Source organism: Carettochelys insculpta, chromosome 1, assembly GCF_033958435.1.
Source record: "Carettochelys insculpta isolate YL-2023 chromosome 1, ASM3395843v1, whole genome shotgun sequence".
Classification (NCBI taxonomy): domain Eukaryota; kingdom Metazoa; phylum Chordata; order Testudines; family Carettochelyidae; genus Carettochelys; species Carettochelys insculpta.
Window position 1 is genome coordinate 270639077 of NC_134137.1, and position 252775 is coordinate 270891851.

At 46.1% G+C, this 252775-nt stretch overlaps 3 protein-coding genes across 13 annotated transcripts; 1 reads left to right on the plus strand and 2 right to left on the minus strand.

Annotated features, from left to right (window-relative positions):
• The first annotated feature begins 11643 nt into the window (after nt 1-11643).
• On the plus strand, nt 11644-132359 carry TRIM24 (tripartite motif containing 24). 3 transcript variants are annotated; one of them, XM_074983816.1, is made up of 20 exons: nt 11644-12055; nt 49318-49436; nt 65014-65161; nt 83069-83201; nt 84517-84633; nt 88054-88168; nt 88573-88719; nt 94713-94830; nt 95963-96040; nt 100839-101104; nt 104159-104326; nt 108749-108886; nt 110443-110578; nt 112535-112607; nt 119633-119801; nt 120405-120718; nt 125236-125368; nt 127078-127152; nt 130445-130594; nt 131387-132359. In XM_074983816.1, the coding sequence occupies exons 1-20, from the start codon at nt 11689-11691 to the stop codon at nt 131594-131596; spliced, it is 3174 nt and encodes a 1057-aa protein (XP_074839917.1). In that variant the 5' UTR covers nt 11644-11688; the 3' UTR covers nt 131597-132359. The 3 variants fall into 3 exon arrangements, with proteins under 3 accessions (XP_074839917.1, XP_074839916.1, XP_074839918.1); XM_074983815.1 differs by having other exon boundaries at nt 108749-108922; nt 131387-132357; XM_074983817.1 differs by lacking the exon at nt 95963-96040 and having other exon boundaries at nt 108749-108922; nt 131387-132356.
• Nucleotides 132360-135910: 3551 nt separating this feature from the next.
• Nucleotides 135911-177745, minus strand: SVOPL (SVOP like). Of its 3 annotated transcripts, none has more exons than XM_074983819.1 (16): nt 177496-177745; nt 170923-171033; nt 169294-169385; nt 168182-168280; nt 166567-166638; nt 165507-165631; nt 160055-160118; nt 157048-157173; nt 154049-154177; nt 151211-151284; nt 147532-147734; nt 145299-145389; nt 143749-143830; nt 138454-138543; nt 137387-137500; nt 135911-136228 (listed from the first exon to the last, which is right to left on the minus strand). In XM_074983819.1, exons 2-16 carry the CDS (start codon nt 170969-170971, stop codon nt 136217-136219), a joined length of 1422 nt encoding a protein of 473 aa, XP_074839920.1. In that variant the 5' UTR covers nt 170972-171033; nt 177496-177745; the 3' UTR covers nt 135911-136216. The 3 variants fall into 3 exon arrangements, with proteins under 3 accessions (XP_074839920.1, XP_074839919.1, XP_074839921.1); XM_074983818.1 differs by having other exon boundaries at nt 135913-136228; nt 145299-145410; nt 177496-177743; XM_074983820.1 differs by having other exon boundaries at nt 135914-136228; nt 145299-145410; nt 165561-165631; nt 177496-177742.
• A 9640-nt stretch (nt 177746-187385) lies between these two features.
• On the minus strand, nt 187386-230534 carry ATP6V0A4 (ATPase H+ transporting V0 subunit a4). Of its 7 annotated transcripts, XM_075007380.1 has the most exons (21): nt 230395-230534; nt 226030-226162; nt 224052-224130; nt 220882-220976; nt 219132-219257; nt 218633-218727; nt 216837-216963; nt 216149-216231; nt 207791-207884; nt 205676-205888; nt 204811-204961; nt 204376-204515; nt 202469-202626; nt 200585-200678; nt 196187-196305; nt 195454-195670; nt 193369-193476; nt 191578-191712; nt 189829-189946; nt 189182-189353; nt 187386-187899 (listed from the first exon to the last, which is right to left on the minus strand). In XM_075007380.1, exons 2-21 carry the CDS (start codon nt 226144-226146, stop codon nt 187806-187808), a joined length of 2535 nt encoding a protein of 844 aa, XP_074863481.1. In that variant the 5' UTR covers nt 226147-226162; nt 230395-230534; the 3' UTR covers nt 187386-187805. The 7 variants fall into 7 exon arrangements, 5 of the variants coding, with proteins under 5 accessions (XP_074863481.1, XP_074863486.1, XP_074863497.1 ...); XM_075007385.1 differs by lacking the exon at nt 230395-230534 and having other exon boundaries at nt 226030-226178; XM_075007396.1 differs by lacking the exons at nt 226030-226162; nt 230395-230534 and adding an exon at nt 224501-224621.
• Between the last annotated feature and the right edge of the window lie 22241 nt (nt 230535-252775).

Sequence of the window (252775 nt, forward strand, 5' to 3'; positions counted from 1 at the left end):
TGATCACTGGCTGGCACCAGAGCTAGCAGACAGATCTGAAAAGGGAGGAAAAACTCAGCATGTTCTCCCAATATGCCTCTGTCACAAGAAGGAGTTGATTGATCAACAAATTCAGTCCATTATCAGTGGCATAGGTAGGTCTAAAAAGGATTGATGGGAACAAGGAACTCTATGGACTTCAGATATTGTCAGAGCTGCTTTGCTAATATTTTCAGCACACATTTTTTCCAGAGAGAGATTAGAGATAGGGGGATAATTATCAGGATTCCTAAACTAAAAAGATGATTTCTTAAGCAAATATCTAGTGATCACCATTGTATGAGGAACTGGCCCTCACCATCTCTAAAGTCTTGCCTACTTAGGAAAGTTATACTATCAGAAGTGTGGGTGTGTATTTACAGTTGTACTAGTATAACTCCCCTTATGTACACCCATCTTTTGATATAGCTTCCTGTTTTCAATTTACTTTGTTATTTAGAAAGGGGTTAAAGATAAACAAAAAACAAACAAAAATTACCCCTCATTCAAAAACATCATTTTTCATTCAGGATAATTATAAAGAAGTGGCTAAAACAATAGCAGTAGCAGCCAAAACACAGATGCATGGGAAAGCTTAAATAGAAGCAGAACTATGTGGCTAAGAGGTTTCAAATGCATGGGCAAAGAGGATGACTGGAGAAACGGTTTTTATCTGTGTGAGACAGACTGACAGTCTTGGCTAGAAAGCCAGGCCAAAGGCAACAGACACACAGGTAATGTGACCTTGAGAGGAAGCTCTCTAGGCACAGAGTGGGCTGTCTGGAAAGGTAAGTTTGGAGAAACAAACAGAGGAACTGCCTGCTGCCTGATTTTGATTGTGTTCTGGGAAACAGGACTGTGTGTACAATGTTTGTAAGTAAACAACATTGCATGAAATAAAATGCGTGGCTTTATCATCAGCTTCTTCTCATAGTGGAAATAACTAGCAAAACCCCAAATTTGGCTAGACTTGGATCAAAAGGGTAACTTTACTTTATTTCCTTTTCAGTTTCTAATGGATACAAATGCATTCAAGGCTGAGAAGTGGACTTATTTTGATTTAAAAATGAGATTGGGTCAAAGACCAGAAAAGGAAGCATTTTTCTCACATGTCAAATTAAGGCCCAGGCACTCTAAATCCGTATCCGTATTCTATGGCCATGTGATTTTATCTGAATGTTAGGCCAGGGCTACACTAGACATTAAAGTTGACTGTAGATCCACAATTCTAGCTATGGCAATTGTGTAGCTAGAATCTACTTATCTGCAGTTGACTTACCTGGCCGTCCTCACAGAGGAAGAACGATGGGAAAAAATCTTCCATCAACCTTGTTTAATCCTTGCAATTTTGAGGAGTACAGGGGTTGACTGCTGATCCTAGAAAGTTCAATTTCATGTGATCCTGCTAGGCATGTGAAATGGAAGCCCTGACTGTGTAGATCCGCGTAGTGAAGACATACCCTTATCTTCTGTCACAAGAGAAGGTAAGTTTCTAGTATTTTTGGTTATGGAAAATACATCAAATGAGTATAATGGAGCAACAAGAGTTGCCAGCTTTCCTGACTGGATAGACTGGATACCATTTGCAGCAATGGAGCCCAGTTGGGAAAGCTGGCAACCCTACTGAGTGAGGGCATGACATGTGGTTGAAGCCGTGCTGATGACCCAGATAAGAACTCTGTGTCTCTCTGACCGAAGGAAATTGGTCCAATAAAGAGAGATTACCTCCCCAACCTTGTCTCTCTAACTAAGAAATGCAGATATGTCTGCCTAAGTCTGCAGACACATGGAAACAACAGCTCTATCAGGGACAACTCTTTATACAGTTCAGTGTGGTTTTAACTATAAACTACATACCCCAGGCAGTGGGCATCCTGTCAATGCCAGCCCATCAGAGAACAGTGGGAGGCAAAAGAAGAAGAGTGCAGAGGGCCTGGCTGTCCTACCTAAACTGATACACCCTGATTTCTGGGAGAGTACTGAGGGGACTCCCACTGATGAGCTCTAGCATTAGATGCCTCCTGTTGTTTTCCCTGCTCTTTCTGAGAGGAAGGAGGACCCTTTATTCAATGCCTGGGAGAGTACAAATGCTTCATATAGCTACTTCTGCCTTTCTTAGAGGGTACCTACCACCATGCCAACTATTTTGCCCAGAAGGAAGAGGAGGGGCTTGCTGCTATTTCTGCCTGATTGAAGATTAGGAATCCCTGTATGTCCAGAAATGGGAGAATCCTCATTCAGCATCTGACTAAGAGGGTCTTTGCCCCTGGAAGCTTATGCTCCAAAATATCTGTTAGTCTATAAGGTGCCACAGGACTTCTTGTTGTTCTCAAAGCTACAGACTAACACAGCTACCTCTCTGATACTCATTCAGCAGTCATCTTTTGTGAGAGAGGGCAATGCCCTGCCAGTGCCACTGATACGCCAAACTAGTTTTAGGGCAACCTTATGGAGATAAGATATATAGGGACTGTGTAGTGATGTGTACAAGGCTCTGCATTGCCTTTACCTGGCCCTGATATTTCTGTATATCCACTGAGAAAACACACACTTTAAAAATGCATACAATAACAGGGCAGAAGACCTGAAGAACAGCTCTGCATAAGCTTGAAAGCTTACCTCTTTCACTGACAGAAGTTTGTCCAATAGAGGATAGTAGTAGGCATCCTTCAGTCTGCATAGACTATGGATCACGCCCTTTATAGTTTCAATTGAGGACTTCATTTACAGTGTCTACTGTGACTATGAAGACCAACACGAGAGTGACAGTCCTTGCTGCATCTCTTGCAGATGTGGTGGCTGTCTGGCAAGTCCTCAGTGTGCTTTCTGTGTGCTCGCTTCTCCTCTGCTAGCTGTCTGATCCTCATCTCGCCCTTCCGAAGGCCCTTGTGTAACCCCTGCCTCCATCTGCTGCGGTCGTCTGCTAGTTCTTCCCAGTTGTCCAGATTGATGTCCACCTCTCTGAGGTCTGTCTTGCAGACATCTTTGTAGTGCAACTGAGGGCGTCTGGGAGGTCTTTTGCCAGAGGCTAGCTCACCATACAGGATGTCTTTTGGAATCCTTCCATCATTCATCCTGTGGACGTGGCCAAGCCAGCGGAGCCGACACTGCCTGAGGAGGGTGTGCATGGTTGGGATTCCAGCTTGCTCGAGGACGGCGGTGTTGGTCACTCTGTCCTTCCATGATATTCCAAGGATGCGCCTGAGGCAGCGCAAGTGGAAGACGTTCAGCCTCTTTTCCTGGCGGGCATACAGGGTCCAAGTCTCACTGCCATAAAGGAGGGTGCTGAGGATGCAGGCTCTGTAGACTTGCATTTTGGTGTGAGTGTACATCTTGTTGTTATTGAACACTCTCTTGCTGAGTCTGGACAGAGTTGTGGCCGCTTTTCCGATCCTCCTATTTAGCTCAGTGTTGTTGCCACCAGAGATGGCTGTGAGGTAGTTCGTGCCCGGTGCACAAAGCTAATTCACCACACCGAGAGTAGAAGAAGAATCTTTATTTGGCATGCCAAGTAAGGCGCAGGGGGATCTCTCCTCAAAGCCTGCGCACCCAGCGTCTGGGTGATAGCACATATGTACAGCTGTTCAGTGAAAGTCACTCTCCACACAGGTAATACACTCCGCCTTCCCATTATACAATCTCCCCGTACTACGCAGGCGCAGGGGTCTCTGGGGGTCCTCTGGTGGTCGTTTTAGACAGGAGACCCAGGCCCCGAAATTCAAAGGTTACCCTCGGTTACATCTTGTTTGTTTCATAGCAATGAAGCGGAGCCGGATGTAAGTTGTATGTTCCGCATTCTTGTTCTACTCACTTCTCCCTTTTCTCTGGTTACAATTCCCCTCTTTGAGAATACTCAAGATGTTCCATATTGAGTTTTCTCATACTGCTTGCTCAACACCTGATTCATGGGTTGCATCTCTGACCTTCTCGTAGTTATACTGTTCAACAAGTGAATCCCTACTGGAGGACGAAGGAGGTTAACACCTCCTCTAAGGAAAGGGAGACCTACCCGAATGCAACAACAAGCCAGCAGAAAAACTACCACTATGACTACTAACGAGGAAAACATACTCTTAATCCAACTCATCCATCCTCCCAGACCCCAGCTCCACCAACGGTCATCTCCTGAATCTTGCTTAATATGGGTGGCTAGGTCTCAGAGCTTAGACAATTGATTCTTAATTGTTTGGCTCTTATCAGACAAGTTGAAAGAACAAAGTCCCTCAGAATCTTTACAACCATGATTATGGCGTAAGAGGAGATGATCAATGGCCGTTCGGTTCTGTAATACTCTCTCTCGTACTTCAGCTAATTCTTCCGCTAGGTCTTCAATCAAAGTAGAAGTAAGATTTATAGACTTGGCCAGGGCACAAGCTACCTTTGCTAGTTGCACAGAGTTATAGGTAGCTAAGCCTGGGACCCCGACCAATGAGGCGGCAAGCATTGAGGCCTCAGTTTTTGATAGGAGGCTAACATTAGAGTCACAAGAATCGCTGATTGTTTCTAGGCTACGCCTAGCTCTACAGGAGGAGCTGAAGTGAACACCTGGTATTATTCCTATTGTAAGCCTACCTATAGCACAAGGTCCGCCAATACTATTAGCAGGTACATAAGTATAAGCTGTAAGGCCGCATATCATAAACCATCCTTTTGGCAAGAACATTGGAGTCCTGGCATACAACACCTTGTTAGTTATGTCGGTATTAAAAGCACTCAGGTTAATATTAAAATTTCGAAAGGAGGTATCATTCTGTATGGCCTGTAGGGGGGTGGGTATCCCGATAAAACAGGTACTCATTATTGACCCTAAGGTATAGCTGTTTCCCATACAAAAATGTGTACTGTTAGTTGCAGTAGTAGCTAAAAGGGCCCACAAAGTGCTCTCTGTCGGGTGGAGAGAGAGAGGTGCTGCCCATGTTTCAGTACCAATGATCCCGGATATCCAAATGCATAGTAATGAATAATACCACATAGTCACTTACATCAAAACCCTACTTTCGTCTAAACATCAATTTCCAAGTCTTCTCCTTCCTCTGGTGTGACGTGGCTCACAGTCCACTCTGAGTCCTCAGATGCGTTAACCTTCTTTAAACACATGAAATGGACCCAAGGCTTAATCCCTTGTAATTTTGCAGCAGTTTTAGTGGTCAATAAGACAAGATGGGGTCCCTTCCACTTCCCTTGGAGAGGCTCTTCCTTCCATGTGTGGACCAGCACGCTGTCTCCCGGCTGGATGTCGTGAAGCGGCTTGTCCAATGGGATGGGCTGATGATTGCAAACAAACCTGTGGACTGAAGACAAAACAAACGACAACGACAGCAAATATCCTTTGAGATACCCTTCACCTGTTCCCCATTCTATACCCGTACCAGGAATCCCATTCATTGGCCATGGTCTCCCAAACATAATTTCAAATGGGCTGAGCCCCAGTTTCCCTTTAGGTAATATTCACGTTCTTAAAAGAGCGAGGGGTAAGGCCTCGGGCCACTTGAGTTTAGTCTCTTGACACAATTTAGACAAATGTTTCTTCAGGGTCTGATTCCCTCTCCCAACTACCCCGCTGGCTTGTGGTCTATATGGGGTATGATATTTCCATGGGAGTTTAAGTACTTCTGCCACCTTCTTCACGCATCGAGCGGCGAAGTGAGTTCCCCGATCTGATTCAATCCATTCCGGTACTCCGAACCGGGGAACAATTTCCTTTAGGATTTTTGTGATGACTGTTTTGGCCGTGCAATTTCTGCATGGGAATGCTTCAATCCGTCCTGTGAAGCGGTCCACAAGTACCAAAAGATACCAAAATCCCGTGGTAGTTCAGTAAAGTCAATTTGCCACACAAGTCCTGGTCCCGGGGCGGACAGTAGCGGGGATGGTACTACGGGCTTCCCTGCTCGGGGGTTGTTTTTCTGACATATCATACAGTCTCTAACTGCCCGTCTAACCTCGTTCCGTATCCCATTTCCTATGAAATATTTCTCCTTTAGCTGTGTTAGGGCCTCCCGACCCGCACGTGTCCCTTGATGGAAATGCAGGACCACTTCTTGCACTAAGGATTCAGGAAGGAGTACTTGTCCTACTCTACTAACATACCACCCTTCTTTTAAATTCAGGTGTAATTGTTCGGCCAATTGCTTTTCCGAGCTAGAATAAGGTGGCTTCTCTAGTGGGACTGGAATGGAGGGAACCAAGGGCAAAAGGTTAACCCTTTCTGTGCTTGCCACTCGCTTAGCTTCATGACCTGCTCGGGCATTACCCCGTGCTACCTCTCCATCTTCTTTCTGGTGTGCCCTACACTGCACAATAGCTACCTCCTTTGGTTCCTGTATGGCCTGTAGGAAAACCTGGATTTGCTTTCCATATTTTACAGGTTCCCCTTGAGCTGTTAACGTTCCCCTTTCCCTACAGATGCCTGCATGAGCATCAGCTACTCCAAATACATACTTAGAATCTGTCCAGATTGTGACACGCAAGCCCTTTGCCCTTTCCAAGGCTCAAGTGAGGGCTACAAGCTCAGCCCATTGAGCCGAGGTACCTGTCAGTAACGGCTGAGCCTCAATTACTTCATGCTGGCTAACCACCGCATATCCAGCTCGTCTCTGACCATCTATTATTTGAGAACTACCATGCGTGAATCACTCTAAGTCGGCATTGGGAAGTGGCTGATCCTTTAGATCAGGACGGCTCGAATATTGAGCGTCAACAGTCTCTAAACAATTGTACTCAATGTCTTCTGCTCCAGTCTCTGGTAAAAGGGTAGCGGGATTCAAAATAGGACTACTTACCAACTTAATTTCTGTGTTTTCCAATAACTGGGCTTGATATTTAGTGAGCCGTGACTGGGTGAGCCCCTCCTTTGCCTCCAGCAGGGCTTGAACTGAATGGGGGGGTATTAACTTCAACTTCTCCTCCCAGAGTTAAGTTTTCCTGCTTCCTCCAATATGATGGCGGTAGCTGCGACTGCTCGGAGACATGCTGGCCATCCTTTTGTCACAGTATCCAGTTGTTCGGAAAAACATGCTACCCGTCGTTTCCAATTTCCCACCTTTTGAGTTAGTATTCCTAGGGCCACCCCTTTTCTTTCATGTCAGGGGGTACAGGCCAGCCGAAGGGGCTAACTTCCCAGCCCCTGTGTCGTAAGGTGGGGGCTTGGATGGTGGGGCCGAAGGGGTTTCCTGGTCCGGGCTTACAGAGAAGTTAATATTAGTTTTAGGAGTATCTCTCCTACTGCCCATCTTACACTCACCCTATAGATCTGATGTATTTCTAAGATATTCAAAACATTGTCCATACATATGTTCCTCCCATTTACCAGTACGTTGTAAAAACAAAAGCAATTGCAATATGGTGTTATAATTCAGGGATCCCTCCGGTGGCCACCACTCTTATCCCTCTAAGGTATACTGTGGCCACTCTACTGTGCACAGTCTTTTCATTTTAGACTTATTCATGGGATCCCCACCTATGATCTTCCAATGCTTCAGTACACAACCCAAAGGGGTGTTATCTTTAAGGGTACCCTGTCCTTGACCCATTCTCTATCGTGCCCCAGATCACAATATCTGTCCGGCGTCCCAGAAGTTCCTTCCATCCACAAAAGGAACTGGGTCTTACCTGGTTAGAGGATCGGTTCTACACCGTCGCCCCTTAGAAGTCGTTAGAGGACCGGTTCTACACCGTTGCCCCTTAGAGGTCCGGTTCTACACCATCGCCCCTTATGTCCCTTTTTCTTCTTCTACGTTTTAGCGTTGCACCTTTGTGCCGTCTCTCGTCGGAGGGCCACGGACTCCGGATACCGAGTTCCCCGGTAAGCTCACCGGAGCGCGCTGGAAATCAGATACCGTCCTCCGCTGCCTCCTTCAAAGAGCCAGTCCGGGCAAGGCTTTAATTTAGGATCACCCACCCAGGGAACGCCAAAAACTGTTGCCACCAGAGGTGGCTGTGAGGTAGTTCCTGCCCGGTGTGCAAAGCTAATTCACCACACTGAGAGTAGAAGAAGAATCTTTATTTGGCATGCCAAGTAAGGCGCAGGGGGATCTCTCCTCAAAGCCTGCGCACCCAGCGTCTGGGTGATAGCTCATATGTACAGCTGTTCAGTGAAAGACACTCCCCACACAGGTAATACACTCCGCCTTCCCATTATACAATCTCCCCTTACTACGCAGGCGCGGGGGTCTCTGGGGGTCCTCTGGTGGTCGTTTTAGACAGGAGACCCAGGCCCCGAAATTCACAGGTTACCCTCGGTTACATCTTGTTTGTTTCATAGCAATGAAGCAGAGCTGGGGGCCATTTGTTTCATAGCAATGCCGGGGGCCGTTTGTTTCATAGCAATGAAGCGGAGCCGGATGTAAGTTGTATATTCTGCATTCTTGTTCTACTCACTTCTCCCTTTTCTCCGCTTACAGTGTCCAATGACAGGGTGTCAGTGATGGTGGACCCGAGGTAAACGAACTTGTGGACGACCTCTAACGTATAGTTGTCAATGCTGATTGCTGGGGATTCAGCAACATCCTGACCATGTTTGTCTTCTTTAGGCTGATGTTATAAAGGATATTATCTCACCTACCTTGTCTCTCTCTGAGACCAACTAAAACATTTAATAATGGAAAGAAAAAAAATACTTGATGAGAATAGAAACCTTTGTGCTTTCAGGGAAAAAAAAAGCAATCTTTGTGCAATTTTTAGCTTACACACAAAACTGTCTGAACTACATCTCACAGCGACTGTGCCAGCCTGCAGACCTAAATATCATTTTTATATTTCATGTAATACAGTAATTTCCTCTCATATTAATTTGCAAATAAGTAAATTTTCCAATTTTATTGTGTTGTCCAGTGTTTTCCTGTTTCATACATAGGCATGCTTTTGAGGTAAAAAATGTTGAATACATTTTAGTGAAGGCTACTTTTAAAAAACCCACATATTTGAAGACAACATGACAGACCTGCTGTTTGCTACTCCTTCTATACCATGCAAATTAGAAGTAGATTGAAAAACAAACTGGATGGGGTTTTTACTGAAGAAAAAGGAATTGCATTAATTCTCCCACTCCATTTTTTACAGCAATTCCATCTTAAAAGGCTTTTTGTTTCACTCTTTTGCAACGACATATTCAATTGCTAATAATCTCACAATGGCCATGCCAGGTCCCCCTTAAATGTTTTTGTCTCATTCTGGATATCCCCCAAACAATTCCCCCTTAAATGGGAAGGGACGCAGGGGGGCGGGGATGGTAAGTAAAAGCTGGTGTATATTAATATTTATAACTAAAACTGAAGACCCCCCTACCCTTCTGTTGATTGCTCTATGCAGGGCAGGGAGAAGTGGCAGCACAGGAGGCATGCAGAAGAGAGATGGGTTGGCTGGCATCTTTCTTATTAACCTCAGAAGAGTTAAGAAAGAGTAGTGGTGTTACTCCCCTGCAGAAAGTGAGATCTGCCTCAACTTTTGAAATCAAAATTTGCTTCTAGCCTGGAACAACTTGGTGGGATCGTGAGCTTACACTAAATTGTTGGATCGTGAGGATGAGCATGCTGACTGAGCACTGTACTGCGGGGTAAAAAATAGTCTTACATCATTAAAAGCTTTTTACATTAATACTCTTCTTGTGCCCATTCGGCTGATTAATTATGTCCCTATGCGGAGGCAGTGTCTTTTGTGGTTGGGGAGGGAGTGGGGAGGAGAGAGATAATTAGGTTAGCGCTCAATGCATTACAGTGGAGGCTTTTTTCCTTCCACTTTGAGTTAATTGATTTCTAATTAACTTCAAATAGTTGGCACATCTGTAAAGGCTAGTCTGGAAACGCCCCAGATGCTTGTGCCAGCGTATAAAATGTTTGCGGTTTAGCCCTAGGGTAAAAGTCATAAAGAGACATACAGAAAAGCCGTAGGACGTTTTCATTAGCACAAGTTCTACAAAATACAAGGTGGTTTTTTTTTGTTGTTTTTAAATAGAGAGTCACAGCGAAAGAGACAGTCCCTGTGGCTAGGTGCTTGAGTTAATTGGGAGCCACCTAAACTGAGTGTTGATTCCCTTGTATCTGTTTGGGAACGGTCCTCATCCCTGATGATTTGGCAGGTTGCTTGTACATCACAACACTCAAGAAGGGTGACCCCATGTCCTGATATTCAGGACTGTGTCTTACATAGGTACCTAATAACAAGCAGTCCTGTAGCGCCTGAGGGACAAAAAAATTTTATTAGGTCATGAGCTTTTGTGGGCAAGACCCTCTTCTTCAGGCACTGGAGTGAAGAAGCAGTTCTCACCCAGGACAGCTCACGACCTAATAAAGTTGTTAATCTCCAAAGTGCTACGGGACTGCTTGCTCTTAGTGAAGCTGGAGACTAACAGCGCTACCCCCTCGTAGGCACCTATAATACCTTGATTTTTCACGCTGGTGGTCTCCATCTCACTCATGCTGGCCACGGCTTATGAACCTGGAGAACCAGCAAGTATTGTGAGGACAGGCGGAGGAAAGAGCTTGTTTGAAAACAGTGGGAGGAAAGGAGATTAGGGTAACCACCTCTTTGGTAATTGACCAGTATGGCTGGGTTTCCTGTGGATTTGTCAATCGTCAGAAAACAATATTTTTTTAACGTTGGTCTAAAGCTTAGCATTATCACACTAATAACATTGGGGATACCTAACGTTAAAAATTTCTGCCTCCAGCTAAAAACGCTGCAGTGGTCCCACTTGTACAGCTGAAGTAATATCAGATCAAAACGGTTGAAAATGCAACAGTGTTATCTGTCCCATAACAGAGAAGTGCCGCGTGCCTGGGCGAGAGAGGGGGCCAGACGCACGAGCAACGAAGGGTCCTGTGGCACCTTATAGCCTAACAGAAAAGTTTTGAGCATGAGCTTTCGTGAGCACAGACTCACTTCATCAGATGCTGGTCCTGGAAATCTGCAGGGCCAGGTATAAATAAGCCAGAGCAAGGGTGGGGATAACAAGGTTAGCTCACACACGAGCGTGAGCCGTGCAGGGTTAGCAAGTGCATGGAGATGCCTTCTCTCTCTAGATCCCGTGAGAGTTGCAGGGCAGTGTTTGCACGTGGCTGGGGTGGGCTCGGCTTCCGGGCGGGATGGGTGCCAGCTTTGGGAAGCCTACGAGGGGAAGGGAGACAGGAGAAACTCCCTCTTCTCCCAGACCAAGTGTAATGACCCGAGAGGGAACTTCATTCTGGGAGGGGCGAGGTGATGGGCGCGGGCCGGCCAGTGGGTCGCCCGCAAGAAGGCTGAAGGGGGAGGAGCACTGGGAGGCAGGAGACGGGACGGGGGAAGTGCGGGTATCCGGGCGCAACGGGAGGGCCGGAGGGACGGATGGGGGCGGAGCAGTACGGGGTGGGCGGGGTCTCTCGAGTGCGGCGGGCGGGGAGAAAGGGATGAGCCAGTGGGAGGAACCTACGTGCAATAAGGGGGCGTGGCTATGGCGCAGCTCCCCCTTTCTCGTAGGAGGGGGCGGAGCTCGGCTAGCCGTTGGCCGTGGCGCGCGGGTGCTGCTGCCTAGGATAACAAACACCGCGGAGGGGGCTGGGTCCGCGCTTTGCCGGCGCGGCCTGGGTAGTGGGGGCTGGGGGCGCGCGGCCGGCGGTGTCGGGTGGGGGGGCGGCCAGTGGAGGAGTCGCCTTCCCCGCACCCCCCGGGCGGAAGGCGCCGGGCGGAGCAAGGACAATGGAGGCGACGGTGTCGGTGGCGGCGGGGGCCTGGCCGGCGGATCGGGCGGGGGCCGCGGCGGCGCTGAGCGGGGAGAACGAGGCTGAGAGCCGCCAGGGCCCTGCCGAGCGCGGCGGGGAGGCGGCCCCGCTCAACCTGTTGGACACCTGCGGCGTGTGCGGGCAGCACATCCAGAGCCGGCGGCCCAAGCTGCTACCCTGCCTCCACTCCTTCTGCCTGCGCTGCCTGCCGCAGCCCGACCGCTACCTCATGCTGCCGCCCGCCGCCCCGTCCCCCTGCCCCAGCACCCCCAAGGAGCTGCAGCCGCCGGCCTCCCCCTCCTCGCCCGTCCCCTCGCCGACCTCACCCCTGCACTGCACACCGGGTAAGTGTCCCCGCTCCCCGCACGTCCCTGCCGGCTGCTGTGTCGCGATAGCGCTGGAGGGGGAGGAACCCGCGTCGCGACTGAAACCCCAGATCTCTTGCGCTCGCTTTCTTAGGGACCACGGTCGCCCACTGTGGATGGGCAGGTGCTTGTGTAGTGGCCCCCCCCGCCCCTTCTCCAGTCTGCCAGGCGGGGAGGCTCGTGGGTTTCTAGCCGTTCCCAGGCCGGTTGTGGTGTGGCTGTCGGGTAGGGATGGATTGGTCACGGTGAGTTCCTGGGTCATGTTGCGATACGTGGGGGTGGGGGGGGAAGGGCCGGGTCGGGTCGGGTCGGGTCGGGAGTGGTATTGAAAGCGAATCCGACCCTTCAGCTTTGTGTGATCTGCTACAGGCAACTTCCTGGAGCAAAAATGCGCCGAGGGGCGTGTGTGTGGCGGAGGGAGGGGGGCTGGATTTAAACTATTGCTCTTCTGCCGCGGCTATTATAATTGCAACTTCCTGGTGTTTGTGCGGTGCGTCCTGGTCCTTAGAAAGGAGAAAAGGGAAACATCTCTACATCTTCCGCCCTGTCACATTGGTAGGTTGCTCTCTGCATGGTGTTCTCCGCTGCTTGACTCTTTCGATTTCCCCTGGTTCTTTCTTGGAAGGCGCTTCTGCTGTTTCCTGCTGGAGCCGCACACAGTGCTTTGTAACAAGTTGCAGGTCCGAAACAGAAGGCGAGAAAGCGTAACGGTTTATGTAATGTGGATGTGGGTTGGTGGTTTTGCATATTTTTACTGATGACTTCTGCACGTTGAAGAGATTTGACTTGATCTGTGCTGAAAATGATAGGGAGAGAGGCTCTGCCATTTGGTGTTTAGAAAGTTGTTTTTGTACTGTATTCCAGAGTTAAACTATTTTAATAATTTTAACGGAAAGTTTTGCAGCAGCCCTACGTGGGATTTTTGCACTTTTACAGGTGTGAACTAGTTAAAATCATACCTAACATTGAGGCCTTGACCTTTGTGTGCTCCTGTAATACAAATAATGACTGTCAATATTTATAAGTTGGACATTTTCCTTATGAATTTTCTTGGTACAGTTACATTACTTTCAGCAAGACTGTATTAAAACAGATGTACTGACCTGCATGTTGAATAGTAACAGAGAGGTAGCTGTGTTAGTCTGTACTCCAACAAAGCAGAAGAAATGTAGCACTTTAACCCATGAATGCTTATCACTGAATAAATCATTTTGTTAGTCTTTAAAGTGCTACACTTTTGCTGTCTTATTTCATGAATATATGAGTTCAATAGAAGACTGCATTGGAAGGCAGTACAGTAGCTCAACATAAGCCACCCTTTAGCAAATGAAAAGTGTTAAGAACACTGTTAGAACTATGAACTGTGAATATATTATAATCTCCTAGCCAACCTGCAAAAGCAAATGCACACCCTTTTCTAGGGGGTTGTGACTGAGGGGCAGATGTTGGATGTATTAAGTTAATGGTATTTCCCAATAGCTAATTATCGGAGATTAATCCTTGCAGATATTTTCTGTCAGTGACTTGGTTACATATGTATTTAGTTGATCAATTAAACCTATGGGTCAATGAGTTTTCTTTGTTTCTTTCCATAAACAAACATGACAACATTAGGGGGAGGGTTTCTGGGTGTTAGTTGCAATCAAGCTGTGAAGTTACTTCTCTGATGTGGTTTGATGTAACATTTCTATTTATTTACACTTGCTGTAGTGATCATGATTAATCAGTGATTGTCTGACATCTTTTATTAGAACTTGAACCCATAAGAGGATGGCAAGCATTTTGGTTAAGATATGTGTGTTTTAAAATCCTGGAAGTTTTCTTTCTGCTGTGAAACAAACGCTTCAATTTAAAGCAGATGGTTTAGTTACTGTATGCCCTACAGGTATTAAACTTCAGTGTGGGCTGAACCCGGTCAGGTTTAATGTATAAACATTGTTGATATACTGGGTGTTCTAGACTAGGGCCTGGTCTAGGAGTGGAAGGATTTGCTGAGTTCCTCGCAAGAGAGGCAGGCATGTGGCCTGACATATGAAGCGGTATACTCATGAGTTAGAAATGGGACAGGGTTGCAGCCAGCCTTATTGTGGTAAAAGGCTGGTATTATGCCATATAATCATCTCTTGTCTGGTGAATTCTCATGAGTTGTGAGGTCACGAGCAAACAGACCAAATGTGAAAGTTACACATAGGGGAAATAGAAAAGGTCCATACTATGAAGAAGGATGAAATGAAGGGAAAGAGTGAAAATATTAGGACTGTTCAGCGACTACTTTAATAAGAGGGAATATATGGTAGAGGTACCTAAAATAATAAATGAAATTGAAAGAGTAAATTGAACACCTCAGTCTTTGTCCTTTTTTATGATTGGAAGTGATGGCTGCAATTATAGTTAAGAGATTTGGTTAAGGTTGCTTATTTTTCCTCCACTGTAAGGATAATAAAGGTGTCAGCACAGGTTGGGGCAGGAATAGGTACATACTGTGGGACTGTCTATCAGAACTACCAAGGAGCTAGGAAACCTGGCAAGGTGTGACACAGCATCGTGGTACCCCCATATTTGTTTGTCATATATTTATTAATATTTCATACAAAGTGTGCTATGCAAAATGTCATGATTTGCTGAAAACAAAATATGCAGAGTATTAATGTGTTTAAATTACGAGTTTGCTGTGTGGTTGTTAGTAAAAATATACCTGTGCTAGTGGGGCGGGGGGGAGTCAAACCACTCCCAGGAGAGTGCTCAATGACCATTAATTAGCAGAGGGGATTACAGTAAAAAGAGATTTTACAGTTCAGTGACAGTTGCACAAGCATCACTCAATGGCAACTGCTTAACTCTGGCTCAATTGTAGGAGACCATGAGAGTTGGGAGCGGGGATTGCTCACCTTTAATTTTCTTAGGCAACTGTTAAGCTTACCACTTATAATCACTGTGTTTCAGCACCTCATTAGTAATCTTCAAAATGGCCATTTCGAAGTTTTGTGCCACTGTAGACATAGCCTAGATGTTGCAATTCTTAATACACAGGCTTCTCTCTCCAGCTTGGGGCCAGTCTACTCAGTAGGTATATTTTACTTAAAAACAGTGTGCTTTAAAGTGCTTGGGAAATCTCATCCTAGTTTACAAAGGCTTGTGTATGTTGTGTTCACATTGATTAGGGCGTGGACTTGGTAATAAACATATACTGTTCAGGCTTTGGACTACGGCAAGATGGTACAGCTCTGGACTGCAAAGCAGGAAAGCTGGGAGAAATTGGCTGGTGTGATTTGCCAGTGGCTCTGGGAGCATTCATTCAGTCTAGCTGTGTGCTGAACTCCACATGCTGTTGTGGTGGGTAACAGTGCCTGGAGGGTGTTGCTGCTTGTTACTAGAAAAGCATTGTGAAAGAGCCTATGCTGGGGTGTTAAGGGGGCTGTACACTAGGGAGCATGTAGCATGATACAGTAGTGTTTGTGCAGATTACAGCGATGCCTTTCCTAAGGAGCCTATATAGCCTGTTTTGGAGTGGTCTCCCAAGTAATGTTTCCTGTGGCTTGGGCAGCCACCCAGGAGAGTTTCAGGTGCTGCCCAGCTGATTAGCAGAGCACCTACAGCTGGCAGAAAATGTTTCTACTGGTGGTGCACATAACAAAATTTAGTCTGCCCATGAATGGAATAAAATAGAGAATCCTGCTCTAAGACTGTGGTCTTAGATCAGGATTGTTTGGGCCCTGGTTCGTTAGGATGGGTCTGCCAGAGGAGTTGCAGGCCCTCAGAACATTCAAGGTGAACAGATGATTCATCATGCCCACTTAGAGTTGATTCCCTCTTCTACTTGCAGAGCGTACAATGTATCTCCTTTCAAACTTACAAGCATTATAGTTTAGGTCCATTGCCACATCAGAGACTTCTCAACCAAACTTAGCTAGAATCCCATTATGCTGTATGCTTAAACCAAGGATAAAGTTAAAACTTTATGAAACTAGTAATGTATACTTACATTTACACTGGTGGTTCTACCACAAGGGATGGAATTGTTCTAATTTTCTAACTTTATTTGAACCAGAAGCATTTTTGTTACAATTGGTACAAAAGCAACTAATGACAACTACACAGAAAATATATACCTTATCTTGGGGCTTGAGTGGGTCAAAAATTTCTCTTCACATTTTGAGGTACAATCTGGAGCCATCCATTCAACATTTAGTGTTGTCTTATGTACCCAACATGCTACCATGTGCAAACTTCAGATTACACACATTTTTCAGCCCGAGCTACAGCAACCTTTTTCTATTACCACTAATGGTATGTGCTGTCCATGCCGTTCATTTCTTAGCAGTGCAGGGATTTCTTGGCAGGACGTTTTGTGTTTTCATTGTACTAAACTTTCTCTTATCTGTGTAATGTCCTTTCGTTCAGCACGTTGTCTAAACAAAACATCACCTTTGTCCTGTACCACAGCTATAAGTCTTATTAGCAATCAGGGACCAGGAAGACACCAGTTATTTTAGCATAAGTACTACTTAACTTGACTTGTCCAATGACACTTCCAACAATGACTGGGAGTTTTGGCTCTGAAGCAAAAATGTAAACTGCTCTATTTTTCTGACTGCTAATGTGGTTGAATTAAGTTGAATTAAGGTGTGTTGTGCACCAAATATAAGAATGTAGCTAGCAGTGATCCAAGTTTATTAAATTGTCGAGATGCTTTATTTTCATGCTAAGTTTTACTGGGGAAAACTTACTAGTCAAGCTAGTATAACCTCGGTTCCTCATTTGTAGAGTTTGTCAGAAAATAAGATGCATATTCTGTTGACGCTTATGAAGCTTGCAGTGTACTGGGTATGGAAGTGCAAACAGTTATCTTTTGCGTCTCTTTGGTACAGATGTCTGTTTCTTGCAGACCTTATATGCAGTAGAGTAAAAATGTATCTGGTAATACACTGGGATTTTTGGAGATTCCTATCAGGCATAAACAAGCATGGCATAAGTATGGGTATATTTGAAGGCATGTCTTCGTAGCAGACTTAGGGTTGCTGTATAGGCATAACCTATTTCACAGGAAGCAATTCTGGAATAGCTATTCCAAAATAGCTATTGTGAAATAGGGCTTCTATACACAAAAATAATGAGAAGGCCTGTGGCACCTTACAGACTGACACTTTTTGCAGCATAAGCTTTTGTGGGCATCTGACGAAGTGGGTCTTTGCCCACAAAAGCTTATGCTGCAAAAAAAAACACGCTTCATCAGACACCCGCAAAAGCTTATGCTCCAAAAAATCTGCGCCTTCCATGTTGAATAGTAACAGAGAGGTAGCTGTGTTAGTCTGTATTCTAACAAAACAAACTGCTTGTTTGTTTTTTCCAAAAAATCTTTTAGTCTGTAAGGTGCCACAGGACTTCTTGTTTGTTTTTTTTTGTTACCCCTCTGATACTGCCCCACTGCCTTGTGGGTTATCCTGGGAAGGAGCAAGGCTAAGGGAGTAAACCCTGACAGAAAATCCGGAGGGGAGTCCTAAGGTGGTTCTGTGCCAACTTCTGGCATTGACCCGGCAACTCCTGCAGCTGAGCTGGTACCAGACGTAGAGGTTACGCTCTCCTTTGGACTACATCAGTAAAGCTGAGAGGGGAACACTGGTGTCTGGGCAGCCCAGGGTCCCAACAAATTGCCCAGGCTCGCGCCTGGAGAGGTACTCCAGCATCGCTAACAGCGTTGAACCAACACGGGAGGTAACATATACCGGTTATAAGCTCTTGGTCGATTGACGTAGAGAATGAGAGTCAGGGGTTACGTTCAACGGTGGGAGATATCTTTGCATCTCACTGGACAGTCACCGCCCACCTCAAGCTGGGCAGCCCCCAGCCAGAAGGGTACTGTCCTGCCACAGTTCACCTGCCTCACTGGGTGCGTGAGGCTTAAGGTTCCGAAACCTGACAAGAGACTGAAATTTGAGCGCCAGGCAAACCAATAACAAAATCAACAAGAAAAGGAAACCATCAAAGTTTTATGCTTGCTTGCTGGAATGTGCGGACCATGCTGACCAGTTTGACTGAAGATCTTCAGGACATCAGCGATACCCGAAAGACCGCTGTCATTGATGAGGAACTGAAGAGGCTCCAAGTTGACATTGCTGCTCTGCAAGAGATGCGACTCGCAGATTCGGGATCTCTAAAGGAAAAGGACTACACCTTTTTCTGGCACGGTAAAGCCCAAGAAGAACCCAGGGAGCATAGGGTTGGCTTCGCCATCAGAAACACCCTTCTACAAATGGCGGAATTAGTTTTTAAACTAAGAGGTGGGGGAAAGCCGATTGGTGCGGGGGAGCACCTGGATCGGACGGAGACTTCTCTTACACGAGGCTCCATAGATAGGGATTCCCTAGAAGTTAGTCAGATAGGGAACGTGGGAAATAATATATGGGCAAGATCAGATGTGAAACAATCTCATATAAAAAAATCCAACGCGTCTGTGAAAGGCGGACATATAAATAGTGGTAGTTTTTTAACGTGCTTTTACACTAATGCTAGGAGTCTGTCTAATAAGATGGGTGAACTGGAGTACCTCATATCAAAGGAGGAAGTTGACATAATAGGCATCTCAGAAACATGGTGGAATGAGGACAATCAGTGGGACACTATCATACCGGGATATAAATTATATCGGAAAGACAGAACAGGTCGTGCAGGTGGCGGAGTGGTACTATATGTGAAGGATAATATAGAATCAAATGAAGTAAAAATCCTAAAGGAATCAAAATGTTCCATAGAATCATTATGGATAACAATTCATTTCTCTAATATGAATATGGCATTAGGAATATATTACCGACCACCTAACCAGGACAGTGATAGTGATGCTGAAATGTTAAGGGAGATTAGAGAGGCTATCAAAATAAAAAACACAGTAATAATAGGAGATTTCAATTATCCCCATATTGATTGGGTGCATGTCACCTCAGGACGGGATTCAGAGATTAAATTTCTTGATGCCTTAAATGACTGCTTCTTGGAGCAGCTAGTACAGGAACCCACAAGGGGAGAGTCGATTCTCGATCTAGTCTTGACTGGAACACAGGATCTGGTCCAAGAGGTAACTGTTACTGGACCGCTTGGAAATAGTGACCACAATATAATAACTTTTAATATTCCTGTGTTGGGAAGAACACCGCAGCGGTCAAACACTCTGGCATTTAATTTCAAAAAGGGGAATTACACTAAAATGAGGAAGCTAGTTAAACAGAAACTAAAAGGTAGAGTAATTAAACTAAAATCCCTGGAAGCTGCATGGAAACTGTTTAAAGACACCATACTAGAGGCCCAACTTAAATGTATACCCCAAATAAAAAAACACAGTAAGAGACCTAACAAAGAACCACCATGGCTAAACAGCCATGTTAAAAAGGCAGTGAGAGAGAAAAGGGCAGCTTTTAAAAAGTGGAAGTCAAATCCTAGTGAGGAAAATAGAAAGGAACATAAACACTCCCAAATTAAGTGTCATAATGTAGTAAGAAAAGCCAAAAAAGATTTTGAGGAACAGCTAGCCAAAAATTCAAAAAACGATAGTAAAATGTTTTTTACATACATTAGAAGCAGGAAGCCCGCTAAAAAAGCAGTGGGGCCCTTGGACGATAAAGATATAAAAGGAGCGATCAAGGAAGACAGTGCCATTGTGGAGCGATTAAATGATTTCTTTGCTTCAGTCTTCACGGCTGAGGATGTTACAGAGGTTCCTAAATTTGAGCCAGCCTTTTTAGGTGACAAATCTGAGGAACTCACTCAGATTGAAGTGACATTAGAGGAGGTTTTGGAGTTAATTGATAAGCTGAATAGTAACAAGTCTCCAGGACCAGACGGCATTCACCCAAGGGTTCTGAAAGAACTCAAATGTGAAATTGCGGAGTTATTAACAGTGGTTTGTAACCTATCCTTTAAATCCACTTTGGTACCGAATGACTGGAAGACGGCCAATATAACGCCAATATTTTAAAAAGGCTCTAGAGGAGACCCTGGCAATTATAGACCGATAAGTTTAACATCAGTACCAGGCAAATTAGTAGAAACACTAGTAAAGAATAAAATTGCAAGGCACGTAGAAGAGCACGAATTGTTGGGCAAAAGTCAGCATGGTTTCTGCAGAGGGAAGTCGTGTCTAACTAATCTATTAGAATTCTTTGAAGGGGTTAATAAACATGCGGACAAGGGGCACCCAGTGGACATAATATACCTAGATTTCCAGAAAGCCTTTGACACGGTCCCACACCAAAGGCTTTTATGTAAATTAGGTGGTCATGGGATAAGAGGAAAGATCCTTTCATGGATCGGGAATTGGTTAAAAGACAGAAAACAAAGGGTGGGAATAAATGGTAAATTTTCACAATGGAGGAGGGTAACTAGTGGTGTTCCCCAGGGGTCAGTCCTGGGACCGATCCTGTTCAACTTGTTCATCAATGATCTAGAAAATGAGGTAAGCAGTGAGGTGGCCAAGTTTGCAGATGACACCAAGTTGTTCAGGACAGTCAAAACCAAAAGGGATTGTGAAGAACTACAAAAAGATCTCAGCAAACTGAGTGATTGGGCAGCAAAATGGCAAATGAAATTTAATGTGGGTAAGTATAAGGTAATGCATGTTGGAAAAAATAACCCAAATTACACGTACTACATGATGGGGTCAAATTTAGCTATGACAGATCAGGAAAGGGATCTTGGAGTTTATAGTGGATAGTTCTCTGAAGACATCCACGCAGTGTGCAGCGGCAGTTAGTAAGGCAAATAGGATGTTAGGAATTATTAAAAAAGGGATCGATAATAAGACAAAAGATATCATACTTCCCCTATATAAAACTATGGTACGCCCACATCTTGAGTACTGCATGCAGATGTGGTCTCGTCACCTCAAAAAAGATATATTGGCATTAGAAAAGGTTCAGAAAAGGGCAACTAAGATGATTAGGGGCTTGGAACGGGTCCCATATGGGGAGAGGCTAGAGAGACTGGGACTTTTCAGTTTGGAAAAGAGGCGATTGAGGGGCGATATGATAGAGGTATATAAAATCATGAATGGTGTGGAGAAAGTGAATATAGAAAAATTATTTACCTTTTCCCATAATACAAGAACTAGGGGACACCAAATGAAATTGATGGGTAGTAGGTTCAAAACTAATAAAAGGAAATTTTTCTTCACACAGCGCACAGTCAACCTGTGGAACTCCTTGCCCGAGGAGGCTGTGAAGGCCAGGACTCTATTAGGGTTTAAAAAAGAGCTTGATAAATTTTTGCAGGTTAGGTCCATAAATGGCTATTAGCCAGGGATAAAGTATGGTGCCCCTAGCCTTCAGAACAAGGGCAAGAGATGGATGGCAGGAGATAAATCACTTGATCATTGTCTTCTGTTCTCCTTCTCTGGGGCACCTGGCATTGGCCACCGTCGGCAGATGGGATGCTGGGCTGGATGGACCTTTGGTCTGACCCAGTATGGCCATTCTTATGTTCTTATTAATTAGTCATGAGCGGATCAGAAAGACTCCTTCAGGTCATACTTCAAACTTGCGCTGGTCCTGTCCACCTGATCAGCGCTTACGCCCCAACCCTGTATGCCGCACTGGAAGTAAAAGACAAGTCTATGACGTGCTTAGTGCTGCCATAGTGCAAATACCTGCTTGCGAACAACTGTACGTTTTGGGTGACTTCATTGCGAGAGGTGGAGCCGATCATGACTCATGGCCTTCCTGCTTAGGCCACTTTGGTGTGCGGAAAAATGAATGAAAATGGACAGTGTTTTCTTGAACTTTGCACATACCACAATCTGCATCACAAACACATTTTTCCAAACCTAGCCACAGCACAGAGTGTCATGGAGATACCCACGCTCAAAACACTGGCATCAACTAGACGTGGTCATCGCTAGATGTGATAACCTCAAAAACGTCCTTCTGACACACAGCTATCATAGTGCTGACTGCGATACAGATCACTCTCTAATTTGCTCCAAACTCAAGGTGATTCGCAAGAAGCTATACCACTCTAAACCACCTGGAAGGCCCCGTATTGATGCCAGAAAGACAGCAAACTCAGAGAGAGCCGAAAAGTTCAGAGACCCTCGAGGAGAATCTGCGCAGCAGCCCTGGGGGTGCCTATGTGACATCCAGATGGCAGCATCTCAGGGATACAATTTACAACACAGCCTGGTCAGTGTTTGGAAGAAGAGCCAGAAACACAAATGACTGGCTCAAAGCTAACTCTGATGAGACGATTTCAGTCATCGAAAAGAGGCACGCTGCACTCCTGGAGTACAAAAGCTCGCCGAGCCAGAGTACCCTGCAAGCACTCAGAGCAGCCAGAAAAACAGTACAGCAGACGGCCAGGCACTGTGCCAACAACTACTGGCTCGAGCTATGCAGCAGCATCCAGACCAGTGCTGACTCTGGTAATCTCAGGGGAATGTACGAGAGCATCAAGAAGGCATTAGGACCCACCCAGAACAAGATGGCACCTCTGAAATCCAAATCTGGTGAAGTCATCGCTGACAAAGCCAAACAGATGGAGCACTGGGTCGAGCACTACTCCGATCTGTACTCACGCGAGAACGTTGTGGCTGATACAGCCCTCAGTGCTGTCGAGCTCCTACCAGCAATGGACGAACTGGACCAGGAACCAACTGTGGATGAACTGAAGAAAGCCATCGACAGCATTGCAGTAGGAAAGGCCCCGGGCCAGGATGGTATACCACCAGAGGTAATCAAGTGTGCTACAGACGCTCTCCTGGAACCCCTACATGAGCTACTGTGCCTGTGCTGGAGAGAGGGAGAGGTTCCGCAGGATGTGTGTGACGCTAACATCATAACCTTGTATAAGAACAAAGGAGACAGAAGGGACTGCAACAATTACCGTGGAATCTCCCTCCTAAGCATCACTAGTAAACTGTTCGCTTGCGTCATCCTCGGCAGACTCCAGAAGATTGCTGAGAGGGTGTATCCCAAATCACAGTGCGGATTCCGCTCAGAGAGATCTACCGTCGACATGGTCTTCTCTCTGAGGCAGCTGCAGGAGAAGTGCAGGGAGCAGAGGAAGCCGTTCTATATTGCCTTCATCGACCTGACCAAGGCCTTTGACTTGGTCAGCAGGGATGGACTGTTCAAACTGCTCCACAAGATAGGCTCTCTGCCATGGTTAAAGATGATCCAGTCTTTTCACGAAGACTTGAGAGGAACCATCCAATATGATGGCACGTTATTGGATGTTTTCAGCATCAGGAGCGGCATCAAACAAGGATGCGTCTTTGCTCCGACATTGTTCAGGATCTTCTTCACGCTCCTCCTGAAGCACGCCTTTGGATCTTCAACAGAGGGCATCTTTTTGCACATAAGGTCTGATGGGAAACTTTAATCCTGAAAGGCTGAAAGCTAAATCCAAGGTGCGGGAGGTCCTTATCAGAGATATGCTGTTCGCAGATGACGCTGCTGTAGTGTCACACACAGAAGACCAGCTTCAGAAACTGCTGGATCGGTTCTCCAAAGCATGCAAGGACTTCGGGCTTTCCATCAGCCTGAAGAAGACAGATGTACTTGCTGAAGATGTTTCTGACCCTCCATCAATCAACATAGACAACTATTTGTTAGAGGTCGTCCACGAGTTCGTTTACCTCGGGTCCACCATCACTGACACCCTGTCATTGGAGTCTGAGCTAAACAGGAGGATCAGAAAAGCAGCCACAGCTCTGTCCAGACTCAGCGAGAGAGTGTGGAATAACATCAAGTTGTACACCCACACCAAAATGCAATTCTACAGAGCCTGCATCCTCAGCACCCTCCTTTACGGCAGCGAGTCTCGTACCCTGTATGCCTGCCAGGAAAAGAGGCTGAACGTTTTCCACTTGCACTGCCTCGGGGGCATCCTTGGAATATCATGGAAGGACAGAGTGTCCAACACTGCCGTCCTTGAGCAATCTGGAATCCCAACCATGCACACCCTCCTTGGGCAGCGGCAGCTATGCTGGCTTGGCCAAGTCCACAGGATGAATGATGGAAGGATCCCAAAAGACATTCTGTATGGCGAGCTAGCCTCTGGCAAAAGACCTCCCAGACTCCCCCAGTTGCGCTACAAAGATGTTTGCAAGAGGGACCTCAGTGATGTAGACATTGAGCCAGACAGCTGGGAGGAACTGGCAGACGATCGCAGCAGATGGAGGCAGGAACTACACAAGGGCCTTCAGAAGGGTAAGATGAGGATCAGACAGCTAGCAGAGGACAAGCGAGCCCACAAAAAGCACAGTAAAGACCTGCCAGACGCCCATTACAGATGCAGCAAGGACTGTCACTCTTGTGTGGGCCTTCACAGTCAGTCAACGCTGCAAATGATGATCCCAAATGGAACTACGAAGGGCGCAATCCATGTCTACGTAGACTGAAGGATGCTACTACTCTGATACTATACACAAAAATGTAGAAGTTAGCTAATTTGAAATACGTAAGCACTATGGCTGCATCTACACTGAGCTGCGATGCCAGCAGTGTGATGCAAAGGAGGGCTCTTAAATGAAAGTGACTGCTCACTTGCATATTTGTGCAGATCATTTGCATATCCATACGAGATCACCCTGCTGGCAGTGGCTGCTGCCAGCAGAAAACAAGTGTAGAAGTGGGTCTTCCAGCAAAACCCCCCTTTGTTGGCAGCCCCTTATTCCTAATTTTTTCTAGGCATAAGGGGCTTCTGACAAAGTGTGTTTTTGCCGGCAGAAGCATGTCGACACTGCATTTTTGAGACCACTCATTTGCATCAAGCTCCTGGCTCTACGTCTCAGTGTATACGCAGCCAAAGTGTGAAGACTATTTTGAAATAGGGAATAGAGCTTAGAAATAACTATTTCAAAATAAGCAGTACCCCATGTCTTTAAAGCACCTATTTTGAAAGTTATTTTAAAATGGATGCTATTCCTCCTGCAGTGAGGCTTACTGATTTTTCAAATAACACACGCACTAATTCAAATTTATTGCACAATAGTGTGTGCATAGTGTGGAATACAGCAAAGTTATTTTGAAGGAACAGCTGTTTCCTTGAAATAGCTTGGCTGTGTGGCAGTAGCCTTATAATGCAAGGCGTAATGGTGCAAAACTGTTTCCTGAAGAGGGAGATGTGTGGCTATGTCATTACCCAGGGTACTTACCTCAATCCCTGGGAAAATAATGAAGGGAATCCTCAAGGAATCCATTTTGGAGCACTTGGAAGAGGGGAAAGTGATCAAAAGTAGCCAACATGGATTCACCAGGGGCAAGTCCTGCCTGACCAATCTGATTAGCTTCTATGACGAGGTAACAAGCTCTGTGGACATGGGGAAGTCAGTGGATGTGATATACCTTGACTTCAGCAGGGCTTTTGATACAGTCTCACACAACATTCTAGTCCATAAGTTAAGGAAATATGGATTGGATCCTTGGACGATGAGATGGATAGAAAGCTGGCTTGATGGTCAGGCCCAACGGGTAGTGGTCAACGGCTCAATATCTGGATGGTGGTCTGTTTCAAGCGGAATGCCTCAAGGCTCGGTGCTGGGGCCGGTGTTGTTCAACATCTTTATTAACGACCTGCATGAGGGACTGGATTGTACCCTCAGCAAGCTTGCGGATGTCACAGAACTAGGGGGAAAGGTAGATTCGTTGGAGGGTAGAGCGAGAATCCAGAGTGACCTGGATAAATTGGAGGACTGGGCCAAAAGAAATCTGATGAGGTTCAATAAGGAGAAGTGTAGAGTCCTGCATCTGAGGCAGAAGAATCCCAAACATTGTTACAGGCTGGGGACCGACTGGCTCAGCAGCAGTACGATGAAAAGGGACCTAGGGGTTATGGTGGATGAAAGCCTGGATATGAGTCAACAGTGTGCCCTTGTAGCCAAGAACGCTAACGGCATACTAGGGTACATTAGGAGGAGCATTTCAAGCAGATCTAGAGAAGTAGTTATTCCTCTTTATTCAGCACTGGTGAGGCCACATCTGGAATATTGTGTCCAGTTTTGGGCCCCCCAGTATAAAAAAGATGTGGATTTGCTGGAGCAGGTTCAACGAAGGGCAGCACAAATGATTAAGGGTCTGGAGCACAAGACCTATGAAGATAGCCTGAGAGATTTGGGCTTGTTTAGTGTACAGAAGAGAAGACTTAGAGGTGATTTTAATAGCCGCCTTCAGCTTCCTGAAGGGGAGCTCTAAAAAGGAGGGTGAGAAACTGTGTTCTCAGTGGAGTCAGATGGCAGAACAAGGAGCAATGGTCAGAAGTTGAAGAGGGAAAGGTGTAGGTTAGATATTAGGAAAAACTACTTCACCAGGCGGGTGGTGAAGCATTGGAACGTGTTGCCTAGAGAGGTGTGGATTCGCCATCCTTTGAGGTTTAAGTCCCAGCTGGACAAGGTCCTGGCTGTGATGACTTAGTGGGGGTTGATCCTGCTTGAAGCAGGGGGCTGGACTAGATGACCTCCTGAGATCCCTTCCAGCCCTGTGATTGTGTGATACCATCTGGACTGATGGACAGCTGTGTCCCTTCCGTTCTCCAGTCTGAGGTCTTTTTTACACTCCTTCACTGGGAGAACAACCATTTTGGTCTGCTTACACACAGCCTCTAGCTTAGGATTTCCCAACCTATGGGTTGGGACCCAAACATGGGTCACTATCACATTTCAAAAGGGTCTCCCGCTGGGTTGGGCTGCTCCACAGGTGGCTGTTAATCCTTTCATGCTCCTGAAGTGGTTCTCAACTTCTTAATTAACAGCCATTAGGCAGTTAAGCCAATCAAACAAACTGAGAACCATTTCAGCTGCAGGGCAGAGAAGTGCATACCTGAGGAGCAGGGCCCAGGTCAGGTAAGGTGGGGGCCCGGGTCCGATGTTAGGAGGGAGGGCAGAGCTGATCAGTTTCCTGGCTTCCAGCCTCTGCAGGGGATGGGGTCCCCCACAGACCCCAGCAGGGTTCCTGCAGGGTAGCTTCCAGCTGCAGGAGTCAGGGTCCCACCTCCCTGCCCCAGCTGTGGTTCCCACATCTGGCATTGCCTGTGAGGGCTCTGCCCCAGCCAGCTTTTAGCTGCAGGGTTGGGGGTCCCTCCTGTACTGGCGGGGTTCTTGTGGCTGGTGCTGCTGGACAGAACTCCACGCCCCAGCCAACTTCTAGATGCGGGGGTCCCTGTGCCTCCCCTAGCCCCCTTCAGCCCCTGAGTGAGACACACCTAGCCCACTTCAGCCCCACGTGTGGCTATATGGAAGACCTTTCAGTGGTGCAGCTGTAGCCTCAGCTATACCACTGTAAGGTTTGTACTGTAGAGAAAGCCTCAGTGATAATACAGTAGAACCTCTTTACTTTAAATACAGTGTTGCCACACACATTTTACCAGGGCAATAATAAATAGCAAGTGGAGTTTGTGACCTCTTACAACCATACTTTTTACAGAATATGTCTAGCCCTGTAAAAGGGATGAGCCTCATGACTTTATTTTGTGTTGTGCTGTGCTGTCGTCAACTCTTGGCTCTTTGTCACAGGATTGACCTTATCCTATGTTCCTAAAAGGTCCATCGCTGTATTCACTGGTATGCTCCAGCTGCCTTGCACTTCAGTGTTCAAGAGTTGTGAGTGCCTTTAAATTACTTCTGGGCTTAAGATGAAAAGAAACAAATTACTACATGTTTTCAACTACATAGACGTATTAATGGTAGCATTCTCCCAAATTACTTTTGTGTTTGTATGACATTTTAAATAAAAATGTTCTCACCTAAATTAGCTGTCAGTAATTTTTAAAGGTAAACAATACAAGGTGAAATTATCCCACCGGCATTTGAAAGAAATCATCAAATATCTTAAGGTAGGAAAATGTACACATAAGACTCCGAAACAATCTTTATTTTATCTTATATTGATGCTGCGTGAGGTTGGTGTGGGAAATTTTGATTTTTTTAGTCTAATCTTAGAGCTTGGAGATGCCATAATCATCACTGGTTAACACCCAAAGAACATTCAATGAAGCTGAAAGGCAAAGCACATTAATATCTGCTAGGAGTTACTTTGGAGGCCTGTATTGTTCAGGAGGTCAAGCTGGATGATCACTAGAGCTCTTCTGTCCCTATTTTTTCATATTCATGTGTTCTAAATGGTAATATACTTTTACACATCATATTTAGCCTCTGGAACTGATTAATACAATTTTCATTGAGCTCACGGAGTTGTTAGGATTAAAAAAGATGAAGCTGTGCTGTAAGCACTTCAAACCATTCAAGTCTGATTGATAGATCGATCTATCTATCTATATCTATATCTATATCTATATCTATATCTATATCTATATATATATATATATATATATATATATATATATATATATCAATCAATCTATGTTTAACAAAATTGGTGTCTGATACCTTCTATTTTGTTCCCAAAGTTGAGACTGTTGAAGAATGTCTTAGAATGCATGCACGTATATAAACCATAGAACAAACACTTCACTCCAGAGGGGCACAATTAGTAGGCACTTCACCAGCTCTTGAAGGTTTGCTATTAGGGTGTCTAGTCTGGCTGCCAGTTGTCAGGTGACACTGCATAGAATAATATGAGTTATCAGTATTGCTTGATGGATGTGCTCCCAAAATTGAGTACATGACCAGGTGGAATGATCCTTGGACACCTGACCATATTGAATTTGGAAAATAAAAAAAAAAACTTCATGTATTGGTTTTTTTGAATGCATTAAATTTGTTTGCAAACTGAAGCTTAATTAAGGAGTATAGGATACTTTTTTAGAAATTTATTTTTTGCATAAATGTGTTTTGATTGGTGTTTCAAAGCCAGTTATGCAATGTCCTTGAATTAAACTTTGATTAACTTTCTTGGTGAAGGCAGTGCATGACCCATTTATCTGTTTTTGTGTGTTTTTTAAATTGAAGCATCTGATAACCATACGAGTTACAAGTTTTGAATATACTCTTTTCACAACAAAATTTCAAAACCATTTATTTCTTGCTGTGTAAGTTTGAAATATTTTTGTTACATTCAGTTTTCCATTATTGCCAGTTTGGAGACGGAATAGATTTTACAAATAAATGCTCTTTCTAGGTCAGCAGTTCTCGAGCTTCATTATGCTTTGATTCCTTTGTGACGACGCCAGAAATTACTGTTTGGCTTCAGTTGTGAGGGTCTGACCTGAGCCCTTGTCTCCAGGCAGATGGGGTCAGGGCTGGAACCTGAGCACTGCCACCCTGAGCTCTGGAACCTTAAGGCTTTAGCTTCAGCACAGGTTGGTAGGGTTCGGTCTTCCCCCTCTGCCCTAGACACCAGTCAAATGCTCATCCTGGCCACCTCATTTAAACAGACCCACTTTGGGGTCCCAGTCCATAGTTTAACAGCTCTTTTAGGTAATGGATCTGTGTGGAAATACATGGCAAAATTTTGCGTTTAAGGTAGGCAAGGTCTCTGTCTATGAAATACTTTTAATATCCGATAAACTGAGGGAAGGATTTAACCTTTATTGGTAGTTGGTCTGTCTACGCCAGGGGTGAGCAAACATTTTACTTTGGGCCTGATTTTCATCCCTGCAATTAGCAGGACCTCCCCAATCCCTTGATGACCTTCAAAGTGAGCAGCAGTCTCCTGGAAGTGATGCAAAAGTGATTAATTATAAAGTTAGATAATACATTCTTCCTTCTTTCCCCCTTCCCCAGACAATTATGCCTTGGAATAATTTCTTTTGCTCTTTTTGCTGAAACTGAATAGCTAGCTAGCTGCTTAGTTTAGAGCAGTTGTGTTTACCTGTTGTTTATTCTTGTCAAACTGCAGGAGGTAAATGCTGTAAAATTTGTAAGACACACATGTTCCACATTGTGTCAGGGCCGTAGAGACAGAACACAGGATAAGATGGCATTGGAATTTACTTTTTTTGGTTAAAATAAGAGTTGTCAGATTAAGGGCTGCCTCCTTCTCCGCAGTAAGAGCAGTCCTACAGACTAGTATTAGTGCACTTTTTTTGTGTGTGCTGCTTGAATCTAGCTGGTGGTGATGATGATGTATTCCTAGGGACTTTAACTCTGACACCCTCTCTTTTTAAGCGCTTCCTTTCTTGAGCTTCCTGTTTCCCCATAACTTCCAGAGAGCTTGGGTGAGCGGGGATGGGCCAGTCATGCTGCGCCACCGCCCCCCCCCGTCCTCCCTAAGAAATGTTACCCTCCACCCCCACCCCCCATGAGGCACACCTCCTACTTTGCATACCCACGGTCTACACTAGAATTTCAACAGCTTTTCATATCTTTGTGTAACCAGCAAGGCTCGGGTTCCCCAGAAATGAGGCTGCACCCAGAAGGCAAGTGCTATAATTGGTTTATTGAAAGCGTGACGCTCACGACGGGAGCCCCGGAAACACCGTAGTCACCAGTTGGGGAAAACCCGACGTGTCGGAGCTTTGATTTGGGGAGAGGCTCTATAACGGGCCTCCTAGCACTAACTAATAAAGTTTAAGCCTATTTACATAAAATTGCTTAAAATTGCCTATGCACTACTCTTACTATCTTTTGGGACCTACTGCCAGCGTAGCCTTGAAGTTTTGGCGATTGTACTTTGTTTTGCAGCTGTTCACCTTGGCAGGATACTTGTTTTGCAGCTTTTTACCTTTCACAGACTGGTCTGTTTGGAATTCTCCTGAGGGTTCACAGAGGGGTTGGACTGCAGTCTTGACCATTACAATGTTTTCTTGCACCCTACACTTCTTCCTGTGACCCCTTTGTGAATTCTGAGGCCAGTAGGAATCGAGTGTGTGTGTGTCGGGGGGGGGTGGGTGTTGATGCTTTTCTGGCAACACAGCGTGCACCTGTGGAACAGACTTGACAACAGCATATGAGACCGATATACCCAGTGCAGAGGCATAAGAGCCCAAGGAATAAGATTTGCACCAAATGGACTGCCCAGCCCTGCAGCGAGCCGAGCCAAACCAGGACCAAAGCCAGTTACTTTCCTGGCTTTGTTGGATGCCCTGAGCCAGGGCTTCCAAATGATTTAAATTGGTTTCCACTGTGTTACTGACATCGGTGATATTGAAACAACACATACCTTTAAACTCAGAGCACTTGTGTTCGTGTTGCAAAAGGAGATAATACAGAACCGCATGGCTATAGATTACTCCTTTTGTGCACCTCCCCGAGTGCCTGATTGAGGACCACAATGAGAATGGAGGTGAGGTTGATAGTTTTAGTGAGGACACACGCAAGGTGGGTTATAGCATAATAGTCATGGCCCAAGATACTGGAAAAACCTTCAAAAGCAAAGATTAGGGCTGCTACCTCTTTTTTGGAAGCCAAAGTCACCCTTGGATTGCAAGTGGGTGGCAGGGGCAGGGTTGATAGGTCACGCACCAAACGGTGTTGGGCCCTGCGTTGCGACGGATACAGATGGATAAGGGGCACAATTTTGCCAATGGTACAAGGGCTGCCTGAGCTATTTGCAGGTACGTATGTGCGGGCCACACAGCCACATAACAAACCACCCTGTTCGCAGCAAAAGGGGCTTACGGGCATATGAGACAAGCTGGGTTTGAGTACATTATAACTTGGGTTTTATTAAGGTTTACTTGGGGTCCTGATGCATTAATAAAAAGCATGCAATGTGTAGCTTGCGTTACGTTTGCTACGCGGAACGCATAAGTGCGACTGTTTGGGGCTGCTAACACAGTCCCCGTATTATAAAGATTGGCAAAGGTAGCAGTGAAAGCAAAGTTTTGCAAAAGGGTATAGTTTTGCAAGAGAGCAGGAGTATACTGACACCTATAAAGCATGTGTCCATGAGCTGTCCCACGGCCATACTGTGGGGCAGACAAAAGGCAGACGCGTTGATGGCAGTTTGTGCCACTGTTACCCATACTTTGGAGCTGTTACTGATACAGGGGCCCCACTTTGAGGCCATAGCTACAGCAGTTCAGAGGTACCTGCGCCACAGCCAGGCCATGGTTACAGGGTCCGTAGTGTTAGTTTGCAGGGAGAAACACATTGAGGATTCTTTATGGAGGACCACGGCCATGCCTGAGCCTTCTGCTAGGATAGTAACTGCTTGTATAGCCCTCGAGCGCACCACGCTGCCAGGCACTAATTAAAGGCTCACTGGCTGCTGGTGTGGGGGCACATTCTGTGTGTGCCATCATGGGCGTCACAGGGACGAGCTTGACTAGGGGTTGCCCCCCTTTCCAGACAACTGGCTGGTCGGTGTGGTTGTAACACCATAGTTCAGCCAGTGGTGGGCCAGGGACTGACCCGTACATTGGGACCCAACTCAACCTAGGTACTCGGGTGCAAAGAGGATCTTGGGGGTACACTCAAGTATGTCTGCTCCTGCCCAGGGTTCGGCAGTGGTTAGGGGTGCTACAGTCTCCAGACTCCCAGCAAGGAGCACTACGTGGTGTCCTTCCACTTGCACCTGGCCCGGGAGTGAGGCCTGCCTGACACGTAATACAACTCCTTGCTCAGGGGCAAGGCGCAGGCGCTCATACGGAGTAGTGGGTCGAACAGCCCGGTTGTTAAGAAGGAAGACAGCATGGTGCACCACCTCCCCCCACCCTTTCAGGGTGTTTGTGGGCATTAGTTTGCGTATTTGCTCTTTTAGGAGTCTGTTTATTCGCTCAATTAACCCACTCGCAGGGGGGGTATACGGCACATGGAACGTCCGGGTTACCTGTAGGTCGCCGCCCAGTCACGGACACATTGGGCTGTGAAGTGTGTGCCCTGATCACGCTGTATTGCCAGGGGGACGCAATACTGTTCACTGAGCTGGGTGAGTGCTGTAAGCGTAGCAGCAGCGTCCACATGCTTGCAGGGATGTACAAACAGCAGGCCAGTATAGGTGTTCATGGCAGTGAGCGCATAGAGCCACGAGCGCGATGGAGGTAGCGGTCCGATGTAATTGATCTGCCACTCGCTACAGGGCAAGTGCCCGCAGCGTATGCTTTCTGTGGCTAACACTAGCGCTACTGGGGCAAGTTTGGTGCAGATGGTGCATTTCAGTCAGGCTGCCCCATGTGCTACCAGGGGGAGGTTCTCGCCCTTGGTCAGGCCGTATTGGCGGGCTGTGTGGGCGCCTCGGTGCCCGGACTCCACATGTAGGGCCATGGCATGTTCTGTGATTGTGTGTCCTGCCATCTGATCCACTGCTGCGTTGAGTTGTGCCTCCCAAGTCGTCTGTTTGGTATGGGCATTAACCTGCCGCGCTGCCAGGGGCTGCTGCCGAGCAAAAGCTAAGAGTTGTTGCCATAAAGCGGATCGCCCCCACTGGGGCGCCGACATCTTCCATTCCTTGGCTTCCCATGTCGTCACCCAGGTGTGCTGACCCTTGTAGAGTACCCAGCTGTCGGTATATATAAAGGTTTCCGCTTGCCCAGCTTCCACTGCCAGCGTTGCTGCCCGCAACTCTGCCCATTGGTTCGAGTTGCCTGTTCCCCAGGCAAAGGTAACTTCATCCTTATAGGGGGTATACGCTACTGCTTGCCACTGTCTCTGTCCCGTCAGGGTATACGTAGCAGACCCATCAGTTACCCAAATGCTTTCTCTCCTGTCCTTAGGCGCGGTATCTAACGGAGGTGCCTCCGCCACTGGCAAGGGGGCTACTGGCGGGTCGACGGCGGGTAGCTCATCCGTTAGCTGGTGACTATGCTGAAAAGTAATGGTTCCCAGGAGAAGGGCATGTGGAGCAGTACGTGTGGGGGCTCCCAAGCGCACGAGCTGCTGTAAATAGTGTTTCCACTTGAAGTGGGTAGCTGCTTGGGCCGCTCCTGTACGTGCATGCTCAGAGGTATCCGTGACCCACCCCGTTAAGGGGATCGGGGTCTGTACAGTAAGGGGGGCGACGCCCGTGACCCACTCAGTGTCCTGCAAAGCCCACACCACTGCTAGGATCTGCTTTTCCAGGGGCATGTACCCACTTTTGGCTCTGCGGAGGGTTCGTGACCAGAAGCTGATAGGTTCTTTTTGCTGGGTTCCTACCTGCTGCCACAGACCCCAGGACACCACGTCGCCAACAGCTGTTACCTCCAGTTTAAATGGTTGGCCCTGCAGCGGTGCAGTAAGGTGGGCGTGTGCCACCGACGCCTCTTTGCAGCAGTCGAAAGCTCGTTGGTGCTTCTCTGTCCAATTCCACAGGGTGGCTTTTCACACAAGCTCCTGTAAAGGGCGCATAAGAACAGCAAGGTGTGGAATAAAAGCACGCCAGAAACCAAGAAGGCCCAAAAAGGTTTGCAACTGCTGTTTAGATGAGGGTGTGGGGAACGCCTGGATGGTATGCCGCACTTTCGGCGGAATGCATTTTTTCGTACACATCCACAGTACACCCAAGTAGCCCACACTGATGGCTGGCCCCTGCACTTTCTTGGGGTTAATAGCCCACCCCCAATCCTGCAAACCTGTTATGACGGTGTCTAGGGCAGCTTGAACAGTTGGTTCATCTGGTCCCAAGCTCATAACGTCGTCAATGTAGTGGTAGCGGGCTGTCCGGCTGGGGAGGTTCAGACAGTCCAGGTCGGCCTGCACTAACTGATGGCAGATCGTTGGGGAGTGCTTAAAGCCCTGTGGTAACACGGTAAATGTGTACTGCTTTGTTAGCCATGTGAAGGCAAACTGCTGTTGACTCTTGGCATGAATGTCAATAGAGAAAAATGCATTGGCCAGGTTTATGACAGCATGCCACGGCAAGGCTGCCACAGTGATGCGCTCCAGGATGGTAACCATGTCCAGAACTACAGCTGTAAGCTCCGAGGTCACCTTATTGAGTTCCCGATAGTCCACCGTCATGTGCCACAATCCGTCCGGCTTCTTCACTGGCCAGATGGGGCTGTTGAAAGCGCTTAGCGTGGGGCAAATAATATCCGCCTGTAGCAATGCAGCGGTAGCATAACCAATCTCGTGCTCTACACCAGGAATGTGGTATTGCTTGACTGACACCGGGGTCTGGGGGACCGGCAGGCGCACAGGGTCCCATTTGGGATGTCCCCGCAGGAGGGGTTCCACAGTTCTGATCGCCCAAATGTAGCGGGGGTGCCCAAAGGCAAACAGCCCATACTGCGTATCCACACACCGGCCACGCAAGACGTCCATGCCAATGATGTATTCAGCCAAAGGTGCAGCCAGCACTGTCGCTCGAAAGGGAGGGGCTTCCCCAGCGTTAGGGTGACCTCCACTGCATAAGCGGTGCTCTCCGCTCCTCCGAGGCCCTGCACGACCTGCAATCTGGGTAGAATGCAGAATGGTCACCTCAGCTCCAGTATCTAACAGAGCTAACACATGCTGCTCCCCTCCCCGGGGCCACTTTATGGTTAACGGGACAAATGGGCGCTGGTCCCCTGCTACCTGTTACACAGCCATAGCCTGTACCACAGGGGACCTGCCTCCCTGTTACTTCCTCGGGGGAAGGGTCCAGTTGATGGGGGGGGGGGGGGCGCTGGGCTGTGTCCTCCCCCCGGGTCCCGTACCTTTTTGTGGTGCCTGGGTCTTGCCTGCCCTTTTGGAGGCACTCTCATCCTCACTCTGCGGGGTAAGTGGCAGTTGTAACCAACGTTTGTACAAGTTTGGTGTTGGTAGGCCATTGATCTCCTGATGGGGAACCCCTGCCTTCAGCAAGTCCGTCCACATGGTTCTCCGGGTCCCCTTAGCGTGCCCTTTTTCCTGCCCGGGTGCTCCTGCCCGACCACCTTTTCCTTTTGTGGCATGTACCGCTTTAGTGCCTATGACATCTCTAATAGCATCCACGTTCCAACCAAGTCACCTGTATGCCCATCCGCCGCCATGACCACAGCCATAAGGGAGGCCTTTAGGTGGGGGAAGGCAAGGCATAACAGAGTGGCCTTGATGGATTTGTGGACTCCTACATCATCTGGTCCTGTCTCTTCCCTGAGAGCCCAAGCCATGCCTAGCTGCTGCAGCGCACTCGCCCCTTCTGGGATTGTATGCCAGGGCCTCACCAGTGCTTCCAGCTCCCCTGGGGAGGGGTAGACCATGTCCGCTGCCACAGTCAACCAGCGGTACAGGGACGGCACCTCCACAGCGTTTCCCTGTGCATCAGTAAAGCCTTGCGAGTTCTGCAATGCCTGTCGGACCTGTGAATCCTGGGACAACACGCCTATTTGGCGGATTTCCTCAGGCAGCAGCAAAACAGTGTTGCCCGCGTTGTCCCAGACGTGCGCCAGCCAGGCCAAAAGGCCCTCCCCTGGCTCCTGCTTAAAACTCTTCACCATCTCCTGCAACTCGCTTGTCTTAAACATTCTCCAGAGCTCAGGCTGTAATTGGCCTCCTTCTAACCTCATCTCCCGAATGGGGCGCGCCTGTCTTGGGATGGTTTGCACAGCCGCCCCGTTCACCACCACCACCACCACCTCAGACGAGGAAGAGCTCCAGATGTTACCATCCCAGGTCTCAGGGTCCCAAGTGGCTAGCGCAAGGACCGCACGCACTTGGGCCGTCAACACCGGTTCTTTCCCTAGTTTCGCGCGCTGCCGATTCGGCACTCTCGCTGCCAATACCTCACAATGATGGGTTAACTCTTGTGTCCTTTTGGACTGCAAGGTAACCACCTCCTGTGCTGTTGCCCGCGCATCCGCCATATCGTGACATTCCTACTCCTTCCCCGCCAGCGCCTTCTGCAAGCGGAGAAGCTCCTCATCCAGGGCCCAGAGGGCAGTTAGGAAAAGCCATGCTACCTCTCCCACCGCCCTTTTCTCCGTCCCTGGCGGGCGGCTCAGCCGCAGCCGATGCACTGCCCCTTGTACCTGTACCGGCGTGCCACCTCCCGCAACTCCAGCCAGCCTGCCGGGGCTGCCCAACAGGCCACCATCTGCGCTACCAGCCCCCATCGCTCCGTCGAGGGCCATCCTAGTATGCGCTGCAGGGCCAGCTGTGGCTTCCCTGCCTCCCCCGCCTTCGACCAAAAAGGCATTGTACCTGGAGAACCCTGCTCACTGTGCCAAATGTAACCAACCAGACTTGGGTTCCCCAGAAACGAGGCTGCACCCAGAAGTCGAGTGCTATATTTGGTTTATTTGAAAGCATGACGCTCACAACGGGAGCCCCGGAGATGCCGCAGTCACCAGTGGGGGGAAAACCCGACGCGTCGGAGCTTCGCTTGGGGGAGAGGCTCTATAATGGGCCTCCTAACGCTAACTAAAAGCTTAAACTTATTTACTTAAAATTGCCTATGCGCTACTCTTACTATCTTTTGGGGCCTACTGCCAGCATAGCCTTGAAGTTTCGGCGATCGTACTTTGTTTTGCAGCTGTTCACCTTGGCAGGATACTTGTTTTGCAGCTTTTAACCTTGCACAGACTGGTCTGTCTGTTTTGGACTTCTCCTGAGGGCTCACAGAGGGGTTGGACTGCACTCTTGACCGTTACAATGTTTTCTCGCACCCTACACTTTGTAAAGATTTCTTTGGGCACTTCAAAGGCTACAAGTGTCCAGGCCTCTCCAGACTGGCCTTCACAGATGTGTTAAATTTCCGGAGCTGAATTAAGCCTTGTATACCCACCCCCATTCACTGGGCACCAGTGTTCCCTGTAAACTGTGTGCTTGTGCAGCCACTCAGAGTTTTCAAATACCGCTCAGCTGATTAGCAAAGCTCCCACGGCTAGGCTTTGTTTCTACTGGTGTTGCACATTGGCCACATGCCTTGGTGCACTTAAATTCATTCAACACATAATTTAGTGTGAAGGAATCTACGGTATTTTAACTGTGCTCTGCATTTAAACTCTTGGATTAATTTGTTAATGGGCATGTTTAGTTTATCTGTGGTTTCAAAATTGCATAGTAGTAAGAATGTCTAAATTAGCAACCAATGAGCTTCTGCATGATAACCCCAATTCGAGAGTGACTTCTTTGTGAAGGCAGCTTAACTACAAAGCTATATGTTGTGAGCAAAATAGCTGAAGTTGTAATGCCTGTGATCAAAGGCTGTGGGGAGAAGGATGGAAGGATCTTGACCTATAACACACAATCTACTCCATCCATTTTTCATGATTTTGTATTTTCACATTTTCTGAAAGGCAATTGAACTTGAAGTACATGAGTGCCTGTTAATGACCTTCCAGTGCAGAGCTGCTATTCTTATTTGTAAATTATTATGGCTGTCAAGTGAGGTAAAAAATTGTGATTAGTCATACTGTTACCAATAGAACACTGTTGGTTTAAATATTTTTGGATGTTTTCTACATTTTCAAATATACTGATTTCAATTACAACACAATATGCAAAGGATACAGATCTCACTTGATGTTTGTCTTTGATTAAAAATAACTTGCTCTATAAAAACAAATACATAGTATTTTTCAAGTCACCCAGTACAATACTGTAGTGCAAGCTCTTCATCATTAAAATTGAACTTACAAATGTGGAATTGTGTACCAACCCCATCCGTCTGCATTCAAAAATCAGTGTAGAACTGTAGAGCCTACAGATCCACTCAGTCCTACTTCAGCCAGTTGCTCAATCAATTTTGTTTACAATTTGCAGAAGATGCTGCTGCCCATTTTGTTTTTAATGCCACCAGAAAGTGAAAACAGGCATTCACGTGGCAGTGTTAGATGAGGTTGCAAGAGATTTACATGCTTAATTCACTCATGATTCATGTGTCCCTTTGTGCTACAAGTACCATTCCAGAGAACATGTACCATTCTGAAGATGAGTTCTGCTTGATAGCTAGAAGAGCGCTCTTAAAATGAACATGTGTTGGGTCATCATTGGAGACTGCTACAAATATGAAATATGTGGCAGAATGTCATTAAAATTGGAGAGATTTACAATTCTACCTCAGGGAGAGTTTAAGTCCTTCAAATTTAATTCCTTTTTTTAATTAAACAAGCATCTGTGTAATGGTGGCCTGAGTATGAAGGGACACATGAATCTTTTGTACTTCGGGCACTTAACAGTGCTGTGCGAAAGCCTGTTTTTGCTTTTAGGTGGCATTGCAGGGTTCTTGTCACCTGCAAATTGTAACCAAACGTTTGTTTTTATCAATTGACTGAGGAAGAAGTAGAAATTAGTGGACTGTTTCAAATGTAGATTTTTCTTATACTTTGTATGTATCTTATACTTCCAGGATGGAATTTCCAGTGCAGTACTTGTATGAGGTCAATTGAAAAATATATAAATTTTTTAGTGCAAATATTTATAATCGTTAGGGCTCCTTCAACGCTGCGGTGAGGTGTGAGGGAAGTCGAGAGGAGTCTTTCTCCCATGAACCTCAAGCTATTGGGATGGCAGGACAAATAAATTTCTGATGAATCAATTCCAGCTATGCAATTCATATAGCTGAAGTTGCATATCTGAAATCAATTTTTTGTTGTGTAGATCTCATCTGAGTGGAGGACAGCTGTTATGTCCACCCAGTTCATAATGTTTCATGAACCCTAAGCACATCAGTTTGTGACAGGTCAAAATAAATTCAAGAATCAGGGTACAGTAAAGATCTATGCAGCATACTTTATGCTAGTAAATACTATCTAACACCTGTTTTCACAGCATATATACAAGCACACTTGTACTGATCTAAATGGATTTTATTTACTTTGGTTCAAGTCAGCAAGTTTGGCATATACAAACATGGAGACCAAGTGCTATTGGCAACAGAATAGTATCGATTAATGCACAAAGATGAGAGAAGGTGATGAGCTATTGTGAAATTCATTGGAGAAGAGTAGGTGGGAGGTGGTGTAAAAATTCAGAGCCGATTTTTGTTTATGTAATATGCTTTAAAATATAGTATTTTTTTCTACGTTTAGCTAAATATATAAGCTAAGAAACTGTTTTTTCAAAACTTGTGTGCAACGCCTGTGAATCTGAAACTGCATTTTGTGAGCAGCATCGTCTTACTTCAAAAAACAAATATCTGGATAATGTAGCTCAAGCTCAGTTAAAGACTTAGATGGCTCTTGGGCACTCATTCATTGTCCATAGGGAGCATGAAGTCCACAAGGGTTTTGTTTGGGGCAGTCTCTTCAGGCTTCTATAAAAGCAGCATTGCTATTTGCTTAATGGCTGCTCTGTCCTGAAGGGAATTGACATTGACTGCTAATTTGTTCAGTGCTGAAATAATATAACTGGAGGAGCATGAAAAAATTAGGCATCTGCTGTCAGTGGCCAGCACAAGAGTGCAGAGGAGCCTTTTCTCAAAATGATGATAACTTTACATATAGAGAGTTGGTCTAGACTTAAAATGCTACAGTAGCATAGTTGTTGTAAAACAAAAAAGCAGTAAAGTAGCACTTTAAAGACTAACAAAATAATTTGTTAGGTGGTGAGCCTTCTTGGGACAGACCCACTTCTTCAGACCGTAGCCACACCAGAACAGACTCAATACTTAAGGCACAGAGAACCAAAAATAGTAATGTAGGGATTCTCTCATTGGCATAAGTAATCCACCTCCCTGAGAGGCAGTAGCTAGGTCAACTGTAGAATTCTATTGATTTAGCACCATCAGCTTTGATGATCAGAGGTGTTGGATTCTTCAGAGCCCTGAATGACACACAAGATTTGATTTTTTTTTTTTTTTCTAATGTGAATTATGTCTAAAATAGTGTGAGCTGTGATCAGCCTGAGTGTTGGAAGGAGTTGAGGAAAGAAGGTGCTAGCTACCTTTCTGTTGCCCACTTGCCTGGTGGTGAGAAGGATTAGAATCCTCGGGTAAAGAGGGATAGAAAGCAGGGTTGAGTGGAAAGAAGTGTGAACGTAGTAGGAAAGGGAAAAAAAATGTAGGATGAGTACTGTATAGGTTTAAGGATGTTTTAAAAAGCTGTTTCGTAATAAGTTCTCTAAACACAAGTCAGGGAGTGAATTAAAAATTATCAATCAATATTAATTTTACTATGAGATGACTTAGTACTACCTCATTGTTACATGAACATTTGCTATATAACTGCAAAACCTGCCTTAATGCAATGTTAAGGTTTCCATATGCTGTGCTGTGGCACAAATAGGATAGAGTTATGAAACTCATGTACTCCTGGAGCATTCTAGTGGTAATTTTGTGGCTGGAATGTTGCCTGGTAGGTATTTGCTGTTCTTCTACCTAGGCCTTGAATAAATGAGATGTGTATATAGGATGGTATTCCAGCATGTGTTTGTCATATTCAAATCTTGCACCTAAAGTTATTTACAGGATCCCTTTCAACTGATCATTGCTGTGAAAGCAAAATTCGTTTGGTTCTCTCTATTGTCTTGACTTAGATCAATTTGTCACAGATAGGTCTGCCTGAAATATCTTGGTTAAACCTTAGTGAATTAAGTTTCACATCTTTGAATTTTGTTGAAAAATGCAAATGTTTGTGTACTGTTGTGGGATTATATGGAACTCTAGCAGAAGACAGGATTAATGCTGTCTGTGCATGAGATTAAGAACTTCCTGGGACAACATGTGTAAGATGGATTCCCTCATTCAGAGTGCGGGGAAATCAGATGACTTACTTCAGAGCCACCCTTTTGAAGCTACATCCTGGGAAGAGAAACTGGTGGTCTATGAATTACCTGTTTTCTGTAAACTCCGTTCAAAGAACTCCATGCTTTTTTAAAGTAGGACCTAAATTTTTTCTTGTGTGCTGGGTCTTGGGATTCTCTGAGACCTTTCCTGTCTTCTCAAGAGCTGCTTGGCTGCAGATTTTTGTCACTGAGGTATGTTTTGACATACAGCACAACTATATGCTGAGTTGATCAGACTCAAATGCAAGGATACATAACTCTTAAGTTACACAGAAAAACCTCTTCCTATATATAATCCATTATATTGCATCACACGTGTTGAGGATTGCATTGGTTTCTTTGCGGAAACCCATTCATACAACGTGCTTTGTCCACACATTGTCCATGCATTACTTATTCCAGGGGTGAGCAAACTCTTTGTCAGGGCCCACTTTTAGTCCCTACAGTTAGCAGCCATCTCCATCCCTCCTACCTAATGTAATCCAAACAGATGGAAATTTTGGTTATGCTCATATGAAGGGAAAAAAAAAATCTTTCAGCATGTGTAAGAAAATATGTGTAATATAAAAACTTTTAATTGGGGTGTGTGTGTGTTATATGCATGAACATACCCACATAAAAACAGTAACGTATTTAACATTTTTAATGAGATGGATGAGCCTGAGACTCAGCAGCCAGTTGTGCTGCACACCCCTATAGGTAATTTCATGCCTCCCCCACTCCCCAGGAGGGGGCTCATCCTCCATTTTGTGCACTTCTGTCTTTACTTCTGCCTATGTTCTAGGATGGGCTGGCAAGAGCCTTTTTTAACTTTTTTTTTTCCAAATTTGATAAAACACCAATAATTCAAGAGTCGCAGTTCATATGAATACAAGATGGCTCTCAAATAACATCAGACCATACTTTTGTAACCCCTATTTTAAGAACCCCTATGGTACATGTTTACTGCAGGATGTTCACAATTTTTTTTACATATTCTACTTCCTCACACTTTACGTGGAGGTTATACCTATCTCATAGAACTGGAAGGGACCTTGAGAGGTCGTTGAGTCTAGTCCCCTGCACTCACAGCAGAATCTATCACCATTCCTGACAGGTTTTTTTAAATCAGTTTGCCCCAGATCGTTGTCAAGGATTGAATTCACAGCCATGAATTTAGTAGGCAAACACTCAAACCACTGAGCTATCCCTCCTCCCATGTGTACGTTTGTGCTAGTGTCTTCCTATTACTCCTGAACCCACTTTAATTATGCCAATTTTTACCTCGCATTTAATTTCCATTTTCTTTCTTAAAATGTGTTGCCTTTCACAGCAGGAATTTTGCAAGGCTTCTTTCTCCTTTTCAAAATCAAGACTATATTAACAAAACTATCAAAACACACAGTATTATATTTCACCATGCGCTGCACATATTAAAGGGAGAGTTTTCCAGGGTTTCAAGATCACACATAGTTTGCTGTTTAGATACGAGTTGTTCATTGCTGGGCTTTTAAATGTTCACTGTTTGGTGAAAATAATCAGGGTTTTTTTAAAAATTGTTTACACTTTGTAATTGGTGTCGGGATCCACAAAGAAGTCCTTAAAGAGATGCATGTTGCAGACCCCTGTCCAGGTTTCTCTCTTAAATTGTGTTCATTGTAAATGGTTCCCAGGATTTTGCCCCTTATGTTAGCTAATTCAGAAGTTCTGTCTCTTAGCTTAGTTGCCCATTTACCTATCTTAGCACTGAGGTTGTTTCCAGCCTGCTGATCTACTTACCTCCCTAATCCTCTCTCCCAAGAAATGAGGTCTCCCTGATGTTCAATTCCTCTGGTCAAGCCAGGCATGCAGCTCTGACCTGAGGTTGAGTTTGTAACCACAAAAGAGACGGTTTGTGGGATTTGAAAAACTCGCCTGCTAGACCTCATGTTGAGGTTAGTTGAGAGGCTCTCTCATAAGTTCATTAGCATGGGTGTAGGTTCTTTATTAATGTTTTTCCTCTGTAGTGATTTTTTTGAAAACAAAATAAGATTGCATAAGAAGTGCTGTATGGTAATTTTACAACTGTTGGCAATTACTCTGTTAGTGTATGAAGAGAGCCTATTTAAGTAGACTGTGTTTTGCTGCCAATAACAAAGGGAGCTGGTTAATCAAAAGGAAGAGATGCAGATATCTACCAAAGATGGGCAATTACTAGAGAGTCAGGGTCCTGACAATGGATGCCCTAACTCAGTGGTGGGCAGCCTGTGGGCCAAGGGCTGCATGTGATCCATCGGTATTCTCTGTGTGGCCCACAGGACAATTTTACTGCTGCTCACATACAGGGTTGATTCGGCTGGTTTCCATCCATATTGCTTTTTCTCCTACAGGTATTGCTAAATTGACACACATGTAAAGCCAGGGCACATGAAGTGAGATGTGGGCTGATTGCTCACATTGACTGTGGAAACCATGTGCTTCCTCTGCATTCAGAGTTCTGCTACAGTTCAGTCAGCACACCCCACAAATTCTGTGTAGAGACAGTTAACAAAGCCACCCTATCCTTGGAAACTATCTTGTTTATGATATTCTTAAAGCTCAATGAGATGCAGGGCCACTTATGCCTCACTAGCCTAGGTTGCCCATCACTGCCCTACCTGAGCGAGTAAGAAGAAATACAGGTACAGGTTCTTTTAGATATGGTCCAACTGAATTGCAAAGGGCAGGGGAGGGATTGAGAAAATCAAGATTAAAAAGTGCTCACAGGGCCCTTATCACGATACTAGTGATAGCTTTGACTAAACCAGAGGTCAGCAACCAAAATAGCAAGAAGAGGCCCCCCCCCACAGGCATCATGCATGTAAATACGAGATGGTCCCTAATAAATAACATCACATCATACTTTTTGTAAGCCCTATTTCAAGAACAGTGCACACACAATGATTTGTAATGTAGTGTGTTTACTGCAGGATGTTCAGAAGCTTTTTACATATTCCATTGCCTCACACTTCACATTCATTATTGAGCACTTAGACCTTCACCATTTATCAAAAATAATTGGGAGGTTTTTTTACTTTGCAGTTATGGTGTTGGGGGCCACAAAAGTCCTTAAAGAGCTGCATGTGGCTTTGGAGCCACGGGTTGCAGACCCCTGGTCTAAGTCATTAGCCAGTTTCATAATTTTGGAGTCCACCAGAAGATGGCTGTAGCAACAGGAAAGAATATCACCGATCAGAAAAGAAACTGCTTCCATCTGTTGTAGAGGCAGCAAGTTCTCACTGCTCAGAAGGCTACCAGAAAGTTGTGAATCTTTCTTTTTTTCAGCCCTGCTTGGGATTGCCTCTATCTTGCTCTCTAAAATACAATATCTTTCTTCTCATAACTACAACTTGCACTATAACACCAAAGTTGTCAGTTAGTGGTGGGAGACCAAATTCCACAGGATCTAGAGTTAAACTATAGATCTCCAATGCCAAAATAAATAAATAAAATTACTAACCAGTTTTTGGTAAGAGTTTTTATGTTCATGCTCTCCCACTTAAATATATTTGGTATTAATAACCATAAACTTTCCTTTTTTGGCAAGCAAAGACCAAAGGGGAACTATTGCTTTTCTAATTGTTTAGAGATGCTGGGGCACTATATCCTTGCCCACCAATATAAGAACTTGGAATGTAAATACATAAAAAATTTAGATTTGCTAAATATTATTGCAGTGGCATTTTGTATAGCATTCTTAAACTATAAGCCTAGGCCAGTGGTGCCTCATGGGAATTCAAAGATAGTCACACTTGTAGTTGTTATCCTTCCATATTTGCCACAGGCCCCCCGCCCAATAAATGCACCCCTCCCCCAGAGCCAGGCACCCCCCGCCCCGGCCTCCTTTCTAATTAATTAATTATTTTGCTTGATTTGTAGGTTGGCAATTGGAGGCAGGTTTCCTCTAGAGACACTTGTTTGTTGGTTTAACCTATTTAAACTCCATGAGAAACAGCAGGCTGCTTGAACTACATAGACAGTTTTTTCTGGAGGAAACCAAATTAAGGAAGTTGATTTTGCCAGGCAGGGAGGAGGGGCCCTTTTTAAAGGTATTGAGACTTATTGCGAGCAAAATCTTTCAGTGTTGCACAGAATGTTATGAAAAGACTTCAATATTTTGCAAATATATGACCTGTCTGAGGACTACAAGCAGTTTTTCCCCACACCAGGCATGTTACGTTTGTGTGACATTAACGAGCGTTATGTGCACATATTGAGAGGAGAAGTTCTTTGTTACAAGTGCAACTTATTTTTGAGTCAGTCAATTCGGGGTTGCCATTATTTTAAAATTTATAATATCTGGATTTATTTTCCTCAGTTACAACTGTGCTGTCCATCTTCAAATCTTGGTACCTGTACTTACAACTCGTGTGTGTGTGTGTGTGCGCACGCACGCACGCACGCACGCATGTTGTATAATACTTCAAAAATCAGTTATAAAGATCTTACATCAACTTGAATTTTTTCGTGTTCTCAATTTTTGTGAAGTTGGACAGTGCTGTTGTGTTACTTCCTTTTTGCTTAACCATAGATACGGGGGAAAACAGAAGTCCCTAGTTGCTCCCAAGTACTCTGCAGGGGAAATATTATTTAGAACAGGAAAAAGTTAAGCTCTGGCTTGGATTATCTTGGCACTGTTTAACCATTACAAATGTTTTGGGGTTTGCAATATTTCCTCTCTGCAAGCAAAACTATCCAGAATCTACAAATGGTTCACAACTGGTATAATTGCTACAAAATGAAGCTCTCTAGTGAGCACCCTGGGGACCTGACTGGTGCTGAATCAGAGAATTTGCTGAACCTCAGGATGTCAGTATTGTCTATCAGCATCATCAACACTTCCAATGCTTACAGGGCTCTTAGAAGACATTAAGGGGTAAATCAGAGCTAAATAACAGCACAATGTAGAGAGCCAGGACTGGTGGCTGTAAACAAACTTTATGAAACCAGGGAAAACTTGGACACATCCAGACAAAAAATCATGCTGGACTGCAAATGTTGCTGGACCAGAGTGTACCAGAGTAGTGGTTCAACCTGTATTTAGAACATATTATTTTTCAGCAAGTTTATCCAGTTTAGTGCAGTCCCAGTGTACACCTGATTCAGCTGGTCTTACCAATAGTGTCACTGTGCCTCAGTAGCTTTGCAAAATCTTCCATATTGTTTTCAGGAGTTGGTTGGGAAAATGTGAGATGAGTGTTCCAAAAGTAATTGAAATGGAATGGTTTAAAAGAGTGCTAGTGTGGATGCTGAACAAAAGCCTACAGAGCCTTGTCAGTTAAGAGCACAACTCTTTCAAGGGCAGACTAATTCAGCTTGATTAAAATGGACACACACAGCTTGCGTGTGCTTAAATGAGTTACAAATTATTCAGCTTTCTAATGTAGATAAGGCCTCTTACTTAACAGTTTTGAGTCTGACCTCAAAATACAGGAGATGAGAAGTCAATAGGTTTCTAACTAGAAGACATACTGAATTTTCTGTTGGTAATTCAGGCATATGTCTGCAACAGAGTTAACTTTGAATTAAGTTATTGGTTATTTTACTAGTCTTGCCATCTAGAGAAAACACAACTGTTTAATCTAAATTGGATAACACTGTTGTTTTAAAAAAGTGGTAGCGCTCACTCTTGAGAATGTTCTACTGGTGCATGTCCTTAACATCAAACCCTTTCCTTCTTCAAACCAAAGAGTAAACTGGTACATATACTCCTAGCAGCTCAGAAGTTCTGAGCAGGTAATGGTCTAGGTCTCCAATTCTGCCTCTTCAGTATGTCATCTTATAATCTAATTGCTCTTTCTTCTCAAAAGCTAGCTAGGGCCAGAATTAATCCTAGCTGTGTGGGTTTTTATTCCCTTTTCTCTAGATTCCTTGTGAAACGCACTGCCTTTTGTCTCACAAAGGATAGTCTGAGCAGGAACAGATCTCAACCTTCTCTCTTTCTGATACACTGAATAGAATGGGTCTGTCTGAGCAAAGAGACTCAGTAAACAAATGTGCTTAATTAAAAGGGAACTAAAGATGGCTTGTGGTGCAGTTATACCTTTCTAGAACACAGAATTGGCATCTGAAAACTGAAACATCCAGGAAGCTGGAAATACACCAAAACAAAACACCAGTACTATAAAATGAAGTGTACAGTTAATACCTGCCGTATTGTACTCCTATGCAGTCTTAACTTTGTCCCTGTGAAAATTTCGATCGGACCTTGCCCATCCCTAACAATAGCTGTTGGTTTTTGTATGCTTACTACAATTCTAAATCCTCAGTCCTCTCACATTGACACTTGACCCTTTCTGGGCTGTCAAGCCCAAAATACACTGTCTGGAATATAACTGCACATATTTAAAGGTTGAAATTTTTTCCTTTTTAACATGGCAAAAACGCTGCACATTGCAGTATTGGCAACAAGTTTGAACTTGGTACTAACATGCTGAGTTGACTGCACCGCCTTCTGGTCCAGAGGGAAGAGTCACCTAATGATCCCATAGTGTCAGGCGTTGCACAAACAAAAATCAATATGGTCCCTGTGTTGAAAAGATTACATTAACATCAGGCAAAAGAGTGGCCATGAGGGTAACCAAACAAGGAGGGATGAGGACAATGAAAACAGGATAAGTTATCTAGGTATTGTGCAACTTGATGTTTCCAAATCTTGTATTTAAAAAAAACAATCAGCTTGCCCTCACTGCTGCACAATGTAGCCATCATTGACTGACAGACTTGTAGGGGTCATAAGAATGTGTCTTGAAGAGGGGGCTGAGGGAGGAGACCTCAGCTGCATCATGGAATAATTGAGGGATGTCATTACATGCTTAAGGAACAACTCTGAAGTGAGGAGACATTTGTGGGACAATTGTGCAATAAGCAATAAAGGCTGGCATCATGTGAGAACAAATTAAACCAGTATTTTTCTAGAACGTTCTTAGTTGTTCGTTTAGACTCTTATGGGTATACATAATTATACAGTGCCGTTTTTTTGTATGCTTCTGTCCCCTGTATGCAGACACTTTACTTCTATTCTCTATCTCTAAAATATGATAAAAGTTCACTTTAGCACTTTTTAGCTGAGATGTTAACTCACTGTTTATATGTACTGGGAACTAATGAGGTTAATTTTATTTTCCAAAATGAAAATTTGACAGAATCATCCTATCCCAACCAGGGTGATCATTGCCCCCTGGGGTGGAGCACTAGGGAGGGAGAGGGATTTGGTTGTGTCATGCATTAAACTTTCAATCCCTATTCCACAGTGCAGTGGCACTCCGTATTGGCGGTATATTCCACAAGCAGCAGTGGCTTTCACTGTTCTCTCACTACTTAAAATGATAAAGGCTGAGACTGCTCAGCTGCTACTAGTGTAGCAGCATGCCACCTGGCCCATATGCTCGTAGCTTGTTCACTGCATTGGTTCAATCTGAACTTATCACAAAGTGGCATGGGGAAGAAATCCCACCGCAGAGGAGGCAATAAGGCAGATGTCCCTAAAAATCTTACACAACAAACTGCACGGCAGAAGATGTGAAGTTTTGAGTATCACAGAAATTAAATCGGTACAAGATTTCCAACAAAACTGATCATGGAAAAATAAAACATCTAAATCCTTCCAGGAGATGAGGTATTCAGTGACTTTTAGTCAGAAAACGTCTGAGTTGGCATTGGATAAGAATTGGCATCTTGTCACTTTGTACTCTAGAAATACTAGTTAAAAGTTTTCTGAAGTGTATACCCCTCTAAAATAATTTTAAAGTTGTTTGATAAGCTTACAAACCCTAAAGATTTCTTGTCAGTTGAACTTGCTGTTTGTTTTTCTCTCTAGTTGGTGTTATCCGTTGTCCAATTTGCAGTCAGGAATGTGCAGAGAGACACATCATAGATAACTTTTTTGTGAAGGATACCACAGAGGTTCCCAGCAGTACAGTGGAAAAGTCAAACCAGGTGAGTACATTAAAATGGAAACCCTTCAGCATTCTTTGGATACCTAGGTATGTCCTGAGCTGTTGTAGCCTTTATTGTTATTTTGTATTGGGCTCAGGAAGAGAGGAAGGTAGGAAAAATATTAAAATAACTATGTGCAGTATTTTGCTTGCTATCAAAAACAGGGTAGTATGTTGGGGTGGAGGGGGTGGTTGTAACTTACTCGTTTCTTCGAAAAAAATAGTTTAAATTTTGAGGTGAAGTGATCACATGGTGACACCAAACTGAATAAATATCATCTTACTACAGTGAAATTGCTTGAATCCAAGACACCACACTTGCAGTGAAGGACCCTAAAAGGGGGGAAACCAGCACAAGATACCAAAATAACAAAGAATAATGATGTAGGGCTGGAATGGAACTTCTGCTTCAGCTGCCACTTCCTATTAATATTCATGATCATCTAATATGCCTTCTTCGTCTTATACATCTTCACACTACTCCTCTAACTACTTTGCCTTATTCTTTCTGGCTGCTTTTCTTGCTTTGCATTTCACTGTATATTGCTGTTCCACTCTTTCGGAAACATCCCTTCTGATACTCAGTGCTTTCTTCTCTTGGACCAGCTTCACTGTCTCCTGTGTAATCTACTTATTGATCTTCCCTACGTCCAGAACAGTCTGCTCAATTACCTCTATCTCCATGACTGTCTTTGCAACTCTAGTTCTTTCTCTGTACCCACATTCCTAATCTTCCCTTCGAGTGCTGCTCTGTGTGCATTCCCTATTTCTTCCTTGCCTAGCTTTGCCATGTCTCTTCTTTCCTTAAATTCTCTCTATACTTGAGTTTGATCTTGATGCTTGTGATCACTAGACTGTGATCCATGTCTATATCCGCTCCTTGGAAAGTTTGGCACTGCTGTACTGATGTTACCGATCTTCTTATTGAGATCATGTCTGTCACATTTTTGGACTTCCCGTCATTCAGTAGCCAGGTCCACTTCCTACAGTCCTTTTTGCTGGAATCTCGTATTGCAAATCACCATCTCATTCTCCATAGCAAACTCTAGTAGTTTCTCTCTTTGTTTGTTTATTTCTGCATATCCAAACCACCTGACTCTTTCCCAACTTTCATTATCAGTTCCAATCTCCTCCAGTGATCAACACATCTGTCTCTGGTATCTCTTCCAGTGTCTTTGCCAAGTCTTTGTAGAATAGCTCTATCTCTTCTTCCGCACTGCCCAACATGGGTACACAACGCAATGACCAAGATGTTGAATGGTTTTGCTTCAAATCTTGCTCCCATCATTCTTGCATTTACCAGTTTGTAGCCTAACAGTGCTCCTCTAGCTCTTTTTGCTAAGAAGGAATCAGACTTCTGCCTCATGCTTCGTTTCGTTCCCTGACCCAATGATTTTGCAACTGCACATCTCTTGATATCGTCCAACACATCTCTGCCAGTCCAAGCATGTCCTGTTGCTATATCTTCAACTCCTTTCAAAGCAGTCCTAACTTTCCAGTCGCCCACAGTGTTCAGAGTTGTTACAAAACAATCTTGAGAATAGGATGGATGCAGAAGGTTAATAATGAGGAATTTATATAGGAAGATACAGCCAAAAGAGAACGTACTGCAGCAGGTTATACAATGGACGTTACAGCTATTTGGGCATATTTGCAGAATGAATGAGGAATGAAAAATCAAGACCCTGGTATTCAGCATAATGGTCAGTTTGAATAGGAGAGGCAGATCCCATAAAGAATGTGTAGATTGGTGTGGAGCTAGTCTACAGAAACTAAGCCACTCTGCACTGGAGAGGAAAAGATGGCAGGAAATGGTGAGAGAATCATTGGATGCCAATGGGGGCCGAGACCATGGTTGATGATGATGATGATGATGGAATGGACCTTGAGGCAGGAATGGCTGTTTGTACATAAATACCTCTGATAGGTTTGCAAGAGGTTGTGAAATCCCCATTTCAGAATTTGAGTACCCTTAGAGATGAAAAAAATTGATTTTTTAATTTGTTTTTTTGGGGGGTTTTATCCTGTTGAGCTTGTGATGGAGGTGGTGGAGTTTAAGTATGTGGGTTTGGAACACAGTATAGATGCCTACAATCTGCATTTCTAAACTTGTTGGAATACTTAGTTTCATATTTCTCATGTTCTGGTGTGGGCAGTTAGATGTAGCCAATTAAGATTAGCAAAGTTTAGAACGCTGAGTGACTGAGGAGTCCTCCAGATTTACCTGCTTATTGACACTCTTCTTAAACTAGAAACTTTTTACTATATACCCTGTGCCATCTAAATGTATATTTTGCCTGATTTCAGTGCTTTCTGCTTGCTTGAATTTTCAAAAGTAAATTTAAGTTCTAGTAAATGATGCAATGAGTATCTTCAGTTTTTATTTAAGCTCCTGCGAGCATTGAATAAGCATCCTGTGCCATTACAGATATGAGTAAAGATGAAGTAGAGCTAGGTGTAAGCTGCTGCTTAGAGTGCTTTCCCCTGAGTGCTCCATGGTAGGTGGTGGGATTGCCATGGTGAGGGTACCAGAGAATTCAAGGGGAAAGGTTTTTATTCCTAGTACTTTCTCATGCAGAAGAGAACAGGTAGATGGAGACTGATACTAGACGTTCTGGGCCTTGAATCGGTACCTACAAAAGCGACAGTTCAAGATGGTGATGCCCATTTCCATAATACTAGTGCTGCAACAGAACAACTGGTTCACTGCCTTTGACCTTCAGAATGCATACTTTCATGTGACCGTGCATCCAGTGCACGGATGGTTTTGCTGCTTTACGGAACATTTCCAATATTGGGTGCTACCCTTCAGCTTATCCACGGCTCCCAGGGTATATTCCAAAACCATAGCAGTAGTCACCGCCCATTTGTGTCGAGATTGAGTCATCCTATTGCCCTATCTTGACAACTGCCTTATCAAGGGCCAATTGCTGACAGACACTTCCAACATGGTTGCTATCACCAAATGGACATTCCATCCTCTCTGGCTTTCAATCAACCACCAAAAATCCACGCTCAGTCCTATGCAGGACTTGGAGTTCTTAGGAGCCTAGCTCAACGCAGCTTCTGTTGTAGCCTGCCTGCCATTGCAAAGGTTTCAGGTGATTCAAAACTTAATACAAGCCATTACCACCAGTCCCACTGTTCAGATAGCAATATGCTTAAAGCTTAATGGGCCACATGACAGCTACCACGTATGTAGCCCAGCATGCCAGACTTTACTTTGGCACTGTACAGCATTAGATAAGCACCATCTGCGACCACACAAAGAACAGTTTGTACAAGTCATTTTCCCTTCCTCTAAAAGTGTGCCAGTCCCTGCTGGCTGGGGTACCTTTCCAGCAACAACCTATGATACATACCCCTACTGACACTTCCCTTCTTGGTTGGGGCGCTTACATGGGTACCAGGTCGACCCAGAGTTGTTGATCACTAACAGAGGTTCTCTTACACATCAACCTGCTAGAACTCAGGGCAGTCCTCAATACCTGTTGACATTTCCGCAAGCACATTTCCAATACCACAATCAAGATAGGTACTGACAGCATCATGGCAATGTACTATATCAGTTGTCAGGGTGGAGCACTATCTCCATCCCTATGTGTGGAAGCCAGCTGACTGTGGAACTGGTGCATTTGGAAAACGCCACACTTGTGGCATCTTACTTACCTGGAGTGGACATCACCACAGCAGGTTCCCTGAGCAGGCACTTTGCCCTGGACCACGAGTGGAAGCTTCACAATGGGGTTCTCAGTATCCTCGTCCAACAGTGGGGCATTCCCCTGGCAGATCTTTTTGCCACTTTCTGCAACAAGAAATACAGTTCTTATTTCTCAAGGGGCAGGATAGGGATCAAATCGCTGAGCAACACTTTTCTTATCAAATGGAAGGGAGCCCTTTGATATGCTTTCCCTCCCATGGTGCTCATCCCCAAGGATTTGCACAAGAAACAGGGCCACAGTCATGTTAGTAGCACCTGCTTGGGCTTGCCTGCACTGGTTTCCCTTGCTGCAGCATCTGGAGTACTGTGTCCAGTTCTGGGCCCCCAATTATAGGAAGGATGTGGATACACTGAAGAGGGTCTAGCGGAGGGCAACCAAAATAATTAGGGGGCTGGAGCATATGACTTATGAAGAAAGGTTGAGGGAATTGGGACTGTTTAGTCTGCAGAAGAGAAGACTGAGGAGGAACTTGATAACAGCCTTCAACTTACTGAAGGGGGGTTGCAAAGAGGCTGGAGAGAGGCTGTTCACAGTGGTCACGGATGACGGAACAATGGTCTCAAGTTGCAGTTGGAAAGGTCCAGGTTGAACATTAGGAAAAACCTTTTCACTAGGAGGGTGGCGAAGCATTGGAATGGTCTACCCAGGGAAGTAGTGAAGTCTTCATCCCTGGAGGTGTTTAAGTCTCGCCTCGAGAGAGCCCTGGCTGGGCTGATCTGATGGGTTTGGTCCTGCTTGAGCAGGGGGCTGGACTTGATGGCTTTTTTAGGTCTCTTCCAACTCTATTGTTCTATGAGCATGTCACTGTAATCTCCCTATGTGCTCCCAGCACTTCCTGATCTCCTATCCTAGGATTGTGGATCCCTACTTCATCCTTGGAGACACACCCATCACCTCACAGCACGGTTCTTAATTGTCTCAGTGCATCCAAACACCTCTGTTCCCCACAAGTTAGAAGTTCTGATACATAGTTGTCGGCAGAATACTCGAGCCACTTACTTACCCAAATGACACAGGTTCACTTTGTGGTGTTCCTTACGTTGCACAGAACCACAATTGGCTCCTTTGCGCGTTTCTTAATTAAAACATACGTCTAAAGGACTTGGGACTGGCTCTGTCTGGCTCTGACGTTGCTAAGAGTACACCTTGCTGTCCTCACTGTCTTTGTTCAGCCCATCGAAGGAGTCTCAGTATTTGCACATCCCACCACCAAGAGATTCCTTAAGGGCCTTGCCATTTTACACCCCCTCTCATTACTCAGCTCCTCCCCCACGGTCTTTGGACCTAGTTCTTAGTGCTCTAAAGGCACCACTGTTCAAACCATTGGCAATTGTGCCTCTACAAATCATGAATATGAAAGTGGCCTCTCTTCTTGCCATTACCCCAGCGTGCAAAGTCAGTGAACTCTCAGCTCTTATGGTGGTGCCCGCTTACACAATTTTCAATAAGGAAGGGATGATTCTTAGGCACCATCCAGCTTTCATTCTAAAGTATGTTCAGACTTTCATCTAAATGAGCCCATTATCTTGTTCTCTTATTACCCTTACCTGCATGCCTTTTCCAGGGAATGAAGTGATGCTTCCCAAGGCATGTGAAGAGCACTAGCTTTTTATATAGATAGAACTAACTAAATAACTTTGAAAAACTGAAACTTCTTGTGTCTCTCACTGATCAGTCCAATGGTGAGCCATTATCATCCCAGGGAGTAGTGAAATTAATAATTTCATATATAGTGCAGTGCTACTCCTCCAGTGGAATACCACTCCCCGAACCACCAAGAGCACACCCCATGAGGGCTCTGGCAACATCAGCAGCCTTCCATCAAGGGGTTCCCTTCCGTGACATTTGCAGAGCAGCTACCTGGTCTTCTCATGACACATTAATGAAACTTTTATGCAATCCAACACCGATGGACTTGGGGGATGCTTCTTCTGTATCAGAAGTGCTATCAACATGTGACAAATGGTGACCCCTGCCCACCTTCCATTATTTGAGGGTACTGCTGCACAGTCATCTGATGTGGAGCACCCACTGGGACCACTCAAAGAAGAAAGTGAAGTTACTCACCTTGGTGCAGTAACTTGTCATTGTTTGAGATGTGTGTCCTTGTGGGTGCTCCGCAACCTGCCCTCCCCGCTGTTCCAGAGTCTCTTCACATCTTTCAGATTCCGGGGTGGTCTTGAGAAACTAGTGGGAGGTGGACTGCGTGTGTGGCCAAACAGCATGAAAAACATGAGGTGGCAGCTGTGCATACACGGTCTGGCTGACTACAGCTCTAGGAAGTTTGCCATACTGTGGCACTGGGATGAGCCTAGCACCTGATGTGGAGCACCCTCGGGCGGGGGACACACAGCTCGAAGAATGACAGTTACTGCACCAAGCTGAGTAATTTTGCTGTACGCACCTGCTGGATGATACTGAATCATGACTTCCCATGGGGAAACTTTCGCCCGTTTGCCAGACATCTGATTATTTGAAGCAATTCCAGGACCTATTCAGGAGAGACTGTCAATATGATCTCAACTGATTGTCAAACACCTGAGAAACGGCACAAACTTTCAAAGAATTTACAACCCCCTATGATTGCAAGAGTAGCCCTACCCCTAGCTGAAGCTATCTTGGAGGCAGTGGATGATGTCTGGAAAAACCCTCCCACCACCACACCAGCAAACAAGAGGGTGGAGAGAAAAATACTTCATTCCAGCAAAGAGCATGGACTTCTTATTTCAGAACCCACAACCTAACTCCTTAAAAATAGATGCTTCTGATGATAGAGCAAAGTCTTCATTGTACAAAAACACCTTTGCTGACAAGGAGTACAAGCATGGAGAGTTATTCGGTAGGAAGGGATACTTATGTGCTACCCTCCAGCTGCATATAGCCAACTACTCAGTGTTGCTAGCCAATCATGATTTTAGTAATTATTCTAAGCTCTCTTGAATTAATGCCTTACCCGCCTGATGACACAGTTCATCCTGAAATCTGTAGTTTAGGAAAGGCACACTGCAACAAAGCCCTCATTGCAGATGTCATTGGATTTGCCTGATACAGCAGCCAGAGCCATGGCCACAGTGATTACCCTGCGAAGATTGTCATGGCTCCAGGCAGCAGGCATTCCAAAAAAGCTTCAAACACAGGTTGATGATCTAACCTTTGATAAGGTGAAACTATTTTGCTTCAGATACAGATGAAACCTTACATTCTAACAAAGATACGAGAACTACCATGCATACCTCGGGGATATACTGTTCCCCATTCCAGAAAAGATGATACACGGTACAAAGACCAGTCATTTTGAGACATTCCTACAAATCATATCCGTACAATGCCAACAAACCAAGAGCTCAGAAAACGTAAAGCTCAAAAAAACCACTCTGCCCTTCCACTGGCCTTGAAGCATCCAGGTTTGAAGTTTTGGTCAAGGGCTTGTCGACTCTCCCATGCTTGCCACTGCACAGTGGTCAGATGTTTCACTGTCTACATCCCTTTTAACATCCGTGTGTGTTTAACCTTGGACAGATGGGTGCTAGATATCATTGCCCAGGGATACGCTATCCCTGTACTCTACATCCCCTCAACATTCCACCCCCATCCTTCCCTCTTAAGGGACTCCTCCCATGAGAGTTTACTATGGCTCAAAGTGCTACACTTCTTGGAAATCCAGAGCCATTGAAGATGTCTAAAACAGTATCCAGGTGAGGGCTTTTTTACTTAAACTACTTTTTAACACACAAGAAAATGGGTCTGGAGACACATCCTAGACCTATGGTGGTTGAACAAATACATTTGCAAGCAGCAATTCAAGATGACCACTCTGCTATAATTCCTGCACAGGATAAGAGGAACTGGTTTGCAGCCCTTGACCTCCAAGACGCTTATTTCCATGTTACGATTCACCCTGCTCACAGACTATTTTTGTACTTTGCTCTCTGAGGACAGCACTACCAATACAGAGTCTTGCCGTTCAGGCTTTCAGCTGCCCCCAGGGTATTCACCAAGGTCCTGGCCCCAGTAGCCATACACTGCAGACAGGAAGGCATTACTATGCTTACATACCTTGACAAGTGCCTTTGGGGACCAGCTCAAGACATTACCAGAGCCATGGTTCAGTCCATGAAGCATCTACAGTCCCTGGAGTTCCTGATAAACATGGTCAAGTGAACTTTGGCACCCGCTACATACGTCGAATTCATAGCACAGTTTGATTCCAAAACTGCTGAAGCGTATATTCTCAAGGTCCCTTCCAGTCCTAGCATTCTATGGTTCCTATACAGCCTTCTCCCTAATGCTCGGCTACATTTCCACTGCGTGCAGCATTGGCTGGCGTTGGTGCATACCCTCGGCAGATGTCAAATTCACAGATGAGTATCAGTACCTCAAACGGTAGAACTCCTTACGCTGGTGGACCCAAGAACAGAACACTCTGGTAGAGGTCCTCTTTCATCGCAACCAACCAGCCTACCAAATTACAGCGGACACTTGGCTTCTTGGTGGGGAGTGCATTGCTAACAACATCATGTACAGGACTGATGGTCCAGAGACTAGCAGAGTTTGCATACCACCTCTTAAAACTAGGCACTCTTTTTAATGCCTGCAAACATTTTCTGCCGCACATCCAAAACAAGACCGACCAGCTCTTCACAGGCAACACCACAATGATGTTCTGTATCAATTGTCAGGGTAGAGTCCTGTCACAGTCCCTCTGTGCAGAGGCTATAAAGCTGTGGAATTGGTGTATTGGTCACAACACTGTCCTTGCAGTGGCATACATGTAAGGAAAGAGCAACTTGCTCACAGACTGTCTGTCACCACTTCTCCCTGGAGCATGAGTTGGAGTTCCACCACAAAGTGACCCAACACCTCTTTCAGATGTGGGGCCAGCCAGCTGTAGACCTCTTTGCAACACAAGAAAATTCCAAATGTAGCCAATACTGCCTGAGGGCAGGCAAGGGGTACAAATCTCTAGGGGGTGCCTTTCTCCTCTCCTTGAATTCTCGCTTCTGTGCTTTTCCACCTATTCCTCTGATTGCCAGAGTCCTCAGGAAAATCTACACAGGTGGAGTACGAACCATCTTCATTGTTCCAGCATAGCCCAGACAGATCTGGTTTCCTTTACTCTCTCACCTATCTTGTTGTCACTATCCTTCCCTGCTTCCCAGCCATCTGGACCTGCTCTACAGCCGCGCCTACACTTGCACTCCTCTTTTGAAAGAGGCATGCAAATGAGGGAAATTAAAAATGCAAATGAGGTGCAGGTTTACATATCTGGCGCTTCACTTGCATATTATTTCAAAAGAGCTTCTTTCGAAAGAAGAAAACCAGTGTAGACACTGCTCTTTTGAAAGTAAACGCCATCTTTGAAAAAAGCCTTCTTCCCTTTTTTATGGGAAGAAGGATTCTTTTTAAGATGGGGTTTACTTTTGAAAGAGCACTGTCTACACTGGTTTTTCTTTCAAAAGAAGATCTTTAGAAATAAGAATATCCAAATGAGGTGACGTGAACCTGTGCCTCATTTGCATTTTTGATTTCCTCATTTGCATGCCTCTTTCGAAAGAGGAATGCAAGTGTAGATGCAGCCTACCAGAACAATGGTTCCATGATTCATCCCAGACGGCACACTCTCCATCGGACAGCCTGGTTTCTCTGTGGGTCCCAGAGCATGCACATCACTATTCCCAGCAAGTGGGGTAGGTGCTCTTACACAGCAGGTGAGAAACCACTTGGAAAAAATTACTGTCCAAGTGGAAATGATTCTCATCCTGTGCTCAAAGGGGCATACGACCCACAGCAGCCCCACTACACACAATCCTTGACTACATTCTTTATTTGAAAGAGGCACGTTGTCACTGTCCTCACTTCAGATCCACCTTTTAGCAATCTCAGACTTCCACCCACCTGTAGAAGGCTTTTTAGTGTTCACTCACCCAATTGTAAAGAGATTCTGGAAAGGCCTACAAAATGTATACCTCCAGCTTGGGACTTGGAAAAGGTCTGCTACAGAGTCATGGGACCATCTTTTGAGTCCATGGCCACATGCTCTTTGGCTATGCTAACAAGGAAAATGCTGTTGCTAGTAACAATAACATCAGCTTGAAAATTCAGCGAGATAGCAGCCCTGGCCAGTTTCCCCACCTTATACAATCTTCCACAAGAACAAATTTGTACTGTGACCACATCCTGCCTTCTTACTGGAAGTATGCTCTCAATTCCATATTAACAAACACACAGTTCTACCTACCTTCTACCCTAAAGTGCATGCTTCCAATGTGGAGGCCACATGGCACGCTCTGGATATCAAAAGGGCCCTATACTTCTATGTAGGTAGAACATGAGCCTTCAGAAAATCAGAGATGTTTCTTATCTATCACAGAGAGACTGTACCATCTGCCTGTCAGCCCAACTTATATCGAGACACATATCATCCTATATGTGTAGTGTGCTGCTATTCCAACCAAAACAAACCATTACCTGTGTTTCCAAGGGCACATTCCACAAGATCGGTAGCAATACCCACAGACTTTCTGAAGGGAGTGCCCTTACAGGACATTTGTCCAACAGCCATGTGGTCCTCTAACCACGTAACGATGGTTCTCCGAGATGTGTCCACCCGTGGGTGCTCCATGTCCTGCCTGCCTCCGCTCTACTCAGTGCAATTGCTATAGTTAGGGCATCAAAAAGCAAGTGAGGTGAGAGCGGGGCTGCACATGCTATCTAGTGATGCAAACAGCATGCACTGAGATAGCACATGCGCAGCCACACTCAGTACTGCAATGGAAAAGTCTCTGTGCTGTGGTGGTGGGCGAGCCGGACACCTACTGTGGAGCACTCTCAGGGGAACACGCCTCAAAGAACCATTGTTACAACATGAAGTGGGTAACTTTTCTCTCTTTCTTGTAAACATAATTGTTTTGTATTATTAACCCTCTTCTAATGTTGATTCAAAGGAAAAAGACAGAACATTTAGAAGAGGCTTGAAAATAAAGGATGTTTTGAATATCATCAAGAATGTGCACCTTTTGGGGTATCTTCTGCAGAGGAATTCCTGTGAATATTGTACAATTTTAACAGTCCTATTTTTTCTTTTTCAAATGGAAAAGTAATTAAAACAAAACTGATTACCACTTAGTGAGATGAAGTAATGTCTTCAAACAACTCTTATTTTTAATGTAATATAATTTGACAACTTTCCCATTTGACATTGAACAAATAAGGGATAGTATGTGCTTTGCCCCATAGAAGAGGGGTCAAGCTTTAGTTCAGAGGTAAGGCAAATTCTCAGCCCTCAGTCTGGATCTGGATCACCACTTGCCTGATTCTGGCCTCTAAGGCTTGGGGCCAGCATCTGGCCTGTGATGGGGTGGGGAGGTGTAGGGCCCCAGGCCTCGCAGGCCACGGCCAGATCTGTTCTATGGGCTCTGAGTCTGAGGGGGGTGGGGTGGAAATATGTGGGGAGGGGACAGAAAGCTGCTCTGCACAGCACAACTGCTGCTTGCTGCCATCCCCCCACCCTGGGAAATGTGGAGGGGGAGCAGCAGCACTGCCTACAGGCTTTATTCTGCTGCTCTGATTAACCCTGACCCCTCCCTTCCAGACCAAGCTCTTCTGCACTCTTCCTCTCACCCAGACTGCACCCGCCAGCGCAGTTCTACAACCCCACTGCCCAGACCCCCAACCTCTCTCCTGCTGAAATTCCTCCAGCCCACGATTGCCCAGCCTGTTTCTGCGTTCTCCTTCTCACCTGGACCCCACACCCAAAGCCCACTTTCTGGCAGCCCACTGCCACACCGAACCCCTGAACTGATTTTTTTTTCTATGGGTCAGTGGCTTGTGATCCAAAAAAAGGTTCCCTACCCCTGCTTTAGTTCATTTGGCAGTGCCTGCTTGTCATTGAACAGCACCTGAAGAGACTTGTAGGTCTTTCCAGCTCAGACAGCTTGTAACAGCTGAGAAAACTAAAGTGTTGGAAAAATGATGGGCAGAGGTTTTGTAATGGTAAGAAGGACATGTCATTTCTGAAATCCTTTGAACTCATCTAAAGGTTATGGTTTGTAACAAGTTTACTTTCTATAACTATTAAAGCTGACCAGGAAAGGCTTTAAAGTAGACACCTGCCCTTTTTGCTGCTTTGACATATAAAGAATGCCTGAAAAGTATTTAAGGGCTTTTTTCCCCACGTCTGCTTGTTCTGTGCTTTAGACATAAAAGGAATGTCAATTCTCCCCTCTTCTTTTTCCTCCCCTTTAACTACGCTGTTAGAGCAGGATATTTACTTGCCTGTTCTGACACCTTAAACATGTTGAATTTTTTTAACTGTGCTTCTCTTATGTAAATCGCGGTTGAACATATGCAGGAGTCAAGGAGAATGTATAGCCCAATGAAAACTAACTGGGCTTAGAGTGCACATTAGTTTGGAGTAAGCCCCATTTTACTCATTGGCATGTCTTTTTTTTAAGAAAACAAGTATGTGGTGGGGTTCCCCTGGGAAAGCTGAGTTATGCTCACCTAAAATAGGGAATAGATTTGCCATCACCATTGTGGTCTGTGGCCATTGTGTTCCAATATAAGGTGCAAATATATAGAATACAAAATAAGAAAATAACAGTAACACTAGATTTCTCTTACTGCAGCTTTCTGTACTGTATACGTGGCTGATAGATTCTAAACCTGCTTAACTAATTTCCAGATCTGAAGAAGTGGGTCTGTCCCACAAAAGCTCATCACCTAATCATTTTAGTCTTTAAAGTGTATGAAGACTGCTTTTTGTTTTGTGAAGGTGGACTAACATGGCTACCTCTCAGTAACTGGTTAAGTAAGGATTAGCTAAGTTAAATATTTTCCCTAGCAATAGCCAACATAACAAATAGCTTGGTAAGTCACACTTATGCAAATGCAAAAATGCATAGTGTGAGTAAGGAAGAACAATGCATTTGCAAAGTGAATTATTTAACTAACCAGTTGATCCACATTGTTCTTCAGACCTAGCTACACCATTTTCTCCCAATAGGAAGCTTTCCTCATGAGGTTTCATTCTTGGAAGTGGGGCCTGTATCACATTCTTGCACTATTTATACTTAACACATTCTTTTTTTTTTACCTAAGGAATGAACTTCTTCAACATGTTCCCACATATGGGGGGTCTCATGTTCCGAAATCATGACACTTCCTCTGTGGCAAAAGTACAGGGGACTATAGAAATCTGTGTGTGTGATAAAACAAAAAAAGCAGTCCTTTAGCACTTTTAAAGGCTAACGGTGTTTATTAGGTGATGGTGTTTCATGGGAAAGACCCACTTCTTCAGATCTGGAAAATAACTGTGCGTGAGGAATGTTTTCCCTTTCCAGTCCAATCCTTTCAATGCAGCATCTGTCCTTTCCTATATATTGTCTAGGTAAGACCCTGCCTTAAAAATGACTCCTCTCATGTTTGGCCCAGGTCCACATAACTATAGAATAAAAACAATTGAAAGCCCAACACTTTCAAGAGGAAGAGCTGGTAGTTAGGCTGGACAGATGAAGTTGTGTATAATATAATGCAGCAAGTATGGAAGGATGACAACCAAAAGTGTGAAGGTCTTTGAATTCTTATTAAACACTGCTGGATTAGAGCCATTAATTTTTGAGTGTGTAAAGTGTATGTAGCATGTCAAATGAGATTTAATTGTAACTGTTACTTCTAAATTAGAAAGTTAGCATTTTATTCACTGTTTAAAACTGGTGGTTTTTGCTTTTATTTAAAAAAAAATTTTTTTTTTAAATCCACCCTGCTTCTCTGAAGACTGTCACCTTGAGAAACAACATGAGGTAGGAGAGCAAGCCTTGCTCTGGGAATTTGGAATTCCTGAGTTTAAATCCTTGTTCTTTCAGGCTACATCTATACAATTGCCCTATTTTGAAATCAGCTATTCTGGAATAACTGTTCCAAAATAGGGCTGCTACATGCAAAAATGTATTTTGAAATGGCACTTAACTGTTTCGAAAGACAAGCTGCACACGCAGTGCTTATTTTGCGATATCACCTATTTTGAAATAACCGTTTCAAAGTAGGTGCTATTAAGACAGGGAATAATGCTTATTTTGAAATTGCTAAATTTCAAAAGTGCATAGTGTAGAGGACAGCAAAGCTATTTCAAAATCACAGCTGTTTGCCTGAAATAACTTAGCTGTGTAGCTGCAGCCTTACTGATTTGCTCTATGGTCCCTAAGCTAGTCATTTCACCTCTTTACCCTAGTTTTTGCCTTCTGTAAATGAGAGAGTTCCAAGCATACATAAAGGAAGTCTTTACCATCATATTTAGGTCCCTACCAAATTCACAACCATGGAAAAACGTGTCCTGAATCATGAAGTCTGGTCACCCCCATGACATTTGTTCTTGTGTGCTCTAACGAGTACTACAGATTTCAGGCAGCTATTGGATTAGGTATCCTGACCCAAAGGGAGTTGCACGGTGAGTTGTAAAATGATCATAGAAGGGTAGTATTGCTGCCCTTCCTTTTGTGCGGCTGTCAGAGTTGGGCACCTAGAGATGACAGCTGACTACTGAAGGCCCAGGTGTGTGGGCAGCAGTGCAGAACTAAGGATGGCAGTATCATACTATGCCAGTTGTATTGTGGAAGTAAGGATAGCAGTACTGTAATGAGTTTGTGCCCTCACCTCCAACCACTCATCTCCTTTTTAGGTCAGGACTCCCTACAATTAATACATGATAAAATTTCGGATGTAAATAGCTGAAATTACACAAGACTGAAATTTACCAAAGTGCATGATGAGTTTGGTAGACCCTAACATATATAAATGCTTGCTTCCTCTTAGGCCTTGTCCACACCAGCGATTTGTTTTGAGAAAATTTTAGCATGGTTTTTACCAGTTCTGCACTGCTAGTAGGGGGATCTTGGGAATACAGATTTCCAGACAACTTGCTTGGAGCAGGGTTAAACTGTTCAGTTACGTGAGGAAGGATCACAGCCGTTGGTAAATTAGGTTGGGTTTACACAATTGCTGTAGCTAGAATTGAGTATCTGCAGTTGACTATAAGGTCTGTCCTCACTGAGGGAAGTCATCATGAGCGTTTCTCCCATCAACCTCCCTTACTCCTCGTGAGAGCATGAGTACAGGGGATTTGAACATGGACCCCAGAGACTGATTTCATGCATCTTTATCAGACGTGTGAAATCGAACTCCAGGAGATCAACCCTTCAACCCGGTAAGTGTAGACATAGTTTTATCATCATCCTCTCCGCGGCCCCCCCTGCCCCCCCCCCCAAAATAAATCCCATTACAGGTACAGGTAGAGAGGTGTTGTAAACATTAATTAATACTGCTACAATGCAATGAAGATGTTAAGCATTGTCTAGGAGCTAAGTGTTACCTTCAGTCTATTTAATTTTATTTCCAGTTTAAACAGTTTCTACTTTTTTTTTGGGTAGCAATAGTAGAGGAGAAATTCCTGCTAGTCAGTGAACTTATTTATAGGAAGCCAAATCAGTCTAATGGATGCTACTAGATGCACTGAGAAAAGCTTTCAGAGTCAACCTTAATTTAGTTAAATACTTTTCAAGAGCAGGTTGATAAATTCATAGTGCAAGGCAGAAGGAATTTATTTGACTTTTAGTTTTTAAAAAAATATTATTTTAATTAGCTATGTCAGTATTTTCTTGAAAAGTCACTGTAAACATTAAGCTGGGCGGTGGGGTGGTAGTGGTGTTGCAGGGTGCATATCTAACGGACAGAGCTGCAACGTGTCCTGTATACCAGGTAGTATTTCTTCATTTTGACTCATCAGAAATAATGCACAAAATGCATTTACAACTTGTGGTTATCTATCGGTTTTAATAACTTTTTTGTGCCCTTTCTTGTCAGGTCTGCACAAGCTGTGAAGACAATGCAGAAGCTAATGGTTTTTGTGTTGAGTGTGTAGAATGGTTATGCAAGACATGCATCAGAGCTCACCAGAGGGTTAAATTCACAAAGGATCATACAGTCAGACAGAAAGAGGAAGTATCACCAGGTAACATATTTAACTTTCTCACTGTAGGTGCAACGCTGTCATGGGTAATTTTATTTAAGCCATTATACTTCAGGGTGATTTCCACTCTTGTGTACATTTAAGAACCCTTCCACCCTGTTAAACACAAAGGGATAAGTACATCCCTGGTGCAAACCCTTGATTTCAATGGTTTTACATTAGGTATGAGTCTGATCCAGAGAAACTTTAATCAGGAGAAATGAGGAAAATCCATGCTTATAACACAGGTCCAGGAACCTCAGGACCTGACCAGGTCTGAACCAGGGAATCTGTTTAAGTAGGGGAAGTCAGGGCTGACTCTCCTTCAGTGGCAGCAGAGGGGCCACCACTGACTGAGAGGAGGGTGCAGGGAAGGGCACTTGAGGGCAGAGAGTGGTGAATCCAGAGCCCCAGAATTACAGCCCTGTGGGAGCCAACCAAGCCCTGTAGCAGTTAGGCTGTGCTTCAAGCCCCCACTGCTGGCTATGGTGCTGTGCTTTGCAGCTGTTTTGTCTCTTCCCCCTAGTATTCCCCATCTCCACTCCTTTTTCTCCCTCCCTGAGCTTAAGTGCCACAAACAAATTCTTTGTGCTGTGGGAGGTGTTGCTGAGCACAGGGCCTTGGCTTTTCCCTGTGAATGCTCCAGGGGTTCCAGACCACGGATGTTGCCGGACCATAGAGGTTGAACTTTGTATTTGACTCTTCTCTAGCATTTTTTAAATTGACTGCAAAGGGCATAGTATTTTGAACACTTAGCTCCCCCACTGTGCTGCTTTACCAACTAATTAACATTAATTTACTGCAATAAGCTGCCACAGGGAGTGCAGCATTAGGATGTTGCTTCCATTTGGCATTAATCTGCTGAAGAATTGCACCTCTAGTTGCTAATACACATCTGTGCATGTCTGAAGACAGATACGGGACACTGTTTTCCCTTCTTGCAGAATGGCATAGAAGTCCTCTGGCAGCAAGTCCTTAAATTTGAGAGGCCCAAGCGTCAAGTGGCTTGGTTACAGCTATCTGGTGCGTCTCAGGAGGTTCATCGGACTACCCAAGACCTCCCTTGTGATGGACCTAGGCTGTTTGTGGAACAGTCTAGCTCCTGCCTGTATACCTCAAGAACCCCAGGAATACCTTGAAGTCCTTGGGCATGCATGCACTGGCTATTCAGCAAAAGCCCTAGCCCCAGCCAAGGCCTTTCCAACCCATGGGTGCTCAGACTTCTGCCTTTGTAAGCCCCAGTGTTCCCAGTGTAAGTCCTCCCTTCTTTGAGCGATTGCTCATGTGCCTTGAAATTTGGGTGTGTGCTGGCTCATGCCCAGTTGCCAGAAGCTTTTTGCCCTAGCCAATAGCTCTAGGCTCGGTGTGGCGCCCGTATGGCAGCCCATATATGCACTGCCCACCCTGCTCAATTCCTTCTCACCGTGCTGTCAGTTGCTGGAACTTGCTCATCTTTGAGTGTTCACTGGTAGCTTTTGCTTTTAAATTAGTGGATAGTTAGTGAAAACAGTTGTAAATAGTTTAGATAGTTGTCATTCATTTGTGAACAGTTCCACTTACACTTAGTGAGTCGAGGCGGAACTTTAACATCCCTCGTTGCCTCAGTGCCAGCGGATGCCTGGCTTCTCCGGGTTTAAAACCTACTCAAAATATGGCAAGTGAATTCCCAAAAATGATCCGCATAGGGCTTGCCTGAGCTGCCTCAGTGAGGCTCACCTCCGGGAATGCTGTTCTATATGCAAGGCCTTCAAGCCTAGGACTGTGAAAGACAGAGTTCAAGGGCTGAAGGTACTGCTAATGGAAACAGCCTTGCACCCAGACATTTCCCCGGCAGGAGCTCAGAGCGGTGCATCGTTGGCGCAGAGCGCTTCAGCACTGCCAGTGCTGCCAGAAAGCTCCTGGTGACGAGAGCAGGACTCGGTGCCTAGCGTCCCCATGCTCCATAAGAGCCAGTCCCCAGTGCTTTGCGAGAAGAGGGGGCGGTACTGGGGTCAATCCCAGGAGAGGAGGCGGCAATGGCAATCCTCGGGAGAGTCTGCCAGGTCACACTGTGACTGGAGTCATGAAGTGCGGGCGTCAACTCGAGCGCAAGGCAGGAGCCTGTGGTCTCCCTGGCTTCCCTCGAAGCCGGAGGCCTTTAGTGTGGCGCAGGACCTCCTGTAGATAACAATGCCGTTACAGGTGCTGCACTGGGAGTCTTCTTCACCCCAGACACAAGTGCTGGAACAGTCTTTAGGGGCCCCAGCATGATTCCTGATACCGGTGAGACCCACGCAAACCGTTGCCTCCCTCGGCACCTCTCATCCATTATGCTGCATCATGCATGGTACATGGGGGATAGGTGGGATGAAAATAAACGATGAGCTGGAACTGAGGGGGTGGCTGGTGCTCCCGACTGCCCCATCAAAACTGATGTTTTAGACCCTGGTGGGGGTTTTCGGTGGGTTAGGTGGTCCACTCGGCATGGTAGAAAAGTGATATGCTATGGACATGAGCAACACATTTCGAAGGACACCAGTTACAGAACAGGTAATTGTCTTATCGATGGTCTGGGGCCAGACAGAGCCAGTCCAAGCTGCCCTCTGGTCACTCAAGATCAGAATAGCCGTGTCTACACGACACTAACTTCGAAATAGCGCCAGTCACGGCTACACGCGCCGGGTGCTATTTCGAAGTTAACTTCGACATTAGGCGGCGAGACATCGAAGTCGCTAACCCCATGAGGGGATAGGAATAGCGCCCTACTTGGACGTTCAACGTCGAAGTAGGGACCGTGTAGTAGTTGCGCGTCCCGCAACTTCGAAATAGCGGGGTCCGCCATGGCAACCATCAGCTGAGGGGTTGAGAGATGCTCTCTCTCCAGCCCCTGCGGGGCTCTATGGTCACCGTGGGCAGCAGCCCTTAGCCCAGGGCTTCTGGCTGCTGCTGCGGCAGCTGGGGATCCATGCTGCAGGCACAGGGTCTGCAACCAGTTGTCGGCTCTGTGTATGTTGTGTTGTTTAGTGCAAGTGTGTCTGGGAGGGGCCCTTTAAGGGAGCGGCTTGCTGTTGAGTCCGCCCTGTGACCCTGTCTGCAGCTGTTCCTGGCACCCTTATTTCGATGTGTGCTACTTTGGCATGTAGACGTTCCCTCGCAGCGCCTATTTCGATGTGGTGCCGCGCAACGTCGAAGTTGAACATCGACGTTGCCAGCCCTGGAGGACGTGTAGATGTTACTCATCAAACATCGAAATAAGCTATTTCGATGTTGGCTTCACGTGTAGACGTAGCCAATGAGTGCTGCTGGATCCTTCCTTCCCGTTCCTCAGCAGTCTTTGCCCACTCCTTCTGGGCTCGTTGGCCCTTATCCTGAGGACCCAGTGGTCTGACATGATTGCATTGGGCTGCAGCCCCCTTTTTGTTCTCTGCTTTCCCATCCCTTTTCTAGGACTCCTTTCAGTTTCTCCTTCAAGTGTTTATATTCGCTCCCAGCCCTGGGAGGCAGTGGAAGAGATTCCTCTTGAGTATGAGGACCCAGGGTTCTATTCTCATTATTTTCTAGTACCAAAGTGGAACATGCAGCCTATCCTGGACCTCAGGGAACTCAGTTTCATTTCCCACAAGTTCTGTATGGCTTCCATAAGTATCATTATTCCCTCCCTGGATCTGGGGGACCGGTACGCTCCTTTTCCATATTGCCACCCGCCTTCCTGTCAGCACTACTTCCATTTCACTGTGGTCCACCTGCACTGTCCGTTTATGGCCCTTCTCTTTGGGCTCTCCACAGCTCCGAGTGTTCACCAAGCATGTGGTTGTGGTGGCAGCCTTCCTTTCTTGCAATGGCATTCAGGTCTATCGATTAGATCTGGACTGGGGTGTCCCACCTTTTTTTCAGTTGGGGGGGGTGGGGCATGGCAATTTTTTTATATGTTCTCAGATCAAACACAAAATAGCCCCAAAATGCCGTCTATCCCCAGGCTTAAACCTCTCACAGTGCTAAATTGCCCTCCTGGCTTAGGACCACCCCCCACAGCCTTAAGACCCCCTGCAGCCTTAAACTTCTTGCAGCCCCAAACTGTCCCCTGCCCATCCCCAGGCTTAATGCCTCTCTCAGCCCCCACTCCTCCAAAAAAAAAAATTAACTTACCCTGGAGATCCACATGCTAGGGCATCTCCAAACTTTGACCACCAAGGCTCTGTCACAGGCCCTGTGCCCTAGCCAGGATTTTGCCACTGGGGCTGGCAGCAGCTCTTTGCTCCTGCCACTAGGGCTCTGTTGTGGGCCCCTGCCCCAGCAGCTGGGCCCTGTGTCAGGCAGCCTTTTAAAAATGGCACCGCCGCTGGCTCCGCAGGCCAGACAAAAAGGCTCCACAGGCTGCATTCTGGTCTGCGGGCTGCTTGTTGGATACCCCTGACCTGGACGATTGGCCCTGCAGGTCTGCTCATTCCATCAGGTAGAGGCCCAAGTGGCTTTCACCAGAGATACTCTGGACAAGCTGGGACTCTTGTCAACTTGGCAAAGTCATTTTGCTTCTAATTCAGTGCATAGAGGTTAGTGGTCTAGTTCCTGCACCTTGACGGAGTCGAGAGTTTCTTCCTGGACTATATTTCCAGGCTCTCGCCCAGTTTCCAGGCTCCCTGTGTGAGCTTCCTAGTCACCACAGTCAGGACATGCATCTACCTGCTGGGCCACTTGGCAGCATGTACATACGTAGTCCCATTTGCCAGGCTGCACCTTAGCCTTCTCCAGGCCTGAAGTTTCTCACCCTGGCTGGGATGGCATAGACATGGTCCTCATTGTGCCTCAACGTGTTTCCAGTGCCCTCCACTGGTGGCTAAACCCCCAAAATCCTTGTCATCTCCTCCCCACCCCCAACTTACCAGGTCTCTTCAACAGATGCATCCACCTTGCGGTGGGGGGGCTCATTTTGCAGCTCAATCCATGTAGTCTGCAGAAGAGTTGTCTCCACATTAATATGTGTGAGCTTTCGGCCATTTGCCTCGCTTGTCTAGCATTCCTACTTGGGCAAAACTTTGAAATGGCCATGCTAATGGACAAATCGGAAAATACTAATGAGGTGCTGAAATGAATGTTCAGAGCCTCATTAGCATTCCGCCAGCCGTGGCACTTCAAAAGTGCTGCATTTTGATCACGTGCAGCTCATCTATGCAGGGGTCCTGTTCAAAAGGACTCTGAACATCAAAATCCTCTTATTCCTATCAGCTGAAAGAGGGGACTGAAATGTGGGGAGATGTTGTCCATATACCCACATCTACTCGTGGGGACAGAATGCAATGGGGCTCAGGGCACTAAGTTACTAGGTTGCCTTCATTGAAACACGTATGGCTCGAGGCATCTAAAAGACTCCCAGCTACAGCCAGCCCCCTAAAATCGTGACCCTCACTACGCACAAGTTGCCTGGCACCTTGCACAGCATGTCCTTTTATTGGTTTGGGGTCAAGCCACATGATGTAGCTGGGCATGGGAATATTCCAGACTGTGTGGCATCTCTGGGGGTAGGGAAAGGAGGGGATTTGGGGGTCAGGACAGCATGTAAATTGGAGAAAAGTTTCTCATCCTGCCAGACAAGCATGACTCCCCACCCACAGCCGAGCTGACACATGGTATGGGAGGCTGACGCCAGTCAGCTCAGAAAGAAACACAGCTAGCAAAGGTACACGTGGAATCACAGATTCCACAGCTGCACTACTAGTAAAGAAAAAGAAGATTTTTCAGCCTCTCATGATCCTTCAGCCACAGGCTTGCAGGAGCCTAATTGTAATGGTCTTCCTGTTGCCTAATTCCTCTGCACCTGAGAGCAGTGGAAATATCTTGTAAGAGGCCAGAGCAGAGAACTGTGTGGCATTGTGGGGCACATATGGGACATCTGTGGAGGCTAATGAATTTCATTTAAAGACATGGATCATTCTTACTATCCTTCATTTGGAATTTTAAATTTGAACTGACTGCTACAACAGGTTACTATGATTTTAGGATTTCGATATGTTGATTTTAGTGCTTCATAAATTGAGCTAATGGAATTTACAGTGAGGACAGGTACTTTTGAAAAATCAGGCTAACTGACTTAAAATAGATGTAGCCTTGGTCTTCCAAAAGAGGGGCTTTCTCCAGCTGGCCCTCTTCCCGCCCCAGAACAACTGCAAGGATCCTTAATTTGTGCTCTTTCTAGGGCCTCAGCCCCAACTCCATAGCAGATGTGTTCCTGATACTATAGAACTCGACTGCTCTGCTCTGAGTCTTGTCCTTGTTTCTGCTCGTGCACAAGGTGCTCCTCAAAATTTGCAGGGGCCTGGTGGACATTATCTTGATAGCTCTGGCTTGGGCTCGTCAGCCCTGATATTCTATGCTGATGGAGCTCTTGGTGTTTCTGCCCATTTGTCTTCTGGTGCTTTTGAACCTCGTCACACAGGATCAGGATCACACATGCCATGCAGACCTTCATTCCCTTCATCTCATGATGATGTGGCTTTGTGGTTAAAACCTGGTCAAGCAAGCATGCTTGGAGCAATTATGGCAAGTCATCCTCAGAAGCCACAAGCCATCTACCTGGTGCTTGTATTTGGCTATGTGAATATGCTTCTCAGATGGTGTCAGCAGCACAATCTCATACCTTTGTCTACCTCTGTCCTGCAGGTTCTGAACTAGCTTGTTTCTCTGAAGTAGGAGGGTCTTACCTCTACTTCCCTCAGGGTCCACTTAGTGGCCATTTTGGTGTTCCTGCCAAAAGCGGTCTCCAGCTTTCATATTAGCCAGAATATTTTCCTTCCTGTTTTCTCTCAATGTGAGGTGGGTTCTTGCTTTCTACATTCTTCTTCCAAGACCTCACAGCTCTTTGTGACCGATAATGATCATATGAAGGGGCTTCCAGTTCTTCTTTGAGTGATTGCTCACATGCATTCCAAACTGGTGTGTGCTGGTGCATGCCCGATTGCTGGAAAGCTTTTTGCCCTAGCCAGTAGCCATAGGGTCAGAAAGGCACCCCCTGGAGTGGTGCTGTTATGGCAAACAATATATGTACCGCTCGCCCCACTCAGTTCCTTCTCACTGCGCTATTGGTTTCTGGAACTCCCCTTTCTTAATTACTTGTAAATAGTTCATATTGTTAAGTAGTTGGAAGAGTCGACGCGGGAGTTGCATCCCTTTCAGTGCCTTGGTGCTGGGGGATGCCTGGCTCTTCAAGCTTTAAAAACTGTTCTCACTGTAGCAAGCAGATGCCCCAAAGTGATCCACACCTGCCTTGTTTCCTTTGTCTGGGTAAGGGGAACTTTGGAGATCACTGCTCCATTTGTAAAACTTTGAGACACTGCAGCCTGTCTTTCAAAGTCCTTGGTTTAAAAGTCCTTCTCATATAGGTGGCCCTGCAACTGGACGTGTCTCCAGCAAAAGTGAGCAGTGGAGCCTCATCAGTGCAGAGTGCACCAGTCTCACCATCAGGCTCAGTGCCATGCAAGGACTCTTGGCACCATAAACAGATGCAGATGTCTAGTGCCACAGCGTCATATGAGACAGTCCCTGGTGCCTCGAAAGAAAAAGGTGTGATGGGGCAGGTCCCCATCCAGATCAAAGTGCTGGGACGCTCCCAGACCATCTTCTCCAGCAGTCCATGGACTAGAGCATGGGATGTGTGTTGATGCTAGAGCAGGGCAGGAATCCATGCTCCCTTGGACTGCTCTTGACACCATAGGTGTTTAGAGCAGTTCAAGGCTTAGTGCAGTGGTAGGTCCCTCACTGTCTGAGGACAGTCCAGGCCAGCACATGGCTAGTGGGAAGCACCCTATACCCACGAGTGAACAGTTGCCCATGGTGTGCTGATGCCGACTCAGGGGTTATGCAGGTGTCCTCCCTATTGGCATCATCTTTCTTGCCACCAGATCAATTTCAATAGCCCAGGGCACCCACTGCGGGCCCTTGTCAGGTTCCCTATTTGGTGGCACTGGCGCAGGTGCTGGTTCAGCAGGTGCAGGCACCAGGACTTGTGGCACCCCTGTGGCTTTCTCCATCAGAATCAGCATCTGAACCGGACTCCTGTTACTCCAGCTTGCCCTGGAGTGGGAGCATGAGAACATCTCATTGCAGTCGTCACAGGCACTGTAGTTGATGCTTAGATGATGATAGACGGCTGCCAACTGCGCAAGGGGTAATGCAGTGGCCCTTTTGAACCCCTTGGCCATTTCATGAAACGTAGGGGTAGGCTGCAGGACTCCTATCTGGAGTACTGGGAGCCCCACAGGTGCCGACTCTCATCAGCGTTGCTGTGCACCCTCCCTTCCCCTACCAGATCAGGGGCAGGATCTGCTCCGTGGGTCGGAGGCTTCCTTGTCTGTGCTCTTGGTGTGTCTGGTCCCAACAGCATTGGCACCGGTGCCTTCTCAGTCATTGTGGGTCCCTTCAGGGTCAGTGCTGGGGCACCGTCAGACCAGGTGCAGAGCTAGGAGCTGTTACATCTAGACTCCAACCTCGGTGCCGTCTGCCCTGGTGCTGAGTGTTTCAACCTTTTGGCGTCAAGCACCATGCCTCCAGTGCTGCAGGCAGCAATGTGACCGCAGGCAGGGGACTTGAGCCTGCTAAGTCTCCCTCTACAAACTGATGTAGCAGGTATTTTGTCATCCTCTTCCCCAGATGAGGCTATGGTGGGGTCTTTGGCATCACCAGTTCTGGAGGATGGCAGGACCTTCCAGCAACTTTTATGTAGGGTGGCCCAAGGCCTTGGGCTGCCTGCTGAGGAGGTTTGGGGTGATACAGACTGAGTAACAGATATCCTATCCTCCTTGGCTCTACCTGGGTGGCTCTGCCCATTGTTAAAACAATTGTCAATACTGCAAAGACAGTTTGGCAGACCCCAGCCTCGGCCTTGCCTGCAGCCTGGAGGAATGAATGTCGTCATTTCATCCCCTCCCAGGGCAAAGAGCACCTTTTTACTCACTCTCCCCCCGACTCCTTGGTGGTTGACACAGCAAACCACAGGGAAAGACGGGGTTTCTAGAGGACCCACCCACCCAAACAACAGAGATGCCAAATGCTTAGACTTCATGGCAGAAAGTTTTATTCTATGGGGGGTTTACAATTATGGATTGCTAACTAGCAGGTCCGGGTTAGCAGATATGCATACTGTCAAAGTTAGACTCGAGACTCGCAATTTGTCAGACCACTCTATTCATTAGCAAAGCTGCTCTGCTAATACATTCAGAAAAATGTGAGCCCCCACCTAGGGCTCAGGTCTCCCAATTTCTACAGACAAAAGAAGGCAGGTTAATAAATAGCCCCACATAGCCCCTGAGACTAGTCACGTATCTTCATTTCCATATCACCTTCAGCAATCTCCTATTTATGACTCTCTGGTTACCTTAATTAATTACCGTATAACACCTACTGCTCTGGCTTCTGCTTTCCCAGGCACACCTGGTTCCATCCAAACCCACCCTAGTTCCTACACACAGCATCAACATAATTTCCCCTTCTTGAGCTCAGAAGCAACATTGTATCAGTGTGACTTTTACACTGTAACTCTTATCCTTCCACAGTACAAAGCTATTAGTTTGCTGTTGTGTTTTTCAGGACTGGTTCCTTCCAAGGCCAAGTCAGAATTCACAGTGGTAGTGGAGGAAGACAAACTTATATCCTGGGCAGCACTGTAGGTGGCACTGGATGCAGCGTATGCAGCCACCAGGTTCATGGCCTCTAGAGTAGCCATGAGTAGGGGGGCATGGCTACAAGTGTCAGGCCTACCTTATGGGGTCCAACACGCAATACAAGATCCTCCCTTTGAAGGGCCCTCTTTATTTTCGGAAAAGACTGGTGAGGCTTCACAGCCTTAAAGATGCAAGGGCCGCTTTGTTTGTTGGGTCTTCACATTAAGCCCTTGACCGAATGCATGCACTTCACCCCCTCGGTCTTCTACTAGACAGTTCACCCAACAGCAAAGGGTTGCTAGTAGGAGGAGGAACCGTTCTGGCAGGAGGTGTTCTAACCAGCAGTTTCGGGGGCAGGGCCATTACAAGCCTCCACCAGGGCCAAACCGAGCATTTTGATGGTGTGGTTGAGAGCGGCACACCAACACTGGTTACTGTTCCAGCACACCCTTTGTTTTCATTCTTCCTATCCCTTTTTGTACCCTACTTAGTACTGCATCACTTTGAACCTAAGAATGGCCATACTGGGTCAGACCCAAGGTCCATCTAGCCCAGTATCCTATCTGCTGGCAGTAGCCAGTGCCAGGTGCCCCAGAGGAGGTGAACTGAAGACAATGATCAAGCGATTTGTCTCCTGCCATCCATCTCCCGCACCACACCTTACCCCTTGCTAATAGCCATTTATGGACCTAACCTCCAAATATTTATCGAGCTCTATTTTTAAACTCTGTTAGAGTCCTGGCCTTCACAGCGTCCTCTGGTAAGGAGTTCCACAGGTTGACTGCGCTGTGTGAAGAAAAACTTTTTTTATTAGTTTTGAACCTGCTACCCATTAATTTAATTTGGTGTCCTCTAGTTCTTATATTATGGGAACAAGTAAATAACTTTTCTGTATTCACTTTCTCCACACCATTCATGATTTTATATACCTCTATCATACTGCCCCTCAGTCTCCTCTCTTCTAGACTGAAAAGTCCCAGTCTCTCCAGCCTCTCCTCATATGGGACCCATTCCAAACCCTTAATTATTTTAGTTGCCCTTTTCTGAACCTTTTCTAACGCCAATATATCTTTTCTGAGGTGAGGAGACCACATCTGCATGCAGTACTCAAGGTGTGGGTGTACCATAGTTTTATAAAGGGGAAGAAAGATATTCTTTGTCTTGTTTTCTATCCCTTTTTTTAATTATTCCTAACATCCTATTTGCTTTACTGATTGCCGCTGCACACTGCATGGATGTTTTCAGAGAACTATCCACTATAATTCCAAGATCCCTCTCCTGATCTGTTGTAGCTAAATTTGCCCCCATCATATTGTACATATAATTGGGGTTATTTTTCCCAATATGTATTACCTTACACTTACCCACATTAAATTTAATTTGCCATTTTGCTGCCCAATCACTCAGTTTGCTGAGATCTTTTTGAAGTTCTTCACAGTCTGCTTTGGTTTTGACGATCCTGAACAGTTTGGTGTCATCTGCAAACTTTGCCACCTCACTGCTTACCCCTTTCTCTAGATCATTGATGAATAAGTTAAACAAGATTGGTCCCAGGACTGACCCTTGGGGAACGCCACTAGTTACCTCCTTCCATTGTGAAAATTTACCATTTATTCCTACCCTTCGTTTCCTGTCTCTTAACCAGTTCCCAATCCATGAAAGGGTCTTTCTTCCTATCCCATGACCACCTAATTTACATAAGACCCTTTGGTGAGGGACCATGTCAAAGGCTTTCTGGAAATCTAAGTATACTATTTCTACTGGATCCCCCCTGTCCGCATGCTTGTTAACCTCTTCAAAGAACTCTAATAGATTAGTAAGACACAACTTCCCTTTACAGAAACCTTTACAGACTTTTGCTCAACAAATCACGTTCCTCTATGGCCGTGTCTACGCTAGCCCCAAACTTCGAAATGGCCATGTAAATGACCATTTTGAAGTTTACTAATGAAGCGCTGAAATACACATTCAGCGCCTCATTAGCATGCGATTGGCTGTGGCACTTCGAAATTGACGCGGCTCGCTGCCGCGGCTCGTCCCAACAGGGCTCCTTTTCGAAAGGACCCCGCCCACTTCGAAGTCCCCTTATTCCCATCTGCTCACAGGAATAAGGGGACTTTGATGTAGGTGGGGTCCTTTCGAAAAGGAGCCGCACAGCGGCGAGGTGCGTCAATTTCGAAGTGCCGTGGCCACCCATATGCTAATGAGGCGCTGAATATGTATTTCAGTGCTTCATTAGTAAACTTCGAAATGGCCATTTACATGTCCGTTTCGAAGTTTGGGGCTAGTGTAGACATGGCCTGTGTGTCTGACAATTTTATTCTTTACTATTGTTTCTACTAACTTGCCCGGTACTGACGTTAGACTTACCGGTCTATAATTGCTAGACTGGTGGGTCCTTCCCATGTTAGAAAGGGGATATGTCATCCAATTTTCTTTCAACCCCCCTTTGCTCCCCACACTCCCCTTCCCTATCTCTCTTCTGGGACCTCTCTCATGAGAGTCTGCTCAGGCAGGAGATACGATCCCTCCATCAGAGTGGGGCTAGAGGAGGTCCCACTGCAGTTTCACGGTCAGGGGTCTTAACGCCTGGTATTTCCTAATCTTGAAGCCAGAAAGGTGTCTAAGGCCTGTTCTGGATTTACATGACCTGAACAAGTTTATCAAAAAAGATAGTTTCATATGAGATCTCTGGGTCTTATCTTATCCCATTGCTGTAACAGGAGGATTGGTGTGCTGCTCTGAACTTACAAGCCGCTTATTTTCACATAGCAATTTACCCTCCCCACAGAAAGCTTCTTCAATTTGTGGCAGACAGGGGTCATTACCATGATGTTCTTCGTCCTCCCATTCAGTCTGTCCACCTCCTTTGAGGGTTTTTACCAAATGCATGGCTGTGGTGGCAGCCCACCTGCACAGGTGCGGGGTACAGCTAGTTGCATACTTGGATGGTTGGCTGGTCGGGGGCATTTGTAGGACGAAACGCATCAGCATGTGCAGCTGATCCATCAGACACTTGCCTATCTTGGCCTCCTGGTTACGACGCAAAGTTGGCTTTGCATCCCACTCAGACAATGGAGTTCGTGGGGGCCCTCTTGGACCCAACATGCACCAGGGCCTTCCTGCCAGACAGCAGGTTTCAGGCCATGATGCATCTCATCTGCAATATGATCAAGTTCCCCACCACAACCTTCAGGTGCAGTTTATGGCTGTTGGGCCCCATGGCAGTGTGCATGTTTGTAGTCCAGCATGCTAGGTTTAGGATGCGCCCTCTTGAGCTGTGGCTTGCCTTGGCATACTGTCGTATCAGAGGCAACACAGACTTAGTGATAATGGTGCCACTGCAGATTTTGTTAACCCTGAACTGTTGGCTAGATGTTAAGATCGTTTGTGTGGGAGTTCACCCACCCACAAAGGACGCTTTGGGTAGGGAACGCATTTGGGGGAATGCCGAACTCAAGCTCTGTGGCACAGAAAGGACCTTCGGTGCCATATAAATGTTCAGGAGCTGAGGGCCATCAGGCATTTCAAGACAGTTTATCTGGTATTGCGTATCAATGAGTGTGGACTATACAACAGCAATATAGTGTATAAACAAATGGGGGGGGGGTGGGACACATTCCTCTGCCCCTGTCACGAGGCCCTCAGGCTCTGGGAGTTCTGCATTTAACATCAGACCCTTCTGCAGGCCCGTTACCTTCTGGGAGTACACAGCTTGCTAACGGACCATCTCAGCAGGTTCTTCATGGAACATGAGTGGTCATAACACCCATATGTGCTACACTCCATTTTCCAGAAGCGGAGACATCCCCGAGTGGACCTATTTAATTCACACCTCAATGCGTAGTGCAGGCTGCTTTGTTCTTACTGAAGTCTAGGATCCTGGACACATGCATTGGGTAGTCCCTGGACAGACCTGCTGCCATATGCTTTTCTTCTGAGTCTGCTCGTTCACAAGGTCCTTCTCAAAATTTGGTCATATCAGGAATCTGTCATCCTCATGTCCCCAGTGTGGGACCGATGGCACTTGTACTCAGTCCTCCTGGAAATGTCGGTCTGTAAACCAATGACACTCCCATTACAGCAAGACCTGTTGACTCATTGGGAGGGATGATTGCAGCACCACAGCCTTCCATCCTTACACCTCACAGCTTGGAAACGTCATGGTTAAAGGCCGTGGAGCAATATTGCTTAGACCCTGTAAGGGAGGTGTTATATTGCAGGAACCCTTCCACAAGGGTAGCCTATGTAGCCAAGTGGAAAAGGTTTTTCATCTGGGTTTCTCAGAAGGGGTGCTTCCCCATCACAGGCCTCAATACCTATGATTCTGGACTATTTGTGGTATTTAAGTCTGGAAGGGCTGTCTTTATGCTCCATTAAAGTGCATTTGGCAGCCATCTCAGCCTTTTACCCTGGCCCTGGGGTATCCTCGGTTTTTTCAGACCCAGTGATTAAAAGGTTTATGAAAAGCATGGAGAGGCTCAAGCCACAAATGCAGGCACCTTTACTTGTGTCGGATCTTAATCTGGTGTTACCAAAATTTATGGGGCCTGCCTTTGAACCTCTTGCTGTCCTTGTTCCCTGCTGTTTCTAAGTTACAAAACAGCTTTTTCTGGTGGCCATTACTTCAGCCAGGAGGGTATCTGAATTGAAGGCACGGACATTGGACCTACTCTGTACAGTGTTCCACAAGCAAAAGGTTAGCGTGAGATCCCATCCAGCATTCTTAGTGAGGGTGGTCTCCTCCTTTCCATCTCAAACCAAGATATCTCGTTGCTGGGTTTTTTACTCAGAACTTCATGCCTCTCCTAGGGAACAGAGTTTACGCATCTCAGATGCTTTGAAGGGTTTTGGCCTTCTACATGGATAGGATCTAGCCTTGTAGGAAATTGCATCAGCTATTCTTGGCAGTGGCATACAGAATGAAGGGCCCCCTGTCTCCTCCTGGATAGCCACCTGCATTAAGGAATGTCACAAACTGGCAGGGGTCCACCTCCCCCAGTTGGTGCTCTGTCTAGCAGAGCGCATGCATCTTCCATGGTGCCTTTAGCCCATGTTTCTATCCAGGACATCTGCAGGCCGGCCACCTGGCCCTCAATTCATACTCTTACAGCCAATTACACACTTATTTAGCATGTAAGGGAGGACACTGTGGTGGGCAGGGCTGTCTTGCATTCCTCCTCTTCTCCTCGCCCCCCACCCCCCCCGCCCAACATTTTGCTTGTATTCATCCAGTTTGGAATGCACATGAGCAATCGCTTGAAAAAGAAAAGACAGCTACCTGTCCCGTAACTGGTGTTCGAGATGTTGCTCATGTCCATTGCAAAACCCACCCACCTTGCCCACTGTTGGAGTAGCCAGCAAGAAGGATTGAGCATGGGGTGAGGTGGGTCCTGGGGGGGAGGGCAGGTGGTACATATATTAGCACCGCTCCAGGGGCTCCTGCTCTGACCCTGTAACTACTGGCTAGAGCAAAAATCTTGGCGATCAAGCGTGCTCCAGCACACGCCGTTTGGAATGGACATGAGCAAGACATCTCGAACACCAATTACAGACAGGCAACTGTCTTTTTTTGTCACAGCTCATCTCTTCCTGGGTCATGTCCTGTCTACAAACTGGTTATGACCTTGCTAAGGTTACCCTGCCTTCTGTTACGGTGCACTCTACATGAGCTCAGGCTTCTTCAGCTGGCTTCCTGGCTCAGTGCCTCTCCAGAGTATCCATTGAGCTGTGACGTGGTCACCTGTACACACACCACACTATGCTAATGTGCAGCAGTTTAGATGGATTGCATCCTTCTGGGCTTGTTTTGCGCTTTCACCTTTTGATTTTGCTTATTCCTGTGTTGTTTATATTCCTCCTTTGTGCTTTGACCTAGTTTCCAATTTTTATAGTTTCTTTTTTGAGTTTTAGGTCATTCAGGATCTGATTAAGCCAAGCTGGTCTCTTGCCACACTTCCTGTCTTTCCTGCACAGAGGAAGGTTTTGCTCTTGCGCCCTTAACATTGTCCGTTTGAAAAATTGCCAGCTGCCTTCAACTGTATTTCCTCAGTCTTCCTTTCCGTGGGACCTTACCTACTAGGTCCCTGACTTTAGTAAAGTCTGCCTGTCTGAAATCCATTGTCTTTTCTTGTTCTCCCTTCTACCACTCCTTAAAACCACAAACTTCTTTCATTGTCGCTTTCACCCAAGCTGTCTGCCACTTTGAAATTCTCAACCAGTTCCTCCCTATTTGATAAAATGGAATCTGAAACAGCTTCCCTCCCTCTCCCCTCCCACCACCAAAGATTTCTTCACTGCTGAAACAAAAAGTGGTCTCAAATGGATTCTGAGAACTTGTTGGGTGATTTGTGCCTTTCTATGTTACTTTCCCAACAGATGTCTGGATAGTTGAAGTTCCCCATCATCAAGTTCTGTGCATTCAGTGATTTTTTTTTTTTTTTTTTTTGGTTGTTCAAAAAGCCTCATCCACTTCTTCCTGGATAGCTGGTCTGTAGTGGACCCCCTACCATGACATCACGCCTATTTTTCCCCCCCTTTTTAACCTTACCCAGAAACTCTAAAGTCTCTTATGACCATCAACCTCAATCCAAGTATACACATTTTTAATATATAAGGCAACACCTCCTCCCCTTTTCCCTGCCTGTTCTTCCTGTCATGGTTTTCATTTACCTGTGGGCTTTGGTCACTTGCCCCCCGTCAAACCTAGTTTAAAGCCTTGCTTACTAGGTTAGCCAGTGTGTGTCCAAATACATTTATCCTTCCTAGACAGGTGGCCTTAGCAGTCCTTACTCTTTAACAGAATCCTATGCAAGAAGTACAGTAAACCCTCGATTTAACAGACAAATGGGGCAGAGGGGTGTGTCCATTAATGCCAAATGTTCAAGTAAATTGGAGGGTTTATCGTAAACAAGAAACAAAACTTTCTAAAGAGATGGTATCAAGCACCCCCATAAGGCTCCCACAACCCCAGTCCTGCCCCTCTTCCCTCAAAATGCCACTGACTCATCAGAGCTGCTACCGCTGGAGTCCCTGCTGGAGGATCTGAAGCTGGAGATGCCAATGTTGCTACTGTGGCTTGGAGTCCTGCCATGGCTGCAGGAGCCCTGCTGTGGCCACGGCTTGGAGCCCTGCCTTGGCTTGGATTCCTGCTATGGCTGGAGACTCCACTTTATCAGGAATCCTGCCACTGCCGCGGCTGGAGACAATGGCAACGCAGGAGCTGGCATGGCCTGGAGGAGTTGCTACTGCCTCTGGAGCCACCATGTGGGCCTTCCACCCAGGATGGGGTGTGTACACAAATGTTACCTGCCCATGTATGTGCCCCTCCCTGCTGGGAAGAACACATGGTGGCTCTGGCAGCTGTCCAGGATGCAGGAGAGGGTCTACCTGTGGTGGCTCCTACAGCTCAGCTGGAAGGCAGCCTCTCCAGCCACAGCAGCGGAAACTCTAGCAGCTGTGGTAAGTTGCCTTAGAATGCTGTTTTTGCAGGGTGGGAGGGATGGTGGGTTTAGGGTTTTACAGACCCCAGCAGACTCTGCTAAACCAGGGTCTGTTAAATGGAGGGTTTACTGCGTGAGGAATAAGCAGTAAGAGCTTGAAATGCTCGTAGTGTTAGCCATTTAAAAGTCAATTTTCTTCTCCTCTTTGTTCTTACAGCGTCTCTCAACCTGAAGTTAGAGCTTTTATAGAAGAGTAAAATTCATTTTATAAGATTATAGTGTGGAGAAAACTCAGTACTTTTATTGGTCATACTTGCTTCTATCCATCTTTCTTTAAAAAGGTGGTTTAAGGCCGCTATCTTCTAAGTTTCTAATCCTGATCTTCCTGAAATAGGTTGTATCCCTAGAGAACCTTTGATTCATGGACAGAATTCACAGGGTAATTACTCGAGTTCATTCACAAGACAAAACAGATGTGCTTTATTTTCAAAGGCAGCGCTAGATGAATGGAGTTCAGTGCTTTCATGGGTGTTCTCACATGAAAACTTAATACACAAAGCCCAAGTGTTAATTTTTAACCTATTTTGCTTGATATGTGATCACTTTAATCTCTCATTGTTTGTTTGTGCTCCAGCTGTTGGAAGGAGAGAGAACATCTTGCTAACCTCAGACTCAAAGGAATTAAAAAAATTCAACAGTTCCAAGATCGAACAGTGGATTCCTCTTTAAAGACAAAATTGGGAACACTGAAACTAACCAACTTCTTATTCTAACTCAAGCCATGAAAGATATTAATTTCAGCTTGCTAATAGAAATTTGAACTCTCCTTTATTCTACAGAGGCAGTTGGTGTGAACAGTCAGCGGCCTGTTTTCTGTCCTTTCCACAAAAAGGAACAGTTGAAGCTCTATTGTGAGACCTGTGACAAACTTACATGTCGGGATTGTCAGTTACTGGAACACAAAGAACACAGGTACCAAAGTAAACTACATGTTTTATAACTAGTACCATGAGAGATGCTGAAGTAATTCTGAACTGGTTGCAGTACTAGCATAGGCTGTATTGTTGATCTGGGATCCTGTTAAAATGTGAAATTTAACAAAAGTCCTGTGAATAAACTGAAGTTAACTGACTGGCTTACTAAAGGAAGTCTGTGGTATAGTTGCTCCTTCAGCTTCTAACCCTGTGATACCAAGACACACTCTTTATTGGTAGTTTTACGTGCAGTAGAATCTGAGAATGTGAGCCTCAGGAGTGGAGGTTGTTCAGAGTTATGAACAAAACACTTAGGTTTGTTCTGTCCAAAGTTCATAATTAAACCTTGACTTAATGCTAGGGATTTTAACCAGTAAGCCTCACCCTAAATGATGAGGCTTATTGGTTATGATTAATCAGTGGGGGCTGGAACAGTCTGCCCCTATCCACCGTGCGGCGGGGGCACTTCAGCACAGCTGGAGCAGCCCTTGTCCACCGCAGGCCCAGTCTTTGAGTTGCATGGGTGGAGACGTTCAAGCAGGGCCGGAGCAACCCAACCCTGTGGTGGCTCTGGGAGAATTGTGGGTGGAGGTTTTCCGGTTCTAGCTGTGCTGGAGGAACTCCCCTCGCCACCGTCCCCCATTTAATCAGTTAAGTGGTTAAACTTAATATTTAACCAGTTAACAAATTTGTATGCTTAAAGGCAGCTTCAAAACTTTACTGTGCAGGAGAAAAATGCTGCTTCCCCTTTGTTTTAGTAGCTTATTTAAACCAGTACTGTACATTATTTGGTTTTTGGTCTGTGCTGCTTCTGCATTGTATACTTCTAGTTCCAAATGATGTGTGTGGTTGACTGGTCCATTTGTAACTCTGATGTTCGTAACTCTAGAGGTTCTACTGCAGATGGCAGTCTTTGTTATGCAGGTTATCAGAGAACCCTTAAAAGTACTGAGGCTATAATCTGTGTAGTTACATAACTTTTTCTCAGTTTGTCCTTGACAAGGACAGTTGCTTAAGAGGACCTTACGAAAACATTAGAAAGGCAAAATGTTCTTCTCTCTGGAAAGCATTTATCTGAGGAAATCTAAAAAGCCACTTTAATGGCTCTCCTAAAACAAATTAATAACTTTTATTTCTGTGAAGAAAATAATTATACAAGAAAAATACTTCTAAAAATCAGGCATGTTTGCATTTTATTGCCTTAAGCAGTATGTATAACTGCAGTTATGATTCTGTTAGAGTGCAGTTTAGTGTTTCAAACTTCTGCTCATATTTGAATATTAAATAGTTCATAAAGTTATTGGTTATTGCAGATACCAATTCATAGAAGAAGCTTTTCAGAACCAGAAAGTGATCATTGATACACTAATCACCAAGCTAATGGAGAAGACTAAATACATAAAATATACAGGGAAGGAGATCCAAAACAGGTATGTATCATGTTGCTAAATAACATTCATGTACAGTGAATGTAACTGTTACTTAACTCACCAAAGCTTTCAAATTTAAAGATTCTCAAATGGACTTTCTACATAACCTCTCCCATTGTTTTATACTTCCAAGAGGCGATTTCCAAAATGTTTTCAGTAGTGAAGTATGAAATTCTTAATTTCAGTTGGTGGTTGTGACTTGTGTATTCGTTAATTTACACTTGATGTTTGTTGCATAGCTGTCCGTGTTTAGATTCCAAACTTCAAGAATAGGGGTGAGTAAGCTCAGCCAAGCAGGCTGTTGAGACTTTTAGAAGGCAATTATGGTATCTCCTTCCTGCCCTCTCCCACTTACAAAAACCAAGTAGTCATGTAACTGTTTGTTTTTTGTGAAACTACAGACTATCATGGCTACTACTCTGAGACTATTCTCCCGTTAATTTCTCATTATGTCTCTTTTTTTCCCATAAATGAGATGTAATTGCTCAGATTTTTGTAAACAAATGTGTGTGACAGATTTACTTGAAGATTGTTTGTTTATTTTGTGGAATAACAATATAATCAGGGTTCATAGTTGACACTTGCAAGGCAAGGGTATAACCATGGTTGCCACCATACCTATCACAGCGGTTCCTGGCAAGTACCTTCCTTTTAGAGTACCACTGTTTAGAGCAGCAGTTCCCAACCTTTTCAAGATGGGGCCCATTCTGACAATTCAGGAATACTTTGTGACCCAAGGCAAGTCAAAACCTGGGGTAGGGTGGGGGAGGAGAGAAGGTTCTCCCTGGGGAAAAACACCCCCTTCCTCCCAGCTTAAATCTCTCCTCCCAGGCTTAAACCCCTTTTAGCTAGGGTTGCCAGATTTTTGGAAAACGTGGGACAGGCAGACCCACCCATGGGATCCCCAGCCAGGGCTGCCTGTCTTGCATAAGATTTCCAAGAAACAGGGTGCGGGGGAGAGAGACCTTGCAGCTGGGAGCTGGCTGGGTTACAGAGCCCTGGCTGGCAGCTCCAGCCGTGGGATCCCCACTGCCCCATGGCTGAGTTGGCTGAAGCAGGGTGCCCTGGCTGGCTCTCAGCCCCCACTCCTTAAATGCCTCCCCCTTGCCCCCCACCCCTCCACCGGCTCAGACTTAAACCCCTCTCAGCACTGCTTCTGTCACCTGCTGATCCTTCACTGGGCAACCGCCGCCTCTTCCTCTGTGCAGCTCTCCTCCTCCCTTCCTTTACCTGCAGCACAGGCAGTTCCCTGCCCTGCTGCACTGCAATTGGACTCAGTTTAATTGGTTTAATGGCCAGATCCCTCCTGCTGATGGTTAAGCCAATTAAATTGAGTTTCATTTCCATGCAGCAGGGCAGGGACTGGGAGATGGAGGAGCAAGCCGCGGCAGAGCTCCAAATGGCTCTTTTGAGAGCCATAAGCGGCTCCGAGCCACCCAGCTGGTGACCCTTACCAAATCTAATTGCGACCCATGTTGTGGTCCCAACCATATTGGGAATCCCTGATTTAGAGGCAATATCTGGGAAGTGATAGTCCAGTCTCCTGCCTAGTTTTAGCTGTTGGGAGGTGAGAGAACTTTTTTTGTTTCCTCCTGCTTCTCTTTCATCACCTCTTGGATGCTGGATCCAAAGTCTCGTCCCCTTCATTCACTCCACAGAAGAGTGGGTAGAATGAGAAACATTGAGTCAGCAGGTTAGATAGGGCTGCGTGTGCTGAACCAGTAATATGACTCACCACTGCCAAATGTATTGTACAGTAAGGTCTCAGAGTGCATGACCCTACTCTTACACGTCCCACCTCAATTCCTATTGTAAACCGTGTACCTCAATTTCCAGTTCTGCTTAAGTCACACTCCATGCCCTGGCTCAACCCCCTCAGCTCTGCGTGGCCCCAGAGCAGCTCCCCCACCCCCCAGCTCAACTCACCACACGCATGCAGCTCTGGCTCACCCTGCACGTCTATGCGTGGCTGTGGCTTACCACCACTCTCACATGGCTCCAGCTCACCCCGCTGGCCTAGTTTAAACTGCCCCCAGGCTGCTCTGATTTCAGTGGCCACTGCACCCCTTGGCTCACAAGCCACCCACTCGTCCCCCTGCTCTGCGTGGCTCCAGTGCAACACCCCTGCCGGCTCACAAGCTGCCCACCCAGCCCACCACCCACCCCCGCCCTGTGTGGCTCTGGTGCAACCCCCTGCCAGCTCACCACACACACAAGGCTCTGGTTCCAGCTCAACTCCCTGCCCCTCTGCAGCTCAACTCCACCCCTCACCCCCCACCCCAGGCTTAACCCTCCCTAACTGCCACCGCCGGCCCAGGACTTACCTTTCTGCTGCTTCCCCTGCTGCAGAACATGTGTTCTACCTGGGAAAAAGCTGGACCCCCACTTATGCAAAATCGGGGTATATGCAAGGGTATGTGGAACAGAACCCCCGCCCCTGTAATCTGAGACCTTACTGTATTCAGGTATGCAGTTGTGGAAGTATAACATTGTATAAGTATAACGTTGTATAAGGGGACATGCTGGATACATTGTATATGAGAGGGCATGCCAAAACATGTTACAAAGTATCTGAGTGAGCACACGTAGGGACAGTTAGCTTTTGAATGGAGAAGCAATTAAGATGGAGCCACGTCTAAGAAGCAGGCATCAGAATGGAAGGTGTGAAGGGCAATTAGTTAAGTTAACTGGAAGCTGTTAAAGGAGATTGAGGGTGGTAGGTAATTGAAGATACGTGATTGGTCTCAGGGATCTCGAAAGGTGGTGACTAAACTCTTTTTCTTCTTTTGTCTGTAACTTGTTCTCCAAAAAACTGTATAAATTAAGAGACACAAGCCCCACTCGGGGGGGCTCACTTCTAAATGTATTAGCAGAGCGGCTTTGCTAATAAAACAGAGTGGTCTGATAAATTGTGAGTCTGAGTCTAACTTTGACACAGTAAAACCAGTAAACACAAAGGCAGAGTCTGGCATATTGCTGGCTATTTCTATGTGGGGGCGTGCGTAGAAATGAGATCCTCAGCTCCTGTGATATGGAGACTTCAATACTCCTTGTCAGAAAAGCTGAGAGAATATTAAAATCAAGATTTTTTTTTTTTCAACTATTCATTTTTATCAAAAAAACTCGCTTGCTTAAATGAGTGTCCCACTTCTCTAGATCATATAATGAGAATTTAAGATTTGCACCAAGGTCATTTGCATTCCTAAATCTGTGTTTTTGCATAGTTTTAACAAATTTATCCTGATTAGTTTCCAGGCCAATGGCAACATTTCATCCTGCGTACAGTACTAGATGCATTTGAGCAGGAACCCTCTGTATTTCATGCAACATTTGTTGAGTCAGGATGAGTTTTTGTGGCAGTTCCTTGAGGATGTCATGCTAAACAATTTAGTTTTCTAAATACTTCCTCTTTTCTTACAGAATCCTTGAAGCAAATCAGAATCAAAAGCAGGTGGAACAGAATATTAAAGTTGCTATATTTACACTGATGGTAGAAATAAACAAAAAGGGAAAAGCTTTGCTGCATCAGTTAGAGGTAAGTGCCATTCTAATATTCAAAATGTCTATTGTATGATGCAGGAAACCTGAATTTTTGGTGTCACAACCTCAAGTTGTCCAGGTTCATTGCAATAATGTGTACGTTTTGCTCTGACTCTCTCTCTTCTGTCTAAATACTACTACATAATAAATTCCCTAGAGAGCCTTCTTTCTCTCTCAAAATAAAGGAGATGGGAATCTGATTACGCACTGTGGGCTGATCTCTTGAATAAGAGGGTACTAATTTTACACTTTTTGGGGTATATAACTTTTTAAATACCATGTGAAAAATGCAGTGAAACCGTTTGATATTTTTGAGGATCATCACGTCTGTAGATAAGTAAAGCTAATACACTTTTCCAGTAAATTGAAAATTTCACTGGAAGTGCTTTCCCTTTATAGAGTCTGTCAAAAGACCATCGGATGAAACTTCTGCAGCAACAACAGGAAGTGGCAGGTCTTTCTAAACAGCTGGAACATGTCATGAATTTTTCCAAGTGGGCAGTTTCCAGTGGCAGCAGTACAGCATTATTGTACAGCAAACGCCTGGTAAGGCTAGGAAAGATAATTTTCCTTAGTTGTTAAGGAACTATAGTTAAGTCAAACAAGATGAATTTTCTGTGTCTTCAGTAAAGTTAAGGAATTAATCTTATTGATTACTTCCATATCTTGCAGCACAAGAGTGTAACATACATTTTTTTTCCCTATAATAGCACAAGTTGAGGAGAATGTTAAAACTTCAGTCTTTGATCCCACCTGTAAATATTCTTGAAAATTTGAGGAGTTGTAGGTTCTTCACAGGAATAGGGAAGTGTATAAAATGCTACTGTTAATCTAGTAACAGAGAGAGAGCCATGCTAGTCTATATACTATGAAAACAAAAAAGCAGTCCAGTAGCCTTTAAATTAAAACTAATGAAATAATTTGAGGTGATGAGCTTTGTCTCTCCAAAGCTCATCACCTAATTATTTTGTAAGTCTTAAAGTGCTACTGCACTGCTTTTTTGTTTTCATACAGTTAATCTGGTTGAGATGAAGCATGTCTTTTTGTGTATGTAAGCTTCCACTATTATCACAAATTTTTCAGCTCTGAGAAGGTGATCTAAACATTGTGTATATACATAGTTTTTTAATGCAAGATAAACGTGTAGGCTCCCCCAGAATCTGTATAACCTTCCATTGAAAGATTCTAAGACTTTGTCTTTAAAGTTGCAAGTTCTCTAAACTTCTCTACTTAAAAGAATAAATGGACATAATTCACACATCAGGAGTGGTAACATAGAAAAACCTATAGGAGAGAACACTTCAGTCTCCCTGGACACTCAGTAAGAGATTTAAAAGTATCAGTCCTACAACAAAAATCATTCAAAAAATAAACTGTAAAGAGAAATTTCAGAGCTGCAATTCATTTGCAAATTTGACTCCATCAACCAAGGATTGAACAGAGACTGAGAGTGGTTAGCCCATTACAAAAGCAGTTTCTCGACTCTTGATGTTCACGCCTCCACATTAGCAACTCATAATGGGCCACTGAACTGACTTGATTTCTCCTCTCCTTGATGTTCAGAACTCTACATTAACCACCAATAATCAGCCATGTCCACTCTGACTGAATAGACTTTGTCAGCTCTGCCCCTCCTCTTTACTGAGACTCCTTCTTTAAATCCTCCTCTGACTCTTCTCTTCTCTCCCTCCCCCCAACCACTCATGCATCCGATGAAGTGGCTCTTTGCCAACAAAAGCTTATGTTCCAAAATATGTTAGTCTGTAAAGTGCCACAGGACTTCTTGTTGTTTTTGAAGCATGCACTATGTAGCTGTTGGATTAGAGTAATGATACTATAGGTTGAGCTATACTAAAGCCAAACTGTTTAATGATAAAACAGAAAACAAGGCCTACAGATAATCAGGTCCTGCTACAAGTACAAATGTGTGGGGTTTTTTAAATGTGTGTTTACACAATTGCATGCAAATGGAATTGTGTTTATCCACACAGTCTTTTCTGCTGTCACAGTTGTTTGCTCATTCACACTTACCGGGTTTCCTAACCATGACTGTCAGTGCATTCTAGGCAATTAATCCTCATGCCTCAGTAAAACATCAGAGGTAGACTTTCAAGGCAGAAAAGGAGTTGTGCCCAGCTCTTGACAAAGGTAGACATTTGGCGGTTGGATTCCCAACTATTCTTTGACCTCTGAAATCTCCTCCAGAGGCAATACGTTGTACAGGGCAACTGATGAGGCTGTGTATTGTTGGATATCTTACTACAAAAAGCTGATAAGAAGCAGAATCTATCCTACTTAATTACATGAATAATTGCTAGGAAGCAGTGTCCACACTGCAGAAACAGAAATTGTCTGAATAGGTTGTAGAAAGACACCGTGTGCTAACATGAACTTCTGACATGAGAAAAACATTGTTAGTCATGATGAATAATCGCAGTAGCCAACAGTTTGAGTTATCTAATGCAGCGTTTCCCAAAGTGTGGCCCGCAGCTCGCCACCACTACTTGGGGTGTGGATGGAGATATTGTGGTCCACAGAAAGTATTCAAATTATCACATGGAATCCTATCAATTTAGTACATTTCCTATTTTCCCACATGCTGCGCGTGTGCTTTCATGTGGCTGAGCCTGTCATTGGTTTTCATGTCACAACAATCTTGGTTTGTTTCTGCACGGTGCAACATGTACATCTTTTTAGGTTAACTGCTTAAGTTTTCTTCCTTTATGTTCAATGAAATACCTTCTTATTTTCATCTTTAATGTGGATAAATGGCTGAAGAATGTGACTGGAAATACAACTAGCAAATGGTTGAATGATGTACAGCCTAATACAAGTGAGAATAAGAAGATAAAAACTTCTTGGACCTGCACGCATTCCGACAAGTATTTGAAATTTGGTTTTATAAGTGTTGGTAGTGATGATAATCACTTGCCATTATGAATAATCTGTCACGCAGAACTATCCGATGAGTGCATGAAACCTTCAAAACTGTGATGCCATTTGGCATGCAAACATCCAGAATACACAAGTAAGCCCATAGATTGTTTTCATAAATAAGAAAAATGCATTACTTCTACTAAAAAAAGCATGAAAAGTGCACTTTCTATGTGCTCTTCATATAAAAGCTTCTTGTGTTGGCTTCTTATGAAGTTTCAAAACTAATAGCCAAGGCACGTTTCTGCATATCGTTGGTGAAAAGTTAATACTTCCTGCATTGCATATTACATTCCATATTTGTGGATGAAAATAAGAAATCAGTTGGGCTTGCTGTCTTCTCCAACAATACAGTGTAATGTATATTTGAAGATATGTCAGATATTGAGGAAACTCTCGTACATCATATACAGAATAGGCAGTTTTTTGCATTACAAGTTCATCTTATTTTGTTAACCACTTCCAACAAGAACAATGGCTGATGAAATTTTTAAGCTAATCTATGATTTTATTATTCAAAGTGATATTGACTGACTTGAAAAAATGTTGGACTGAGCAGTGATGGGGCTCGAGCAATGTCAGGGTCTCTCACTGGGCTTGTCACATGGATTTAAGCTGTTGGCCCAAACTGCAGGGTGCATTGTAGTGTTCACCGAGAAGCACTAGCTGTGAAAACTGTGCCATCACTTTTGAGTTCCCCCCTTCAAGAATTTGTGAGGTTTATAAATTCACCTCGTCCTTTCAATTCCAGAATTTTCTTTGCTCAAAGCAGTAAATTAGGAAATGAACATGAGCATCTCTTATTACACTGTGAAGTTTGAAGGCTATCAGAAAGAAACCTTTTGAAATGACTCTTTGAAATGAAGGATGAAGTTTTATTGTTCTTGGAGCAACATCCTCCATTGGCAAAAGATACTTACATTTTAAATTTAGAGACAGATTTCATGAATTTGATTGGCTAAAAATGGTGACTGACTTATGTGACATATTTTGTGTTTTAAAAGAGTTAAGTCTGAATTTACAAAGCACTAAAATCAATATTTTCAAAGTTCACGAAAAAGTTGAAGCAACAATTTAAAAACTTAGCTTATGGGCACAGTGTGTTAACAAGAGAAACTTAAAATCTTTTTGTACTTCAACTGAATTACAAGAAAAATATGCTGAAACTAATACCTCAGATGCAATTTCAGCAGCAATCAAAGAACATCTCTTGGGGCTAATATCAAACTTTAATGAATATTTTCCTCCATTTGACGCCAGTAAAATGTGGTTTGAGAACCCGTTTACTGTTGACATTGAAAATTGAAGAAATATTACAATTGAATGCATCAGAAGTGGATTCATTAATTGAACATTCTTGTGACTCTGCCTTAAAAGAGAACTTTGATAAACTCTCCTTGATTGATTTTTTGGTTGAGTTGTAGAAATGAATATTCACATTTATCTGAGAAAGCAGTCAATTTCTTAATGCCTTTCATCACAACATATAAGCATGAAACTAGTTTCTCATCTTTGGTTTTCTTCAAAAATAGGTATATAAATAGATTGAATGTTGAACCAGATTTGAGGATAAAACTTTCTTCTTTTGCTCCTGACTTAAAGTTGCTATGTGATGCAAAACACCATCACCTTTCCCATTAGTTCTCTTTTTAGTTATTTAAAAGCTATAAAGTGCACACGTAATAAATTTCGTATATTCAACTCATCAAATTATAAGTAAACAAACTTTACAACTGTTAAAATTCTACTGGTTAAATTGTAATTAAGGTAATAAGTTAGGCACTTAAGTATTTTATATCAAAATTTATTATTATGTATTATTGTGCATAAATAATAAACAGTGAAAATTTATTCATTTTTCATTTTTTGTATGTGTTTATATTTTTGGGCTGCAAAATAAGGTACTGAAGAGAGTCCCAACTATATAAACTTTGGGAAACCCTGATCTAATGAATATAATAAACGACGTGCAGAGCCATGTATGCCATAGGCATTTTAAAAACTCTAAAGTGAACATGAAGTGAAGCATTCCTGAGGTGTAATAGCCTGGTTACTGCCAGCATCTGCTTTAATCCTGCATTCAATGTGGTAGTGATTACAGCTTTTAAACATTCCTTTTTAAAATTCTATATTTTATCATGCATTTTCGTACTTAGATATTTTGGTCTGTCTTAAAGATTAGGAAATGAAGAGTAAATAAGGAGCTCTATGAAGATACTTATGCAGTGGGTTGTCAATGCCAATACAAGTGGGTAAATTCAAATAGTATGAGATTGAGATATCTTCAGTAAAATTTTTTGGGATGTTTTGAGAGGAATTGCGTTTAGGTCTAATCCAAAAAGAATAGGTGGGTTGAGTTGGCTATCCTTTGCCTCTCTGAAGCTGTCTGTATTATGTTACAATTAGTATATGGTTGAAACTTCCAAATCTAGCATTCTCTTACCTGGCAACATCCATTTTCTGGCAGGACCATGGGACTCTCTGGTCCAGAAAGATCCACAGCTGGGAGGAGAAGGGGCCAGCCAGACCAGCGGTAGGAGCCCAGGGCAGCCACAGCTTGTCTAGCAGCAAGTGGGGGTTGGTAGGGTGTGGGAAATAGCTAGGGAGCCCGGGCCAGGAACAGCACCAGGGAGCAGTGGCCTGGGGTGGCAAGCTGGCAGGCCAGGCTCGTGGCAGCTCACCCTAGGGGCTGCGTGGGAAACCATGGGCTAGGGTGTGCACAAATCCCCTGGCTGGGGAGCAGTGGCTCATCCCCAGGGCTGGGGTTGCGTGCAAAGCTGTGGCCCAAAGAGGATGAGGACGGGTGACTGGGGCCAATACCCAGCAGCTGGGAGTCTGCCAAGGGAGGGGGGCAGGGCAGGGCAGGGGCAGAGCTGACCACCTCTGTTCCAGCAAAATCCCTCATCTGGGACCGCTCAGGTTTCGAGGGTGCCAGACCAGGCAAGTTAAACCTGTACTTGTCTTGCTTATGTCAGCCATTGCTTGTGTTTTCTTGGACTTTTTCCCTCCTCATTTTTCCTTCCTAATAAAAACTTTTTCAGGTCAGACTCTTAAATCTTTAGTCTTACAATTTTTTCTGTCCAACTCTAAATACAAGTGAATTGTTGAAACTAAGGACTTAGAAAAGCTCCTATATTGGCACATTTCAGAGCATTCCTAAACATTAATTAATTTCCTTATTGTGGAGGAGGGAAGCACAGAATTTTATTCTGAAACAACATCCTTTCTAATGAGATTAACAAGATTGGACACAGACGTGACAATATGGGACCTTCAGACAAGGTATGATCACTAAGTACAGAAAGCTTAGTAGCAAATATATTGTGTCATGGTCAGTCATTTAGGGATGACTACATATCTTTGCAGCTGGAAAAAATTTATTTTATACTGTAGTTAATGAGTGCTGAAAATTTGTTTTGAAACGGGGAGGCAAAAGTCACAGCTTTTAGCTGGTTGTGCAAAATTCTATGCTTTTCACATGAATTCAATACATTTTGCTTACGATAAACTTTAAATCCTGTTTTTGTCTTGTGGGAAAGTATCACAATTTAATTAGTGTTCCTTCCTAGAAGAAAAATGTTTTGTATCATGTTTTCCTGTTGTAGATTACATATCGTCTGCGATATCTCCTTCGTGCAAGGTGTGATGCTTCACCAGCAACTAACACCACTATCCAGTTTCATTGTGATCCTAGCTTCTGGGCTCAAAACATTTTCAATCTAGGTATGATGTGCCTCCTGCATGTTTTATCAACTTCATTAGAAACACGTGGTATCACTAAAAATAGTTTTGTCATCTGAATGGTTTCCTAGAGATATCATTCAGTGTATTTAATGTGTCTCCTTTTGCTGGACAGAAATTACTCTAAAATGCATATCTGATCTGACTCCATATTGGATGCTATTCCAGGCAATAAAGCTGGGTAGGCAGTGCCTAACTAGTTTTAGGTGTCTGAGCAGAGGCATAAGAGCTGAGGGTGGGAAGATAGGGAGCAGGAAAGCTACAATGAAATGCCATGGGTACAGACAGTATTTTAAGTAATAGTTTTCTGTTGGAGTTCAGTACTTTGTCATAGCCCTATACTGTTTGCTTACTGTCTTGCCTGGCATATGATTAAAATGTTAGAGGTCATAGAGCAGTCAAAGATTGACCATCCCCACTGTGCCACACTCTCTAGGCATGCTTCATTCCCACCTTCTGACTGGTAATTTGCATATTCACTTACCTGCCAATGGCCAGATTGGTTTCTGCTTGTACATATTATGATAGGGAGCTTTGTGAGTAGCCTCTTTAACATGACTGACATACTCAGTGTAATGAAGACATGCAGCATAACAACAGTCCTGCTAAGAACAGGAATTAGAGGCTATAGGGTTTCTATCTTGAGAAATTTGGCTGTTGTCATGCCACCCTCGTTCCTTGGTTTGCGTTATAACTAGGGCCCTACCAATTTCACAAGGGTGAAAAACACATCTTGGACTCTGAATCAGCCCTTCCCTGTGAAATCTGATCTCCCCTGCTTCCGGGAGCCCAAAGTTTTTAGTTCCTACTGTGGATTTGCTGGGGAGGGACAGGAGATATCTTTCCCTGTATGGCTGCTTTTGGTGGCAGGATCAGACCCATCTCTAGAGGTAGCACAGAAATGAAGATGGCATACACATGCTGCTGTGCAGCAGCAGCATGGGACTCAAGCTCAAGGCTTCTGTTCCTTCTCTTAGCATTTGTGGCTCTAGCAGCCAAGCTCAGATGTTTCTTCTCCTAGTGAATCCTGGGTTTTGAACTTCTTCACCCCCGTCCCCCAACCCCCTGTCCCCGAACACATGCACGCACACCTCATGTCTTGCCTCCCCTCTAGGCACCAAGCTGGGAGCTTCCTCCCTGATGGTTTCTGATGCCAGGGTCTTCTGCTTCTGGTGCTGGTGTCTCTTGCTGGGTAAGCCCAGTAACTGTTGGGACCATGTATGCCCCTTTTGCTGTTTCATGCTGCTGTGAGATAATGTAAAGGTCAGAGCTGTCTCTCTCCACCCTCAGTTCTTTCTTAGTGCCTGTGATGTTTGTCTGAAGTGCTTTCCCTTGTTGCTGTTTCTCTTTTAGCTTTGCATGTAGCAGGTACTTGTTTAATAGTTTCTTAGAATTTTTTGCCATTAAGTTTGTGTGGTGAGATACTTATGGTCTTTGCCATTCACTGCATTATTAGTGCCTGGTGCTGAGGCATGCCTCTGTCCCTGGGCTTCAAGTCTTGTGCTGCATGCAAAAAATCAGCATCAGGTGGTGACTCTCTCTCTTGGTGATTCTCAGTGTAGATGGATGCCAAAACTGTAGGGACTATAACCCCAAAATTAAAGAGAGGCATGCACCTTTATGAAGGCAGACCTCTGACTACCCTGGGAGCTTCCCCTCTTAGACTATCCACTAAGCAGAGGAATAATGTTTCTCTCATGGTGATTTGTACAATTTTACACCTCCCCATTCTGGAGTCGTTGGTGGCTCCAGTTTCTAATGAGAGCATGCACCAAGGTTGGCAACAGGATTACATCTCCTGAATGCTAATCAGCATGCACTGTTGGGACATTGACTTTGCTTTCTGGAAAAATATTTTAAAATATACGGACAGGGTGCAAGAGCAGACCAGGAAAGAGTTTTTCTTTGGTTAGTGAGGGAAAGGATAGCCAAGACCTCACTTTAGGCTGCAGCAGTTCAAAATTGCTTCAGACTTCTGGTGTATATGGCCTCATGTATTTACATGATTCCGTTTGCCAGGCTTTATCTTAGGAAGCTGCAGATCTGTGTGACCCTGATGTTCTCTGTAGTTCACCATCCCATGAGCATGATGGCTTGAATGACCACATGGAACTTTTCCCCTTTGGACTCACGGATAGACCGATCCAATACATATGTGCTTGCTGCTTTTGTTCCCACAAAAGTTACTTTGACTTAGGTTATGGACACTTGTTCCCTGAGTTGTGATGGTTCCACTGGGTTCTCTGAAGATTCCAGGGCTATGGCCTGGCCAAGATTAGTTCACTATATACATATGGAAGTTGAGAGCCATTCTTTTAGTTACACGTTTTTCTTTCCCATATCAAGGGAAGGAATTTTACTAGTACTTTATGGCAATACATTGGTCAAGTTCTATGTGAACAGACAGGAAGGAGGCTGATTGGCACTTCTTTGCCAACAACCAGTACTGCTTTCAGACTTTAGTATCGCCAGCTCACAACATCTCAAAGCTTCCCACTTCTTGGGTATTCAGAACAGACCAAATGCATAGGCATTTCACCAGTTGCTGAGAGCTCTCTCTCAAAATAGTCAGGTTCTTTTTTTCCCCAAGTATAGGAATTTCCCATATATACTTGCTTGCAACATGCACCAATAGAAAGTTTAATCAGTTTTGTTCACAAGCAGATCACTGTCCAAGGTGTGGCACAATTTTTATTCTGTTTTGTTGGACATACTCATGTATTCATATCTCTGGATTCTGCTCTTGCCCAAGATGGTGTTTTAGGAATCAGACTGGACTATGCTCAAATGATTTACTCTGTATCATTGGCATGGCCTGCCCAGTCTTTGGTTTTGCACGCTGCTGAGTGTCTCAAGTAATTCTCCATTGACCCTGCTGCCAGACCTAGACTTGATTTCACTAAACCTTTACCTGCGATCTTGATGCTCCGTACTTAACTACTCAAACAGAGATCTGTTCAAAAGATGCATGAAACATCCTAACGCAGCCTTCTACTAAGAGTGCTTACCACAAAATGCAAGGGATTGTCCATTTGGTCTTGGCAAAAAATGGATTTATCCAGTCAGGGCTCCAGTACAACATAAGCTGGACTGGTGGTTGTATCTGAAACAAGATCTTACTATTAGTTCCACCAGGGTTCACCTAGCAGCTATTCTGGCTTTCTGCCCTGTAACAGTTAATCATTCTTTTCTTCAGCCTATGTCCATCAGGTTTTCATAGTCTGGACACAGGATATGCCCAAATGAAGGATCCTCTTATTCTTTGGGACTTATGCCTAGAGTAGTGGTTCCCAACCTTTTCCAGACGGGAACCTATTTTGACAATCCAGGAAGACTTGGTGACCCAAGGCAATTCAAAAACAGTGGGGGGGGTGAGGGGGGTAGTTCTGTAACTAGCTAATTTTGCGCCTGAGGCAAAAATATAAAATTGTGCCGCCTCATGTTTATATATTCATAATAGTTATTTCATAGAAAAAAGGAAATAGATTCATAAAATCATACATCATTTACTATAGTTAATCAGAGTTGTGGTGGTGGAAAGATGCTTCCCCTGGCCTCAACCCCACAATCAGGGCCTAGGGGAGTCACACTGAGGTGTTAGGAGTTGCTCAGGGGCTGGAGGCGTCTAGAGGAGGCTAGGGGATTCACATTAAGGGGCTAGGAGTCACTTGAGGTGTGGAGGGGGCTGGGGTGTCACACTTGGACTAGGAGACTCACGGGCTAAAGAGGGCTAGGGGAATCTCATGCAGTGGCTAGGAGTCACTTGGGCTGGAGAAGTTAGAGGGGGCTTGGAGAGTCACACTCAGAGGCTGGAGGGGGAGAGGGGAGTCACATTCAGGGGCTGGGAGTCACTTAGACACTGGAGGAGCTAGGGGAGCCACAGGGACCCCAAGAGATGGAAGCTGGCTGGCAGTGCCAGCCCCTGGAATCCCAGTGGGGTGCAGGAAGGATCCCTGAGCCCCACGACTGGAAGCCAGCAGGGCACAGAGCTCTGACCTGCTCCTAGCCCCCAGTCCCAGGCTTAACCCTCCCAATCCTTTCCCTCCCCCACTTACCTCACTTGAGCTGGGCACTGCTCCTTTGGCTCCCTAGCTCTCTTCCCTATATCTTTTTCACATGTAGGTGAGCAGTTCACTGTCCTGCATGGCTGAAATGGCATTTAATCTGATGGCTGTCAAGCCAATTAAGAAGCTGAGTACCATTTCAGTGTGAATGGCTTCTTAAGAGCCACCTGGGAGCTGTCCAGGCCAGCTGGCAACCCTTTTCAAATGTAATCGCAACCCATGTTTGGTTTGCAACCCACAGGCTGGGAAACCCTGGCTGAGAGTTAGCAAAACTGAGTCCTCCCTTTGAATCTCTGGTAGCCTTTTTAGAGGTAATCACCTCATTGAGGTAAGAGGCTAGGTAAACTGAGAATTCTAGTATTAGATTCCCTTTATACAGTCCTCTACAAGGACAGGGTAGATACATGCCCTCATCCAAAGTGGTTTCTCATGTCCACACCAGTCATTCAGAGGTTTACCTGCTTTCTTCACTAAGTCCTCTGTAGGTAGATGTGAAAATCTATGTCCTGGATGTTGAGAACATCAGCACTCTATTTGGACAGAACTAAATTGTTTAGGTTGTCCTCATAAGTGTTCATTGCAGTCATGCACAGGATGAAGGCTCTTCTAGTGTCACCTTGAAGAGCCTTGCCATGGATTTCATCCTGTATACATTTGTGTGATATCCTAGCCAAGGTAACTCTGCTTGGTAGGGGCTGGCATGTTCAGTGAGATCTCACATGGCCTTTGCAGCAGTTCTAGCTCACATGCCTATATTGGATATTTGTAGTGCTGCAACTTGGTCATCAGTATATACTTCTGCTTCTTGTTATGCACTCTCCCACTGGTCTGGAAAAGATGCCAGATTTGTTTCAGACAAGGTACAGCTCCAGATTGAACTGCAGGGGAATGGATACATGTAATCACTCAAAAAACCTGTTACTAACTGGTTTTGTAACCATGTGAGATTTGGGATCCACAGGACAGTGGCTCCACCCTTTTATATCATTGCACCCACTGGAAGTGGAATGGATATTGCAACACAGTTTGAAGAACAGTCATTACAGAGCAAGTTAGTAACAGTTTTTTGTTTGTTTGTTTTTTCCACTTTCCCTTCCCTGCCTCTACTTATCTTTGATAAAGGTATTTCAAAAGAGGCGTATCTGTATCTTTTCCTGGGGGGTAATCTCTCCAGCTATGTGAGTAGGTGATACAATATATGTGAAGGTATAAAATAAGCTGATTTTTTTTTTTTTAATTTCCAGGAAACCATTCTTTTTCTTTCTGATATACTCTTGAATTGATGGGTGGTTCTCCTGTAAAATCTGCAAGATAGTGAAATGGAAACAGGAATTCCATGTTGGAGCCTCTGTATTTCTGGCTATTTGCATGGCTTCATTAACCGTAATAATGTAGCACTGGCCCCTTTTGGTCTGTTTCCATAGTTTTACACACCTTCAGAAGCTGAAGACTTTAAGGGTTAAAGCTTCCAAGGTTGATCAGGGTATGCTTCCTTCCCTCTGTCTAATGTGTTGTAGCAATTCTTGTATATAAAGAAACTCAGGTCTGCAGTTGTATGTTAGCTAGAATACTAGCTAGACTCTTTTACTGGCAGTTTAACAGGCTAACTGGATGTTACTAAACTTAGTGATTGGGCACTGTTGAGAACATATATATTTTTAAAAAGCATTGAAACGTATCTCTTCAGAAATATCTTCAAAAAGTTAAGTAACCTATAACTTTTAGTGCCCTCATTGTTATCAAGGATGCAATAAAGCACAAGTTCTGCAGCCATTGACAATGATTCTGGAAAGAATTGTCTTTTAAACTGCAGTTAGGAATGGTCAGCTGGGAGTAGTGACCTGATGGCATAAAGTGGGAGATGATAACCTGAATGTCTCCTGAACAGTCAGGTGAACATTTTAAAATGTTTTTATTTTTAACCAGGTTCTCTGGTAATTGAAGATAAAGAAATCCCACCACACATGCCCAAGAACCCTGTGATAGAACCAAATTTACAGCCACAGAGTGGTTTACCTCCAAACCAACTGTCTAAGTTCCCAACACAGATAAATTTAGCTCAGCTGCGACTCCAGCACATGCAGCAGCAGGTCATGGCTCAGAGGCAGCAAGCTCAACGCAGGGCAGGTCCAATGGGGATACCAAACCCAAGAATTCCAGGACCCATACAGCATCCTCCGTCTCCTCACCAGGTAAACTATTGTCCTAGAGAGAAGACATGTCTGTACGTATTCTAACAGAATGATAACAGTGACTTCCCAGTGAAGATATTTCATTGGCACATCAGTTTTTAGAGAATATTATAATTATAAGGAAACCTGTAGTGAATATATTTACAGCACTTTTTCAAAACATCAATGTCCATATGTCTAGAAATTCCAGATAATGTCTGAGCATTGTAAAGAACTTCTTCTGATCCTTTGAGTGACAGTCTCTGAGATACTGCACTATGGATTACACCTGTGCCTGGAGCCAGAGAATTTGAGTTTGTTGGTTTGTCCATGTGCACTGGCTCACCTTATGCCTTCAAGAGATAAAGCGGCAGATGGATCAGCTGTCTGTCCAGTTCCTTCTCATAACGTCGGTGGCATAAGTCCACCTTCAGAAAGGGGGAATGTAGGTCACAGATCTCGATTATGAAGGATACCTACTTTCACATAGCTATTTAGCGTGCTGACAGACGCTTTCACTGATTGACGGTGGGTTCTAATCTTTTTTTAGTATGGAGCACCCCCCTTTAAAATAACAGTTGCTCCCAGAGTCTTCAAGATATTCACAGTAGTAGCAGCCCATGTCATATGTCGTCATCTCATTGTCTCCACCTGCCTCAGTGACTGCCTCCTTGCAGCAAAGTCCTGCCCGGAAGCCTATGCATCAGTTTCTCCGATACTACTCATATTGTTTGCTCAGAACCAGCATAAACACTGAAAGATCTGTTCTCACTGCATACAATCTCTGAACTTCATCAGGGCAACCTTCTATCACAACAAGAACATATATGCTCAAGGACAAGCTCCAGACTGAACAATATAGCTTATATCACGTGTAATCTGCACGCACCAGTCAAGATGTATGTCTCTTAGGTCATATGGCCTTGTGCACCTACATCCTTGTCCTTCGCTAGACTCCACCTTCATTAGCCTCAAATGTTGCTGCAGTTGGTATACTCCAAGCCCCCACTTCATGAAAACTCTTGGTGACAGTTTCACCCCAAAGTATCATCATCTCTGATTATGGGGGACAAATCCTCATCAGCTATTACAGATCCCTCCTTGTTAGGTTGGGAGGGCACCATGAATAGTCACACTGCAGCATGAAGTGCTCACATATCTCCAGGGTCTAGAATGCCTGTCAGTGTCTTGGTGTTGCAAGTAATCTTGAAGGCATGAGACTCCTTTGTTCCCTTCATCAGTACTTACCATGTCCATGTGTGAAACAACATTACAATGTCTTCTACATCAAAAAGCAAGGGGGAAGCAAGTTTAGTCTCCCTGCAAACAAAAGCAGCCAGTTTTTGGAAATGGTGTATTAGCTGTCAAGTCAACATATTGGCTGCTTACCTTCTGGAGAAGCCAAATGTGCTTACAGATTCCTCAGCAAACATTTCATCGTTGAACACAAGATGGAGCTTCACCACTTGGTACTATACAATGTTTCCCCTCTGGACTTCTAGTCAAGGATTTGTTCGCCTCCTGAAAAAAACAGGAAATGTACTATACATTTATTGACCCAGAGTAGCACTAGGTCACCAGTCCTAGGGTGACAGTCTCCTTCTTTCTTGGGTGGACTAGTTAAGCTATGCCTTTCTTCCATTACTGTTCCTTCTACAAGTTTTACACAAAATCTCGAAAATGCGTGAGTCATTCTTCCGGCCCAGACAGATGTCATCCCAGCTTCTAGTCCTCCCCTCAGTGTTTGTCAAGCTCGTGGCCCAATGGAATAGCAAGATCAGGCACCCCAATCTATGTCCACCCACACATCGGGCTTCGTTATTTGTATGGGCATCACTCTAAAAAGCATATGTATTTGGATGGGCATTATTTCTAGGATGTTCATGCTCCATAAGCCATTTTAATAGTAGAAAGGCATCTACTAGAAAATGTACTTCTCTTCTTCAGCACAAAAGAGGCATCTTCCCAGAGGCTGCTTCTCTCCCAGCCATCTTGGACTGTGTTCTGGCTTCGAAGACATCAGGTTTGTCTGTCAGCTCTTTGCAAAATAATTGGGCAATGATCAGCACATGCCATCAGCCTTCTCATTGCTAATTGTTCTTCACACATCCACTGACCAGTAGATTCTGGAAATGCCTAATTAGAACCTTCTCACTTATTCAGAAGCCTGTTCCCCAGTGGGACTTCAGCCATGTCCATGTACTCTCAGTACTCACCAGGCCCCATTGGGCCTTTTGCTACTTGCTCCATGGCCCTTCTTTCAATATGTGTTTTGGTTTTTTTGTTTGTTTGTTTGTTTTTTCCATGATGACGTGTCTGCAAGAGGATCCCTGCTAGACAACCATAAACCAACCATATGGGACTCCTTTCACACATTTGCAAGACTACGTGCCCTGGGGCAGAACTCTTATGCTCGTGCATCCTTTGGGGCGGTGATACTGTGTTCAGCCCTACCGTCTACATCGTCAATTTCTCCTGCTTAAGTACAGTTGCTTTTCACTATGGGTGACAGAATTAGGGACCGTCACTCCAAGAAGTGGAGGTTACTTATGTGTAGCTAGAGGTTCTTTTGAGATGCATCCTTTTCTATATTCATGTGGTTTTCCTTTACCTCTGCAGTTTCTTCTTCATCACAAATCAGAGGGGGTTAGTCTTCCTACTCTTTATCCCCTCAGCTGGAAACACAAAGTGAGCTAGGTGCACAGGCAAACCAATGGACACTGCTTTCAAATTCTTTGGCTGGTCTCTTGGTGCCCATGCGTAACCCACAGTGGAATACAAAGAATTGTCAGATAGAGGTAGGTAACCTCCTCTTACCGTATTATGCAGTTTTCTCCTGTGGTTATTTCACATGGAGTAGTCAAAACATATTTATATTTTACTCTTAATTGTCAAGATGCATCAGTGTAGAGATCTGAATTAATCTTGCATTTGAGTGAATGGTTCAGTACTATGTTTGTTATGTATTTTAAAAGTTTTCAGTGGAAGTTGCAGAAAGGGGATTTTCAGGAGCGTTTGGTGTCAGTCCTCATACACCTTACTTATGTTGTCTGCCTGTCTGTCTGTCTCTTCCAGCAGCCACCTCCACGCTTGATTAACTTTCAGAATCACAATCCCAACTCTAATGGGTCAGTTCTTCCTGCTCAGCAAATGAAGTTTCCCCAGAACCAGAATATACCAAGACTAACAATAAAGCCCAACCCCTTACAAATGGCGTTCTTGGCACAACAAGCTATTAAACAGGTAAGGTTTCTATGTTTCTCCATTCACCAACTCAAAAAGTTTTTAAAAAAAAAAAAAAAAGTTTTATATTCCATAGTTTTCCAGCATGGTTTTCCAATGAATACACTACTGTACGGTTCCGTGTTCTCAAAACTATTTATCAGTGTGGGGTGCATATGCAGTTTCCTCTGTGTATTACGTCCATGTAATTTTTATCCTCTGGCCTATACAGGGAGTAGATCACATTGCTGCAGCTGTGTGATGATTTGGTCACAAGTGGCCTACAGGCTGAGAACTACTTGTCTAGTCTGTTGCAAGTTATCAGATGGTTTTTGAAATAAGTAATTGTCAAGCTCAGCTGTTCTGACTACTGGAATAGTTAGAATTTGTGTACACAACTTGTTACTTTGATATAACTTTGAGTAAATCATACCACTTAGTGATGTTAATTTGTACTGATTTAAGATCTGGTTAAGACAGCACTGTGTTTCCCATCTCTGAGGCAGAAGTTACTAAGACAGTGAGAGAGCTTTCTCTCCTCCATCAACTTAGAGCAGTGGTCACCAACTGGTAGATTGTAATTTGTTGATCCTGGGAAGTTTCTCAATGTGTGATGATCAGCAAGCTCTCTGCCCAGGTCCCATGCTGCTGGCCCTTATCCAGAAGTGACCAGCATAGCCCTTTGTATGTGGAGGAAGGAGGCAGGGGTCTCGGCACGCCGCTGCTGCCTGAAGGCACATCTCTTGCAGCTCCCATTGACTGGGAATGAGAAACTGGCCAATGGGAGCTGGAGGTTCAGTGCTGGTGGAGAGGGGCAGTAACCAGAGCCATATGTTCCTTGACCCACACCTCTGGGTCGAGAGGGCACATTGGCCACTTCCAGAAGCAGCATGGGGTCGGGAAATACAGTGCACATCTTTAAAAAGGGAAGAAGGGTAATCCAGGGAACTTACAGACCAGTCGGCCTCACCTCAGTCTCAAGAAAAATCCATGGTAGGAGATCTCATGGAATCCATTTTGAAACACTTGGAAGATGGGAAAGTGATCAAGAATTAATTAGCATAGATTCACAAAGCACAATGCATGATAGATCAACCTGACTGTCTTCTGTGACAAGGTAACTGGCTCTGTGGACATGGGGAAGTCAGTGGATGTGATATACCTTGTCTGTAGCAAAGCTTTTGATACAGTCTCCCACATAATTCTTAAATAGTAACAGAGTAACACAATTCTTGGAAGCTAAAGCGGTATGGTTAGGATAAATAGACTGTAAGGTGAATAAAAAGTCATCTAGATTGTAGGGCTCAAAGGGATGAATGGCTTGATGTCTGGTTGGTGGTTGGTTTCAAGTGGAGTGCCCCAAGGATCAGTTCAAGGGCCGGTTTTGTTCAACATCTTTATTAATGACCTTGATGAGGGGATGGATTGCACCCTCAAGTTTTCAAATGATGCTAAGGTTGAGTGTTCGATAGGGATAGAGTCTAAACCTCTGTGTCCCATGAAACAGTGCTGTTCTGTGTGAAGTGAGTAGGTGTTCCATGAAAAAAACTTGATGCTAGTGATATTGTTCCTTCAAAAATATTAAATATGAAATTATGTATATAAAATACTAAGGTATTTGAATATTTAGATTGTAGGTATATTAAGACTTATAACACATTCATAATAGTATAGTTGTTCAACTCATGCTGAAACAATGAGTCAATTCAAATTGTTTCAGCACGAGTCATGTTCGGAGAAGTCATGAGATGCTGCACCTTGTAAGAGGATCCAACTGTCCAGCATTGTTCCTAATGTTAACTGGATTGGTGATCAAAAGATGCAAAAACTCTTCCCATTTAAAAAAACAAAAAAAAACCAAACCTGTCAAATGTTGTTTTTATTTTTCCAGTTTTCTGTAAACCTAAATTTATAAAATCATAAAGTTTAAAAATATTTTCTAGAACTAATTTGTTTCACATTTGTTCATGTTTTTTAAGCTTTGAGGAACGATGGTCCTTTTTTTTAACAATATTGTCCTTTTTGTTTTTGTATGAAAGAGTGACTCTAACCATCCTTCTTTTGGATGTTCTGTTGATGTTTTGTTTTCGGTTTGTATTTAATTTTTGTACTTAATTATAGGGTTGCTAACCATCTTCCCATCAGGAGGACATGGGTTGTTCATTCAGATGATTTTCTCTTGTTTTTGTTTTTTGTAAATAAGACACCTGGAAAATCTAACTCTCTTAAATCAACTTTTGATCATCATGTGTGGCAATTTTTCTGTATGAGCCCACCTCCTGCGACCAGCATACGTGCATTGTATCAATACGTTCCAAGCCCAAAAGTATTTCATGGCCAAATGCATTTGAGAAATGCTGATCTAGAGTGACGGAGACAAATTGGAAGATTGGGCCAAAAGAGATCTCATGAGGCTCAACGAGAACAAGGGCAGAGCCCTGTATTTGGGACTGAAGAATCCCAAACAGACTGTGGGCCGACTGGCTGAGCAGCAGTCCTCCAGAAAGGGACCTGGAGATTGCAGTGGGTAAAAAGCTGGATATGGGTCAACAGTGTGCCCTTGTAGCCAAGAAGACTAATGGCGTATTAGGGTGTGTTAGGATGATCATTTCCATCAGATCTGAAGAAGTAATTGTTTCCCTTATTCTACACTGGTGAGGCCATATCTGGAGTATTGCATCCAATATTGGGACCCCTGCTACAGAAAGGATGTATTGTACGCATTGGAGAGCTTCCAGTGAAGGGCAACGAATATGATTAGACTGCTGGAGCGCACAACCTACTAGGAGAAACTGTGGGATTAGATCTTGTTTAGTCTGGGGAGGAGGAAAAGAGCGATGGGGGATTTGATAGCGGTCTTTCAACTACCTGAAGGGAAGTTCCAAACAGGATGGAGTTAGGCTGTTCTCAGTAGTGACAAATGGCAGAGAGAGGAACAATGGTCTCAAGTTGGAGTAGAGGAGGTCTAGGTTGGATATCAAGAAAAACATGTTTCACTAGGGTTACATCTACACTTGCATTCCTCTTTCAAAAGCTGAATGAAAAATGAGGGAAATAAAAAATGCAAATGAGGCAGTGATTTACATGTCATGCTTCATTTGCATAATCTCTTCTCAGAAATTCTTTCAAAAGAGGGAAAAAAACAGTGTAAATGGGGCTCTTTCAAAAATAAACTCCTATCTTTGAAAGAACCCGTCCTATTTTGTTTCAGGAAGAAGGGTTCTTCTAAAGATGGGGTTTATTTTCAAAAGAGCCCTGTCTACACTGTTTTTAATTTAGAAAGAATTTCTTCCTAAAAGAGATTATGCAAACAAAGCACAAGATATGTAAATCAGTGCCTCATTTGCATTTTTGATTTCCCTCATTTGCATTCTGCTTTCAAAAGAGGAATGCAAGAGTAGACGTAGTGAAGCATTGGAATAGGTTACCTAGGGAGGTGATCTAATCTTCATCCCTTGAGGTTAAGTCCAGATGTGACAAAGTCCTGGCTAGGAGGAGTTAGGGTTGGTCCTGCTTTGGGCAGGGTTCTGGATTCTTCTTCTTGTGGTCTCTTCCGGCCTTAGGATTCTATGTTTGGATAAGAGTAAATATTTAAGTTACTTTCTTTCTATCTATGGATCTTCCAGACTTGGATTTCATGTGCCTGGTAGAGACACACAAAATCCTGCTATCTGGGGTTAGCAGTCAACCTCTCTCTTTCTTGATATTGCAAGTAGTAAAGGAGATTGTCCTATCAACCTGACTCTGAAGATGGCCAGGTAAGTCAATTGCAGATAAGTTGATTCTAGCTAGGGCAGTTTTGTAGCTAGAACTGCATATCTGCAATCAACATACCTGCCTAGTGTAGATCAAGCCCTACTCAGTGAGGCAAACACTGATAGATGAAGCTTCTTGTACATTTAGTGCAAAGTATCTTACTACCATATGAAGGAATGAAACACTTATCTGCAACCTAAAAAATAGAATAATAGTGCCTTGTCTTTCTTGTGAGTGGAATCGGAGAAGATCAAGATGGCTTTTCAAGACCTTTTCAAATCAATTAAAAAAAAAAAAAAAAAAAAAAAAAAAAGGTTTTTCACTGTCCAGTTAAATAAGTTTCCATACAGAAAATACAGGAACAGCGTTTCACGTTCAGTCCATTGTTGGTAATGCATTTATTTCACTAGAACTATTATACATTTATAAATACTAATACATATTATCAGCAAGAAATAACTTCATTTTTAATTTTTACAGAAATCCTCATGTCCTATTTCTCTTTCCATTTCTAGTGTCGTCATCAGAGGCTGCAGAGCAAATATTTGTTTCATGTCTAACTTCAACTCATTCTGATTTTCGTGTTGCTGCTTGCTCTGTTCAGATATGATCATGTTAGTTTGTGGAACAGATCTTCTACTATGGAAAAGAAAAATAATGAGTTCTGTATTTTTTTTTCTTGTTTAGTGGCAGATAAGCAGTGGACAGGCTGCCCCATCAACTGCAATCAATACCACATCTACTCCTTCCAGTCCAACAGTTACTAGTGCTTTAGGATGTGATGGGAAGATATTTGGTCCACCTATGATTGATTTGAGTTCTCCAGTGGGTAGTTCCTATACCCTACCTTCTCTTCCTGATGTAAGAATAAGACAGGAGCACTGGTTTACAAGTTTTATTTAAAAGTGAACTTACTGTTTGCAAAGGGTAGTCCATGGAAAGGTCTTAAAGACTGAAATATTCTCTACTCAAAGTAGTAAAGTATAAAAAGTAACAATTTAAGTTTTCCTACATGGTCCTGACAGTGCCCCAGCATTACACTGGAGGCTTTGCCTTTAAGAAGTTTAGGACTGGCAGGAAGAGTAACAAATAAGAATTCAGTTGTACTCTTTTTGTGTAGACACATGCTGTTCTTCATCTGTCATCTTCAGTTGCTGCTAATAAAGCTGAGGAAACTCAGCTTTGGTCATCAGTATCCATAACGTGCACAAGTTACAAATATAGGGTTCCAGTACAATTAGTCCTCAATTTTCTGGATAATTACAAGTTTGCCTCAGGTAGATATTAATATATAGTAGTTAGCTCATTCAGTAATTTTTTTTCCTATAGGTGAGAATGGGAGTTAGGAGCCCAATGCTCATGATTTGCATGTGGTAGGAGGTGAAGGAGTGTCATCCTGCTGTTTATCTGGCAGACTTTGAACTGGAAACATCGAGTCTCTTCAGATTACTACTGCTTTATCAGAGGGCCAAACTGGAGATTTTGATCTTGAAGTGGTCATCTTCATTGTATCAAAAACAAGGAAAAGTGCTCTTAAGCATCCCTGTTTGTTCCTTCTATTTCCTGGTCCTTCTTAGTTGATCTAAGATCTAGAATAACCTTTTTATCTTTAAGTGAAAACATTGACAGAGGCATTGTTATGGTAGCATAATGAAAATTGAGTATCTCATAATTTTAAATTATTTGAAGATACTTCATTAACATGCACAGAGTACATTATTGTACAAATCATAAACATGCGGTTTGAGTCTCTGGGAAGAATATTCTCACAGGAGTAGCCATGTTAGTCTGTAGCTTCACAAAAAAGTCCTGTAACATCTTAAAAGCTAAGATTTATTGGGTAATGAGCTTTCATCGGTAAGACCCATTTTTTCAGACTGGAGTAGACAATAGAATTCAGGGTTTAGTAGGGAGGAGGGAAAGGATGGAGTAGGAAAAGGGGTGAGGGGCGTCACTAATAGGACCAGTAAAGAAGTAAATTAAGTGGGATGAGTGCCATTCCTGTGAATATCAAAGATGGGGAAATTACCTTGTAATGGGTAAGATCATTTGAGATCTCTTACAATTCAGATGTCTCCTGCTGTAATCTTGTAAAATTCTTTTGTAGAAAAATGGCTACTTGCAATCCTTTATTGACTGTCCAGGGAGGTTAAAGTATTCCCTGATACGTTTATGTATATTCCAGTTTCTGATGTTGGATCTTATGTCCATTCATCCTTTGTCTCAGACACTGTTTGCATGTTCTTTTTTAATTAAATGAAATAAATGAGCATGTTAAAAGTGTGTGTGTGAAACTTCAACCTGTAAGTAATCTATAAGGACACATTATTGATCACATTATTTCTGTCTTGAGAGTAACCTGTTTTTCTTTCATCTTTTAGATTGAGTGTTCTGGAAGCATTACACTGGATAACATTGTGAGGAAAGATGGTATTGTGGAGCAGAGTCAGCCAAAACCCCCTTCAAACAGAACTGTGCAGTCACCAAATTCATCAGTGCCCTCTCCTGGCCTCGTGGGTATGGTGATTTAAATGGTATAGTGGGAAATACAGCATTTAGACACTTTACTCCTTGATCTGAGTTCTCATTTATCATAATTGTTTGCATTGTAGGCAGAGATAAAAAGAGCAGATCCTAGAGAAATGCGATGGAGGAAAAATGCACGAGATTTAGATAGCTGTGATATGAAGCTCTTGACAGAGAATGGAGTCAATGTTGATTGCCAAGTTATGATGAGCCTGTGTGTTGGGTATAATGGTGTTAATGTCTACTGTCTACAGAGATAGTTAAAGAGCACAGATGGCTTCTAAGGAAAGACCAAATTTGGTTTTGGTTATGCATTGTTCTTGTTGAGAGCAAGGGAACGAGAAAAGCCAGAGCAATGAACTAATGGAGAATTGGGTTGAGAGAGAACTCAGGAGTGGAAGGTTGGATTTGGTAGTCTGTGCAGAGAAAATAGTTGCAGACATATGAGCTCCACAGGGAAAAAATAGTGAGGGAAAAGAGAAGTGGTGGTGTGCTATGGGACATTCCTCCTTAGGTACATTCCAGCCCTAGGATTGTATGATTCTATGATATCTGGAATGTACTGGAAGGAAAGAAAAGGAGCCTCTGCCATTGAAAGGCTGAATCAATGACCATAGAGATAGGAAAGCTGACTGTATGGAGATATGAAGACTAAGGGGAAGGCAGGGTTAAGATCAAAGTCAGGATGAGGGACTTGAGGTAATAGTTGTACAAGATAGGGTCGAGGATGAGGACTATCATCGCATGTTGTGCAGTAAAGGTGCTAATGGAAATGTGAGGAAAGGGTTGTAATGGAGGAGGTTTCTGCTTCTGGGACTTTCTTTGGGAATGCTCCTCAGTGGAGGAAGTGGAAATTGGGGTTGTTGGCATGGATTTTACCATGAGAGAGGTGAAAGAGGCCAGCATTCCCAGACCCTCTGCTTTAGGACTTAACTGTTAGCATGATGGAGACAATTGAACTGAGTCACTGGAGCTGTGTTGGATTAGAGGTCAGAACTGTAAGAGGAGAGGACAGATATAAAATGCTGAAGAAGCAGAGGTGTGAGTAGAGAGGGAACATTGCCATTGACAGGCTACATGAAGTGTTTAGTGGGTTGACAGAACATAAATTTCAGAGTACTACAGAAGCTGTGAATGTCACAAAATAGTCTGAGAGGTAGCCATGTTAGTCTGTATGTTTGCAAAACGAAAAGGCAGTCCTGTAGCACTTTAAAGACTAACAATATAATTTATTAGGTCATGCACTTTCGTGGGACAGACCCACTTCGTCAGATCTGGAAAATCCTGATGCATTACTGAGACAAGGAGAATTTATCAGGATTTTCCAGATCTGACAAAGTGGGTCTGTCCCACAAAAGTGCATCACCTAATACATTATATTGTTAGTCTTTTTAAGTGCTGCAGGACTGCTTTTTTTTGTTTAATCACAATGTCAGACTTTGAGGTTCCTCTCTCCCTAGTTCCAATAACTAAGATATTTTAGCACTTTCATAAATTCTTGTATTACAGCTGTGTATTTTCTTGTTGCGAAGCATATCTTTGTAATGAACATGCCTACAGTAGTGAAACCATTCTTTCACTTAGCTGGTGGTGGTTTTTCTGTCAGTAAGTGTGCACTTTCTGAATTTCATTACTTTGCCTTCTTTAACAAGTTTTATTAAAAAGATGTGAACAAATTCTCTGGATTGGAAATGTGGAGGCTGAGGTGTCTTTCTTTTCTAACCTGGTGTTAAATAAGTGAATGGCCAAAATCACAGCAGAGGAGAGAGAAGCATGTTCTATTGTGCTTTGCATTTAGGATCTCTAGGGTGGTGGTGTGAACGATTGATATTAAGATATCAAAAGAAATCCTGATGCACAAATATTTATGTACTACTTTGCCAACAAATTAAATACAAGATTCCTTGTATTCACAATTTTTTTTCCCTAATTTAATCTGTTTTTTAGGACCAGTAACTATGACAAATGTCCACCCTCCAATTCGCTCACCCAGTGCCTCCAGTGTTGGAAGCAGAGGCAGGTAAGCAGACTGGTTGAAGAAAACATAGTATTCTTTAAGATTCAAGCTATGTGTTGACACCAGTTTCACCAATAATCTGTGTTGAGATTTGCCATGCACTTTGAGACAGTTTCTGATGGCTTTTTTGTAATGCTCTATTCAAGGCCTAAAACGGCTAATTCTTCTTCGAGTGTCCCCGTGGGTGCTCCACGTTAGGTGTCGGGCTCGCCCCAGCGCCGCAGATCAGATCTTCCAAGCAGTTTCTGCCAGACCGCGCATGCGCCGGTGCCCACCGCTCCCTTGCGCGCTCCCGGCCACGTGCGCGATCCGGTCCCCGCCAGTTCCTCTTTAACTGCCATCGGCTGCAGACGGAATCTGCTCAGGCTGCGGCCAGAGTTAGCGTATTTAACGTTTTTAATTGTTCTAAAGTTTCTTCAGTCTTAGATTTAGTTAGTCGGCTGTTTGTTTATTTTATTTTATTTTTTTTTTTTTAAACAAGGAAAGGAAAGGAATTCAAAGCTTCCAATCCTAGTAACAAGCGGAGCACCAGAGGCCAGGAGCCTAGGGCCATTAGCCCTGCTGCCGCGGCAGGCTTTATCTGAGAGGGGAACAAGCACAGAGAAGGTGCTAAGTACCCTATTAACAACTCAAAGACTCACCACAGTGTCCTCTTCAGGATTCAAGAAGTGTGAGTCGTGCCGCGAGGCGATGCTAGTGTCTGATGGGCACAGTCAGTGCATAAGGTGCTTGGGGGAATCCCATGTCACTCAGAAATGTTCCTTCTGCGCCAAGTTAACAGCCAGAGCAAGGAAGGACAGGGAAATGTGGCTGAAAATGCTGCTGTTCGACAAGGCCCTCCAGCCAGACGTGCCGGAGCGGCTGCAGCAGGAGGGACCCTCCGGGGCCCATAAAAGGAAAGCCGCGTCCCTAACCCCATCAGCGCAAAAACGGAGGAAAATCTCCCCAACCCGATCCCTGCCGGCAGCAACAGCAAGCGGGACGGGTGGAGCGCACAGCCCCCAGCCGCAGCTACGGCTGATCGGCGGCGGCACGGAGACACACGTGGCGGAGGTTCAGCCTCCGATGATCAAACAGCCACCCCGCACTGCGGGCAGGGTGGCGACCAAGCAAGCGCTGGAACCGGCGGCACCGCAAACAGCGGCACCGACCCCTGGGGAACCGGTGGCGCACAGCACGCAGGCACGCAGCCTGCAGGCACCAGCGGAGACCGCTCACGCGGTGCAGACTACAGGGCCGAGATCCCCGACACGTCAGGGGGCGGAGCCACCCCCACAGGGGAGGGGAAAGGCAGCACACAAAACACAGCACTGCAGTCCCTCTCCATACAGGGCTGCAGAGCTGCTTTCTCTGAGCCCTCCGCTCATGCTGCGGACTCCAACGAGAAGGCAGGGGGCACCCCTAGCCTATCCGGAGCCCCCATCTCCATTTCTACAGCCAGCCTCCCCATGGCTTGGACCACCTTCGCCCTTCTTGGGCTTCGAGCCACTTGAGTACTATCACATATCGGTCTCTCCAGCGTCCCAGGTCTCCAGAAGATCTCGCTCCCCCAGACGTAGGGGGTATGCACCAAGGGAGTGGTCCAGGTCACCATCCCAGGAGCAGTGCCCATGTTGCCATGGTCGCCCCTATCATGCGGGGCATAGACACTATAGGCATGCTACCAGGGACAGATCCCCACAGACGGTTCCGTATCCCCGAGGGCAATCGCGAACGGGGACAGAGACTCTCATATCTCGGGGGGAGTTGGTTCTGGAACCCTGAGATTTTCCCTCGCAAGCTTCTAGCGAGCGGATGTACCACCATCAACAGGACCCGGAGGGGTCCAGAGAGGCGTACCCTAGCGGTTCCTCGTTGTCCTCCCCGGATGAGGCTACGGCCCCTGGGGACGTGCATCCTCCAGACGATCTCAAACAATTCCAAGAGCTGTTTAGAAGGGTGGCCTTCACACAAGGCATCCAGACAGCAGAGGTGCAAGAGAAGCACAATAAGCTCCTTAAAAATCTGAGACCTCCGGCCTCCTCTAAAATAGCCATACCGCTTGACGAAGCAATCTTGGAGTCCGCCACCACGATATGGCAGACCCCTGCGACTATTCCGCCTGTCCACAAGAGAGCGGACAAAAAATACTTCGTGCCGGCGAAGGGCATGGAGTTCCTATTCAGCCACCCGCAACCAAATTCTCTGGTGGTAGAATCATCTCAACAGAGATCAAAAACGTCTCAGTTCAAAACAGGGGGAACGGACAAAGATGCCAAGAAACTAGAGCTGTGCGGCAGAAAGGTCTACTCCTCCTCCACCCTTCTGTTGAGAATGGCGAATTACGCAGTGCATCTAGTGAACCACAATTTCGACAACTACTCTAGCTTAACCTCCCTCATGGACTCGCTTCCAGAGGACAAGAAGCTGGTGCTCAAGGCTATCGTGCAAGGAGGCTACGCGGCCTCGAGGACGGGAGTGCAGATCTCCCTAGTCGTAGCGGATACGACAGCACGCTCAACAGCTACGGCAGTGGTCATGAGCAGGGAGTACTGCCTCCAGACATCGGGTATCCCGAGGGATATGCAGGCCAAGATCGTTGATTTCCCCTTTGACACGCAGAAGCTGTTTGCAGTATCAACCACAGCGTCCTCAGTACCACAGGGGCTACAAGCAAGGGCGACATCAACAGCACCAACAGTACAGAACTCCCAGGCGACGTTCTCAGAGCCGTGCGTCCTCGGGGCAGGGCCAAAGGCCACAAGTTTGACACACAGATCGAGGGCTGCACTATCGCCACCATCGCGCAATGTCATCCGAAGCTACTGTTCCACCATCGCCTCCGACCATTCTATGACCAGTGGCAAAAGATCACCACAGACAAATGCGTACTGGAGATCATGGCCACGGGTTACGCGATTCCCTTCCAGTCGCTCCCACCGCCACGACCTCCACCCAGACCCCACCTAAAGGACGCCTCCCACGAAGCGAGACTCAAGCAGGAGGTAGGCCATCTTATGCTTATAGGGGCAGTGGAAAGAGTGCCGGAGCAACTCCGAGGGAAAGGGTTCTACTCAAGATACTTCCTCACAGAGAAAAAGACAGGAGGCTAGAGGCCCATCCTAGATCTTCGAGGCCTCAACCGGTACTTGCGCAAGCAATGCTTTCGGATGATCACAGTCGCCTCTATACTTAACGGCACTGGACGATGGAGATTGGTTCGCAGCCCTCGACTTACAAGACACGTATTTCCACATAACTATTCACCTGGCTCACAGGCGTTTTCTCCGGGTTATGGTAGGCAAAGAACATTTTCAGTACAAGGTTCTGCCGTTCGGCCTCTCCTCGGCCCCCGGAGTCTTCACCAAGACCTTGGCAGTGGTGTCAGCCTACCTGCACAGACAGGGGGTGTTTATATTCCCATATCTGGGGGGGAAAAAAAAAAAACCTGCCTACTGAAAGGGGCCTCGAAGGAGGAGGTACTTCGCATGATACGTGTCACAGCAGACACATTCTCTTCGCTGGGCCTGGTTATCAATCTGGCAAAATCAAAGATACACCCTGCACAGGACATAGAGTTCATAGGGGCACGTATAAATTCCATCACAGCAAGGGTTTATCTACCAGATGCCCGCTTTCGCGCCATTGGTTCCCTCGTGCAAGTCATCACCTTCAGCCCTACAGTGCCGGTTCTGACATGCTTACAGCTGCTGGGCCACATGGCAGCAGCAACGTTTGTGGTACAGAATGCCCGATTGCATAGGCGCAGCATGCAGCACTGGCTGGCGAGCGTCTACAAACCGGCAGCACACGCTGTCCACCAGGTGGTGTCGCCCACGACAGAGGTGCACAGATCCCTGCAATGGTGGGTGAACCCCAAGAACATGCTAACAGGGGTGCCCTTTCACCAACCACAAATATCTGTTTTTCTCACTACCGACGCCTCCCACATAGGGTGGGGAGCACACACGGGCGAAAAGGTGACACAAAGACTGTGGTCCTCCATGGAACAGTCACTGCACATAAATATACTGGAGCTCAGAGCAGTGTTCAATGCCTGCAAACACTTTCGAGACCATATACGAGGCAAGTAGTCGGGATCAGTACAGACAGTACCTCCACCATGTTTTATATAAATCGGCAAGGAGGAGCTCAGTCCCGTGCCTTATGTGCGGAAGCAGTCCAATTGTGGAACTGGTGCTTCGCCAACAATATAACCTTGAAAGCCTCATATTTACCAGGCGCTCACAATGTGAAGGCAGACCATCTGAGCAGGCACTTCACACTCTCACACAAGTGGCAGATCCGTTCCGATCTGCTACAACCGATTTCTCATGCATGGGGTTTTCCCCAGGTAGACCTGTTTGCCACTCAACACAACAAGAAGTGCCCATAATACGGCTCCAGGGCAGGACTGGGACGGGGGTCCCTGGGGGACGCATTCGCAATCTCGTGGAGGGGCCCCCTGCTCTACGCCTTTACTCCCACAGTGCTTATCCACAAAGTCTTGCAGAAAGCCAGGAGAGAGAGAGCCCGAATGATCCTAGTAGTCCCAACGTGGGATCGACAGCAATGGTTCCCCTTACTCCTGCGCATGTCGGACCGTCCACCGATGCCCCTCCCGGTGGCGCCGGATCTGCTCACGCAGCCCAGGGGTCCATAGTGCATCCACACCCCCAAGGCCTGCGACTGCAAGCATGGTTAATCCATGGCTCAGCTCCCTAGAGAGCACGCGTACGGAGGGAGTGCAACAAGTCCTAGAAAGTAGCAGGAGGACTTCCACCAGGAAGCCCTATAAGCAAAAATGAACTCTATTCACTGCATGGTGTTCTACCAAGCAATTAGCCCGCCTTGCTGCCCATATACCTGTAATACTAGAGTATTTACTGGACCTCAAGAGAGGCGGACTCTCCCTATCCTCGTTGAAGGGTCCACCTTGCCGCTATATTGGCTTTCAGACATGAAGAGGAAAGGCACACGGCGTTTGCCCATCCCATGGTTGCCAGGTTCCTCAAAGGGCTGGTAAACCTATACCCCCCTCGGAAACCTCTTCCACCTTCGTGGAGCTTGGACCTGGTGCTTAATGCGCTAACGGGACCACCGTTTGAACCCTTAGCCACGGTTTCCCTCCGTCTCCTTACAATAAAGACGACCTTCCTTCTTGCATTCACGTCAGCTCGCAGGGTGAGCGAGCTTGCGGCAGTCATGGCAACGCCACCCTGCACAGTAACTTCCAAGGAGGCGGTAACCTTACGGCTGCATCCAGCCTTTGTTCCCAAAGTTTCTTCAGAGTTTCATATTAACGAACCTATAGTTTTACCCTCATTATCCAAAGCCTCATGACTCCAACAAAGAGGCGTGCCTACACCTCCTGGACGTGAGGAGGGCGCTGGCTTTCTATATAGACAGGACTAAGTCCTTCCGGAAAACGGACAGACTCCTAGTCTCTCTCGCTCCCAAATCAAAAGGAGAAGGTCTCTCTTCGCAGAGAATCTCGAAGCACATCGTATCCTGCATAAAAATGTGCTACGAACTCAAAAAGACTCCTTTACTGGCCCTGCCCAGGGCTCACTCCACTAGGGCGGTGGCGGCATCAACAGCCTTTTTCAAGGGCGTTGTGCTAAAAGACATTTGCAGAGCGGCGACCTGGTCATCCTATGACACCTTCACCAAGCACTACACCCTTCACAGGGTATTCCAAGAGGATACCCAGCTCTCGACAGCGGTCCTCTCGGGGACAAGCTGCACATGATCCGATTACCCACCTCCTATTTTGGGTTACTGCTGCATAGTCACCTAACGTGGAGTACCCACGGGGACACTCAAAGAAGAAAGAGAAGTTACTCACCGTAGTAACAGTGGTTCTTCGAGATGTGTCCCCGTGGGTGCTCCACCACCCGCCCATCCTCCCCGCTTCGGATCCCTGTTTCGTGTTTTGCAGGAGCATCCGAGGCGGTTGGTCAAGGAACTGGTGGGGACCGGATCGTGCACGTGGCTGGGAGCGCGCAAGGGAGCGGCGCGCACCGGCGCATGCGCGGTCCGGCAGAAACTGCTTGGAAGATCCAACCTGCGGCGCCGGGGCGAGCCCGACACCTAACGTGGAGCACCCACGGGGACACATCTCAAAGAACCACCATTACTACGGTGAGTAACTTCTCTTTTCATGTCTGATTAATGGCACATTAAAGATTTGTAGTGTGTTAAACATATGGTAGTTGAGACTGACAGCTCGATCAGATATTTTAATAACCATATAATGTAAATAATGGAGTTAAGTTCATGACAGATTTTTAAAGTCTGAACCAGAAATCCTCACTGAACCATAAATAACTTCATATATGAGAAATCAGCTTTCCAGCAAGGATTATAAATAAGAAGCATGAAACATAACACGGTCAGTAAGTGAGTACTAGATATTTAGAAACTGCAAAAATGATGAAATGTTCATGGAAAAATTGCTAGATAATGCCTGCAGAGCAGGTCTGTTACTGTGTTCCCAAATCAGGATACACAACGAATATAGTTAATTTTTTATGTTGGGCGGGGGGGAGGAGGGAATTTATTCATGCTACTGAAAGTGGAAATTCAGATACCTTTAACAGAATATTTCTTGTTCTGTTCCATTTGTATAGTAAAAATCATAAGTCCCCCATATCTTATGACACCCAAGTTAGGCTTTATTTATACATACATTTTTAAAAACATAGATATCTGTAAAACTGAGCTATAGAAAATAAAACTGAGCAATTGTGCATTCCTTGGGTTAGACTATAAATTTTGTTTCATTATACTATTTAAGAAAAAAAATCAAAGGTAGGTATTAATTCTAAATCTCAGGTTTTGTTTTATGATGAGTAGTGCCATAGCCTCAAATGTAGAGAGAAAAAATACTGTAGAATTCCAGGGTCATAATTCTTAATTACTACAAGAGGTGGTCTCTTTTCTCTCACCCACACCCCAAAAAAACTCTGTGCTCTCTTGTAAGGGGCAGGTGATGTCCAACTACTCAATGTTCTTCATTTCTTTCTGCATCTTCTCATTCTCTATAGCTCTGGCTCCTCCAGCAGGCCACCAGGAGCTGATTCTACACACAGGGTTCCTGTTGTCATGTTGGAACCAATCAGGATTAAACAGGAGTCTGGTACATCACACGAAAACTATGATTTCCCAATTGTTGTAGTGAAGCAAGAAACAGATGAAGAATCCCGGCCTCGGAACGTAATGCTAACAATAATATAAAACTCTCTTCTAAATTTCGGACAAAGGGAGGGCGTTTTGCATTTATCTGGGAATAGAATAAATTACAAATATTCTGTTAAAGGGTCAGCCCCAAGCTTTAACTTTAAAGTTAAATGTATTGGTGTGTTTTGGAGTAGTGATTGTTTTAATGGATGAAGTCAGTTTCCAAACCAAGTTATAAATTGGGACAACTGAATAACTGATGTTATCAGACTGCTGTAGTCTGTGGGGTCTTGAAGAGGTATGGGAAGCTCATAAAATAAACTCCTTCGTATGGTGCTTGGAGATTTTGCTAATATTCATATTTAGGATTGCTAGATTTACTGGTCACCAGGAGATTGGTTCTTTTTTTTTTTTTTCTTCTTTTTACTGAAAAATTTCCTAAATGTCAGAGCTAGCCTACTTGGGTCCTGTTATAATGCTGTATTAAGTTGGCTAAAGCCTTAACAGTTAACTCCCATGTAGAGGTTACAAAGGACGTGACTAATAGTTCATGTGAATTAGTGCTTCTATTTTCAATGTGTGTATACTTGACAGGCTGGCATCTAGATGTATCTAAGCTATCTTTTTGTTAACCTACAGGCCAGCTTTTCAAGAAGTATACTTACCTCACTGCTATTGGATAGCAATCATAATACCACCCCTGACAAAACAGTCTTACGAACAGATGCTCCAGATAGCACAGGGGATCGCTCAGGGCTACTTCAGGAGAACATACCCAGTGGAAAGACATCATGGATGGGTGCCCCTCACATTGGAGACAGCAGAAAAGAGGATGACCCCAATGAGGACTGGTGTGCAGTGTGTCAGAATGGAGGGGAGCTCTTGTGTTGTGAGAAATGCCCTAAAGTGTTCCACCTTTCTTGTCATGTCCCTTCACTGATGAACTTTCCAAGGTAAAAATGACCAAATGAATTTTGCTCAAACCATGCTGAAAAGAAATCACTTTTGGGTCCTGTACAGGATGTTTCTGCTCCAAAAGACAACTCTAATGTTATATATATGTTGGCATAATTCATATCGCTCAAGGGTGTGAATACCTTCCCCCACCTAGTGGACATCACTGTGTTAGCAAGAGAGCTTCTCCCACAAAACTACATTGGAGTAAGGGAATGTTGAAGTGGGGCACTTATTTTGAAGCTGCCCCATCTTCAGTGTCCATATGCAATTCGCAGTCTGCACCTCGAAATTCACATGACTGCCATTATGCTAATGAGGTTCTGAATATGCACATTAGCACCTTATTACAATGCCAACTCTGAAGGGAGAGCGAGAGCGTAGAAGCAGTCTGCTTTTAAAAATACTTTTAAAGTGAAAAATACCCTACTTGCACAACATTAAACAGGGGCCCCAGTAGTTATAAGCATCAGAGAGGTAGCCTTATTAGTCTGTATCTTCAAGAACACCAAGAAGTCTTGTGGCACAAACAGATATTTTGGAACATAAGCTTTCGTGGGCAAAGACCCCCTTCATCAGATGCATGAGATAGTTATAAGGCACACTACTTGCTGTCTACTGGTAATATTTTAAGAACTACCTGAGTCAGCACTGAAAGAAGCAAGACTAATCTGTATAGGCCTCAACAGGCTTGTTGGAGGGCAACTAGCTGATTTGCTGACAGCTGGAATAGTTAAAAGGTTAAAAATCGTTTTTGTGTTGAGTATAAATGGTGTTTGGAAATAGTTACCTGTAATATTTCTGAAACTTACTCTTGTTGTCAGCTGCTTTGCTAAAGTAAAAATAACATTTTGATGCTCTAGTATAGGTGTAATTTAATACTGGCTTAAATCTTTGATAAACAAGAATATAAATGCATTTACTATAAGATGGTCAGTGTTCAATGATTTCATATAATTGTTAGGCTTTCTCATTGTTAAATACAGGTTTAGTTTTCAGTTTTACACTGAGCCTCTGCTTTCATGCTTTGAGCAGAATTATTGCTAGTACCACATTAGGATTTGAAATGTCAATTATATTCAAGTACTGCAGTTAGTCTATACGCGCATGCCTCTTAACCTTTTGAATCACTAAACTGTGGGACTGTATTCTGTTGCATATCATTGTTACATTGCTGACCATAAAAGCTTGCTACAGTTGTTTCCTCTGTGCAAAAGCCACAGTGAAAAAATTTTCATGTTACATTGTGTCTTCTAAACATTCCAGCAATAGCTTTCTGACGTTTCAACTTTACTCTGTCTGTGGCTTTTGCTGCACTTATTCAGCGGAGGCTGCAAGAAGAAGGTGGCCAGTGGGACAAGGAGCAAAAATAAGTTTCTGGGAAGGGCTCAGATCTGGAAAGTGCATATGGGGGGCTGACAGCCACTGTGTGCCCTGGGATGGGGGGGTCCAGCTCCATACCCCAGAAGGGGCTGGGCCTAGGGCATCCTCCCTGCCCTAGCTGTGCAGAGTAGCACTGCCATGGCCCTTCAGAGGGGGCCAGGGCAATTGCCTCCTTTTCCTGTCCTGGTTGGTGGACCTGAATGCAGAGTAATGCTAGTGATCGGCCTTCTTAATCCTTAGCAGCACAATCAGACAGAAGTCTTGCACTTGATCTCCATCTGTAACCTGTTGCCCTGCCCCATCTGTTTCCCCTCACTATTTTGTTTGTTCCTTACTGTGTTCTGTCCCATTCTCTCCAAAACATTCACACTGGACTCCATCCGATTCTTCAACTGCAGCCCCATTCCCTCCTTTCTTTTACTCTAAACATGCTGCTTACATCTATTGCCCTGAATTGCTCTAGGTTCTCAATCCTGGATCTTTTTCCATCTCATATCCATTCTCTTAATTCCACCAAAACTGTTGTCACATAAGGTCGCTATCCTATTTGTCATGTCTAAGCATGATCTGTGTTAGCCATCTCTGCCTCACCACGTGAGTTTTGCTACGGCTAACCTGCATGACTGTTTTCTGGCATGGAAATTCGTCTGTCTTGGCAAAAACTCTTCAAGACTTTGCCAGTCCAAACCTTGCCCTGTGGATAAGAGTGAACCCCCAACTCCTGCGATCCCCAGATCCACCTCCCTACAGCATTCAGCCTTTTCACTGAACATAAGTTTGTTGTTCCTTAAACACACAATACACAGCAGGCTGTTAACTCAATTTAAGCTAAGTCGCACTTCCCTTCAAATAGTGTGCTAATACTTACTTAATGAGAATACAGGATTACCTGATACTAAGCATAAAGAATATGGTAGAAATGGTTACAATCAGACAAAAGTAAGCTTTTAAGACTAAAACATGATTTACAAATTAGACTGTCTTCGAGGTGTCTCTTTTCCAGCATGGTTGACCAGATTCTGGCCAGGACCCCTGAACAGATTTCAAAATGCTTTTGTTTCTTCGAGGAAAAGGATAACTTGACTTCACTCCCCATTTCTTTATAGACCAGTAAACCTTTGAAATGTATTCACATGTAAAGATCCACCTTTTCTTGGCAGAAGAGATGCCATGCAGTCTGAGAACATGATAGTTCCTTCTCCACTTGTTAGCTGAGTGGTTCCTTTCTCTCCTTGCTAGCTTGGCTTTTTTTTTTTCTTTTACATAAATACATTTCCATTTGTCTCTTGATTTACCTTGAATACACATTCCTTTGTCTTTAGTGGGGTATCTAGTCCTTGCCAGCACACATTAAGAGCATAATTCTGGCAGGCTTGTGATTTTTCATGTTACCTGTACATACATTATGATATAGTGTCAGTGACTTAGTCTTACTTTTACGGCTCTTAAAACTTTTTGTTCACTCACACTCAGAACACCAGACATTTCTTTCTGTGCTAACAATGTCAGCATGGGTTTTTTCCCACTCATTCACTGAAGGCATAAATAAATGTATTGAATGGAACATCCTCCCCATTCTTACCCACCAGGCCACTATTCTCTTGTGCTTGAGATACACCTCTGCCATGACTAGTATATATTTAAATAACTGCTTCGTCCATGTTTCTTGTCTTAGGGTGCATCTTTAGCCTCAGCAGGGTCAATCCTAATAGGGATGTTCTAAATTGAATTTACATGTTGCCTGCAACAGTGCCAGTTCTCCTGCCCTTTTTTAGGAGTAAGGAAAGTTGGTAGGAGAGAGATGCTCTTGACGATCTCCCTTAGGGGTGATGGCACAGAAGCATAAATTATGTACACTCCAGCAACATAATTAACATGGCTCGAATGGCATACCTTAAGTTGACCACCTGCAATAGTGTAGACCTACCCTTATATGGGATAAGGCCCAGAGTCACTTTTGTATGGACTCTAGCACACCCTTCCTTTGATTCAAGAATTAGATGCTACTTAAATATAGTTGTTCTCAATTAAAAAAAACAATACCCTGGCATTTGCCTTCAAAAGAGTTAGTTCCTTGGCTAGGCAAAAATAGAAATATTTTGAGTATCATAATAGGATGTTTTGTTGGGTTTAAGAGTGTTTCTGGTTCTGCTGTACTCTAACAGATTTCACTGCCAAAAATAACCAACTTGCTTCTGAAACTAATCCAAATGTCAGAGGTCATGTTTATTATTAGACTGGATCTATGGTATAGTGTATGCGTGTTAATATTGTACCTACTTTTCATAAGTGAGATATGATTGTTTTTTTATTCATGCATGTAAGTAAGTGAATACAAGTCAGTTGTATTGTGGTTATTCATGAAAATTCAGGTGTCTTTGTAAATAACCTTACTAAACCACAAGCATTCAGTAGCTTGGTTTGAGAATTTGAGGGCATCACAAATGGCATGTGGTGAAGGCCAGATAGCGGAAGCAGTTTGTGAGCAATCATTCCCCTGTCATTGAGCCGCCCCCCCAGGAGTGGAAAATAATTTTTTTAAGAATAGAAAAACTCCAGTTCTTCAAAATTTTGACTAGGATACCCTATATAATGTACCAGCATATAGCCTATAGGGTAACTTCTAATGAGAAAAATGTACTTCATACAGGTCCCAACCTCCATTGCTTGCTTTGGATGGTGTTTCTGAATTAGTTTTTCCCTTTCCTGTGCTATTCCTGTTTCACCCCTGCATTTTAATTTTTACCTTACTCTCTCATATATGCCTTTCTTCATATTGACTCCTAAACCAACAACTGGACCTGCTGTTAAAATTTCAGTGTGCCTCAGTAAATCCATATGAACGGTTTCAGCAAATAGATGCTATTTTTTGCTTTAAAACTATTTCAAAAAATTAATTCCAAGAATGTTAGCTTTCTTCCAAAAAGATGTTCCTTTACAGGTCTTATCCCTCCTTTTGGTGGTGTGTCTTCCCTCCCCCCCCCCCCCCCCCCAAAAAAAAAAAAAAAAAGACACATGGCAAAAATGAAAATTGAGATAAACAGCTTGTCTAAAGGCTTTTTGGAACTCTATTCAAGACCATGCAACTTTGTCAGACTCCCAGAGTAATACATCTGTTTTCCCTCGTATTTAGAGGAGAGTGGTTTTGCACATTCTGTCGGGACTTGTCCAAGCCAGAAGTAGAATATGATTGTGACAATCCCAATCAGAGTTCTGAAAAAAGAAAACTAGAAAGTCATGCTGGATTGGCACCAATAGATCGGCGGGTGAGGATACTCTTTTTTTTTTTAATTCAACTCGTCTGCTTTTCTGGTTATTTTTTTAAATGCTGGGGGTTTTTTGTGTGTTTTGTAAATTTGATGGTAGAAATAAGTTTGCTAGAGGATTTCTAAACAGGCTCTGAAAGCTTGGAAGTACATTTTAAAATATGTCCTGCACATTTTTTAAACTCTAGGAAAAATTTAGGAATGAGCTAATGTTCTGAACCAAGACTGGAAGCTAGGAATCATGGAATGCTCTTCTGTTGTCTTGAGAAAGATGTTAACCACGTGTGTCTGTTTGTTCCACCTGGAACAGGCCTGTTGTGAAGGCTGTCTTTCATTTGTAGAGCACTATCAAGTCTCAAATATTCTATTTTTTTTTTCCCCCAAGTGTTGCAGTGTCCAATACACTCCCCATTTGATACATGTGGCAAACGGGGCAGTGGACAGACCAAAATGCTGCTCAGGAGAGCCACACGTGGGGTGCCCCTCGACCTGCTCTGCATACACATCCCACCACATTGTGAGACAAGTGCATGGTGGCAGAGGCGGCTCCTCTGGTCCTGGCGGGCTCCAGCTGTGGCACGGCTCCAGCCCTGGGCAGCTCGCACAGTGCAGCTTCAGCGAGTAATGGGAGGGAGGGGGGTGCAGGTTGTGGTGATCTATTAAATTTCATATTGAAAGATACTCCTAGTGTTGCAGTTGGACTGATAGAAATGTCTGTAGCAGTGTCTGTGTTTTGTGTTCTCCCTTTTGTTTCTGAATATGAGAGTTAATGCCATAAAAGAGGAGGTGGTATGTGAGCAGCCTCTGTTCTTTCCAGCTTCTAGTGTGCAGAACAGAAACCCGGCTCAGTCTCATTGACCTAATGTAGTAGAAAATATAGTTTCCCAGAGCCTTGTTTTGTGTTTTGTTTTTTTTTAACCTAGTATTAGTTTAGGTCCTTTAAGGATGTTTTTGCACACTCCTTATATAGGCATAAAGTGGAGGCTCCTATCATAAGAACTAGATTTGAGGTGTTTCTCACTCTGTCTTCCCAGCATCAGATATTCACACTTTATATCTGCTCCAGAGTCCGGGCTTCAGCCTAGTAGAGATGTCTACCCAGCTACACATAGCACAAGCCTGAGTCATTTGACTTTGGGTTTGATACTGTGTGTTGCTGCGTTTGGGAGGATTTTTGTTCATCATGAGCATATCCTCTTGCTGTGAGCAAGCCTCATTCAAATTATTCCCCTTAAGCAAAGCAAACAGGTTTTTAAACTGAAGTCTTTAACGCAAACTCTCTATTCTACCATGCTTACTGGGTGGCTAGACACCGACAAAGGCTATAAAAATATCTTTATGCAGATGCACTGTGTTAATGGTTCTGCTTCAATGACAAAATGTTTGCTGTTTGCTTTTGCATTAATACAGCTGAGAAGGGTGTGAACTAACTTTGTGCCCTTGTGGTGCATCAACAGAAGCGTTGAATAGATTCTAATTTAGTAACAGGGCACTCTGTTTGATGATACAGGAAAAACCAGAATTAGGCTCCCTGGTAATGGTTGACTTCTTCATCAATCAAAAGTCTGAATTTTTCAGATGCGCTTGATTTTTCTTTTTGGGCCTGGGGAGGTTTGAAACAGCTGCCTGAATTTTAAGCGTAAAAAACTATGAACATAAAATCACAGCGTTCTCTAATATACAGGCATTCTGTCTTTCCCTATATGCAGAAGTGTGAAAGGCTACTGCTGTACCTCTACTGCCATGAAATGAGCCTGGCTTTTCAAGATCCAGTTCCTCCAACAGTATGTATATTGTCATTTTTGCATTATAAAAGTCAGGGCACTTGGCACCAGCACTTTCTGTAGGCATTGCTGTTCCCCCATAATAGATCCCATCGTCAGAAGAGTAATCTGCTCCAGCTATTTAATGTACTAAATATCTAAATGTAGGATAGAAATAAAAGGCTTATTAGATAAATGAAATTTCCACACTCATTTATCCAAGCAGAGATTAAGGTGAGACTTAATTGCCAATTGCAGTAAATTAACTAACTTTATTTACTACATCTTCAAACCCATGTGTCTTAAGCATGAAACATGACTTAGTGGTTTTCCCATTTTCTTGACTGTTGCTGTATTCTTTTGAGATGGATGGCAGTTGACACTCACTGAATTGCTATTAAGCATCTATTTACATTTAATAGTGACACATTTACTTGTGTAAACTCAAACTGGAAGAAAAAGCTTGGTCTACACTGCCAATGTATTTCAGTATTACTAAGTCACTCAGTAGCTTGAGCAACATAATTATACTGACCTAATCCCCAGTGCAGATAGCACTGTGTTGACGAGGTCTTTTCCCATTGACATACCTACTACCTTTAGAGAAGATGGAGTACCTACACCAATAGGGGAAGTTCTCCCTTTGGTGTAAATAAGTGTTAACATAGTGGTGCAACTAGACCACAATAGCACTATGTGTTGTCGAGCCTTTAGGGCATAAGAGCACCATTATCTTTTGAAGTTTGTGCATTAAATACCCTCCTTTTTAAAGTGTCATAGGTTTAACAACACAAGAAGCTGCTATTATGGTAGTTCATTTCAATTTTCACAGGCAATACATCTTGGAATACTTCATGTTGCTGTAAGGCAAGTTACCTTTTTTAAATACAAGTTACAGGAACTACTTTTTTATTAATATTGTGTTGTGTTCCCTCTTTTTTTAAAACTCCATCTGTCCAGTTGAGCTTCATCTTTGATGTTTACTGCTGTTACATTTAAGCACTGATACACCAAGTAAAATGGCAGATCTAAGTGAAAGAAAATTGCCCCTTTTATTGTGAAAGATATTGAAACACACGTTTTTGTGTCAAACTTCTAATTTGTTTAAAAATAGTATTTAAACAGGAGTAGATGAAGAAATACATAAAGATGCAAAATGTTACTGTACAAATCAGTTGTTATAATTTAATCACTGGGGTTTAAATCTCTTTGAAAAATAGTTTTAAAAACTTTTTTTAAACAAAAATGTGACCTGTAAAATGGTGGTAGCTATACAATAGATTGAGTTTCTTTATTTTTGAGAACCTTACCTGCATTTTTCCCCACTGATTTTCACTCCAAAAACTGCTTCTAATATTGCAACACTTAAAAGCTGCTTTCTATCAGTTCCTGTACTAAAATGTTTTAAAAAAAAAAAAAAAACAAAAAAAAAACCCCTTTGAGTCAGATATTTATTTGCTCTGTCTCCTGAGGCAGTCTTTACGATACTCAGCTGGTTAAAGGTGTTAGTTTGCAAGACATTGGACTTCAAAATGCAAGTGCTATTTTATTGGCTATCAGAGAAGTCACTCCTCCCACTTTGAGTGCATGTTTATTCTTGTCTGAGCAGGTTGTCAGATACTAGAGTTCAAAACCATGACATGGAGTTTCAGGAAAGCTATCTAAATTTCTGAACAGCTTGTACACTTGAACTCTATATATTTAACACTGTTGTAACAAAATTACGTGGCTTGCCCCAGCACAAAGGAACATTTGGGGTGCACATTGGTGCAGTCTGGGCCAGCTGCCACAGGGGGTGAAGAACAGCTGCCCAGACCCTCACCCTACTCCAACTCTCAGCCCAGCTCTAGATCCCCTCTTTACCCTGCTCCACTCTCAGCCCAGCTCTGCCCTCATTCCATTCCCAGGCCAGCACGTCCTGTAACCCCAGTTCAGCCTCTAGCTCTGCCTTCAGCCCAGGAGCCACTGTTGAGCCCTCGCTACAGTAATGGAGCAGGGTACAGGAAGATTATGTTGGGGTGGGGGGTTAGGAGGACAAAGTGCGGCCACCACTGCATTATGACAACCTGGTTTCAGAGATGAAAGGATACAAGTAATTGCTTAAAGAATTTATTTTACAGATTGTATCTTTCCCCTCTCTTCTCCCTGCTCCCCCTCCCCTGCGGGGGCTCCCCAAGCAGGTTCCAGGCGGTGGAGCTTCCCGGCATGGCTCTCTGCCTGGAGGGTATCTCAGGTTCCCCAGAGCAGGCTTCTAACAAGGCTCTGTTCCCCACATAGCTAGAGCTCTCCAGCCCAGGTTCCTCTCTTGTCCAGCAACATCCATTGTCCTGCCAGACAAGGGATGTTGCCAGTCGAGGGAGTTTCAAACTGTAGTAATATTTAAATATAAATGTACAGGAGAAGTTCTGTTGTCCAGCATATTGGGGGAGAGGAGCGGGAGAAGTATGGTTAGAGTTGGTTAACTGAGAGTTATGCTTTACTAATAGAACACCATTTCTTTTGAAATTGGTATTCTATTAGAATACAGTAAAATGAATGAAATATAAAATTGTATACAGGTATTCACATCAGGGAATCTATATGCATAATATGCTAGGCAGAATACTAGTCTGAGTTACTAGATTAAAGACTTGTTTGGGAAATATGAGATTGGTTGCTTGAGCTTTTTGATGGAGCACCTGATACAGAGCTTTTGCTGTATATAACGGATTATACTTAAAATACATTTTTAAGTAATTATGCTCAGAGCATGTATACACTACAAAATTGAGTTGACTTAAGTTAGGTTGACCTACAGTCAGCAGTAATGGGTTTTGTGTCCACAGTAGGCTCTTACTGTCAGTGATGCATGTTCTCACCAGGCACACTTGAACCAACTGAAGTGGGGCACTGTGGGACACAGGCAGCAGTTAAGTAAAGCAAGCAATGACGTGTCTACATAGAGACTGAATTGTCCTCTAAGTGCTACAGCTCTTGCAGAGATGGAGTTATTAGGTCAGCGTAGGCAAGTTAAATAGAAAGGAAATTTGTAGTAAAGATGCTTGCACAGCTAGGTCAAGGTAAATTGCTTTTTGTCACCCTTACCTCTATAGTGAAGATCAGACCTTAGTGGTTCAGAAATAAATACACATGCATCTTGTCATAAAGGTAGGCAGAGGTATGTCTGCCTTCTCACAGGGAGCCAGTCTCAAGTAGGAATGCAACATGTGTACCTTAGAGCTATACTTAAAGTTAAACTGAGTAGTATTTTTGTCTGGAGAGGATGATTAAACGTGGGTGCGCACGTAACATTACATTGTTGCTTTTCTTTTAGGTGCCTGATTACTACAAAATAATAAAGAAGCCTATGGATTTGTCAACAATCAAAAAAAGACTGCAAGTGAACCACCCACTGTACATGAAACCAGAAGATTTTGTGGCTGATTTCAGACTGATTTTCCAAAATTGTGCTGAGTTTAATGAGGTCAGAAAAGTAATACCATGTAGTTTTATCGGCTTATGTATTTCCAAGAAAGCCGAATTTACATCCGGGTTAGAGTTTTTTGATGCAAATAACACAACTTTGTGAATTAATCTTGCTTTGGTTCCAAAACCTGCTCAGTGGGGTTAAATTTCACCTGAAATTACTTTTGTAGTAGAGACAGTTCCATGCAAGGAAAAAGAGAAAGGAGTTGCAACAATTTTAGTTTGCTACCATCCAGGAGTTAAATATGCCTGAGTTCTTAGAATAGATGCAGATGTGTATTCAAAGTAAGTGGGCATGGAGGTGTATATGCATGCTCCAGGCTCCTGGATGGTATTCATACATTGTGCTGTCTATAGCTCCTACCCTGGAGATATATACAGGGTGGTGCCACCGCAGTTCCTTCTTACCATCCATGGGCCGGAGGTGGAGATTTCTTTGGTTTGTGCTTCACAACCGCTTATATAACCGTGTAATCTCTTAAGTGAGTCTTTCAGGTGAGACCTCAAATAACCATGCTGTCTTAAAATATTAATTTCACTTCAGTATTATAAGAAAATGAATTTGCTGTGGTGTCTTTGGCCAAAATTTGCCCTCTGCCTTTGACTTCTGCAGAGTTCTCTGTTCTGATTCTTTGCCAACCATTCCACAGAGATGCCTGCGTTTTATTGCTAGTTGATTTTTGCAGTTGAAAATTACTTTGGTGATTTTTTTTGGGGGGGTGAGGGGGGGCGGTGCTGTAAGTACAAAACTATTGCATGATGCACTGATTATTGTACATTCACCCAACAGCCTGATTCAGAAGTTGCTGATGCTGGTATGAAACTTGAAGCTTACTTTGAAGAACTCCTAAAGACCCTTTATCCAGGGAGAGAATTCCCTATACAACCCTATTGCCGGAGTGAGAGAGAGAATCCAGAAGTTAGTGATGACTCTGATGATGATTTTGTACAGCCCCGGAAAAAGCGCCTCAAAGTAGAGGAGCGCCAGTTGCTTAAATGAATGAGTCACATGCAGTGGAATGAATTTTTTTAAACTTAAAAATATATTTATCGACTTTCAGTTGTTGAGAGGAAAAGTCATGACCACTTTGAGCTGCACGTCTGTGGATGTTTACTAGACTTTATACCCTTCCTGTCAAACAGAAGTCTACCAGGGATAGAGGCATTTGGAGAGAATGTTCTCTGAAGTTCAGTCCTTCACCTCCTACTTGTGAAACAACATTAAGCAGCAATCTGGAAAAACAGCTGCTCAAATCCATTTAAAGACAAGAATTTGTATAGGTTTAAACTTTTAAAATGAATTCAATGTGTGACATTCTCAGTTTCAAGAAAATGTAATATCACCAGACATTAATTTTACCAAAGGCAGGTGGCTGGCCATAATTTGAGTTTTTTGTACTATATTTAACCACAAGCCATGAAAGAACATGGTGAAATTTTGTTGTCCTAGGATACTGACTGGTACCATGGAAGTGTAGTTGCTCCCCCCAAAAAAGCTACTGGTGATTTAAAAATGTAAAGGTGGGGATATATTAAATATATTTAAAAAATCAGGGTTTTGTTTTGAGTGTTTTTAAGGAAGATTTTGGTCATCACAGCAGTTGGATTTTTTTTGACCAGTATGCATTACTGCAATGACATGCATCAAAATGTCCTCTTAAAACAAGATAAGGCACATTCAATGGAAGGAACCTAATAGGCGTCGGTGCCATATTTGCAAAGAATGAAAGATTAGTTATACCTAGGGTTGTTTTTCACAAGTTATTGAACTTCTAAAATGTTATTGTCTGGCATGCAATTTTGCATTTTTCGTTCCTTTTCACAGAAGCAGTCATGGTGATGGCTCCTGGATGACTGAGTCATCATTACAGTGATACCTCTTCAAGTTGGAAAGCATGAGACACTGTTCAGCTCTCCTCCTCCTCCTCCTCTGCATCTGACCTCCCAGCCCATTGTGTGTTCCATTGCTTGTGAAATGTCAGTCCATGCAGTTGTTTTTGAACTTCTCAAACAATTATCTTTGAAGTTCCCTCTACCCAAGTACAATTTTCTTTCAAAGGCATCTGTCTGTAAGTGTTCTATAGACCAATTACAAGCCTTAATTCAAATTAGTCTTGTATGAAAACTGAAATTCAGCAGGGCTGCTTTAGCCAAGGTATTCCCTTTTGTGGAGCGCAGTGGTTACTCTCCATACAAATACTGCCAGTAAGCAAGCAAACTTGATGTTCTATATAGCACGGGTAGGTTGCTAGTCCTGAGTCCAAGCTGGTTAGTATCTGCATTTAGAGACTGGCCACAGACTTTGACAGTAGTGGTAGAATTCTGGAGTGAAGGAGATACAGCAGGAAGAAACCAAATGAAGGTGGGCAAGGAAAATACTGCGTACCTGAATAGAAGGGTGTCTGGTAGTGCCCCATTTGCTGTAATTACCTATCATGTTTCATTATAAAATAGATATATTTCCAGAAGGTCCTTGATGTGCAGTAGGGATGAAATGAGAAGGCAAAAGGGCAAAGCCATTGTCATCTCCCCTCTGAATTAGGAGATAAGGAAATTGGAAGGAAGATCAGCGTAGACAGGATTGAACTAGAAAACGTAGAGAAGCTCATGATCTGAGGAGCAACATGACACATGATCTAGACTGTAAGAAGGAAATAGTTGATGATGATGCCAGGTACTGCCTAGAAGTACTCTATCTCAGGAGGTTGTATCACATGATGGGGGGGAATGTTGAAAGTAAACATTCTTTTAACTGCTTTTAAAAAAAACTAGGAAACCACCTACAGAAAATCTGTTACAAAATATAGCTCAGGCATTAAATTTACAGTTGCCAGTTTTGTTATTTGTGTTTTGATTCCCCTGATAATAGTGTAGGACTGCTGTAGCCTCAAAAAAGGCTATTTTTTCAATTTAGTCGCACTGATTTCATGATTGACAAATCGGAACACTCTCCAAGCCCTTGCCATTTTCGTTGTATTCTCATGGGCAGAGCTAAGTTTCCACCTAAACTGCACAGCTTGGCTCAGGACTGCAGTACAAAGAGATCTCTCTCCAAGCTCTCTTAAGCTGCCAGAGCTGGGGAGAAGTGCCTTTTCCCCACCAGCACATAGCTGCCAAGCCACATCCCACACTCAAAACTCTCTGACCCCAGTTGTGCCTCCATGTTGCACCTCACCTCCACATTGGTGCCCATAAGAAAAGTCATTCACAGTGGGGAAGCATTAGAGTGAACACAGGGGCAGAGGCTTAGCCAGCTTGAAAATTGGGATGGCCATGAAAAGCATGGAACGGCAAGGCCAATGTGCTCATCTAATCTGGGGTGGAGAAACCACCACATGCTGCCACCAGTTTGGGCTTAGCTGTAGTTGAAATGCCATCTGGCTTGTTGACTGGCATGTCCACTGGCACAGCCACTCACCACTCCCAGGGGCTGCTGTTCACTGCTCCTAGCTAATGGGAGCTGTGGGAAGTGGCACAGGCCAGGCTGGGCCAGTGCTTTCCACAGCTCCTATTGGGTGAGAAAGGTGGACAGTTGCCACTGGGAGCTGCTGTGCTGTCAGAACCTCAAATAAGCAACCGATCTGGTAAGTAACCCTGGCAAACCACATCTAGACTGTGGGCTGGAGGTTCCACACCCCTGCTCTAAGCTAATCTCCTGTATATCACAGGGCATAACTTGTTTAAAAGACCTGCTCTCTGAATTAATTTAGAGAAGTGCCCAGTGTTGGCTTAAAAAGGGTTAGTACTGGGGAATCCATTGTGATCTTTGATAAATTTTTAACAGTAATTTACTGGTGCTGAAATAGGTGGCAGTCTCCAGCCCAGCTATCTCAGCCTGGGCAAGAGTTATGGGGGTAAGAGCAGTAGCCTGGAGCTGTGGATGGCCTTGACGACGACAACAGCCTGTAGCTGTGGTGGAAACTGAGCTGTACGGCTGCTGAAGCAGTCGAGGTTAGTCTGATCTCCTTTAGTAAGAGCCTGGTAGGGGAAGTACAAGGCCTGACCCTCCCGCCTAGCTGAGTTTGGGGAGATCAGATTTCACAGGAGAGAGCTTACCATGGTCTGCGACATGTTTTCCAGAGTCACAAACTGGGTGGACCCCTAGCTCTGGCTATTTGGACTGACCAGGTCTGTTCTTAAGTATAGCCCCAAAGAAACGGGACAGGGCAGGTATATGTGCTTACTACTTACCACAATTCTACCACCAGTATTTAAAAATTCTAATTTGTCAAAATTACACTATAATCACACCTGTTCAAATTTATTTCTGTAATTAATTTCAAAATAGCTATCAGCAACTGTCTGAAATAATCCAGATAAAGTTAGGCAGGGTTAGCAGGACTCTCGACTGAACCTGCTGTTCATTGCAGCACTGTTTTTTAATGGGGTCATCAGGGCCACTTATGCTTTTATCCTGGATGCTTAAGTACTCAAATCAACAGCCCCCTGGCCGGGGCCTTGGACTCCAGCTTTGGCCCTATGCCCCAACAGAGGCTCAGGCTTCAATTCTCCCTCCAGGAGTTTGTTGACCAAATGGGATCAAAGTGTGCAAAAAAGTTTTGAGAATTTGTCCTAGCCCATTGATGAGCTGAGTATTTTGTATAGACAAAGTAATACCTCCATACTCACTTCAAAAAGAGAAGTTTCTAAATGGTTGCTGTTACCATTCAGTGAATGTGTCCATTAGCCTCATTTTATCGCAACCAATGGCAGGCAGTAATAGCTTTAGTTTTGCAAAAATGAAAGGCATGGTTTTTTTAAAAAAAAAAAAAAAAAAAAAAAAAAAAGACTAACAATTTTGGAATTTTTAAAAATTCATTCAGCTTTTCTGAAAACACAGCTCCCTTTGCTGGCCTGATCTGGAAAGTTGTTCCCTCACCCTCGTTCTGTCTGCACTGTATAAAACCCAGTTTTTTATTTGCACTTGTAAATGGTTTCTGTACAAGCTTCCGGTCTCCCAGTAATAACCATTAGTGTAAATTACTAAAGCTAAGGTGCGGAGGAACCCTGGCTTTGTTTTTAGCATCCCTCATTACTGTGAAGAGAGAGACAAGTCACGAGGTTTCCAATGGAAAAATGGCAGCCAGCTCTAGTCCTGTGAACACAGATAAATCACCTGAAATCCTCATGTTGAGAGTAAAATGAGGTAGGTGCAACTTACCTTGAGCATCCAAGGTCCTGACACCAGAAGTCTCTTGTACTTAGTTATGGACATGCCGTAAGCTACATTGTCATGGCAAAAACTACTATTTTCTACTCGTGAAGGAAAATTACCTTCACCCTTTACCCAGCTGTAAAGATAATATGACAATATCCAAAGATTGGTTAATCCAAGATGGGAGTAGAAATCATGTATTTTAGTGACAGGGTTTAATATTGTAAGTAGTAAAGAGGCTTCATCTTGCTTCAGGGGTTGACATCTATTGAATTGCAAGACAGACCACAATATTTTTTACAAATGTGTGCTGTAGAGAGTAGGTAGCTTGTATGTTCTTCCATTGTGATTGTCTCCTCTCCAAAAGTGGTGTCAAGAAGCAGTGAACAGAAGGTAACTCAACTCCAACTAAGAAAACATTCAAAATGTTCCTTTTTCTCTCCCCTGTGAGGCAACTTTGTGTCTTCATTTCATTTGCTAAAAATGGGAAGATACAAATAGATGAAAGTCAGGCTAAAATGAATCATGTTTAAGCACTGGAACTTACAGCGCTATGAGCAGATTCGGCTCTCAGACACAAATGTATGTCTGTCTAAAATTCCTGCCTTGTATCTACAAGACCTATATGCTGTTCTGACGTGTGCTTTTACTCTGTGATTAGCATCTGATCTAAAGCTGGATGTTCTCAGCCTATGCTGCTTTCAAATAAGAGCTGGATTATAAAATTAGTCTTGAAATTTAGCTGTCTACAATGCACTACCACTTTGCCTACAAATCAGATTTAAGGAGCATAACTCAGATACTGCCGCGTGAAAAGTTGATCTTTGGTCTTAAATGTGATCATGTTAAAGAATACAGTATTGGTGTGCTATCTAGGTTCTTATATGCCACTTCACCCCTCTGTCGCTTGTATCTGAGGGTAAGGGCCAATGCAGTCATTAGCTCAGATTTGGCAGCTAACTTCATGAATGAAAGTAATCCCAGTGATGGTAACAGGAATAATCAAGTGTGCAAAGTTACACATGTGCACAAATTTTGACACACACCTTCTGTGGCCTTAATCAAGTTAATGTTTGTGCACAAGTAACTACATATTTTATTGTCCTATTATCTCCCATGGGACTAATCTCTTTTGAAAAGCATAACTGGTAGCAGAATAAGGACTGTAGCACTTGTCTGCAAAAAGGATGTCTATTGAAATTGCAACATCTATACTTACCGGAAGATTGACACACCAGGGTCGATCTTCCAGGGTTTCATTTAGTGCACCTAGCGGTGGCTGCTGTCAACCCCAGTACAGGTGCAAGGAGTAAGGGAAGTCAATGGGATAGTTTCTCCCATTGACTTCCAGCTGTGGGGACAGTGGCAACAATAGGGTTTAGATACATTTGACTCCAGCTATGCAATTCTTAACCTGGTGTTTCACATCTAAAATTGATTATTTCCCAGCATTGGCCTGTCCGTTGTTAGGTCAGTCCAACCTGTGTGTAGAGAGAAACGTTGTTTGGGCTTGTGTGCTTTCTATGGATCTGTGACAGAATAATGTTTAGGAGCCTCTAAACTAGTTAAATCAGTATTGCTCTTATGTAGAGAGAGCTGTAGCTGTGTTGGAAATAAGGATGAGTTATTACAAACCTGGAGCGCTCGTCCTTTGGTCTCTATGGGCAGAGTGAAGGCAGAGATGGCGCACACCCCACACACTCCTGCGAAAAGGCAGAGGGCCCCCAGGAAGGAAGTGCTCATGAGAACCTGCCAACAAAGCAACCACACATCAGCTCCATGCTGGAGTGCGAGATTGTGGGTAGGAGGCATGTTCGGAATCAAGATGTGAAATGGACAAGAGAGTAAAGGAGTCAAGCATAGCCAATAAGCTATTCTATTAATCAGATTAGTTCCCAGAATGTACAAAATACATTTGGCACATTTTTATGTAACTGATATTATATAATTTGATTGATTTTTTTGCTGTAAATGTCATGATCTGCTGAGTGAAACAACACTGGCACGTTTGAAGAATATAGGGTGCATGAGACTTAACTTAGCTGAACCAATAGTACCTCAAGAGGATGCCTTGTAACTGCAGCAATTTACCATGCAGAGGAGTCACTTTAGCAGCATGTTGCTGTGGTAACCACTGCTTGAAGAAGCCACAGAAAAGGAAGGACAGCCATTGAGGTCAGGCACCAGGAAGTCTGCAGGGGCCGGGCTTATGGCCCGTGCCTTCCGAGCTGTGAAGGAGGTAGAGGTGTGTGTACATGAAGAGCTGGTCTGTCTCTCTCGCACTCCAGCTGCTGCTTCAGTGAGCTTTACAATTATACAGGCGTGGGACATAACCATTTTGTGGTTTGTGTCTTAGCTTTCAAAGGCATGAGCCACCACCAACTGTGGGTCTATTTTGTTGCCAATATCTACACACCTAATCCTAGTTTTCATATAAATATCAGATGAAGAGCCACTGTCTTGGCAAAAATAAAGCAAACATAAGTGTGTACAGGCAGGTGCACACACGTTTCCAGGAGAGTCGTGGGTGTATGTGAGAGCAACGTTGGGTACAGAGTTGACCCAAAAAACAGAAGTGCACCCACAAGAACAAAGGCCAGTGCTGAGATCTTTCAAAGTAGCTGAAGAAATATCAGCCAAGGGCTTTTCTCTCTCTCCACTTCACGGATATCCACTGTCTCATAATAGGAATAGCCTCTTACTTGTGCTATAAATGGTGCCACCATAGCTCCAACCCGACAAAGTGAACCACTTGTTCCCATCCCCAGCGCTCGCATTGTGGTGGGGTAAACCTACAGCAAGAAAAAGAAGGCTTAGTTCATTACCAGCAAGAACTACAGGAACTCGCCACACAATGGACAGCTGTAGGGAGAAATGTTCAAAGGGCTTCTACATAGAATTGGTTTAGGTTAGTCCAGGGGTATGCAAACAAAATAAGAGAAGCCATTTTTCTCTGCATTTGGTAAAAACTATATAATTCAGGAGCCACAATGCATGTGAATGAGACAGTCCTTAATAAATAACATCAAATCATAACTTTCGTATACCCCATTTTAAGGACATCGTACGCAATGATTGGTAATGCGATACATGTTTACTGCAGGGTGTTCACAAGCTTTTTACATGTTCTGTTACCTCACACTTTGCATGTGTGCTTATACTATCTTCCCGACTTCCACTCCTGCCATTTTACTTCACTTTTAATTTCAGTTTTCTTTCTTAAAATGTGTTGCCCTTCACAGTAGAAGTGTCACTAGCTTCCTTTTCCTTCTTAAAAATCAAGACATTAGCAACATGATCAAAACACAGATACATTATTATAGCCCACCATGCACTGCACATATTAAAGGAAGAGTTGGCCAATGTTTTGAGATCACCTAGGTTGCTATTTAAATTTGAGTTGTTCATTGTTGGGCTTGTATATGTTCCCCATTTTTTTAAAAAACAGAGCTTTTTTTTTTTTAAATGTGCAATGATGGTGTTCAGAGTCACAAGTCCTTTAAAGAGCCACAGGTTATAGGTCCTTGGGTTAGTCCCATCCAAGCTGCAGTGGACACTACACCAATTCCTCTGTCTTACAGGTCAGGCTTGCAGAACAATGAAAGGTTGGTACAGGAGAAGCTTGCCTTCTGCTTCTCGCTGATCTACTGATTTCACATGCAAGCAAGAGTGAGTACCAGACCAAAGGTAGTCATATAGTTACCATGACTTTGCCATAGCTGTAGAAATGTAGCACTTTAAAGACTAACAAAATGATTTATTTGGTGACGAGCTTTTGTGGGACAGACCCACTTCTTCAGATCAATTTAATTGCTGATACAGACAGACATAAGTACAGAGGACAAAAAAGAAAAAAAGTTGCAATAAAAACTAACATAGGATTGAAGGAAGTGGGTGAGAGGTGGGGGACGTTAATTGTCCTGTCTGAGATAATTACAAGCATCAAAGGAAGGGAAGCGGTCCTTGTAATGTGTGACGTAGTTATGTCTCTGTTCATACCATCTGTTAATGTCTAATTTGAATATGTACTCGAACTCAGAAATCTCTTGCTGTAATCTGTTGTTAAACTCTCTATGTTCCAGGACACACATTCTCAGGTCTTTAACAGAATGGCCCACTCCATTGAAGTGTTCACTGATCAGCTTATGTGTATTGAGTTTCTTAATGTCTGCTCTGCTCTGTGTCCATTTATTCTTTGGTGGAGGTTTTGCCCAGTTTGTCCAATGTACATAATGTCAGGCATTGTTGGCACACAATAGCATGCATAATGTTGCTGGAGGCGCACGAGAATGTACCTTTGATCTTGTAACTAACATGGTTAGGTCTAGTGGTTGGTATCCCCAGAAGAAATATGTGGACAAAGGTGGCAGCAAGGTTTGTTGCAAGAAAGAGCTCCAGGATTTGTATTGGTGTGGTATAACCTGTGATTGCTGGTGAGAATCTTTCTCAAGTTAGGAGGCTGTCTATAGGAAAGGACAGGCCTGTCACTTAGAGCCTTCTGGAGTGTAGCACCCTGATCCAGAATAGGTTGTAGATTTTTAATGATCCATTATAGGGGTTTGAGTTGGGGGCTATAGGTGATGACAAGTGGTGTTCTGTTGTTGATCTTCTTGGGCCTATTTTGGAGTAGCTGGTTTCTGGGTATTCGTCTGACCCTGTCAGGTATTTTTTTGTTTGTTTGTTTTGTTTTTTTTAACTTCTCCCCGTGGGTAATTCAGTTTTCTTCTTCGAGTGGTCCCCGTGGGTGCTCCACAGTAGGTGTGGGGCTCGCCCCGGTGCCGCAGCTTGGAAAATCTTCAGCAGTCTGTCGGGTCACGCATGCGCCGATGCACGTCGGCTCTTCGCGCGCTTACAGTCACGTGCGCAATCCGGTCCCCGCCAGTTCCTTCTCAACCGCTAACGGCTGCAGACGGAATCCTCTCCGGCTCCAACGCCTGAGACAGATAAATCTTATTTTCTTTCGTGTTAATAGTTTTTAACAGTTCATAGTTAGCAGTTCTACTCGGTTGCTCCGCATGGCCAACTATGCCGCTCATTTGTCGAATCACAATTTTGACAACTATTCCAAGCTTACTGCCCTCATGGACTTCCTTCCGGAGGATAAAAGGCCAATTCTTAAGGCAATTGTGCAAGAGGGCTACGCGGCTTCTCAAGCAGGTGTGCAGATTGCACTGGATGTGGCGGACACAGCGGCCCGCGCCGTGGCCACTGCAGTGGTAATGCGGAGAGAGTCATGGCTTCACACATCCGACATTCCAAAGGAGTTACAGGTCAAAATTGCAGACCTCCCTTTCGACAAATTAAAATTGTTTGCTGAATCGACCGACTCAGTCCTACACTCGAGCAAAGATTCCAGAGCGACACTGCGGACTTTGGGGATATATACCCCACCGTTCAGAAGGAAAAAATTTTATCCTCAGCAACGCCATTATGGTTACCAACAGCAATGTACCCAATTTCAACGGGGGTATGATCAGGGACGTCATCAACAAACACATTATAAGGGCCCTAGGTGCCGGCCTCAGCAGGGCAACGCCTCCGCAGGGCAAAGTGCAAGACAGCAAGTTTGACGGGTATGTCGAGGGCCGCGAAGCCAAGACCGTACCTCAGTGCCAATCTCAGTACATGTTCCATCACCGACTCAAGCCATTTTACCCACAATGGAAAAGCATCACATCGGACAAGTGGGTATTGGAGATTGTAAACACGGGATACACGATCCCCTTCCAGTCTTTACCTCCACCAAATCCTCCCACCGCACCCCTTCTCAGAGACCCCTCTCAGCTACCGGAATTAAGGCGGGAGGTGGACCACCTCCTATTCATAGGGGCGGTGGAGAGAGTGCCGGAACAATTTCAAGGCAAAGGGTTCTACTCCAGGTATTTCCTGACGGAAAAGAAGACAGGACGGTGGAGACCCATTTTGGATCTATGCGCACTGAACCAGTATCTACGCAAACAGCACTTCAAAACGACTACGATGGCTTCAGTAATCACGGCACTAGACCATGGCGATTTGGTTTGCAGCCCTCGACTTACAGGATGCGTATTTTCATATCGCAATTCATCCAGCCCACAGGCGTTTCCTCCAGGCGTTTCCACCAGAAAGACTTATCAGCACAAATGGTTGCGTTTTTCCGAATGGCGTTCCTCCAGGCAACTAATACCCCAGGATGCCACCATACCTACGATTCTGGATTATTTGCTACAACTCAAACAAAACGGACTTTAGCTATCCTCCTATAAAGGTGCATCTGGCAGCTACATCAGCGTTTCGGCATGAAGAGGATGGATCAACCACATTTGCCCCTTCTGTTGTCTCGCGTTTCCTAAAGGGGTTGGTGAATCTGTACCCCACTCGGAAACCAATACCGCCATCATGGAGTTTAGACCTAGTTCTACACACCCTCTCGGGACCGCCCTTTGAACCATTGGCTACGGTCCCCCTTCGACTACTTACTATTAAAACGACTTTGCTCCTGGCAATCACGTCAGCTCGCAGAGTGAGTGAGCTTGCGGCCATAATGTCCACACCACCCTGCACGATCTTCTCAAAAGAAGCGGTGGTCTTACGATTACACCCAGCCTTCGTTCCGAAGGTCTCTTCAGACTTTCATATCAACAAACCAATAGTGCTGCCCTCATTCTATCCTAAGCCTCACAACTCAAATGAAGAGGCACGGTTGCACTTACTTGACGTAAGAAGGGCACTGGCCTTCTACATCGATAGAACTAAACCTTTCCGCAAAACGGACAGACTCCTGGTGTCCATTGCATCCAGGTCAAAAGGAGAAGCGCTATCTTCACAGAGGATTTCAAATCACGTTGTGTCTTGCATAAGAGTGTGTTACAATTTGCAAGACTCCTCTGCCAGTTCTGCCAAGAGCCCACTCTACTAGGGCGATGGCGGCGTCAACGGCCTTCTTCAAAGGCATCACGCTGAGAGATATCTGCAGAGCGGCGACGTGGTCTTCCTATGACACCTTCTCCAAGCACTACGGCATGCACAGGATGCTTGATGAGGATACACGCCTGTCGACAGCAGTCCTTTCATGGGCAAGCTGTGCATTAATCGGGTTCCCACCTCCTTTTTCGGGGTGGGGGGGTTACTGCTGGGTAGTCACCTACTGTGGAGCACCCACGGGGACCACTCGAAGAAGAAAGAGAAGTTACTCACCTGTGTAGTAACGATGGTTCTTCGAGATCTGTCCCCGTGGGTGCTCCACTACCCACCCGTTCCTCCCCACTTCGGAGCTCTGTTTGTGTGTTTTTCAGGGGCATCCGGAGCGGCTGATCAGGAACTGGCGGGGACCGGATCGCGCACGTCACCGTAAGCGCGCGAAGAGCCGACGCGTATCAGCGCATGCGCGACCCGATGGAGACTGCTGAAGATTTTCCGAGCTGTGGCGCCGGGGTGAGCCCCACACCTACTGTGGAGCACCCACGGGGACACATCTCGAAGCACCATCGTTACTACACAGGTGAGTAACTTCTCTTCATAAATTCTTGGTAGAGGTCTTGATTTGTCAGTTTTTATTGCAATTCTTTTTCTTTTGATCCTCTGTACTTAAAAATGTCAGTTTGTATTGGAAATGAAATTGATCTGAAGAAGTGGGTCTGTTCCACAAAAGCTCATCACCAAATAAATAAATTTGTTAGTCTTTAAAGTGCTACATTTCTGCTGCTTGGTTTTGTTGGAGTATAGACTAACATGGCTACCTCTCTATTACTATTTGCCATAGCTGAGTAATACAGGAAAATTCCTGAGAATAAGTAACTGCTTTTTATTCAATTAATACTTTGCATAAAAACATAAAAGCCACACATTCAGACTAAAGGTCCATTTGCCAAGTACTCCATCTTCTGACAGTGACCAATGCCAGATGCTTCAAAAGGCATAAACAGAATAGGTAATCCTCAAGTAATCTATCAGATGTCACCTATTCCCTGCTTCTGGCAAGAGCAGTTTAATGAGACTCTTTCAAAAGAGAGACCTACCTCTGCTGTGTAGATGTAGATGGTGTTGAAGTTTGCTGCTACCAAGGCACGCAGCATGAAGAGAAAACCAGTCAAACCCGAACTAGACGGAAAGAATACGGAACCTGTATCAGTGACTAGTTATTAACATGACCAACACAAGTGTTTACTCATTGCTAAACAAATAGGAATATAATAAGAGACAGGTAAAATTTAACAAGTGGCAAATGAAATCTTTATCTGTTCAATTAGCAAGGAAAGTTTGAGTCACACTGGGGAACTTTTTCTAAAGGAAATGAACGTGGACTGCCCAAACTTATAAGCCAAGAGGGAGGAAATCTGTATTCATTATAGCATGTCAGATTGTATCTGCTAGATTTAAGACTGGGAGTTAAAGTCCAGTCTTATCCTTTTTTTTCTCAGTTGCTTATAAATTGCTTATTAAAATTCCATGTGCTTGGACTCAGCACTAAAGGTGAAGACTAAGCATAATTTGTTTCAGGTGTTTGAAAGTACTTTACCCAGAATTTTGCAGTCAAGTAACTATATTGCATAGTTGTGCTTAGATCTTTGAATTTGGCTTGACTTCTAAATTTCCCTGCCATCCCTACAACAAACCAAGGTTAAAGAAAATCATACTAAGCAGGGGTGCTGGAACAAGTTGTATAGGGGTGGGTGCTGGGAGCTGCTGAATCAAACTAAACCATGCATATGATGGAAATCACTTTAAGCTCGGGGGCGGGGGTGCTGCAACACTGTTAGTTCTGACATGTATGATACAAGTAGTTTTCACATGTTCATCTCAAACATGATTACATTATGCTGTTTTTAAGGCATTAGTAGACCCCTGGCTTTTGTGCTTCTTGGTAGTCCCTCCCAACCAAAAGTTGAGTTTAATGGAATTTTTCATCTGAAAGGTCATCAGAGTGCTAGCTTCAGTCCAGCACCACTTTAGAGAATTGACAAACTGCAGCTTCCTTAAGATCAGCCTCTTGAGTGAATACAAGCAGGCTTTGCTAATGCAGCCTGATTAGGAGAGAGAGACACACACACACATCCCACTGGATTATTATCTAAAGGTACGCCTACACAGCAAAGAAACTCACAGCTGACCTACACCAGCCACCTTAGGCTCTGGGGACTCACAGCTCATGCCAACACAGCAATGAAACAGCCCCATAGCCCTTGATTTTTCTATTCTCTGAAAACTTACCCTAACTTGGTAGTAGGCAAAAAAAAAAAAAAAAAAAAAAAGTCACTGTACCACAAAAAGGTATTGTTTACCTATCCTAATGTATGTTTTACATATAATTATTTATAGTGCTTTATAGCATGTTACTAAGTGTCCAGCAGTATATTTTGTACAAACCTCAATCTTAGTAGTACAAGACCTCACTACAGCTTTTGCTGTTACATTTTTGGCAAAAAGTGACATTTAATTTCAGGCGATTATTTCTAAGAGAATTGTTGGGACTGCTGACTAGCAAACTGAGAAAATAAGAGGTCCTGCCACCTGTCTATGGTACTCCATCCCATCGGTATGCTACATGCATCCTAATCCAATACAGTACCTTGTAGTGCAGATATTAAGGAGGAGGAAAAAGAGCGCAGTGCATCCCATTGTTATAGACAGGGTCAGTCGTCTTCCTAGGAAATTGATGCCTAGAATATTTAAGGGATTTACTGTAAAATAGAACAAAAAAAGGTCAGACTTAAGGTTAGAGGCTCTAACGATGCCTTAGCCATTATTGAGTTGTCACCATTTCCTGACATATAAACCAGAAATTCCATCCCACCTTTCCCCCTAGAAAAGATTTTGCACTCCAAACTCCATGATCTTTCTCTTGCTCATTGTGCAGGACTAGCATTTCTGATCCAGTCTCACTTATGACCCACTATAGACTCACTCCACTATTGTGTCAAGGTTACAGTGGTATCACATAAGCATTACAGACTTCATCACTTGTTGCTAATACAGTAAAAGTTTGGTTATTTGGCACCTGGAAAACTGGTACATTGTGTTAAGTGGCATGCAGCAGCTGTGGAGCCAGTTAACCCAGCCATGACTGGCTGCTGTGGGGCCAGTTACCCAGCCAGGGCTGGCTGCTGCAGAGCAGGGCCATGAGTCCCAATCCACGATCTGGCACATTTTGTTATGACTCCCCCGGTTCCCAGGGCTGCCAGTTAATAGAGATTTTGAGCTTCTGCGAGAGAGGCTGGGGTTGTGTTGCTAAGCAGTCTTTGAACACTAGCAAACCAGGGTTCTGGCCCCAACTCTGCCAAAGACTTCCTGTGCGAGTAGGGCAAGCCAACAAAGGCTCAGTGCTCCATAATGCTAAGCAGGGTGCTCCCAGTCCAGCAAAACACTGACACCTGTACATCTAGCCTAAGTGTGTGTTCATGCCCTTTGTTGGACTGAGGCCAGAGATTTTGCCATGTTATGGGATCCAACTTTTATGCTCTTTTAATCTCAGTTGCTCCCTATATAAATAAGGATTAAGGTTACCTCACAGGGCTGCCCTGACGCTAAATCCAGTAACAGCCAAGTGTTCTTCAAATCAATTTGCTAGGTATTAAGGTGCCATAGGACTCATTGTTTTTGCTGAAACAGATTTACACAGCTACCCCCTTTAAATCTAGTAATGTGTGCCATGTACTTTGAGCACCTAAGGGGGAAGGTCCCACTGTTACTACCTAATCCTGAAGCAGAGAGGACATGCCAAACAGCATTTTGGTGTATGGTATTCTGCACTGTGTGCTTTTTGCTGTGTTCCAGTCTAATTTACTCTGAGCCGGGCTCTGCTACACTGTACAGGATGTTGGTACAGGAAATAATACCCTTTCCAAACTAAAGCACGTTTGCTGTATTCGGCTGCCTACAGGGGAGATATTGCAATTCTTGCTCACACGCAGGTTTACAGAAACCAGTGGATTAATTGTCTGAAAGTTTTGCCTTCAAGTCAGTCCAGTCTCTCTGGTAACGTCAGACCTGATCTTCAAGGGCCACGTCTACACGAGCAGCTTTTCCCAGCAAAACTGGGCTTTTGCTGGAAAAAAAATTGCACAGCATCTACACAGCAAGTGTGATTTGTCAACAGTTTGTCAACAAAACCACCACCACAGTTATACCTCTCCTTGTTCAGGCACAACACCTCTCTCGCTAGTTTCATGTCAAGAAAACAGTGGTATAGACGCTCTGGGGCCCTTTTGTCAAAAGACAGGGCTTCTGCCATTCTGTCAAGAGAGGGCTGGGCAATCTGGCCGCTCTCTCTTGACTAAGCGGATTGCCCTTTTGATGTGCGTTCATATGTATATACAATCTGTCAACAAACTTTGCCAGGAAGTCCCTTCAGACGTGATTGTCGGTCGACAGAGGCTTCTCAGGTAGATATGGCCAAAGTACTAGGCACCTACCCTCTGTTGAGTTAAGTGCAAGATAGGTACCTAAATATCTCTGAGGATCTGGATCTGACTGTGTAGTTAATTTCCTATGGTTATCGTGAAAAAGAGAGGCATCCTGGATCCTCTGCATATGGGCTACGTGAATGTGCCAGTTCAGTTTCCACAACTGTTATTGAATATGAGTTACTGGTGAAGACGGAAACTCCCTCCAGCACCACCAGCACAAAGCACATCCCCTCAAATCCTTTTGAAGCACCTCATTGGCCTTGGCTCGCTCTATACACAGGGTGAATATCCCCAAGCCCCCATATATTGTTCTGTGCATGCAAATCTGTTGGGTTAAATGCACTGCAGAATACATGAAATAGCCACGGAAAGACAACACGGCGATGGTTCTGTTACATGCAATCTCTCCAATTGTGCTGATGATCATGATCTGGTAATCCGAAGGGGCAAAAAACCGACAGTGACACGGGCTGTGGCTTTCCTGCGAGTCATCCCTGAGCTCCGGCTTGGCTACTGTCTGCAAACTACAGACCATATCCCTCTCCAGCAATTCAGCACTGGCCAAGATGACCCCATAGTAAGCAAAAGATATTCCAAGCCTGGGGGAAAGAAAACCAACAATGTGAGAAAATAATCACAGATTTAAGAAACTGCAGAGGAGTAACATCTGCTGGTATTAAATGCCCAGTAACAATCAGAAAGTCACACAGATAAACAACGCTTCGGATTTGGAAAGCTCACGTCTTGGGAAACCCCAGCAGTTATTTGTGCAACCAGCAGCAAACTGGTTGTTGGGGGTAGGTTACACAATTGTAGCTACCAGGTAAGTGTTAGTTTTTTGTCAAAAGAAAAAGCCCAGTTCTTAACCGGACTGTTAAGCTATTGTTTGTACTGTGGTAGAACCTAGATGCCCTCCTAATGGCCCAGAACCAGCATTCCCTGTAATTTTTTTCCATGCAGTGGCAGAATAAATTATATTATGTGCACAAAGGCATGTGCACCACTGCCCGAAATGCATGCTGCCAGCTGCTGCTGAGCGGGCGTTCTGCTGGGCCATCCAAGCGCGCAGCTTACAGGGAACACGGCTCAGGACCCTATTGTTCTTGGTGGTGTAAAAACAGGGACAAAAAAGACAGTCCATCTTAGGGGCCAACTGGTGCTGAACTGTGTGTGCGCCACTTTTTCCAGCTGTAAAATGGGCATAAATTTTTCAGAGTGTGACATTCACCTTGGTACAGAAAGCCGGCACAAAGTCAGTATTTCACTTACATCCTGCTTTGCAGATTTAAGTAGTAGTATCTAAGTGGGATGTATACTTTTATTCAGACTCCTGGCACAGGGAGGAATTCTCACCACTTAGTATGACTTACTCCAGTGGAATATCCTAGAACAGCACACTGCCCAATTTGAGGAAGTATACACATCACATGCACCCACGAGAGACCTTGAGAGGTCATCAAGTCTGGTTCCCTGCACTCACAGCAGGACCTATCACTGTTCCTGGCACTTTTTTTTTTTTTTTAATTTGACCTGCCCCAGACCCTTGGCAGGCCCCCTCAAGAATTTAACTCACAACCCTGGGTTTACAAGGCCAATGCGCTAACCACTAACGTATGGCAGCACTGGCATCTTAGGTCCTGATCTTCACCAGTCTTCTCAAAATTTTTTGATGTTTGGCTTCCTATACTGTAATATAACACACCAAGATCTTGATCCCTTGTGGCCATTAACATTTCACGCAGATGGGATGGTTAGCCTTGAACCTCACGACAAATGCCAGTCTGAATTTGTATCTGTATCTCCGTGCCATTGCAATTAAAGACAATTTTTCTTCCACTTGTTTTGTTGCAGTCTGCTAAACAGGTGCCCTGTTCTGTACCAGAGGTAGGCTCACAATGAGGGGATATAATCACTACATGTCTCTTACCTGCCTTATGACATTTACCAAATGTTTGAGACCCACTGATAAAAGGAGCCATGATAATATTTACAGGTTGGTGGCATTGGCCTACTTGTTCAGGGACATTTTTGAAATCATTGGCTCCTGGGGAATCCGCACACTGAATAATTAAAACAAATCCCCAATACTTTTTTTCCCCAAACCTAGGACTGTCAGAGCTTTATTCACCTTTCTGTGCAGTGTCTTTTAAAATCAGTTTTAGGCACTGTCTGAACAGGAAAGCACTTATAACATCTCTGGCAAGAGCAGAGAACTAATGATTGCAATTAATGGTTGCAACACTACCAAGTAATTCAACATCTCCCTAATGATAAACAGACAGAAAAGTGATTTTCACTCCCACCCCTTGACAAGTAAAGGGACCCTTGGCATTCCAAGGTAGCAAAAGAGCTGGGAGAATAAAGCTAATTATTCCACAGATGGGAAAGTGAACCCATGTGGAAAACTATAGAAAAACTGTATTTTGCCAAATTAGAAAAATCATAAACGAGACAGGGAGTGACATACCAAGGTTCTGGGTCACTAGTCTGCCATGTACACATTATTTCTGCACTGCAATTCTAGCTTACAGGGTGGTGTGGTAGCTGTGCTGGTCCCACCACACACACACACACACACACACACACACACACACACACACACACACACACACACACACACACACAGAGAGAGAGAGAGAGAGAGAGAGAGAGAGAGAGAGAGAGAGAGAGAGAGAGATCATGGAGCTGGAAGGGACCTTGAGAGGTCAGTATGTCCAGGCCCCATCACCATCCCTGACAGATTTTTCCTTTTTTAAAATCTAACCTGCCCCAGACCCTTGAAAGGTCCCCTCAAGGATTGAGCTCACAGCCCTTCATGAGGTAAGTGAGGGACTATCTTTCACTGGATTAACTCCTTTTGGTTCAAACTGCACAGAAGTCAATATGGCCTCACACAGCTTGTCTCACAATTCTAGACAGTGGCATGACTAAAATATGCATTGATCTGCATACAAGATGGCATGTGATCTTCCTCTTCAGTTTGATTGTCCAGAGTCAATGGAATCATGAAGTGAGAACAACAAGAAGTCCTGTGGTACCTTATAGACTAACAGCTATTTTGGAGCATAAGCTTTCGTGCGCAAAGACCCGCTTCATCAGATGCATGAGTGGCAGGGTGGTTTCAGAAGGGTATTTAAAGAGTGGGGTCCCAGTAAAGGGGGAGGGCCAGAGCTGACAAGGTCTATTCAGCAAGTGGAAATGGCCCAGTATCAATAGTACTTCTCAAAAGACGAAAAAACAAGTTAGCTCAGACAGGGGGTGTGAGCCTTTGTCAGAATCTAATGGGGAGATATTAATGCCCAGGGCAGAGAAGCTGTTTTTGTAAGCTGCGAGCCATTCCCAGTCTCTGTTTAATCCATGGTTAATGGAGTCAAATTTGCAAATAAATTGCAGCTCAGAGATTTCTCTCTCCATTTGATTTCTGAATTTTTTTTGTTTCAGGACTGTCACCCTTAAATCTGCCACTGAGTGTCCAGGGAGATTGAAGTGTTCCCCCACAGGCTTCTGTACATTACCGTTCCTGATGTCTGATTTATGTCCATTTATCCTTTTACGGAGAGACTGTCCAGTTTGGCCAATGTAAATTGCAGTGGGGCGTTGCTGGCACATGATGGCATATGTTATATTCGTAGATGTGCAGGTAAAGGAGCCCCTGATGGTATGGTTGATGTTAGGTCCTGTGATGATGGCTCTGGTATAGATGTGTGAGCAGAGTTGGCAGGAAGGATTGTTGCAGGGGCTGGTTCCAGGCCTAGACTAGAGTCACTGGTTTGTGATTTGTAATGGCTGGTGAGGATTTGTTTAAGAAGTGAGGAAAAACTCTGTTTCTGTCTGAAACCTAGTTCAGTAGTACTTTGGCTCTGCTATAGTGTGACACTGATTCTCATGCTGGGAAACCCAATGGTGAAAGACCAATTTTAAAACCAATTCAGATGTTCCCGCCTATTCTAGCTACACTGTAGGGCACTCAGAATCTGATCCAAATCACTTGAAAGGCAATGGAAGACTTTTAATCGGGGCCATACCCAGCTCCCATTCAGATGAAAGAATTCCCCCGTAAAGCACACACACTTACCATATGATCCATATTTGCAAAGTGGTTCGTAAGTATTTGGGGTCCAATAGGTCTCTGAATCTACCTCTTCTTGCCTGCAAATTATTTAACAGAAACCACGAGGTTAGAAAAGCATCTTCTTTCTCTGGGCTCATATTGAGATATGGCCATGTATATGCACACACTAACACGTTTGCTGAGCTGAGAGGCAGTCCAATAATGTGCTGCAGAAGCACACAGAGGATGTTGAAGATTAAAGAGCACCAAAAGCAATCCACTGACAGGAATTCTGGGCTCCAGAGCAGACCAGTCCCACAGGTGTGGTCCACCTGATAGATGGGCTGTGCTGCAGGAAGCTTCTGCTGCACTGCTAGACACATTCTTTGTAGGGTCAGGGTTTCCCCGTGCCTGTCCCACCTTTGCTGCCACTGCTAGTTCCACCCCACATGTGCCTAAGAATCCTTAGGCCTGCATGGGCAATCCAAAAGAGCTGGGAGCTTCTGCTGCCACTAATGTGCCCCCTTTGTTCCTCCCTGTTGGTGGGCCTGATCCAAAGGGAAGGGCTGTGTTTGTGTTTCCACTGGGAAGTTAGCCATGAGCCACCTGACTTCCACAGGGCTCTGCATAGCCTCAGGCTGGAAGAACTTGCTGGATCATGGCCTAAACTGGGGGAGCTGTTGGATACTTATTTGTTTCTGGTTTGGCTAACGCCCTCCGAACCGACCACAGTTCCCACATGTGGTGGTCTGTTTTATATAACAAGACTTGAATGCTGTAATGGAAACCAGAGTCAGAAATGAGAGGCTGTACACTTGCTTTTGTGTTACGCACCTGACCAGCTGTCAAACGTTGGGCTAGTGGACATGAAGGTAAATACATGTAGGAAGAGCTACAGGATTGCTATGGCTAGGGCAGGAGTCTCACTGCCCAGAATGTGAAGAGAGTCAATTGTCCCTTGCCCAGAGTGGGGCTGGGGGAAGAGTTCACATGAATGTTTGGAACTGATTTTTTTTGTCTTTGTGGAACAGGGCTGCATACGTAACTTCAACTGGAACAGCACGATCACGGCGCCGGCGAGAGCCTCGTTCCAGAAATTCTACGAGGCCCACAGGGAAGATTTTGCTGTTTTAAGCCTAATTAATGCCAATCCATGAGTACATCACATGAGTCGCTAAGGCCCATGCTAAGTGCCTGTGGGATTAGAAATGCAGCAAAGAGGTCTAGAACAGGGATGCCTTTGTGCTGGGCAATGGTGTTGAAGATTCCCTTCATTCACGCTTAAGTTTCTTAGATCTAACTGAAGCCTCCTGAGCCAGTCCCTCCGTGAAGTTCCCTCTCCTTCTGAGATTCAGGGCCCGAGCCATATCTAACCAACAACGAGCTGGCCTCCACATGCTCCAGGGACATTCGCCCACATCTGCCATCGCCATGGTGTTGCTGGCCATGACCAGCACATAATTCTCCTGCAGTTTTGTCTGGAAGGAAAGGTACATACGCCCACTTTCATGCAGCGTATGTTTCTTTGTTACTTCTCCACTCTTGGACAATCTGTGCTCCCTGAGTCACCTGACTGCTTATATGGGGTCCCTATTATGGAACTGGAATGCATACCTGTGACAGCCAGCCATGCTTAACTCTGCCCAGCCCTAGCACTGGCAGGGGAGGAGGGACCTTGCTAGCTCTTCTTCTGGAAATATGCCACCTGGAGAATTTACATATTTGACACGAGCATGCCTTGGAGATGCTTGAACAATCTCACTGTTATAAAATGTCACCATCCATCACTGAGGTTAGGTCTCCTTAGCAAAGTTATTTTGAAATAACAGCTGTTATTTCAAAATAACTATAAGGCTGTGTCTACACTAGCCCCAAACTTCGAAATGGCCATGCAAATGGCCATTTCGAAGTTTACTAATGAAGTGCTGAAATACATATTCAGCGCCTCATTAGCATGCGCGTGGCCGCAGCACTTCGAAATTGACAAAAACTAGTTTTTGGCTAGTGTAGACATGGCCTTAGTGTTTACACAATGCAACCTCTATTTCAAAATGGGGGCTAGTAAGTCAGGGATTGGCGCCTATTTTGAAATAAGCCATAGTGCACCCAATGGCTCTCTTTTGCCATAGGCTCTATGGATTTAGATTCTGTATTTCAAAATAGTAAGTGCTACTTTGAATGCATTTTGTGTGTAGCTGTGTTATTTTGGAATAGCTTATTTTGAAGTAAGGCTGCTGTGTAGACATACCGTGAGTCAGGCCAACAACCTGCAACTGGCTCATGGCCGAGATGGAGGCTTTGTCTTTGTCTTTGATAGCATTACTCCAAGGTTCTGTGGTCTCTGACTCTGGGCCAGATAGTTCTCCTTCACGTTCACCTACAAACTATGCTCTTGCAGGACGGTGATGGTTTTTTTCACTCAAAAAGGAGCTTGGAGGAACAGGTCTTTCAGGAAGGGATAGATGCAAACTTCCTGCACCCATACAGCTGCTACAGCTCTCTCAGTAACCAAGAAAAGACTACTGGAGATCGCAGCAGGAGTGCGCTTTAATGACAGCCCTTTTTATGGCAATAAAAGTAAATATTTCCCCAGCATTACGTTCACGTGAATGAAGAAGACTATAATAAGCCCATTACAACGAAAGGGCTCAGAGTACTCCCCTTTCAATAGAAAATCAACATCCTGTGTCTTGGCATTCAATATTCCCTTGGAATGAAGCCAAATATAACAGAAAAGCTAGAAGAGGAGCAGCTTAAGCAAGATAGCCCTGTCCCCTAGAAGCCCAGTAATCCTGTGCCCTTTGATCCAGGAATGATGCAATCAACCATAGGTGTGAGGGCAGAAGATATTTTAACTCTCACATTAGCAGGCTCCACCAGGATCCCTTCTGGCATTGCTGAGTGGTTCAACCTAGCAATCTTCTGAAGTGTTGCAACCGCAGCTTCCTTATTTCCAGTAGAAACATTGTACCTGGCAGACTCTGGAATGAACTGCAAATACAGGTTGGTTAGGAAGAGCTTTTACAGCTCCGGGCAGCAAGACAGAGCTTTACATGACTGTGAGAAGGCAGTCAGCTGGGTAGCTGTGTTAGTCTGCACTTTCACAAATAGCAAGCAGTCCTGGGGTACCTTAGAGACTTTATTAGGTGAGGAGCTTTCGAGGGTGAAACTCACTTCATCAGATGAACGGAGTGCAAATAACAAAAAAAAATCCTGGGTTGACATAGCCATTAGGGAGAGGGGACGGTGAGAGGACAGAAGAAAGTCACCCCGCCATTTGTCGGACCAGTTAATGAAGCAGATTAAGTAGGTTGTATCCCATTCCTGTGAAAAGCAAAGGTGGGAGAGTTGCCCTTGTAATGCATAAGATAATTAAGATCTCTCTTCAGGCCCAGGTTAAAGGTGATGTCTCTCTGTAATCTCATGGTAAAATCCTTTTGTAGGAGGGCTACTTTCAAATCCATTACGGAATGTCCAGGGAGGTCAAAGTGTTCCCTACAGATCTGTGTGCGCTCCAATGCCTGATGTCAGATTTAAGCTCATCCATCCATTGGTGCAGAGACAGTCCAGTTTGTCCAGTGTACATGACAGAGGGGTGTTGCTGGCACTTAATGGCGTACTACATCCACTAATGTGATGTATCATTAATATGATATATGCCTTTATGTGCCAGCTATGCCCCTGCACCAGGCACATAGACTATACATGTGTATATAAACCTTGGCTTTTAATTTTTTTCCACTCCATTCATTTGAGGAAGTGGGTTTCCCCAGGAAAGCTCATGATCTAAGATCTAATAAATATGTCAGGAGACAGTGCACTGACCCCATAGTAATTGGATTTTTTCCCTCTTCTTTTGGCTGTTTCACATCTGCATGGTTCAGTTTTCCAATCCACTGAGAATGCACATTTGTAAATATTAAACCAGACCTTCAGCTGGTGTAAATTGGTGTTACTTCATAGACTTCAGTGGAGCTATGTTGATTTACCCAGCCCAAAGATCTGATCCAATATACAAACAGTGCTAGATAAGTGTCTTAAATAGCAGTAATTCCTTGCACCTAATCAGTGGGTTCTCAGAGAACTAACAGCGTAATTGACCGCCACTATACAGCAATCCTGGGCCAGCTAATCAATAAAAAGAAAACGTCCTTTTTAAAACTGTGGGGAACCCAAACAAAACAGTTAAATAAAAATAATAGTAACTTGAAGCTGACATTTTAAATGGTGATTAACAACATGCCACTCCCTCTTAATGAAAGTTTCTAACACTTCAGACAGATTTGGGGTTCATTTCAAAGGCTGAACAAAACTGGAAGGCATTAGTTAAACCAGCCTGGTGCACCCATCCCTCATACTGATCACAAAATAAGTAGAATTGGCTGAATGTTACAGAAAGAGATGCTTGACTTTTAAAAGCAATAGCTTGGCCGTGCATGTCTTTTGCTTTGTTATTTCCATTAACTAATCATGCAGTACAGTTTCACTAGCAGAGATGTTCCAAGAAGTCAAATTGCAAGACAGGGGTATTTACAGAGATCCTGGTTTATATTTGAAAGAACAAGTAGTATTTCACACCATTTTTACACCACAGTCAAAGGTGTGATTGCACCCTGGACAGGTGTCATATGAGCTGAAAAACAGCAGTGAAGATATAAGAGCAAGGGCTTCAGCGTGGATTAGGAATGTAAATCTGTAAGGCAATTGGTGGGAGGAGCACAAAGAGTCAAGGCAGAACCCCCCAGGTGGAGAGAAGAAGGGGCAGGGCCAGAACCAGAAGGGAAGAGGTAGGATAGAATTTCTCCTGTCCTGGTGCAGTGCAGTGGCTGCCTATAGAGCCAGGCATTCTCTCCCAGGCAGCACCAAGCGGCATCCGGAGTGGCTCCGGGGACTGGCTGCCAGGAAGAGCAGCTGAACTTGCCAGGGGGAGCTGGTGCAGAGGAAGGATAGAGGCCAATCCACCAGGTAATGTGGGATGAAGAGAACTCAGGAGTCCCAGGCTGGAGGGTGGGGTGGGCAGGATTCAGAGGGGACCACATGGGGAGTTTACTCCCCCACTTTAGTTGGTCACCTCCATTTGCCTCCCTTCCACTCATTGCCTTGTATGTCTTCACTTCTCTTTTTGGCTGTGCTAAAGAAAATGACAACAAATACGTCTATCCAAGCTGCAGCGTGGACCCATGCCCAGATGTGGATGGGCACTCATTCAATCAGAGAATGGATTTTTAGCAGCTGTGCGATTTTGCTGACCAATCGCAGCTAATCAACATAGCTCCAGTAGTAACAGTCACAGAGAATTGTTCATGCCTGTCGAGAGAGAGAGCGTATGCGCCGCACTGAATAAATAGAATGCCACGGCAACCTGTCAAAAGGCTAGTCTTGCTGGCTTACAATGTCTATTGTGAATTATTCACTGAGTTATGGTCAGGTAAAGGTAAAGTTGGGTGAATGGGCTGTATGCGGGGATGACAGCAACAAATTCCTTAATCAATATGCTGGTGGACGAACTGCTAGATTCTACATAATCTAACCTGTTCTAATCTCATCTATGTTTGCACACCCCTTACTTGTTCACCACCACAATATCAGGACACTGTCTGGATCCAGAACATTGATGCCCTAGTCTTGGGATGCTGCTATACAGGAACAGCAGATCCCTAGAAAGAGATTGTGTCTTGTGGGTAGCTAGTCTGGGCTCTTCAGAGCTTGTCTCCATAAAAGGGCTGGTGTGGATTAGGGTGAAAGCAGGACCACAGGGGCAGGCTCTCAGGTCCTGATGTCTATATCAGCTGATGGCAACAGGTACCTAGAGACTCCAGATCTAGCATTTTCTTTTGGCTAGGAGAAAGAGTTTTTCTCACCTTAAATGCCAGAATGAGGATGATGCCGGGAATAGAAGCGATTCTGATCAACCAGCGCCAGCCGATGGTCGGGTTAAGCACTGATGCCAACCCAATAATTAATAAGGAGCCTGCCAGCCAAAACACCTTTCAAATGGAAAGCAAGAGGTTACAACAGAGCGAGTGGTATGGTTTGTATGCTTTAACCTCCCTTCGGGCTCATTCTTGCCTGAACAACCTTCCCCAGCCACACCAGTAGTGCAGTAGAGATGTGACTCAGATACACTAAAGAGAGTTGAATTTTTGGAGAGAGCTGAGCTATGAGCTGCTGGGACTGGGCCCAGGATAGTTTTAGCTAGCTGTGGATGAATGCAGGAAACCATGTGTGGTCACCATGCCAAATGAAACTCTTTAATTGACTATTCATGGGCTTTTTTATTTGCTTACTCAGACACACTCAAACAAATTAACATTTTCTTTTGTTCTAAGAATGTTTGTGGCAGTGCCAAAAGTAAGCCAGACTTTCCACCAATTTTACACCAGCTGGGAATCTGGGCCAATACCTGCAAACATTTGCATCCTTGAAATCCTCTTCTAACCATGAGGAAAAATGCCTTTTTTTTTTCAACACAAATAAACAACAATGAATGGCAAACAGTCATAAAAGCTACAACCTGCCCTTCAGTAATCTGGGGAGGGAAGCATAAAACAAACTAATAGATACATATTAAAAGGATTTCTCTTGTTTATAATCTTAGGCGAGAACAGAAACACTGACGTAAGTGATCAATGCAAAGGCTCAAACAGAGAATAACGTAAACACTCGTTGCTACATGGCCGCAAACAAGGCACAGACCAATCTGTGTTTGTACAACTATTGGTTGAGAGTTGTGCCAGAGCAGGGGGCTGGTGGAGGGCAAAGGGCTAGGTCCCTCCCACTTTTGAAGTGGATAGGTCTGACCCTTCATACTTTCCTGCCTCTCCCCCTGCCTTCAAAGACCCCCCATCCCCTGGCCAGGCCAGCATGAAGCCCAGCCAGCAAGGGAAGCATGGCTAGTTGTGGGAGCTATCCATTGGACTCTTCTCCTGCCTGTGGTGCATAGGGCCTAAGAGCAGCCCCTGACCTGTCACACCACCCCCTCCAGGGTCCATGCCCAGCCTAGAACAGAGGGAGGCTCCGTGACGCCATACCAGCTCCCCACAGTTGTTCATGTGGCTCACCCTAATCCAGCTCCAGCCAGAGGGTTAAGGTGGGGAGCTTGGAGCCACAGCCTGGCCTGGGCAAGGAGTCAGAGGGTGGTGGAGGGTGAAGACACAGGACTAGCAGCTGCTCTCCATGGCTACGTCTACACACGAAGCCAACATCGAAATAGCTTATTTCGATGAATAACGTCTACGCGTCCTCCAGGGCTGGCAACGTCGATGTTCAACTTCGACGTTGCGCGGCACCACATCGAAATAGGCGCAGCGAGGGAACGTCTACACGCCAAAGTAGCACACATCGAAATAAGGGTGCCAGGCACAGCTGCAGACAGGGTCACAGGGCGGACTCAACAGCAAGCCGCTCCCTTAAAGGGCCCCTCCCAGACACACTTGCACTAAACAACACAAGATCCACAGAGCTGACAACTGGTTGCAGACCCTGTGCCTGCAGCATGGATCCCCAGCTGCCGCAGCAGCAGCCAGAAGCCCTGGGCTAAGGGCTGCTGCCCACGGTGACCATAGAGCCCCGCAGGGGCTGGAGAGAGAGCATCTCTCAACCCCCCAGCTGATGGCCGCCATGGAGGACCCGGCAATTTCGACGTTGCGGGACGCGGATCGTCTACACGGTCCCTACTTCGACGTTGAACGTCGAAGTAGGGCGCTATTCCGATCCCCTCATGAGGTTAGCGACTTCGACGTCTCGCCGCCTAACGTCGAAGTTAACTTCGAAATAGCGCCCGACGCGTGTAGCCACGACGGGCGCTATTTCGAAGTTAGTGCCGCTACTTCGAAGTAGCGTGCATGTGTAGACACAGCTCATGTCCCCTGTTCCCACCCAGGGCAAGTGGAGAGACCCAGGCACTCAAAGCTGCCCAAACAGCTTTTATCATGGTTGGGCTACTGCTCTGAGGTCCACCTCCACACAGAGCTAGGTCTGGCCGAGCTGCGTGGACAGCTGTGGGAAGCCTGAATCCCTCCACCTGCTCTGGGGAAGAGGTCCCAGGTGGGGAGACACAGGCAGGGGCCTGCTTTCAGCTCCCCCACCCTCCCCGCCATACAATCTGTCCCTGGCTCATGCACCTCAATCGTAACTCACAGCAACCTAGGTGGTTCTCTTCCTCCCCTCCCAAGTGACGAAGCCCTGACACCTTTAGCTTGTCTACCACCGAGCACCTCCTGAACAGAAACTGCTCAGTATGCTATACTGTATGGTGAGTTTTTGATGGGCATAAATTGGGGACTAGCGTGGGACCACCCCCTAATTAATCTCTTATTACGACTCAAGTCAGGTTTTGAACTCATCTCCAAAAGCATCGGGCTCATGTTCAGCTTCCTTTGTCCTGGGCCGGCCCCATCCTCAGCACTGAAAATTGCTGCCAGGTCAACAGAGTCCGCCAGCGTGGAACACATTGCTCTTCCAAGTTTTATCTGTGACATGTGATGCTATCTTGAAACCAGATTGAACTGCTGACCCAGCTCCTGAATGACAGCCTGTCTGGGGTGACACTGTTAGACCAGGCAATGCATTTGATCAACATGGCTCCTGAAAGGTTGGTTGTCACCTGTCAATCAAATATCGCCATGCCACATACACAGCCTCCAATTACCAGATAAAAAATTGCTTTTCTTCTGCATGCCCAGGCATAAAAAAACTGTTGAATAATGCCATGTGTTCACCACGGAATGCGCTGAGCGTGAGATCCACTCACTGAGTGCAATACATATGCAGATATCGTGGAACACAGTAAAACAGGATAGAATTCTGCTTTCTGACCCGGACACAGGAAACCTCTTGGGACTCGGGCTGAAATGTACTTAGTCTTACCTGAGATAAGGGCAACATAAACCCTCGGTATTTCATAGGCAAAAATTCCGTTTTTATGATAAGCCTGAAAAAAGAATGAGACTTGACATACAGCAGAAAAGCCAGCTCAGTCACTTCTAGACTCCACTGTCAGTCAACAGAATTACAGTAGCGCTTTCACTGCTGGCAACAGATAACTGGGAGCCCAGCAGCTAAATGAGCATCACCTTTGTCAACATGACTCTCCGCATGCCACAGAGCCACCGCTTCAGCTGAAGTACATGGGTGCCACTCAGCTGACTTCCCTGGAACTGGAGCCATTTACAGCAGATGACAGAGAGTGTCTCTCGCCCCTGTCAGAGAGCATCTGATAGAATCATAGAATGCTAGGACTGGAACGGGACCTTGAGTGATCATCACGTCCAGCCCCCTGCCCTTGTGGCAGGACCAAGTACTGTCTACACCATCCCTGATAGACATCTATCTGACCTGTTCTTAAATATCTCCAGGGATGGAGGTTCCACAGCCTCCCTAGGCAATTTATTCCAGTGTTTGACCACCCTGAACTTTTTCCTAGTATCCAACCTCCTTGCTGCAGTTTAAGCCCATTGCTTCTAGCTCTATCCTCAGAGGCCAAGAAGAACAAGTTTTCTCCCTCCTCCTTATGACACCCTTTTAGATACCTGAAAACCGCTATCCTGTCCCCCCTTAGTCTTCTTTTTTCCAAACTAAACAAGCCCAATTCTTTCAGTCTTTCTTCATAAGTCATGTTCGCTAGACCTTTGATCATTCTTGTTGCTCTTTTCTGGACCCTTTCCAATTTCTCCACATCTTTCTTGAAATGCGGTGCCCAGACCTGGACACAATACTCCAGCTGAGGCCTAACCAGCACAGAGTAGAGCAGAAGAATGACTTCTCGTGTCTTTTTCACAACACTGCTCCTGCCGATGGGGGACATGGGGGCAAAGAAGGCAGTTGCCTTAGGGCCTGGAGATTCCAAAGCATTTACACATAAATGCTGACATCTCTACCACACCTTGCTTTAAATTGCCACTTGAACACCATGCGCTGTGCCCCAGTGTCTCTGAGTGCTGACTGAGCGCGCGTGATGCTGAGGTCTAGCTGCCACCAGCCCCCGCTGGTTGGGAAAAGCTTCACTCCCTGCTAGTAGGGTTACCACATAAAAGAGAGGACACCCCGAGAGGGCGTGTATCTGTATCAGTATCTACCAAACTCACCTTGTATTCATGTATTACAGTACATATCATCATCAGTACAAGGTGTGTTGGTAGATACTGATACAGATACACGCCCTCTTGGGGTGTCCTCTTTTTTGAAAGTTCAACTATGGTAACCCTACTGCTACCTTGCCCCGGGGTCCCCCATGTCTGTCGGCTCTCCTGTCCTGCAGCAAAGATTGCTGCCACACACCAGCTCAGTTCAACACAACATGCTGCACAAGTAGCTGCTCATGGGAGATGGAGGCTCTAGAATGCCAGTCCAATCATAGCCTTGAGGACGTGATCTCAGGACACACATATCACAGTGCTGGCACTTCGCATTTTGCACACACTGAAGGGAACACTCTATGGAGCCCTTTGGCCTCCACACAACATGTAACCATGATGCCATGTTGAGGAAAGACTGGTTTTGGGTAGTATCACAGAGGTAGCCGTGTTAGTCTGTAGCTTCGAGACCACGAAAGCTCATGCTCCAAAATATCTGTTAGTCTATAAGGTGCCACAAGACTTCTTGGTTTTGGGTAGGTATCCTGAGGGGCTTCTTGCTTGATCCTCTTATTCCTAGAGCCTGGAGGTGAGGTCATAACCTTTCCTACCAGATTAACCCCCTTTCCTTTTCATCAGTTCTGATCACCACCAGGCCAATGGAGTCTCTGGTGGAGAACAGGAGTCTTTGCAGGGCACTGCTTCTTTTCCAAGGGCCACCTGCCCAGCAGCCTGGTAGTCCCAGGCACATCCAGTGGGAAAAGGGAGGAAGGGGGAGAATAATGAAAAATTGTGAATTTTCTGATTTGTTTCCATTTTGCTGGGTTTGAAATAAGTTTTTCCCCTAAAATCTTCGGTGACTTTGTTTTTCGAAAAATTTTGAATTTTTCACTATTTTTAATTTAAGTTCCTTCCCCTTCCACTATTTTTTAATTTTGTTACTACTGTGTGAAGAAAAGGAGCCAAGGAAACCAGTGAGAAGGGGGCTCTTCACCTTTTTTCTCCTCACCATCCCTTTTCAAAACAACTTCAAAAAAGTGACAGACCAAACTAGTTACGGAGTTTTATTTTTCTTTTTCCTGTGCCAAAAATTTTCCAGAATTCAACATGTTTTGAAAAAGCTAATGTGGGGGAAAATGGAAGGAGGAGGGGAAAAAACAAGCACGTACCAAACCAATCAGGAAAAAATGATAGAAAAAATCTCAGCAGACATCATTCGGCTATGACATTCAGTGGAAAAAAGAAGAAAAGGGTGGAAAGCGGAAGAACTGCTCCTCATATCTCACAATTGAAATTTTTGAAAATTGTGAGTCTTTAGAAAAAAATGAAAATTTCAAATTGAAATCCAAAGTTTTGCTTCATTTCAAAATTTTCTGTCAAATCAACTCAAGAAATAATCAAAACTTGTATTACCCTATGAACATTTTTCTTTTGATAAATCCTCATTTTTTGTGGGAAAATGGCTGGGCTGAAAAATAGTCACCAGCTCCACTTCTAACCTCTGCCTGAGAATTGTGAGTGAATCCAGACTTCCTACAAGAGAACATGCCATGCCATGTCCCATGGAGCACTCTTCTCTTTCTCATTTTGATTTGAATTAACTCCCATGTGCTTAGTCCTTGTTGAATTTATGAGCCTTTATGTCCTTCCAGCCCTAGGATTCTATGATTCATTGTCCATGCTGAGCAGTTCATAAAGAAAAGCATTGGGAAGGCTGGGGACCGCGGGGTGGTGTGGGGCGGGGATGGCATCTAACATGGGGGACCGTCCCATAGGCGCCCATCACTATGATCCCCCATAGAGCAGCTGGGGCTGCCACTGCGGAGCCCCCCACAAAAGTGCAGGGCCACAGGCAGCTGCCTTGAATCATCCTACAGCTGGCATGGCTCTGCTCAGGTTAGAGTAATGTATGTCACTTAGGGTGGTGGCTTATTCTCACAGAGGAAGAAGAGCTGTGTGGCTCACAACCTTGTCTCTCTCCCCACCTGAAGTTGCTTCAGTAAAAGGTATCACCTCACCAACCTTGTTTCTCTAGTATCCTGGGACTGACACAGCTACAACTACACTACCATTTGATATGCTATTGTCCTTCATTTAGTATAAACTAGCTGCCTCTTTCTTATCTACATTGTTTGGGTCTTCAGGGATGTAATTAAAAGCTCTGTTCAGAAAGATTCCATTAAACTGTGGAGCTGGTTCTGGGGTTTTTTTTAAAGAGCATGGTGGAATTTCCCCTAATTTCCCCTACATCCCCAGCTCTCTCAAGTAGTGCCTGGTTGACTGTCTACTCCTCTTTGTTGTCCCTTCCTCCCTGAACTGGAGCAAACTGCCTCCACATCACTCTATAGGTTAATACAGGGAAAATGGGTGTCCTATGATATACAGAGGGTCAGACTAGATGATCTAATGGTCATTTCTGGCCTTAAATTCTATGAAATGTCCAGCCTCTGTTGGCCCCAAGTGCTGTGGTTTCAACTCATACTCTGCAGAGCTGAACAATTTAGTAGAACTAAACGTTTAACAAAAAGAAATCTAACAAAATTAGACCAATTCAAAGTACGCTCCCATTTGGCTGCCCAGAGCTAACCAACTACTCTAAATCTTTTCCTCTTTCCCCTCGAAAAATACGAGCACATTCACCAGATTGCTAGTAAGTTGTTCACTCGCTCACACTGGTGGGGAAATTTCCATAGCTTTTTTTTTGAGGGGGCATAAAATATGTTTTTTCCAACCAGCTCTACTACTTATAAAATTTGACACTCAGACACTTGAGATTGTCAGGGTAAATTCAGAAAGGCTCCAGAACTCAACTAGGCTGCTTAGCCTAAGGAGCTTTATGAGCATAAGCTAAAATTGGAAACTCCAGGAAACTGTGCGATAAGCTAGGCTGCAAGCAAGCAGGAAGCATATGTAACCGCAAGCTACGGAAGCCATATTCTACTGAGGGTCTATCAGCTAAACTAATACTTTTATACTTGCTGTTGTATTTCTTTAATTGTTCTTATGTCATAAATTTTATATCTTGATTGTTACGTAGTAAGTGAGAGAAAAGAGGCCAGCCAATGGGGATGAGGAAGGCCTAATCAGGTGATCGTGCCAACTTTTAACCCACCCATTGAAAATTGCCATCACAGCAAAAATTAGCATGGTAAGCACAAAAACCAGCAGTAATTAGCATAGAAAGCGCAAAACTGCAGAAGTAATTAGCATGGAAAGCATAAAAACGGAGCAGTAATTAGCATGAAAGGCATAAAGCCAGTTAGGTAAGCAGAATATTAAGTTAAAAAATTAGCATGACGAGCAAAAAATGACATTATGCAAGGGGAAAATCCCAGAATATAATTATGAGCCACAAGTATAAAAGACCTCATCGGACAGGCACTCATTGCGAGCTTGAGGACAAGGTACCTTAGGGGCGTTACGCTTGCCATTCAGGGATGCTCAATGGGACGGCTATGCGCTGCCTTTGCTGGTCCAAACAACAAGATACAGGGCCCATCTGCAACGTCCATACACCAGATTGCTTAAATACCCCTATGCTCCGTGAGGACGCGGCTTAGGTAAGACCTCGCCTGGCTAGGGGATCGGGCCCCAGTTGTTAGTAATGGCTCTAAGAAGCAGAAAAATAGGCCTAAATAGATGTAATGTGAATTCATAGCTGTCCCTAGGGGCAGAGGAATCAAGGGAGCCTCCAGCAGAGAGTCCCCACTGTAACTGGTAAAGAGAGTCTCCGGTAGAGGGTTCCCACTGTAACTGTAACCGTGAGCTGGTAACAATCACCATGTGGGCCTTCTTAGCCCACCTTGGTCCTAGAAACTCTGCATCTTTAGGTTGTCAGGTTAGGTATAGTCTGGTTAGAAAAATTAAATGTCCATTGTAACTAGGTATGATCAGGAATGCATTCTCTCTGTTTGCATGGTAAACACCTGTGTATCTCTAATTGCGCTTATTCTGTTCTTATCTTTGATATCAATAAACTTTGTAAAAGCCAAGTAAAAGGCCTTAAGGTGTTAATAGTGATCACAATAATGATAAATAAATAAATAAATAATATAATAGATAAGAATAATACAATATTAATAAAAGGCGTAAACTCCACAATCAGCCACACAGTCATTAAGACTCCAGACCAGGACCTCTCACAGAGACCTGGGTAGAATTCAGCTGATCTGCTCCTGTGAAAAGGAGCTCTTGGCTTCTATTTTGCTGTTGGTTCCAGTGCCACAGCGCTTACAGTACAACTTTACCCTTGTGCGTGGCCGGACACCCCGCATCCCACCAAGGCCCGAAGGAAGACAAACCAGGTGTACGTCGGGGAAAAGGATGTCAGCAAGGAGAAATAGGCCCCCCATATGAAAGAAATCAGCAGAATCTGGAAGGGAAAGATTAGAAAGTTAAAAATTAAAGTTAGGGTCCAGTTCAAGAAAACGGTCCTGTTTAGGACAGCACTTGGAGCGTAGGATTGAACGTCTTGCTGACCTGGGACATAAACAGAACACAGCTCAGCAGACTCCATGGGGAAATTCAAAACATCTGTCTCAGAGACCATGTTTACAGTAGAGGTCACTTTGGCGGCAGGAGCTCTTAAGCTGGTAGGAGAAAGCCCACCTGTTGTCTTAGAGCATCACCACCACTTTGCTGTTGCACAGTTGTAGCCTGAAAGACGCTCCAAAGAGAATTGGACCTGAGTTCCTCACTGGTTAGCGCCATCTACAGCTCAGTTTGCTCCAGTCTTCCACACTGACCTCATTAAAGGCCCCACCCAAGAGTAGTCTTTCAAAGGGCTTTGGAGGAAGCTCAAGGGGAAGTGTAATGGACCAAGAATCCATAAACGTAAATGTTTCTGGTCTCTTTCAACCACCAACCACACTGCAAATTCTATACCCTTTGTCACAAGTGATCTCTGTCCTGGTTGCCTAGCACGAGCAACACAAGGGCTCTGCTTCCTGAGCCAATTCTAACACTGGGCTGTAAAGTGACAAGGAATAGGGTATTAGCCCTTTCAGTTGTTTGCAAGCCATCTAGTGGTGCCTACCAAGGTCTGTGTTTATGTTTCAGTCACTTACCTGTGGAAACCCATGTATAAAAATTTCACTAACTCTCATCCCAGCCCTGTGCATCCCTGGACATGAATATGTATAAAGGGTACACGTGAATAACAGGGATGGTGCAAAGACTGATCAGGTGATGGGGCTAAAGTGTAATAAGCTATACAAGCGCTAACCTTGTTATTATTATGAGAGAGCTGATAGGCTGGCACCATAGTTAAAAGCCAATAAAATGGAATGCTTCAGAACTTTCACTTACCTTCCAGCGGCCATATCTGTCAGCTAAGAGTCCAAAGAGTATGCTGAATACCATGTAGCCAAAGAACACCATCTAAGTGGGATTAAAACATTGACCTGGTTAATCAGCAGGGGTTTTCCCACACCTTGGACCTATTGGCTACGTCTACACGTGCATGCTACATCGAAATAGTCTATTTCGATGAATAACGTCTACACGTCCTCCAGGGCTGGCAACGTCGACGTTCAACTTCGACGTTGGGCAGCACCACATCGAAATAGGCGCTGCGAGGGAACATCTACATGCCAAAGTAGCACACATCGAAATAAGGGTGCCAGGAACAGCTGCAGACAGGGTCACAGGGCGGACTCAACAGCAAGCCGCTCCCTTAAAGGGCCCCTCCCAGACACACTTGCACTAAACAACACAAGATCCAAAGAGCCGACAACTGGTTGCAGACCCTGTGCATGCAGCATGGATCCCCAGCTGCTGCAGCAGCAGCCAGAAGCCCTGGGCTAAGGGCTGCTGCACACAATGACCATAGAGCCCCGCAGGGGCTGGAGAGAGAGTGTCTCTCAACCCCTCAGCTGATGGCCGCCATGGCGGACCCCACTATTTCGATGTTGCGGGACGCAGATCGTCTACATGTGCCCTACTTTGATGTTCAACTTCGAAGTAGGGCGCTATTCCCATCCCCTCATGGGGTTAGCGACTTCGACGTCTCACCACCTAACGTCGATTTCAACTTCGAAATAGCGCCCTACACGTGTAGCCGTGACGGGCGCTATTTCGACGTTGGCGCCGCTACTTCGAAGTAGCGTGCACGTGTAGACGCGGCCATTGTGTGACACTGCTCTTAAATTTGCAGTTGAACTTAATACTTCTGAAACTGAGGGATTAATAACTGTGAACTGAGCCATATGTACAATCAGATTTCCTAGTCAAAGCTTTCTCAAGGAGGCTTAAGCCAGACCTGCAGCATCCACTAGTATTTCAGTCCTGGGCCAGATACTTCAGATAAACGTATGGCAAATCTTTAATGGGGAAGAGATAGGCAGGATCCCCTGGGATGCAAACATCAGGGGGAAAGGAGTCCAGCAGCTCTGGCTGTGTTTTAGGTTTTCAAGTCCAAGCTCGACAAAGCCCTGGCTGGGATTGATTGTGCTTTTAACAGGGGTGTTGGACTCAATAACCTCCTGAGGTCTTTTCCAACCCTATGATTCTAGGATGGTCTTCTGAGGAAGGCCCTGAACTCAGAAGGTCTGGATTCTAATCTTGACTGTGCCACATGCCTGTTGTATGACTCTGGGCTATTCATTTATTCTTTCTTTTTTGCTCAATTTCCACAATAGTCAAAAGATGATAACTTGTCCCTCCCTCAAAGAGCTGTTGTTAACGAATCTAATTTCACATCTATGACATGTTCAGATACTGTACAGTGCAACCCCAAAGAAGCGTCTATAAATAACTGAAAAGCGTACATAGCAGGAGACGGTTTTTTAAAAATGGCCCTTGTCTCCATAGCATTTGAGAGTCTTTTGGACTGTTAAAATGTGCATTTTAACTGAACCAAACAGCTCCTTTTCTCCTCAATATTATCAGAATTTAAGCTTCCTAGGTTTTCAAAGCCACCTACCGTTGTCACTAAGGCCACCTGCCAGTCGTTAAGTTGCCACTCACAACGGATGAGTGGAGAAACAACAGCTATCAGCATGATCTCCATGGCTTCTGCCACCTTCAGGAACAAACATGCCACCGTTAGCACAGTGAACAATTCCTTTGCATGCCGGGGGGAAAAAAAACCCACTTGCACTAGGGCTGGGAATCTAGATGACCAAAAACCAGGGCATGCATTTGGAACAGTACACAGACACCATCCAGACCCACCAACCTGGAGCATTATGCCAGCAGAGCTGAAGGAATCATGGAACTGGCATCTCCCTCAGCCCCCTGATAGGGCGTATACCTAGCACTGCTGCAGGGCACACCCACACCATTAGCTGTATCTCCTAGCATCTCAGTCATTCAAGGACTAGTTACTGTGGTACTGGACTCAGAGAATATAAGCATTTACAAGGCCTGCTGGAGCCCAAGTATATTGGACCCAATCTTTGTCTGGTCCAGACAATTGGGAACGTGTGGAGACCTGGGGAGGTTCAGAGGGAAGCTTCTCAAATTATTTTGGAAAGGGCTGGAGACTGACAGGTCCTATCTATCGGCCCATGGAATTAGCGGAAGCTGCTCTGTCTTTCAGATTCCTCAATATCAAGTTCCTTATTTCAACGGTTAACTATGAATTAGGAAGTCTTAAGGCAAAACAACCTCTTTTGAAAATCTTAGCTGGGAAGTGCACTTGTTGCATATTGGTTTAAATTATGAGAACATGTTGTCCACCAGTAGCAGGAGACAGCATAGATAAGAGCCTGCTATTTACTCATAACGAATGGAGTCACCTTTTTGCTCAACTTCTAATGCTCTGGATGTGAACACTCCCAGGTCTGATCCTAGCAGCCAACTGTGGTGTTTGTGTATATTCCAGGATGGCTTGTTACTCAAAGTGAGGAAGGAAGGCAAACTAAGAATAAAAAATACTGACCCTCTGTACACCCTGGCAATCCCAGTTGGGTCCATGGTGGGAGTTAGGTGAGGTCAGAGGCGAGCACAGAGTCTATGAAGTCTGTTTCCCATTGATAATGGTACTGAAATAGGCTTTTTTTTAGGCTCAGGTAGTAGACTAAGAAAACCTACCCCAGTACTGCCCATGATCAGGAAGAGTGCTATATGAAACCGCCCAAACCCGATGGTTTCCACTGCCTCCTCCACTGTAAATGTCTTCTGCTCTAAACAGCAAAGAGAAAGAGTGTTACAATGGAGCTCAACCTGATGTCCACCCATGGCAACTTTTGTTGTTATTGTGTCATGTCAGAATAGCTGTTGGAAACACCATCAGTGCCAGAGATGGTCTATCAGTTAGGTGACCATAAGGTTATATCTAGCCCCTAGAGACCAACATGACTGGACGCTTTAGAGAATCAATACAGTAGAAGAGAGATAGGACAGAGAGGTAACAGAGAATGACCTGTGATAAGGTCTGCAGCTCCAGAATTGGGCTGATCAGCCATCAACAGACTCACAAAAAGAAGGGTGACACGAAGACTCCTATTCCTTATCGAGTGACTGCCAAGAAAGTAGACTCGGAGAATGTACAGATAGTGCACAGAAGGCAGAGGTCTCTCATCAAGAGCTTTTCATGTATTACACTGAACTGTTGTCTATGTAGCTTAGCCTAAAGAAGACTGGCTTAGGACTGGAGAGCTGTTCTGGGGTGCAGGATCCATGCGTTCATTTTTCAGGTCTACCAGCGACTTCCTGGGTCATTGTGGGCAAGTCGTTACTTTCTCTGGGTCTCTGCTCCCCAGCGGGAATAGTCAGGCTAACACTGCACTCCCCAGCACAGCTGCCATTTGGGAGGAGCGGGGAGCCACAGCTGGCTGCAACCCAGAACTCCTAGTTATTTTAATGGTCCCAGTCACTCTATAGATCCTGTGCTATTAGGTCAGGTCAGCCTCTGTAGAGCTTAATGCCAGCTTTTCTTTGCCACCTTCAGCATAAGCTGGACACAACTGAGGAATGGGCCCTGGCATTCCTTGCATGTATTGCTTTAAAGTAAGCTTAACAGGAAGCAATGCAATACCCCTTTAAACTATATTAGGGTACAGCTCACTTGCTGAGTAGCTATACCTACGACCCTACCAAATTCACAGTCCATTTTGGTCAGTCTCATGGTCATCATATACGTTATTTTTTTCTATGTCCGTCCAGCTGTCTGTTCAGGCAAGGTTCTACCATGGTCCCCCCAGCTGTATTGTGGCAGCCCCACTCTCTCCACCAGACAGTGTGAGGCCCTGTTCAGCTCACCAACAGAACATTGCCCCAGGCCCTCCCCCAGCCAGTGCAGGGCCCAGCCCAGCTCCCCAACGGAGCACCTCCAGACAACAGGATGGCAATACTGTGACTGCCTCCCCTGCACCTTCCTTTTGGGTCAGAGCCCACACCCCCAGTTTGACAAATGTAGGTCTCCCCCATACAATCTGTTTGGAGTAGTATAAATGGTTTCAAAAGAACAGCTTGCAGGGTTCATGACATATTTGCATAGCCAGGAGTTTGGTAAGGGCCCTTGTTTTAACAGAGCAGGAGTCCAGTGGGCTGACTATCTGGCCCAGCAGACACCTACCAGTCAAGTGTGCAGGTGCTAGACTTCCAAGTGGGGGGAGACCAGGGTGGGCTGGAGAAGCCACATCTAGCCCAGAACCATATTTGCCCCTCCTTATTGAGGCGTGATGTCCACCACCCACAGACCAGCTCACAGGAACCAACCTTGCTGGGGGTCTTGCTTCCTGCTGTCTATTTTCTGCTGAGTGCCCATCTTCAGCTCTTGCTGGCTTCCAAAGATGATGATGGAGAAGACTCTGATTTGGTTTTTCCAGCCTTCGAGATAGACAAAATCCTGGCTTAGTAATGAGCCATCATGCAGCTTCCAGTGCAAGACTGGTGGTAGTGAAGCAAGTTGAAATTCTATTTGTTTCAGAGGATGCTGGAAAAGTCACCAATTCCAAACAACATTCTGGCTAGTGTTTTCCACCCATGTGCAAAATAAACTCTGTTATGTACACTGAGGCATGTGTGGGTGTGCAACACCTGTAGAAACACAGGCTGCGGGCGGTGGGTGCTTCACTAATCAGCCGAGCGGCCCCCTGAATCCCTCCTGGGCAGCCGCCCAGGTGCTCAGCTTACAGCGAATGCTGGTTCCTACCTGTCTCATCTAACTGTGGCTGTGTCTACACATGCCCCCTCCTTTGGGAAGGGACATGTTAATGAGGCAGTTCTGAAGATGCTAATGAGGTACTTCCATGAATATGCAGCACCTCATTAGCATAATGACAGCCGCACGCAATTCAAGAGCGCCACTTGCAGAACGCGCACCGCCTGTGAGACGGGGGCCATTTGAAAGGACCCTCTGGACTTCAAATGCTCCCTTCTTCCTAAAAGCAAACAGCAAATTAGCAAATGACAAATTCCTAAAACCAAACTACCATCTTCTGACCTGTCTCATTAACACATCCCCTCCAGAAGGAGGCGCACGTGTAGGTGTGTTTAGATTAAAAAAAAAAATCTGAAGTGCTGTCACAGGACAATTTATTGAAACTGGCAAAGGTCAGTCACTGCCGTGGCCTACTCCTGAGAAGTCCAACGACCCTACTAAACCAGGGAGAGTAACACACATGTACCTTTGTGGAGGTTTTTACATCAACATTTGTGAAGAGATTTGAGCTCCTCCAGTGAAAGGTGCCTTAGGAGCAGAAATCATTGCCTGCAGGACACCTAGCATACTGTGGATTTGTGTTCACTCCAGGAAAGGAAGGCAAACGTAGAATCAGGTAACCTAACTGGGGAGCTGTATGAATGGTGACTTGCTAACTTATTCCTGAGAGCAGTAACAGAGCTTCTCTTCACAAAGTGACAGAGTGTGGCTCTTTTGAAATCTAAATCATTCTCTGAATCAGGCTGATTTCACGAGAATTTAGCTTTGGATGAAAACAGGACAAAAGTTCCCATAACGGTAAAACATCCTGCTTTGACATTTGCCTAGTGGAACATTTCCATTTTTCATTAAGCAAGTACTTTTTGGTTTAATTTTTCTTATATTACATGTTATGATCAATACAAAACATCGAAGGGGTCAAACTCAGGACAAAACATTTTCTGCCCTAGCTGGTGGAAGAGCCACCTCCCGTTTACGGAGAGCCTTGTGTAATACCAACAAGCGTGTACGTCCATGAAGTCCCAGGAGAGGCAGGTGCCCCATTACACACCTGCACTGCAAAGGGAGGGACTCCTTTGACCTGGAACGCTGCCAGCTTTCCCTCAGGAACAGATGCAAACTGGGTTTCACTTGAGGTACCAGCGGTGCTGAGAAAAGGCCCAGACGGGCAGCATTAGTGCCATACTCCTTCTCTGCACACAACAGGGATTAGCAAGGGCAGCAGCAGCATAAGCTACCAGCAGCGCTACCTCCTCCAGCCATCAGTGGCACCTGCACTGCGGGGAAGCCAGCTGTTGAAGGTGGGATGGTGAAAGAGCCCAAAGGAAGTTAGGCCTTTAAATCTTCCTTGTGTCTCTAAAAAGGGGAGCATGCTACCTACTTCCCAGGAATGCTGTGGATTACTTCCTCCTGGTTAAGCTCTTTTGAAGACATAATGAGCTCTCTAATTACTAATCATAGTTAGAGCATGCTTTGAAATTCAAGCCAGCAGGTAGGCGCAGCCTGCACACATACGAAAAGGGATTGCGCGTCTGTGCTCTTCAACACTCTTTCTTAAGCCCTTCAAATGCTGCATGAGACCAACACCGCCAGTGTGTTCCGTGCAACCTAACCTGCCATTATATAACCGGCAATACACTGCCCCTTTTCGGTGTCGGCCCTCAGTGAAAATAAGATAGTGAGGTTCTCTTACCCAGCTTCCTCAGACAGCATTAACCCCCTCCAACACGCTACTGCCTCAAGGGCACAGGAAACGGCCCAAAAGATCTGGATTGTAACTGAAGCTACGGCTGGGGAGATGAAGCTTAGTGTTACCACTAATGCTGCAGGACTGTGAGTTCACCTGCATTTGGGAGGTGGGGCCAACTCCTGAGGAGGCCAATGGAAGGCTCTCTTTTTGTGATGTCAGTGGGAGTGGGGTTGGGCCACTGGAGGGTGACATTAAGAAATTCATTCTGTCAGCCTCACAAACACAGTCCACTTCCAGACACAGGACCAATGTGCCGTTTCCCATCCTAGTAGGCATAGGGAAGGGAGAGAGGCAAGGGAGGTGACAGAAGCTGACAGAAGATTGAACACTTAAGGCAAAAGTAGGTAGAGACCAAAAGGCCAAATTAGAAAAGAAAATAGTTTGAAGACAGTCAGCCAGTGCTCTTCGGAGAAAAAAAATGAACTGTAATATTTTTAAAAAAGAGGTAAAATGTGAGTTATATTAGAGGGAATACAAAGGTGGGGCAAAAAGATTGAATTCTGGAAACATTCAGAATTAGGCCAATGCTTCACTGAGGTTTATTAATAACTGAATATCATATATGCCATCACGTGCCAACAATTCCCAGATGCTCTGTATATTGGACAGACTTCAAACTCTCTTAGACAAAGAGTTAATGGGCACAAAACAGACATAAAAACACTCCTCATCCACAAACCTGTTAGCCAGCATTTTAATGGAGTGGGCCATTCTGTTAATGACTTAGAGTTTGCATGTTACTGAAGAAGAATTTTCACAACTCTCTTCAAAGAGAGGCAGCTGAACTCTTTTATATTCAAATTCGACACAACACGTGGTTTGAACCGAGATTGTAATTTTCTGGGTCACTATAGGGGCTCGTTTGCATCCTTGGCTTAATCTAATTCTTGGCTCCCCACTTCCCCCACCGCTTCTGCCCCTCTACTCTCTGATTTGCTCACCCTGATAATTTTTTTTTCTGATTTGTCCACCTTGATTACTGTTTTTGGTTCCCTGTGCCTTAAATATTGAGTCTGTTGTGGTCTGGCTATGGTCTGAAGAAGTGGGTCTGTCCCACGAAAACTCACCACCTAATAAATTATTTTGTTAGCCTTTAAAGTGCTGCTTGACTGCTTTTTTGTTTTGAGAGTATATAGACTAGCATGGCTTTCTCTCTGGTACGGATTAATAGATGTTTTAATAAATTATTAATTCTTTGTTATAGATTGTTACAGAGTCCAACAGGGCAATAGGATGCTTCTTGTATAGTTTATGCGTCTGCCTTTGAGGTGTGTATAACTGTCTACTACATACAGTACTCATAACTATAATATGCTTATTCCATCAATGCCTAAATCTTTACCATTTTTAAGTGGAAACAATATAAATTGTAGCCAAAATTGATTATCTAGAAGAGTCCTTGGAGGGGGAAAACAGCTTCCTTCCAGGTTGGAAATGCTATCTTCAAAGCTGTACAGGCTAGAGACATATTTAGCTTAAGTATCTCAGTCTGTACATCCTGCCCTAGTGTTGCTATGCACTGTTGAAAAGATGCTGTGTATCAAACCAGAGCTGGCGTCTATGCAGCAAAAGGATGAGTCTTATTAGTGCATTTGTGTGGGAGGTTGGGTGTTGGAAAGCAGCTAACTGGTTCAGATGATAGGAGGGAATCTTTTAGCTGGTAAGCGCCCAATCGAAAGCCTGCAAAAGTGAAAGGACAGTCTCTCATTGACTTCAGTAGGCATTGGAAGAGGCCCTAATGTGAAGCTTATACTGTCTCAAAGACGAGCTACATGAGGTGATATTATTGAAAGGACCAGCTTCTGCTGGGGAAAGAGACAAACTTTCAAGCTTACACAGAGCAATTGCTCAAGTCTGAAAGATTCACCCAGAAGGTCACAGCTAAGTACAAGGTGGAACAGATTGTTTAGCTAGTAGTTAGCACATATTTCAAGAAGACACAAGTTGGGTGAGGTAATATATCTTTTATTGGGTCCAGGCCCACCAATGGGGAGCAAGGGGCAAAGGGATCAGTTTCCCTGGGGCCTGGAGCTCTGGCCACCATTGCTGCTGCTAGTCTGACAGCAATGGTGGCTGGAGCACCTGGCTCCCTTGAAGTGCCATTAGTCCTGCTCTGCCACTCCATGTGTCTGTGGGGGGCTGACTGACCTTGGCCCCACCCTTCTAGGGTTCAGGGCTATCCTCGTTCACACACACACACTTTGCCCCAGGGCCCATCGTGGCTGTCATCCCCACTGACTGGACCTACTGCTGTCGGTGAATGACAGAAGCTTTGGGGCTTACACTGAGCTCTTCCTCACCTCAGTGAGGCATGTAGCGCCTTTCCCAGCTCTGAAGGAGAATCCCCTGGGGTCCAAAAACTTCTCTCTTGCCCTAGAAGTTGGTCCAAGATAAGCTATTACTTCATCTACATTGTCTGTCTGATATCCTGGGTTGGGACCAACACAGCTATAACCCCTTGGCATATATTGTTTCAGTCTGGTGGGAAATGTCCAGCAGAGCTCTAACTGAAGAGTAACAAAGCAAACACTTGTCAAATGCATACTGACAGATGACTCTACCTTCTCGAGTCCTCTCTAGTCCTCCCACCCTGGCTGGATGGTTCACCACCAAATACACTGATAGAACTTCCTCTGTGCCATCGTGTCAGTCATGAGAAAAAGCCTCTTGGTTTGGGGGTTCTGGAGCAATTTGCACAAGGGGAGCGCTGAGAGCCATTGAACCTTGTACACCCTGTGCACCACAGAAACCACTTCAACACCACAGGCAGTGAGTGATATAAGCTACTGGTGCTGCAGTCCAGTAAACATTCACAGCTGGGAGCTCTGCTCCAGCAGTGCTCAGGGGCCCAGGTCTCTCTGTCTGAAAGCTGCTTCCGCAGCAGGCTCACAGAAGGTGATTCCTGGCTTGTCCACCTGTGCGGCAGGAGGGAGAGGACATGATGGGCAGCACCCCCTCTCCCAGCTCCCTCCTCAGAGTGAATATGAGGGAGCTTCCTGTCGAGCAAGACGAGGGGATAGATCTTGCACCTGACCAGCTGCCTGGGGGGACTTCTTGGGTGAGTGTTTTGCACAGGGCTGGCCTTACGGAAAACGGTATCCTGGGCAAATCTACTTTTGGTGCCCCTGGCCCCCATGGTCATGGTGCTCCCCATTGTCCCTAGACCCCCCTAGGCTCCCCACACACCCATCCCCCCAACCCCTGCACATCCCTCCCTGCCCTACGCTCCCCTTGCCCCTCCCCCCTGCATTGCCCTTCTGTGCCACAAGCCTTGAACTCCTACCCCCTGCACCTCCCTCCTGTGTTCCTAACCCCCCGCCGTGCCCCTTCACTACTGCACCTTGCACCCTGCTGCCCCGGCTGGATGCACAAAGCAGTCAGCCTTGCTGCTCACTCCTGCCCTGCACTGCTGCTCCTTCACCTCAAGCAGCCCAGGGGCTGCACCAGGAAAGGGAGGAGAACGCAGCCGCTGGTGCATGAGCACAGCCCAGGTGGGGAAGTGACCCAAGTGTAGCAGCCTGGGTGTGGTGTGCTGGGGGGAGGGGGAGAGGGACTCTTTCCAGTCCATATACCTTACATGGTAGGTGGGGCTTGGAATCATTCCTGGGACCACCAAAAATTCTACAAACCTGCTGCCCCTGGTCAAGCCAGGGGGCGGGGCAGCCCTCCCAGCACCCATCATTCCAGCACATCTGCCTTGCTTCACAGCTACAAAAGAGCAATGCCGCAGAAACAAGCTCTGGGTGCTCCCCTCTCTTTCCAGAGGACATCTTGTGCTGGCTGCATCAGAGAAGATACTATAACCTGCAAACATCAATCGTACTATGGGCCTTACAACAGCTTTTGTGTCGAAAAGAATGGGTGAGCTGAGAGTGACATTTTTATCCATATTGAATCATGCCAAGAAATCTTCCTATAGCGCTTACTAAAAGTGCAGGCTTGTTCAAACGTTTCTAAACTTACTTGCCCCAGTACAAGAGATGGCATCTTTGGTATTTCCTGGGGTGCCACAAGGGTTAATTGTTAATAGTGGCAAATCACTTTGAAAACATTAAGTACTGTACAAGTGATACATTAATAACCGCCCTCAAGATAATGCATTAGCTGAAAGGAGCTGCCAGTGTGAGAAACCTGGTGGCACAGAAATAGTACAGAAAGATTAAATGACCCACAGCGAGAGCCCTGGCAGGATTTCTCGGACATGGAGATAACTGCTGTAGGTGTCAGGTATAGGAAATACATTGCTGCTCCCCAGGCCTTCGGATAACTTAGTTTGCATCACAGCAAAACACCACAGCTCTCTGGATCTGAGGTAAATATTCAGACAACCCCATCCCACATAGACAGGACTTGTTGATTCTTGCAAGTTTCTTCTTACCTTGGCAAGATCTGAAAGTCAGGGAAATGTCTCCGTCCTCTTGCAACGTTTTAAGTATTCTACTATTGTCACTTTACTGCACTAGTTGCACTGCTGCTTTTGGGGCCAGCTTCCAAAAATGAGGTTTCTTCCTAGCTGGCGTCTTTCACCTCTGGCTTGTCAGGGTTTTAAGTGAAGGGTTTCAAAATTTCCTCACTCCTTTTCAAAGTAAGTTGCTGCATTTACTATGTTAGAATAGGTCAAGTCCCCCTGTGCCTCCAGGAAACATTTTTAAGGCTTTTAGACTCAAATACGCAGGTTAGTAGCTTTGAGCCACACCTCCTTCGTGACAACATTTCACCTGTCCCCTCTTAAAAGGGCAACACCAGCCCATAATTTCAGACCCTCTGAGGCCAGAAGGCACATTAGAACATCTGGTCTGACCACCTGTATATCACAGACTATTACATTGTACACTCATGCCCCTATGTGGAGCTCAATAATTTGTGTTAGAGTAAAGCAATTTTAACCCCCTCAGAAAACTAAATGCCACAGGCAGAAAACTGGAGAGACTGAGGCACCACCTATGCCCATGACTGGCAGGGACTTGATTCAGTGACATCTGCCCAGATGACTCCAGCAGACAAACCAGGCCCCATGCTAAGAAGGGACTAACCCTCAAGGTTCTTGCCAGTTGCCCCTGAGAGTAAAAGCCTTTTTGATCCAGAAAATGGTAATCGTGTTGACCCTGCAGGTCAGTAAGGCACACTGGCCAGGTATAGAGAAAAAGGCCTCCATACACCACCTCAGAGCGCTGGTCCAGTCCCTCTGTTGTTCTGTCTAATCCTCTGACCAATCCCTGAAGCTTCAGAGCAAGGCAAAAATAAATAAAAATAAAAATAAAAATCACCCCCCCAAAACAAAAAATCCCAAACCAAAAATTAAACCAAAAGAAAACCCCAGCCCCTGCTTCAGACTATTTCTGGCCAGCTGTGCCCCAAAGGACAGAAATTCTTCCTGACCACTGCAGTTGATCAACTAAAGCCCTGAAGCATGAGATATGATTACAGTCATCACAATGCAAAACTGCAAATAACATGAGCATGTTGAGAGCAATGCAGAGCATCCTGTTCTCTCCATGGCCAATGAAGGAAGAGAATGAATGGGAGTAGTCATAGATGCACAGATTCACCTCAAACTCTGACACACAGAAACTGAAGGGAAGACATCCTTTGTTAAAAGAGTGAAGCCCCTAACGTAATGACTCGGAGTATGAGATTCCAAACGGTCACCTCTGAGGCTGGTGTGACAGCCTCACATTATATTTCTAGTTTAATACAAGCACTATGAGTCACAGTAAGGATCTGTGAGTTAACCAATAAGGGAGAGCAATTTTCTTTAGATAACATCTACTCCCACCTTTCCCTAACAAGAGTAACACCACAAGGAATGAACCAGAGTACCCCTGACACCCAATCAACACAGAATGAAATTACAATTTGCAGTCAAGTCGTGCCTAGAGACCCCAGCAAGCTCAAGGTGGCAGTGTGCTAGGATAGTTCTTATTCTTGAAGCGTTTACTGTACAAAATAGAGAGGCCAAACCAAGGGTGGGAGAAAGGAAGTGTTATCCCCATTTTATGCGTTGGAAACGGAGGCCCAGAGCAATTAAATGAGGTGTCCATGGTCAGATAGGAGAGGCAGAGTTGGGACTAGAGTTCATATCTCTGAAGTCCCAGTCCAGTGTCTTATCCACAAGAAAAAAATAACTGGAAATTACCAATATAAGGAACAAGCAAGATAAGTGAGGGCACAATACACCGGGCAAATGGGGACACATTTGGTAAAAGTGTGGCAGACCAGCATTTCCGTTCCTTACAATTGTGTCTGTGACACAATGGGAGCACGCTGGACGTGCAACAGCAACAGACTCACTGGGTCAGAAGGTGGCAGAAAGGTAGCCATGCCTGAAGGAGTAGCTGTACACACCTCTGTACACAGGGCATGATCAGACCATAGGGTTCATTGCCATTGGAAAATAGCTTCATAGGAATTAAAGCCAGTTGGGACCTTTATGGGCCCTTAATCTGACCTCCTGGTGGTGAGGCAGGTCACAGAATTTCACTCAGGGATTCCTGCAGCATCTAGCCCACCACCTTGTCTGTGAAAGACCATATCTTTGGGGAAGATGGCTGAGCTTGAGCAAAAGAGTCCAAATACTGGTGACTGGGCCTCACCCTGGAGCGGGCTTGGTCAAACAGCCCTCCTCACCACTTGTGTCTGATTTCCAGTTTGTTTTTAACCTTCTGTTCCCAACCATTGGCTCCTGGTACAGCTTTGCTCACTGCCCAGTATCATCTCCTCATAAGTGTGGTGTCAAATCTTTGTGCCGGGAGTGGTAATTTCCTGAAGCATCTTTGGGCAACCTTACTGACATCAATTTAAGTATCTTTGGGGTCCATTGTATTAGACAACTGGTATATGCATTATTGTGGGTGGGGATTGTATGTAACCTCAAAGGGAGCGGTGGGTGGGAGGGAATTGGAGACCTAGAGGTCAAAGGACACTACTGACAGAGCCTCGCTCAGATGCAAAATTTGTATTCTCAACCGCAGCAATGAGTCGCAGGTATTTGCAGTGATATAAAGAGGATGTCCACAAATTTGCAGGGGTCTAGCTATGACATTTTCTTCTGCATCTCCATCCATATCTGCAAAAATGACATCCACCAGGTGCTGATACCCCGGATATGACGTGGATAGCCATGGATTTGCAGGGCTCTAAATATTGAACAATGTGCCAGCCAAGAATGGACTTTCACAAGCTGAAGCATTAACTGGTTTTCCTTGGGACGGTCTAGATGAAGGTGAATGCAAATACCCCATCACTGGTTATGCTAAACTCCTGCCTTTTGAAGTTTTACCAACAGGTGCAGGTTGGTCTCTGCTGATCTACCATTGCATGGGGCCAAGCTCAAAGGCCCAGACTGCATGAGGGAAAGCCCTGAGCAGGGGGTGTTGTTCTGAGACAGTTAGGATTGTGTGATTGTTTCACCTTAGCTGCGTCTACGCGAGCTGGCTACTTCGAAGTAGCCATGCCAACTTCGAAATAGCGCCCGCCACATCTACACGTGGCGAGCGCTATTTCGAAGTTCAAATCGACGTAAGGCGGTGAGACGTCGAAGTCGCTATACCCAACAGGAGATGGGAATAGCGCCCTACTTCGACGTTCAACGTCAAAGTAGGGCACGTGTAGATGATCCGCATCCTGCAACATCGAAATAGCAGGGTCTGCCATGGTGGCCATCAGCTGAGGGGTTGAAAGATGCTCTCTCCAGCCCCTGTGGGGCTCTATGGTCACCGTGTGCAGCAGCCCTTAGCCCAGGGCTTCTGGCTGCTGCTGCTGCAGCTGGGGATCCATGCTGCATGCACAAGGTCTGCAACCAGTTGTCGGCTCTGTGGATCTTGTGCTGTTTAGTGCAAGTGTGTCTGGGAGGGGCCCTTTAAGGGAGCGGCTTGCTGTTGAGTCCGCCCTGTGACCCTGTCTGCAGCTGTGCCTGGCACCCTTATTTCGATAAGGGCCGCTTTGGCGTGTAGACGCTCCCCTGCAGTGTCTACTTCGATGTAGTGCTGCCCAACGTCGACAGCACCAGCCCTGGAGGACATGTAGGCTACGTCTACGCGTGAACGCTACATCAAAATAGCTTATTTCGATGTAGTGACATCGAAATAGGCTATTTCGATGAGTAACGTCTACACGTCCTCCAGGGCTGGCAACGTCGATGTTCAACTTCGACGTTGTGCAGCACCACATCGAAATAGGCGCTGCGAGGGAACGTCTACACGCCAAAGTAGCACACATCGAAATAAGGGTGCCAGGCACAGCTGCAGACAGGGTCACAGGGCGGACTCAACAGCAAGCCGCTCCCTTAAAGGGCCCCTCCCAGACACACTTGCACTAAACAGCACAAGATCCACAGAGCCGACAACTGGTTGCAGACCCTGTGCCTGCAGCATGGATCCCCAGCTGCTGCAGCAGCAGCCAGAAGCCCTGGGCTAAGGGCTGCTGCCCACGGTGACCATAGAGCCCCGCAGGGGCTCAAGAGAGAGCGTCTCTCAACCCCTCAGCTGATGGCTGCCATGGCGGACTCCGGTATTTCGAAGTTGCGGGACATGCAACGACTACACGGTCCCTACTTCAACGTTCAACGTCGAAGTAGGGCGCTATTCCTATCCCCTCATGGGGTTAGCGACTTCGACGTCTCGCTGCCTAACGTCGAAGTTAACTTCGAAATAGCGCCCGACGCGTGTAGCCGTGACGGGTGCTATTTCGAAGTTAGTGCCGCTACTTCGAAGTAGCGTGCACATGTAGACACGGCTGTAGACGCTATTCATTGAAATAGCTTATTTCGATTTCGCTACATCGAAATAAGCTATTTCGATGTAGCATCCCCGTGTAGACGTAGCTCTTGTGACTAAATGTGTTTCCTTAGAAGAGCGGTGTGATAAATTGTAACTGCTGCAGTTGCACTATTCAACATGCTGGCACCAGCCTGTCAGGTGGTCTGCTTGCTGGGGAGATCACAGTGTCAGCATGGAACTCTGCAGCCTGAAAACCTGATCATGCAGCAAATACAGGTTGCTCCCAAGAGAGGTGAAGACTCAGGAGTAAGGACCTTCTGGCGGGTGTCTCGTGGAATAGGATTATGAGTGCACTAGCTAAATAGACTGAAGTCCTTACATCACTCCCTGTTAAGGCATGTTTTTCAGACCGTGCATCGTTCCTGTGCCTCTTCTGTGAATACACTCAATACATCTAGTCTGTGTAAAAGGTGAATACCAGAAAGGAACACAAAATAAACCAGCATATAGCGCTTTAAAGAATAACAAAATAATTTATTAGGTGATGAGCTTTCGTGGGGCAGTACAGCAGTACTCTTACCAAACGTTTCCAACATCACACTGGATAGCCTCTGTGGGTGAGGCAGGGATTTGCTCCAGCCTAACATATAACATTACATAACATTATTTTACAGTTTCCGTTTAAATGTCCTGTATTGGCCCAAGCTGAACTGGATGGATCAGTAATATGTAAGACTGCAAGGTCCATGCTTCTATAACCTCTTTGTAAATTGGTTACAGCAAAATTGAAATGCTTCAGAGCAAGTCAAAGCACGTGGTAGAAATGTCAGCATGCCAATGTGTTAACGTGAACCAAACTGGCCAGGGTTCTGTGAAATGTTCCAGCCAGCAGAGACCTGGAATTTTAGGTCCAGGGATGCAGTGCTCAGACCAATAGGTAGTGGGTATAAGAGGCCGGGGGAGCAATGCCTTCCTGGGGGTCTTAGTGCTCAGCCTCTGGCATCTTCCTAGCCCTATTGTGAATACTGCTGCAGTCTCACACAGTGGGCTGTTGCAGCTTAGTGAGCCTTCCCCAGGAGTGGGACTATTAACTGAAAAGTGAAAAGCCTTCCAGCTTACCACACCTATTACCAGACCACTGAACACTTAACAGAGCTACTAAGCGGGAATAAAGCTATTAGACATGTGCCATCCCAGAGCCATATACAATCAGTTTCTGAATTTACTGATAAAAACAGCTGTAAATTTCTGTAAGAGTTTTAAATGTACTTTAAATATTTTGTTAGTTTATTGCTGACAATTATACAAAACAATATCTTTACAATCCTTTTGTGTGTGTATATTTACATGCACAGTCTGAATATTCAGCTTTAGCCTTACATGCTTGGTTCTTTAGACATATAGATTAGAGAAAATAAATTCTTCAAAACACCACCCTTAGCTAAAATACACGTTTTAATTACTCTAGTGTAAACACTTGCTCAAAGGCTGCCACTCCATCCCTGCTCTCCTCTCTCTCTCTCACTCACTCACACACACACACACACACACACACACACACACACACACACAGAGACAGAGGTTTCTTCCAGATTGTTGGACAAATAGGACACCCTTTACTTCTGATTATTTGAATAACTAGTTTTAAGCAATCCCTGTACCAAAATCAGTACCTTAGTAGGCTGTAACATCCTTTGTTGTGCCTAAAATCTTTGGAAACATATTTGAATATAAACTTTCCTCTACAGCTACCGCAGGGGATGCACCCCACAATTTGGGGACCTCTGCACTCAACCATATTTCCTGCTTTAACTTGTCTAAGTGTATGGGCTTTTGCTGCTTAAGATGTTGAGTCCAAGCTTTGAGAGTTAAAACATAGTCTGTTGCAGGTGATCTCCTCCTAGGTACATTCTGGTCACTTGGAAAAATTCCAAAAGGATAAAGTAACCATTTATGCAGGTGATTCACCTGCCTTCTCTCTCATCAAACAAATTATTTTCAGTTTGTTCACTCACACACCAGAGCAGCTTGCGCCGTCTTAGTTCTCAAAGAAAATGCGAATGAAACAACCAAGTATTACTGTGGAAGTCAGAATACAGCAGTAGTGGTACTTGTGTAAAAGAGGTCTCTGAGCATGCATATAGGGAAGATGGATTTAGTTAGCTAATAAATATATAAAATGGGAGAGCCAGGCTCTCTTTGCTCTGCTAAAATTTCTGTTTTGTTACATGCCTGCTTCCATTTCTGAAGGGTTTGGCTACATGGAGTCAGTGTAGAAGTAAGACACACAGCTGTCTCAGTGCTTCTCTACAGAATTTATATTCTAAAAAGTCTCATTAAAAATATGCTTCTCACTTTTTTGGTGCCAGCACAGCCTCTTCCACAAGTAGCCATGGTGCCTGATGCCACACTGTTTTCCAAAGATAGCAAGACAGGACATCAAATAGCTCTGAGTGGAGAGGTTGTCTGCCATTCATCTCAATGGGATGCTAATTCTGAGGCTCAATTGTAGCCATTTAAATTAGTTTACCAGAAATATTCAGCAAATATGTTTCTGTCATGCAGTAGTACTCAGACCTCAGTGGTTCAGGAGCCAATTTAGCAATCAACATTGCACAACAGAACTGCACTAGTGAGAATTGTGTCATTTACTAAACACATCCCATGTACACAAAGCCTGTTAAGTGATTACAAAACTTAATCATGATTAAAAATTAATCATAATTAATAATCTTGTCAAACATTTATACAATACCGTTTAAATATTTTGGATGCTTTCTACATTGTTAAGTCAGTTACACCGCAGAATACAAAGTATACCTTTCTCACTTTATTTTTATTACAATACTTGCACTATAAAATCCAAAAGAAAGTATTTTTCAGTGTTCCTACTATAAGTATAGCAGTGTGATCTCTTAAGCCTGGAAGTTGCACTTACAAATGTTGACGTATGTACAAAAATAACTGCATTCAAAAATAAAACAATGTAAAACTTTGGAGCCTAAAGTCCACTCAGTCCTACCTCTTGTTCAACCAATCACTCAGACAAACCAGTTTGGTTACAATTTGCAGGTGAAAATGCCCACTTCTTGTTTACATTGTCACCCAAATTTGAGAACAGACATTATCATGGCACTGTTGTAGTTGACATTGCATGATCTTTACATGCCAGATGTGCTAAAGATTCATACAGTCCCTCATACTTCAATCATCATTCTATAGGACATGCCCATGCTGAGAAGGCATCTGTTTGATTCATTTCCATCATCTGAAGCAGCTGCCATTGGCACAAGGTTGATTTTCTTTCCTTTCTTCCTTCTTTCTTTCTGTCTTTTTTTTATTTTTTTTTCCTTTTGGTGGTTTGGATTCTATAGTTTTTACACGAGCATTTTAAGACTTCTGAAAGCAGACGGCACACCTTGCTTCTGTCAGCTTTTGGAAGGCACTTCAGATTCTTAAAACCTTAGGTCAACTACTCTACAGTACTTACAGGAGGTGAACTGAAAACACTTTCTTTTATCATTTTTTACAAGGCAAATGTTTGTAATCAACAATAATATAAAATGAGCATGGTATACTTTGTAATCTGTGTTGTAACAGAAATCACTGTATTTGAAAATGTAGGAAAACACCCAAAATTTAATAAATTTGAATTGACATGCTATTGTTTAACATGCGATTAATTTTTTTAGTTAACCAGGTGAGCGACTGCCATAAATCAGCAGCCCTGAGAGAGAGAGTGTAAATACAAATATATATTGTATGTCTTATTCTGACCAAGTATTATTCTGTGAATTAATAACATAGAAAAATATCTGGATTGATTAATGAATCAAAAATGGTTAATAATTGAATCACACTGTGATTTTATACCATGTGCTGCAAAGAACTGCAGGAGACATATTATAGAGACAATTGTAGCTCCCATGCCTCATACTGAGTATCAGCTTCATCAGAACCCCCTGAGAGACATATACAGCAGGGTCCTCTATATTACATCCACATGATCCTGGGATAACATCAGTCTTCTGCATACCAAGGAGATGAGTGGGAAGTTGGGGAAAGAACAATTCAGTGAATATACTAAGGCCTGATCTACACCAAAAAGTTAGTTTTATCCAGCTATAGAGCTCAAGGGTGTAAAAACATACAGACCCCAGCACTATGTTGCTAGGTTAACCTCACTCCGGGGGTAGACAGCACTAGGTTGACAGAAGAATTTTTCCATGAGCTTAGCTGCCTCCTATACTGACAGAAGAACACCTCCCATCACTGCAGTGAGCACCTACACGTAAGTGCTACACACAGTGGTATGTTGGCACTGCCCATCACTGTAGGGAATGACTACATGGGGGGGTGGGAAAACCCTTTGGTCCAAGGGCCACATAAGGGTAGGGAAATAAATACACCGTTGGTGTTGGAGTGGGAGTGGGTTGGGGTGGGAGATAAGAGTTGTGGCTGACGGTGAAGGCTCTAGGGTGGGGCTGAAGGGTTTGGCTACAGGAGGATGCTGTGGGCTGGGACCGAGGGGTTCAGAGGGCAATAGGGGGATCAGGGCTCTGGCAGAGAGCTGAGGGTGGATCTCAGGGGTGTAGGCTCTGGGCTGCAATTACTTCCTCCAGGAGCTTCTGGAGGCAGCAGCATGTCCCCACTCTGGCTCCTACTTGGAGGCGTGGTCAGACAACTAACTTCCTGTGTGCTGTCCCCCAGCCACAGGCAGTGCCCCTGTAACTCCCATTAGCTGCAGTTCTCTGCCAGTGGGAGCCATGGAGGGCAGTACTTGGGGTAGGGGTAAGTGCACAGAGCCCTCTGGCTGCCCCTATACGTAGGAGCTGGAGGGGGGACGTGCTGGTGCTTCTGCAAGCTGAGAGCTATGGCTCATGTGAAGCAGGGCAAACCTCAGACCCTTCTCCCCATCAAGATCTTGAGGGCCAGATTATAACAGTTGATTGGCCAACTGTGGCCAGCAAGCCATAGTTTGCCCACCCCTGTTCGACACTGAAGCATAGAGCACTCAGCTGTGCTTCTTTGGCATTACTAATGTAGATGAGCCCAAGCCTGCAATTTCAGCAGGATCACATTCATGTAGAAGTCCTTCCCGGTCATTGTGCATTAATAGTATTGCTCAGTCTCTTTTCACTGTATAGAAGTAGCTATCTTCCCGTTGGATTTTCTATAACAAAACGACTCACCGAAAGAACTTATTGCTCATCTGCGGTTGGTGTGGCCTTGTATTTGTGTGATTTAGATGTTTTAAAAGTGGCAATGCACGAGAAAGCTTACAAGCCAGCAGGGTTAAGTGTTGGAACAAATAAAATAAGGAGCTGTTTTTCATACTAAACTATACTTCTAAAGCAAATTTATAATATGGTATTATACTCCGTAACCTCAAATTGTGTTTGTGTGTTATATTAAGAAATGCAGTCTTGTGTAGGGCTCAATCACATGCAGTTATCAGGTGATCACCCCTGGAATCCATCTAAACCAATGCTTAAATGTTTTCATAAAAAAACAAAAAAAGTCACAAAGTAGGATGGAAAAGGAGGCAAAATGCATGTGAGTAGATACTAATTTATTTCAAAACAATACATTTCCTCTTCTTTTGACCCCAAAAGTAGACAAATGACTCCTACAAACAGGGCCAGCTACTCAGCATCAGATCTGCACACCAGCTGAGGGTCTGGCCAACATGTTGGGTGTTGACTCTCTGTTTTGCTCTTTCTCTGATTTACAATTTAGCACCGTATCTGTAAAAATGGTCACCTTCCAGATTCTCTTTTTGGCCAAATTACGACAGACTGTTAACCTTTTTATGAGGGGGGCGTCTGGCTTGTGCCGAGCGCTCAGTCGGGGCCACAATTTCATCTAGAATACGAAGCTCACTTGAAAAGGGTTCTGTATTCTGCAGAGTAATCAGTTTCAACGGAAGAAAAAATTGTCTCGGGTGACAGGTTTTTGCAATGAGTCGTCTTTAGTCTTCTTCAGTTCCATTTATGATATGCTTAAAGCAGAATGGAGAAAACTTATAACCCATCCCCATGTAGAACTTGTTCTGGAACTCCACCCTGATAGGGGAAAAAAAACCACAAAGAGGGGTTAAAGGGGCACTGTAATAAGGTCCATGAGCCTGCAAGAAGAGATGATTAGGGTGTGGGGAGGGAGGAAAGAAAGGCATATGCAAAAGTCAAGCTGTGAGGTAGAAGAATAGCAGGCCCAAGGAAACGCCGGGAGTTTAACCAACAGTGGGTGTTAGAAAAATGCTCAAATTTCCAGGAGGTGTCCACAGCATTGTGATGTGTCTACAGTCTGGACTGGTGGCTAAGCTAGGGATTCTTGAGGGTCCTCTGGTATAATGGGGACAGCAGTATGACCAACAACAGCACCACTCATCAGTACATTTAAAAGGAGACGGAACCACCCTTGAGATATTTGGTTCCCACTTCCCTTGGAGGATGGTATCAGGAAGAAAGGTAAAGCGTTTGAAAGAGAAATATCTGTGGCTGCAAAATGAATTCAGAAGATTCACTGAGCTGTATGGATCCTTTCATACAGCAGTCTGAAAACACTATTGGTGAGGGGACCAACACCCTTGGAAGCAGGAAAAACTAGGTTCTTGTTCCTTCACTAAACCTAATACCCAAGAGAGCTTTAATAGCTGCCTAAGGCAGCCAAGTCACTCCTTTGTGCCATACAGTGGAATGTGAGCTAGCAAACATCTCAGGCCCTCCAGCCTCATATCAAGTGCTTCCAAGCTTTACAAGCTGGTTTTTGTTGAGTGTGCTATGTGGTTAGCCATGGAATGTCATGTGATGCAAAATATACAACACAAGCCCTCCGAGGGAACTCCAGGGCAGCTTCTGAGTTTCTTTTTTCTTACTTTGGATCTCGTTTACACATCAGTCTAAGTTCTTCTGAGTATGCCTAAAAGTGCAGGCAGGGCAGCGAGTTAATGCACTAAATCTTTCACCAACAGGAAGCAGCTTACAAACATAAGCTGCACCCCAAGAGACAGGAGTTTTGAGGTCTCAGTTTGGTCACCGTACATGAACATTACATATGTTTGCATGCCTGCCCATCTTCAATAAGGAGAGGTCCAGAAGTGCCCTAGTAAGCCATGTTTTGGCATGAGCCTAAGGGTCAATAATATGGCTGTGAATAGAGAACATCTTGGAAGAACCATGAACATCTACCATCTTGCTTTCTATTTAGGTACTTACAGCTCCTCCTCCATCCCTGCCCACCATCATGGACTCTGCAGTAAGATGTATGTCCTTGTCTCCCAGAAAGTGCAAAAGAAAGAGCCTCCATGGCTTGAGGAGGGACAGACCCCTCTTGTGGGATACGTACCAATGAAGGCGCAATGCGTGCAAGAAGGCAGACAGGCCCTCCATGACTAGCAGGATAGCAACAGTGAGAACGGCAAAGATGGCAAAGATGATGAAGACTCCAATAAGTCCTCCCCAGCTGCCATTCTTGAGTCCAATGTTCATCACCATGGTCCAAAGGACCTCTGATAACTCTGCAAAGCAAGTGGGAGGCAAAAGGAAGAACAGTTCAACCATCACAAAGATAAATTTACTCCTCTCCACAGAGGGTACGATCATAGGGTAGAATGACCAGAGAAATAATTTTGAACCCCAAGAGACCCCCCCTTTGATATAGGCACCTTCTGCCACAGAGATCACAGGTCTTAACATTCGCTGGAGAGCAAGGGCAGTCACTAGTTAGAAATGGAACTTATTTTGACAGTAAGGATGAAATGCAAAACTATTAAGGATGCTGAATTTCTCATGGCATCTCAGGCTATGGCCACATGGCCAAGTTATTCTGAGATACATTTTTTCATGGGCAAATGTTGATAGTTGCAAGAATCACAATTTTCCATAATAAAAAATAATTGACAAATATTCCCAACCAGCCCTAGTCAAATCCTTCTTGCAGCAGCACTTCACAGTCACTGTCTGACTAACAACAAACACAGAGTGATAACTCACGTGCATGAGCCAAGCTGAGTGCCCAGAGCCGGAGGTAAGAAGCAGTGTTGGAGATGCAGCCCAGGCAGTATTCAATAGTGTGGATAGCTTGGTGGACAAACGTATCGCCAAAGTTGAACTGAAATCATGTAAAAGTGAACTGCTTCACATATGCTCATTGAGTGCTGCTTTATTAAAAGCGCAGATCTGCTTGTTAATGTGCTGTGTGTTGGTCTGTATTCTCCTTTACACTACAACTGGCACCAAGCATGGGTACGTCCATCACAGGTTTAAAAGGCAGCTTTGGAAAATGTTCCTCCTCCTTCATTTTCTCAGCCCACCATTCTTCTTGGTCTCCCCTGAGGACTGAAGGTTTCATTTATGGGTGGGACTTCACAGGAAACCTGCTGGTAGGTGCTTCTGAGGACACACACTGAATCAGTGCATTTCTAAAAGCCAACTCCCTCCTCATCCGGCCACCCCCACCTCCTGGCCTACCAGCTGACTACAAAACCTGTTCCCCTGAAGCATAGGTGGCTGCTGTGAACCCCACTCCAGGCTGCATGTTGGCTACCAGAGGCACACATCCTATTCAAATGAATGAGGACTAATGAGACCCTGTCCCAACACACCGCAGCACAAACTTTACAGGCTGCAAGGGTGCAACCTTGAAATACAAGTGGAGCGCAAAAGGCTGGAGCCAAAACTATTGAAATCAAGGAGAGTCTTTTCGTTATCTCCAGTGGGTGTTGGGTCACTACATTCAGGTGAGAACAACACTCGACTTAGGACACAATTTTAGTTACTCTCATCTTCCTCTCCAGACTTCAGGTTCTTTTAATGCAGTACACTCAGGTTCTTCTTTAGCCATGACAGCTGCTTTCTCTCTGGGCAATTCTACACTGACAACACTGTGCTTGTGCAGGTACTCCACCATAGCACTTAAGTGAAAATACTCCAAGAGCAGTAGCTATGATGGTGGGAGAAGCTTCCCTGCTAATATAGTGCTGCCGACATGGGGGCGGGGATTAGGTGGCTATAACTACATCCCTGAGGGGTGTGGATTTTTCACACCCCTGAGCAACACAGTTCAAGGTCTGTAGTGTAGGCCAGGCCTTTGGGTGCTCCAAACCTTAGAATGAGGAGATATTAAACTTTGCGCATCAGGACTCAAGCCCATTCTAATCATTACAGAGCAGAATGAGACTTTTAAGGGGAGCACATTGTCCCATATCTGCCTTCTCCAAGGTCCTTGTGACTTACTCTGAAGCAGCTGCTACCAGAGAAAGGGTACCGACTGGTTAGGCCTCAGTTCTGATCCAGTCTAGTAGTTCCTATAGTTCGGTTTGCACCCAAAAACTCTGAAGCTTAGCTCAAAAATCTGAGCCTCATGGTCTTCACAGAACTAGGAGGGAAGATACAAAAGAACAGTTCTCCCACAGGAAACTTGTTATGAGAATCTATACTCTGTTGTTGCTTTGCTGGCTATAAACACTGAGGTGGGGGAACAGGAGGGGTGGAGAGTTAAACCTTTCTGAGTCTCAACAAAGTTAGGCACAGGTTTGGTCAGGGAGTTGGATCAAGGCTCAGGGGGTCTTTTCTTTTACAAGGAACTCCAGAGCTTTCCCTGAAACTATCACAAAGGCTGCAGGCAAAACTCAAGACTTCCATTTGGTCTTGCAGAAGATCATTCACATCCCAGTCTGACCTACTTGCAGACAGCACTCATGGGAGGGCTGCTCCCCACTTCCCATGTTCTGATTTCCCTACCTCTTCGTCATGGTCATCATGTCCCCCGTGGCTGCCACTGTGGTCCTCTTGACCAGCTTTCTTGGTGTGATTGGACTCAATGATCCCCACTTCAGTGTCACCAGCAGGGTCTTCTGAAATGGCCAATGACTGGAGCTTTCAAAAAGCAAAAGGGAGCATCTAGGTTTGTATTATTCTGCTGATCTTAGTGGTCCTACAGGTCAATAGATGCATCTTATTTATATCTATAAGTATACAGTACATAACTTCCCTATAAAGAAAAGATGCATCAGAGATGTCGGCAACAGACATATATTAGACTAGAGAAACGGCGCACTGCTGCCTCCATCACTAGGGATAAACAAATACTTTATTTTCTAGGAGCACCTTCCAGCCAAGGATTGCACCATAATTTACACACGCTAGCTTCAGCTTCACAATGCCTCTGAAAGGCATTGGGCCCATAAAGACATTGCAGTGCTGGAAGCCTGGTTTTCTCCTTGCAATCACACCCATGCTCATCAAGAAGAGTTGTAGCCAATGGAGCCCCCTGGTTAGGAGCAAGATGAGCGAATCAGGCTCACTGAGATTGAGTGACAGTAAATCTGAGAGAGAGATCTGGGAGTAGAATCCAATCTCCTGACTCATGTCCTGTGACAAATCTCAAGACTACCCGTCCTCTCTCCAGCAGTATTTGTGGAGCATCAGCGAAGTGTATAGCATTATAGTACACACAAGATGACTTATTTCATGCCTCCAAAGACCATACATGGATATGTGAAGAATCCCATAGAAAGCTTCATATCAAAGTATTTTTCTAGCATGGACACAGCGGCTTTTTAGGGTGTATCCTGCATTCTTTTTGTAGGTTTTGTAGGACAGGTCTCATAATGATATGTTTTGCTGCACCAGTAACCTCTGTGATACCTGCTTATCTCTGAGATGTCTTAAATGTCATACAAAGAACACCTGTGGTTGGAACTGTGTGAAGCTGGGCAAATCTTAAGACCTGCTCAGACAGCTGACATATGAAAATCATTGGTTGGAATATGAGTGGGAGTTGGGGGGAAGAGGAGGAAAGATATCAAGTGTTATTGGCATAAAGCGGAAGCTGGAGTCAACAATGTAAAATTTGCCTCAAAATCCCAGAAGAGTTACACAGTAAGACTTAACGGGAGAAATGATAGGTTACGTGTTACTGGACTGGAAAAGGTCACTTGATTAACTAGCTGATCTCTTTTTACTTGGAAACATCTGTCCCATAGGAAAGATCACAACATCAAGTAATCATTAGACCTAAATATAATACAGAACAGAATTCACAAGCAGCTTTGACAGTTATGTACAAGAGAGTACAACAGGGGCTTTAAAGCTCGCTCATATGAGTTCTACCATTCAGGGACAAAAGCATTATTTAAGAGTGGTTAATCACTTCTAAATCCGGTATTTTCCCAGGTACAGTGTACGTTCTCTGAGAGCACAATTTCTGCCTTGCTCCCAGTTTATATGGAGCAAGCAATCAGCCGTTGCAGCTGTTAGGAACTGAGGCAATCACCAGACCACGAGCCTTACAATTACTTTTTTCTAACTGCTTCTGACCTAGGATATAGTTTCTAGAAAACAATGAGTATAGGCCTAACTCTGATCCAAAGTAACTGGTAAATAACTCCCTTTAACTTCCTGGGTAGCAGTTAGGTTCTCTGTGGAGTGCTTTGGAAAATCCTACCTCTAATCTTCAGCTCTGCTCCCAAGCTCCTGAAAGCAGAGCTGTCTGCAACGTCGGAATGCAGAAAAAAAGAGTTGTGTCCTTACCATACGCTGAGCTTTCTGATGGTTGGCTCGGAGGATGAACGGTTTAAATAGAAGCATCCAGGGAACAGCTATCAAGGCAAATATGACTAGAAAGCTCTGGATTTCTTCCTATAAGGGACCAAGTGGGGAGAGGGGAGTAATCTGTTAGGGGAACATTTTTAATGCTTTTAAGTTTTTATGTGCAATTATGTTCAGAACAGTGGTTCAGTAAAAACAGACACTTCTCACTCAACTGATGTTCTCCCCGTCTGCCTTCACAGCATCACTTGCTTGCTTGGTGAGGAAAATAAGTACAATCCTCTTTGCCCTCCTGTTAATACTGCAGACTATATGCAGCCATGGGAGAGCGAATTGGGTTCTATCCCATCTCAGGAATCATCTAAAGTCTTGGTAACTGACTCAGAACTTCAGGGTAGATCTCTGGCCTCTGAATGCTGTAGAGTTGCACAGATATAACTAAGGGCAGAATTTGCCCTGCAGAAGCTTCCTTAGTAGAGATAAAGTAGGTATGAGCCAGAAAGCACGTAGCCAGATGTCTTGAAACCAGCATGAGTTTACAGTGCTGGCAATTAGAAATAAACATCTCACAGATTATTTGACCAAAGGGACAGGGCTGGTTTAAATTAAAAAACAAATAATTTTAATTTGGTATAAGATTGTGACTTTCCATTAAAATAGAGAATCTCCAAACCAAATAATTTTGGATCAAAAATAGATTGAAAACAAATACTTTTCCATTTTCAGCCCAAAATGTCACATTTTCAGCTTTTCTAATAAAAAATATCAGGAATTTTGAAAGAAGACAGACATTTTTGGAAAAAGTTTTTGCTTTTTCAAAAACCCCCAGTCTTATGTCAAAAGTAGTTTTGACCAAAAAAAAATGATGAGCCGCTCTAAAAGCTGACTCACGGGCTCTCCCGGGGGTGGGCGGGAAGGGTGGCATGGCTACCTGCCCCACCCGTGCCCTAGGCGCGGAGCCCTAGGCATTCCGTCCCGCCCCTCAAGCCCTGCCCCTTCCTATCTCCACCCTCTCCGTGCCCCCTTGCCTCCTCCCCAACAGTCCGGCTGCGGATAACCTGGGGCAGGGCAAGGCAATGGACAGCAGCAGCTGGGGTCGCCTCCCCCGCCGCCCCCACACTCCACAAGCAGCGCGAGCAGGAACCTGCCCTGCCCGCTGGCAGCTGGGAGTGGAGGTCACTTGCCAGTGCCACAGAGAAGAAGGGCACCGTGGGCTGGGGGGCCATGTCCCGGCGGAGCACAGCAGGCTGCCACTCGCCCTGCTTGGTGACTGCAAGGGAAGGTGACCCCCTGTTGCTGCTGCCGCCGCCGCCGCCGCCACCACTGCCTGCCCCGGCCGCCTGGTCCCGCACCAGGTAATCCTCCCTGCTACCAGCCATAGGATAGCTAGTGCGGTCACCCTGAGGCCCCCAAAAGTGTGGGGCGCAGGGCAGCTGCCACACCTTGTGCTATGGGTGGGATGGGTCTAACCACGAGATGATAGAACACCACAGCTTTGCTTCCACAATCGCTGCCCCAGCCTTCATTGCGTCATCACTGGGGTCAGCCTTTAGGTCCATCTCCTCACTTCCAGGGCAACATGAATCCCAGGAAAACAATTCTCCTCCCCCTCCCTCAGCCAGGCCGGCACCAGGCAGTTGAGCCTCTGAGCACCTTCCCAATAACATTGATTTTGCTGCGTGGAGACAGAATTAGCATCTCACAGAATAAAAAGTTGGCTGGGACATGCATTAAGGGGAGATACGACTTTCTCTAGAACCCCTTGGCCAAGATGTCCATTCTTCCTCATGGAATGAGGAAGACTAGTTTGCAGGCAGAAGGCAGCCCTCATGTAACTCGCCTTACACAGGGGGCAGACAGAAGTGCGATTTGACCCCCAGAACTTTCCTCAACAGACTTGAAGTGCTCGAAGCCAGGGGCCAGACTGGAGTCTAAACTGCTTATGGTACCCGTGCCTGGCTAATTTTCAAACTACTGGAGTTTGTGCCTCCCTCGCACACCAATTAATGAAACTTCTGTCTAAAATCTGGAGCAAATTCCTAGCTATAAAAATACTTGAGTCTGTACCTGGTGTGCATATAAAGGCCTGTTTGTAGGGTCGTTGTAACTGAAGAGAAACATGCTGATGAAGTGGATGAGAATGCTTGGGGCTTGCTGGGATCTTTGCACATCATACTGGCACCATTTGAAAATAATCATGACCACCAGGTAACCAAACAGGCAGAGGATGAAGATCATTTCTGGGATGAACTGCAGGATGATGTTTATGGTTTTCTTGAAGTAGCTGGAAAAACAGAACCCCAGCAAAGAGATTGTTACAGCCCTTATCAGACAAGATCACTGGGTTATGACTGCAGCCCATAATTCAGTCTCATGAAAGTAGCATCATACAACCATGGATGCAGATGGGAGAAATGTGCAACTTGTGCAGCCTTAGGAATTAAAAGGTGCTATCTAGATGTAAATATTATTTGACATATATTCCAATCAGGTTTCATACTTTGCCCACCACTATGGTATCTAAGCACCTGTAGAGGTTATTATCTTAAAAAGTACATGTTTAGGGAATGCCAGAGTTAAGGTTACCAGTGCAGCTCCAAATCCAATGCCACCCTCAGCCCCATGTCTCTTGGGGCTGGGGCTGACTCATGCAAGCCCCACTGCCCAGTACCTCGCATTGTTGTGCCCCGACTTTTCTGGTGAACTGGATACTTGTTCATTTGCTCTTGCCACATTTTCAGCACTGTAACCCAGACCAGCAAAACATGCAGATGTTTAAAACACAACTATGAAACCATACATGTGGTTGAAAAGGCTAAGTATGACCCCAAAGACCATCTGCGTAATCCCCAGGATGACGGACATCTTCATTTTGTAGGAGTTTAAGAACGTCAGCTTGTTGGCAGCAATGTTCCAGATCTTCAGAAAAGGGAAGAGAGAAAGATGAAACCAGCAGGTATTTCAGAAATTCTTTTGATAATGACAAGTGAAAAAAATCACCAGACTGTTAATTTCAAATGCCTTTTAACAACCTGTGCTACTTCTACATTGAACAATACCAAACGAGTAAAATCTAAGTCTGATTCATAACATGTTGGACTGACATAAAGCTCGTCACCCAGAGATTTCCAAAGGTAACTATTATGCTATTTTTAAACAGGTGAAGAAATTGATGCAGGAGGGCCGAAGTGACATAAGATCACATGGCAAGCCAGGGGAAGATCTGTTAATATAACTCCAATCACTCCACTAGCTGCCAGACTGTACCATGGATGCTGGACCTAGAGGTGCTGGGAGGTTGCTGTATCTTCAACCCAAATGCATAGTTTCCACCTTCAGCACCCACATTACAAAAATTGTCCCAACACCATGCAACTCTGATGTCTTTCTACAGCAGAGGTGATAGCAGTGACACTCCCCTTCCTGCCTTCATACACTATAAAAAGGTTTGCACGTTTGCAGGAGGAAACTGTAAAACACGCATTCATTTCAACCAAGAAAGACTGTTCTAATGCATGAAGCAGAAAAACAGCTCTGGTCACCACCTAAAGGAATGGCTGCACTATGGAAACTATTGAAACAGATCTGAAGGTGGGAAAAACTGTAAGAGAATCAGAGAGTTGTTGGCCTGCCTGAATCTGAGGGAGTAATTAAGGAAGGAAAAATATCTTTCATGTAATTCACACAATTTATTTGGCTCATTTTTCACTGTAGAGGATCTTGTGTGGATCCTTATTCTGTGACTTTCCTTTTCAGGCTGAATGTGAGGTAGTGTGTGAGGAGAGGGAGTTGTGTGGGAAGGAAGGTTTTCTGGGAAAGTAACATGCTATTTATTTACTTATTTAGCTAGTAGCACACTGGCTTCTACACATACTTTAAACCAAGGCTACATCTAGATTGCCAAGAATTGTCAGCAAAAAATATGCAAATTGCGCAGCGTGTTTGAATATCTCCTGCCGACAGTTCTGTCAGGAGAGGCTTTTCTGACTTTTCGCCCATCCACACAGGGTCAAGTGTCAGGCAACCCCCTCTGCCAACATATCCCTTCTTCCTCATGGAATGAGGAAGACCAGTATGCAGGCAGAAGGCTCCTGGCGTGGCAGACTTCTGTCAGGAGACCAGAGAAGCCTGAAATCTAGACATAGCCTTGGATATACTATCATTTTGCAGGGGACCCCAACCAAGTCAGCGCTCACCATGTAGGATAACTATTACCATTTAAGGTATAAAGGCATTGTACCAGCTATGAAAACTGCAAAGAAGCATTCGTAGCAAAAGAAACAAGCCAGGCCTTTCCAGTAAGTGAACTGGTCAAATCCAATAGAAATGTCCATAATCAAAAATTAGAGAGACAAGATGGGTGAGGTAACACACTCATCCCTCACTATACAAGCACAATTGGTCCCCAACTTTCTGCTTGTAGGCAAAAACTCATATGAGGGTCATTAAATGACCATTAAAATACACGTAAAAGTCTCTGATTGGTTCCTAGTACTCCACACTCAGGGAAGGAGTGGCAGCATGGGACGCTGCTTTGGAAAGGTGAGTGAGCCTTGGGTTGCGGGTAGGGAGGGTCGGAAAAAATTAAAGGCTGGGGGCAATTTGGGGCCATGAGTGGGAGGGAGAATTAAAAAACCTGGTGGCGGCTTCTGTGGAGGAGGTGGCGGTTTGTTCCTCCTGGCTGCAGCAGAGGTACCTGGGGGCGGGGGGGGCGTGCAGCAGGCAGGGAGGTTCAGGAACGGACGGGGTGGGTGTTGGGATCCAGCTGGGTGCAGGAGGTGCACAGGGAGCTGCAGGCTGAGGGAGTGTTGGGACCGGGCGGGGCAGGGGAGGTGCATAAGGAGTTGCCACAGGGGGAGTGTTTGGAGCAGGCCGGGCAGGGCTGCGGGTCTCCCCGTACGCCAGCCAGGGACCCCGTGGCTGGATCATATAAGTGGGGAAGTGCACTCGCATAATGAACAATGGTGAGTAGATGTGTCACTCGTTTTAGCGAGTCCTCACAAGTAAAGTACTCGTTAAATGAGGGATGAGTGTATATTTTATTGGACCAACTTCTGTTGCTGAGAGAGAGAAACTTTCAAAGTTGCCAACAGAAATTATTCCAGTTAAAGCTATTACCTCCTGTTTCACACACCTTGGGACCGACTCGGCTATAACACCACTGCAAACACACTCAGAAAGGTGTGGTACCGTCCATTTCCTCACTGTTTCATTGTTAGGATTATGGTTAGAGAACAAGCAGTCGTGCAGCATCTCAAAGGCTAATAAATGTATTAGGTAGTAAGTTCTGGTAGGGAAGCCCCACTTAGCTAATAAATTTTTTAGTCTTCAAGGTGCCACAGGACTGCTTGTTATTTGTGAAGCTACAGACTAACACTGCTACCCCTCTGAGACTGTTGGCAAACAGGATCTTTTAGCTAAAGTCGTATTGGAAAGAAAAGTTGCCATCTAGTGGCCAGCTGAGCTCATCACAGCTATTCTTGCCTGCTTTCTTGATGAGGCAGTGCGTGCTGCTTGCCTACATTCCATTAAAAGGCACAGCTGGGGTAATTGCTCTGCTTCAGTAAAATCCAATTAACTAAAAGCAGTAATGATGCAGGAAAGCCCAGGTCCTGTCCTCAAGCGAGCTGACCCAGCCACTGGTGGATTACTACAGAGCAGAGAAATCCTCAGATGGTGGAGCTAAAGCCACTAATGTCTTCTATGCACAGCCAGTAGAACATGACCACGGTCCATTCATGCCTCCTCCTGTCACATGATTGGCTGCCAGTATAGCCCATTCGGAGAATCACCAGCCAGAATAAATAAAAGCATACAGTGGGATGTTCTGCTTTTACGGGCTACGTCTACACGTGCCCCGAACTTCGAAATGGCCACGCAAATGGCCATTTCGAAGTTTACTAATGAAGCGCTGAAATGCATATTCAGCGCTTCATTAGCATGCGGGCGGCTGCAGTGCTTCGAAATTGACGTGCCTCGCCGCTGCACGGCTCGTCCCGACGGGGCTCCTTTTCGAAAGGACCCTGCCTACTTCGAAGTCCCCTTATCGCCATGAGCTGATGGGAATAAGGGGACTTTGAAGTAGGTGGGGTCCTTTAGAAAAGGAGCCCTCTCGGGACGAGCCGCGCGGCGGCGAGGCACGTCAATTTTGAAGTACCGCAGCCGCCCGCATGCTAATGAAGCGCTGAATATGTATTTCAGCACTTCATTAGTAAACTTCAAAATGGCCATTTGCCTGGCCATTTCTAAGTTTGGGGCTCGTGTAGACACGGCCAGTCACATCTAACTCTTAACAGTAGGGGCATGCTAGACAGCAAGGAATGGGAAGTACGGAGGCTGGTGCTGACTGAATTCCAGACACAGCATGAAGGAACGGCGTTCACACAGAACTGCAGTGATGGGGTCTGAGATTTCAACACCTCAGATTTGGAGACAATCCCAATACTTATGTTTTTCTGGTGCTCTAAATCTTCAAAGCACTGGATGCACGTTAAGGAGCTAACCCGCAAATCAAACTTATGAGATAGATGAGTGCACACTCTTCTCATCCATATACAAATGGACAATTAGAAACCAGTGTCTTGCAGGCAGAGCAAAGATGGAAACTCAGAATTTCCCAATGCCTAAACTTCTGTGCATATATCCAGACCTGCCTCTATCTACTTGTCGTGGGATGAGAGGAAGTAATATTGTACTAAAATCCTTGAGTGCTGGAGATGAGCATCATCACAGACACCATAACAAAAGTGTTATGGACTTGCAAAGATTAGAAAGTGGCCAGTGTGGCTTCAGGAGGGATTGTTTGCATATCTGAAGGCGAGACACAAGCTGCTGAGGCTACGTCTGCACCACACAGATTTTAACAACAAGGGTGTGTCGACCCAGGCCTGTTGCTAAATGTCAGTGTGTGTGAATGCTCTTTGTTGGCATTTTTTCCTAACAAAATACTTCTAGCCCCTGAAGCGGCCTTCACTTTGGAGGCAGGCGAACACTCTTGCCAACATCGCGTTCTTTAATCTTGTATTAGCTGCAGCAAAACTTCTGTCATTCATGAAGGTGCTGGAGAGATTTTAAGCAACTGTGAATGACAAGTTTTGTTGAATGACAATTGGAAGTGCAGACACAGCCTGATAGACTAGATCCGTAGGTGTGAGGAGGGAACATAACCAAATGTCTTGGACCAACTGAATTTTATTACCGGATCAATTCCAAATGGATATGGATTTCCTGAATAGACTCCAGGGACTGCTGGATCCAACTGCAAGACGTTATTTTCTTCAAGAACATGGAGACTACAACAGGAAAAAGAAGTGTTAGGTTCCTAGTGCCTCTGCACTCTTGATATAAAAAATACCTCAGACTAAGTACTACAGGTTGAACCTCTCTAGTCTGAAACCCCCCTGTCCGGCAACATCCTTAATCCAGCATGATTTTAGTTAGCTGGATGACCTCTTATCGTGGGTGTAGCCAAGTTTCCTGTGGTCCCATAAAATTTGTTTCCAGCCACCAGTCCTGTCTGTCAGTGTTCTGTGCTTTTTTAGCTGTAATTTACCCCTAAATGTCTTCTAAAAGCCCAGTAAGCAGTGGAAGTGTCAGTAATGTGCTAGACAATATTGACCTCCCATGGTCTAGCAAATTCTTTTGTTTGGTGCTGGTCAGGTCCCGAGGGTGTTGGACTAGAAAGGTTTAACCTGTACAACATTAAAATATCCTTTACCAAAGGCCTACAAGCAGCAGTGGCAGAGGCAGTGTGTGTGGGGGGAGGGTATGGGAGGAAACACACCAAGGTAGCGTTGTGAATGACTCGAACTCCTGCACAGCCGCTCTCTGGGACTTTGTTTGCTCGCATGGCTGAAAAGTTTGAGGGAATGTCACAAATTCATTTATCCCTGAGGTATCGGTACTGGGGGCAAGATCCTCAGCCTCAATCCAGACCCTTCACCCCAGGTAAAAGGGTGAAGGCAGTGTAAAGAGGCTCCAAACACCCTGTAAGCTAGGCAGGAGTGGGGGTCTCCCAGAACAGGAACTTAAGAAGACGGCCATAAAGCTGCCTTTCAAGTCCCCCCCGGTGTCCTTGCTACCATCATAAAGACCATGATGGTGGCAAGACTGGTGGTGGCGGCACTGAGGCCTTAGGGAGGGTGACCATCTGTCCCATTTCTGGTGGGACAGCCCCGTATTTCGGGTGCTAGGAAGACAATCGTGGTTTATTTTCAAATTATTGCCCCATATTTGTCAGGGGGGCAGCTGCCACCCAATACCAGCCATGCACCGGTGCAGCTGCCACCTGGTTTCCGGCTCTCTGCAGCTTACGAGAGCTGGACCCATGCCAGTAGGGCTGCCACCTGGTTCCCAACTCCCCAAGGCACGGAGAGCCAGGAGCTCACCCCTGCAGCTGCTGCCTAGTTCCTGGCTCCCCGCGCCTCAGTGGAGCCAGAAGGAGCCATCCCTCCCACCCCATATCTCTTTGTCCCATATTTGGAGCAGGGAGATATGGTCGCCCCAGCCTTAGCACACAGTTCTGCAGAAGTTCCAAGCCATGCTGCAGCCCACAGGGCTGTGCCAGGAAGGCTGCCATAAGCGAAGACAGGCTCCCTGGGCTGGTTACGCTATCCCAAGGGCCTCTCACGCTCCCAGAACTGGAGTTGTAGCACAGCAAAGAATCTCAGTCTGGGAGTGTACTGGGCCTTGGTGTCTCCCGGGTGCTGACTGCGAACCCAGCTGTGATGCGGGGAAGGGAAAGGGGCAGGGCAGGCAGCAGGCATTAAAGGGGGCTGGGAGAGTGCAATGGGAGGAAAGTGGAGGAGTGAGCGCGGTGAGGGCCTGGAAAGCCAGGTCACATGCCGGGGGGATGGAGTCCGCTATGCTGCCACTGCCCCTCCCCCACATGGACAGCCCTTGATTTCCCCAAGGCGATCTGCACAAACATGAACTCAGCCAGACGGCCTGGTTCATCCCACATTAACTCACCCCAGGCCACTCACCTCCTGAGCCGGCTTTTCTTTTAGTGCCCATGGAATTAAATATTATTCCCCCCACACGGCATCTTGCTTGTTTTGTTTTTCCCTCATTTACCACTTACTTCCAGGTGCCGTTCCTAAACATGGGACGGGTATGCCAGGAAGACCCAAAGATGTTGAAAGATTTTGAGAAGCAGTCATTGTAGATAAAGCCAGTATAAATGGAGAATATGCCCATGAGCAGGATCAGGTAGCGCCCACCGAAGAAGGTGTTCCAAATCTGCCAGGGAAGAAATTGGGGAGAGTAAGCCATCATCACACCACAACATAACACTTAGGCCGTGTCTACACCAGCCAAAACCTTCAAAATGGCCACGCAAATGGCCATTTCGAAGTTTACTAATGAAGCGCTGGAATACATATTCAGCGCTTCATTAGCATGCGGGCGGCCGCGGCACTTCGAAATTGATGCTCCTTGCCGCCGCGCAGCTCGTGCAGACGGGGCTCCTTTTTGAAAGGACCCCGCCTACTTCAAAGTCCCCTTACTCCTATGAGCAGATGGGAATAAGGGGGCTTCAAAGTAGGAGGGGTCCTTTCGAAAAGGAACCCTGTCTGGATGAGCCACATGGCAGTGAGCCGCGTCAATTTCGAAGTGCCGCGGCCACCCTCATGCTAATGATGCGCTGAATATGTATTTCAGCGCTTCATTAGTAAACTTCAAAATGGCCATTTGCATGGCCATTTCGAAGTTTTTGGCTAGTGTAGACATGGCCTTAAACTATGCAGCCTGCCCTGGGAAGGGAACTCTTTTACAGAGTCATTCACTCCCTCCCTCACTCCCTGTATTTCCAGATATTCATACTTGACTAAGACACTCCTACATAAATGGCATACCTTCAGGAGATCTAAAGATCCAGTGATATTAAGGAGAGCTGCTGGTTGTGCAACGTTTTTGAAAACCAGGTCCCTTGTTTAGGCTACCAAGTGTGGACAGGAGAGCCCAGTTTTAAGGACTGACTTTTGAAAAGTTTCGCCCCAATTTGCACATACAAAATGTCAGTTGCAGTCTTCTACAGATGCATAAATAGGTGTGTGGACCTTCAGGTGCAAAGTTAGAGCATGTTTGGCACAGTCTGGCTCTTTGTGTGTGTCTACACTTGCATTCCTCTTTCAAAAAAGGCACGCAAATGAGGTAATTAAAATGCAAATGAGTTATAAATTTGTATATCCAGCACCTAATTTACATATTCGAATTTCAAAAGAAGAAAGCCAGTGTAGACGCTGCTCTTTTGAAAGAAACCCCATCTTTGAAAGAATCTCTTTCTTCCCTTGGGAAGAAAGATTCTTTTGAAGATGGGGTTTACTTTCGAAAGAGCAGCGTCTACACTGGCTTTCTTCTTTCGAAAGAAGCTCTTTTGAAAGTAGAACATGCAAACGAAGTGCTGAATATGCAAGTTTATACCTCATTTGCATTTTCAATATACTTCATTTGCATACCTCTTTCGAAAGAGAAATGCGAGTGTGGACACACCAAGACCATTTCTACACAGGCCACTTCCTTCGGACTCCAAAAAGCCGTGTAGAAGCGTGGCCCTGGGGGCAGGGGGGCTTCTGGAAGGAAGTCCTCATTCTGGAGGCCCCTTCTTCCCCTCCTTCCAGAAGCCCTCCCCGGGGCCGCGCTTCTACATGGCATTTTGGAGTCTGGAAGAACAGTCTTCTGGCCTCCAAATCATGTGACATTATGCTAATAAGACACAGGGAATTTGCATCCGTGCCTCATTAGCATCTTTCGCTCCCTGTATTAGCATGGCACTTCCAAATGAAGTGGCCTGTGTAGAAACGGCCCCTTTGTGTTATAACAAGGCAGAGGAATTACTTGCCAAACTGCTACACACCTTAACTCTTCTGAGTTTTACAGAAAAAAATTCACATAACATTGTGAGGTTTAATTTAGATGCCTTCCATATCAAGTGAGAGTTTTGGAGCTTGTTGCAAGGCTGGTAGGGTACATTCAGACTAGGAAGCTCACCTCATTGGTGCTTTTCTGGGCCAGAAGGGTCTTCTCATTAGTGACCATCCACAGGGCGAAAGCCAGCATGACAGCACCATGGCCACAATCTCCAAACATCACCGCGAACAAGAAGGGGAAGGTGATTATAGTGTATGGAGCTGTCGGAAGGTGAGAGACAGGAGCTCAGGTTCACTGAAGGACCTCAACGAGAAGCAGCCTTTTAAAATCAACCACTTGGGTTAGACAGCCATGTGTCAAGGGGTAGGGGCGTTTCACTGATGTCAGTAGAGCTGAACTAATGGGCACCAGCAGAGAATTTGGTTTAAAATTTCTCTAATCATATAGGTGGCTTTAGATTACAAAGTGTGGTCAGACACCAGCTGCCCTCCCCTCTGGCCTACACCCTGGGCAGGATCTCATCTTCAGGCTGCAGCAAACCTGTGGTCTTTTTACCTGGATTCATCTCCCGGTAGCTCCCCACGCCGTAGGCATCCACAATGTTCTGAAAGCCTGCTGTGAACTTGTTGGTTCTGTTGAAGGTGGGAGGGGCCATCTTGGACTGTATCACGGTCAGGATAGGGGAGATGGCAGAGCCGCTACGTTCCTGCAAACCAGCCACAAGGACGGATGTGAAATGTTGGGAGGAGTGGGGGGGGGGGTGCATGCGAGCACCGTTTTGCCAGTTGTGTGCTGTGTTGCCAAATAATCTCACTCATAGAATACTATTCGGCCAGTGAAGCCTGCCCAACGAGTCTGCCTTTAGCCCTTCGCCTCCCAGCCTTGGGAGCAAGTTTCCTCAGGAAATGCTACCGACACTCGCTACAGCACACTCATGGCACGGGGACGGTGGGTGTTGCACAGAACATCACTTTCCTATACCTGGCACACTTCCCCGAGGCAAACACAATCCCGCAATGCCAAGTGAGGGGGCAGGCGACTCCATGTTGGGCACCCACCTCGTCCTCTTTCTCTGAGGGGGGCCTAATGCAGCTGGATGCTCAGAGCCACTTTTGGCGCTCAGCTCAGCCATGATGGCACTTGCAGCCCCCCTCCAGATGCACCCAGGGATGTCCCCACCTAGCCTGAGCAACAGGTATCTGTCTCCTAGGGCGTGAGGCAGGAGCCACCAGAGAGGTAGAGCGAAAAAGCAGAGGAGATGAGGAAAAGGAGAGGAGAGACAGAAAAGCGAGGGACAGAGGAAAAAAAGAAAAGAGCAGCAGAGAAAGTGGCGATGGTGACACTGTGACGTGAGGGGTCCTGGGAGTCTCTGCTGAGGGCTCCAGTTAAACCTGGTGGAAAGTGCTGCTCAGCCCCTCACCATTCCCTGGTGCAGAGCCCTGTTGATCCGGTTGGTGTCTGCCACGGGGAACCAGATCTCGGCGATGATGCACTGCTGGGTGACGTCAATGTTACAGCAATTCAGGATGTGATAGATGGCCTTGATTTTCTTCACCTTGATTCCCCAGGTCCACAAGTTCGCAGCTGCCTTGCGCAGCAGCCGCTGGCGGTGGGATTCCGTTTGGGTTATCACCTGCATGCAAAGTGTGAGCAACAAAGGGGGTACTTATCTGACATGATTCCCTTCAGCTGTGTTTTAGGGAAGTCCAGGGAAGGATTGCGGGTACAGTCACTATGAGTCAGCCACACACCTAATGACATTCAAAGGTGTCTGAATGAGGACACCATTCGCTAGTCTCTGGAAAGCTGAGCTACTGGGGGTGGGGAGACTTATCACAGCTTCATTCCTGTTCAGAAATATTCCAGGGAAGTGGCTCAGGAGCTGATACTGCAAGTCACACGTTTCCTGATGCCAAAAATAAAAAGCTCTGCTCATTATGGGACTGGTTCTGCAAGGCGCTGAGATACTTCTTGCAAACACTGAGCATCTATGGTGTTTGGTGACACGCCAGGAGTTCCTGAGCAGCAGTTGTAGGATCAGACCTTTAGTTCAGCCTCTCTCAAGAAGGCCTCCACAGCTAACGAGCACCAGGAGGAGTCTGGCTGGCTTCGGCAGATAGAATTAAAAGCAAAACCCTGATTTGGCAGTAGGCTAGTCAGCAGTGGGACCATCGGTGGGGGAGGGGTTGTCAGTCTGACAGGAGCATTTACAAAGGGGATGCTCACACATCTGATGAATGTTGGCATCTCCAACCGCTCGACAGGACAGGCTGCAACAAGGACAGGGAGGGAGGGCTGCCTACCGTGTTGCACTGAACATCATTGCGGAACAGTCTGCACAGCATAACAAGCTGAAGCTCCACACCCAGTGCATTGCTCTCATTTTCAGACAGAGGAAAAGTTGTGTCTTTGGAAATGAGCGGGAGAGTTTTAAGTGTACTATGGCACTACTTTGGGGCCTCACCCTGACTTCAGCAGCTCTCCTCACCAAGCAGCACACGTCACAAACTACAGGGACCCCTAGCTCTTACCGCTCATCCTTCCTGTGTCACCCTTCTGCCTCACACGTTAATGTGGGTCTAAATAGGCAGCCGGGTGATAAAAATCAAAATAATCCAAACAAATGAGTTTTTGGAAAGCTCAGAGTGAGTCAAAGACAACAGAATCCACAGACTATCTAGAACATTATCAGTGCCTACTAACCAGTAAAATAAATAGATTAAAGGCCCTATCCATGCCAATGGGTGTCTTTCCACAAATCACAATGAGAGTTTGATCAGGGTCCTTTAGAGCAAAGGTCACATGTAGGATAAATTATCTCACACAGACGTGGAATCTTAATATAGCACATTGTAATGCAATTTATTTCGTGCCTTTAGCCAACTCACCGGCTAGAGTGAGCAGATGTCCTGACTTTATAAGGACAGTCCCAACAGTTGGGTCTTTTTCTTATAGAGCTGCCTATTACACCTCACCCTCAGTCCCACTTTTTCCACACTTGCTATCTGATATCAGAGTCACAGATCTCCTGGGTTTCGATTTTGCATGCCTAGTAGAGACACACGAACGCGAACTATCTGGGGCTGGCAGTTGACCCCCGTACTCCTCAATATCACGAGAAGTAAGGGAGGTTGACGGGAGAGTTTCTCTTGTCGACCTCCCTCTGTGAGGACAACCAAGTAAGACAACTGTAGACGAGTCGATCCTAGCTATGCAATCGCCATAACTGGAATTGCGTATTTACCGCTGGCTTTAATGCCCAGGGTAACCCTGACCCAAGTTTGCTTAGGTCCTGCCTCAGTGCCAGCAGCTGGACTAGGTTACTGATCAAGATCCCATCCAGCCCTACATTCCTCTGATTCCTGGAGCCTGCCTTCCTCACCAGGGCCCTGGCGCTGCAACTGACTGAACGTGACCAGACCCCCCCTTTTGTGTGTCTCCCTGCAATTACCAGCTAGGTTCCTCGTGAGCCCGAGAGCGGTCTTTGCACACACAGTCGCAGGGTCAGGTCCTAAATAAAGCTAGCGTCACCTACCATGTTTAAGTCCTCGATCCTGGCATTCACACCCTCGGCCATTTCACGACGTTCCGCAGCAGACTCTGGACAGGTATAAACAGTAGCACGAAATCTAGTGTGAACAAGGGGAAAAAGAGCCCATCATGCTCACTGTCACCAGGCACAATAATTTGTAAGGCGGTTTGCACACTCTTCTGAGCAGAAAACTGGCCCCCAGCTCCCTTTCCTGCAGCATGGTGCTCTGGCACTGTAACCAAGGCGCAGTTATATGCAGGAACCTCCCTCGAGCCTACAGTAAATGGCAGTCTCATTCAAATGGGGCTGCTCAGCCTCTCATTCTGTGCTGAGAATTCAAGTATCCAATTTTCTTTCACAAGTGTCTACACATGCAGCCCTGCAGCGGCACAGATGCAGACGGACGGTTGTGCCACAGCACAGTCCCTGGCGTGGATGCTCTCTAGGTAGCCTGGAGACAGCTCTCTACTCAAGATAAAACCCGGCCTCTGTGAGCAGCATAAGTTATGTTGGCAGGAGAAGCTCTTCTACCAATATGGCAGCATGCACACAACCACGTGCAGGTGATTGGTGTGGGACAGTCACACCCCTGAGCAAAGGGAGTTTTGCTGATGTACAGGGGAGTGTAGATATAGCCTTAGTGGAAAGGGTTTTGAAGACTGATCAGAAGTTTTCTGTGAGGGGGGTGAGGTAATATCTTTTATTGCACAAACCTCTGTGGGTGAAAGCCACAAGCTTTTGAGCCTCTCAGAGTTCTTCTACAGGACCGGGACATGTAACCAGAGGGTCACAGATAAACACAAAATGGAACATTTAAGGGGAAGAGGCCCATTAACATAGTGTGACCGTGCATCCCTTATTGCGCAGGATGGTCCCATATTTGGGACACCAAAAAGGTGTACCAACGTTTTTTTGGTTTTTTTTTTAAAAGGGACTCATTGTCCCGTATTTGCACCCCCTCCCCTCCAGCCTCGGGGAAGCAGGGGGAGCGTGGGCAGCTGCCGCTTCCATGGGGCTCCTGGGGGGTGCCGGCAGTTACTGCCTCCTTCCCAGTTCCCCTGGGCTTGAGGACCTGCCCCGCCATATCTCCCTGCCTCCTCCATATTTGGGACAGGGAGATATGGTCGCCCTACATTAACACCTCTCTGGTCATGGGGGTTGGGGCGTGAGCTGAAGGGGAGGATTAAGTGTGATATAGATTGTTGTACTAGGCCACAAACCCTGTGTCTCTGTTCAGGCCATGGTTTTTCGTGTCTAGCAGAATTATGAATTTAAGCTCCCATGCTCATCTTCTCAAGGTGGAGCACAGATTTCCTTTGAGGATGAGGCCTGAGAAGTCAAATACAGTGCAACCACTTTGTGAAAACTGCTCGCCCACAGCAAGACAGTGTCTTTGTCCCTTAATAAAAAAAAATCCCTGAGTTGTGCGAGTTCATTCAGGAGCATAGCGATTGTCTCATTTCTCCCACTTAGCTGTTAATGGGGCACATGATGCATCTTCTGAAAAGTCTGCTGTGTACCAGAGCAGCCAGTAGATGTCCCTGTCACACCAAGGCTTTGCAGTAGCCATTCACCTTTATCTTTGTCGCACAATTGCAAAAGCTAGCAATATCCCCAGTGAGGAAACAGTTACACGATGCTTGTGTACTTGCCAGGGTAGAAATGAACACTGAGAACATACAGTAGTAAGGTGCGTCATTGTAGACCGAGGACAGGTTTATCCCAGCAGAACGACAGTAGTATAGCTGTACTTGTATACAATACCAGCAAAACACTAGCGGCATGAATACACCTACGCCAGTAAAACTGCAATTTATACAGCGAAATCACCTGAGTGAAACAATCTGCACTAGCAAAAGCCCAGTTCTGAAGACATAATTGCATCTCCACCAGGAGCTTCCACTGGCAAAGCTATGCTGGTCAAGAACCACAGGTCTTCACAGTCCTTACTTAGCTATGGTGCCAGAAGTCAAGAGTAGCCCTGGCCTTAGGGTCTGCTCTATGCTTAAAAGTTTTATCAGCAGAGCTCAAATCATTAGGAGTGTTTTTTTGGCTGACAGTGCCATGCGAGTAAAATTTCTTGCATGGACTGAGTTGTCTCAGTCTAAAAGTGCCCATGTCAATGGAAGCACTTTTATGCCAATAAAACCGTTCACTCTAGGAGGGCTTGGCTGATTTAACTGGACATGAATAGTTAGAGTTAATGCATGACCCTGCATTACCAAGACTTGCTCTACACACACAAGTCTACATTCCCCTGCAGTGTGCGTGCAGCTCTACCAGTGTAAATGTACTTATAACAATATAGCTGAGGCCTGGTCTACACTTAGATGGAACCAGACACATAGCTCAAGGTGTGAAAAGCCGTCTAGTGCTGCGGTTAAGCCAGCTTAACCCCTGGTGCAGACACAGCTAAGTAGGCTAGAGAGTTCTTCTGTCAACTAAGCTACTGCAACTAGGGGAGGTAGATGACCTACAAAGACTGAGATGCTCCTTCCATTGATGTAGAAAGGGTCTACATTATAGCACTAGGCAGCGGATGAGTCTCTAATGCACAGTGTAGACTTGGGCGACGTCTATACTAACTAGGAGATTGACGCATTGACAATTGATCTTCTGGGATTCGACTTAGCGCACCTAGTGGGGCCATGCTAAATCAAATGGTCAGGGCACCACCGTCAACCCTGATACTCCTCACAGCCACGAGGAGTAAGGGAAGTCCACAGGAAAGTTTCTCCCATCCACCTCCCTCTGTGGGGCTGGCGGCAAAAATCAACTTACAGTACGTGGGCTCCAGCTCCCCACTTCTCAGGCAATTCTAGAGCTGCATATCTTAAATCAACTTTTTCCCCCATTGTAGACCTGGCCTTGGCCTTATTTTTATACAGGGAGGGGCATAAGCAATACTGGCGTAAGACACCTCCCTACCAGAGTAACTGCTACCTCAGCAGGGTTGTGCTGGTAGCATTATAAATCATGCCTCTAGCGTAGTTACACTCCCGGCATACACACACTGTCAGATCTTCTGACCTGCTGGGATCCTCACAAAGCACGAGGCACATCTCATGAGGCTCTCCCAGTGGATAAAATTTCTAACTAAATAAATGAGTGCCAGGTAAGACAATAGCTTTTACTTAGACACAGATTTCTGCCTCATTAGCTGTTTGACTCAGGCCCCTCACACCTAATAGCTAGTGCTCCTGACGTCAGTGTCACTTCAGGGGATGTCCCAAAGGCTTATTGAGATAGTGCTCCATCAGGGGAATGCCCTGCTCTGTGCCCCTGGAAGGGGCAGAGCTTCAAGCAGAAGAGGTAGGGCTGGGGGCAGCCACAGGGCAGCTTTCCGGCAGCAATTTAAATGACTCAGGCTCTGGGCATTGCTGCTGCTGCAGCAATTGGGAGCCCTGGGCCCTTTTGTATCAGTGGGCCCTGGCGTAGTTGCCTTTTGTGCCCTCCACCTGTCCCACCCAACCCCAACCCCCATCAGCAGGCCTGGGCTCCATGAATCAAACAGTTGGAAAACAAACAAACAAACAAAAGCTTTGAAGACACTGCTTCTTTTTATGGCCAGGTACGTGGGCAGGCAATCTGCTGGTGGCAATGGACCATTGCACTGACCTTTGTGCTTTGGCAACCAGCAAGGAAGCGAAAGAAAATGAAGAAGAAACATGTGACAGTTTAATGGGGTCTCAGCAATGCATAATGTGTTAGAAGAGAGCCTGTGACATTTACAAATGTGCAGCATGTCATCGTCTCAAGGCCTATCACCGCACATTTCCCAAACACGGTTCTAGCCCATGCATGAAGAGCAGAGTCAAATGTAACCAAACACCCTGCTGTGTTTTTGAGCCCTATATAATCACAACAATACATCTTTATCTAGCCTCCCACTGTGAACAGGATCTCTAGCCACAAAACACCCTGAGAAAGAGTCCCAGCATTACTAGCCCTGCTAAATTATTTCCAGCTTCTTCTGCTGCGCAGCTCTTAGCCCCTCTTCTAATTGGCATTTTTAATCAAATTTGAAAGCTTATTCCACCGCGCGGTAGAGTTCCGACACTTTACACATTATCACAGCCATGCTACTTTGATCTTTTAACAGCCCCTTTGCATATTAAATATCTCCTTTGCTTTAATGACAGGCATCTCTGAAAGCTCAAGAAAAATTCAGCGGGGAACCCTTGCACTGATAAACCCATATTTCGCACTCACATTAGCATGTGGGCAGCTATGAGTTTAAGAGAAAGGGAGAAATCTCCTTGCTCCCTCCAGCCCCCCTTAATAAATTTGTGCATGGGATTCATGCTCAGGAAACTGGCAGACTAATGCTATATTTTAGAGCAGGGGTTCCCAACCTTTTCAGCATCACGCCCCCTTTTAATTTTTGAGAAACCGTCACCCCCCCACCTCCTTGCCATCATCCAACCCCCTTTAACAAAAAAATTCAATTTGTAATTTAACATAAACACAAAAACTTGATATAAAAATGTTATTTAAAATTAAAAATTAGCACAAATAGTTTTTCTTGTGCCCTGCAGGTGCCTGGCGCAGCTCCAGCTGCCTGAACCCTGTGCCAGCTGCCAGAGCAGCCCATGCCAGTTGTCCACCCTCCCGAGCCCTGTGCTGCTAGAGCCCCCTGCCTGAGCCAACTGAGCCCCATGCTGCTGGGACCAGCCACCCACTGCCGGGCAGCCTGACCACTCACCAACCACCGGGGACAGCTGCCAGAGCCTCATGAGCTCAGGGCCAGCCACCCTCCTGAGCTCCACACTGGTGGAGCAGGCCGCCTGCCAACCAGCTGCCCAGCCACCCACCCAAGCCATGGGCCACCACCCACCTGAGCCCCACGCTGCCAGGGCCAGCCACCCACTGCCAATCTAAGCTGTCCGAGCCCCAAGCTGCTGGGCCCAGGCACCTGCCTGCCCACCAGCCGGCAGGGCCAGCTGCCACCCCTAAGTGCCAGCTGTCTGAGCCCCACGCTGCTGGGGCCAGCTGCCCAACCCCATGAGCCCAAAGAGCTGCCCGCCCAAGCCCCTCCCCACCCCCAAGCCAGGCACCCCGAGTCCCCCATCTAACTGCATCCTGCTCCTCCTCTCCCTCCCCCCAACCCACACTCACTCACCTTTGCAGGAGGCAGCTGGCTCCATGTGGGTCTTCATCAGCTGCCTGCTTTTTATAGCGGCTGTTCCGGTCGCCCACATAAAATGGCAGGGCTGAGAGTTGGAAGCAAAGGCCGCCTCTTCCTTGGGATGGGGAATTGATTTTGGGGGGGGGTGGGACATCTCACGCCTCCCCCTAGAATTTCTTCATGCCCCCTCCCAGTGGAGCTCGCCCCCCCAGTTTGGGAAAAAATGTTTTAAAGCGAAGCATATTTCAGGTGCGGGACATGCAAGTATGCCATCTACAGGTCCCCAGTCGAAGCTCGCTCTGACCTGCAAAAGCCCTGCTATTCCAAGACTAGGTTTCTGCAACATATTAATTGTTAATTGCTGTGCTTAATTGTGCATTGTTCACGTTGGGGGTTTGATGTGAGCAAATATATTTTAGGGATTAGAATGGAACCACAACATTCACTTCTGCTTTCATATTAATCAAGATTAGGAGCAATGTTCCCGCTAATTTTTTCCATCGATGGCTCTGTCTAAACTGCAGGCTTCTGCGAGGAGCCCAGAGGTCTCGGCAGAGGGGGTTTTCCTGACACTGGGCCCTGTGTGGACAGGGCAAGTGCTGGGAAAGCCTCTCCCGACACAGCTGATGATCCCACAGGAGATGTGCGAATGCATCGCACAATTTGTGTGTCTTTTGCTGATAGTTCTCAGCTATCTACACATAAAAAATTATTCAACACAGGGGTTATGTGCACCAAGGAGTGTGCAGCACCACTAGAAACACAGGCTGCCAGCTGCGAGTGCTCTGCTGATCGGCTGGGTGGCATTTAACTCTCTCAAGTGGTTGCACAAGCGCACAGCTTGCAAGGAACACCGGTCAGGAGAGCCTCTGTGCATGGCCATTGAGCTGCTGCTCAGTGTCTGCTCCTTGTCTTGCCCCACAAAGGAGTCTGCATTACCTCTCAGGTAGAGGGTGTAGAACATGGTTTCCCAAAATAAGGGGGTGTAGAAATGTCAGGGGAGGGGCACAAGGCAACCCAGTCCCCCTCCCCCGCCCCCGTCATTCCCCCAGCCTCAAGGAAGAGTTGGCCTTTGCTTCTGGCGCTTAGCCCCTGCCATTTCACATGGGCAACCCGGAGCAGCCGCTATTAAAAGCTCGCAGCTGGCAAAAGCCTATGTGGAGCTAGCTGCCTCCTGCAAAGGTGAGTGATTGTGGGTTGAGGGGGAGGAGGAGGATGGGGTTAGATGGGGGGCTTGGGTGCCTGGCTCAGGGAAGGGATAGGGCAAAAGCAGGAGGCTGGTGGTACCTGGCTTTGGGGGAGGGGAGGGGTTCAGGTAGGTGATTTGTGGCGCTTGGGCAGCTGGCCCCAGCAGCACAGGGCTTGATCTGCTTGTGTGGGTGGCTCTGGAAGTGCGGGGCTCAGGCGGGCAGCTCTGGCAGCTGGCACAGGGCTCAGGCAGCTGGCCAGCTGGGGCTGCACCACACAGCTGCAAGGGGCCAAGAAAAGCTGTGTGTGCTTATTTTTAATTTTAAATAACATTTTTATAGCAAGTTTTTGTGTTTATTTCAAATTACGAATTGAATTTTTTGTTAAAATGGGGGTTGGATGATGGTAAAGAAGAGGTGGGGGGGGGCATAAGGATTTCTCAAAAATCAAAAGGGGACACGATGCCAAAAAGTTTGGGAACCTCTTGTATAGAAGGTGTGGGTGCCTAACTCCCTTTGAGTGTAAATGGGATTTAAGTTCCTAACTCTCTTAGGCTCCTTTCACAATCCTAGCTGCAGTCTCTTTAATCAAGGTATACAGAGCAGTTTCATGGGGATCTGAGTTCAATTCCCAGTGACAATCAAAACAATAATTGTTGTTACATCTACTAAAAACGTTCTGTAACAAATTCCCACCAGTTCTACAACTGCTTGGCTGGCAGGACTGCTGAGAGCCCCAGTGTAGACAAGCCCTGTCCTCGCCATGTTACATAGGTGAGTAATTTTGTTGTTGCTGGTGGTGCTTATTGCAGCTGACTGCAAAGGTGGCCAAGAAGGGACTGATCCTACTCCACTTGGAGTGAAGGGCCAAACTCCTCCCTGCATTTCAATCAGGCAGCTGCAGAACTTAAAGCTTAGACTGTCAAGCTGCAGCTCCACAGTCAAAGACCTTTGCTAGAAAAGCCCCTCTTGACCCAGTCCTGAGGACACCTTGGGACCAAGGAAAAGACCCCACCAGGGGGCAGTGTCAGGTATGGACAGTGCTGGTTCTCACATCTGGTTCTTTCTTGGAGTCAACCTTGTGAAATTCTGCCAACCTCAGGACTTCAGCTAAGCATGCTGATAGGTGGGAGAAAGGGGTGTTATATATGAAAATGGATTCAGTGAACACATAATATCCCTTAATCAAATCTGACTTACACAATACAAAGCCCATCAGAACTGCTTCCTACAAAACAGCAAGAAAGTATTCAGACCTGATTAGTTTTTTTCAAAGTGGCTCAGCAGGGCGGGAAAAACATTTTCACTAGGAGGGTGGTGAAGCATTGGAATGGTCTACCCAGGGAAATAGTGGAGTCTCCATCCCTGGAGGTGTTTAAGTCTCACCTTCACAAAGCCCTGGCTGGGCTGATCTGATGGGTTTGGTCCAGCCTAGGGCAGGGGGCTGGATTTGATGGCTTTTTTAGGTCTCTTCCAGCTCTATTGTTCTATGATTCTATGAATGAGTTGAAATGTTTAAGATTTTAATTTTTATCCTTTGCTGTTTCCTTTCAATGCTAGGTGACAAGACTAGCACAGAAGCCAGCAGTTAATTCAGTATAGAAAGGGTTATTCATAATATAGCACCAGAACCTTGAAACAGAACCTTAAGAAGACTTAACCTAAATTTTCAAACATGAACAGAGCTTTGGGACCTTCCCAGTTTTGAGTGCCCATTTTCTGACACTCATAAGCGTCAGACTGTCACAGAATGGGTGCCAAGACTGTCTGAAATCCAGGCCCTTTAAAGTATCAACTTAGGAATCTAGACACTGAGGCTCCTGAAATCTCTAGTCACTTTGGAAAATTGAGGGCCTTCATTTTAAAATGCCAAAGTTATCTACGTACATTAGATACAGCTGAACGGAAGAACAGAATGAAGCAAAATGGTACAGCTGATGATGGTATGCTAAAAAAATAATCTCTATTCTCAGTCTTCTGTAGCCAATTCTGCCAAGTGAACACCTCAGAAAGCATCATTGATACTTTCTCAACAGCCTGCCTTACCCATCACAAATCTTCTTGATTTTTTGTTTGAGCTGCTCTCCTTGATAGAAGATAATGAACACATTCTTCTTCATCTGCTCCTTCTGAAAAGCAAAGCAAGCAGAATTTCACATGCTTGTAACAAAGTACAGCACAGTCCTGAAAAAGGAAGATTTTTAGTGACTCTTTCAATAGCATTTTTTTACTAGCTTTCCAGCACCAATAATTAAAACACAGAATGCTGTGCAGGGGGGTTCCAAAGGCTGCAAACACAAGGGCTAGGAAATCTGGTGCAGGGTGTGCAGGCTGGAGATAGACAGCCAGCAGGAGTCACAAGCATGACCCTGAGCGGGAGCAAAGGACAAGGCTTCTTGGGCACAGAGCTTGCTGGAGGGACAGATGTAGACATTTCTGAGTAAGAAAATGGCTGTTTCTAGTGTATTGAGGGACACTGAACTTTGTGTACACTTCCACAGATAAATAAGAACACACCAAGAAGGTACCTAACAATGCATCCTCATCCTGTTGGAAACAGCCCTCCAAGGCCCGGATTTTTGGCAAATGGCTCTCATTTAGCATCTTTGAAGCCCAGTTTTAACTAAGGCGACAGGTCTAGTCGAGTGGCAGAGTGTTATCGCTGCAGTAGCTGGGGTTTCTCTAAAGGTGCATGCACTTAGAGAGGGATGGAGGCAAAGCAGGACACACATACCGTAATAGGGTCCTCCAGGGAAGCGTCCATTTCAGTGTACCTCAAGTAGATGTTACCCCTGCAGGCTCTCCACAGTAAGCGGTCAAAAGTAACCATCCTTTCCCTTTTTATCACCCCTGCTATGAATCTAGGCAGTGTGAACAAGATAGATAAATGGCAGGTGTATTTTAATTTTTAACATGCACCACACTGGGTTTATAATATCCAAGGCTCCCTAGTTGACATTATACTGGATTTACATTCAGATCTGACTTGGGATCCTGGCTATAGGTGTGGCTCTAGTTAGACCAGGGCTTTTTATGATGAGATGCCTAAGCACAGATCTTAATATATTGACTTTTCCCTCTTTTTTGGGGGGGCCATAAGCTCGGTTTCATGATTAGGGGAGGAGGGGAAGGAAGAGAGAGAGAACAGGTTTGCTCTCTTAAATACATGAAGCAGATACAGTGATGATGAAAGACACCTAGCTGACAGCACTAGAAAACTGCAGTACTCTCATACACACAGCCGGTATGGCACAGGCAGGGCAGGTGGTATTCACCATATTGATCGACCAACGTACCTCCTTCCTTGACCCTGAGGTCAACAGCTTAAAGCAGAAGTTTCCTAGCTTTCTGCCCCTCTTTCTCTAGCTGGAGTAGCGAACGGCTGACCCAAGGCAATCTTACTTTCCTGAGGGCCACTAAGGAATCGCCTACTTTACAAAGCACCGCTGTATGGGGATTTAACCACCACTAGCTGACGCGGTACTGAACGTGACTTGTCTTAGACTACATTGCTGCAAAGTCACAGTAAGCCTCTCGCCACCGGACTGGACTGCATTCCAAGTCAGCGCAGTATTGGAGTTAGACCTACTGGCCTGTAATTGCCAGGATCACCCCTGGAGCCTTTTTAAAAAAAAAAAAAAAAAATCAGTATTACATTCACCATCCTCCAGCCATCTGGTCCAGAAGCTGATTTAAATGATAGATTACATACCACAATTAGCCTTTCTGCGATTTCATACTCGAGTTCTTCCCGAACGTTTGGCTGAACACCATCGGGTTCTGCTGAGCTATTAATGTTTAATGTAACAATGTGTTCCAAAACCTCCTCTCCCGACACCTTAATCTGAGACAGTTCCTCAGATTTGATTCATAAAAGGAACAGCTCAGATGTGGGAATCTCCCTCACAACCTCCTTAATGACTATAGATGCAAAGATTTCAATTAGCAACTGTGTGATGACCTTGACTTTCTGGAGTGCTCTTTTAGAATCTTGATCATCCAGTGACCCCCCGATTGGTCTGTAGGCTACCTGCTCCTGAAGTACTTAAAGTAACTTTTGCTATTGGTTTTTGCATCTTTTGATAGTAGTGCTTCAAATTCTTCTCTAGCCTGCCTAATGGCACTTTAACTCTTGACTTGCCAGAATACATGCTCCTTTCTATTTTTGTCATTGAGTTTACCACAAGTCACCCAACAGCTGTCAGTGATTTCTAGCCATTAGGGACATTTGAACCAGTGACCTGGAGCTCAGAGGCTGCCCATCCCTTTTAGCAATACTGAGAGCTATAAAGGTCAGAGTTTTAAGCATCTATTGTCTCCTTCAAAACACAAATGTTGCTGTCAATTTAAACAATGCATTACGAGACTGAAACTGCAGGCTGTACTAAGCCATCTGAAGATAGGCTGTGAATTCAGCACACCATTAAGTCTGGGTTATAGTGCTGAAAACAGCTTATTAATGCTGGTGGAAGTAAAAGTAAGGATATAGTTGTGGTGGTCTTATTAAAATAAGCACATAACCTCACTGACCCCAGCTTTGCAGCTGCTCCAGCAGAAGTGCTTCTTAATTCCAACAGACCAGAAGTGTCTTCACTGAAGAAATCATCTGAAAGATTGGTTTCAGTCTGGAAGCAGAAATCATCGTTTTCTTGTGAAATTATTTTTAAAAAGCACTAGTATATTCCAACGTACTTATCTGTTGTCACGTCTTTACTGTTGCTATTGTTTGTTGGAAGACAGTTTTCCACAGAAAGCTAGACCAAGTTTAAAATTTTCAGGGGTCTAAGTGACAGAAGCCTATGTGAGATTTAGGCGCTAGGAGGCCCAGTGAGAGCTAGGCTCACCAAGGCACCTTGGAAAATGTGGTTTCAAACCTGCAGTAAAGGAAACCTGGAGTCTTTTTAACCACCCTCAAAGATACCAAAAGCGTAAACAACTTAAAAATTCTTCAACCCCCCTGCAAAAATAAAGGAGAACAAAGTGGACAGATAGGAACACATCTGAGGAAGAAGTCCTCAGAGTAACACACCTCAAAGAAGTCCTGAGTTTTCTTCAGGAGATGTTTTAGTTCTGTCAGTTCCAGAAAGTTCTGTTTCAAAGTTTGCTGATTCTGATTGGCTTCCCGCAGCTCATCCTCCAGTTTTTCCAGAACTGTCTGTTTACAGCCAAAACAAAACAGGAAAGATGAACAACAGCCTCAGTGATCTTTTTACAGGCTGCCACATCCCTGACTGTGCCATGAACTTTTTTAAATGTGCATTTTCTTCTTAGAATATGCGCACAGCTATCAGGCTCAACCTTCCCCTAATCCTAGCGGACTATGTCTGTGACATGCAGTAACTCAAAGTTATATTTGCACACTAAATTAGGCAAGCTAGCAGACCACCTTTCTGCCTGAAGAGGGATCATGGTCTCTTCCCAAACAGGGAAAGTCAACTTTGATTAAAACCAATCAGATGTAATCTTCATTTCTAGTTGGATTAAAAGCAGACAACCCCTGTGCTTCTGAATCAATGGTTTCTTTTAGGACACACGACAGCGCAAATTAGCAAAATGCCAAATGCAACCTTCAACTTTCAGAACACAGCTTCCAGATCTCACCATGCATTTCCGTGAGGCAGCAGGCAACTTGGTGGTTTGACTGTTGACCCTATAAACCCAGGGTTGTGTGCTCAGTCCCTGAGATAATGCGGGGTGGCAAAGAGCTTTGGGGCTGGGAAAAAAGTAATGCCTGCCAAAGATGGTGCCTGGTCCTGCTGAGTGGGCAGGAGACTGAACCAGACAACCTTCTAAGATGCCTTCCAGCTGTATGAGGTAAGGATACAAGGTTCATAACACCCAGGGAGAATAGGAGCCAAAATCTTAAAGGTACTCTATTTAACAGCATTCAACAAACCAGGCTTCCTCCAGTCATCACAGTAATCACTACAAGCAAAAATAACACGGCCAAAAGCTATTTTTTCTCATGAAACCATGGGGGTTTATCATGATGGAAACAGGTCATGAACAGGTCTTTGGTGGGATTTTCCAAGGGGTGTGGAAGAGCTGCCCATCTCCATTAGGATTTTTGAAAATCCCACTCATAGTTAATAGTCAGATGTTTCAATCCAGGCAAAAAGAGATAATACAACCCTGAAGGTGTTAGTTAACAGCACCAGGTTTCATTTCAGCCACAAACCAACCAGGGTGTTTTGGTAAAGCCATCTAACATAGACAGCAGCCAAAAGAAGGTAGGGAACAAATAGCATAAAAGTGTAAAGACTACAGACACAGAATGCCTAAAGGAAGAGCACGTAGATTGAACCTTCGAAGAACCTCCCACTATATCTGGAGGCTTGAGAATAAATAAATCCTGTCTCTGAACAGCTCCATTGCGAAGATACATGACTGTAAGTCAACACCTTGATTTTCTTCCTGGCTCTACCACTAACATGAGAGACCAACTTATTTAACTTCTCCGTTCCTATGTTTCCCCACTACAACAAGGGGGATCATTATGCAAACTCCCCTTTGCAATAAAGCACTTTGAAAAGCTATTCCCAGAAAGTGACAAATAAATGCAGTTTTATTAACCTAATACACATAATTGGGCTACAACTACAGAATAACATGGCTAACCCATGAGAATTGTCACTGATGAGTCACATTCTTTCACTTCAGGGAGCCGCAGGGTTTTCCTGAGGTGTTAAATATGTGGGTATATGTGTCATTTCACTCCGCTTTCCTGCCCCACCTCACTCCATGTGTCTTCCATCCCCAGGCAGGACAAAATTCTGTACCTCCAAGTCGATCATTTCTCGAGGCAGAGGAGATTCGGGATACTTTTCCGGCTTGAAGATCACAATATCACTTCCCATCTCATTTTCCAGAAAGCCTGCAAGGAAACCACACAAAAGGCACTGCTAGGCTTTCCCTGGGGTCACCGACATGGCCTGCAGTGGTGACTTATGTGACACGACCACACCAGTCAAATGTAATTCAACATTCATTCTAGGAGAGATACCGAGCGTTTGTGGAACTCCTTGACACCTAAGATTCTGGCTCCTTGGAGCCTCCCTCAGCAGCATGGAAGCTGCTCCTTCTCCAGATGAGATAACTGCAAACAGCTGGGCCACGTGACTATAGTACGAAGCTAAGCTAGTCACAGACGTGGCAGTGGAAAATGATCACCAGTTCGTTGTAGCTTCTCTCTTGCCTTCTGTGCCTTTCAACATAGCTCTCTCTGGTTTCTGCGGAACAGTTTCAAAATCTCAAGTGATACAGCTACTGCAGCCTCCCTCAGACAAGGCAGAGGGATAGCTCAGTGGTTTGAGTATTAGCCTGCTAAACCCAGAGCTTTGCGCTCAAGCCTTGAGTGGGCTATTTAGGGATCTGTGGCAAACATTTAAAAAAAATTGTCAGCGATGGCAATAGTGTAACCACCTACAGGCAGACTCAAACCCCAGCCCTCCACGGCTAAGTGCAGGAGCTACTACAGACTAAGCTAAAGGCTGGATGACTCACTACTTAGGCTGCAGAGGACACATTCTCTCTCTGTGAGGGGGTCTAGCTACCATTACATGGGACAGTTAATCACACATAAGTGTCTGGGTTACAGTAGGTCCTGCAGTGAGTACTGGGGACTGGACTCAATGACTTCAAGGTCCCTTCCAGCTATATGAGATAGATATAGCCCAATGTACCTTTTACTAAAACACCCCAAGAGATTGGGCCCACTAGGGATACAGTGTATCCCTAGTTGTGCCACTGACCTGCTGTGAGACACTGGACGTAAATTTACCTTCTCTGGGCCTCAGTAGAGCCACCCGTGAAATGAGGATACTAGTACTGCTCAGCCATCTCTGCAAGGTGTTTGGAGAACAACGGGTGATTTGCACTAGAAATGCCAAGTGATGGTCATTCTTTGCTCCTCACCTACACTGGTGGTAAACACCTCCTGCTGACCAACCTTTGTTGCGTGGTTCATTTAAATCTGATAGATTTATTTAGACACCTTGGACCTTGCCCCACCTCACTAATACCAAAAGGCTGGGTTTGGCACCCTGGCTCCTAAGCAAGGAGTGAGGCAGGCAGCTGAGAATGGGATTCACAAAAGCTGGCATGCCACCCTCCTGAGCTCGGGAATGGGAGGTGCAAAGCCAGGGGAGCCTGCTTTCCCCGCTCAGGGAGGTCAGAGCCTAGGTCCAGGCTCAAGGGGGGGCGGGGTTCGCTGTCTCTTGGGATTCGCTGTGTGGGACTAAGAGCCAAGGGCAAGAGCTTCCCCAGGAAAAATGGAGGCTGCCCCACACCAGAATACCCTGTAGCCCAATGATTAGGGCACCCACCTGAAAGGTAGCAGATCCCTGTTCAAATCACATCTGCCCTCAGCTGGAGCAAGACTTGAATCCTGGGTTGCCCACATTCCAGGCAGCCAATTAGCCCCTGACTAAGGGCTAGGAGAAACTCTTCTCCTCCCTCCCCCCTGCTGTTTTGAGCAAGCTCTCCTGGGGCGGGGGGGGGGGTGGTCTGGTAGGCAAGCTCTGGCTTGCTTAGCAGATTGGGCCCCACAAGTGAGTGGGGCAGCAGAAGCCTGATCTTCCCCCCATTCACACGTCACTCTGGGCCCTGGGTGTCTGGAGCCAGGCAGCAGTGTGCATGTTCAGAGAGAAACACAGGAGGGGCAACAGGTGAAGGGGAACACAGGGACTCCCCCACCAGCACAGGGAAGGGCCCAGGCACCCTCCCTCTGCCCCAGCTACCACCCCACTCTGCCCCTTCCCACCCTGTCTCTTACACCAGCTGATGGGGCTGGGCAGACTAATGGTACTGGCAGCAGCAGCCTGGCCCCCTTGCAGTCACTGGCAGCAGCGTGGGGAAGAGGAGCAGCCCGGCCCCAGGTTGCTCTGCTCCCCAGCATGTTCTCCACTTCCCGCTAAAGGAGTTTTGTTGCCTACATGATTCAGCAGCAGCTGACTGGGAGGTCGAGGGGTTAATCACACCAGGGCCCGATTCTGGGATTTGAGCTCCCACAACAGCAGTTCAGGTACCTATGTCCCTTTGTGAATCTGGCCCTATATCCGGGGCCACTGGCTTTTTCTTTGCACACACTTCAAAATAGAGCCCTGCTGAGCACCTGCAGTTCCACTAGCCGACCTGGAACAGCAAGTCCCAGCACATGTTCCCTGTACCAGACTGTGCCACTTTACACACCCACCTACAACCAGCGCCAACTGAAAAACTGCCCCCAGCCGCCAACAGCTTTCACCCCCCTCTTCCCAACCAGCAGCGCCTGTCTTAAGTGTCCAGGGCCTCCTTCCAAAAGGGATAGGGCTGCAGACTGCAAGATAGGAGACCTACAGTCTATCCCTAGTTGTGCCATTGACCTGCTGTGAGATGCTGGATGTAAAATTACCTTCTCTGGGCATCAGTACAGCCACCCATGAAATGGGGATACTAGTGCTGCTCAGCCATCTCTGCAAGGTGCTTGGAGAACAATGGGTGATTAGCACTAGAAATGTCAAGTGATTGTCATTCTTTGCCCCTCACCTACACTCAGAAATAGAAACACTAAGAATGTCATGGACCCTTCAGCTGGTAACGTTTCCTGGCTTTGCTGGAGGAGGTATGTTCCAACTAGGAATCAGGATTCCAGGTTTCATTTCCAGCTCAGTCACTCACTTATTAGGTCATTTTATACGGACACTCAACCTCTTTTCTCCGGACTTTACCCAAATGCAAAATAGGCGTGAAACATAAAACTCATCCACCCCACCCAGTGGTACAGTGGCACTTGATTGGTGCGTGCAAACACTTTGGAGCCTTCCGATGAAAATAGAAAGGCTTTCTGATGAAAGCTTTGGCACCGTTAGAACAAATTCCATTCACTGTCGGGAGCTGGAACACTTTGTTTTTCTCAAGACTAGATTACAAATCTTCTGTAGCCGGTAGCATTGTACAAATGTCTACTTACGGAGGATCCTCTCCAAGGATTCACATCTTCTGACTTCATTCACAAACTTTCTCTGGAAGCTGTTCACATTTACATTCAGCTAGAAATCAAAAAACAAACCCAACCCAGAGCTGAGTGCAGATTACCAGCTGGGTGCGTTTTAGTTTCAATGCATAATAGGGTTAGTGAAAGATGCTGCATTTATATCTCACTAGTCCTTCTAGTCTCCGAGTCACACAACAAGCACCACACCCACAACGGGAACAGGGCCAGCCCAAGGGGGTGGTGGGACCTGGGGCAACTCTCCCCAGTGCCCAGGTGTGGGGCCCCCAAGCAACCCCCCAGCCATGCCACAGACCCTGCCTGCCGAGCCTGACTCCCTCCCTGAACAGCCTGGCCATGGATAATCTGGGGCAAGATGCAGCAGCCAACAGCAGCAGCTGGGGGTCGCCACCCCCCACTGGACTCACCACGCAGTGCAAGCGACAGCCTGCTCTGCCGTGCCTTGCTGACCTGCGGAGCCCCACTCTTCCACAGGCAGCTGAGCTGGCCTCCCGGATGCCTGCGACAAAGCAGGGCTCAGCAGGCTGGGAGGTCAGGGTGAAGTGGAGCAGAGCAGGCTGCCACTTGCACCAGGCTGGAGAGTGTAGGGGTGGAGCTAGGGGAAGCAACACCCTGCTGCTGCTGCCGCCACCGCCGTCTGCTGCCCACGCCATACCTCAGAAAACCCACCTCTCTCCCATCCATAGCATAACTAGCGGCCACACACAAAAGTGCAGGGCCTGGGACGGCCGCTCCTCCTCGTCCTATGGCAGGGATGGCTCTGAATGGGAATATAAACTTCTTCAGCCAATCAGTTTGCTTCAACCTGGACTTGAAAGGGTATTTCCGTCTTGGCTTCTCCAGCTGTCAAAAGTCTGAGCGAGGGCAGAAGAGGCATTCTGGATATTATGGGTTTGAAGGCCAGAGGGAACCATTAGGACCAGCTAGGCTGACCTCCTGCACAACAGCAACCGGAGAATGGTTTGCCCAAGACAGCCTGCCCTGGACCCTGCCAAAGGAGAGTTCTTCCTTACAGGGCAAGTTCTGGCAGCCGCTTGTCACTGAGGAACCCAACAAAGGTCCCTAAACTCAAGCCAAGAGTGCTGCTGAACAGGCAGCAGACAAGCTTTCTCCCCCGCCGCCGACCTCACTTGGCTGTGAACGGGGGGGTCCTAGCTGGAAGAGTCTTGATAGTCTACTGAACTCTGAACCCCCTTTCCTCTCGTGTCTTTAAATAGCCAAAGCTCTGCTTGGGGGCGGCCATGCCAACGTCACAGGTAAAACTAATCCGGCTGCCATTTTGTGCGGCACAGCCACATACCTTATTTATGCTAGGCAAGTTAGTAACTATTTATCTGCACTGATAGAAGCCATGAAGCACTGGACCCTGCCTGCACTACAGCATCCTCCATTGCTCCCAACAGCATCCCTGCAGAAAAAATACTCACCAATTTTCCACAGCCCACAGGAGGACTGTCAGGTCTTTTAATTCACCCAGGGTTTCTCAGTTGCTATGTCATTTGCTATAGGCAGCCACTGCTCAATCTCAGTTTCAAGTCACATATAAATGCGTCATGGTCTCCTCCTTGTACAGAGGAGTCTCACGCAGCAGTTTTCTTTCCTGGGGATGCCCACTTTTGGGAAACCACCAAAGGTAATTTGGTGATTTGGGCAGGTAGGAGGGATTGATTTTGAGGCTAGGCATAGGTGCTGGAACGAGGGGCGCTGGGGGTGCTGCCACAACCCGTAGCTTAGAGAGATTTCCCTAATGTCCCAGGCGTGCAGTCTGGTTCAATGGCTCTCAATACCCCCACAACAACCACTGTTCCAGCACCACTGACATCTACATTAATCCACTGTCCCGGCTTGTCCATTTTTGAGGACTAACCACATTTACAATGGCCTAGAATAGCCGATATCCCGCCTCCATACCCAAGGACCGCTCGTAGCTACGTACATCTCTGAACTGGACCAGGCCCAGCTCTCCAAGCTCCGCAACACAGCAGTAGGCAGCCTCCACTTGGAGGAACAGCTGTGCCAGGCACATCTCCTCGCTCCGGAACATGGACGCCATCTCACCCAGCCTGGTGCTGCAAGAAGGTTGATGGGAGAATTAAGGTGGTGACGCTGCCTCGGTTGCGGGGCGAAAACCCTCACGCTGTAAAGGGTGGTAGAAAGGCTGGCTCAATAAGCCTACCCAGTCAAAGTGCACCCAGAAAATCATCTGCACCTGTGGCAAATTTAGGCTCATCAAATGATTTAAAAAGTTAATCACAATTAATTGCCAGGCACTAATTATGATTAATTAATCATCATTAAGTTTTTAATCAAGTTCGTTTGTTTTGAGCTCATCGCTGGTGTTAACTGACAGGTACAGAGCACTGGGTGTTGTGCTTGGACTTGGAGAAGGACAGCAGTGGAACTGGCTTTAGCTGTGAGGGGTTACGAAGCCCGTCAGCCACAGACCAGCTGCAGGATGGCACTGACCGAATCCCACCCGGTCCTCCTAAGGGGTGCACTAACAGTCTAGTGCCTGTCCACGGCTACGTCCTGCCTATGCCACAGCCAGGACACAAGCACGCACCCTCCCGCCCACCCAGACCTGTCCCTGGGCTTGGGGCGGGGGGTAGGGTTCTTATGACAGCAAGAGAACCCCTCCCTGCTCCTTTATGTGGGGGATTCCTGGGTCATGAGGACCCAGCTGCTTCCCCCGCCACTTCCATGGCTCTCCTGGGGTATAGAAGGGGGCAGAATACAGCAAAGGTCAGTATCGCTTATGACAGAGTCAGTACAACTCCTGGGCCCCAGTCCCACTGCATGGGGACTGCTTGCCCTTGCCAGGGTTCAGGCTTTGGTCCCTGGGCTTGAAGGGCAGGGTAGGAGCCCTGGGCTGAATAACCAGTCCTTCCAGCCTTCAGCTGAGCCCTGCGGTTACTAGGGGCAGAGAGCCCAAACACTCCCTGCAGGAGCTCCTCACCTCCCCTGCTGTCTCTGATGTAGCTGTTCTCCTTCACCACTCTGTCCTTGCCTGCTCTCATATCCTCACCCCTCTCCAACCACCTCTCCCTCTCTCTGCTCCCTACCGGAGGAAGGCTTTTAAAAGGCCTGAGGCAGCCTGGAGTGGGTCCAGCTGGCCTTAATTCATTCATAGCAGCCACTTCCCCACTGCTCCCACTCTGCAGCCGTGTCTCCACGTGCACGCTACTTCGAAGTAGCAGCACTAACTTCGAAATAGCGCCCGTCACAGCTACACGCGCCGGGCGCTATTTCGAAGTTAACTTCGACGTTAGGCGGAGAGACGTCGAAGTCGCTAACCCCATGAGGGGATAGGAATAGCGCCCTACTTCGACGTTCAACGTCGAAGTAGGGACCGTGTAGTCGTTGCGCGTCCCGCAACTTCGAAATAGCGGGGTCCGCCATGGCAGCCATCAGCTGAGGGGTTGAGAGACGCTCTCTCTCCAGCCCCTGCGGGGCTCTATGGTCACCATGGGCAGCAGCCCTTAGCCCAGGGCTTCTGGCTGCTGCTGCGGCAGCTGGGGATCCATGCTGCAGGCACAGGGTGTGCAACCAGTTGTCAGCTCTGTGTATTTTGTGTTGTTTAGTGCAAGTGTGTCTGGGAGGGGCCCTTTAAGGGAGCGGCTTGCTGTTGAGTCTGCCCTGTGACCCTGTCTGCAGCTGTGCCTGGCACCCTTATTTCGATGTGTGCTACTTTGGCGTGTAGACGTTCCCTCGCAGCGCCTATTTCGATGTGGTGCCGCGCAACGTCGAAGTTGAACATCGACGTTGCCAGCCCTGGAGGACGTGTAGACTTTATTCATCGAAATAGCCTATTTCGATGTAGGCTTCACGTGTAGACGTAGCCTGCCTGTGATAACACCTGATTGCAGGTGCTGTTTCTGCTTTTCGGAGCTACCTCACTCTCCTTGTTGGTCAGTTCACTGGCCTCACCTACCACACCCTGTACATAAAACTATTTAACTTTGTTCAAGTTATCTGCAATGCTGGTGGGAGACCAGATGAATTTTAGGTGTGTAATTTGCTTCTTCCTATTTACTGCTTCCAACTCTTTGAGAAAAAAATCTGGGTCAGACAGAGCCCAGAGAGGGGCACCCTCTGTGCTTCCCACCTCTAATCCTCTCTCCTCATGGTCCTCCAGTTCTCCTCCTCCTCCTAGGAGTGAGGAAGAGAGGAAGGAGCGGGGGACTGGGGTGAGGGGATCAGCAAGAAGAGGGCTCCCTATGCAGCACAGCCTGCAGGGGAGGAAGAAGTGTTGCGGTACAACACACTGCAGTGATGGCCCCCAGGGAGCGGTCATGGCAGGGTGGAAGGTTGGCAGTGGGGTGGGGTGGGCTGGGGTGCCTACTTGTCAAGGGAGATGAGCCTCACAGCTCCTCTAAGTCAAACAGGGGAGCGAATCCTGCCCTCTCCTCCTCTTCCTGTGCCCAGCGGGGGATTTAGACACACCGGACCACCCAAACACAAGTGATAACATGCTTTGGGTGCCGAACTTGAAATTGACATTACTGTCCACAAAAGCAATGGGCAGACAGGCTGGACTGCTTGTGCCATTAATCACATCTGGAAACTAGGCAGGGAAACTGAACTGTGCTGTGTCAGTTTCACTCCTAACACAATCTGGTATTTGGGTTGCAAACATAGCAAAAGGACCATTTACCTCATTAAAGGGAAATGCCTTTTCCTTTACATTTAAATAGATATTTCTTGGAATCATGCATACTAATATTTGGTTTTATAAAATCTTTCGTTGTTTCTCTTTCTTTCACAAACAGTTGATGTTCACAACCAGGCACATGTGATGACACATGCAAAATGTACAAGCAATTTTTCATTTGCTTTGTGCATGCTATTGTCACTATTTATATTCAGTAACTGCATGTGCAAACTGCAGATAATCACGTCACTGATCATTCATGCCTGTAATTAGCTAATTTCCATGCACAAACACAGCAATTACTTGGCCAGAAGAAACGTGCAATTGATCACATTATTTCCATGCATTTAAAAATAATCACACCCAAGCTTACACTTTTATACCTACACCATTAACTGCACCCCTTTATGGAATTCTTCCACTCAGTAGCAAAGAAGGGAAGGGAACTATCCCTAAGCTGCTTTCTTTTTTAACTCAGTTTTGTAATGTTTGGTCCTCACAGCTCTACAGGTTTTCAAATCTCCTCTTTTTTAAAGCACCAAGGACATTTAAGAAAGCCTAAAAACAATAAATGAGTTTTACAAAATGTGTTAAATGGGCTGATGTATGGAGATCCAATGAAGTCAATGTTTGGGATGTATAAAGATTATCCAATGAAGTCAATATTTGTTTTGTATAGAGGATATATATCCTTTTTCCTGAGCTTTCATTGCATTACTCGTACTCATTCACTAAGTAGTTTAAGGTACAGAAAAACAGAACCTTCTATGAACATGCTAAAATGAAGTATAACACCTGTTAGTTTTACATGGCTGAGATACAATGTGAGCAGTACAGCTGCTTGGGAATTTCATAGTAAAACATATTTTTTTTTCATCAGAAAATACTGGTCATCAAACCTGAATTGTTTATTTTCAACAAATCTCCCCATGTGAAAAAATTTGAAAACAAGTGTCAAATTTGCTGAAATAGCCCATTTCAACATTTATTAAACAAAATTTTCATCTTTCATGTTGAAATTGTCAGTAAATTATATACTTTAAAGGGTAAAAAAGGTCAAGATTGAAATCAATGATCAAATTAATATTTTTTCAAAATGACACATTTTGATTGACTCATTTCAAAATGAGGGGGCGGATTAATCAGATTTTTGATTTGTGAATGTTTTCAAGATTTCAACTTTTCATCCCACTTCAGGACAAGGAAAAATGTAGACTCCTCAGACCCTTGCAGGGCTGGTAAACTATTTTCTTCCCATCACTAATGAGCTCAGTAGAAATTTCTTACTTATGGTAAACACAATTTTGTTAATATAGAATTTAGTCCCAGTCTGAGTTGCTATCAGATTTTTTTCCCTCAAAGTTCTTCAGTTTGACAAAGTATAGCAAGCCAATCACCACAATTACTACATTTGTGATCGCCTTAGTCAAAATGTACACACACTGTAGAGTTAATTATTGATTTTAAAAGAATATTAATATACGCCATCCGGTCAATGACCAAATTAACTTTATGTAGGCCACTTCCTTAGTGGGGATGGGAAGAGAACTGTCCATCAAGTTTTAACAGTTCTCAAGGCAGTTCTGCCATTATGAAAATGATGCATTTTAACTAATTTTTGTGGTAGGTAATATGAATGCCTGTTCTTACCTTGATCACCTGCCCTTTATGTAGCCTGAGGAATTCAGGAATTACTTCTACTCGTATCGAGCAGCAAATGAAGGACTGAAGTAAACTTTTCTTTCTTTAACTTATCTTTAGAAACTAGTTCTTTTAGTGGCTGAACTGGTCTAAACCAGAGAAGAGAGGTGCTTTTTGTCCTAATACAATTACTGAGCGAAATGGATCAAGAGCTGTCTGGCTCATTCTAAATTTTTCATGTCAGATCTGTGACAAGAGTTGGCTGTGTTTTGTCAGCCTGCGGAGTGTTGTGGTTAATAACAAATAGGCCATGCCTCCTTGCACAGCCAAGGTGACCTCAAATGAAAATGAACTTTTGCAAGGTGCTGTACGCTGAACAGTATAAACCAAAGAAAGCTCATTCAGATAATTGGTAAAGAAAGCCTTCAAGCTGTTTCTCACACCTCTCTCTTGGTCAGGTTTAAAGCAAAATGGAGATCAAATAGGAACAAAGAGAGATTTATGACTTTGTTCCAACCAAATAGTGATACAGGTTGAACCTTTCTAATTCAGAACTCTCTTATCCGACAACATCAGTAATCAGCCATGATTTTAGTGAGCTGGATGACCACCTATCCTGGGTGTGGCCAAGTTTCCCATGGTCCCATACAGTTTGTTTCCAGCCACCAGTCCTGGCTCTCAGTGTTCTGTGCTGTTCTTTAGCTGTAATTTACCCCTAAATATCTCCTAAGAGCCCAGTAAGGAGTGGGAGTCTTGGTAATGCTAGTAAACCATATTCACCTTCCGTGGTCCAGCAAATTCTCTTGTCTGGCACCAATCAAGTCCCAAGGGTGCCAGACCACAGAGGTTCAACTTCTATCATCTTAATATGGAATGTTCATGCACCAAAAAGAGGCTCTATAGGGAGTATTAGGCAAATGATCATGAATGCTAATTTTATGGTCCTTTACTTTTATTGGTTTTGTGTGATGGGATGTGGATGCTTTATATTCCTTCCCCTCGAATGCTAATGAAAAAAGACTCAGTGAAATACAGTAATCCCTCGAAATACATGATTTCGACTTGTGCTGAACTTGCATTAATGCAAGTTAAGCGCAACTCAAAATCCTGTTCCCCCCAGCCCTGGCTCAACTCCCCGCTGCCCTAATTCAACCCCCCCCCATGGCCGCGGTTCAACCCCCCACTGCCATGGTTCAATCCCCCTGAGGCCCCAGTTCTCTCCCACCCCATATGCAGCTCCAGCCCAGCTTCCCCAGGGCCGCCTGGCCCTGGCTCACCTCCATCCCCTCCAGCTCCCTGAAGCCCTAACTCAGGTTTAACCCTCCCCAACTGCCCCCCAGCTCCAGGACTTACCTTTCAAAAGGAGCTCCAGGTGCTCCTGATGCTTCCCTGGCTGCAGAACGTGCTTTCCACCAGGGAAAAAGCCTTCCTGCCTCGACTTATGTGAAATTGGAGTTACGCAAGGGTGCGTGGGAACGCACCTCTTGCATAAGTCAAGGGACTACTGTACTGACTTCGGCGCAGTCAATTGCAAAACTCTGATTCGATTTCAAGGAACTGAAATTTTACCATGATTTTTTTTTCTCCTTTGGAAAACTGTACTATAAAATAAATGTGAGCACTTATGGAATCTATCACACTGTGAGCCCCAGAGACTTGCTGTCCTTTACTCCTCCCCACCCCAAGCAAAGGGGAAGCAGTGTGGGAATGGGATCTCGGAGGCGTGGTCCTTTCTAGGGTCTCTCCTGGGTTGGGAAACCTTATTTATCACCCCTTGTTCAGGGCTGGGGACTAAGGGTACTTCTGAGCTACTACTGGAAGCAACCTTCCCAGTTTTGGGAGACAGACATGTTGGCACTGCTCAAGTAAGTAAGGGTAGATGGGTGTCAACTCACCCTAGGCACCTCAGAACGCACCTGGGGCTTTGGTTGTGTTTGTAATCAGATATGTTAGCCCAGACTGCAGTTCATGCTGGGCTGCACTCCCAGGTGTAACACAGACATACGCTCAAAGGCACAATCTAGCGCAATATGAATAAATTGTGTGCATGAGATTAGACAAAGCACTCCCAAGATTGTCCTAGCTATGGTACCCAGATAAATAGTTCTGCAGCTGGGATCCACTGGAGGAACAAAGACCCATCTCAGAGTAAAGCCATGAAGGCTAATGATAATGCATGTGACACTTGGAAGAACCTTGCCCAGGACTGTCCCCAGTGGAGAACAGTAATCCATGACGGGGTGGTACAATTCAAGCGATCCCACCGCAGTGCAGATGAGGAGAGGTGGAGAAGAAGAAAAGAGCAGCAAATACTGCCCCATGCCCCTCCGACAGCTGCCCACACCTGCCTCTTCTGTGATAAGATCTGTAGCTCCAGACTCAAGCTGCTCAGCCATCAATGGACTCACAAATAGAAGGGCAACATGAAGATGTCTTACTCGTTACTGAGTGACCACCGAGCAAGAGGGAAAGAGAGAGAATATGTAAACTAGGGTAGTGTCTAGTATCTGCAGGCTCTCTGGACTGTTAAAGAGACAAGAGCACACTTTCTGAGAGCCAGCCTGTCCTGGACACACAGCATCAAAAACCAAAATACAAACAAGCCCCTCAAATCAAAACGAACACATAAAAACAGACCTGAAGCTCACAAGCTGAAAACCACAGTTTGACCAGGCGGGGCAGCCAGCCGGACGAGCAGAAACAAAGAGCTTGCGAATGTGTAAGGACTACATTTTCACAAAAGGCCCAGTGATTCGACGCCTGCATTTTTGGGTGCTTAGCTTGAGAGGAGGGCGTGCCACACTTTTTGAAACCCACCCCCTTATCCAACTGGCTACCCAGAGAGCTGAGGTGTCCTGCAGCAGGGTTACCTTGAAAATTTAGGTTTAAGACTCCCATGCTGCTCAGGTGGTTTCCTCCAAGTGACTTTAGAGCCTAGAAACTCTGCTTATCTCAGTGGTTGCCTGACTTGTACCCATTTCACTTGCGATTTGTTCTTCACGTTATATCCTGTAGCAATCAGCCCTGCTTTTCCTTTAAACTAAGCAGAACTGGAGGTGATGGCTGTTGAACTCAGGTACTTCCTTTCAGGAGAAGAAACCTTAGCTCTGACCTCAAAGGAGACAAAGGCAAGTGCAAAGTAACTGGCTTGGTGAACGGTGAGGGAGTTGCCGTTTCCTGTCCAAACAGCTGTGAGGGAGCTGACATGGATCTGAGTGGGCACTGGCAAATAAAGGGCTTGCTAAGCTGCATTACAATGCTAAGAGAACAGCAACCGCCACTCATTCCTTGGCTGAAGTGTACTGACACAGTACTAAACGAGCTATTCAGCATCTCCCATATCAAGGCTCAGGTCTTAACCACATGGTTACCTTCCCTCCCACTAAGTTCATATTATGTTGTCATTTTAATGCTAACCTATTTTGGTTCCTAATCACTTACCACAAACCTTCAGGCACATCCTATTTTTATTCATGGCACTTCCATAGCAGGCCCAGAATCACATTTAACCACTGTCCCAGACGGTAACCGAGTGGCTCCTGGTATTGTCAGACATGCAAATATCACCAGCAGAGCGCTGCTACAAGCTCTCGTAAAATCTAATTTGTTGCCCCTGAGTGAATATAGAGGGGCGTCATTAAGCTGGAGGCCCATTTTTATTTCCTTTACAGACTGTGATAGATGCTGAAAGGATAATCCATTTCATCCCTTTGGCATTTTGAATGCAGAACATTAATTAAAAAGAATATTATTAAGGATCAGATGGCCATTGGTGGCGGCCAGACACAGGAATAAATTCTAGTCAGAAGCCTCCCTCCCCCATATGCAGGGACTAGGTTGGGGTGGGGGGAGGTAGGAGGGGGGCTCAAATCAGCAACTCCCATTGTCCCTAGGCAGCAGCATCTGTGCTTGACAGAATTAAAGGGACCCTCTTTCCGACTCAGGCAGCAGGAACTGCAGCTTCTCTCAGGCCTGGTCTACACTAGGGAGTTAAGTCAATTGCAGATACACATACTAGCTACAGCAATTGCAGAGCTAGAATTGATTTATCTGCAATCAGCTTACCTGGGCATCTTCACAGAGGGAGGTGGAAGGGAGAAAAATTGCCTGTCGACCTCCCTTACTCCTCGAGGACTACAGGGGTCAACTGATGACCCCAGATAGTTCGATTTCACACCTGAAATCAAACTCTGGAAGATCAACCATGACTAGGCAGATCTTCCCGATAGTGTAGACATACTCTCAGGCAATGACTTGTGCAATTTCTAGGGTGCGAAAGGGAAGCACTAGTGTTGAACACAGACCTACATTGTAGTTGCGAGGAGATGCTCACAAACTCTTTTGCAAATTCCTGCTCCCAATTTTTTTTCTGTTCTCAGCCACGTCATGGAAAATGTTACTGGTAAAAGTCAGCCAATGTTCAGTCTGCTAACCGTGCTGAGAACAGTCATGCTTTACAAGATTAACAACTAAAAATATCCCCAACCCCCAGGAGAGGTGATCAGCTCCACAGGGGCTGCTCACATGCTTAAAGTTAGGCACATGTGTCGAATCATGGAACCATAGGGCCGGAAGGGACCTCAGAAGGTCGTCCAGTCCAGCCCCCTGGTTCAAGCAGGATCAACCCCAACTAAGTCATCCCAGCCATGACTATGTCAAGCCGGGACTTAAAAACCTCTAGGGATGGAGATTCCACCACCTCTCTAGGCAACGCATTCCAGTGCTTCACCACCCGCCTGGTGAAGTAGTTTTTCCTAATATCTAACCTACACTTCTCCTTCTGTAACTTCAGACCATTACTCCTTGTTCTGCCATCTGACACCACTGAGAACAGTTTCTCACCCTCCTTCTTAGAGCTCCCCTTCAGGAAGTTGAAGGCTGCTATTAAATCACCTCTAAGTCTTCTGTTCTGCAAACTAAACAAGCCCATATCCCTCAGCCTCTCCTCATAGGTCTTGTGCTCCAGCCCCTGAATCATTTTCATTGCCCTCTGCTGGACTGTGTAAATACCATCTCGGATGGGAGTCTTAAAGGGCCTTGAGTTGCAGCTCTGGGGGTGGGGGGGTCATTGCAGAGAGCCCTGACCCCAAATGTAAATATGACAAACTAAAGGGATGGAGAAAAGAAGAGGGGTGGGCAGGCAGGACACCTCAGAGCACTCCACAGCTCCCCTTCTCCCACCCCCAAGAAACCTTTTTTGTTCAATGTGGATCTGGAGGTTTAAATAGTCACAGGGAAAGGGCAACAATCAAGGCTCATATGGTTGACATCAAGACTGGGCCAGGGCTGTCGGGGACTTTTAAGACATTTTATCGAGCCTTTAGCACCACAGCTATGGGTGGACCACAGCCAACCGACGTCACATCCCTGCCCACCCAAATTGGGTATGGAGCCCCTCAGATCCACAGCCTGGATGAATCTTTCCTCACCAGCACCATGTGCTGCTGCCCTGGTCTCCAGCTCCATGGGGTGTGCCCCATGGAGACAGCACAGGGCCGGATACCATGGCAGCTGGGTGCAGTGCTGGTGGGAGAGCAATGGGGCAGAGGTGCCTGCTGGGGAGAGGGGGGGCAAGGCTCCCCCATTCCTCCTCCCCAGCTACTTGCCAGAGTTCCAGATAGATCCCTCCTGTCCCCCCTGTCCAGCAGAAGCCTCCATCCCACCCGCCACCATCCCTACCGCCCACCCCGCTTTCCTCCTCACTACACCACTGCATTGCAGTCCTCTTCTGTCCAATGCCCAAAGTGGCCAGATGTCCCAGTTTTAAAGGGACAATCCCACAGTTAAGCCCTCCTGCAGGTGTCGCTACTTCTTCTTCTTCTTTTTTAAATAAAGCAAAATGGGCCAATTGTCAGTACCAGTGGGTCTTGCTGCTGGCCAGATCCTTGCTCGCCAGCTGAAGTCAGCGAATGAGTGTGTGTGTGTGTGTGTGTGTGTAGGGTGCGAGAAGAGTTTGTAACGGTCTCATGAGAGCAGTGCGACCCCTCTGTGAACCCTTACAGGAATCTTACACAGGAGCATGCTGCCAATACTTCAAGGCTACAAGAAAACTCCAAAACCAGTCTGTGCAAGGTAAAAGCTGCAACACAACTCATCCTGCCCCATAACACCTGCGAAACAAGACTTGCATGCCAAACCTCCAAGGCTACGCCGGCAGTAGGCCACTAAAAATAGTGATAAGAAATGCATAGGCAATTTTAGGCAATCTTATATTAATAAGTTCAGCTTTATCAGCTAGTGTTAGGAGGCCTGTTACAAAGCCTCTCCCCGAACAAAGCTCTGGCGCATTGGGTTGTCCCCCACTGGTGACTGCAGCGTCTCCGGGGTTCCCGTCGTGGGTGTCACGCGCTTTCAAAAAAACAAATATAGCACTCGCCTTCTGGGTGCAGCCTCGTCTCTGGGGAACCCGAGCCTGGTTGGCTACATTTGGCGCAGCGAGCAGGGTTCTCCAGGTACGACGCCTTTTTGGTCAAAAGTGGGGGAGGCAGGGAAGCCAGAGCTGGCCCTGCAGCGCACACCAGGATGGCACTTGACAGAGTGATGGGGGCTGGTAGCGTGGATGGTGGCCTGTTGGGCAGCCCCAGCAGACTGGCTGGAGTTGTAGGAGGCAGCAGGCATGACGCCGGTACAGGTAGAAGGGGTGTTGCGTCGGCTGCGGCTGAGCCACCGGCCAGGGACAGAAAAAAGGGCGGTGGGAGAGGTAGCATGGCTTTTCCTAACTGCCCTCTGGGCCCTGGATAATGAGCTTCTGAGCCTGCAGAAGGCGCTGGCGGGGAAGGAGCAGGAATGTCACCATTTGGCGGATACATGGGCGATAGCGCAGGAGGTGGTTACCTCGCAGTCCGAAAGGACGCAAGAGTTAACCCATCGTTGTGAGGTGTTGGCAGTGAGAGTTCCGAATCGGTGGCATGTGAAATTAGGGAAAGCACCAGTGTCGACGGCCCAAGTGCGTGCGGTCCTTGCGCTAGCCACTTGGGACCCTGAGACCTGGGATGGGAACATTTGGAGCTCTTCCTCGTCTGAGGAGGAGGAGGTGGTGATCGGGGAGGCTGTGCAAACCGTCTCGAGACAGGCATGCCCCGTTCAGGAGCTGAGGGCAGACGGAGGTCACTGCAATGAGGTCTGGCGGACGTTTAAGACAAGTAAGTTGCAGGAGATGGTGAAGAGTTTAAAGCAGGAGCCAGGGGAAGGCCTGTTGGCCTGGCTAGTGCGTGTCTGGGACAACGCAGGCAACACTGTGTTGCTGCTGCTTGCGGAACTCCACCAGATGGGCGTGTTGTCCCAGGATTCACAGGTCAGACAGGCACTGCAGACTATGCAAGGTCTGAATGATGCACAGGGACACGCCGTGGAAGCGCCGTCCCTGTACTGCTGGTTGACTGCGGCGGTGGACCAGGTCTACCCCTCTCTGGGGGAACTGGAAGCATTGGTGAGGCCCTGGTGTACGATCCCAGAAGGGGTGAGTGCGCCACGGCAGCTGGGCATGGCGCGGGCTGTGGCTTTCATCGACATGGGACCGGATGATATAGCGGTCCAGAAATCCATCAAGGCCGCTCTGTTACGCCTTGTCCCCCTCGAGCTGAAGGCCTCCCTTATGGCCGTGGTCATGGCAGCGGGCGGGAGTGCAGGTGAGTTGGTGGGAACGTTGGTGCAGTTAGAGACTGTCATAGGCGTGAAAGCGGCCCGCGCCACAAAAGGGAAAGGTGGTCGGGCGGGAGCACCCGGGCAGGAGAAAGGGCACGCTCAGGTGACCCGGAGAACCATGTGGACGGACTTGCTGAAGGCAGGAGTGCCCCGTGAGGAGAACAATGGTTTGCCAACACCAGACTTGTACAAGCATTGGTTACAACTGCCGCCTACCCAGCGGAGCGAGGATGTGGGTGCCTCCAAGAGGGCTGGTGAGACTCAGGCACCACAGAAAGGTACAGGAGCTGGGGGGAGGACCGAGCCCAGCGCCCCGGTCGACTGGACCCTTCCCTCTAGGAAGTGACGGGGAGGCAGGTCCCCTGTGTTATGGGCTGTGGCTGTGCGACAGGTAGCAGGGGACCGGCGCCCATTCGTCCCATTAACCATCAAGTGGCCCCGGGGAGGGGAGCAGCATGTGTTAGCTCTGTTAGACACTGGAGCTGAGGTGACCATTCTGCATTCTACCCAGACTGCAGGTCATGAGGTGGTTGTGCAGGGCCTCGGAGGAGCGGAGACCACCGCTTATTCGGTGGAGGTCACCCTCACGCTGGGGAAAGCCCCTCCCTTTCGGGCGACTGTGCTGGCTGCACCTTTAGGTGAATACATCATTGGCATGGACGTCTTGCGTGGCCGGTGTGTGGATATGCTGTACGGGCTGTTTGCCTTTGGCCACCCCCGCTACATTCGGGCAATCAGAACTGTGGAGCCCCTCCTGCGGGGACATCCCAAATGGGACCCTGTGCGCCTGCCGGTCCCCCAGACCCCGGTGTCAGTCAAGCAGTACCGCATCCCCAGTGGAGAGCATGAGATCAGTGACACTATTGCTGCATTGCTACAGGCGGAGATTATCCACCCCACGCTGAGCGCCTTCAACAGCCCCATCTGGCCAGTGAAGAAGCCGGATGGATCGTGGCGCATAACAGTGGACTATCGAGAACTCAGTAAGTTAACCCCGGAGCTAATGGCCGTAGTTCTGGACATGGTTACCATCCTGGAGCGCATCACCGTGGCGGCCTTGCCGTGGCATGCCGTCATAGACCTGGCCAATGCGTTTTTCTCTATTAACATTCATCCCGAGAGTCAGGAGCAGTTTGCCTTCACGTGGCTAACAAAGCAGTACTCGTTTACCGTATTACCACAGGGCTTTAAGCACTCCCCAACGATCTGCCATCAGCTAGTGCAGGCCAATCCAGAACGCCTGGACCTCCCTGACCAAACGGCCTGCTACCACTACATCGACGACGTTATGATCTCGGGACCAGATGAACCAACTGTGCAAGCTGCCCTGGACACCATTGTAACAGGTTTTCAGGAACGGGGGTGGGCTATTAACCCCAAGAAAGTGCAGGGGCCAGCCACCAGTGTGGTCTGCTTGGGTGTACTGTGGATGGGTACAGACAAATGCATTCTGCTGAAAGTGCGGCATACCATCCAGGCGTTCCCCACACCCTCTTCTAAACAGCAGTTGCAAACCTTTCTGGGCCTTCTCGGTTTCTGGCGTGCTTTTATTCCACACCTTGCTTTTCTTATGCGCCCTTTACAGGAGCTTGTGCGCAAAGCCACCCAGTGGAACTGGACAGAGAAGCACCAACGAGCCTTTGATCTCTGCAAAGAGGCGGTGGTGGCACACGCCCGCCTCACTGCACTGCTGCAGGGCCAACCGTTTGAACTGGAGGTAACAACCGTCAGCAACGTGGCATCCTGGGGTCTGTGGCAGCAGGTAGGAACCCAGAGAAAGAACCTATCAGCTTCTGGTCACGAACCCTCCGCAGAGCCAAAAGTGGGTACACCCCCCCGGAAAAGCAGATCCTAGCAGTGGTGTGGGCTTTGCAGGACACTGAGCGGGTCACAGGTGTTGCCCTTGTTACTGTACGGACCCCGATCCCCTTGATGGGGTGGGTCATGGATACCTCTGAGCGTGCACATACGGGAGTGGCCCAAGCAGCTACCCACTTCAAGTGGAAACACTACTTACAGCAGCGCATGTGCTTGGGAGCCCCCACACTCACTGTTCCACACGCCCTTCTCCTGGGAGCCATTACTTTTCAGCATGATCCCCAGCTAACGAATAAGCTACCCGCCATCGACCCGCCAGTAGCCCTCTCACTGGTGACGGAGGCACCTCCGTTGGACACTGCGCCAGAGGAGAGGAGAGAAAGCATCTGGGTAACCGATGGGTCTGCTACATACACCGCAACAGAACTGAGACAGTGGTAAGCAGTCGCATACGCCCCCTACAGGGATGAAATCGCCTTTGCCTGGGGAACAGGTAACTCAAGCCAATGGGCAAAATTGCGGGCAGCAACGCTGGCGGTGGAAGCTGGGCAGATGGAGACCTTTATCTATACTGACAGCTGGGTAGTCTACAAGGGTCTGAGCACCTGGGTAACAACGTGGGAAGCCAAGGAGTGAAAGATAGCGGATCGCCCCCTCTGGGGTGCTGACTTATGGCAACAACTCTTAGCTTTTGCTCGGCAGCAGCCCCTGGCAGTGCGGCACGTTGACACCCATACCAAACAGACGACTTGGGAGGCACAACTCAACACAGCAGTGGATCAGATGGCAGGACACACGATCACAGAACGCGCCATGGCCCTACATGTGGAGTCAGGGCACCGAGGCGCTCACGCAGCCCGCCAATACAGCTTAACCAAGGGTGAGAACCTCCCCCTGGTAGCATATCAGGCAGCCCGACTGAAATGCACCGTCTGCACCAAGCTAACCCCAGTAGCGCTAGCGCTAGCCACAGGAAGCGTACACCACGGGCACCTGCCCTGTAGTGAGTGGCAAATCGATTACATCGGACCGCTACCTCCATCGCGCTCGTGGCTCTATGCGCTCACTGCCATGAACACATATACTGGCCTGCTGTTTGTACATCCCTACAAGCATGCGGACGCTGCTGCTACGCTTACAGCACTCACCCAGCTCAGTGAACGGTATGGTGTCCCACTAGCGATTCAGAGTGATCAGGGCACACACTTCACCGCCCAACGTGTCCATGACTGGGCGGCCAACCTACGGGTAACCTGGACATTCCACATGCCCTATACCCCCACCGTGAGTGGGCTAATTGAGTGGATAAACGGACTCCTAAAGGAGCACTCCACAAACTAATGCCCACAAACTCCCTGAAAGGGTGGGGGGAGGTGGTGCGCCGTGCTGTCTTTCTTCTTAACAACCAGGCTGTTGGACCCACTACACCCTATGAGTGCCTGCACCTTGCCCCTGACCAAGGAGTTGTATTACGTGTCAGGCAGGCCTCACTCCTGGGCCAGGTGCAAGTGGAAGGACACCAGGTGGTGCTCCTTGCTGGGACTCCAGAAACTGTAGCACCCCTAACCACTGTCAAACTCTGGGCAGAAGTGAACGTCCTTAAGTGTACCCCTAAGATCCTCTTTGCTGTTAATACCTGAGTACCTGGGTTGAGTTGGGTCCCAACTTACTGGTCAGTTCCTGGCCCACCACTGGCCAAGCTACGGTGTTACAACCACACCGACCAGCCAGTTGTCTGGGAAGTGGGGCAACCCCTAGTCAAGCTGGTCCCTGTGACACCCACAACGGCACACATAGAGCGTGCCCCTGCACCAGCAACCAGTGCACCTTTAATTAGCGCCTGGTGCCTTGGTGCACCCTTGGGGGCTATACAAGCAGTTTCAATCTTAGCAGAAGGCTCGGGCATGGCCGTGGTCCTCCCTAAAGGTGAAGACTATCCTCAATCTGTTTCTTCCCGCAAACTGACGCTACGGACCCTGTAACCATGGCCTGGTTGTGGCGCTGGTACCTCTGGACTGCTGTAGCAACGGCCTCAAAGTGGGGCCCACGTATCACTGACCGCTCCAACGTATGGGTAACGTTGGCACAGACGCCATCAACGCGTCTGCCTTTTGTCTGCCCCATAGTATGGCCGTGGGACAGCTCATGGACACCTGCTTCATAGGTGTCAGTGCTACTCCTGCTCTCTTGCAAAATCATACCCTTCTGAGTAACTTTGCTTTTACTGCTACCTTTGCCAATCTGTATGATATGGGGACTGTGTTGGCAGCCCCAGACAGCCACACATACGCGTTTCGCGTGGCCAACGTAACGCGAGCTACACATTGCATGTTGTTTATTAATGCACCAGGGCCCCAGGTAAATCTTAATAACACCAAGTTACAGTGTGCTCAGACCCAACTTGTCTCATACGCCCGTAACCCGCTTTTGCTGCCAACAGGGTGGTTCCTGTTGTGTGGCTATGTAGCCCGCACATATGTACCTGCAAATAGCTCAGGCAGCCCTTATACCATTGGCAGGATTGTACCCCTTATCAGCTGTTATCCATCGCGATGCAAGGCCCAACGCCGTTCGGCGCGTGACCTACCAACCCTGCCTCTGCCACCCACTTGCAATCCAAGGGTGACTTTGGCCACCAAAAAAAAGGCAGCAGCCCTGATCTTTGCTTTTGGAGGGCTTTCTGGTCACTTGGGCCATGACTATTATGCTATAACCCACCTTGCGTGTGCCCTTGCTAAAACTCTCAATCTCACCTCCATTCTCACTGTGGCCCTCAATCAGGAACTCGGGGAGGTGAGCAAAGGAGTGATACAGAACCGCATGGCTATAGATTATCTCCTTTTGCGACATGGACACACGTGCTGAGTTTGAAGGTATGTGTTATTTCAACATCACCAATGTCGGTAACACAGTGGAGACCAACGTAAATCGTTTGGAGGCCCTGGCTCAGGGCATCCAAAAAAGCCAGGGCAGTAGCTGGCTTTGGTCCTGGGTGGGCTCACTGCGGGGCTGGGCAGCCCACTTGGTGCAGATCCTATTCCTTGGGCTCTTATGCCTTTGCGCCGGGTACCTCGGTCTCATGTGCTGTTGTCAAGTCTGTTCTACAGGTGCACGCTGTGTGGCCAGACGTCTTGTCAGAGGGGCCTCAACCACCTCACTCGATTCCTACTAGCCTCAGCATTCACAAAGGGGTCGCAGGAAGGAGTGTAGGGTGCGAGAAGAGTTTGTAACGGTCTCATGAGAGCAGTCCGACCCCTCTGTGAACCCTTACAGGAATCTTACACAGGAGCATGCTGCCAATACTTCAAGGCTACAAGAAAACTCCAAAACCAGTCTGTGCAAGGTAAAAGCTGCAACACAACTCATCCTGCCCCATAACACCTGCGAAACAAGACGTGCATGCCAAACCTCCAAGGCTACGCTGGCAGTAGGCCACTAAAAATAGTGATAAGAAATGCATAGGCAATTTTAGGCAATCTTATATTAATAAGTTCAGCTTTATCAGCTAGTTTTAGAAGCCCTGTTACAAAGCCTCTCCCCGAACAAAGCTCTGGCGCGTTGGGTTGTCCCCCACTGGTGACTGCGGCGTCTCCGGGGTTCCCGTCGAGGGTGTCACGCGCTTTCAATAAAACAAATATAGCACTCGCCTTCTGGGTGCAGCCTCGTCTCTGGGGAACCCGAGCCTGGTTGGCTACAGTGTGTGTGTCTGTGGAATGGGAGGTTTCAGAGGCTGATGATAAGGTTGGGAGTGCCAGGCTGGTGGCTGGGCACAGCTGCAGTGTATGGGGCCAGCCACGTCCCATGCTGGTCAGTGAGTGCAGTCCCTGCTGTGGGGGCCTCCTCTTGACCAGCATGATCCCCTCACCCACCCCCGGTCCCTTTTCCAGCCAGCAACGGCTACTCGCTGCGGTGTGGGCTGGCGATAGCCAGTTACCTGGCACCTCTGCAGCCCCACCCCCCCACCCCATCTGTCCCTTCCACACTTCCCCTTTCCCTGCCTGCTCCCTGCACTGCCCCGTCACCCCACAGCCCCGCTGCTTCACCTTATTGCCCCAGTCAGCGATGTGCCTGGTAACCATTTCCAACCCTGCGTGGAATAAATTTTATGTGCACTGAGGCATGTGTGGATGTGAACCACCAGTAGAAACACACAACCTGGCTGCGGGTGCTCTGCGCGTCAGCTGGGCAGCATTTGAATCTCTCCTGAGCAGCTGTGCGCACACCCAGCCTCCAGGGAACACTGCTGGTGGGGTGTGTTCCCTCCTGGCACTGTGCAGAGAACCAGCCCATGGTCAGGCCATTCAGCTCACCAACAGCCTGGCTGGCAGGCTCCATCCCTGCCCCCCCACCCCACTGCCACCGGCACTTTGGGACAGCTCAAGGCCCTCTGGACTGCCTTAGGGCTTAACCCCTTCCGGCCTGTGCTCTAGCCCCACACAGGGCTGACATTGGAAAGCTTTTCTGCCCCCTCAGCCAAGCTCTGCGCTGGCAGAGAGCCTGTTTGCACCCCAACCCTGCAGGCTCCACAGCAACCCCACCCCCTGGGCAAAGGCATAACACCCTTTTCCCACGCTGCTCCTGCCCTAGGTCCTGCCCCCAGGGTGTGTGGGGCTGCTCCGTCCCTAGGTAGCCTCCCCTGCTCAGCCATCTCTCTGGCCAGGTTTATTGAAGCCCCCCCATCTCTGCACCCTGAAGCACAAGGCATCCTTAGGGCTTAACTTCTTCCTGCCTGTGCTGTAGCCAAAGTAACATGAGGCGGCCAGGTTATGTGGATGGCCAGCAGCAGCTTGGAGGTGTTAGCTGCCTTTTCCCTGCTTCCAGCCACAGGGCAGTGGGCGGGGGGGTGGGGTAGGGTGGGAGAGAAGACACTGTCCTCTCCAATACAAAGCCAAATCATGCCTAGCCCAACTCCCCCTCCCTGCTGCTGGAAGCAGCTCCTGGCCCTTCCCTCCCACACCAGGCTGTTGTGCTCTGGGGTGAACTCTGGCAGAAATCTGGCGGGGGGGTGTGTGTGTGACTCTGCTTCTCCCTGACACTGCCCTGAAAAGATACAGCCACAAGTACCAGGAGGTGAGTCCATCCCAGGGGCCCAACCAGCCATGGAGTATGGAAAGAACTGGGCAGGTCGGTCTGTCACCCCCCATGCATGTGCAAGAGGGCTGCATGTGTGTGTGTGTGTGTGTGTGTAAGAGAGAGAAAGAGAGACCTCGCCCCATGCAACCCTTAAAGAGAAGAAAGTAAATAAAAAGATTCCAGCAGAATTTCTTTTTAATAGGAGCTCACTCGACATGCAGTTAATTTGAAGGTTTGTACTGCATAGTTCTACTTGATTGCCATTGAAGTAATTTGACAGTAATTTAATTTCCCATATTTAGCATGGGGAAACCTGGCCACTCTATGTGTGCCCAGTATCTTTGTAGGTAACACTCTCAATGTTAGAATTCAGCAACTGAAATAAATAAAACTGAGCTAACCCCACTCACACCACCAAGCAAACAGTATCATATTAGGCTGTTTCTACACATGGCACTTTTTCTGGAAGCAGATCTTCCGGAAGAGCGCTGCTACACATGAAATAGGACTTCGAAAGAGCCACGCCCTCTTCCAGCAGAGCGCACCTACGCGTGCACTGGCACTCTTCCAGCAGAGCGCACCTACGCGTGCACTGGCGCTCTTCCAGCAGAGCGCACCTACGCGTGCACTGGCGCTCTTCCAGCAGAGCGCACCTGCACATGCACTGGCGCTCTTCCAGCAGAACAGGGCAGGAAACAGCACAGAAGGGGTCATGCAGCCAGGGAGCCCTTCCGGGTCCACCAGCCACACCGCCCCTTAAAGGGCTCCACCCAAATAGCCCCTCCCTGCAAACGCTGCTGAGGCCAGCCAACTCCGTCCCCAGCCAGCCAGACCCAAGTCCTTGTCCACCGCCTGCAGACCAGCAGGCATGGACCCCCAGCAGCCGCAGGGCAGCAGGCTTGCCCTCACCCACACGCTAGCCATCCTCTTGGCCACCCTCCTCAGCCTTCTGTGGAGGCAGAGGCCCAGGCCCGAGGGTCCTACATCCCCACCACCCCGCCGGGCCCCCTCCGACCAGTCCAGCGTGTCTGGACCCACCCCACCAGCACGGACTGGTGGGACAGGGTCATCATGAGGGAGTGGGACAATGACCGCTGGCTGCAGAACCTGCAGATGAAGAAAGAGACCTTCCTTGAGATCTGCAGCTGGCTCGCCCCCATGCTATGATGCCAGGATACCTGTATGAGGCCGGCCCTCTCCCCAGAACAGTGGATGGCGATCGCCATCTGGAAATTGGCCACCCCAGACAGCTACCGATCCATCGGGCAGCAGTTCGGGGTGGACACATCCACTGTCAGGGCCGTCGTCCTCCAGGTAAGCTCTGCCCCAGACCCTGCCCCACCGGCAGGAGGGAGGGAAGGAGGGGGCCGGCGGGCTCAGGGGACCTCAGGCACCGATTGGGAGGGAGCAGGGCTGAGGGGCGGGGCAGGAAGGCAGGCCTAGCCCAGAAGGGATACCACATGGCCGCTGCCTGAGGAGTCCCTCAGAAGTTGGGGGGGGCCAGTAGGGAGGGAGGGGGCAGGGACCCCCTCTGTATATGCCCATGAGTGCACCCATTCCCCTGCAGGTCATCAGAGCCATCAACCGCGTGCTGGTGTGGTGGCTAGTGAGCCTCAGGGACCTGGACGCAATCGTTGAGGGCTTCCCCCAGTGCTTTGGGGAGATCGACGGGATGCATATTCCCATCAGGGCCCCGGACCACAGTGGCAGCCCATACATCAATCGCAAGGGGTACCACTCCACTGTGCTCCAGGACGTGGTGGACGCCCGTGGGAAGTTCACGACATTTATGTTGGCTGGCCGGGTAGGGCACATGATGTGCAGATCCTGTGGAATTCCGCCCTGTTCCGCAGGATGGAAGCTGGGACATTCGTGGCCCGGCGGGAGTGCGCCATTGGGCACGTCATGATGCCTCTTTGCCTCATGGGCGACCCAGCCTACCCACTCCAGCCCTGGTTGATGCACCCATACACCAGTCACCCCACACCCTCCCAGGAGCTGTTTAACGCCCGACTCACAAGGGCCCAGTATCCTGTCAAGTGCGCTTTTGGCCATCTGAAGGCACGGTTCAGGTGTCTCCTCACGTGCCTCGATGTGGGGGTGGAGAACGTCCCGCAGGTCGTGGCCGTCTGTTGCACACTCCACAACCTCATCAAGGCACGTGAGGGAACCCTACCCCAGGGCTGGATGGCGGAGCTGGCCACCCGCTACCAGCAGCCCGCTGTGGCCCCCAACCGGCAGCTTGATCGTGATGGGCTCCGGATCCAGGAGGCGCTTCGGGAGGCATTCACGCGAGGGGACTACTAATCCCTGCACCCCTCCCCACAGGCACCTCCCCTACACACACACCCATGTGCACACCCCCCATGCTCCAACCTGCCCACCCTCACCCACAGTAATCTGGGACACAGGGGGGCTGAATGCTACCATATATTTAACCCTGAATCATTCCCAATGTGAAAAATGTAAATAGTAAATAGTGAATAATAAAAGTAACAACCAAAACCTGATAGGGAGTGAAATATATACATGGGGGTAAGGGGGCAGGGGCAACTACACCTGGATGGGGACTGGGGCAGGAATATTGGGGGGCCCTAATCAAAGGATGGGGTGGAAGGCTGCGAGCCCCAGTGCCCGCGGGCGCCCCTCCCACCCTGGGTGCAAGGTCCCCTGCAGGGTGCTGATGGGGCCAGAAGCACTGGCAGGTAGGGCCGGTCAGCATTCTGCCCAGCCTAAGTGGAGGGGCCAGAGGGGGGTGGGTTGTAGCTCGGGTGACACTCCACAGGGCCCACCGTGGCCACAATCCATGCTGCAAGGTCCCTCAGTGCAGCATTGGGCAGGCCTGGGGGCAATAGGGTGGCCAGGGCCTCAGGGTCATGGGCTGGGGGCATGGGAGCAGCTGAGGGGCCAGCAGGGGTGGGTTGGGGGGGCAGAAGGGAGGGGCTCAGGGGGGCAATAGCGGGGGCCTCAGGGAGCACTACAGGAGGGACAGCCGGGGGGCACTATCGGGGGGCAGCCGGGGGGGCAGTATGGGGGGGGACAGCTGGGGGGGCCTTGGGGGGCACTATGGGGGGGACAGCTGGGGGGGCTCGGGGGGGACCTCCAGGGGGGCAGCTCGGGGGGGGGGCTGGCTTACTAGGGCCCCGCACACTGCACAGAGCATTCCCACCACTCCCCCCTCAAAGTGTCCCGCCTCCACTGGAGCTCAGGCTCGTCAAGGGCCAGCTGTCTTTTGGTGAGGGCATTCTGCTGGCGGAGGGCTGCTGTGTAGGCTGCAACCTCTTCTTTGCGGCGGCTGTGTCAGCTCCGGCGCACTGGTGGCCACCGCACAGTGGGGGCTGGTGTGGGCCCAGCTGGTGGGCTGCTGGGTCCTCCAGCCTGGATGGGGCTGGTGGGCCCCAGGCTCCTCGTCCGGCTGCCCTGGCCCTCGGATGGTACTGCTGTTGAGAGAGAGGGTGGGGGTGGAGGGGGAAGTCAGTACCACATCTGGGACCTGGGTGGCCTGGCTCCAGTCTCCCCAGCTGGTTACCCCCTCCACAGACCCATGGGATGGGCATGTGCCAGGGGAGGCTGCTGTGTGGGTTTGCGTGCACTCACCATGGCGGACACTGGGGCATGATGCCAGAGCTGGGGTGCTAGCCACGGTGGCCCACCCTAGCAATGGACTTGTGGGCTGGGGGGAGCTCAGCCATGGGGGGTTCCAGATCAAGCTCTGCTGCCTTGAGGGGGCCTCAGCACACTCACGGGGCGCTTCATGGGAGAGGGAGCCAGGTGTTGCTCACAGGCATGGGTGTGCCCTGGGCCCTGACCAGGGACAGGCTTTAGGGCTTCAGAGCCCTGGGCTGGGGCCCAGGTTTCCCCCCTCCCCCCACTGAGCTTTTCCACTGTGCGCACTTACCTGAGGTGGCCTCATATATGTCGGGTGATGCCCGACTGGAGGGGGCCTGGCTGCTGGCGGTGGAGGGCACCGCAATGACGAGGAACCTGTCTGTGAATTCCCCATCTGATGGGATGTCCACAGTGGCAGGTCCCTCGTGCCCCTCCTCTGGTGCAGCAGGGGGCTCAGTTGCAGCTGTCTCTATGGTGACGTGGGGTGGAGAGGTGTCGTCTGCAGCCAGGAGGTCCCACAGCTCCTGGTAGAAGAGGCAGCTGGCGGGGGCACAGCCAGATCTGCAGGCGCTGTCCCGAGCCTGCACGTACCCCTGCCGCAGCTCCTTCACTTTGCACTGCACTTGTTCTGGTGTCTGGGAGGGGTGGCCACGGGCAGCCAGGCCCTGGGCTAGGCGGGCGAAGGCTGGGGCATCCTCTGGTGCCCACTGGTGTCCCGGAGGACATCCTCATTGCGTCAGAGCCCCCAGAGGTCCTGGAGCTCTGGTTCAGTCCAGGAGGGGGCCCTTCATTTTGGAGCCCGTTCGGGGTCCCGGCTCCCCTCAGCTGGGTTTCTGGGGCTCCCCTGGGCAGTGTGGGGTACCGGGCGACTAGCCATCCCTGCAGGTCGGGGCTTGCTGGGTGCTGTGGAGCCTCGGGGGAGTGTGGCAGGCAGCTCTGCACGTGCTACCTGTCTCACACACTCAGCTTCCTGCCACGGAGTCTCCAGGTCCTTGCAGCTTTAAAGGCTGCAAGGACCTGGGGACCATAGAGGCTCGCTGAGGGTTTCTAGAGCAGCCCTGCTCTCCAGCAGGCTGCCACCATGGAGGACTGCTTCTTCCAGAAGAAGCAGTCCGGGAACATCTACACATGCCTTCTTCCGGAAGAAGGTCCTCTTCCTGATTCTGGAACGGAATACAGAATCTGGAAGAGGGGGCACCTTCTTCCGGAAGAAATCCGAAAGAGCATCTTACATGTGTACAAGCTCCACAGATCTTCCAGAAAAAGGCACTGTTCTGCCGGAAGATCTTGCCTGTGTAGAAACGGCCTTACCGTTTTTATCCCACTGACATGACAGACCTAAGTGCTGGCAAGGTCAGTGCTTCGGATGCTATGCAAACTCTGCTCTAACATGCTCAAGATATACTGTATGGCTACATCAAGTGTGGACCGGTACTTTTTCTTTACTTCCAAGCTGCCCTCTGCCACAGCAGCTGTGACACCAAAGCAGTGGGCAGGCACGCTAACGACACAGAACAAAGATGCTGCATTTGGAAAAGGGGATTTGCTCTCTTTTTACTTGTCTGTGTTATGCATGTCCTTAATTTTTGTTGCTTGAGTCCAGTGCATGCATTGTATGGACTTAGGTATTTTGCACTGTGCAATGCCACAAACAGAACTCTGCTACTCTCTGATGTACTTCAGCAGGGATGCGCTGATGCAATTTTCAGCTTGTTGTTCAGAAGGCAAAAAATTGTCATAGTGGCCATTTGAGGGGCACATAGTTGCAGTCACCATAAACCAAAAAAATCCACTTAAAGGATTGATAAGCAATCTTTCATTATAACCACAAAGGTGGGATTCACAGCTCTACAAAGCTATGGAATAGCCTCCTACCAAGAATAGGGAAAGCCCTTACTCAAGTCATTTGAAAATTAATCAGGTAATGCATTCAGTGAAACCCCTAAAAGAACAATCTCTGTAAGGGGCAGAACCAAAATGACATATATCTTTCCCACTTTTAATTTCTGTGGCTTGTGCATTACCCTTTTTACGTGGGAGCCTGGAGCACTAATACCACAATAGATCACTGCTGAGCAAAGCTTTGATGGGTCTCTTCACACAATTTGGCATGATTAGGAGCCTCTGTTGAAGGAAAGGGTATACCCGTAATGTCCAAGTGTTCCAGGTCCAAACTGAAATGAATCTCTCATTTCAAACCCAATTCAAAATCCACTGAAATCAATAGGAGGCTTTCCATTGACTTTAGCATGAAGGGGCTGAGCCAAAATCCAAAGTATCATCAGTTTCTGTAGTGAGATTTTTTTGGAAGGTAAAGCCAGAGATCATCATGCATGTAAAATGCTCGATAGCTGTATAGGTGCACAGCTATCAGCACCCCTCTCTCTGGGAGGGTGAAGTACTGGACTGGCCAAGTTTGAACTGGCCAAGTTTTGAACAATGGCTACCATGAAAAAGGTGCTTCCTCCCCATCACAAATTATTCACTAAACTATGAAGATTCTTTCTACCTTTCTCAGAGACTTTGCAGTCTGAAGTGGGTTTTCATTCTGATCACGGCCGAGCGATGAATTTCAGTTCTCAGCTCCCAGTAAAACCCAGAGATGAGAAATCCCAGGAGGGGAGGGTGGAATGGAAGCCGGGGTGGGATGGCAGAAGAGCACAGGGGCTTTCTCCCCAGTAAACAACTTCTATTTTTCAAGCAAGTTTGTGTGTCAGTGGAAGTGATTTTTTTTAACATTTCAGTGAAAGTCTTGTATGCTGTAGTGAACCAGGAGCTAAGAAGATCTTATGCAATGAGTTCACAATACATAATATATTTGGGCACTTAGATTTGTTAAAGCAGCCTCTGTTATGGCTTTCAGGATCACAGTCTGATCATACATGCAATTCTGTTGTCACACAAGCAAAAACCTCCCTCCATAACTGCACCACCGACAACAAAACCTATTTACAGTGTGTACAGAAGGTTTTGATAAGAACAACCTGTGAGCTGATGCCCAGGTGCCAGCTAAAGGTCCGGTGGGGCAAAGGGGGTGATGCCACACCAGCAGCTACGCTAAGCAGCCAGGGCAGGCTGGGTTCTTTGGTCTGTGTTTAGTTCGGGTACAGCAGCAAGAGGAAAATTACACTTAGACAGGATTTAACAGTTACTTTTTATTTTATACAAAGATAGAAACAATTTAACTAAGACAGGTGATCAAAGGACCACAACTGTGAACTTTTGTTTATAACTTTACTAACAGTTAATAGGGAACCTCTGGTAGCGATTTTATAACAGAAGCGGCTGCCACGTGTAAAAGGGGGTTTTAAACTGACCGCTCAATTTATGAATGAAACCAAGATGGCCCCCGAGTGAGTGACAGGATAATGGTTTTTCTCGTGGTTACTAATGTTTACAGAAGGTAATTGCTGACCGCAGCTCGCCAATTAAGGTAAGGGAAGGACCCCCTGTGGTTTGATAGGCAACATAATGATTTTCTACAGTTCTATGTAAAAGATAGTGGAGGATCGCAGTGTCCTAATAGATCTAAATGGTGAGCGCGTTTTAAAGATAAGATAAGGGCTTCCCGTGGTTTGATTGACAGGCTAATTGTTTTTAGCAGTTTATAGCCCGAAACAGTTGGTACCCGCGGTTTTTAAAGGGGAAACAACACAATTTAACTTAAGAAAAGTTTTAGACAAACTAGCTAGCTTAAACTAATACAAGTAATGTGTACGCAAGAAAGGCACGTTGCAGGTGTGATTTTCACCCCTGCCTCTTAGACCTGGTGGAACCAGAGTCTTTCCCTCAATTCCTATAGGAAAGAGGTGTAATACAAGTGTAATTCTTACCCCTGCCTCCTAGATGCGGTGTGACCCAGAATCTTTCTCTCAATCCCTCGGGAAGAAGTAGATACGAACCAGGCGTCCCCAGTCTCGGGAGTTAATTCCAGACCTGGCCAGCAGGTGTAGGTGATTGAAACTCAAAGGGGGGGGGTCTGCCCAGCCCCTTTATACTGCTTTTGTCACGTACGCTTCTTCCTGGTCTCAAGTGGCCAATTGGGAGGAATATGTTTTGAACCCCAGGTTTCCCAGGGAAGGTGCAAGGCTCAATTCGCACCTGTGAATTGTGGACAATTGGGCACCTTTGGAGGTAATAGGCGGGGTTCCCCGTTCTTCCTGGGGAAGTGACCAAGGCATGTCAATTACCGAGATCAGCCAGAAGGGCGGCCATGAGCTAGCCCATTCACTGTCTGGTTTTTGTG

Coding starts and splice junctions, on each gene's coding strand:
- TRIM24 (XM_074983815.1), top strand. CDS start 11,689: ATGGAGGCGACGGTGTCGGTGGCGGCGGGGGCCTGGCCGGCGGATCGG. Junction 96,041..100,838: donor GTGCTGGTGTCTCTTGCTGG/GTAAGCCCAGTA, acceptor ATTTTTAACCAG/GTTCTCTGGTAATTGAAGAT. Junction 108,923..110,442: donor CCCTACCTTCTCTTCCTGAT/GTAAGAATAAGA, acceptor TTCATCTTTTAG/ATTGAGTGTTCTGGAAGCAT.
- SVOPL (XM_074983818.1), bottom strand. CDS start 170,971: ATGGGCACTCAGCAGAAAATAGACAGCAGGAAGCAAGACCCCCAGCAA. Junction 168,281..169,293: donor TGATCATGGGCAGTACTGGG/GTAGGTTTTCTT, acceptor TTGTTCCTGAAG/GTGGCAGAAGCCATGGAGAT. Junction 165,632..166,566: donor ACAGATATGGCCGCTGGAAG/GTAAGTGAAAGT, acceptor TTTCCCTTCCAG/ATTCTGCTGATTTCTTTCAT.
- ATP6V0A4 (XM_075007380.1), bottom strand. CDS start 226,146: ATGGCGTCCATGTTCCGGAGCGAGGAGATGTGCCTGGCACAGCTGTTC. Junction 219,258..220,881: donor GAGAAATGATCGACTTGGAG/GTACAGAATTTT, acceptor GGCTGTAAACAG/ACAGTTCTGGAAAAACTGGA. Junction 196,306..200,584: donor ATCCATTTGGAATTGATCCG/GTAATAAAATTC, acceptor CCTTTTCTGAAG/ATCTGGAACATTGCTGCCAA.